The sequence below is a fragment of the Anoplopoma fimbria genome, chromosome 12 (genome assembly GCF_027596085.1).
Source record: "Anoplopoma fimbria isolate UVic2021 breed Golden Eagle Sablefish chromosome 12, Afim_UVic_2022, whole genome shotgun sequence".
Lineage (NCBI taxonomy): Eukaryota > Metazoa > Chordata > Actinopteri > Perciformes > Anoplopomatidae > Anoplopoma > Anoplopoma fimbria.
This window is the reverse complement of record NC_072460.1, coordinates 16630758-16896866: the sequence shown is the minus strand read 5'-3', so window position 1 is coordinate 16896866 and position 266109 is coordinate 16630758. Positions and strand designations below refer to the sequence as shown.

General features: G+C 40.3%; 17 protein-coding genes across 21 annotated transcripts; 9 read left to right on the top strand and 8 right to left on the bottom strand.

Annotated features, from left to right (window-relative positions):
* Nucleotides 1–393: 393 nt before the first annotated feature.
* rapgef3 (Rap guanine nucleotide exchange factor (GEF) 3) lies at nt 394–23182 on the top strand. 3 transcript variants are annotated; one of them, XM_054609874.1, is made up of 28 exons: nt 394–480; nt 2901–2986; nt 8659–8703; nt 12826–12932; nt 13014–13135; nt 13787–13964; nt 14122–14206; nt 14888–14948; nt 15285–15361; nt 15484–15630; nt 15762–15865; nt 17695–17783; nt 18241–18319; nt 18577–18727; nt 18860–18942; nt 19049–19079; nt 19232–19307; nt 19524–19661; nt 19817–19914; nt 20118–20243; nt 20494–20675; nt 21038–21128; nt 21217–21267; nt 21389–21476; nt 21574–21638; nt 21752–21806; nt 21964–22035; nt 22272–23182. In XM_054609874.1, the coding sequence occupies exons 2-28, from the start codon at nt 2915–2917 to the stop codon at nt 22388–22390; spliced, it is 2592 nt and encodes an 863-aa protein (XP_054465849.1). In that variant the 5' UTR covers nt 394–480; nt 2901–2914; the 3' UTR covers nt 22391–23182. The 3 variants fall into 3 exon arrangements, with proteins under 3 accessions (XP_054465849.1, XP_054465848.1, XP_054465850.1); XM_054609873.1 differs by lacking the exons at nt 394–480; nt 2901–2986 and adding an exon at nt 5031–5135; XM_054609875.1 differs by lacking the exons at nt 394–480; nt 2901–2986; nt 8659–8703; nt 12826–12932; nt 13014–13135 and adding an exon at nt 13276–13312.
* Nucleotides 23183–25789: 2607 nt separating this feature from the next.
* Nucleotides 25790–60209, bottom strand: itga5 (integrin, alpha 5 (fibronectin receptor, alpha polypeptide)). Its single transcript, XM_054609872.1, is given in 31 exon segments — nt 25790–26686; nt 26786–26908; nt 27019–27120; nt 27740–27853; nt 30489–30596; nt 31199–31299; nt 31302–31356; nt 31715–31820; nt 31923–32003; nt 32123–32202; nt 33548–33640; nt 33787–33937; nt 36667–36734; nt 39510–39647; nt 40310–40467; nt 40796–40851; nt 42203–42316; nt 42987–43032; nt 43120–43311; nt 43798–44006; nt 44150–44202; nt 44774–44830; nt 45049–45092; nt 45360–45404; nt 45506–45631; nt 45732–45777; nt 45870–45931; nt 46076–46199; nt 46689–46789; nt 50897–51027; nt 59875–60209. Coding segments are annotated over 31 exon segments (3201 nt in total). The 5' UTR covers nt 60108–60209; the 3' UTR covers nt 25790–26602.
* A 30189-nt stretch (nt 60210–90398) lies between these two features.
* On the bottom strand, nt 90399–98704 carry csrnp2 (cysteine-serine-rich nuclear protein 2). The gene is made up of 5 exons (XM_054609699.1): nt 98319–98704; nt 96118–96290; nt 95709–95971; nt 93965–94261; nt 90399–92634 (listed from the first exon to the last, which is right to left on the bottom strand). The coding sequence occupies exons 2-5, from the start codon at nt 96275–96277 to the stop codon at nt 91690–91692; spliced, it is 1665 nt and encodes a 554-aa protein (XP_054465674.1). The 5' UTR covers nt 96278–96290; nt 98319–98704; the 3' UTR covers nt 90399–91689.
* A 742-nt stretch (nt 98705–99446) lies between these two features.
* tfcp2 (transcription factor CP2) lies at nt 99447–110069 on the bottom strand. The gene is made up of 16 exons (XM_054608676.1): nt 109708–110069; nt 109200–109397; nt 108032–108183; nt 107017–107093; nt 106764–106869; nt 106392–106498; nt 105937–106089; nt 105709–105819; nt 105339–105427; nt 105100–105148; nt 103885–103978; nt 102812–102902; nt 102605–102711; nt 101298–101440; nt 100829–100880; nt 99447–100708 (listed from the first exon to the last, which is right to left on the bottom strand). Exons 2-16 carry the CDS (start codon nt 109319–109321, stop codon nt 100671–100673), a joined length of 1491 nt encoding a protein of 496 aa, XP_054464651.1. The 5' UTR covers nt 109322–109397; nt 109708–110069; the 3' UTR covers nt 99447–100670.
* Nucleotides 110070–110268: 199 nt separating this feature from the next.
* pou6f1 (POU class 6 homeobox 1) lies at nt 110269–121314 on the bottom strand. 2 transcript variants are annotated; one of them, XM_054609265.1, is made up of 11 exons: nt 120970–121314; nt 118668–118760; nt 117461–117650; nt 117181–117314; nt 115783–116008; nt 115093–115313; nt 114854–114982; nt 113916–114284; nt 113574–113709; nt 113322–113490; nt 110269–112576 (listed from the first exon to the last, which is right to left on the bottom strand). In XM_054609265.1, the coding sequence occupies exons 2-11, from the start codon at nt 118719–118721 to the stop codon at nt 112231–112233; spliced, it is 1974 nt and encodes a 657-aa protein (XP_054465240.1). In that variant the 5' UTR covers nt 118722–118760; nt 120970–121314; the 3' UTR covers nt 110269–112230. The 2 variants fall into 2 exon arrangements, with proteins under 2 accessions (XP_054465240.1, XP_054465242.1); XM_054609267.1 differs by lacking the exon at nt 120970–121314 and adding an exon at nt 118050–118128 and having other exon boundaries at nt 118668–118755.
* A 3048-nt stretch (nt 121315–124362) lies between these two features.
* Nucleotides 124363–129077, top strand: dazap2 (DAZ associated protein 2). Its single transcript, XM_054609635.1, has 4 exons — nt 124363–124522; nt 125681–125799; nt 125888–126139; nt 126293–129077. Exons 1-4 carry the CDS (start codon nt 124510–124512, stop codon nt 126419–126421), a joined length of 513 nt encoding a protein of 170 aa, XP_054465610.1. The 5' UTR covers nt 124363–124509; the 3' UTR covers nt 126422–129077.
* LOC129100107 (uncharacterized) lies at nt 127406–133049 on the bottom strand. Its single transcript, XM_054609636.1, has 6 exons — nt 132830–133049; nt 132436–132476; nt 131086–131148; nt 130886–130945; nt 130705–130749; nt 127406–130613 (listed from the first exon to the last, which is right to left on the bottom strand). Exons 2-6 carry the CDS (start codon nt 132440–132442, stop codon nt 130441–130443), a joined length of 348 nt encoding a protein of 115 aa, XP_054465611.1. The 5' UTR covers nt 132443–132476; nt 132830–133049; the 3' UTR covers nt 127406–130440.
* Nucleotides 133050–134913: 1864 nt separating this feature from the next.
* On the bottom strand, nt 134914–142045 carry bin2a (bridging integrator 2a). Its single transcript, XM_054609221.1, has 13 exons — nt 141862–142045; nt 138818–138925; nt 138642–138722; nt 138332–138386; nt 138158–138252; nt 137896–137991; nt 137270–137377; nt 137093–137175; nt 136932–137010; nt 136769–136851; nt 135818–136397; nt 135656–135725; nt 134914–135565 (listed from the first exon to the last, which is right to left on the bottom strand). Exons 2-12 carry the CDS (start codon nt 138899–138901, stop codon nt 135672–135674), a joined length of 1398 nt encoding a protein of 465 aa, XP_054465196.1. The 5' UTR covers nt 138902–138925; nt 141862–142045; the 3' UTR covers nt 134914–135565; nt 135656–135671.
* Nucleotides 140552–143853, top strand: si:ch211-210c8.6 (uncharacterized). Its single transcript, XM_054609220.1, has 5 exons — nt 140552–140791; nt 142076–142181; nt 142431–142537; nt 142737–142909; nt 142999–143853. Exons 1-5 carry the CDS (start codon nt 140632–140634, stop codon nt 143275–143277), a joined length of 825 nt encoding a protein of 274 aa, XP_054465195.1. The 5' UTR covers nt 140552–140631; the 3' UTR covers nt 143278–143853.
* A 752-nt stretch (nt 143854–144605) lies between these two features.
* Nucleotides 144606–153061, bottom strand: racgap1 (Rac GTPase activating protein 1). Its single transcript, XM_054609219.1, has 17 exons — nt 152907–153061; nt 152352–152457; nt 152044–152246; nt 151780–151925; nt 151429–151498; nt 151293–151346; nt 151109–151186; nt 150870–150987; nt 150179–150321; nt 149735–149899; nt 149539–149634; nt 148846–149044; nt 148353–148458; nt 147376–147508; nt 146082–146208; nt 145898–145997; nt 144606–144704 (listed from the first exon to the last, which is right to left on the bottom strand). Exons 2-17 carry the CDS (start codon nt 152434–152436, stop codon nt 144623–144625), a joined length of 1905 nt encoding a protein of 634 aa, XP_054465194.1. The 5' UTR covers nt 152437–152457; nt 152907–153061; the 3' UTR covers nt 144606–144622.
* Nucleotides 153062–154978: 1917 nt separating this feature from the next.
* LOC129099766 (inactive dipeptidyl peptidase 10) lies at nt 154979–177405 on the top strand. The gene is made up of 26 exons (XM_054609132.1): nt 154979–155017; nt 155427–155429; nt 160582–160696; nt 161920–162015; nt 162212–162306; nt 163903–163974; nt 168089–168141; nt 168748–168829; nt 169311–169431; nt 169556–169710; nt 170547–170644; nt 171153–171276; nt 171675–171716; nt 171801–171905; nt 172671–172762; nt 173600–173647; nt 174908–175026; nt 175122–175169; nt 175453–175551; nt 175909–175975; nt 176120–176314; nt 176414–176468; nt 176572–176671; nt 176769–176827; nt 177036–177108; nt 177188–177405. The coding sequence occupies exons 1-26, from the start codon at nt 154979–154981 to the stop codon at nt 177403–177405; spliced, it is 2373 nt and encodes a 790-aa protein (XP_054465107.1).
* A 2013-nt stretch (nt 177406–179418) lies between these two features.
* On the top strand, nt 179419–190602 carry cs (citrate synthase). The gene is made up of 11 exons (XM_054608877.1): nt 179419–179585; nt 182899–182949; nt 183161–183268; nt 183793–183858; nt 184547–184678; nt 185586–185774; nt 185912–186111; nt 186904–187033; nt 187838–187939; nt 188238–188447; nt 188537–190602. The coding sequence occupies exons 1-11, from the start codon at nt 179535–179537 to the stop codon at nt 188705–188707; spliced, it is 1410 nt and encodes a 469-aa protein (XP_054464852.1). The 5' UTR covers nt 179419–179534; the 3' UTR covers nt 188708–190602.
* A 637-nt stretch (nt 190603–191239) lies between these two features.
* On the bottom strand, nt 191240–196493 carry coq10a (coenzyme Q10A). The gene is made up of 5 exons (XM_054609117.1): nt 195888–196493; nt 194798–194947; nt 194515–194707; nt 194174–194275; nt 191240–193746 (listed from the first exon to the last, which is right to left on the bottom strand). The coding sequence occupies exons 1-5, from the start codon at nt 196022–196024 to the stop codon at nt 193579–193581; spliced, it is 750 nt and encodes a 249-aa protein (XP_054465092.1). The 5' UTR covers nt 196025–196493; the 3' UTR covers nt 191240–193578.
* Nucleotides 196494–197644: 1151 nt separating this feature from the next.
* On the top strand, nt 197645–208570 carry ankrd52a (ankyrin repeat domain 52a). Its single transcript, XM_054608450.1, has 28 exons — nt 197645–197760; nt 198210–198293; nt 198378–198456; nt 198634–198704; nt 198908–199108; nt 199200–199287; nt 199582–199724; nt 199844–200056; nt 200729–200807; nt 200895–201009; nt 201497–201579; nt 201672–201789; nt 201897–201965; nt 202104–202244; nt 202584–202646; nt 202923–203034; nt 203392–203463; nt 203566–203767; nt 203898–203985; nt 204113–204230; nt 204915–205134; nt 205236–205323; nt 205433–205516; nt 206261–206406; nt 206519–206601; nt 206728–206810; nt 207121–207212; nt 207573–208570. The coding sequence occupies exons 1-28, from the start codon at nt 197734–197736 to the stop codon at nt 207842–207844; spliced, it is 3234 nt and encodes a 1077-aa protein (XP_054464425.1). The 5' UTR covers nt 197645–197733; the 3' UTR covers nt 207845–208570.
* Nucleotides 208571–218584: 10014 nt separating this feature from the next.
* rnf41 (ring finger protein 41) lies at nt 218585–223752 on the top strand. Of its 2 annotated transcripts, none has more exons than XM_054609656.1 (7): nt 218585–218709; nt 219456–219552; nt 219663–219778; nt 219874–220145; nt 220450–220585; nt 221979–222082; nt 222192–223752. In XM_054609656.1, exons 3-7 carry the CDS (start codon nt 219689–219691, stop codon nt 222544–222546), a joined length of 957 nt encoding a protein of 318 aa, XP_054465631.1. In that variant the 5' UTR covers nt 218585–218709; nt 219456–219552; nt 219663–219688; the 3' UTR covers nt 222547–223752. The 2 variants fall into 2 exon arrangements, with proteins under 2 accessions (XP_054465631.1, XP_054465630.1); XM_054609655.1 differs by having other exon boundaries at nt 219456–219561.
* Nucleotides 223753–225636: 1884 nt separating this feature from the next.
* dgkaa (diacylglycerol kinase, alpha a) lies at nt 225637–242188 on the top strand. The gene is made up of 24 exons (XM_054608648.1): nt 225637–225774; nt 232321–232424; nt 232787–232863; nt 233923–234052; nt 234237–234311; nt 234401–234450; nt 234573–234647; nt 234937–235053; nt 236145–236262; nt 236409–236497; nt 236624–236743; nt 236960–237058; nt 237274–237360; nt 237490–237563; nt 237645–237719; nt 237872–237957; nt 238089–238178; nt 238361–238521; nt 238611–238675; nt 238960–239050; nt 239218–239404; nt 240205–240322; nt 240555–240615; nt 240767–242188. The coding sequence occupies exons 2-24, from the start codon at nt 232349–232351 to the stop codon at nt 240845–240847; spliced, it is 2202 nt and encodes a 733-aa protein (XP_054464623.1). The 5' UTR covers nt 225637–225774; nt 232321–232348; the 3' UTR covers nt 240848–242188.
* Nucleotides 242189–242907: 719 nt separating this feature from the next.
* Nucleotides 242908–254746, top strand: tamalin (trafficking regulator and scaffold protein tamalin). Its single transcript, XM_054609959.1, has 8 exons — nt 242908–243276; nt 245688–245740; nt 246977–247031; nt 248971–249073; nt 250655–250748; nt 252292–252358; nt 253473–253539; nt 253770–254746. Exons 1-8 carry the CDS (start codon nt 243079–243081, stop codon nt 254267–254269), a joined length of 1137 nt encoding a protein of 378 aa, XP_054465934.1. The 5' UTR covers nt 242908–243078; the 3' UTR covers nt 254270–254746.
* Nucleotides 254747–266109: the final 11363 nt, after the last annotated feature.

The following is a 266109-nucleotide window of genomic DNA, read 5'->3' as shown; positions in this document are numbered from 1 at the left end:
GGTATAGCGTAGCATAAAAAGGAAATAGTCAAGTAACATACAAGTATGTCCAACAGAACTTCAGTAAATGTACTGTTACATTCTACCAGTCTTAAATATTAATGCTGTCGAGAATACTGCACATTTTAAGATGATTTACTTTTTTGTTCTTAAAATGTTTCATCTTGTTTAACATATAGCTGGAAAAAATGAATGCAAATTAAAACAAAGACTGTGCAGTTGCTTATATTCTGATCCTGTTTTCACATTCCCACACACAGACTTTGCTGTACTCAGCCCGAGCCCTGGGGCACTCTCTTCACAGCCAATCAGAGAGATACAGGAAGCTAAGTCCACCAACACTCCAATGTTGCTGGACTTGGCTCTTCTCAAAATCATCCTCGGACATTTGAGAAGAGCAAAGGCTGTAAGGAGAAAGCAGAAAACCCCAAAAAGTGTGGAAGCTGACAGATTAAAGAACAAGTCAAGAGTGTGCCAGTGGTGAGTATCTGATCACTTATCTAAATGATTTAACAGACTGACATATTGGATAGTTTATGACATTTTATTTTATCACATGGAAAATGGACTTTACATGGTACGCATTCAAATGTGAGAGTCTGATATAGAAGTATAATTGTGTGTTTTACAAGATTTTATGAGCAGATTCTATACAGCTCATTTTAAAGATTCACAGACAAACAAGTCATTTATTCTCTGAATAATATGTTGAAGTTATTTGTTAATTGTTAGCGTCTATGACTGAATTAATTTAGTAAGCATAAACATGTGATTGCGCAGCATGAGGTAGATGTTATAGAACGATGCTGACAATTTTGTTTTGTTTGTTAGGTTACGATTAGTATTATTTTTAATGCTTTCGCTCATGTCTGCTTCACTTTCTGCCTCAGTCCGTATTTGACCTTGGGGTCAAACAAATCAAATATTTCTCTCCCCGTCACTGCTAATAAGGGAGAGGAAGGAAAAGGCGTGTGAGTGTGCATGTGCGTGTGTGTGTGTGTGTGTGTGTGTGTGTGTGTGTGTGTGTGTGTGTGTGTGTGTGTGTGTGTGTGTGTGTGTGTGTGTGTGTGTATATATACCACCAGACAAGCACAACAAAGACAGTTGGCAAAGTGCACATTCCTTGGGCGTAGATGTGTTGCAGGAAATCCCACTCCCATTCCCGGAGGATCTAAATAGACACTCCAAAATAAATACAAAGAAATAGAGAAAGAGAATCACAGACCACACATGAATATATTATTGGTTTACTTGTGTAATAACATAAAAGTCGATAAACATCCATCATCAAAACATACATGTAAGAACGTTTTTTTGAAATTTAGACTCTTTAATTTAGTTTTTCCTATATAAAAAGGGGAATCAGTTGATAGACTCTAATCTAATATAATTATTTTGTATGTGTAAATTGGCCTGAGGTTTACATGAATTTCTCTCCACTTAGTGGTAATGTAGATTGCAGTTCATCTGTGTTCTCAATAGAGGGCAGCATTTGTTTTCAAAATGCCAGACGTGCATGTGAGGTGAAGCCTGAGACCAGAGTGACGGAAGAGTTTAACGTGTCAGTAGTTTACATTTAATCTCTCCTGTTAGATGGAGCTTTTCAATGAACAATATGCTTTGAACCTTAAACAAGGTCATCTACAATGCAGCAACAATAATGAGCTTCATCTCAATCTAAGGGCAACAAATCAATTGCCATCCCTACATTTTCTGGCTTTACTTAATCATAAATCATTCCTAAAATTATTCCCATCCAGTGTAGATTAGCAGTCTATAAAAGAGACCATTTGATCCTTTAGAGAGGCTTGAGGCTTTTACATTTGTTTCAAAACTTCCATGATGCATAGTCCCATTTTGCTCAGTGTTGTCTCAATGTGCACACAACACAGTCACTTTGTCAGATACTATCAAACTGCAATGTGCTCGTCCTTATCAGCTAAACTATCATGTTAACATTCCCTCAGGACGTCATAAGAAGGAAAACTGGATTCCTTCATTGTGAACTGTCTGAATTTGGCATTGTTTAGTCCCTGTGAGGCATTTGGAGGAGACAGAAACTCATACAAGTTTAGCTGGAACACAGGAAACATATTGGTTGCACTTGAAACAGTACTTTCCATTTGGTTTTATTTTAAATATTGGCTTTTGGGACAGCAGTGACTGGAGCATCCCCATGATCCATCGCGGAGGTCACGGGGATCTAAACTTGGTAAGAAGTTACTGTTTTTTTCCAGAGAGAATGTAGAAAATGTGCCTCGCAGTAGCTTCAAACTATCAGGCAGGCAATCAATGTTGCTTTTGTTTTGAAAATTGATATGAAGGGGTGTTTGTGATTCAAAGCAAATTGAGCTCTGTAGGCTTCTGGCATTCACTCAACACACATGTTAATGGAGTCAAACTCCGAGAAAGGAACACTAATGCCTTAACAGAAGTGGCATACAGGAGCAACAGGTGCTGGACTTAGAATAATTTTGCACAGAGAAGAGAGTTCCAATAAATTGCCCTCCTTTCCAGCTGGAGGAACAACCAAAACCAAAGCACAGGAAGCAGGACAGAATTAGTGTTCTTGTCCATGTGTGTCTTGTGGAAAAGCAATGGCAAACTGACTCATTGAGGTCAGTACAGGAAGGGCGGCCCTGCACTGGAACAATAGCAGGGATTTAAACAAGTCTTACATAACATAGCCAGGCTGCAGGACACAGTTATTACTGGAGGTGCATGGTAATCAATGTGCAGGCTGTCAGACAATGTCCTTGTTTGACAGCCTGCAAATGTACAGACATTTGCTTTGTGTTGACCAATTAGGGACAAATAGGCATGACACATGCATTCCCATGTTTCTTTCTTGTTTCTTAAAGCAAATAATTATCACCTGTCTTCTTGTTGATTTCCCACAGATACTGTTCAAGCCATGTCTTCTATGGAGAACTTGGTCAAATCCATCAGTTCCCTTTCAAGACGTTGTACACCAGTGGATGGGGAAGTAAGTCATCTGCTTACACGCTACAACAAAAATAATGTCTATAAAATATAATAGAACCACATAGATCGGATCTGAGCTAAAGACACAGAGAAAGATGAGGATATAGAAACATGGCAAGATGCATTCAAATCTGATCGATACACCTGTTGGGACAATATACAGCATTATGAGTTTTATAAATCTATAAACCAGTAATGTGTATGAAACAGTTTAACACCTGTGAAAAGGACAGACACCTGTCACCAATCTGACATCTAGAACTGAACAAAACTACCAATGAGAGACATCAAGTGCTGTTCCACACACTACGCAGTTTTCTGCCCTTGAAACAGTTTATCTTCAAGTCCATGTGCCTACAGACCCTTGAGCCAGACAGCTGGACAGCCAGATAAGTGTGTGTGCAGAGTTCTGCAGCTCAAGTGCGCGGCTCTGAACTACTGTACTGAACAAACTAGACTATATAGTGCCTGCATGGAACATTTTGACTCCTTTAATAACCTTGACTCAGTCTTGTTAATTTGCAGTGCCAGGTGAATTACTGGACAGGTGGTTTCATTGAGATTTACATCACAGGGATGTACTTCAGGTTTACACCACATATTTAAATGACTAACGTAGTGCTGTATTATATATATGATTAGGCATTTTTAGCTGAATATTTTATCACTCTGTGTCTATGTAGGGTTTTCGTTCACCACCTTATGGTTACGGATTGATTTAAAAATACTCCTGTTGGTTTATAAACCACTGAATGGTTTATTTCTGATCTTTTGCTACATTATGAAGAATCCAGACCTCCCAGGTCCTCTGAGGAAGGTCTGCTCCCTGTCCCCAGAGTCAAAACATGGAGAGCAGGGTTCAGTTTTTATGCACCACTTATCTTGGATAATCTCCCAGAAAACTGTAGGTCAACTGCAACGCTTTATACTTCTTCAAAATACTTTTCTGTTTGCTGCTGCCTTTTATCAAATCATTGTTACACTGCACTTTTATTCTTGTACTTTATACCAGTTTTATTCTATTTTTACTTTAGCTTTTTAATAACTGTCATTAATTGTATTTAAATGTCATTTTATAATGAGTTATAATTGTCTCAATGCCTTTGATTTATAAAGCACTTTGAATTACCTTGATGCTTAAATGTGCTACATTAATATTTACCTTACCTTACAAGTTGTGTCACCTTTTAACAAATGCATATGCTTTATACTTCTTCAAAATACTTGTTTGCTGCTGCCTTTTATCAAATCATTGTTACACTGCACTTTTATTCTTGTACTTTATACCAGTTTTATTCTATTTTTACTTTAGCTTTTTAATAACTGTCATTAATTGTATTTAAATGTAAATTCAAAAAAAAAACTTTGAATTACCTTGATGCTTAAATGTGCTACATTAATATACTTGCCTTGCCTTACCAGTTGTGTCACCTTTTAACACATGCATCTGCTCCATCAGTTAAATCTGTATACTGTAGTATGAGCCTGGTGAAATAGACCTTACGTTTCAAAATACTGGACAAATTGTACAGTGTGGTACCAGCATTGCCCAAGCATCCACCAGTTGTGTCACCTTTTAACACATGCATCTGCTCCAAAATTGCACATACACACGGAGTGCATCGACGTCAGGTTTAATAAATCAAACGCCATTAATTAAGCTGTAAAAAAAACAACAACACCAGGGGAGGCCGTCTCTCTGATGACTGTATTAACTCCTTGCCAAAGCCAAAGAGCGCACACGCGCAACTCAGCAGTGCGCGCCTGTGCTGCGTGGGATGGCTGAAGAAGCCTCCACACTCAGTCCTCACTGAGGCAGACACGTCGGACGAGGCAGCCGGGTTTGTAAGCAGGGACGACGTGCGGAATCTCTGCCTGGATTGTATGGGACATCATGCGGACTCCTGAGCAGACACTGTCGCTGCGTCATGGTGTCTGGGGACAGTAATGGGCGGAAGACGCGTCGATCTACTCTGCTGTGAATAATGTCTGGAGGTGCCAAGTCCGTGTGCAGGTCTTCTGACCGGGAAAGTTGTTTGTCGGTTGTTTGGATCTGAGGAAAAAAGATGCATCTGTTTCGGAGTCACAATTACCAAGTGTTCCCGGATCGCGCCTCAGTGGAAACGCCGACCATAAGAGGCATCAGCTGGGTATGCTGCTTTAATGTTTACTCCAGAGAAAGAAGTAGCTCATTGATCATAAACAAGCGTTCGTTTACTGAAAAAAAAAAAAGTGGCACAGAAAGATGTCCAGGAGATTGAGAGTGGTGATAATACTCAACCATTCATCTCCATCATCATGTCTGTTGGTGCAGACACTTTGCAAATGTTAGACTTTATCACAAAACAAGCTCTGCAAGATGTCACTTGCTCTTTGTAAATGTCTTGAATTAGTCACTGCTGGAGAAGCTGACTCTGAAAAGCTAGTCATAATTTGTATACAAATTGGCACCCAAGTGACTTTCTGACACATGGTGACTTTATAGATTTAATAAGTTGTTTAAGTGACAACCACCCTGCAGCGTGGTAGGACATTGCATCCAATACATGTGCGTGCTTAAACTCAAAATAATTGTTGCATGTGAGCTGGAGAAAAATATTGTTTGTCAGAGAGCAGGTGAAAGGTGTTTGTAAAAATGGGGTTTAGTTAACCTCACTTTCTCTCTCCATGGTCCCCAAAATAGAAGCTGGCACGATATTTCAAGAATGCTCCTAGTGAACTGAAGCAGATCTTTATTGTTTTAGCAGATTGGGTGTGGGAATGCAACAAAGCAGTACAAAATCTTTTTATTTATTTTTTTATTAAACTAAGGTTATAAATAGAGTATTGTTTATTGTTCACCTTCACCACGACATCCTTGCTAAGTTTACAGAGAATGTAGAAGAATGCACAAAGAGGAGGTTTTGTCTCCAGGTCACAGGAAGACACAGAACAGTGGCGAGGCTCTAAATTTACTTGACTTTTAACCAACAATACATCAAAGACGATTGTAAATCTCCAATGACTGCATTCTGAACTTCCTGCGGAACAGCCAATAAATATCAACGTGACATTTTCATAAAACAACTCAAAAGGTTAAACTACAATTAGACTTTACAACTATATTATATTGTAAATAACTGACACTTTTGTTTTGGATCTGGCATCCCACTTTGACTCCTCATAATCTGATTTTAATAATAACACAATGTAAAATGCTTCACATATTCTCAAGTTTTACAGTAATGTTTCAACTTGCGGCAAGTTAGTGTTTGTTTGCTCAGGTTATCTTATACATGATAAATTACACATAGGCCCTTCCACAGAGATGACCTCACCAGGCCAATAACAAGATTTATACAAAAGTGTAAAGTTTAAGTTGACAGCAAACTGACAAACACCCTCATTATAAAATGATTAAATGCACTGATTTGATATTATAGACGTGGATAAATTGTTTGTACTAAACTGGCACAAAAGCAGGGGTCTCTACCTCAATAACAAGATTATTTTATAATGTAACATCTTAAGCTTGAGAATAATCAAAGTTGCAATGAGTAATATTTTCCCAAAATGGTGTTGAATTTCTCTATTCATTTAGGCATGATATCAATAACGAGCACAATTTAACTGGCATTGAGGCAAATGCCAATTCTTTCTTTGAGCTAATGAAGACGAATACCTACAGGTGCATAACTGAGCTCTATTTGCGGTCATCATTATGAGATACCAGGCCATCGTCTCCCTGTCCTTATTGCTCTTTCATACCAGGGCTGAGACATGGAGGCAAAGAAAAACAAAATACCTCACATGCACAAAGGCTGTTAGTGGTGACTGTCTGTCAACAGACCTGGAAGTACACTGTTTATTCCACATTTTTTTGTCTAGTCAGGGGGCACATTTGTCAGTTTCGTTGGGCCTAACTGTTACAAATATGCTACGTATGGTTTATGGAGTCATATTTAGTCAAATATACTTTGATAAGAACCAAGATCACAATTCCTGAAACATTTCTCAGGTTTTTTTAAGCTCTTCCCCTTTACAGTAACAGAGCTAATCAGAATCCGTTAAAACAATTGGCAATGTGTCATTCAGGCTATGATCATGTGACATACCTGGCAGCACAGCACACCAGACAAAACATGCCACAAAGTCTGTCTGCAGAAGGGCTGGAGACAGTTTATAGATGTATATCAGTGACATGATGGGTGGTTGAAAAGCTAACAGTCAGCTGCTGGATAGATGACAGCTATGTCAAGCGATTACTTGGCATATTGCAGTGAATCAAAACAGAACATAGAAAGCAACTAGTGTGTGACAGAGGTACCCATCCTATTAAGTAAATATTTGGCCTTGCAATATGAGCAAACCCAATGATGAGGCAAGATCAAATGAAGTGCCTATGAAATCAGTTTTCCTTCATTTTGTGAGGGTCCAGACATGTCACTAAATACCCACAAGCTACCGGAAATGGAGAAAAATGTTTGATCTTAATAGTTGAACTGAAAAAGGTCTTTATAAGTCTCTGACTTAACTTCAATGAAAGCAATTCCCTTTCAAATACAGGTAGAGGTGAGCTACAAAGGGTTCATAAAAACATAAAAACCAAGCCACAAAGAGGAAATACCATTACGACTTAGGCCGAAGTAACATCTCACACGTTGAATATTCAGTGGCAACAACTACTTGGCACTGATGCAAAACTAATAGTGTTTATGTTACTATTTTATTTAAGAGAAACGTCTTCAGGCTAGTAGCAGATGATGACAGCAGTACTTCGCCAACAGCCAATCAAATTGCAGAGGGGTAACAGGCAATCAAGCACACCTGACAACAAATTTCTGCCATCCGCTTTGACTTTGGGCATACACAGTTGTTTTCCCTCACTGGTGGCACTTGACATTGCGGGAAAAGGGCTATCTGCGCTATCAGCACATAGTGGTCTATTTTGTTCTTTTATAGTTTATATACAATTTTGTTGCTACTGAGAAGGGTTCGTATTTTTGAGGGCATATATATAGCAAATTGCACCCGTTTTACATTATGTGAGTTCTGTTTTGAAAACAGGTGTATCTCCGAGTTGGCAATCTGAATCCCATCCCATCCCTAGGGCCCCCGAGCAATCGCAATGCCTGCACTGTCTATATTTCTGTCCCTAGGCAGCGAATTAGGGCTGACCCCATCTTTTTGCAGAGAATAAGGTCCCCACAAATAATAAATGATTACATTTGTGTATGTGTTCCAACCACTGCAGTGCATTAACTCTAATGGTTCGAATATTAAAAAGGATAGTCCATAGTTAAAAGCAACCTTTTTCACTTAACAAAACGCGTGGCAACAGGCTTTGTACTTTCCTTTGCTGATGTCTATGTACTCTTACCTCCCACTTCATTACACACTTGACACCCACCCACAGCTCGTTGAAGACTATGGTAACACAGTGCAGGTTTGAGATAATGTATTTGTGTTGACCTTCATTTCAATGAAAAGAAAATAGTATTTTTTTCTATCTGGCCAGTCCAGCTTGGTTATTCTGTTTATTTGGTGGAACCGCAGTCAGATTATCATCAACCAGCAGTCCAGCTAGTTCCTGTGGAATGCCATTCCAAAGCAAGTTATCTGCTTTATTTCAGAGTCTTTGGATATGAATAAATAGCAGAGGGGTGATAACGTTTCTCTTCCTGTTTCTCTTAGACTCCGCTGCCAGAGGCCCTGAATTCAAAGGACACTATGAAGCAGGTGTGTATGCCAGAGATGGAGAGCTTTAGGGCAGCACTTCCTCGCAGCAGAAGTAATCTAATGTTCTCGTTGTTTTATAACTCCTGCTGAACATAGGAAGATATGCATGAAGCGTGATTTCAATTTCAGCACTTAAATAAGTATGTATTGCTTCCTGCAACATAACTGAAAAAATACATTTTTAATGAACAGGGCTGTTGCAAAGTGATGTCCTTGAGCCTGTGTTAATCATTATCTCGCATTTTATGGTCATGTGATATCCATTTTAAGTTTGAATCAATCCATAACAATCTCATAAATCAGGTTTGTAAGCACACATGCAGCTCTCTATCTGCCACTCTGCAAATTAGCTGACCACCATATTGGACACTGGTTGGCATTGCCCTTGAATGAGAGTCTTTAAACTATCACCATCCTGGATGTCTTTCTCTCTCTGCTCGTGACTCTACTGACCTCTGCTATCATCCAGAATTGCAGTGCTTGCATCCCCTCAAACTGCTGAACCTGTTCTTTTGTTGTTATAATATCCTGCATTACTACTCAAGCAAGTCTTAAAAAACACATTCCTAGCGGGGCATGCAGTCACAAGGAGTCTAAAGGGCACTCCAGGGCCCACAGCTAATTGAGCCCTACCTCACCCAGCCCAGGCCCCTCACACTCCCTTATCTCAGTTCCTTCAATAACATACCAGGGAGAGGACTTTTAAAACACTCATACAGGGTTTGAGATGGAAGTGAATCCTGTTTGGGTTCCATGAAGGAAAGAGAGATAGAGCATCTGTAAACCCCAAAAGAATCAGTCCCTGTCAGTTTTATTTTGTGCTCGAGAGAGAAGATAGAGCGAATAGATCCATTGTGTCTGCAGGAGGCAGGTGTTGCTAACTTCTTGTAGCTTTGTTTGGTTGCTTAGCAAATGTTGGCTCCATATTGGTTGCTTCACAAGTGTTGGCTCCAGATTCTAAGTCACTAATGAGAATCATACATTCTGATAACACCATACGAGACGGATTGTTTTTAATAACCTGTGTTTGACCACACATTTTTCATTTGTGCAACAAAAGGTTTGACATGCTCCAGTGTAATTTTTGTCCCCAAAAACTTCTCACATACTTTTTACTTGCCTTTGACTAACAGGTCTTTGTAGCTTGGATACATAGCGCACAGTTACATAATGTGTTTGACTTCTTCAGGAAAGTTTCCCCATACTCATCTAGTTTAGGTCAGAGGTGTGTGTTCACATAAGCTACAGCTACAACTTGAAAGCTCTGATGCTAACAACCTAATCAAAAGGCCAGAAAGAACCCATATCCATCATGTACTGAAGGACAGAAATGTTGCCTCCTGAAGTGTGGTCTTGTTTTTTTCTCACACAGAGAGATAGTAAAAGCAAGGTATCTACAGTCCACAAAGCTGCATAAAGCTTCTTGTCAACTCACACAGCGTTCATCGGTAGCTGCTTCTCACACAACACAGCCCACCAAGGTCACTGAGTGTAAGAAACAGAGAAATGTCTCGCCTACAGAGGAGAGACGCAGTGGATAACTGTACTAATCATCTTTCCACCCTGCAAGATGCATGCATGAAACCAAACCACATACTACATACTTCAAAAAGATTATGACTAACACTTTCACCCAGGACCAGAAAGAAGTTAAAGAAAACAATACAGAGAATAGATAAAGTGATTGTGCTGTGATACTACTACTTTCTTGCATCCAAATGACTCACTCCTGTGTGAAAGTGAGCACATGCCCTGCTGAGGAGTGTTTGGGTCAACATGTACAGGCTGTAGAGCAGCTGTTATGTAGCTATAATTGCAAGAAAAGTAACTATAGGATGGACAGATTAAGTGTAAACCAACACAAAGTTGATTAGCAGTCTTAAAGTGGAGGTGAAATGAAAGATATAAACCCTTTTAGGTCTCATCCCCAGCTATTTTGTGCCCCTTTTTTTATATACAAAACAAATTAAAAAAAACAATTTCTGTGTATTTTTATATTAAAATCTAATCATCTTTTTTACCTGTGTAACACAATATGACATATTGCATACATACTCTAGTACTAACCAATTTCAACCAATGATATCATGAGATCTAACCATCAATCATTCTGCCACTTTTAGTGACATGGGAGGGTGTTTGTGGAGCACAGTCTCCTGTAGCTCTGTATTTTGCAAACTCTGAAACTTTGCCCTTTTTTTGGCAGTCCAATTAAAACGTGTAGGTTTTGATTTAAATCCCTCTTATAACTAAAAATAATATTTCACTGGGAAATACTCGCTGTACAGAAGTTAAAGACACTAACTTTTGTTTTACTTGGACTTTAAGGCACTTTTTAAATACAGGCTCCTGACTGTAAAATAACCTTAACAGCAGAGTGGACCCGAGCCATAAAATGGGTCATAACTGCCAGTGTTGGTCACTGCACACTGCTACACACTCATACACAGTGTGGATTGAACCTGGGAAAGGTGTTTGCTCTGTAATTTGACTCACTTGGAACAATTACCAACGGGTTATAGTTCCTAGATAACATTATTTGGTGGCCTACTTTCAGACAATAAACACACTGTACAATGCAGACAGCCAGAACTGGAATGAATCACACAACTAGAAAACGTTTCTCCATGTTTACATGATCGTCAGGTTTAGCAGCGGGGCTAGACTCCACTCAGTGAAATATGGCTTTTGATACTGTTTTTATAAGGACCGGGTTAGGTAATGGAAAATGGCCTCATCAAGAAAATGACTTTTGGAGCTGACATGCCTGAGAATGTGAGTCCCAGGGGAGAATGGGCCCCTGGGAAAAGTTGTGACCTCCAGACAACACAACTCCAGAGGAGCACAGCAGACGCCTTGTGGCACATTTAGGCTACTCTGTTGATGTCAGGTCTGGGAACAGCCCAATGTGGGGGTGATAGGTTGTTGTTTGTGCTGTACAGTGTTACCCACAGTAGTCTGTTATAGCTGTTTGTGATAATAAGCAGGCCTGCATGAACGTAGATCTAACAAGCAAATGTCATAACCCCCGAAGGGCAAAGATTGTATTGGCATCATCAATGCAAGGGGTCAGTAGGTCAGTCAAAGTTCAGCAGGCCATTTTCTTTTTATCCTGAAGGAGTTGTAGAACACTAGAAGAGGCAAACGGTCCTTGCATCGCTACTCCACTTAAAAGAGAGAACAGGGATATAGGGAATAGTAATTGTTGGGTTCTGTATGCATCTCTACACCACCCCCTTGGGCGAATAACAGTGCCTTGAGGAAAATCCAAAAAACAAACAGGGAATTATCTGGATCACTCGTGGAGTCACAAGACTTTGTGCAGGGTATGTGAGACAGGGAGGCTAACAGGAGGGGCACAATAAAGATGCATACTTTAGTCAATCATAGAGCCTGTAAATATTGTTGTGAGCTTTGTTTGAACACAACTTGTTTTTGAAATAGAAGCAGAGCAAATCGTGCAAAGCGTTAAAAGGCCTGAAATGGGACAGCTGCATTACACCACAAAAACAAAGCACATTGTTGTTACATAAGCCTTGCTTCTGCATCAGTGGCTGACAGGTTTTGCACCAATGTCTGCAGTTTTTTTGGGGGGTGGGGTTTTAGACCTGACCCAAGTGAGTTGTGTGTATGTGTGTCAGGGGGTGGGAGAATAAGGGGAACGGAAAGAATCGAGAGAGGTTCAAAGGGAATAAACTGAGGGTGGTCGGAAAGTGAAAGTTTGTCGTTGCTGTGTGCCGCCCAGAGTGTGAGTTGTAGAGGCAGGGAGCTCAGCAAGTGAGAGTTTAACATAGCCATTTTTAACACATTCTCGCCTCCCTGCAACCCACAAACGCGCCACATTACACTCCAACGCCCCCATAAATCTCCACATTGATGACGTGTGTGCAATCACAAGATCTTCACACTGAGGGGAAATCTAAAAGACACTAGTCTCTTTCACTTATACATGGAAAAATGTATATATATTTTTTTCTTTTGCTAATCTTATTTATGTACACGGCCCCTCCTCGCTCTTTAGCAACCTGTTTCATCACATCATAAAAGGGAACACTACTCATAAATATTTATGACAGAGAGACGCAATAGTTTAACTGCTTTTTTTATTTCGTGTTGGTTAAGTTTCTTTCAGATCGTGTTGTAAAGGCAGCGAAATCGGTGTATAATGTCCTGATCGAGGGGAACCCAGGTCTGATCAGAGACAGAAAGCATCACCTCAAAACATACAGGTACCCTCATTTTCTTCCATAGTAGAAAAAAAAAATCTCTGCAAATGACATGCTGATTCAAATATTACATTTCTCTCACAGACAATGCTGTTCTGGTAAGGAACTTGTTGATTGGCTGATGAAACAAAATGAATGCCTGCAATCAAGAAGTCAAGCAGTTGGAATGTGGCAAGTCTTGGTGGATGAAGGAATCCTTGTTCATGGTAAGAACTAAAGAGCTGAATTTTGCAGAATTGTGTCTCAGGAAAAATTATAAATCTATCTTTGCTTGGATGTGCTTCACACCAGACAGAATTACTACCGACCATTGACCAGCAGCCACAATTAAGGAGAAATTACCATATGTGTTGGGCGAGCTCATGCCTTAATGGACTGTAGAAGTATGTATTATTCTAAAATATATTCTGATGATAATGTCTCAGGCTGCACTTAAGAATTCCCGAGAAGTGCTTAAGTAGCTTGAAATCTGTTCACTGAGCCTGCCAGGGCATAAGTTTTACAATGTGTTCTCACTCAGTCAAGTGTTCAATAACCGCTTTCACTCTTTGGACGAGGCACTGTCTTCCTGGAAGAGACCACTCCAATCAGGATAGAAATGCTTCATCATCAAATGAAGGAGATCACTCTGAATAAATGTATCTTGTTTCCATGTATCTTGTCATTCAGGAGTTTTGTAAAGTTACTAAACAACAACTTGTTCTCCTTCAGGTCAAAATGTATTTAATATTTCCTCTTCTAAATGTATATGTGTGTTTTTATTTTCTCATTTTTATGTGGTCACCATTTTTCTAATGGTTTAGTTACATTTGTGTCTTACTAACATCTTCCCATCTCTGTGTTCTGCCTCAATCAAGTGAAACATGAGTTGAACATCCATGACAAGGACACCCAGTTCTACCGCTTCCAGGACTCAGAGTTTGGCCTGAACCACATAACAAATGAGAAGGACTCAGAGGACGAGCTGCAGGAGAGTCTGTCGCTGTTGTCTCAGCTGGGTCCCGATGCTCTGCTCACTATGATTCTACGCAAATGGTCAGTATGTTGAGCCTTAACATAACTAATACGAATGTTTTACAAGAAATATTAGCTTATAAAGTCTCTTCCATAGTGATTATATACACAACAATCCAGCTTGCAACACATTTTTGAAGTGTGTCTGTGGTTGATTACACCCGACGTCTATGTTTAGCCCCAGTCTGAGGAGTGCTGAGGACCTGGAGGTCATCTATGAGGAGCTGCTCCATGTCAAGGCAGCAGCTCATCTCTCCACCTCTGTGAGTCACTTTTACTGCCTGCTCTTGACATCCGTGTCCTTATGATTAAAGCCACAATATGCAGTTTATTAAAAAAAAGTGAAACAGTCAAGCGATTGACCCTTCCCTAAGCCCCCGCCAACCACGCTGCTTCTCTGTCAAGCTGTCAGGACACCATACTGTCATTAACTGCCCTCCATGCATAAATATTATAGGGAAAAAAATGAGAGAAGCAGACAGAAAGTTCTACAACATACTTTTGAAGGATAGCAGTGAATTCAGGTTAAAAAAATAAAGATAGAAACACATATCTCCTTCCAACCTTTCAGGGTAACGAGGATCACTATCACACAACATTTAACCACGGCTGATGGTATTATTGGCCAGTCTGTGTTTGAAGGCCATAAATTAGTGAAGGGTCATTTACACTGCACTTAAGAAGCTTTACTTTGATGGTAATTTTATTTCATACAAAAGCTCCATTTTCATCTGCTTAAAGCTAGAATTCTTGCATAAGCAAAGTCAACCATAAAACTCTCACCATTGCAAGAAAATGCAAAAAAAAACAAAACAGTTTGCCCATAATGTTTCTAACTTGTTTGTTAATTTACAATAATAGAAGTTTCCACGCATCTATTGTGTTAAACTATTAAGAGTTATCAATGCAGTTCAGCCTAATTTCTTAGTTTGTTGTCCTTGTAGGTGCGTAAGGAGCTGGCAACGGTGTTGGTCTTTGAATCACATGCCAAGGCCGGGACAGTCTGTGAGTGCTCCGGCTACAGCCTTGCTACATGCACATGGAGACAGTTTCACTGTGTAGTTAAACCACACCACAGTGCACTTATGTTCACATGTGCATAATGGTCTCTTAACGTTCACGTCTGTACAACACATCTTTCAGATACATTATCTATATAATATCCAAACATCCTCATGTCACAATTGATTCATTACTACAGTGGAGACAAACAGGTCATCATGAGGTTTTTTTCTCTTCCCATCTATCACTATGTCCTTCTAGTCATGCGTACATAATAACGCCCATTGTAAACATGTGTTAAGGACCAATGTAAGTACTGACTGTCTTTTTGTTATGTAGTATTCAGTCAGGGGGACAAAGGCACTTCTTGGTACATCATCTGGAAAGGCTCCGTAAATGTGATCACACATGGGAAGGTAAATCCATTTACTGCTACTGCCATAATAAGAAATATCTGAATTGGCGTTCATGAAATGCCTCTTTGCCTTGGAATTGACTGTTAGCATAATGTAATGTTGAAAGTGCTGTGTGCATGCAGGGCCTGGTAACTACGCTACATGAGGGTGAAGACTTCGGACAGCTAGCTTTGCTGAATGATGCCCCTCGTGCTGCCACCATCATCTTGAGAGAAGACAACTGCCATTTCCTCCGTGTTGATAAACAGGACTTTATACACATCCTCAAGGTGTGTCTGAGTAACTAATGATTATACATGTCAACGTCAAAAAGTTTTCCTCTGTGTACACCACAAATAAGATATACAAAATAAGTGTTTGACTTGTGTTTTCATCCGCATCTCTTTTTCTTGTGCTTCAGGATGTGGAAGCAAATACAGTGCGTCTTGAAGAGCATGGGAAAACTGTGCTAGTGTTGGAGAAGAGGACCGACTGGGCCGAGCAGGGAGGGGCAGGAAACAGCAAGTGAGAAACTCTCACGCACTCACTTCACAAGCAGGTTTATGATCAATAAGACACTTTACCTAGGCGTGGCCAAATACAGTATCACACCAATTACACAAAATGCCGCCATTTGTCATCTTAACAAGCATACAGGTCATTTTGTCAAACGCAGTTAAGGTCTCATTAAACGGCTGTTATCGGACAAGCCAGAAAAAAAAAAAATGGACTTCAACCCTACAATGTATAATGACTTGTTATCGGTCTTGAAAGTGTTTTAGCAAACATAAAAATTGATATAGCTTGATGTTGACTTCCCCTACTTGCACACCTTCAACTATCCTCTTGTAACCTGTGGTATGGTGACTAAACTTGACAATGAATACAGCTACATCTAGTTCTGAATAAAGAGTGCAGTCAAAATAATCAGTTCAAGCAGTGTCGAGCAGTTTCATTTGTCATTTGAATTAATAAAACTACCATCTGCTAGTCCTTTCAAAGGAGAGCTTGAACAGACAGTAAGAGGGCAGCACAGGGAGGCACCAAAGACAGATGGTAAAAGAATAAATCACTGCAACTAAAAACATCACTCACCCAACCTAAGGAGACCACACCCAAACTACCAGCACACACAACTCTAATGCTCCACATGAAACCATCCTCAGTGGATCCACTGGCTGCCAATAGGAAACCCTACGCATGAACAGGGGTACCAGCACTAGTTCGCTTAAAATATTTAAAAACAAGCAAGTGAACAAACAAATAAAACCTAAAAGATTATAATGAGCGCCTGATTGGAATTAAAGAGACAAAGACAAAATATCAGAAAAATAATTGTAAAATCATTAAAGTCTCACGTCCTTTTAAATTTTTGGATATTTCTCAATAGATACCAGATACTTTTCAGTTCACACAACCCAGGCCGCCATAGTGGTGCAAGTCCTCCAGGTACAGCTCAGCCTTAACGGTCACTACAGCGCTTTGAAGTTGCGGAAAACATGAGAGGCTGAAATGATTGAAAACTCAAAACCAGGACTGATGGTATAAAGCAAGGAATTCAGCATATAGCACAACTTATATAAACTACTAATGATCCTTCACAGGTGTGCTCTCAGGAGGAGTTCACTGACGACATGGCACACAGGTGTGCAACTCCTCTCATAGAAAGCTGTCAACTAGAGATAGAGAGAGGGGGGGGGAACAAACCAGTCACACAGCATTCATTCTATAAGGGGTCTTAAAAAAGAATAATTAACACAAGAGACATGTAGTGAATAAAAATTGCACAGGAAATATTATATTTACAGACAGAGAAAAAAACAACAACTATTTTAACTATTTTTAACTTTCCTAACTACTATTGCACGGTGTAGTGTATTGCACAACACACACTCACAAGTGCGCACAGGGGTGGAACCGTGACAGTATGTGCCTCGATCATGAGGTGAAAGACAAAGAGGTCTACCTCACTTCAATGTAAGCCTTTGCATACCTGAGCACCTCCCACTGACACACCTGTTCCTACTTCCTCATCTGTCCTCCCTTAATCAATTAGATACCCTAGATCCTAATATCCCACTAATACCGCATGCTCTTGTTCGCCACCAAACCAAGATGTATGATCTGAGGTGCCCTACATTTTTGGACCTGATGCCATTAGGCATGAAGTCAACAGTGAGTAACTGAAATAGTATACATAAGCAGTTGGAATGAAAGTAACATTATACTACATTATCAGGCCATTACTACACAACAAACACAACTAGGAAACAGAATGCATATGTGCAGAGCAATACAAAGAAAATATTAATATTTGGAAAAATATTCTGTTCTTTCTCCCTTCTGTCGTGCAGGTACACAGTTATGTCAGGAACACCTGAGAAAATCCTAGAGCACTTATTGGAAACAGTAAAGTTGGACTCCAACGGAAACGATGCAATAGGTGGGACCCTGCAATCACCTTCTTACCTTTTCCACGTTTTATTGAGTGTCGTGGTCAGCTAGTTAGTTGAGGCAAAAACGTTGTTTTCCAGACTCTCATATGTCTTGATTTATAGAACATTTTACTCCCAAAAACATGGTGATTTTTTTTTGTTTGTGTGTCTGTTGACGGTATTTTCTGAGATATAATTTCCAAGAGATATCAAGAATTCCCTCTGTAAAATCCTTTCACTCTAATATGTCAACAAAAGTATAAAATCACTTTGAACCTTGCTTTATCTAATTCAAATTAGCACATATTTGTTATGATAATGCCTTATGTGCATATTTAATCATCAAATTTCAGAAAACTTGAAAAAGAAGTTGCATGATGATATCCATTGGTTACTTTTTTTACCCTATTCACATGTGGTGTCTCCCCGTTAACTTGTGTTGTTGTGATGTTTGTCTGCCTGCAGATCCCTGTGTGAGCGACTTTCTGCTCACCCACAAAGTCTTCATGCCCACCAGCCAGATGTGTACCGCACTACAGCACCAATATCTTGTGATGATCAATACTAATATGCAGTGATGGTGATGCTGATGATAATAAGGATAAAATGTGTACTACCACTGCTGCTTATGATAATTATGATCATGATGTCTGCAGATTAAAAAATAGACCATTTAGTTACCAAAAATGTAATATTGGATATATATTCAATATGTTCTGCTTAAATACAGTGTCTCGTAATTGTTTCAGATTTTTTTGTCTGTAAAGCTTTTTATGATATGCCCCTTAACTGTGGTTGCACCTATAAGGCTGAGCTCTCTGAGGGTTCAGATCAGGAGAAGGCTTCCTACATTCTCAGCACCAAGCAGAAGGTAGTGAAGCTGATTGGCCAGTGGGTGGCGCTGTATGGCCTTATGCTGAAAGAAGACCCCATTGCTTTGGACTCTCTGGAGGTTGGTATTGCTGATCTTTTTGTTTAATATTTTCCATTGCATTTTAAGAATAAAGATTACATTTTTATGAGGAGAATCAATAATTATGTTTCTGTTGTTTTGTTTTTTATTTCCATGTTTGGGCTCAAACAGAGGTTGAAGAAGGAGGTGGCAGGAGATTTCCGTCTGTTAAGCATGCTGAAAGATCAATTCAGAGAAAGGAGAAGAACAAAAGTGTAAATTGTCTATATTCTCTCATAACATCTGCTATTTCTGAGACATTTTCCATGTCATAAATATTGCAGCATGAGATCCAAAACTGTTTCATCTTTCATTTTACAGATTGGAGAATGGATATCAGTCACTGAGCAGGGTGAGTGTCATGGTTTTTTTTTTGCACATGACAGCTGGCTGCAGGATTTGAACATCAAAGATACATTTTAATGAGAAAGCAAAATGTCAGGCTGCTGTCATTTTTCAGCTTAATGTCACTGACTTACTCAGTCACTCTGATTCTCTCGACAGAATCAGCAATTTGATTGGTTTTCAAACTGCGAGGAGCCAGTGGGGAAGTTAAAACCAATCAGAGCACAAGATAAAGGCGAGTAAGACTCTAAAAACAAATTAAACAATCAAATCAGGGATGTAGATCAATATCTTGTTTTTATTTATGTATCACTACAACATATTGCAATACATTTTAAGTTACCTTACATTGTATCTGTAGGTGTTATTCATGATAACACAACATTACTCACATCATCAATGATCAAATCAGCATATTTTGAGATTTTGTTCTCTCTCTCTCTCGCTGCAGTGCTGTATGAGATCTACAGGCCAGACAACAAACCTCTCACTCTGATGCTCCCAGTGAACAAGTCTGTACAGGATGTGATGTCAGCTATAGTCAAACCTGGCGGAGATCACGTCCTTGTAAAAATGAACTCCACAGGAGGTGGGACTATATATATTGATCTTTAATGATCTATCTTTCTTTTTTTCAATGTGCACTGATATTTTTAAAGCACTCTGGATATTAATGTGATTTTCTACTGTTCTTTGTCAGTTCATTATGCTGAAATTAGTTTTTGATTCATTAAATGCACACAGAAAGAGCTCAGTTAAAGCTGGATGCGGCTGCAGTCTACACAGCTCTGGGACTCAACGAGAGGCTGTTCATCTGCACAAGCATCCAAGTGGAAAAACTGGTGAGGAATAAATGCATAAAAGAGGATATGTCATTGCTTCATACACTGTCATTATGTCTAAAACAACGTACCATTATTTATTATAGTACGTACAGTAAAGTTTGACATGGAGGTTTGATTCTAAGCAGTTTACCATCAGAGGCGCACACATCCACAATCTGTTATCCTCTCATTTCTTCTCCCTTTCTCTCTCTTTCTCCTAGATACCACTGAAGGAGCAGCAAGGTCCAGACCGAGGAACATCTGACATCCTCGAACAGATGGGCTCTAAAGATATCGCCAATGAACTCACCAACTATGACTGGGAACTGTTCACTGCCATGCATGAGGTAACTCCAGCAGACATCTCACTACATCATGATGGTATTATGAATAATATAATAACTTCCTCATTCCAGCAAAGGCCTGGGTATCTCTTTGATGAATGTATTTTAGTCACACCCACTGGCACTTTGCCATCAGAACATCTGGTACTCCAGTACAACACTTCCTGCATTCTTCACATGTTTCGAAAGCAAATCATAGTAATTGAGTCATCAAAACCTCCTATAATGTAACCAATTGTCTTTAAATATGCAGGTGGAGCTCGTCTACTACATATTCGGCCGTCATAAATTCCCCGGTGCCATCACGGCTAACCTGGAGCGGTTTGTGCGTCGCTTCAATGAGGTGCAGTACTGGGTGGTGACCGAGCTGTGCCTCTGTGAAGATCTGGTGAAACGAGCCATTCTGCTCAAGAAGTTCATAAAGATTGCCGCAGTGTAAGTTACGGTTATTTGCATAGACCGTAGCCATGTTTTGATAGCAATGTAGGTAGTCAGTCCACCCCTTTAGTCCACACTGAAATCTATATATTATTTTGTACAAGCATGCATGGTCCTCAGAGGATTAAGCCCACTGACTTTGTTGGTCCCCTGAGCTTTCTTCTCTTGTCACCCTGATGTTGACATTTCAGGTTTTTTTTTTTAGAGGAATGCCACAACATGGATTGCCACTAAATTTGGATCAGACATTCATGCTACAGCAGTGTTTTCACACACTTTTTTTTGCAATCCAATTTATAATAGGCCTTATCAATAACTTTGGAGAAAAACGGGTTCATAGCCATGTGTCTCTATCACAGATTAAAGGAGCAGAAGAATCTCAATTCGTTCTTCGCTGTGATGTTCGGTTTGAGCAACAGTGCAGTACACAGGCTTTACAAGACCTGGGAGGTGAGAAACCCATGAATGCAATTGTGATGATGATACAATAAAGAAGCATAATGTACTAAATGACAAAAAGTGTTATTGTCTATTCCAGAGAATACCCAGCAAGACAAAAAGAATTTACTGTGCTTATGAGAGGTTGATGGTGAGTAACACCAGCTGCTCCAACTCAGTAGATTTTATAAATGCTCCAAAACTACAAAGTACATTAATTCTGTGCAATAACATAATAAAGAGATGCTCTGTTTGTTCTCTGTTCCCTTTAGGATCCATCACGCAACCACAGGGCCTACAGACTGGCTGTGGCCAAACTCAGTCCTCCTTACATCCCCTTCATGCCTCTGCTGCTCAAAGGTGATACAAACCAGCAGTGTCGCCTCCACCGCATTAGAATGTCATGTAAATTAATTCCATAATGTCTGACATGTTTTCTGTTCGTGCCCATGTCCAGACATGACATTCATCAATGAGGGAAATCCAAACTATGTAGACAAATTGGTCAATTTTGAGAAAGTGGTAAGACAAAAAAACGTTTCTTTTGTAACATTGAACAGCTCTATTTTATTCTCCTCACAAATCTTGGCATGGCATTCAACTTTAAATGTTTCCTCATCCTTCCACTCTCACAGCGCATGATTGCCAAGACAGTTAAAATTGTACGAGGATGCAGGAGCCAGCCTTATGGTAAGTGAATCCAGTTGAGCTTGTCAACTAGCAGACTTATAGCACTTGCGTGGGTTAAGGTCAAAAAGGTCAAACAGTTGCAGATTCATGTTGAAGCAAATGGATGATTTAGCTGAATGATGCATTGAGTATGTGACCTTCTATTTCTCTTCTGCAGTGCCTTCGTCTCCACAGAGGGGTTTGGCAGATCGGATGTTTCTAGAAGGGCCTTCATCTCGCCTATCTACATGTAAGCAACATTTACCATATCATTAACACAGTTTTACTTTGGTTTGTCTTGCTTTTTTTATACATAATGCCTGTAGCTAATGGTGTGGCTCAACAGCTGTGTTACTGTTTCAATATTTCCCTTGTTTTAACATTAGTCTTTTTAAATTTCACTGGCTAAAAATTGAAAAGGAAGATTTGCTACTACAAACACTTAAATGTGTGCTGAGTCTAAAGCGATTTCTCCTTCTCCTCCAGACTCCGACCTCGGCCTTCCTCTGCGGAGTCCCAGCAACATCCGACACTACATTCAGAACCTGAAAGTGATTGACAACCAGCGCAAGCTAACGCAGCTATCAAGAACAATAGAATGCTAGGGCATTCAGCCACAAATACAGTACAAAGACTGTAAAGCTCTACCGCACGTGAACCAGAGAACGGACTAAAGCTGGTCTAACAAAACATCCACAGACGCCTCAATAAGATGGATGTCTGGCGGTGTTGAGTGCAGGGGATTCACTTTTATTCAAGGAGCTTGGACTTTGATTGATGAGCTTTCTGCACAGCATCAAGAGTGAAAAAGTGCTGTTTGCACAGTTATAACCTCTAATGATGGACCAGAGACTCCAATTCTGTGTCTAAAGGGACTTGTTGGACGCTTTGTTTTTATCCAAATAGCCTTACAGCAGAGCGTGTGCCACAGTGGAAACCTATCCCCTTACAAAGGCAGTGTTAAAGCATGTACAGCTAAGCAAAGTATGCCTGTCTCTGGTGTAAAAGATCATTAATGTGACATTTTGTGTAGACCTTTTCAAACTGACAACATTGACATTCTAAATGGGCCCATTTGTATTTTCTGTTGCAATGTTTGTTAATGCAGTACCTAACAGGATGTAAAAACTTAGACCAAAGCTGTTGCCCTAGCAACAGAGTGGCAATGAGAAGGTCCATACTGCTGTCTGTGGAAGGATCCCTTGTGTGGATCTACAAAATGGCCATAAGAACACAAACTACAGATCTTTGCCTTAGTTTATCACTTTAGGTCAGTTTTTTGTGCACTAGTATTTCCACATTAAAACTAATATATTGTATCAGATCATTCTTTCTGGGCAAAGATGCAAGTGACATGCATATAATTTCATACAATGTTGTTTTCTAAATAAATTATTTTCTCAATTATGTGTGTCAATGAAAGCACAAAAGTTTGTAAAAAGGGAAATATTTTATTAAAAGTACAAACCATAACATGTAAAAATTGACCTCCAAATATCTCCCTCCCCCATCCTTTCCCTGGACAAAAATGTTCTCCCCAATATGGGGTGAAAAAAATTCACAACAAATCCGTTGACCTTTGATTTCAAAAATACTCTCCTTGTCATTAATATGTACAACTTCTTTTTGGAAGTCCTGGAGAGTGAAAATGAGAAAGAAAGAAAAACCCAGTGCCTTCCCCTGATGTAACCATGGAGGAAGTAGTAAAATGATCCCCTGTCATTATAAATAATGGGTCGACATTTTCAGTGAAGAACAGACAATGGTAGATGTTTTAAATCAAATACCATATGGGGATTTTGTGGACCATTTGAAAAATTGTAAATCACTAGCCAATAAGAGGAGGCATATGAAAAGAGTGTGATGACCAAGAAACAAATGTGAAACATATGGTGAGTATAATGTCGGTGTTTGGTCAGGTGCAACAGCGGAGCACATAAATTATGAAACTATGTCAGCATACCCAAGTTCAGCTCGGATATGTTCTGCTTCTTGCATTTCTGTGTATTAAAAAAAAAAACAGTACCATCAAAAGTGGTCCAGCGAAGAAGTGGTCTGAACATCAGAAGTGGCAAAAAAGTTTCACACTTTGAAGTATGTTTAGTGAGAAAGCAAGTGAAAGTGAAGAGCCAGAACCTGACAAAGGATTTAGCTGATGTGCTCATTACATACTTGGAAACAAAAACTCCTGGTTTATCACAAGTCAGTCACAAATAAAACAAAAGAAAGCACTGAAATAAAAAAAAGAGTGACTATAAATATTGCACTTCCAAACAACATTTAGTTCCCACTGCCTAGTTGTCCCTTTGTTAGAGGTACAAGACATCCTATAGGTCTGGGGTGGCCAAACTGAGGCCTGCAATCCAACTGCTGTCAAAAACCTCTATATTAGGTATTTGGAAGGTAATTTGACTTTTTTTAGTTACAGATTTACACACATGCCATATAAAAAAGTATTGATTTAATTCAAATGAAAGAATAGCCGATGAAGAAATACTTTTTGTATACTATCATGTCAAAGGTTAAATTGTTTATCAGTGTTGAACAGTTATTTTGATAGAGGATTGATTTTTAATAGCACATGAGGTTTCTAATTCGAGACAAACTGATTTTTACTATTTTACTATTGTTTGATCAAAGATTCATATATTTTCCTGTATATGACCCACAATCAGGAAAGTGTGGCCACCCCTGCCTTAGGATCTGGACGGTTGCCTTACAGTCATTTTTTGGATTTACAATGAGGTGGTAAGTGTTTTGACTGCTGCCATGCAGTTAAACAACTTTCCTAGACTGTAGTTATTTTACGACTAATTGTTATGCAGAATCCATTCACCTCAACAATCTCAATTGGGATGAACAGGACTAAGCAGTGGGAAAGGTAATAACCAATTCATACACAAAACAAACATTCATAAATATACCATTCGCACAAATGCATGTATGCATGAAGTCACACATGTGCACATGCAAGCACACACAACACTAACTCTTAGCCACAGACATGAAGTATTTACATTTAAGGCACATGAAATATATGTACATGACAAATAAAAGAAACCAACACAAAGCATTTTCATGTTCAGTCCCTGTAGCCTTTTTGTGGTGGGATGTCTTCCGCCACTTCTCTATCTAAATGTTGGCAGCTTTATAACACAGTAATACGCAATGTGAGCTGGAAATGGATCCTTCACACTCAAACAGGGCTGGGCAGTATATGGTCTTATTATATATTTTGGATATGGTAATAGGCTTATGTGTTGTCTTTTCCTGGTTGTAAATGCTGCATTACAGTAAAGTAGTAGTTTTCTGAATTTACCAGACTGTTCTGGCTGTTCTTTTAACCACTTAGTCATTATATCCACATTACTGATGATTATTTATCAAAAATTGCATTGTGTAAATATTTTGTAAAAGCACCAATAGTCAACCAAACAATACTGATACTACAGTATTTGGTCAAAAATATTGTGATATTTTCTCTGCATCGCCCAGCCCTCCACTGAAAGAGTGATGATCCCGCCTGCTCTCAGACTAAAACTCTCTGCTAAAGCTACAACATTGTTGATTGTCACGTCTCCGGTTCAAGACTTCATCACGCCATGGCCATCAACTCTGTGGTTTCCCCTAAGCGTCATTTGCTTGCATGTGGTCTCAATTCAAACCAAGCAGGAGTTCCTGTAAGTCGCTTTGGATAAAAGCGTCTGCTAAATGACTGTAATGTAATGTAATGTAAAATATTCTTTAAGAGAACACCACTTTTTTTTTGTTTAACAGAAGCACCACACTGGTTCAAGCCTATTGTGAGGTTTCGCGGGTCTGTGGTGGTTCCAGTCCCAACCCAGTCGACTATAAACGACGATGATGCTCGCATTGGTTACTCTGAACATGAACGAAACAGGATTTAAACAAAGTGATCAGTAGGAGTCAAAATCAGAACTCAAAGGAAGGTCAGTCAGTCAGTCTTTGGTGGGATTATATCAGTAGATTTCCTTTGAGTGCAAAAACAACTCAACCCAGCGCTGTCCACCAACCTGAGGCAGAGAGAGATCATTTCCATGAGCTGTTAAGAAGCATCCATATATGCGTTTTCTGCGAGGTGCTGGAGCATATCCCAGCATGCATAAGGCAAGAATCAGGGAAACACCTCGAGCAGGTCAGGTCCTCTTGTAAAACTTCAAATGTTTTCTTAAAAGCAGAGCTATGGATTCTCTAACATCCAGGCCTGTAATATCGACATTGCTATAGCCAGGTAAATGTTTTATCACCTGAAACCTGTTTACCGATCTGTCAATAATGTGATAAGTACATACCAGAAGAACACTTTCAGGCCTCAGCAGGCAGCGTCATTCACAGCTCCTGGCTGCCATAAGCTACATGTGGCCATATCCTGTGGGATCATTAGCACCAAAAAAGGCAGTTAAAGGGGTGTTAGAGAACTCTTCACCACAAGAATCTGCACAAGGAAACCCAACAGGCATCTCATTGCACCCGCAGGCCTGCGCACATTTTGCAGTCACTTTCTCATTGTTCAATCCAATGTTAGCCTTAAGGCATTGAGAAAAAGTTCTATTTAGTAAAAATCCCATCCTGCCAACAAACAAGACATAAGTTAAAAAAGCAAAAAAAAAGAAACATTCATTTGGCTTGGAGATCTTTGGATTTTGTCTTCCTCTAGTGCAGCACAGTGGAGTTCCAGTGGTCTCTCTTTCACTTTTCTCTTCAACTGCTTCCTGATTCAGTCTACATGTTCCATTGAGTTTCTCCATTGCAATCATATGGCCAGGTGCTGTGGTTCTGGTATTTCTGGTTGGTTTTTAGGCCTCAGAGGCAGCCTGTGGTTTGAGTTGAGCTTTCTCCATGGCGGTACCATAAGGTAGAGATCTCTTGAAGAAGCCGAACTACAAGAAAATATTTTTTTAGAGAAGCAGAAATTAGAAATGAGAACAAACCTAATTAATTACAAGATCTTTTAAATTCTTGTTCACAGCAGCACTGACCTTGTATAGGACGTAGATGAGTAGAGCCAGAAGCAGTAAACCAGCCAGAATGGCCAAGATGATTATCCACAAGGGAACTGAGTTCTCGATATCAGGCTTATTCCACACCACGGGGGTCACCACCTGAGGAACACAACACACTCTGTCAGTTTCTTTCAATAAAGAAAATGAAGACAAAACAACTGTAAGAATGAGACAACTCTGGAAAGAATGAGAAAAAAAATCTAAAATACCTTTTTGTGTCCACTGGGAGCATGTTTGGGTAGGATGGCGTAAGGCATCTTCTCCACGCTGTATGTGGCGAGGCACTCCAGCACATATTGCTTGTAAGCTCTCTGGAAGAAGTAACGCAAATTGAAAAATTTGATTAAAAAAAAAAAAAATCACCATTTAGACACTAGGTGGTGACAGAGACCGTAAGCTTTTCCCCCAAAAAAATCCCTTTAGCATTCCTAGCCGATAAGAAGCTGTGATACTAGATAATGATTTGCAATACATTCATGCGGATGCCTAGTGTTACATCATGCAGGGGGTAGTTAATAGTCTGTGTGAAGCGCCAACATGGCATGCAGACAGCAATAAAATGTAAACTTTTAGAAACTGTGATCTTGATTCTATTAGCAACTGTTGTCCCATTTGTTGAAAATATGTGGTACTGTGCATACTGGCAGCCTTAAAATCTGATCCAGAATCAACACAAACAGATATGCGAGACTGACTACAGCAGCTATGTGCCTTTGCCAGCTTCACATTTGAGGTTTTAACTTTTGCTTTTTTTTATGCTTTGATGAAAAATGGCTTCTGACTTACTGCCAAAGCCTGACTTGAGAAAATACACAGGCACCGGTGGGAAAAGACTTCCTCTGTTATGCCTCCTGTCATCTGGTTAGAACATGTGTTTGTGTACAGTACATGTCTGGTGTGTTTTTAAGGCAAGGACCATCTCTGACAAACCTGAGTGAAGGTCTCGGCCCAGATGCGGGAGCGCACTTTGAGGATTGCAGTAGTCCCCTTCTCCAGCAAACCCACGGTGCACTGGAGGGCCCAGCACTCCGTATTAGAGCAGGACTACAGAAACAGACACAAAGGAGTTTAGATTATGTTAATTAAATGCTAAATGAGTTTTGTTTAAGTCATTCTTGTGCATAGGTAGAATCTAAATAAAGATATTCACACAAAACGTATCCAACAGGAACTAAATACAGGTGAAAGTCGCAAAGGCAAAAATGTGAAAAAGTGATTTGGGAAGGACAAATAACCGCCATGTTAATGCTGCAGATCATATAAATATAACAAAGAGCCCAATGTTATGATCACTATTCCACGCCTGCTTCAAATTAGATTGCAGGAATGTCATGAGACTGTAAAAACGCAGCTTGCACCACTCTCCACATTATTACCCAACTGCTAAAACCTGCCCATTTTTCTCAAGACTGTAGAATATACAATCTTAATTAGATCCCCATAACCCAGCTTGGCACGTTTAACATTTCAGAACATGCACATACTGTGTTTTAGAGGTGGTGCTGCAGCTAGACCACCCCCAGAGAGGTTTCTGATGGTTTCGTGCAGGAGTACATTAGTTTACATATAACACCAAGTAGAGCAAACTCAGGAGGAGACGAGAGTGCCTAACTGCTTCCCTTAGGCTCAGTCTTAGACAGACTTAATGAGTATATTCAGACAGACAGGGAGCCTATCAGTCCACTTCCTCCTGGTAGACCGCCTTACAGCTGCAGGGCACCGGGGCCACAAAGGGCTGTGGAAATGACCAGAGCATGGACCAGTGCCAAAGATGCCTCAGACCCAAGACCCACATATCCTCCCTGGTGGGATCATGTGGTCATGATCTGGAGCTTGGGGGCGTAGAGACTGTTCCCACAGCTTTGTGAAATAACTACACAGCTGCAGTACTGTATTTGGTGATAATACAGTTATTATTGTTATTAGTCATTAATGTATAAAGTCGGTTGCACACTTTCTAATAAACCATCAAGTCTACAGCTACCATTGTGAATATGTTGTAAATAAATAAATTTTGGTCCAGATCCTCTGCAGGTTTTTCCAGAAGCAGTTCATCCTTTTTTCTGAATAATTAATAAAGTCCTGCTGCAGGATGAACACCTGTCAGAGAAATATATCCCAACCTGGCAACCCCAAAGTAGTTTTAATTTCTTATAACTTATCAATTAGCATTGGTGAATGACTTATTACCTTTATAACCATTTATTTACCATGAATAAAGACATATTTACCACATAAAACCTTTGGCCCCAGTAGCACATTAGAAAAGGTTGCCAAACATACTGTAACAGTTATTTTTGCACAACAGCCCATACATCCGCATTTCAACATATTAAAGTACGACAATTTAATTTGTTTAAGAGAATACATGTAATCATGAAATGCCTTTTAATTATTAGTGCAATTAAAGACAGTTATTTGTTCTTTATGCATAGTTCAGCTCTTCAAAGACCACGCAGGTCAATTTACATGATCAAACTATGACCTGGGCTGACAGCTTCATCCAAGCCTAGCTAAACACAAACACACTTTGATAAAGAGACACTTTGAACAGAGTTGCCTCCTCCCAAGGGCTAAAAACAAATAAAAGTGCAGACATAGGGGAAACAGGAGAATGGGGTCCTTTATACTGAAGTGTCATTGGACATGCTTGATAAACGAGCACAGTTAGAAGTGATAAGCGCACAGACAAAGACCTCTTTGGTGGAGGCAGGTATCCACAGACTGAGGCAGAGAGAAAAGCTACCTGCAGCTGGTTGGATCAATAGGGCCAGTGTGTGGGGGCCTCACAACACCCAGAGCCCAAAATTAGAGAGCAGTCTGTGAAGTAACCAGTGCATCACTGACAAAAAGCCTCCCACGTCTCATCAGCCCCTCCACCCCTCCACCACTACTAAAGACTCTTTAATGTTAATCACCACAACGCGTGCCCTCTGACCCCTCCTTTGTAACGACATCATAACCTAATTATCCAATCCCAAGAGCCTCATGTAAGAGCAGGGCCAGTGTCGCCAAACTAGATCCAGACCTGCAAGCTTAATTTATTTGTGATCTTGAGAAACCAGAAAGAGTAAGCTAGATTATCCTAGCCCAGTGTTGCCAACTCCAATGAAACAAGCTAGCAGCACTAGCTCTAAGAAACGCTACATCGGGCGAGAAAGTCCCCAAGTCTGCAACACTGACAGCCCGTTCCTTCGGGCCTCCCTCCAAAGCCACTCCCCCAAATTTGCTGTCATGAATGTAAACAAGGAATATGGCTAATGTCAGTACTCACAGCTGTCTAGCTAGCAGCTTATGGAAGACTCCTGTGACGCACAATGAGTAAAACGGGCAGAGTGCTAACATTAAAGCAATCCGAACTTAAGGGGGATGTAGAGAGAATTTCAACAAATATATTTTTTAAAAATGGATTTAAAGAAAAAGAACAGTCTAGCTTTAAGGCAACAACTATATTGTTTAGACCCCCTTTTATCCGATGAGGACACATCCTGCTCTGTGGTTGAAAATAATTTGAACCACATAACCACATTAAACCCTTAACTGTTATCGCAAGCTCCTCATTTCCTCATTTTCAAGTCACCTACTACATTAGACTTCACCTTTTGGCCTGATGATGTTTTTCCATCATATAACACGTTATATTTTTAGAAGGTGAAAATTCACACTTTAAGCATCTTACCAGATTAGTCAAATGAGCGAGCTGGTTTTTGTGGACATCCCTCCTCTCGACGTGGTGCTGATCTGCCTTCAGGGCTAGGATAGGTGGTTCTGTGGACGTGTGCTGGAGCTAAAGGAGGGGAAAGAAGAAACACAAACACACCACCCATTAGGACAACTATGACTCTGACCTTGCAGAAGAGCACACCACCCGTTCTGTCAATATTAGACCTAATGTTAGCATGACCCTGAGGCTTTTTGTCATTAATCAGAAGCATGTGAGCGTTACTCCACATGGATTCCCAAGGAAATACATTGTACTTAGCAAATCACTGGGGGGAGAAAAACATTAGATCACACAGCTAAGACAAATGACCACTAACAACCCTGCTCAACATGTGTCAAGCTTTGAATGTAAACACAAACAAATGGGCTGAAATGCTTTGCACACCAAATCCCAAAGCTACAACTTGGTATAAGCGGGCGCGGCTCTGGATTTTAAAGATGAGTGAGTTGCTGGGTGAGGTGGTTCATCAAGCTGTTCTAAGCACAGGGAAAATCTGTGACATCAAAGTGGTGGTGGGGTTAGTGTCCTGGGTGGGGCTAAAAAGCTGGTAGGAGGAGGTGGGTGTGGCCCAACCAGCGGGAACTGTTAATCATACATCTGAGTTGGAACCAGTAGGAGATGTTCACTGTCTGATTTGGCCTTATTTGACTCTGAGAGACACTTACTTTGAGGTGTAGGTGGTTCATGTTTCTGTCGGAGGTGCAGTTCATGGGGCCTTCTACGGAGAACTCAAGAGGGTAAAGGAGATTTTGACCCTGGACACTGAGGGGCAGCGCAGCTCCAGTAGGGTGTGGCTGATCCGGCTGGGCCCGTTGTTCACCAGCTGGAAAAAGGAAAAGGAAAAAGAAAACTTTAGTATGTGACATATTAGAAAACTCCAAAAAGAAGCTTGATAGTTTCATATTTTAGTTGTAGCTGGGAGGTTGCAACAGATTTTATTTCCTCATGCTGACCTAATCTACAAATAGGTCACCTAAAGTAGAGCACTGTTAAATCTCATGAAGATGGATCAGCACAGCCTCAGAATAAATCACGCTGCTTAATCTGGAGTACACTTTCTTTGGTTTTCCTTTATTGCTGCTCTGGGAAGTTGACTTGCTTTGTGAACAGTAGGATTTGCTTTTCGGACCCAATCTGCTCAACCCCGATGAGTCTGCACAGCTAACAGCATGACCGATTACCTCATAGACGTGTTCCACTGCAGGCCCAACGTCCTGCTCCACCCCGTAGTTTTTGGGCACCTTCCAGTTGGCCGGCGGGAAGAAGACCTTATCTGGTCGAGACACCCTTAAAAAGAGAAGTAGGGATGTGAGAGAATGCGTAGGAAGGCCCCGGAGACTTAATGAAATTCCTAAAGTTCAAATCAGGGAATCCTGACACTGAACTCACCCCTGTAGAATGACTTCAGCCTGAACAACCACCTCCAGCTTGTAAGGCACAACCTCACTGTGGGAATTGTTCTCATTTTTACTGTGGAAACAGAGAGGAAAAAGATTCTGATTAGCTGACATCATTGGAGAGCTGTGGAGATCTGTACTACTGAACCACACTTGTTAGTTTTTCTGATGTATGTTGACAGCAAGTTGTACCTGCGAATCTGCAGCTCAAACTGAACAGTTTTGTGCGTGTCCTTCAGGCGTGGCACTGTGAAACGCAGACCTGCCCACAGCTGCAAAGAGGAAGAGCCAACATATTAATGATCAGGAAAAAAAAGGTTGATTAAAAAAACGTTATATTTACCATTACTACTTCAATAGTAACAGAGAAGCCTCAACTGAAACGTAAGTCTGTGGGAAGTTTCTAGACTCTATTTACAGCACTGTTAAAGGATTTGGACATGGAGCTAATTTCCCATGTTTTGGTGTCAAAGTGACTAATATGGACAACGTTTTTTGGGAAACTGAAAACACAAGAAAGCTGCAGCCACTAAACAGGTCAAATCAAGCAAAATGTACAGAAAAACTTTTTATTTCTCTGTAGGGTCCTTTCCACAATGATTTCCAGACATGATGATGTTATAATAACAATCTGAGTCTTTCAGTGGACAAAAAAGCACTTTAGTGGACATAGGTTGAAGGTTGTTTTCCAGGTTGAAAAATAATGAATTCACCCTTCGAGGACTCTGTGCAGCCATTCCTCCCCTCTCTACTGTCCTCATCTCATCCATCTGATATATTTTGTGATTTTTTCTTGGGTGTGTCATTGAGTGAACTGTTTATCCAGCATACAGATGCATAACACTTGGGCAGTTTCAAAATGTGCCCTTTCTTTATCAATAACTTCAGATCCATTTGTTTTCCACACAAACTGATACATTAAGTCTCTCTGTATCTACCTTTTAATGAGCTACCTATCAAATCAATAACACTACAACCGGAGACCTTTACCATAAGAGCGAGTGGGCATATTACTTGCACTACAACAGTAAATTGTTTTTAAAATGGAGGAGTCTGTCTCTCTCTTCCAGTTAACATGTCATCAACAGTCTTCCTCTACAGACCTATTAAAAGCATGCCAGCTTGTGACTCTATCATTAAAAAAAGAGGAACTCTACCCAGCATGGGCACAGATGGGAGTCTGCCCTTCCTGTCACAACATTTCCTAACTCATTCTGACTTTTCCTGTGCTGTTCACACCCAACTAGGAGATAGTAGATACAACTCTTTCCTACCAAGAGCAGGAAATGATGCTGTTTGTCAACCAGGGCTGTCACAATATCAGATATTTATTACATGATTGTTCTGGCCAAAAGAATACACAAAAACAACATTATCGCAAAGTCAAAGTGTAGGGATTTGAGAATTGCTGGATCATTCACACAATATTATCATACGTGCATTATTGACATGACGTCAATCTTTGATTATTTATTTTTAAGTGTAGGTTAATCGTCAATTCCAGTATATCTTGACTCCCCAAAAGTCAACTGTGTACCACAATATTTCAACGCTTAACTTATCAGTCATGGAGCTAACCAGGGAAAAAAAACTTTCAGAAGATAGTCATGTACATACACTGGTACCAGACTTCATCGGGTTGCCCAAATCACAGCTGAGGTATCGTGTTTGGTTCTCCGTCTCATAGCTACAGGTGAGCTCGGTCAGGCTCTGAGAAACAAGAGGACAGAGGATTGGTCAGAGATCATCAATAGGACAATCAACAAGAAAAAGACAAGCAGCAGTTATCACGTCCTAATAAGTACATTAGTTGCTAGAAATTGTGGGTTTTCTCTGTGTTTTACATTCCTACTCACCTCATTGTTGCGGGCAATACCGCTGTAGTCAGCTTCGGGGGGCAGCACCACATAGAGCTCTGCCTCGTACGCCCCTCCCTCACCCTCATTCTTGGCGTTGAAAGTCAAAGTCAGCGAGTTGTCATCACCAAGGTAGACTTCCTTCCTGTTCCTGAGGACCCAGCCAGAGAAGAGATGGTTTACTAATAGGTTGGATGTTAAGGTTCAATAGTGTCAGGTTCTCCTTAGACAAATATATATGTAGGATCATTAATTATATCAACATTATAACAATATCGTGATATGAGACTAGATATGTCTGAGAGTTTGGACATTGTAATAGGACGTAAGTGTTGTCTTTTTCTGGTTTTAAAGGTTACATTATAGTAAAATTATGTCATTTTCTGACCTTACCAGCCTGTTCTAGCATTTCTATTATTTGCCTTTACCCACTTAGTAATCATATCCACATTACTGATAAAAATTCTTATCGTGTGAATATATTGTAAGAGCCGCAATGGTCAACCCTACAATATCACAATATCGATATTAAGTTATTTGGTGAGAAATATTGTGATATTTGATTAATTCCATATCACCCAGCCCAATATATATATATTAAGTTGTGTTATGCTGATGAGAATACAATGAGTCTTTATTTGTGTTTGCTGGCAGTAGAGTGGCAAATAAATTCCTGCTGCTTTAATGAAACTAATACATGTTCAGGCTTTGTGCTTAGCATGTCTTTTTTTTTTAAAGAGCCCAGCTACAAAAAAACAAAAAAAGCCCATACAATTTGTCCGACCATTACACGAAAACCTTTCCAATGTGGTAAAAAAGTCATACATGCCTAATAACACAGCAAAGGGCTGTAAAATCACCTCCCCCTTCTTTGCTTTCTCTCTCTCTCCCTCCACTTCTCTCCCCAGCTAAGAACAATGAGAAATTCCATTTGGAGGGCCACACAGACGCTTTTAATTACAGCTCGCTCTCGTAAAGCAGAGCAGGAGAGCAAGGGAGAGAAGATCTCTGAAGCTGATCCTCTGCCAGCCTTCAAGTCAAACGTAGCCCGACTCTAACTGGCACTGAACTTTTTAAACCAAACAAAGGCTCAAAATTAGAAAACAGGACAAAACCTTAAGCCTCCCTGAGAGGTCGACTGTTATGTGCTTTGGCAGCGGAAAAGAAGAAACAATAAGGCAGGAACGATGGATACTTGAACTGAAATTCCACTAAATCACAGCCATCTAGCCAACCGCTCTCACCACTATTAGGCATTCTTAATTAACAATGGAGCCGACAAAAACATTGAGTTATTATTTTAAATTGCACCAATCACACTTTCTGCGGCGCAGTTTCTGGAGTTGCAGCACTTACATTCACTCGCAGCAGGTTGTTCCACATCTCAAACTCAACTGCAATAAATCTGAAATACTCATCATCGGCCCTAACTCCCTCACCTGCTCAGCCCTGACCTTCTCTCTCAACATTAATGGCACCATCGTCACCCCCTCCACCCAGGTCCGCAACCTCGGAATCATCCTCGACCCCACCCTCTCTTTCCTACCCCACGCCAACCACATCACCAAAACTGCCTTCTTTCACCTCAGGAACATTGCACGCCTCCGGCCCTCCCTGTCCTCTGCCGCCACCGAAATTCTCATCCATGCCCTCATAACCTCCAGACTGGACTATTGCAACAGCATCCTCTATGGCTCTCCCAACAAAATCCTCAATAAACTCCAATATGTTCAGAACTCTGCCGCTCGACTGCTCACCTCCACCCGCCGCTATGAACACATCACCCCGGTCCTACGCAACCTCCACTGGCTCCCGGTCAAATACAGGATAGACTTTAAAATATTACTCACCACCTACAAAGCCCTAAACAACCTGGCCCCTCCCTACCTTTCAGACCTCCTCCCCCTCCACGCCCCAACCCGTTGCCTCAGGTACGCCGGCGCAAACACTCTGAAGACCATCAGGACCAAGCGCCGGACCTGGGGTGACAGGGCCTTCTCAGTTGCTGCACCCTCCCTCTGGAACACCCTCCCCATCCACATCCGTCAGGCTCCCACACTATCATCATTCAAACAAGCCCTCAAAACCCACCTCTTCAAACTCGCCTTCACCTGCTAACCCCTGCTCCCTTTCCCTCCCTACCCTCCACTACATGACTCATTCCGCACATCTTCTCCAGTTTTCTTTTTAACTAAAATGTTCCGTTTGTTTGTTTTGTTTGCTCCTTTGTGTTCTTTTTTTGTTTTGTTTGTCTTGCCCTATGTAAAGCGTCTTTGAGTACCTAGAAAAGCGCTATATAAAATTAAAGTATTATTATTATTATTATTATGTGATGGATCAGCCATACATTGAAAGATATGGAGGCAGATGGTAGATAAATATAGGAATGTAAAATCAAAATGACAGAGCAGAGAAGGGAGTATTGGGGAGGCTGTTATTTTTGGAGAAAAACAGATTTCTTAAATCAAAGTGTGGAAGGCCGGGTCCCTCTGACGGCTTCGGAAAGCAAGGCGAGGTTGGGACTCACAGCTCCCATACTTTCCCTTTCATCTCTCGTGTCTTTTCCCCTTAACTGTCTGCATAGCACCTGTAGAGCAGAGCTGCTTCCTGTTTTCAGAGCACTATGTACCGCTACTCTACTGCAACTCCGGGGCTATTAACACTCCCTCTCTGGTATGCTAAACTAAACAAAGCAGCGGAACAACAAAAACAGCTGTATTTACACTTTAGCACTGAAATTCAAGCACAGTATGGAGGTGAAGAGTTCAGTGACCCTGTTCACAGTTTACCATGTATTATCCATAACATTCTAAGATATATTTCCTGAAATCCATAAGCGATGGGATTGGTAGAAATATATAAGGAAATGAACAGACTCACCCGTGAACTGCCAGCTTCAAGTCAGGAACACAGATGTTGTCTTCTCCACAGTCCAACAGAATCTGAGCCTATAAGATGCACATTTGGGGGTGGTTAAATGTTTAATAGCGGCTTCAGACCATGATGATAATGGCTGATGGGTAATGACTTACACACACTTTTACATGTGAAGAGCATTAGGCGCACATGATAAATCAAATGTCTGTTTATGGGAGACAACAGGATGTGTGTAGCAATATGTAACATGTGGTATGACTAATGCATTCCAGCACCCAGCCTTCGCACCATCTCCCAACACACACCTGCGCTGCACTCCCCCTTGGCTACAAGACCTCATCACTGCATCATCAGACAGTAAAAAAAAAAAGTGTTGTGGCTCGGAGGGACAATGTCTGACTCTGTGAGGTCATGACAGGCACAGACGCACTCTCCTGAACCAGCTGTCCCAGCACACACATGCTTTCTGTTTGCGGTGCAAGAGAAGGAAATGATGAGCGGGGGAAGAGTCCAGCCCAAAGAGGCCCTGCCAGAGGAGATACTCCTGTGGAGCTTGAGCACAAAGCTGCCAGCTCCCAGCTTCCACCAGAGTCCCACATCACAGCGCGATGTGGCAAACCGCGATTTCACCACACGCTACGCCACCCAGCGAACCACAGCGGTATAGTATGATCATATGGAGAAGGGAGGAGCCTTCATCTTAGAGAAACTTACTGAGACATTGGATATCTACGTTGACCTGAAAAGCAGAAGTTGGGGTTCAGAGATTACAGTGGAGGGAAACACATGAAAGGAACCGAAACACTGCTGGATAAGTGGATGACCACTGAACGTGTGGCAGGGCAGCGGCAGGGAAAGCCCTGCGGATTACCAAATTGCATCCCACTGCGCCTGTGACAGTGTGATGATGCTCATGACGATGAGGATAATAAATAGAAACAGAGGAGGAGATTAGAGAGAACCAAGCACCCCCTTGTCATTACCCCATCCAGGGGCTCTAATTATGGACACCATGGTAACCACCAAGCTAACTTGGCCACATGTGCACCCTGGGTCTGTATGTCTGTGTAAGGCAGGAAAACGACGTTCGTAGGCCAATCGATGTAGTTAAACAACAACAACAGTGACCTCAACATGTGACAGGATGAGGCCAAGCATCACGCAGTAATGAGTGGAATCCAATAAATCAAATTCCCACTAACTTGATGTTACTATTTCAAGAACAATGAACCTCAAGCAAGAATTTTTTATTCTCAAAATGAATAAACTGCTTTCACATTGCTGAGCTGTTGATAAAAAAAAATCAACTCAGAACAGAAAACCGCCATACATCATAAGCATTCCTTTCCCATTGTGCTGACTTTTGCTGTATACCCGCTGCAACAAGGCATTAACAACCATAATTACCATGATTTGAACAGAAAACAGCAGGAGGCAAATTAGTGTGGTACATAAGATATGTGTAAGTTGTTTTTATCAATCTAAACTGTATTATTAACAATTACATAGCTCACTGTTCATGGGCTGGTTAAAGCCGCCATTGATGTTCAATTTCAGCCCTTTTCTTTCTGGTTTTTGACTTAACATATGCCTGTGAACAAGATCTGAGAATGATTGCAATTAATAGATCCATCATAAAGTCTTAAGTCCTAATGGAAACATGGAATATGTTAAGAGGAGAGAGATTGAGACTATGCCAAACACATCAACCATCTCTCATTCTCACTCCAGCTCAAAGAGAGTAATAACTTGGCAGAGTCAATGAAATGTTACATGGGCTTGCCACATGTATCTCAAAGCATATGTGGAAATCAATAGGGCATCATGTGTCTGATCAAGGCCAAGGCTGCGGTATATAGCCCCCCTTCATTGTTTATAGACTGTTACATTAACACAGTCTAAAGCAGGATTAATGGAATATGTTGGCAGTCTGACACTACTCCCACTCCCCTTTTACACACACAGATCAGGTTTTTCCATTTGAAATGTTTTGGCGAAAAAGGGGCTTTTTCAGGTTTAAGGATGATTTTTAGCTCAGGCTTGTCTCAAGGTTTCAGTGCAGCAATAGACCACATCTGTTTCAGGCCCAACAGCCTTTATAACTAGGAAGGACATCAATGACAGGGTTCAGTCCTGATCCAAAAAGATAGAAACAAACCACGACTGAGAGAGAGAGAGAAATGGAGAAAGAGGTGGAGATAAAACTACACTGATTGCCATTCCCCAAATGCTCCAAACTGATGGCTGTTGCTAAACTCACATATGGTGCATGCTGTGGCACAGCTGAAAGGGTGCCTACGTGTTATACAGCCACCTCTACTCACTGCCAGAGGAAAACTGGCAAAGTGCCGACAGAATTCAACCAGATGGGCAAAAAGCTTGGCTGTGCCCCTCCCTGAAATATCTACCGACCTTCTGTGTCTAGTCACCTATGTACCGTTACGCAGCCAAGCCAGCTGAAAGCAATTGCTGCAGGGAAAGGGAAACACTTGACTGTACATATGCCTCACATTTTCATTTTAAAAACAGCTTTCCAGACACTCTGGATCTCTTCCCAGCGGAGTAGTTTAGAATTTACATTAAAAAGAACAGACTCACTCTTTCATCGGGGCAAGGGGACAGTCAGTGAGTAGCTGGCCGTTGATACAGGTTATGATTACTCAACGTGGCAGATATTCTTATCATCAGCTAAGAGTGAATGAGCCGATGTAAATTTTGACCAACATGTAGATTATTAGGGAACACTGCTCCATCATATATTGATGCTAGAAGGCCAATAGGTCAGTCCAGGGTTAGTTAACTGTGCTGGATAGAAGATTGGAGAAGTGTAGTGCACGTCAAAATACCTTCTGCTCAATTACGTTGGTGGTCTGATAGTTAAGGATGGGCCGCAGGCCGTGGGAGTCAGCGGCAGCTTTTGGATCCAAGCTGAAGTTCAAGGCCACATAAATAGAGGAGAGTTTATCCCTGAAGTCTTTCTCCTCCTGCAATCAAAGAAACATAACAGAGATTCTATCAGATGCAGTTGGTACAAAAATTGAAAATTTGTTGTAGTGATGTCCTCCCTGATACCGAAGAGAATGAGTGCCATAAAACTTCCTTTTATTTTCTAGTTTGACAGGTTTTCCAGTGCAAAATATTGCTGGCAATTTGCCAGTTCTGTCTGAAGTTAAACTTTTTGCTAGTAGCACCTTGCTGATCGCTACTGTCCATGTGCAACTCTCAACAGCTGATTATGGAAGCAGATGACGAGTTAGAAATTTCGCTACTTTCTCGTTTATGTTGAGAGTTGCACATGGGCAGTTGCGATGGGGTAGGATGTATGGATCGGGTAGTGAATGACACGTGTTGTTGTTCCTGTGTAGCGTAAATGAGCTGATAAATGAGCTGGCTAATGATATGATAACGTGATATCAGATCAGTGCAGATCAGTGCAAAGACTTGCATACTAGCTGGTACCTGATCCATCATCATCACCATGTAAGGTGTTCTGATACTGGTAATGGAATCTGCTGGTCAAGAATATCCCAGAAATATCCACAGCTACTGCTCAATTTTTTTTAATAAAAACATACCTGGACACAGGAGTCACAGTACAAATAATCACAGTCATAGATGTCTTCTAGTAGTGTGAAAAAGAGCATACTCTTAGGTAGATCTTGGTGCTGTGGCATACACGCTCGCCATGGCTCAACCTCACACTCCTCTGGTGCAAGGGCTGCTGGGAATCCAAGAACAGAGCCCTCCTCACTGCACCCTTCTGCTTCTGCTTATTACTATCCAGCTGCACCTCCATCTGGAAATCTGGAACACGCACAAAAATGAGCATTCATGGCATGGCAAATACTCTTGAGTCACATAATGACAAGTTTTAAAACAGAGCTCCACTAATACTCTGAAGGACACACAATGTAATTTACACTTAATGGAACTGACAACACTTAGGGAATGAGCAATTAGAGATAATAATAGGAGCGAGTACAGAAGAGGTTTGATCAATAAAGATGGATCACAGAGGATATTTTGCAGACTGCGCTCCTTTTTTATTGTTATGGATTTAAAACATTACCACTGGTGGCTTTTTGACAGTTTCCTTACTTCTCATAAGGGCAGATGTGAAAAATTGTCTCACCTAGGATGTCTGGTAGGCGTTTCCCATCAGCAGATATGCAGAAACTCAGGTTAACACTGTTTTGGACAGAGAGGACAAAAACATGTTGAGGGATGCATATCACTTTATGGCAGAGATTCAGTATAAATACACTGTTCACACAAGACCCCTTGCTTGTCCTCACTTGTTCTCTCACTTTTTCTCATGGCTCACTTTCTCGTGTCAGCTCCTTACATGGTTCACATAACAAGGCACGAGACGTAACGGGAATACAATGCAAAATATGAAAAAAATGCCAAATGTTTGGAGACATACTGGCATCTGACTGCTTTCGCCAGCCAAGCTGATAGATGGTCTGTCTCTTTTTCCACACACACACACACACACACACATACACAACCACACACAAGGAATAGCAGAGTTAAGAAGGGTGAAATTGGGCGACTCAGGTTTCAGTGCTGACCAGTCAATGGCAGTCTATATAAGCCTCTAGTTCTCTCCCATGACATCAGCCACACAACACTCTGCTGCTGTCCAAAAGTCTGCAACCCCGAAACCCCCAATCCTTTAACAAGTAAACCCACACAAGAGGCGCAGAGCAAATTCTGGAAGAAGTGAGAAAGGAAAAAGGGAGAGCATTGAAAGAAAAAAAACACAGGAAAGGGGAGAGGGGTGAAAAATGAGACATGAAGACACAGAGTGTACTATGACTTCTTCCAAGGAGTAGTAAGAACTTCATGTATAAGCTCCTGTGTTTGCCTGTTTCTGCATGACTGTGTGCGCACGCTCACAGGAGTCTACGTGTCCTGATGTTTCCCAGCTGTGTTCCACCACCAAACAATATCTCATTCAAAAGCAACAGCAAAAGCCTTCCAGCCCCTCCCCATCCCATTATCCCTTGTGCTCTCCTTTCACCCCCACCAAAAACTCCTCATCACCAGGCAACGTAGTGTAATCAAGACACATGTGTATACAAGAGTTTCCTTTATGGATCAGGATCTGGAAAAGGGGGGTAAAGCAGACATGTGAGCGCGGTGTCAACCATGTCGAGCAGCGAGCAACAGTCGTCTGTTTCCTCTCCCCCTTTTCTGGAGCGGTGCACATTTGGTTGAGGCCAAAAAAAGTTAACAATGCTGCTATTCAGCAAGTTATTTCTCTGCTCCTCAACAGAAACCGTGTGATATGAAGATATTCTGAAAATAGGTTAGATAAGAGCAGTTAAGGGTACAAATAAATACCGTGACTGCTGATGGAAAGCATATTCCTTATCAGAACTTCCTGATTAGGATTGGAGTATTTATGCATGTAGGGGAAATGAGGAAGCACTCATCTTTTTGCAGTTGGGTCAAATTAATACCAACAGAGCATAACTGAGGCAGAGTCACAGGAAGCTGAGTGTTGGTACTGGAAAAGCTGCTGAACACTCACCAGGAAACAGGAACACTGGTGTTTCCATTGATGACCATGCAGTTCTTCTCTTCAGGGTTGATCATGGTGGGGTTAATTGTCAGAGAGGCAATGGTGTCAACAATTGGACGGGATCTGTGGGTAACAAAATAAAGTAGAATGAAGACCGGGACTCCGTGAAGAAGATCTACTCCCTACGCAGATATGAAGGGCTCATTCTAAGCCAACAAAAACACAACGATTTTTAGTTTCAGGCCATTAGACGCTAATAAAAACATACGATAAAGAAATATGATATTCCACTTCTGCTAAGAGATTTCCCGAAATGATACACACTGGCATTTAAAAGGAACAGGTTTACATTAAGGGAAATATGCTTATTGAGAGTGAAATGAGAAGATCAATACCACTCATATCTGTCCGCTAAGGAGACAGTTAGCTTAGTTAGCACTAAGATCAGAAACTAGTGCAAAACATCGAGCTCGCCCTGTCCAAAGTTAAAAAAATTGACAAACAAGTACCTCTTAAACCTGCGCTTTGACTCAGATTAAACATTTATAGATTAAACAAACAAGATAGATGTGTAAGCAAAGGGAGCTTTGGATGTACTGGTAGATGGATTTTTTTTTGCATTTGGACAGAGCCAGGCAAGCAGTTTCCCTCTCTTTCCGGTCATTATGCTAGGCTTGGATAAGAGTATATTCAGTATAGACATGTGTATTGAATTGCTACGCAAGATAGTAAATAAGCAAATAAACACACAGACTTCATGATAACATACAGTATGTGACTCAATACGACATACCTATAGAGAACTGCCTTATCAACACCAAAGGCACCAACAATGAGATCTGAGGAAATAAAGGATCAGAATTAAAAAACATACTAAAACTATAAAAAGCTAACGGTGGCCATTGCATTCTTACAACCTCACTCACCTGGATATCCATTCATGTCAAGGTCCTTAGCTCCTCTGAGGGCAAATCCAAAGCTGGCAGGAATCGCACCAGCAGCCCACTGGCCAGTCAGCACCTGAGATGGCTTTTCCCTGAGTCCTTCTGAGTATCCATTATAGATGTAGACCAGTCCCTGACGATCCTCCCCTCCAAACGGACAGCTGATAGCCACATCTGCCAAAGGTGAAAAGTGAGGAAAAATATTAGTCTGTAGCCACAGTTGTCCTTTTTTGGAAGTTAACAGAGAAAGCAGTTAATATCACACGGCTGAACATTCCTTTAATTAACAAGACTGAAAGTGTACAGCCAGCGGCTCTGTGGGGCTTTACTTAGGCCTACATGCAATGTTTGGTAATTAGCAGTAAACACAAAGTACAGCTGAGGCTAATCATGTCATTATATTTGCTGGTATTTGGTCGTAAACTGAAGTTTTAGCAAATTCAGGATGAATTCAAATTGGCTCTTCTCATAAGTAAAGGCCTATTGTAGAAAGAGGCCTATTATGAAGCGGGTTTATTATTGTTAAAACTTTAAAACAGCTGGTACTACTTAAAACTCCTTTGCATACAATTTAAGATGTTAAAACAAAAAAAATCATTATACTAACTCATTTTACTTCTAATATTCAATCTATCCCCGTGCTACAGTCCCCATTCTTACCATTGAAACCATCCTGGTTCAAATCTCCCAAAGGTGCAATGGTGCTGCCAAATCTCGCATACACCTGGGTGCCTGTCAGGTGAGGTGGGCGGAGCTCCAGGTTCAGGGGGCTCTGCTGTAGGTAAACATAGACCCGTCCCACCTCTTCCAGACGGCCATCAGAGCCCCGAACCATGAACATGGGAGCTCCCACCAGCAGGTCAGCCATCCTGCAGACAAGAAAGGAAAAATCACAAACTAATTCAAGCTCAGACACATTGACGCCTGTAATGGGTTGTTGGTGGCATCCAATCTACTACTGAGGACAGCAGGGAGGATGAGAAAAACAGATCGGGAAGAGGTGACTACTCACCCATCACTGTTGATGTCAGTTGTTGCCACTGCATACCCAAAATATGATCCCATCTGTAAAAAAAAAAAAAAGGGTTCCTATGACTGAAAATCTCATCATCAAAAGGACAATAACATAATTATATTTGGTTTGTTCTTAGATAATGCAAAACAGTCATACTACACTCTGCATTACTAGAAAAAAAGGGAGGCTTAAAGGAAACATAAAGGCCTGATGGGTTTAACAGGCGACGCCTAGTTTGGTGCCGTTTCTGTTCCAGATCAGTTTAATTTTCTGCATTTTCTGTCATGAACCTTAAGTCGGTAAAGCAAATTGTAAGAGCAGTCTGAATTACTAGAGTGTAAGCAAATTCACTTGTGATTTTATTTATTCAGCTGAGTCAATCATCACTGTTTAAATGAGCTCGGTTCCTTTATATTCCCAAAACCATTTGCACAAACTGCCACTGCACTTTCCCCTCAAGAGACCAAAATCTAGTTAAGAGAAGGTTGTAAAGGAACTTATTTTTGCTTACACTGTCCCAACAAATTAAGAGCTCTCATGAAGAACCAGGCAATGAAAACACAGAAGAAGTGGAGCATGAAGGAGCGTTTGCTCTGCTGAGGCTGGAGCTCTTTGACTCACCTGCTCACCAGTGTAGTTAATCATGGTCTTCAGATCTGTTCCGTTCAGAATAGACACCTGCAACACAGCAGCCACATATGGTAAAGGTCTTTTTATACGGTCCAATATAAGCACCGTCTCTGGTATGGAATTCACTGCAAAAATAATTCCCACTGTGACATCATTACTAAGGTTTTTTTTTGTTTTTTTTTCCCTGTATCGGTCCAAAGTCTAAAGCCCAGGCCTTTCATCCTAAAATCCAAGCCAAAATAATGGCGATGATTAAGCTTTCTTACCGAACCATAAAGCATGAGTCCCTTTGGAACGCCGGCCACGAAATCTGAGGTGCACAGAGACATGAAGCAAAGATTTAAGGGGGAAAATATACAGGTCAAACCCAGCAGGAGGGCAAAGAATTCCAGTATTGACGACGTTTTCTGCTCAATAGTCATGTAAAAGTCATGTAAAATATTGTAGCTTATGTTCCCTCCAGCTTTAATATTTGCATTGCCATGTGACTGTCATTATTACCATTACTGTGTTTTACCTCCTCCACGCCTCACCTACCATTGGCCATGTGTATGCATACCCTATTATATGGACTTACCTTCCACTTGATCACCACTGAATTCCCCAACAGCAATAGAGTAGCCTGTAGAGAAGAGGACAGACGTCAACCTCAGCTTGCATGGCGAACAAATGAAGGTATGTGTAAATGTGCCTTTATCATAAAAGCATCATAGCTTCCCTTACCTTGGTAACTGTCATCATGTTCAGCCTTCACCTGTTTGGTTTGGATCTGTCCCTCCACAGACTGCATGAAGAAGCCTGGATAGTATGATTTGATGATGTCCTCCTTAGCCGCAGTGATCACCTGACCTGAAGTAAGACCAAAGTGAAATGAAAATAAACTTGGAGGAACATTTCGAGGCTTGTTTTTTCCAGATTTTCACGTGGCTGATTGGTACGCCCTACATACCTTGCCAGAAGTAGCTACCTGGCCCTCCCAATACCACTCTGCCATCCTGAAAGATAAAACTCAGAATTACTATAATGGAAAAGGGAATGATTACCCCAGAAACCTCTGGTGGTTCACCAACAGATCCTTAGTTATTACCGTTGTGAAGTCAGCGCTGAATCCTCCCTGACAGTAGCCTTGTCCGACCGCATCACTGATCTCTGAAACACGCAGGAATGCAGCAGTGCATCTTGAATTATTTGACATAATAACTATAATATTCCAGAACCTCTAGTTTCAAGGCATTACTGCAACAACAAAAAATTTCCCCTTAAATTACTCCTACATAGAGAGGTGACAGTTACCTGAGCGGCAGGGAGCGTACTCCACGAATTTGGTGAAATTATGGACCGAGAGGTAGCAAGTTCCTGTAGCGTCTGAGTGGGGGACATCCTTTTCAGTCCTCCAGGAGTAGAGCGGGGCACAAGCCTGGGTTAGAGAGGAGGTGGAGAGAGATGGGGATTGCAGGGGGAGGAAAAGGGGAGGGGGGAGATGTGGTGATGAATGGGGTGAGCTTTTAGGTGGGAGATGTTTTTCCAGTTGCAACATCACACTGGTGAACTTAGGAGGAGACCCAGGCTGAGGTCAGCGGTACATCTGGAGCAGGGTAACCACCGTAACTCAACCCAGGTCACAACCCATACCATCAGACTAAACAAGAGGCGGCTCAACTTTGATGTTGGGAGGCACAAAACATTACTTTATGGTGTGTCGAAAATGGAGGTGAAAACTGGACCCCAGTGACAACAACTTAATGTGTGAGACAAATTTCTGTGAGACATCAGTCAAAGTAGACCGTTTCTCACAGCCATGTGGCCAGTCCAGGGTTCCCCTGAAAGACATATTCATAACAGCAGAGAGCACAAGTGATGTGGTGCAGCCCAACCCCCAAAATCATCTTTGAGAGGGTCTCCTTACCAGAATTGTGTCACCGTGAGAACGCACAGTTGCGCCGAACCATTGGTGGGACTTGAAATCAACCTGATGTTTTGTGTTGTTGAGCAAGGCGGTGCGATCCCCTGGGAAAAACATACGAAAATGACAATGAGTAATAGCACTATGAAAAAACATGCATTCCTTCATGAGGGTCTTGAGTTTCTTAATTCTTCCTTCCTTTCCCAGGCCCTGGGAACATCTGGACGATTGGCAGAAAGAAAGCTTAGCACCAGTTGTTACACTATTTTTTATGCAAAGACAATTAGGGTTAGATTTAAAAAGTATGATTGTTCAGAAGATAGTGGTTCTCTTAGCCTGGCCGGGTCTGGACTGGACTAGCTTAACTCTGCTGACCCCTCCCTCTGTTTGACCACCTGGCCACTAACACTGATCTCCCACTTCAACGCTTTGACAGCAGCAGGTGACATGCATGACAGATGGTCTGGGGAGTCGGATTTAAAGACACAACTTTATTGGCAGACAGATGTTGCGTCTTTGCTGCAATGGAGAATGAAATGCAAACAAATTGATTAGGCAAGGAAGTCACATCACTTCCATATCAACTCACACAATGAGGGCTTCAGAGTATGAGCTGACATCTTTAAGGAAAATTCAAATGGTCAAAAGCAACCGAACCACTCCTACTTAACCCTTTGCAGTACTCAGAATATTTGCCCCTGAAGACTTTGTCAAACCACAGGCATATTGAAAAAGAGCAGAACTGGGTCTGAGGCTAGATACTGCAAGAGATCATGACCTATGTTGATGTGAAGAAAGCAGGCTGTCGGCCCCCGGTCTTTCCTCCCAGCCAACTCGGCAGCCTGGAGCTGCTCCATGTCTTTGTGGAAACAGCGAAGGGGCTGGGGTCCAAGGATAACATACACACTCTGGCCCGGCTTCCTCATAGCAACTCAGTCATCTCTGTTTGGGCACACACTTCTCTCCCTCTTTCTCTGTTTTCATTTTCAATATTATCTCCATCTTCCTATTCATTTTTCTTACACTATCTTGCCCTAGTCTCCATGTCTATACGCCCTTTTTCTCTCCTTTACTTTCAGGGAGTGCTGCTCCCCCTCATCAAAGACAGTAAGAAGAGAGATTATAGATATTTAATAACCCAACTGTATTTCTGCCTAATCTCCAACACCGGAGTTTCCTGCAAACGTTATCCATCATGAGCCTACAGCAGCAAGTCCAGCCCCAAGAGAAGTCTATGTGTGAAAAGAAGTGCTATAGCCATACATTTAATAACATGACCAGCACTTCAAATGGCTCCATATAAGATTGTTGCTTTAACTAATCTGCCTTAGCTCCATGGTGCTTTTTTTTAAAGAATACACTTCCTTAATATTTTCTTAACTGAGGGTTCTTTGTTTGGACAAGGCCAATGCAAAGTCAGCAGGGAACGGTAAGAGCTGCACAGTGGTTGCCTCCCAAATCGAATCAATCAAAAAGATATCAACTACACACAAAAGCACGTTGAAAGATTGTACACATGTTTAGTATGTAGTGCATAGTAGGCAGTGAGTGACTCGGTTGGCTTGAGTCATGTTACCAAGTCAGCCGGTAGTAGCAGCAGAAAATCCCCTAGTAATTCATAACTGTGATCGTTTATCTATCCATGTAAAAGAGAGAGAAGCACATATTGCCTTAAGAGGCTAAAGTTCTCACATGACAGCATTAGGTACAGCATTAGTTCTGTGTCACCATAATGGGTGATGAAAAGTTCTGTTTGTTGTCCACAAGAGTCGGAGGAGATTCCGAGTGGAGATAGAGGGAAACCCAGAGACGGGCCCCAACAACATGCCATCTGACTAGAGTCCCCCTGGGAGACCGGTTAGAGCGGTCCGCTGATGTGACATGGTGCCGGGCCCAGTCTCTCCAGGGACCAGCAGAAGAGTGTGGGGGTCTGGAGTGCGTCCGTGGACTCACTCTCGCCTTTGAACCGTGAGAGACGACAGCCATTAGTGGAGTTAGTGCCTCTGTGTGAGTGTGTGTGTATTATTGTCTGAGTCAGTGGGGTGGAAGACAAATGGCCAAATTCACTCATCACATCAGCTGCCCCTGTGGGAGTACCGACAGCAGGAGAACAGAGGGGGACAGAGCGGAGGAACGAGGCTCTGGTTTCTCCCTCTTTCCGCCTTCCCCTCTGGCTTTCTTACCCTCCCTCCCTTCCTCCCTTCCTCCCACCCTGTATGTGCCCTTCTCACACCCTCCCTACTGCCCTTGCTCCCCTTTCCTGCTCCCGCTCCATAGACAGGCTCTTATCTCAATGGAGGAGGAAGTGGATGGGAGGGGGGACTGGCCACTTTGACCCAATTAGTTAGGCTAATTAAGAGGGTCTATGGCCTGTGGGTCAGAGCTCAAACTCACCAAGAGACAGTGAGACCTATGATACCAAATACTCTAATGGAGAATAGCACTCCTTTACACTAGCATTCATAGTGGAGAAAGGCGAGATGAAACAAAAAATGGTTTGTTCAGCTCTTTCAGATCACATCCTCGGTAATATTGTGAACCTATTGGACAGTATACACAAAAAATATATATTTTTCCAACAAAATAATTTTTTTCCTGTAAAAAAAAGGAAATGTAAATCAATAATATCATGACATCCATCAATTAATCTGAAACTTTTAGTGACAAGCTGTGTGTGGAGACACAGTCCTCTGTAGCTTTGTATTACGCTACATTCTAAGCCCACCCAGGCAAATCATTTGATTTTGATATCTCTTGTTACTATATACAATTAAAATATTATGTACTACAGAAGCTTTAGACACTTTAACTTCCATTTCACTTCATAAAAAAGATTTCGGACTGTCTTTCCGGACTGTCTTTTCAGAATTGGCAGAGAAAACCGTCACAGCTACAGTCAATGAATTGCAGCAGTAAATGTCATTTATGTAACAGCTGTTCGGCTTAGCCACATTAGCATGCAGATGTCCATATATTGAGTGTTCCTCCACTGTATGGTGGTTCTGCTGTGATCCAGATGTCAGAACCAGCTCTGGCACTCTGATTGGCTCCCTCAAAAGCCCTTGGAAAATATGAAGGACACTCTCTGACAGCTCAGGGGACTAACCTTCACTGTGAGGCCTGGCTGCTTGTACATGACATCACTCACCGTGGCCTCCAGCCAGCGCCACATTTTATATTGCAAGAAAAACAGTGCAAAAATAGTGGAGCAAAGGGTACCCAGCAGTGGTGTGTCCAATAAAAGCATATTGTTCAACCAGGCTTGTGAAACACTCAGTGGAATATTTCTCACTATTGTGCATTATGGACGGTGAATTTAAATTGGCCAACAATGATAAGTTTTGATATCTCAGGAAAGAAGCCAAAAGCACCGTGGTAACTGTGTGTGTGTGTGTGTGTGTGTGTGTGTGTGTGTGTGTGTGTGTGTGTGTGTGTGTGTGTGTGTGTGTGTGTGTGTGTGTGTGTGTGTGTGTGTGTGTGTGTGGGTGGGTGTTTTAGGGTATGTTTCAATCTAAAAGTTAGCAGTCATTTTGCTTTGATTGTCTCTTTCCTCACAGCCATTGCTCCATTGTGCAAAACAGGCTGATGGGTACTCTGACAACATACTAAAACATGAATCAATTCATTGAACAACCTACTGGCTGTCCTTGTGTTCTCTTAAACCACTTTACCTAATTCTGACTAATCTGGAGCCTTTTTGTGAGGACAGGCAGTGTCCGCTTCACCGGTCATACAAACAGGACATTTCTTTGTGAGATCTATTTGTTTATTGGTTGCTTATCTCGCTTATAGCTCCTGAGGCAAGGCAACACAAACACAACCTGGATGAAGGAAAGATTATCCTTCAAAAACCTCTTCAACACCCCATTATCCTTTTCATCCCCAAAGAGGGGACAGGAACAGGAAAAAAGGTTCACCCTGCGTCCAGGAACCAAAGTAGCCGACAACAGCTCAGTGGAGTGGAACGCTGACGCCTGATCCTGACCTGTTTGCTGACAACAGGAACAGAGAGGAAATGCTCTGATGGCTTCAAAAGTGTACAGAGAAGCAGCAGACCTCAGCTGTTTTAAGATAATTTAAACACCATATCCAGTTTCTCAAACTCTCAAACTATAAACCATTAAAAATCATAAAATTAGAGCATTTGGTTTAGCTGCTAATTTGATAGTACAGCTGTCAGACCTTCCCAACAGTTATATCCTAATGCTTACCTTCAGTATCAAACTCAATGGTGTGACAATCTGCTTGGCTGAGGCTCCATGGGCAGTAGAAGACGGATCCTCCCTCTGTAACATTAACCTGATTGGTGTTGGCCTTTGGAGCTCCTATCACCACACTCACACTGCAAAAAAGAGACAAAGAGAGAAACAACTTGCTGTTAATCTAATGTTACATTGATACGGTTTGTAGCTCTTAGCCTGGCCTCAATTAAAAGTTGCATTCCAGACCTCCCGCCAGCTAAACCTGATGCTTGAACGCATTTAACCGCTTAGCAAGCTGTATTCTGACTCACAAGCAAAACATTTTAACAGGTTGCAGAACTGTTTTACATGATCCCGATACAACCAGGGGGAACCGCTGCTATGTCATGTGTACATGCGATGCTCATGGACACATTCACTCCACATGTGCAGTCAGGAGAAACACTCACACAGTCACGCAAGCGTCCCTGTGGGGCAGGTTCAATAGGAAAACACAAAAGCAGACAGGCTAAGTGGAGTCACGCTCTTGTTTCTTCAGCTGTGCCACTAGACTTGTCCTGGGAGCTACACTGTACAACTACTAGAAGGCCGGTCGACCACTTCAACTGAAAAAAAATCCTTGAGGTTACAGGTGAGTCTTTAAAGATGAAAGAGAAAAAGTAAAGTGAGGGATGGTTCGCTAATGGGTAAAACAGACATTTGGACATGGTCAAGTTGGACAACATATCCCCCAGTAGATAATGTGTCTTAAGTGGATGACTTAGCCATTACCTCACTCTGTACCCACTTGAGCCGACAAGCATCACAGACACACACACAGCCGCTGGCATTGATGTGGGTAAAGGAGGCAAGGGACCACTGAGACCAGATGGTGTCTAGGGGGTTCCAAAACAGGAAGAGCACACCCTTTCCTGTGCCAGATCTTCCAACAGTGCATGAAAGTTTACATTTTGGTTAAACTTAGCTTTTTGCCCTGAAGGGTAACTTCTCAGCATGGTTCACGGGAAGACTGGCGAGCCAGCATGAGTCAAAACAGCAGTTAAACCGTGCAATATTCCAAGGCCTTGTAATCCCACTGAACCTTCCTATTACCTCAGATGACAAAATGCAAGAAAGTTATGGGATGGTTTATGGAAAAAAATCTAGCATAAGGGAGCCAGAGTGCGTTGGTGGTCAGGACAAAGCTTTCAAATCATTTCATCATCTGTGGTTTTGAAAACACTCTACTGTGTGGAGAACAAAGGGATGGTCACAGAGCAGAAATCATCGGTTTTAATATCACATTGATACTGTGGGCTTATTACCTCAGAAGAGAAGTGATTCGCAATGCCAATTCCAAATGTGTAAAGAAACTCCTGGTTTGCGTTGGAAGTCAAAAATAGAAACAAACCAGTCCGACTCGGAGAGCAAGAAGCATTTTCTGACCACATAAACAGACGCAGGAATATCCAAGTAGAGCTTCAGAGCTCCACCTGTGAAATAAACTAAACCACAGAGGGGCTTCCTGGTTAGAGACTCTCACATTGAGACAACTGAGAATCTCCCTCTTTCAAACAGATATGCAAGCAGTCAGTAAATACTTAACAAAAGCAGACCACACTCTGAAAAAACAAACTCCACTGTAAAAAGGATTACCTATGCTGAACAACACGGCCGTAAAAGTTTGGGAGCAGGCATAAGAACAGAAATCAACCGATGTTTCTACGGCAAAATCCTTTTTCAAATAATCTGAATCCAAGCACATGTATGCAATAAGCAACACAACTGGAGGAACATGTATACACTGACGATGCCAAGGAAACTGGAAGCCACAGCATCTTTTTTTGTTGAATCAGATCTGAACACAGTTGAGCCGTAGTTGCCGGTGGCAGCTTTTCAAAGGGGAAAAAATACAGGAAACAACATAACAAGCAGATCATGCTTTAATCAGCAAGTTGGCGGTTGAAGCGAGTTTTCATTACCTTACACAGATACACGCAGATGTGCGGACACACAAGCACAGATTGATAACAATCTAAAAGCACAGTTAATGAGGAGGAATTAGCATTTAATGGGTCTTTATCTGGTGAGGATCAGTCTAGAGCTAAACTAGCGTTTCTCCGCCCTACACCTTATCTTCTAGCTGTGTGCTCAAAAGGTAGAGCTTAGTATCATTAGCATTTAATGAAGCTGTAACTGCAGTCGGCTGAGTGCTGCATTACAAATTCCTTTGTGAAAGGAGGTGGAGTGCATGACCGACTCTTGGGATGGGTATGCAAATATATGTAATGGTAGGGGGGCAAGCATCGTCAGCTGTTCAGCTGAAGGACAGACCCATCGGTTTGGGTCTGAGCTACAGTGAGTCTAGGCCAAGGTGTTCTCTCTGTTCTTTTGTAACTCAAGGCATACTTCGGAGGGCACCCATCCCAAATAAATGGGGGAAAAAAATAAACTGGGCTTTGAATTTGTCTTATTTCCACTGTCAGCTGTAATGACCAAAATAAATATTCTGTTTACATAAACCCATCACTGCCGGCCTTTATAAATCCATATTTAATGTATTCAGGGTCATATTTCCTCAACACATGCTTTGGAGTTTTTGTTGGCGCCCACATGAGTTTTTCATTTTAAAACCGATACATTTCTCTGCATCCTAGAGAATTTGGCTGGCTAACAGTAAAAAAGCATTTCTTGTCATGAATGTTGTGGTGATATTCAAACATAACTTCAATGAAATGATGCATTTTAGTTAGATGTTTTTTATTTACATGAATTTCTGTCGCACATTTAGATATAGAAAGAACTTGTTTTGAGAATAACCCCAAAACATTTTCTTAATTAAATATAACCATTTGGCAGTAGCTACATGTACCACTAGGTGGCGCACTAAGGGCTACCGGGGGCCTCACCCCAGTGGTCGAGAATAGCTAGGAGACAGAGTCTGTTCCTTTCTCATTGAAAGCTGCACCATCACAGGTTTGATGGGGATCACAGCAGGCAAAGCTCAGGATGCATCTGAAAAGCCATGACCAATCTGTAGTTCACTGAAATGTTTTGTCTACTGCAGAATTAAACCACTCTTCACTTGCTCATTTGTAAAGTTTCATGTTGCTGTGGACAAATGTCAAACCTATTTCACCAGAGTGCGAGTTGAGTAATGTTTAGCATAGTCGACCCCACCAGCTGCCGTACAGCAGCCACTTATGAAGCATTTATTAAACTGTAAGCGATTTGGGTTGCAAGTAAGGAATGCGTAAACAACATTCACTGTGACTGAGAACTGGGTTTGTCTCATTTGGAGCTCAAGCAATCAGAGGACATTCTACAAAAAATAGCCCTCCCCACACCACAATTGCAAGACTGTAACCACCGTTTTATGAGGGGTTGGGAGATTAGGGGTGATGCAGAGTGCTGGAACTTGCTGATGTGACACTATCATGCATGGCCATGGCTAATACGGTTTATGATGAGGTTACAGAAGGAGGTTGTCAGAGGGCAAATTCCTCTGTTACCCCCCCGCCCCTTTAGTCTCATTCCACATTTAATTGTCTTCCACCCAGCTGCAAAAGCTGATGTCACTTGAACACTATTATAAACGCTTTAAGCTAGAAAGAGGGGGGAGGAAAAATTGCATATGTTAAGCCTGCCAGTGCCGGCTGCAGTCATAAACACAGCTCAACGAACATTGTGGCACAGACAAAGGAGTTTGGCCTTCAAACCTCAGCAACACGAAAGTAAAAACCTGTACAGTAACCCCAGGAGTTTACACAGAGCTATCAACAAGTGCTTAAACACTGGAGTGGCTCCATATCAGCAGAGAAACTCAGATGTAGCGACCTGAGCCAGAGGCAGCTCTTGACCTTAACTGCTCTCACTCCCTAAGTGGAGAAATGGAGGCAAATAACAAAAATCTCTATGGAACCACTTCCCCAACATCATTTATTGAAACCTGGATCAATGGGAGTAGACAGTTAGTTGACACACTGGACAAATTAATGACTAATTCAATGATGTCATCCTGCAGCAATATTGACTTATCAAAGCACACGTGGGCACTCAGAGTGAGATCATCATAATGACAGAAATGAGAAGGACAAGTAGCGTGTGATGACTTATTCTAGACGACATGGAGCCACAAGAATATCCTCATGTCCTCTCAGAACCAAGGCCAGACAGAAGCTGTTTGAGTCCTTAGGTCTGCCATATGGACAAGCGTCTACTGTCACACACACACACATGTTCTCAGTGCTGCTGTCCAAGAGCCTGAAGATGATGAGAGTAGCAGTACCTGCTGGGATGGCGTGTGCTGACTACAGAGAGTCTACTGTGCTGTGCTGAAGCCACATTTCTTGTCATAACCGTCAGATGGTACAGGAAGAACCAGATAAAGGATATGCATGTTGCCTATAGGCCTGGGGATTTTATTTTATGACAACCTACAGACATTTCCACATTCCAGGATGATCTTGAAAAGGAGCCATTGAGATCTGAACCTGCATCAAACAAGGTTGATCAGATGAACAATCCAGACCGCTATCACCACAAAACCATTTTCCTGGTATCCTCGAAAGCATAAAAGTGCAGCAGGCCAAGGTAGCCAAATAATGTTGTTTATTGTCTCAAACTAAGGTCTAAACTAATTTTATAGTTTAGACCTTAATGATTTTAAGCCACTCTGCAGCTGGGAAGAAGATACTAGCCTGGTAACTGAATCAGCGAAGTCCACACCAAGCTGATTTAGCAATTGCCATTTGTACTTTCAACTTTTGAGCAGGCAGCAATCATTCTGTGGTTGTTTTATACCATCCATATGGGTGCGTTCACAGTTAATGTGTGAAAACCAGCAGCTGCTCTTTCTTAACCACCAACCATGCAAAAAAAAAAAAAAAAAAAAAGAAGCATTTCACAAGTGGCAAGTGAGAAATTTGAAACATCTTGCCACTCTTGGAAAAACATAAAAATGACTTGTGGTCGAGCCGATGCAATTTCTCATACCAAACTGTTTCCCACCTACACCCTCAAATGCAACCCCTCCCTCCCCTTTGGCAGTCCAGCCGCCCTAAAATCCTCCTGCAGGGAGTTTAACTGCTGGTGGTTCACACCTCTCCACAATGCCCACGTCAGGGGGTCCAGTCCTCTCACCTCAAGATAGAGAGCCTGTTGTATTAAACGTGATGATCGGGGGTGGGGTGGGCTGAAGCAGCTGTTGAAACACTCTGTCTGTGCACCCCCACAACCCCAGCCTCACCCACACATGCATACATACAGAATGCACATCCAGAGACAGTAATGGCCAGAGGTGACCTCACATTTCCATCTCAAAAATGAGAGGCTAATTTGAATTCCAGCCAGTGGAATTTTATATTGTAACACACGGACGATGGCGTCATTTGCTTATTGCCATATAAAAGGGTAGTCTTTATTTAACATAGATGTGAGTCATTTAGTGACCTGGGGTTAAAACAAACCAGGCCCCCTGGCAGTCAGAGATTAAATCTAGCAAAGTATGAGTCAGGGCGACCCTGACCAATGGCTAACTCCACTCCAAAGTAGACATGATGTCCTCTGGGCATTCCCGACTCAACATAGCAGACGTGACAGCAAAGTCCACAGGCCCTTTAAACACATCGTCACCCTCCACACTGACTTCTTTTTCCAGTGAAACACACACAGGCTCGTTATTTAAACCCCCCTTTTACCAACAGACCAGTAAAAGCTAAACCTGAATTTTATGTTTGTGTTTGAGACAGACTGCAGTGTAGCCAAGCTAAGTATGTCCCAACTGACCTTTGCAGACGCTAATGCTCGCAACCTACTGGCCTGATTATCATAGGTGTTTACAAAGTTTGACAACAGAAAATGAACTCAACCTTTCCAGAAGACCAATAAATTAAGAAAGAAATGAGTCATAGTGAAATTACGTAAATGGAAAACAGAAAACAATTTCTGCCGTGAGACAAAGGGCCCTATTGTCTGCATGTAACGATGAGAACCTGGATGAAGAAATGCTTGGCAACACAAATATACAAGCTGTGCTCTTGCAGCTCTAACACTGACTGGTTTCATTTCAAAACAAGACCTCAATGGACAGGCTGACCCTGGCATGTGTTGGTCATGGCCAAACAATTTGTGAGCTAATGCACATCACTGACATGTCACTGAAACATACTACTATCTCCATTAGAGGGTCATCCATCATTGGACATAGTTTTTAAATCGCACTATAATCTCACTCTGAGCAGTTCCAAAAACATGTGGTTATAAATGTATGTTTTCTCAAAGGTCCAACATTCAACAGGCACCAGAAGCTGTCTCCTCCTTCCATACTCTCCTGGGCAGATCTGTTAATATTTACAGCCCTTGACCCTTTGACTCCTTCGGTGTGATCCACTCCCTCATCCCTGCCTGGCACCGGCTGAAGTTAAACAGGAGGCAGTTACTGTTGTTTGATTATTAAGTTATTTGAAGAGAGAGTCAGCCCTCAGCAGTTCCCATGATGATGATGATGAGGAGGGTGTGCGTGGGACTGACATACAAACATGTGAGTTGACCATCTTCACTCATGAAAACAACATACACTTTCGACAGGGGACCATATATTCTCTTGCCCTTCCTGTGTCTATCTGACAAGAGCCGTCACACACAGTTCACAGACGCTAACCTCAGGCGTGCTTCCATGGTGGGCTGTCTGCCAGTGTCCAAACTTAATTTTATTACGCCAGGCCGAAGGGCATGACAGACCCTGCCGCGTATATAAACTTGTTTTCAAGGATGAGCCTCAAACTGAGAGAATATAAGCCTTTGTGTTCGCAGGCCTGTCAGGGGCATTTATGGATGGGAGAAGTATCCTCCTCCCTCGTCTGTGCGTCTGCCATCCGTCTCGTTTTGTTAATGTAACCGCTGTAGTCCAACCAGTTATAAACACAAGTTTTTTTTAAATCGGAGCCGGGCTAACAGCAGCTCATCCTGACAAGAAGAAACTCCCCGTGCAACCCTCAACTGACCTCACCCCGGGATTCCAGCTACTCCCCCGCTTCCCCATGTCTGAAAAGTGTGGGTGATGATGATGTGATGGCAAAAACAAGAGATAACAGAAACCCATTTCATGACACTCCTGAAATCTCCTGATATGGATCCACTTCTAAGGAGCTGTGAATGAAGAGCAGCAGATACAGTACGTGTGGTTGGCAGATAACGCGATGAGTCATGATCTTAATTTTGCCCTTGCTTCCTTTTTTTTGTTTGACATTTGACTCCTGAATACATATCATCCATGGTAAAATTACAGGGCACTTGGTTGTAGGAGGCTACTTTTAAACATTATTCCTGTTCTGCAGGACCATTGTCTCATCTCCTCCTCCATGAGCATGGCATCCCAACTGTAGAAAAGTTCAGATTAAGTCATCATTAAGATGACGTCTACCCTGTTTCACACTTAATGAGTCGAGGAGAGATGATGGGGAGAGCGGCTAGACAGTGGGGGGATGGATGAATAAAAAAAGGTTCTGCTGCAGAATGACATCAGCATAGGAGGAAGTGAGGTGGGGGAGGCTGGAGAGAGAAGAGGGGTTCATGCATTCAAGCTTCACGTCCTAAATCATACCGCTCTCCTGAAGTCGCTGCTTCCCAGGCAGAGAGATGAAGAAGACCAAGAGCAGCAGGCTTTTAAAGAGACAGTGCAGGGGAAGAGAAGGGGGGATGTCCCCATGTCTGAGTGTCTGACCGTCCAGGGAAGTGGGGAGGAGAAACAGGGAAACCAGAGCTGCTGCTGGCGGCCCACTCGGCACAAAGCCCTTCCTCAAATCCCAGCATGCTGGCTGGTTGAACAGCGGGCCGAGACACCGCTGGTGCTGCTCGGCCGACACAGACTCAGCCAGGAAGTCTGATTATGTCTGAGTGAAACCTTGACTGCGGCTGCACAACCTTTTGTAAGTGATTTTTACCATTACAGGGTTGGCTCAACGGCTCATGAAAGTGTACTGAATGTGAAGCAACACAAATGCAGATCTGTCCAGCATGACTAGTTTTCTTCATCCCTGTTGATATGAACACTACATGCTCATAGGACGGTCAGAATGTCCCACACTATTATTTTCTCCTCATACCACTATTAAACCTGACCACTGGAATGTATGCACGAGTCCTCAAAATGACTGGTGCCAAAAAGGGAAGAATGCGAGACAATCACAGCATGATGGGTGTCTCAGGGATCACATCCCCACTGAGCCAGGAATCATCACAATCGGCAGCAGCTTTTCAGACCAATAAGACATGATGGCTGAAGGTTGCCGTTAACAGGCTTTTCCCCCTGGTGTTTAAAGGTGAGGGAAGGTTAAAGGGTCAGAATTAAATGTAATTTTGTGGGGCAATAAGATTAGGAGTTAAGGCGATTCAAAAAAAAGGTTTTGGTTCATTGTATTTATATGATGAATAAATAAATATATATATATATATATATTATATTTATATATATATATATATCTTTATATTTATATATATATATCTTTATATATATATCTTTATATATATACATACATATATATATATTAGCACTTTCTGGGCTTTAATGTAATTTTTTTTTAAATAATGTATTTCCTGAGTACATTAAATTGCAGTACGTTGTGTGCACACCGAGGCGTGCGCGCTGTGCGTAAAGCATGTACCCTTAGAGAAAACACCGTTTACACACAAAACCCAGATAAAGAGTCTATGGATTTAATGCCAGAGCCGCCACAGCAACAATCCAACATACGAATTCCGTGTTTCCTTTTGTAAACTTATTTTGTAACTTTAACAGGAGAGTTGATGAAAATTCACATTTATTGGTAAAACATCTAGTCCCCCTATGGAAAGTTTGCAAGCTGGGCGCAACATATTTGTGTACAACAGGCTTATAGATAGACTTATAAACAACTTTCAGACTGTACTGAAGCCTGTTGATGAGAAGCCCCTTGTTACTTTTTTTTTTATGACAATAAATATCAGTTCTTATGTTTAACAAAACTCACCTGGCAGAATCGGCCAGATAAAAGTCAACAGCATATCCGAAGTAGCTCCCGTTAGGTCCGCTGTAAACAGCTGGGTTCTCCACGTCCAAGTTAAACGCCTCGCAGACAGGCGGAGAAAAAGTGAGTACCAGCCCGCTGATACAAAGGAGCGAGCGGACCAGAAGGGCTACAATCCCCGGCGTCTTCTTTACGCGAAACCGTTCCAAGCCCATATTTGAGAATAAATGAATCATCCCCAAACTGGTTTTAAATGTCAAAATTGTCCCAGTTTTTGTTGGGCTTTCGAGTCCGCAGAGCAAGCCTGAAAACTGTTGTGGATAGCGGCTAAAACTGCATCCCTGTAACTCTAACCGGCCAGTGTGTCATTAATGCGCAGTCAGCTCCTCTCTGCGTCTTCGCTCCTCTCTCTGCGTCTCCTCTCTCCGGGCCCACGCCTCCTCTGCTCACCTACTCACTATACACGGAGGAGCAGGGAGTTCCCACACCCGTGACAAAGTTTGGAAGAGGAGGAGCCTGTGATTCCCTAAAAATCTATCATCGTCCACTAATCTATCATGGTTACCAATGTGGTCAATTTAAATGTTTTTTGAAAGTGTGGTCACTTTTAAGTACAGAGACTTTTTCTAATTGTTGACTTGATTATTAACCAAAAAGGACAATGGATCAAAAAGTTATCCTAGTGATCTTATCTCACAGTTATCTTGAGCTTTTGTGACTGTTCGTTGCTGATAAGTGATGGGAAGGTGAATGAAACTTCACATGGCCACCCAACAGATGTTCTATTTAGATGCTGAGCTGTGAATTACATCATACTCTTTTTGGATCTTCATCATTTTTAGGTTTTCACTGAAAAGTCAGGAAATCAGATCTTTAAATGATTCCAGAAACTTGATTAAACTAGGAATATGAACTGTCACTTCTCCACTGGTCAAATAAACCTCCCAAATACACAATTCTCAAAGACTTATTTGCACAACTCCACACTAATTAAAATTTTCTCACACACCCATGCATCTCAATGTGTGATCCACATGTATTTCTATCTAATTACAGGCTGCGTTGATCTGATTTGGGCATATGATGTCCTCTGGTGCTCTTCGTTTGGGGGTGTGGGAAGATTGCGTATTCCCGCCTCTGAGTCACACGAGACCGAGGAAAGTGGTTAGGCTGCGAAAAAGCAACTACTCACTGAAATGAGACCTTTAATAAACCTATCCTGGCCGGCTGGAATTAGTGACTGTTGGTTTAGCTGATTCACTTGAAGCCTCTGGGATTGAACACAGGGGCCAAATTTGGCTGTGTGGCAGTAAAGCAACATGAACTCCCTGTCAAGAGCTGCTCGTATTTATAACCTGTCTGAAGCTTCCCAACACAGGGAGCTAGGTCTGACCGTAGGCTGATGGGAGAAATCCAGAGCGTCTGTTGGGGGGGCAGTTCACAGCTGTTGGGGGCACTTGATGGTTCAAAGCCTTAATCCCCTGAGGGGTCTCTCTCTCATTCTGTTTTTAGGTCACCGGGATGAGTTGTAGATGAAGCAGTATTCAAGGCATGGTTGACAGAAAATCTGAATATTTATAACCATCAAAATTATTTTTGGTCCAAACTTTCACTTTGAAGTCACGGTTGGTTTTCAGAATCCCCATCATATGCAAACTCGGAGATGAGAGGATGTTTGTGCAATCTGCCACAAACACACTTTCAAATTCTGAAGCCATTGCAGGTCATATTAAGACTGTGCAGACCAGCTCACCTTATTTCAAAGGCGCCAAATACCAACAATTTGTCACGCCGCTTCACATCTGATACTGATGCATAAGGCGTCCTTTAGCATCTATATGAGACGCACCGTGTTTTTTAAGTAACTTGGATTAAAAAACCCGTCCACGTCATTATTAGACGCTCCGAGAAAAACGCTCTGGATGTGTGATGACCTACTTTAGATAAAAAAAACACACAGGGCAGGCTGATCAAACAAACACAGGACTTTCCAAGAGGAGACCGGTGTTAGTGTCCCAAAGTGTTATTGAGTAATTTTTCAGTTGCGTTAGTGTCGTTTGTGTGGTATTTAACATGCTTTTGTTAAATGGTTTCGCTTTTTTTCTTATTTTACACCAAACCATAATGTTTTTTCCTTAACCTAACTTAGTGGTTATGTTGTCTAACCAAAGCAAGTGTTTTTTGTGGAAAGACAGAGTTTGACGCCCTTGGCTATCAAGCACTCTAGAAAGTGAAGCGAACGGTCCTGACCAAGAATCGGTAAATGATTAGTTTGGATAGGAATGTATTTTGCAATCATTTGGGTAGCCCCGGGGCTCGTTGGGTGGGGGCAAAAGAGAGAACGGGCCTTTGCAATTGATTCAAATGAGCATCTCGGTAATATGCCTTTAAAGAAAAAATTATAAAAAGTAAAAAAGAGTATGCTTAATCTACAAACAATGAAAACTATTAATAAAATACACAGTTACTCAATACAATTAATAATTTCTTATTTTCTTTATGTAGATGTTGTCCAATGTCAAGTCTCTGGTTGATCATGTGACAATACGATATGATAAATGGTAGCTAATCTTTATTGCGTTGTCTTTCCTGAGTTACTCATTCGAATGCAAAATCCAACACATTGTTAGAAAGATAAATATACACCTAATGGTGTGTGTGTTTTTTGTTCTTAAATTTCATAACTAGTTACATCAAAGCGTGCACTGCGTAACATGGTAACTTACTTAAGCCACTGCAGCATAGTCATTTGCATACAGACCTCATGTATGAGGTTAGTTGAAGGGGGCCAGCAAACACTTTGGACAGAGATACTGGTATCAGCTCTCAGTCATTGTCTTCTTCAGTGTCTGCATGATTTAACGGTACAGCTCAATGTTATCTATCCACCCGCGATTATCTATTTGACATCGTAAAGGATCAGGAATTGCTGGGAGATAGGAGAAATATTCCTTTCAAGTGTTTTCCCCCCTCTCTCTCCCAAAACACGTCTGTATGTGTGTCATCCAGTAGCAACTTCACCTACCAGCCAGTGCATACAAGTGTGTTCCGTTAAGCATATTTTTTGTGTGTGATTAAGCCAGAGAGGCTGTTCTGCTTTTGGTGACGCGGAACTAGGTCTGGCTAACTGAACAGTATTTTCCATCTCCCCTCGTCCGTGATTTCCGTTGAAAAAGGGGGTGTGGTTTTGTTCCAATGCCTCAGCTTTGACATCATCATTTGGCCGCTATGGCAACAGATCTGAAGTGCAGCAAAACACTTAGAGAACATTTTACAGGACTCTACACAGCTGGCCAACTGTTTTAAATATAGACCTGACACATTGGCACTTCTGCAAGGCCAGACATATACATGTACAGGCACATGTACATGCACATGTGCACATACACATTCATTTTCGTATTTCAAAATTGAGCATATGCTTTCCGACAAATTATTAATAGCACTACCAGAAGGCCACTTAGTGTCCTTATCTTCACAGTTATATCAAGATATGAAAGTATCAGTTCAGTGTGCTCATGCAGCCGCTCTTTAGCCAGGCTTCAGCTGTTTGCCCCTGCTTTCAGACTTTATGCTATGCTACGCTAACCACCTCCTGGCTCCAGATTAATATTCATCACATGGTGTCGTATTGATCTTCTCATCAACATTTATATTAGTAAAACATTTTACCCCCACATTCATCTGTTGTGTCAAAACTTATGACATTTTACAATCCATCTCTTGTAAGGCTGTTTTCTCAAAAAAAATATTTTTGAAAGTGAATTTTTTGTTTCTAATTCTTCCAAGCAATATGTTCTTCATTAGCACATACATACACCAAACTTTCAGTTTCATTCCTATCTATATTCTGAAGGGTTTCTCTGAGGGGTTTGTTCATATATCATTCATAACATGATTTATAGAACATTTTATCTCTAAAAACATGGCAGAAGATATATTTTTTATGGCTGTCTACAGTATTTATTATTTATAAAGTGCTAAAAGAGATATCCAAAATTCCCTCTGTCAAAAATGTTGACGCTTATATTAAAAAAATAAATAAACAAGTTCAGATTTCTGTCCCAAAAATGTATGCAAATTAGCACATATATAATAGAATAATGCCTCATGTGAATGTTTAAACATAACATTTCAGAAAAACTGTAGTACAAAAAAAAATTGGCCCTATTCACCTGTCCTGTCTTCCCTTAAAATAAGGAAATAAGTATCTTTCCTAAAATGTCAAACTATTCCTTGAAAACTCTAAACTTCAAATTAAAAGGTGCAGTTTGTTACTCTAATTCAGCAAACTACCACTGCATCTATCAGCCACTTCCACATGATCTTTATCCCCCGAGGCACCAACCCCCAGCATCTCAATTCTCTTTGTAGCACAAACAGTGAGCTGACACCGATGGGCTCCACGGGGGCCGAGTGGGGAGACACCCTGATGGCTGCCGTTAAGCAACTGTTAGTGTTTTAAGTCTCAGAATAAACACCATTTTACCACTCGGGAACAGACGGCAAATAAAAGGCCACAACAGGCAACTTGATACTAGTTTGTACACACACACAAGTCAACAGTAAGAACAATGAGGCAAGGAGCATTTAACTTCTGTTTGTCCCTTTAAGCCAGTTCCCTTCGGATGTATTGGATTTGTGATTCGCTTAGCTGTGGATCAAATGTCTTGTTTAGCAAGAGAATTGAAAGTAATGATGGAAAAAGTGGTCACTGATGACGGGGCTATACTTTGTCAGCTTCCATGTACAGTATTAGTCTTTGAGAAGAATGGGCTACTGTGGCTTAGATTCAAACCAGCTCTTGATCTAAACATTAAGCCTGAAACCTGCCGTGAAATGCCTTCTCAAACACAGAGCGACCTCTCCTTCCTCCTCCTCATCCCCCTCTCCGTTTCCCCTTTAACCGTAGAAAACGCAACGATACACATCTAACAGGCAGGAAATTCCTCCAATGTAAAAGCCTGGCTGGGCTTCCTGTTTCAGCTAGTGCCTACTCTGCCTCTACGTTAATGCACACACATAAACACACACCATGTTCCTATCAGCTTTTCTTTCCCCTCAGCTCTGTAACATTCCCCATGTACACGGAGGAAAGGGTGGTGAAGTGTTGCTGATTGCTGCAGCCAGTATGAGGCATTGCATACAGGATGACAGATTTGTCATAAAGGGGTGGAAGTCCTGAGCAGTCCTGTTGCCACATCCACTGTCCACTGTTTTTCAACACAAGCTCTTAGCAACATAGTAGCCGAGTGAATCATATGATTGTTTTAGACAGAGAAATCATCCTGTAGTCTCCTTACAAGGCAAAGTCCACCCGCCCCTCTTCATTATGGTTTCCTCTTGTGAGCTTTCACTGTCAATCCAGACAACGTGTGTGGGATGCAAGATGATCCAAACAGTGTCCATTGTTTAGTAGCCTTGTTAAAACAGCCACAAAACGCCTGAAAATGAGCAGTTGTGTTTTTATGTACATCTGCTAATCAGTTGTAGGGTGCAGGGCAGTAAAGCATAAACCTGCAAGCTGCTTGGAGGCACTTCTAGCTCCAGCGGCCTCTCTCTACACTCTATAACAGTGTCCCTTGTCCCCCCTGCAATAACAGCCAGCACTCCGCCACATGCAGTGTTTAGTCTCTGTTCAACTTCACTGGACTTGTTTGCTTGAAAACACAACTCCTTGAGAGGCGGCATAAAATGCTTGACATGCTTTAATGGGAGGTCAGTGAGGCAGAGTGGCCCAGCATGACAAACCAAGAAAAGATGCAATCACTCGGCTGAAAAAGAAAATGCATGGTCGCTCACAAGAAAATCCTCTGAAATACCAGAATCAACAGTGAAACATAAAACTGGTAACACTGTGAGTTGAATCACAGTAGGCAATATGTGGAGGTTATCATAATGAAAGAGCAACAAATAAACCTCAGAAGGTACAAATCCAAAACCAGGTCATAACTGAGTCGCTGTGAAAACTTGCGAACAGGAATGTTTGAGTTGAAGTATGACATGTGTGCACAGCCAGTCGTCCAGGTTTTGCATTCTGTTCCCGTGTTTGGGGTGTCATGTTTTATTTGGATGGCCTATTTGTCTCTCAGAGTAATGGTGTGCCCCCCGTGACCTCCTCCTGTGTTTTTGCTGTTGAGGCAGGCGTGCCGCGGGACCGCCGCCGTGCCTCGTAGTGCAGGAATGCGGCTGTAAAACGTGTATCTGGGGGTACAGCAGGAGAGGGCAGTGAATCAGTGTGATCACAGGAGAGCCTCAGGGTATTGTTTCACACGCAAATAAACACACACGTATAACCATTCACACATTCCCTCCAATTTGCTGCCATAGCTTTCCCACACCCACTCCCTTGGCCAAACATGTTTGACACAATGCATATGGAAACAGTCGCACCCGACTTCCCATGACAAAAACAAACTGCACTTAAGGTGAAAATAGATAAGTTGAGATACTGCTTCTTCTTATAGTCTTAGACATAAACATAAACATTTTCTTTATTTTTACAGCCTCATGTTATTGTTACAAAAACAGCATGACAGAGTATGCTGTTTTAAGCACATACACATTTGTATTAGATTTATGATTGAAGAGGGCAAAGCATCCTTAAAAAGGCGTTTGGCTGCTCCACTTGTGTTGTGACTTGAGAAATCTCACGGTAATGGACGGCTGATGGCACCAGTAGACACAATACGGTGACTTTCAACACTTAATTAGCTGAATGAGTGACATGCACTTCCTCCACTGTGGGAGACATTTCTAAGTTAGAAAATCAACAATGACGGCGGAAACCATAATGGCTCCTCTACATGTTTGCAGGGAGACAGGTTGACAAAAAGCAACATTTGTTATCATCATGTATCATCTACACTGATGGGTGGAATGCATTACTATAGTTTCCTGAATGTTTCTGGTTATTATGTTCAAGTTCCTTCCTCTGGTCAAGGTTCACATTTATCACTTTGATCATCTTTTCTTACAGTGAAGAGATCACCAAGGTTGTTAAAAATCATCCTTAGGGGGCATTAATGCCTGTACAAAATTGTGTGACAAGTCATCCAATAGTCTGGATAATTCACTCTGAACCTAAAATTTCAACAAGATGGGGGAGCAAGAGAAAAAGTCAGAGGATCACCAAAGTCATTAGGATTCATCATCTGGCGACCATTAATGTCTATTCAAAATATTGTTCTTATCTATCGAGTAGATAAGTGGAAGCTGGAAAACCTGCACTACAGAGGAAAAATCAGGGGATCGCTAAAGCAACTAGAGACCATCTTAAGTTCACCCAAGATTCGACACCAAATCGGGCCAGGGTTGCAAAGTAGGGGGGGCCAATGGCTCCTTCCCTACTTCCTACCCCCTACTTGCCTTTTTTGGACCACATCTTAAAACTCGGCCTTCAGTTTTGATCTCAACTACACCCCTGTAAAGTTTTCTGAATGCAACTTGCACAGTTGCAATGCTATCACAGTGTCAAAATATGTCCACAGACAGACATATAAACACCTGGAAAAGTACGGCTGATAATTATGATTCATCCCCTAGGGACCATTAATGTTGGATAACATTTTCAAAGAGTTTTTTAGATATTTCATTCTGGATTGAAGTAGTGAACTGACCATTAGTCCAGCATCACCATCCCTCGTGTCATGCCGCTAACATGGCTAAAAATAAGAAAATACATTTAACATGCTGTGTTCTGGTGACTCACATCTACTTCCTGATGTATTATGTGTCCTGTACGCTGATGAATAACACTGTGAGCTTTCATCTGTGTCCCCTTCTATAAACATTAAAAAACAATGTTTGGGAAGGTGAGTCACAATACCCGTTAAAATGATACACCTACCCCCCTGACTCCTGTTAATCTGTGCTGCTCCTCCTTATAAGTCGATGTTGATGTTAATGCTGTCCAGACCACCGAGGTGTCACGCACACTCGCACAGCCTTATATAGAAGCCGTCAGCGGTTTGTGATCAGTGCATTAGTAGTATCAGCCGATGTGAACCAACATGCAGAGGCTAGTCTGTCATCTTGCTAATGTACAAGTCATGGCAAGGTCACATCCCGTGGTGGTCTGGTGAAGTGGCTCATACCCTTCCCTTATATGAGTAAGGGTCCCAGCAAGAGCAGAGCATGAAGGGTTCTGGGAAACGATTGGCATGGTCAGTTATTTAGTGGGGGTCGAGACTGATGAAGGCGTTAGAGAAGACAGGGCACATAGCCTATCCTCTGCCTGGATAGGGTTACATCCCAAACAAACCAAAAGCATGCACACAAGCAAGCAGCGCGGAGGGGAAGTGTCTTCTCTAATGAAAAGGTTTGAGGTCAGTGGCATTATTACGGTTCAACTGCAGGTTTTTCCTCCCCTTGAAATCGGACACACACCAGGTTCATGTGTTAAGATATCAGAAAATGATCTCCACCTGTTCTCCACATTTATTTGTTCAATAATATGACAAGAGCCTGTAAGCAGATGTCATGAGCAGCAGCAGATAATATGACGTGAACAATTAGTTGAAAATAATCATTGAAATTCAAAGAATAGCTGGTATGGGGGAAAAAACCCAGTCAGCTATTTGCTCCTGCATCTAACTCTGAGACATCTCCATGGAAAATCTTTTAAGTGGGCCTTTTTGCTTTTGGGACACTCGTTAATACTTGTACGACAACTTGCCTGTAAGGAATTTATAGCTCAAACAGCCTGCAATGGACTAAAAATAGCCCTCGACTTTTATTCTGCACTGAAAAGGTTGATTTATCCATACCCACATCCAAAGCAGAGAGCCAGGTCCCATTCAACACTGCTTTACCCTAATTTAGTGAATACGACATTGATTGGGCACTCTTGGCAAGTTCAATCTGGGAACATATGCTACATTATCAGAAAAGTGCCATGCTGCCACAGCCAAGAATTGAGCACAAACAATCCCACTCTTCCTGTGTTTGTGTTGAGGAATGTTATGTGTGATGCTGCTGATGAATCGCCTGCTCTTCAAAAGGAAAAGAGACTCATTTTCCAGCTTATTTCACTTCCCATGTTCAGGCAAAATATGTTGGCGTCACCAATTGCGATTGTTCTCCCTGAGGTCATAATTAATGGCACGTTTATTCTGTCATTGTAAAAACACTGCAATAACACCCACTTCACTTTAATCGGGGATTTATGTAATAGTCCTGGAATTATATAATTAGATGCATTATAATTATAGCACTGACTAAATGCATTTTTTCTGACCTACATAACTGGCATAACTTGTAATGTAATATAGCACGGCTTAGGGCTTAGTGAAGGACCACCTACACACCAGAGCAGCAGTGGTGTCTTCCCTGTGGGGAACATTTCATTTTCTACAGCAGAGATTTAACTCTCACTGAAAGAAAAATTTCAATAGTGGAACACCCAGGTGGAAAACAACAGGAAAACATTATCTTGCCAGTAGCCAACTTCCCGTAAACCTACCTACTAACTAATGAGTACAGTTTCAAAACATGTGCATGACATTTCCTACCTCTAATTCATGTTCATCTGAGAAGAACATGGGATTACTTTAAGATCCCTTCCACTCTAAAATATGCATTTTTTTATGTTTAGATAGCCAATAACTGTCTGAAGCAGAGCTCTGCGTGGCTTTCTTCATTCGCATTGCTCTTTTCCCAGTCAACCTAGTGTAGTTTAGATTAAAACGAAGGTTGACTTGATGGATGTGATCCCAACAAGGGCACTGGAAGTAAGGGGGTAGTGAGCGGGAAAGGGGCCGTTTCCAAAGAAAAAAATGATAGAAACTAGCCAATTTTAATAACTGGAGAAAATAAGACAATGTAAGTGACACAATAAAGTTCATAGTGATCAGCTCAGCCAGATATTTGCTGTATCTTCCCCTCCACTTTATATGTTATTCAAAATTGCTACATTACAAGCTGTTCAAATTGAAACTAAAACAAAATATTATACCATTTTGTTTTCACCGTCTAAGACTCATTCAGGAAGTGACATCACAGATTTGAAAGATGATTCATATCCTCCACCTGGAGACTAAATGCCTCACTACGAATAGAATCTGACCATTCATGGTAATACCTTTCTCCCACAAAGACTGCTGAGCGTCAACACCAACACCTACATGTTTGTGCTTAAATGCTGATTCATTCTGCCTAATGAATTCCCTTGGGAGAGACTGTACTGCAGACGCCTTGTGACTCAAAACCTCTTCCAACTGTGATTCTAAATAAGGCAGTGTATTTCTCTGTAGCGCTCACTGTCGCTGCATATGACCTGACATGCAGTTCAAGCAGACTGAAGTGGAGCCTCTGTTCTTAATCGGCCGATGTCTCACACATGACCGGCATGGAACTTCTCCGGGCAAAGAGAGGGAAGATAGCTGAAAATGAGATGGTTTACATAAAAATGGGATGAGAGGGGAGGAGAGGAAAGAAGAAGATAGGAGACGAGACGAGACGAGTAGAAAATGTGATTGTTTAAATAAAATTGAGAAGAAGAGGATCAGAAAGAAGAGGATATGAGAGGAGACAAGACGAGTAGAAAATGTGATTGTTTATAACAAAATAGGAAAAGAGGAAGAAGAAGAAGAGGGTAGAGAAGAGGAAAGGAGAGAAGAGGAGAGGAGAGGAGATTAAAATGTTTTTTCTTAGTAAAACATCTGATCCATAAAATTAGGACGTTGAATCATCTGATCTGAAGTTCCAATGTCACAACTTGCTCAAGCACTCCAGTTCTTCCCCCCTCTATTCCCATTTCATTTGTCCTAAAAACTCTATTACACCATACTCAACTTTTCACATTTTCTCTGTCCATGTGTAGAAGATCTAACACGCTGCTGGCTACATTTCAACATGCTGTCTGTCGTGAGTTCAAAGCTGAAGCTGGGTGGTTATCTGTGTGTGTGCATGTGGTTGTGGTTAAGTTGCTTTATCCTTTAAGCCAAATCAATAAGATGTCAAGAAAAATGGCATTTTCTCACATCTACAGCGGGCTCAGTTTTAAAGAGTTATCTCAGTTAAGTGCTATGCTGGCTTCCTCCTTATCAGTCAGTGTGCTCATCTTTTGAGTGGATGGAGAAATTTCAGAAACTAATGGGGAGTTAACGCTCCCTTCTCATGCAGCCTCTGAGGGCAAATGACGGTTAAAAGTTTTTTTATCTCTACGCATTTCTTTCTTATTTTCTCTTTTCTTTTTTGCCTGCTTAACTAACCCTCCCCACCTCCTCTCCTGCGTCATTCCTCCAGTGGTTCCCTCCGGAGCTGTGCCGTGAAAGGCTCACTCCTCATGCGCCATATGTCTGGTTTCTATTAGTGATTTGGCAACAGGCCTCTGCGTGCGTTCTGCATAGGTACGGGAGCTGTTAAGGCAGAAATTTCCCTTTTTACAACATGGCCCCCATCCTTCAGTCTGTCTCTCTCACTTTGACTCACACACATGTGCACATGCAGTATATATTATGTACAAATACACTGTCACGTCCCTACAACCAGGGGACATGAAGACAACCGGAACATTCGAGTCTCCCATTAAAGTTGGTTGTGTTGATACATTGGTTTCCATGGGTAACAAGGAGGGGTGGACTCCCTGAGGAGCTGCTGTCATGGGCGCGCCCACTTTCTTGGACGGACCCACCTCAGCTCATCAGGATCTGGCCGGACCTCAGCCACTGAGGAGTTTGGAAGAAATACCATGTTGTCTTGTAATACCCCCCCTGTGATGTGAATCATAGTGACCTCTGTATGTTGGGAGGATCAGAAAAAAAGTTGGCGGAGCCTGTATGGAGTGGGCGTTGAGAATAAAATCATCTGGATCCAGAAATAATTACATGGATCTTGTGAGAATGAAGGTCGCTGTTGTGGATCCAGAAACAAAAAGTGATTTCAAGGACAATATAATTTGCCTTAGGTTTTTTTCCCCTTAAACGAGAAAATTCCATATATTATACATTACTGCTGACCATTTTCAAAGCATACAATACGTTCTTAGATTGATACCATATTTTTTCCTATTGGCAGCTTCAGTTAAAGCGATTGACCTGCAAAAGCTAATGCAGCAGATGTTAGATAGGACTGATTAATTACTGGAAATTAAGCATGAGAGAAAAAGGTTCTTAACAAAAGTATGGATTCATCTGGAATATCCTTGTATTTATCGACATATAGTTTTGTTTTTGCTGTTCTCTGTCTGAGATCTAATGGCTGATACTGTACACAACACCACTCATTGCTCTTTACAAAAATATACTACAAAGTTAAAATGAGGCTTCAGCAGTCTCAGTTAGAGGGTGGGTGTCTCCCAAAATGTACAGTCTTTTTGGAACTATATTCCCTTTCTGTGTTTCCCCGCCTGGACAGTGTTTCCTTGTTGAGGCACAGCTGTGAGATAATAACAGAAAGAGGGAAATTGGTACTTAAAAAAGGAACTCACTTGATTTGTATAACCCAGACCGCTGTAGCCTCACATTAGCTTGAGATAAACTTATACTGCTTCTAAAAAGGCACTCCAATTTAGTGTTACACTTCCGTTGTCCACTCTGTCAATCTGCTCCCAAAAATGGGCTTTCAGGCCTTTGTTATGATGGTGTCTGTGCGACATATAAAGATCAGGATCGACAGACAGACAAACCAAGTTTCTATTCCATTTTCTAAGGTTACGTCATCACTGTTCTTCTGAAAAGATTTTCAACACACTCTGGGTGCAGTGCTTGCATACGGTCATTGGGAACAATTTAAAAAAAGTCACTAAAAAAGCTAAAGACGCACAGGTCCTATTACATTACATTACAGTCATTTAGCAGACGCTTTTATCCAAAGCGACTTACAATAAGTGTATTCAACATAGGTATTCAAGAGAACTACTAGTCACCAGAAGTCATAAGTGCATCTCCTTTCTTAAACAAGCATCTAAGAGCATAAACCAGAGCAAAAGTACAGTGCAGGAACAAACTAATACGAATACAATAAGTGCAACAAACTAATACGAATACAATAAGTGCAACAAACTAATACGAATACAATAAGTGCTAAGCGGAAGGCTCAGGGTAGTGCTTCTTGAAGAGGTGAGTTTTCAGCCTGCGCCGAAAGATGGGCAGCGACTCTGCTGTCCTGACGTCAGTGGGGAGTTCATTCCACCACTGAGGGGCCAGGACAGAAAGAAGCTGTGACCGGGTGGATCGGCCGCAGGGACCTCTGAGCGACGGGGCAACCGATCGCCCAGAGGCAGCAGAGCGAAGTGGTCGGGCGGGGGTGTAGGGCTTGACCATGGCCTGGAGATAGGAAGGAGCTGTTCCTTTCACTGCCCTGTAGGCTAGCACCAGAGTCTTAAACTGGATGCGAGCTCTCTCATCCTAAAATGAGTCAAGCTCCAAAAATCTTGAACCTTAAATTCCCATAATCCAATCTCAGCATCTCTCGTCAGACCCTCCCTGCCTGGGAAACACCCACGTCTTACAAACTCTACGTCCACAGTTAGAAAGAAGGGCTTTCTGTTGAAAATGTGATGGCTCCTAGCCCAAGTTGAGATAACCCTGATGACATCATCAGTGTTATTTTTATCACTTTATAAAGCTTCTCTAAAGCCACAGAGGATATTATACAGCAGTCTTCTAAGACTGAGTAGTAACAGGCAAACTGATTATAATGTGCTCCAACAATCTCATCAGTTTTTGATAAACGACATTCATCAAAAGTAAATGTTTTCCATCCTTTTCCTGACGATCTCCTGAATCAAAGATCAGTCCCATGGCATGCTAACACAGAGGCAGAGCTTTTCTTACTCAGATTCAACTTCTTCCTGCCTTCACAGTGTGTTCCCGTGCCTGCTGCTATAATTGCTTCCATGTCTCTCAGTTGTGGTGCAGGCCATGCTGATGATGTTAGAGAGAGGTGGAGAGAGAAGGTTTTCGGATGAGGACAGCAAAGCCCAGCTGGGTGGGGTCATTTACTGGCTGAGGAGGGCCCATTCTCTCAGCTGAGAGGATTGCACGTTGATGACACAGCTATGGAGAGTAGACCTCTCTGTGTGCCCTCTATGAGTAAGGCTTTCCTTTGCTCATAACCTGCTATTTCCATAGCAGTCATGTCAGGCGTCCTTCGTCTCGAACCGCAACCTCCTACAGCCAATTAAAGTCACCACGATCTTAGTAAAAAAGGAATGAGGTAAATTCAGTGCAGTGATTTGTGAAAGGCCCTCAGATGTGAAATGGAGATATATTGATTTGAAACAGATTGAACATGATTTATAAAGTATTATGTTTCCACTTAAAGAGACACTTCTGATCCGTGGCTCTGCAGAGGCTTCTAAGGATGATCTTCTTTTTTTTTACCGTATCAACACATGTCAGTCTGATAAACCCTCAGCCAGACATTCAAAGCCAGATATTTTTAGACAAACTGAATGAACTCAGTGGCCAGACTATACTATCCAGGTGTTTAGGCGCTCCACACCCTGGAATCAGGTAAAAAAGGGCTTAATTCCACAGGTAACATCTGGTTCCTATGACCTCGATCTGCCAGGTGTTCCCATCTCTCTTAAGAAGCCTTTTGATAGGAGCAGATTGGAGGTGGCACCACAACAAACATGTGCGTCTTTCTTGAGGAGCAAAACGAAAATGCTCTGAAAACTGAGACCAACTTCTTACTCACCACACATCACATTGAAACTCGAGCAAGAAAAGCTGGAACAGTAACTTCATGAGAACAGCAGCCCACTTTGTTCCCCACTCCTGACATCTGGAGTGTTTTCACCACATTACCACTGATCAGAGGGTGGCCTGCACTTTCTTTGCTGATATTCATCACATAAAAGATTAAACGCTCAAGATCATCTGTTAATAACACCATTGAATTCATTGATAAATGGGGTCGGGTCTTAAAGGCAGCCTTACAGATGAGGATATGTAATACAAAGATGCAGATATTTGTCTGTGTCTTTAGTCTGTGACTGCACTCAGACTCAGTGTCTGAGGGTCGAGTTGAGGGGAGATTTGGGTGAGTCGTACACGTCAGTGATGCAACACACTCAAGTTGTGGTTTCACAGGGAGTTAGGTGTTGTTAGTGTTTCTTGTTCCGGCGCAGTGACTTCCTGGAGTCTTTTCATCTGTGGGAGGATGCTGACTCTTTCAGTGGTTGCCTTTTGGACATACCTGACAAATTGAATCAAAGAATAACTGAGTGTAGAGAAAACTGAATGTCTTCTTCAAAGCTGCTGAACTACATATATGTCAAGAAGATATTCTCCCAGAAAATACACTGGGGAAGCCAACTTCCGCAAGAGCAAAAGAGCACATACAAAAAAATATGCATCTCTTATGACTGTGAATGATGAAGATAAATATCAGCAGCTGGTTAGCTTAGCACAAAAAACATCTGGCTGCATACTTGACACAGACATAAGTGGTACCGATCTTCTCATCAAATCAAAACAAGATGCTTCGATTTGTTTTTCCTTTAAAACTGTGAGGGCAGGGAAAGGTAAAAGGAAACGTTCCCTTTGCTAAAACAATGTATTTAATGTGTTTCATGATGCAACATTATTGCAAAATAAGTTCAGCACAACAAGTTCTGCCCTCCCTGCTCTATGTGTTCGCAAACCCCTGGACACTAAAAAGCAAAGTGTTGAAACACTCTGAGGGAGGTTTGAACACAAACCGCAAAGCCAAGCTAAAAATCAGGGTGTGTTTCTTCCTGTGTCATCAACACGTCTGTGAGAAGAAGTCACTTTGAGGTTCGATCTTTATCACACGCTGGATAACTCTTGGAGGTCAATACAGAAGATTTTTTGGTTTTTTATAACTGGTGGTCATTTGAGACATGATGAAAACAGATCTGTGTTTTAATATCCTTTCCATAGTTACTCCGCATCCAGAGAAAGTACCGCTGTCAATGTGAGTCTGTGACTTTATTTTCCTTATTATTATATTCCTTTTATTATTGATCCCCATGGGGAAATTCAAGTGTTGCAGCAGCTCAACTACACAGAAACAGATAATAAATACACAGTCTGATGGCAGTGGGCACAATGAGCACATATTATACAATAAAATAAAAATAAAAATAGTCTGAAGCGCTCCGTCCTGCTCTTTGGTAGAATCAGCCGATGGCTGAAAGAGCTGCCCAGCTGCCACAGTTCCTCATGGAGAGGGTGAGAGGGATTGTCCAGGATGGCTCCGAGTTTGGCCTTCATCCTCCTCTCACCCACTGACTCCAGACTGTCCAGCTCCAGACCCACCACAGAGCTGGCTTTCCTCACCAGCTTGTTGAGCTTGTTGGCATCTCCAGTCCTAATGCCACCACCCCAGCACGCTACAGCGAAGAAGAGGGCGCTGGCTACCACAGACTGGTAGAATGCCTTGAGCAGTTTATTGCACACATTGAAGGACCTCAGCCTCCTCAGGAAGAACAGCCTGCTCTGTCCTTTCCTGTATAGGGCATCAGTGTTGTGTGTCCAGTCCAGTTTATTGTTTATCTGCACCCCAAGGTACTTGTAGGACTCAACCCTCTCCACTTCCCCTCCCTGAATGAAAACAGGGACAGGGGGGCTTCTGTTCCTCTGGTAGTCCACCACAAGCTCCTTGGTCTTGCTGATGTTGAGCTTCAGGTGGTTGTTGCTGCACCATGTGATGAAGCTCTCAATCAGTCCTCTGTACTCCTCCTCGTTGTCCCTGGTGATACATCCAACAATGGAGGAGTCATCGGAAAACTTTTGGAGGTGGCAGGAACCAGAAGGGGTATGAAGGGTAAATAAGCCTCAGAAAGATTTAATGCACAATACTAGAGGCTATAGCGCATTACAAAGCAATAAAGTTTATCTTAAGAGTACTATTGTGAAATCACAGATTAATATATTACACTAGTCTTCTTTATATGACAAACACAGAGAAATAATTTAAAGGAATAGTTCGATATTTCTGTAATTTGCTTTCTTATCCTGCTAGCATGACGCTAACAAAAGCCAGTTATCTTATTATAGAGTAAAGACTGGAAAAGGGGGAGAAGGCTAGCCTGAATTTGTCTGCATTGAGGTAACAAAACTCACCTACGAGCACCTCCAAAAGCTCTTACAATCAGTTTCTGTAGGGATCAAACCAACAAGACTAAACATGTTAATTAGCTGGCTGCTGGTGGGCACATTCTGTCAACTATGGAGAGAGCCACGCTGTTTCCACTGCTTCCAGTCTTTGTGATGATCTAAGCTGACCCGCTGCTCATTGCTTCATATAGTTCATCACTACAAATAAGCGTAACTGTTTGATGACTCAACAATCCAGATGAAAGACACACATATCTCATTACTTCAGTTTCCTCATGCCAACGTTTTAAGACTGTAAAGCAGGTTTCTCTGTTCCTCTGGTATCTCTACCCCGATCCTTTGGACTTCCTCACTCTGCAGCTCAATTTTCCCGCAACCCTCTCTACATGCAGGAGCACCCATGCCGGGTTAAGGCACCGGGCACCCTCATTAGCACAGCATGGGCTTTAACTTCCCGTATGCTCTGATAGAGACACACCCAGCACCTACAGTGATTTAAAGCCAAGCGTTGATGGCAAGAGATCCTAAACCTTCCACGTTCATATATCACCTGTCACAATCCTGTAATTATCATTGTTCCCCCCGAAGCTCCACCTTTCTTCCTTTACATGTGATGGGATTCATTATCTTTCCATCTTCCCTAACTATAGTTCCATTAACAACAGAGCACTGCGGGAAACAGATATAAACCCCAGAAATAAGTTAGCATTTTTGAACTTTGGGTTCCTTTGTCTTGAAGTCTTGAAGTGGGTTTCTAGAATTCTAGATTTATCAAATAAGGTATGTGGTTTACAAAATCTTATATTGCTGAACAAAACGTGTATGTATCATACACAATTGTTCGCCACCTGGCTTAATTTCTGCAATAATCCTAAAAACAATGGAAAAATCTCATTGGCTTTTTGTCGAGGGAAACAGTGCGATGCTACCTTCTGGGGTTGGCCCCCAAAAATACGTCCGCCCTGCAGCACTCTCTATTTGCGAGCCATAAATTCATGATTACATACACGCAGAGAAATTGGAGGATTGCATGGTCTAAACATGAACACACAAGTATACATCTACCACATAAATACAAGACCGTGCTTCACAAGACTCCTCCACGATGACAAAGAAAGAAAAGGAACATTAAGGTAATGAATGAGGAGCAGCTGTTAGTTCAAACCCAACAACGGTTCTTCTCTGACTCACTGGCTTTTACCCCGTAATCAGAAACAAAACAACGATTCAGGGGGAGAAGAAACAGACCTTCAGGTGATTCGACAAAGAGTGCGTTGATTCACCTGCCAGCTGCTGGTGAGGCTGGTCTGCGGCTGTGATTAGTAAAAGGCTGGGAGATGACCTCCCCTCCCTGGGTGAGTGGCCACACTCTGCAGGAGCTTAATGATGGGGCCTGAATGCAAAGAAAGACCTGCAGGGTCAGAGTCTGATGTCAGTGGGGAAACTACAGAGCCCTCTAATCTAGAGACACCCAACAACGCTACATGTGCGTGTGTGTGTGTGTGTGTGGGTAAATGTAAGATTTAGCCGTAGTGCTCTTAAAAGTATTTGCAGACCTGTATTTTGCATTTTCATGTTGTTTATTCGTCACGCCGACGGCTTTCATTTGTATGCTAAATATAAAGCTAGAGTGAAGCAAATAGTTTCCAAAAGTGTTGAACTATTTCTTTGACAGTTTTCATGGTTACTATTTATTTTGGTAGACAGAAGTTCCAATGAAAGTCCTGTAATGGTGAAACTTTTCTTGGAGAGAAATGTTTCTTGATGATTTTTCTTTAATGTCATTTTCCAGTGATTACCTGAATTCCAGTCACCTGTTAACAAATATCTCAAAACCTGAATAAATAAAACCAAAGTTGTCTGTTGGCAGAACAATTTTACCCCAAAGACCAGCATGTTCTTCATACGCAGATGGCGTTTGCTCAGTTGAACTCCCTGCATATGTTCTTTCATAATTAGGGTGAATCCAGCCCTTAAAGAGCACTGTGTCTAAATCACTTTAATAGTGGAACAGTTGGGGAAGAACCCTTTCAGCTAAGGGTAGGATAAACCCATCACTCACTGGGATGGCAGCCATGGCATCTGCTCAGAAAGGCGCTAGCATAATATAAGGGTATCCACTCAAAAACCCTGAGTAATCTTAATGTTTTATCAGGCCAGGAACAAAAGAATAATTGCATCTAATTCTAGCCTTTTCTGCTCATTCCAAATGATTTTTCAGTGCTTTAACCCCAAGGAAAGTGATGGCCTAGGGAAAGAGCGCCACAGGGTGAAATGAGGCAGATATTGTAATCATTAACCATCTAACTGCTCTCCAGTTCACGTTACTTTGCCAAGAATTCATGGCAGTTTGAACTCCTCATCTCTTTCTCTCTCTCTGTCTCTCTCCCCTGGAGCTTAATCTCTGGGAGGGCGTTTTGGGTTTCTATTGAAATATTTTATCAGCTCCCAGGATGCTGTCTGACATGGGAGTCAAGTAAATCTTTACCAAGATCACAGTGGGGTCCTCTGATGTTTTTCAGGAATGCCCGTCAGTCTCAGTTAACTCTTGAAAACCCAGACAAACGAAGATCCCCAGTAACCAGATTTCTTTGTGATTCCCCAGAGGGGTCAATGGGAAAGCCATTGCATCTCACGGAAGTGCTGAACCAGAAGATTTTCTCTGGGAGCAGCTGGGAGTGTCTGGTCATTAAAGCAAGAAGAAGGAGATCAAATTGACATTCAGCAGTGTTATGACCTTCTAACTCTGCCCTCTTGCTGGCGCATAATCTCCCCTCTTTACCAGTTTACACAGCTCAGGTGACTCTGCGTGCCAGTACTGATATCTTCTGAATCCTGCAGAGACAATAAAAGTAACGTCTTTTACGAAAGAGAAATATGTTTCCTTCTGTTCTGTTGTCTTTGATCCGCACCTGGTTTGCTTTTTAGTGATTTACCTGAAACATAAACTATAAAAAAATGACCCAGAAGGAAGGAAGAACAGAGTAAACAGAAACCAACTTTGCATTCCAGAGCATTAGCGAGCTTAACCTCACGTTCATTTGGTTGAACTGATTTGTTATCTGTAACTGATTGCAAACACTTAAAACTTGACATCAGCTCACAGTGCAGAGCAGATCTTTAAAAGTCCAAACTATGAATGACCTCACGTTACTTTGTTTAGTTCACAAGTCAAAGGGATTTTGCTCAGTGTCCAGCCGAGCAGTTCACTGATACTTTCATTCTCTGGAGCGGATCCTCTTTCCACTAAAACCCATGAGAGAGGCTATAAATAATCTACTGAAGTCATCCCTGATGTGTAATTAATTTTCAGCAGTACTTCCCTTGTGATGAAGAGCTTCAGTGTTATGACAAGCCACTCAATCAAGCCCATCACCTGTTGGACTCATGCTACGCCTGTTTTCCTAGCAGTAACCCAAGACCCATTGAGTCCTACAACTGGCAATATAATAAATAAATCAATAAATGAAATAATAAAGAAAGACATGAAGAACTGAAAGTCTCAATTTTTAAATAAATGTGCAGGTTCATTTGAAAACATTTATTTAAGTTTTTATTTGTTTTTAAATGTCAAATGAGTATATACAATGTCAAATAAATGTATATATTTTTCTGTGGATATTCATTTATTTACAGATTAACCTGCATATTAATTCGATAATTGAGGCTTTTTGTCTACATTTATCTCTTCATAATTTATTTATTTAGTTATTATAATGGCAGTTTAAGTCCTCAATAGTGACCAGGCCCTGATTCCCTGCACCCATTGGCACCAATGAGACAGCACGTACAAAATAGTGATTGTGTTCGACAATATTACCTTACATTTAGATCACCAAATATACTCTTAATGTATTTGAATGGCCGTTTGGATCTATTATGTGATTAGATCAATTTTAATTTAGTTAACCAGGTTAATTTAAGCAATGATGAAACCTTTTCCTTTCAATCTTTTAAAACAGGAGTTTTGTGGCAAAACACTAAAAAAAGTTAGTATGTGGATGAAAAATGTACATACTACAGGGGGTTAACAAAAAAATATTGATCCTTCACTTTAATCCCTCCAATGTTAAGCAGTAAGCCAAAATACAAGATTCTTTATGAGCTTCAAACTAAACTGCACCTGTAACCTTAAGAGCCACGTTTCCTGAGTAGACTCCACCCTTCAGATTGTTCCACAAATGGAAATCGTCCTCCACCCTCCTTCCTTAAAAACATTACCCTGCTTCTGCATACATGTTTCCATGACAGCAAGGGCGATGGGAGGGTAAAAAAAATGTGTAGCCCAGCACACACACACACACACACACACACACACACACACACACACACACACACACACACACACACACACACACACACACACACACAGTATGGAAACTCTTAGCCACAGAGACGACAGGGTATAGCGTTGTTTTTACAGGTAGACCAGCGAAGCCCTCTGTTACAGGAAATGAGGTCATATGGATAAAACAATCAAAATACAAGAGCGCTACTGAAAACTAAACTATAAAAGTTACCACCGCCTGGCCCTGCTGAGAGTGACTATCACTGCCAGTTTTTGCCCAAGCAAGAGAAAAAAAAACACACAAAAGTACTGTAGGAATATGGTATTAATTAAGGATAAGAAGTGACTGGCCGTGATGGGGGTTTGACATTTGCCACAAGCAAGAAGGGAATTTTACATGATTCACTTAATTGTCCATTAGGGAGTAGGGCACATGGACAGGAAATGATTTTACATCCTTTCCCAGATTTCCAAAAACACATATCCTTCTTATTCCCACCACATCTGCAGCACAAAGTCTGACCCCCACAAACATGCTATTGATCATGTGAGCCCGAGGCGACAGCAGCATCGGGATCAGGAGCAGAACAGAGCATTGTCAGAAAGTGCATTTAGACAAAAACACTATTTGAAACACTTTTTTATTTTTCATTCTGTCTACAAATGCTAACCTCGTCATACTAACATCATCACAATTACAATGCTAACATGCTCATATTGGAGAAGACTGGGCTTTTTCGGAATGTGGTGCTTAAAGAGACAGGCACTAGAACGGAGCGATTCAGTAAGAGGGTGAATACAGTTATATTCAGACATTCAAATGAGAAAAAAAAAGCGTGTAAACATGTTCTAGATACAATACATAGTATGTCCAATACAAGTATGAACCTGAAAATGAGCGTAATATATCCCCTTTAAAATGTGGAAATACTGTATGTGAGGAGGAAATCAGTGTTGGATTCACAACTTGTTTCCACCGCCTCAATATAACAAACAAAAAATATAAGTAAACTTTGTCCTAGATGAGACGTCAAGGTATCCTAGAAGTTATTACAATTCATCCTGAGGGAAACAGAAATCTCTGAATCATATTTCATGGCAATCTATAAAGTAGATGTGGATATATTTATTCTAGCAAAATGTCAACTTTGACCTTTACCACATGTCATGGCAATCTAACCAAAACGGTGGACCATAACGACTTTACCATCCCTTGAATCCATTTATTTGCTCCCACATCTGCATGTAATATTGTAACAAAATCATTTTAATGATACAATATTACCACATGAGTGGAATATCATCATTAATTCACCAGTTTCTGAATTTGCTACTTTTGTCCCGTTAACGTCATCCGTCATAACTACTCAGTTGCCAGTTGGGAACTTAAATAAAGAGAAGTAATCATGGAGAAACCTCGAACAAGTAAAGACGGTCACCAACCAACATTACTCACCACTTTCAACAAATAAAACAGCCAGTTTGTAACTACTGATGATTTGTTTCCATAAATTAAAAGCATCCTCAAAGCTTTAACGGTCACACAAGAGATGCAGACTCTTCTTTCTCCAGATACTTCTGTTATGAAGTCACCTCTTTTCTCTCCTTGGGTAAGAAATAGAAAACATTAATATGAGGTTACCCGCTGGTTGTTGTAAAGAGGCTATGTAAGTATATAGATATTTAAACCTCCACCTCGAGGAAAGCAGGGCACACAGCCAGCTGCTTAGCTAATGGGATGATCTTTTATTACAGGACACATAAGGAAGCGAGAACATGTAACAATAAAAAACATGCCCGGAAAAACAGAAACTAGATGCTATTTCTTTCAGCAACCACCACAGTATATGGACTTTAGGAGATTTTGTTGGGGAACTTGGATGTAGCCATGACAGACATGTCCTTAGGGACCAGCAGGCAGACCTAGACACACCATATTTCACACAGCTGTGGACACACAGCTGTTTTTCTGGTTCTGCTTGGAGTCACCCGACTATGCTGCCATGCTTTGCTTTTGCTCAGTTTCCTTTTTTGCCAGTTCTGGCGGTGCCATCTTTAACCCAGAGCTTGATGACTTAATAGAAATCTTCTTGTTTTGGCCTCAGCTTGTTCTTGCACATGTCAAACCAGGACTGCGTTAAATGCTACAGAGTAAACTATCCCAAATGACAGATCTAAAGCTTTTGCTTTGAAACCTAAGCTTAAACCAACCAATTTATATAAATGAGTGTAGAGTAAATAATAGTAATACCTCTCAGTATAAAGCAATTAAATTCAACAGCACCACAAACTGCATCCTCCAAAATGAATTTAAACAGAACAAAAACTGAATGTCATCATAATCTTGTATTGAAGGACTGTTGTGTTAGACTGCATTAGTTTTACCAAGCTATACCTAATAAACTGCCAATTAAGTGATATACCTTCATCAATGAATAATCATTCTGTTCAGCACATAAAGAGGCAGCTGCCTTCTCTTTAGAGGACCTGTATTGGTATCACTCTTCTGTGACTGCAGGGTTCTTTGCCTCTGCATACATTAATACAAACGCAAGTCTTTTCCAGAATACAGCTGTCTATCTTCACCAGCATGGCCACCTGTTACCACCTGAAGACCTCCTGATCTTTAACAGCCCATCCCCCATTCTATGTGAGACAACAGGCAGCTGTTACTGTGAAAATCATGATAAATGAGAAAGGGAATTGCCTTTTCAATTATCTTAGTGATACAATCATTGATCGACATTTTGGGAAATCCGCTTATTGATTTTGGAAGAGCCCTCTCCTAGATAGCTTTTGGAGGGAGTTATTTGGCTTATTTGATAAAACATTTACTTTACAGCTACCCAGTTTCCAACTGCTGGCCATCTTTGGGGGCATCCTGGAAGCAGTGATGTGCAGGAAAAAGAGCCATAAAGAGCACCAGCATATCCTTTAACATCGTCTTGCTTCAAAACCTTTCCTTCTTCCTGGAGGCTTGGGTTAGAGATGAAGATGTGCTTGTGTAGAGGTGTGTGTTTGGATATGTATGTGGGTGAGTTGTAGAGTAGAGTTGAAATTGGCCTGTAAACAGGGAGAAGAGGAACAAGGAAGTAAGTAAGGAAATCTTTACGGACTATGGTTTTGGATTCCTATTCAGTAGATTTTAAAAGGAAAAATATTGTAATAACTTGAATGTGTTTTTAAACAAAGCAAATAAAAAAGAAACAATATGAGAAATAGCTCCAATGTCGAATTATGCCCTAATGTTTAATGCCGTAACATATGAGCTAGTCTATATTATAAATTAACCAACCATTTTTTTGGGCTCATAAGCAAAAAAGCTTGGGAACCACTGCTTTAAGGCATCCTTACTATACATACATCCATCCACAGACTATTATTAAAATCTATCCCTGAATAAGATATACAATAGTTTATATATTACAGAACACAGACTATTACAGAGAATTATGTTTTGTAAATAGGCACCACATATGAAGATAAGTTTAGGTTGATATATTGTCCTTTCGCTGAAAGGCCCCAAGGAGAAAGTTTGAGCAGCTTTCGGTTTTCTGTTGACCTTCACTGCCCTCATTGTTTCCTTCTTCCCGCTTTCAGGATATTCGGATCCTCTCTCCTGAGCACACAGAGTGAACTTTGTGTCGGAGGGTCTGGATTTCCCTACTCAGTTCAGCCAGCATGTGAAGAGCACGGCAGCAGACTAGTGAAAAAACCATGAGCCGGTTTTATGAATAGTGCCATTTAAAAGGGATTGGTTTCGGTGAAGGCCTAATGATGCCATCGCGCTGGCGTCACAGAGAGAGAGGGAAAGAGAGAGCATTCTTTCCAGGCGCTGGAGCAGCACTTATAGACTGGTAGACTGGAGTGAGGTGGTGTGGCAACTTTCCATTGCACATACGTCACTCCTAAGGCCCAGTTGTTCTCAATGGCTCGGTCCAGTCACAATAGTCAAATTAAAAGCCCAGATAAAGCTGTTGATTTTGCACATCTGTCAACACGCACTCCGATGACTGTGGGAGCATTTCTTCTGATTGTGATGTCTCCATCATCCGGCCAGCAGCTATCAGGCCTGTTTGAGTTATTCCGGCCATTGGATAAGTGAAACAATAGAAAACAAGTGGCCGGAAAGGTTAAACAGATGATGCATAATGGACTGCTGCCACGATTGTTCCAGAGGTTCCAGAGGTAATTTGTTTCTGCATGTTGGTGGTGTTTGTTTGTGTGTGTCTGGGCCTACTCTCAGACTGTTTGTTCACTGAATAATGGCACACAGTGACTGGCACTGAGGAGTAACTTCAAGCAAAGAGACACACTTAAATTTGGACACCCGCAATTTACAGGTTGGGAAACTTTGTAGGAAACACATTGAAAATTAGAATTAGGACCACGTTGAAGCAGCAGTCCTTTTAACCCGAGACAAACTCCAAAAAAACTTGATCTTACACTTACCATAATGCAACGTAACAGCATCTAATCGTCGGAGTGCCCTTCAATATAACAATACCATCGCCCTCTTTAATCGCAATCACTGATGTGACTATTGTTTGCACCATGGGTTATCAGTATTTGGTTTCAAAGCTGTTTGAAGGGAAGTATCTGTCAGAGCAGCGGGACTGCATCCTGCCTCCCAGAGCGGAGACCTTTAGAGCTGCGTGGGTTACACCGGCAGAAGGTCGCTCATAAGAAGCCAGTTCTGGCTGAGGCCGATGGGGAATAGAGGGTAGACATTGTGTCACTTAGCCCAGCTAGCAACTTCCTGCCATTGAAGAGAGAGGAGAGCACATATTTTGCCTTACACAGTTAGTTGTTGTACACAGGGAAAAGAGAAAGGACCACTCGAAACTGTAAGATAACATAGACGATTCTGAAAAAGATGTTACTCGCTGCCACTGATTATTCTGGGGAATCAAAGCCAGCTCAGAAAGAGTGGAAAAATGAAGGTTGTGAAAGAGGCATCACATAGTAAAATAAACAAGTTGAGCTATAATGAGCCATCTCCAGTGATACTATAATTCTTTGGCTTGAATAAGATGTAAAGCCTCAAATTTCAGAGTAACAACTGCAGTAAATGAACCCTCTAAGTCAGTGGTTCTCAACCTTTTTTCAGTGATGTACCCCCTGTGAAATATTTTTTTAGCCAAGTACCCCCTAACCAGCGCAAAGCATTTTTGGTTGAAAAAAGATGTAACACACAGCGCTGTGCCATCAATGTCTGATTTATTAAACTGTCAACACTGAAGATTGCATTGTGGCATTGAATTCAGTTCATGAACTTACACTTATATTTTATTGAATATTTATTAAATAACTATTTTGAAAGGATTTTTGAATGGATGCTAATTTTAAATATATTCTTTAAAAATCTCAAGTACCCCCTGGAGTGCCTTCACGTACCCCCAGGGGTACACGTACCCACATTTGAGAACCATTGCTCTAAGTGACACACATATCTGCATGTAGAGAGCAGGTTGTGTTTAGAAGGAGTGCACTGAGTTTATGATGCCATCTAGTGGTCAGATAATGCACTGCACCCAGCAGACAGTTTGTCATGACCTCCAGTGTCTGAACAAGGACAAATTACCTTTTTTATTGCGACAACACAAATTCCACAGACATCGCACTTTAGGTCACTCACATCAGTTCGCAGAGAGTGATTGTAATGACAAAACAAACAGATGAACACTAAATAAAATCATCATCTAATTTGTATTTTGTAAATTAGAAACAACTTGTGCAGTGCTCATTCAAAACATGCCTGTTCAGTCCGGGCTGAAGGCTTGGCCTGTGGTGTTGCTGCTTGCAGAATCGCTCAAACAACAACTTCATCCTCAACACGGAGCTTCCGTGAGTCCTGAGCAAGAAATACAGGGAAATACACAGTGGTTCATGGGGAAAAATGCCAAACTCCCAGGAGCCGACTATATGGTTAGGCACTGTAGGCAACTTGAATGAAAAGGCTCGAAACAGCATTATGATGTTTAGATATTAAAAATACTGATACTTAGAAACTGACTTAGAAAAAGGGCCCTAACTCAACTGTATATTGGGCCTAATCACTTATTGTGTACTTCTACTTCAAAGGAAAACATCAGTACTACATTTAACTGCAAGAGACTTACTGGTTACATTGTTGGATCAGATTTGATTCACACAATATAGCAATTTAAGTATAATTCCTTATTATTCATCAATCTATCCAGCATCATATTAGCTGCGGCTTAGCAGTCACCATGTTGAGAGCTGTTGAAAGGCAACAGAAACACTCCCAATCTCATATTTAGCACCTTGAAGTACACTGAACTGATGCTGTGCAGTATTGATAGTTTTAGCCTATTATTAATAACATTAATTATAGCCCTGTTCCATGTCGGTGGGTCGGTTTACTCGTATTGTGCTGGCTCACTGGAATGAGCGTGACACACTAAATAGAATGGGACTATTAAATTATTTTTGAATTAAACTAAATATGGAGAAGCAGCAGGTTTTTTTGCATTACATATCTGGAACAAACTCCCAGGGAACTACAGATCAGCTGCTACTCTCACTTCTTTTAAATGCAAGACTAAAGACTTTTGTTTGGTGCTGCCTTTCTATTAAATCATTCTTACACTGCGCCTTTACTTTTGTTCTTGTGTTTCATTCCTGTCTTACTCTTTCAGCTTGATTTTATTTTCTATTCTCTTGGCTCGAAAATGACTGTTTTTAACTCTATTGAAATGTCCTTTTATAATGTGTTTCTTTTGCACTTTGTCTTTTGATGTTTTATGTAATACACTTTGAATTGCCTTGTTGCTGAAATGTAGGCCTACTATAGAAATAAACTTGCTATGCCTTTATCAATTACACCTGTGTTTACCCTGCATTGACATGTCAAAATGGCTGCTGTGTAAAGGGCCTTTAGGACTGAAACTTCGGGTACTGCTTCCACCACTGACAGGTCATTTCCAAACAGCCGTATTGCTTGTCCCTTGCTTGAATATTAACCCAGCGGTAACAAAGCACCACGGATGTAGCTATCTGTGCTATTTCGCTGACAGTAACATTGGAGTTTGTATCAAGTCATGGGGGAAACAGTTTCACTCACGAGGAAAAACGCGTAGAATGAACTGCGGACGACAACGAACGACTTGCTGCGTTCAGTCTGCAGAGCACCAAAGCTTCATAGAGCAACGGTCCTTTGTTAAAGAGCAACGGTAATTTGTCTAATCAAGGTCTATTAATATTGAACTTGTCGCGTGCACGGTCACCCGCCAGTACCAGTCTCGACAAAGCACTACCTTGAGTCCCCAGCAATACACCCCAATTGTGAAGTAGCTCTGATGAATGGTTCTAGAGATAGGCAAAGGACATAAACAGTGATTCCTTGCTTTAAAGTTAGATTAAATATCTAAAATATAGTTACATTGTAGCTTTCTCCTAAAAGGAAAATATATATTAGATCCAAAGCGTCCACTGTTGCCTTCTTATGTACAATCAATGATGGAGAACAGTGAAATCACAAAGATGGATCATCACCATGGGGGTCATGATCCATATTTAGCCAAATCAAGGTAATCAGTAACATGTAAGGTTTAAATCATGTGAAATAGGCCAACAGATTTATTAGATACTAAAATCAACACAAAAGACATGAAATGTTATCCTTTTTAAAATGAGTGTTTTATTGTTTTTATTTTTGTATAAAAAACCTTTTTGTCCACTTTAGGCAACAGTTAGCATGAGAGTAGTTCTCATGGCTTTTAGATGAAGTCTAAACTTATTATTCTTTTCAACAATCACACACCCCTTTCACACAGAGAAACACACAATCACATAGTGTACTGGAGTTAATTTTGATGCAGTGGTCCCGAACCTAAGTCTATCAATAGAAAGCCAAAGACAAAAGCTCAACAATAGGCAGCTTTTAATCATCACCATTTTAAAAATGGTTTGATGTCAAGGCAAGTCACGCGCACACACAAAAGGCCCACAGTAAATCTAAACCCTCACAATAACTACAGGAGACCGCTTTGTTAAAATGGGATGCTTGAGAGCATCATCTAATTAGGTTTGAAACCACTGCTTTGGTGCAACTCTTAAGCAGATTTATATTAAGACAATTAAAAAAAGGCAAAGAAATACATCAGACATCTCATACACGGCAGAACATCCTGTGTTCAGCGAGCCGTCGCCAAAAGCAACAGCTGTAATTTTTAGGCAGCAAAACAAAGGACTGATTTTGTGTAAGAAGAGTCAGCACACTTACGCAGATCACTAATTATCAGACAGATCTTAAAAAAAAGGACATTTAAAGACAGGAAACGTTGCATTTACACACACCTCGTTCCCGAATCGCCACATTAATGATTTGCAGTGCAGTAGCTATTGCGTTCCTACGAGAGGCTCTCTAACACTTTTACTTCTAACATCAGTCATCAAGAAAACATCTCCATGAAATTATATTTTCTCATGAGGGTGGGGAGGGAAAACACAACAGTGAATTGCAAATCTGTAACATCAGCACCTTTCAGGAATAAAATATGTATCCTCACTAATATACTCTCCCTCCCCCTTTCTCATAATACAGTACATACACATGTACATGCACACACAGATGCATACACAACTGTCTCTCTCACTTGGACACACTAATGTAAAGTACACACATACTGTACAGATTAAACATAAAATATACAAATTCAGGTTGTTTCCAATCTATTTCATAAATTAGTAACATCACATCGTTTTGTATAACTACTTTCTTCGACTCTTTAAATGCTATTTTATTATGAATTTGACTTGATTCATCTCTTACAGTATAACTTATTAAAAGAGGAGTAGGCTTGGTAGGTCTATTCTGGCATTTCATCACATCATGACTGACTACATGGTTTTACAGTGTAGCAGTAGCCTATGAAATTAATTTCCTTTCACTCAAAAAATAACAAAGACTGTGAGGACTTCAAAACCAACAGCATCTAATCCACAAAAGACACGTTACTCAAAGAAATAATAAGTAATATTATAGGCATTGTAACTACAGGTAAACTAGGTTTTTTGACAGATTCGAGTTGAGCAAGAGCAACAACTAAGGCCAGTGTAAGTCTGCCGCTCTGTGTTGGTTTACCTTCATTACAGCAGAGCCAGAAACACCCGCGGCCCTCAGGTCACAATGTGCGTACAGATTTAAAAAAAAAAAAAAAAAAAAAAAAAAAAAAGCAGCAACCTTGGCTCTGTCTTGCACATCGCAAACACATATACAGTACACAAACACAAGTATTTCCAGGATTATTAGGTCTATTTTCAACAGATGATACTATCAGAGGCCTTCATTTGGCTTGACGGCACATGTTTGCCGCAATGGAAAGTGAGCCAGTAAGTGTCTGAAATTACAGGGCTCAACACTAACTTTTAAAAGTGGTTGCCAGGCTGGCAACCAGGAATCAGTTTTTGGTTCCCAAAATTGGTCATGTGGTATAAGATACGATGCAGTTATACGTCAGCTTAATAATGAAAATCTTGCAAATGGCGGTTCATCGGCTCGCCAATGGGTGTACCAGCTCCCCCAGCATCCATCCAGATATTTTTGTGTTGCTTCGAGTTAGTGAACTTGATGTGTCACTTATGCAGGTGTTGTACATGCTCTGCAGCTTAATTCTCAGTCCAGCTCAAAGATGCCGGCAACATTTTTCCTTTTCGTTCTGGTTCATCTGGTTCTTTAACAGTTCAATCAATTTTCATACTCATTTGTGATGTAGATGGGTAAATCAAAATGTTCACAGTCATTCACCATTGTCTCTAAAAGAGATGACTATGCGCACGCGAGTAAACGCACCAACGTACGTGTGGCGTTGTCTGGTTCTGACTGTAACAGAAATATTTGAATATCATTTAATGTAACAAATATTACAAAATATTTATTCATGGGTGCACATTTTGCAGTTTGTTGTCCCTATTTAACAGGTTAACAATTGGTTGCAAATTTCTCAAAATGGTTGCCAATGACAACCTGGCTACCTTTACTGTCGAGCCCTGAAATGACCAGCTTCTTGTGTGCTGCAAAACAATTTGTGTTCAGTGATTATAGTGTTATACTTCACCAAACAAAAAGCTTATGTCAGCATTCATACATTGTGTTTTTCTGTTCGCTACATTGGAAATTAACAAAGCCCTACTTGCTGTACTTTCTCGTTTACAAATGACTCCCACAAGTGTTTTTATGTATTTTTTCCATTAAGGCCGCGTTCAACACCCCCAACAGAATTATGTACAATGTTGCCTTATACATGCATCCATATAACTCCCGGGGAGTGATCTGTATGTGCTCTCAGCATCCCCCTTCCCTCATGGATTGTAATACTCGACCTCATGCTCCACATAATTACATGACAGTCACTACAAGAGATTGCAACCTGTAATAATTCTTGATGATAGCAGTAATAATTGTGAAACATGTATTATTTTTTTTCATCTTAGATGAAGCTATTGTGCAAAATATCTGCAGAGAAGCTAGAACTAAACTTCTGGAGGCAGTGGATTTACTTCTCCTTCCAAGCACAACTCCCGGTGGCACTGCGCTTCAGGGAGGCCCTGCTGGGGACTCGAGGGCCTCTCCTCCACTCCTGCCATGCACTCCTCCGAGCACAGATTCACATTGGTCATAGACTTGCCTAAGCTCTGCCTGCGGTTGATCTCTTCAGGCTTATCATCCTTTGATTCCTCCTCTCCTCCTCCTCCTCCTCCTTGTTTCCTTGCACCTCCTCCTGAATCTTGTCGAGCCTCCTCTGCTCTGGGCAGAGTCTCAAAGGCTTCAGGCTCTATGGGACTGAGCTCATAGTAGAGCAGAGAAGTGGAGTCTTTGAGGAGGTCAGAGGGGCTCTCCTCCTGGTTGTCAGTGATGCAGAGGACCGTGGCCCCCGTGGGGAACGGCCCCTGCAGGAGGACCTGCTCCACACCCGGCACCTCTGCCTGCTCGGGCAGCTCCCCTCCCAGAGCACCAGGCAGGAGGCAGAGAGGCTGCTCCGTGAGACCTCCAGCACCCAGCTCCTGCTGCACCGTCTCCCCCTCTGCCTCCTCCCTCTCCCTCCTCTCCTGCTCCTCCGCGCTCTGCAGGTGCAAAACAGCTGTCTCGTTTTCTCGCTCCAGAATGTCCTGCTCTGCCAGGAGATCCTGAACCTCCACTACTGTCTGCACCTCGCTCTCCTCCAGCTCAGAGTCAAGGCCAGCTGCCGAGGATAGGTCTGGAGAAGTGGGGCAGGTGGAGGAGGGGGAGGACATCTGGTCAGATTCACCATACTGGTCCCCAGTGCCTTGGATTAGCATTCTTCTTTTCTCCAGGTCCAGCTTCATGATGGTGTGCAGGTAATGGGTTCTGACACGTAGAGGGTTGAACTCGATGCGGCCCGCTACGTTGCCACAGCCGTCCCTAGAGCAGCCACATGGGAATGACATTCGATCCACCTGGGGATGAGAGCCAAGGTAAATTCAGGTCCATTTTTATTTGATTTCAAGAGGAGAATGTTAACACTTACTGTATATGGGTTATATGTGCAAAGGACAAAGACAGATGACACAGAATTTCAGAGATAAGAGAGAGAAAATCCAGTTACTGTGTAATAAATCAGGTCGAGATGGAGTGAAATTAAAAAAAGAGAAAGATTATTCACAAAGTTGATGAATTTACTTTTTCTAATCCCAAAGAACTTGATGATTCTCCTAACATAGGTGCCATGATCAACAATATCAACAATACCTGGGCTGTAATGATTATTAGCATTATTTATTTACTTTTGACAAACTGGAACATTTGAACCATCAAATATTTAGCTGGTAAAATGACTTACACTATTAATCTATTTTCAATAGTTGCTAATTATTTTATACATTTTGTAGCTCTGAACAACAGAGGGAGCAATTCAACCTTTATTGTTATATATTCTTTATTTTTTTAACAAATATGAAATATATATTTTATTTAAGATTGTTTATTAAAACTTAAAATTATATTTAAACATGGGAACCAATGCAACGAGTCCAACCCTTTACAGTCAGCTCACAGTAATGCACAAAGAGGTAAAAGCATCTAAATATTCTGAATGTGTCAATAAGCTTTGCCAATTGTGTTTATTATCTTTAAAATCTGTATTGAAATGAGAGAAATGAGGTGTACAGATAGATGATGATGAAATTATTATTAATTGATTCACTGTATTGATGCATTGACATATAAATTCAGCCAATGTCACTGCATCGATCAATAGAGTGCTGCAGGAATGACTCCTAAAACCCAGGAATGAATCCGAGGATTGTTGTACTTCTGGTTCCCTCATCTCGAAGTCAATGGGTTTTTCTTAATGTTTATTTGGTTAATGTTTCCAATGGAAAAATCACGTTGGCTTTTTGTAAAGTAAGGTTCTAATTTCTAGGGTTGTCCTACAAAACTTTGTCATCCCTGCAGCAATCTATAAAAGATCAATTCAATCTCAATTTATCAGATTTGCTGCAGCCCTGTATCATACGGAAAAACTTTGAATATTAAAAAGAAAAAAGAAATCTGTCAAGACTCAAGCACGGAGGGTCCTTGAGGCTCTTCTCTGCCACAAAGAGATTATTTTGGGGGCCCAAAAAAGGTCTTTGGAAAAATGAATTGCACATGGTTTCAAAAATGATTCAAGTATGGCTATCAGGGCATGCATTTCATTGAGCATTGAAGACTCATTTGAGCCTCAGTAAACTGCACAGCTGCTCTCTTCTTCCTGCACATGCACACAGACTAGCAAACAACCCTTACCTGGCACTTAATGCCAGCCTGGCTGCAGCCACAGTGGCGAGGGTCGCAGTACAAGCGGCAGTCGCAGCCGCATTCCTCCCGCGAGAGGCGGATGGTTCTGAGCTCAGCTTTCTCCCGGGCGTCTATGCGGGCGATGCCAGAGGCTCGCAGGAGGGCTCGGCGACGCTTTGTGGGCAGCGGCTGGAGGAAGAAACAGTCGTCCACCTCCACCCCGTCCACGTCCAGGTCCTCATCTGATACGTCCTCCAGAGTCAGCAGGTCCGCCTGAGCGCACTCCACTGTGCCGTTCCTTGTCAGCTGTGGATGACAGTTAGAGTAGGAGAGTGAGCTTGAGACAACAAGAGAGTGATTCTCTATTTAGAGCTCAAGTGCTTCATGATTATCCTTAACACTTCAAAAACAGCTTCATCATTAAATGCTAAAACTTTCAAATGGACAATGTTGGGGAAAAAGCAAGGAACTGCAGTTTGTAACCAGAGCCATCCTTTAAAGGGCAATGACTGTATGGGTCTGAAATAAGGATGACTCGACCAAAAATGCAGCTCTTTTGCATGGTGTCATATAAAAGTGACTAAAAAAATTAATCTACTCATTTGTCCTCTCTTACTTTTCCAGCCTAATGTAAATAAGGTTTCAACACAGTGTAGAATATTGAAGTTCAACTCAGATCCTTTATTTAGGTAAAATAACCAACCCTACAATATAAAAATACTCAATTATAAGTGAATGTCCTTCAATCAAAATCTCACTTCAGTAAAAATGAATTAGTATAACATCAGAATGTACTTGTTCTGCAGAAAATTGGGTAACTGATTCATAAACTGCATGTTACTGTTGCTAGTTTGTAGCTGGTTTGAGTTGTATTAACTTCATATTTTAATAGCTAATTCCAGTGCTTCCCATCTTGGGGGCTGTGACCTCTCACACGATAAATCTGGGGAGTCTGGAGATAATTAATGGGGTAGGAGGAAGAAAAAACTGTTCTGCTCCACAAATCTGTGTAGATTTCTTTTTAACTTTTTCTGCTGAATATTGGGAGATTTTTACCCATAGAAATAAAATAGGAGAAGAACGGACATCCACATTCAAATCAACATAGCAGCATGGTTAGAGCGGCGGCCATATTTATGTGTGTCATTGCCATTGCGACCGTTGTAGCAGGCTACTTTGGTAAAAAAACAAAACATATTTCCGGCAGGTCGCAGACTCACTGAGGTGAGGTTTTGTGGTAACGACTAAAATGAGCGGTAGAGTAGTAACGTTACGAAGGGTAGAGAGCCAGAGGAAATTAGTCAAATTTAAGAACTGAATGCTTCCACACACTCTTGTGTCCCAGAGTAGGAAACCACATTAGATGGATTATGTCAAATCTTAATCTGAAAAGGAACATGTAATTTAAACTGTAAAATAAATCTAGTGGAGTAAAAAGTACAATATATCCCCTTTGAAATATAGTAGAGTAGAAGTATAAAGCAGCATTAAATGAAAATATTGTTTTCACTTAAAACTGTAAAAGTTACCTTTCACCACTGCAAATAGAGAAATAATTTGCTTTTCAAGTGAGAAGAAAATAAGTAATGCACCCTAATGTTTATCAATATTCTACATGTAAAGTGAAAAAGGACTCATTCATAAAACATAATCTTGATCAATCAAGGGTGCCTGACGTATTTTTAAGACATCAAACGCACCAATACTGTATACTTGACCCAAAACAAGACACCTTGATTGACTTGAAACATACCTTCATCTTGCGGGCATTGAGCTTCTCTTGGCGCAGGTGCTGCCTTAACGTGTGGCGGTGGCTTGTTTCCTGTTCGCGGGCGAACTCGCCCAGCGTGTAGTGCCTGATGGAGGAGTGGTGCCGGGCCATGCCCAGAGAGCTGCCCCCTTGGCTGGGCACGCTGGTGAACCCTTGCCGTCGGGGGAAGTAATACACCGTCACCACATCAAAGCGTACCCGTTTCCCCCCCGGTGACGGCTTGTGCTGTCTGAGGATGGAGGTGGCTGAAGTGGTGAAAAAAAAAAAAAAAGGAGGGAGACATTTGGGATGCAATGTTACACATGAGTAATTAAATACTTTTGCTAATTAATTGTTTGAGTGTTTTTTTAGAGTGTATTGCCTTTAACGTCTGTCTCCTGCTGTTCCTTACGGGTAAATGCAGTGCTGGAAGGGGGGTTGAGGCTGTCACAGCTGTCAGCGCTGTCACTGCTGGAGATGTCATCGTCGGAGTCTTTCGGTGTGGAGAATGGAGAGCTGTGGTCCACCTCTTCATATCTTCGTTTGAGGCTGAGGGACGAGCCTGCCTCCATGGAAACTTGGTGTCTGAGGGCACAGAGGCATGAGTGGATTACTGAACGGGCCTACTGGGTGCAGGGCCCCCCCGGGGCCCAAGGTGTCAGGGGCCCTCCCTGGCCTTCAACCACAAAATATCACTTAAAGAGGACACATACCAGCCAGGAAAAGATTCAACATGACCAAAAAGAAACAGAAAACTACAAAGAGACTAATAAAAGACTACAGAGACACAAAATGACTACAAAGAGAAATATAGCAACCGCACAACGTCACAAACTGACTACAAAGTGACACAAAACAACTACAGAGATACAAAATGACCACGAAAAGAGGCTAAATATCGATGAAGTCTGTGTATCTTGCTCATGTTTAGGACTCATAATGGACTCATAACCCACCTTCACAGAGGAGCACACGGACAACATACTCGGGCACCAGTAAATGAGAAACAAAGACGTGGAGAAAGTGCAGTTCTTGTTGGATGATTCAAAACCCTATATAACCCTATGTATAATATATGTTGGTGCTGTGTAATATTTACTAATGAACACCTTAAAGACAAGCTTTTCCTGCGTCAGGAAAGCTCTCAACACCAGAAACAAAAAGCTAACATCAGCTGTTTGGTCTCCTTTCATCTGTATTCCAGCTCCATCATTTCCTCCCTCAGCCCCCCCTCCCCAACCCCCCCGTCTCACATGAAATCCTACTTTGAAATCATCAAGTCTAGAAACGTCACCATGGCAACTAGGCAAGCATGGTTAACGCGCAGAGCCTTGAAGCAAATGATCTCAATGGCTTCTCACTCTTTCTTCTCTGGCTTATAGTTCTGCTTTAAACAATGCAGAGCGGCTCGATGTCAGCGAATCAGAAAGCTAAGGCTGATCAATCTCACCGGCAGGTTGAGGTCACACAAGGTGAATGGAGGCAGCATGATATATTATGGTCTGCGGTCAGACTGCGTTACACAAAGTTTAGCATTTTTAATCCAAATAAATGAAAAATAATGACGACATTCCATAAAGACAGTGTGCCCGTGCTTCAGCTCACCATATTAGTATCCCCTAAGAATAAGGCACTTCCAAAGGTAACTACTAGTTCACTCTACATCTGTATGAGACACATTTTTAACTGGGTCTGTGTTAACATGTCACATGCTTCTGACAGCAACGTGCTGCATCTTTATTCCTAATTGGGACAGCTCCAAATAAGGCATTTTCCAAGATCTCAAAGGAAAAAAATCTAGCCTTAAAAAGGACTAATATGTTACATTTGTATATTATCGTACAGTGTAGTGAAGCCCCTTAACCTAAATAGAGAGACGATGTTAGGAAGCTGGGACATAGAGACAGATCCTGGAGCTGCTCTGAGAACAGTGAATAATGAAACAACTGCTGCAGCCGTGGTGATTTAACTGGGCTTTGTAAGCAAGTCAAAAATATATCCTAAAATAGGATGTGATATCTCAAACTAATATTATAAGACCAGCGTGTTTCAATTCATGTCTTGATGCAAAGGGTGGATGCTGTCTGTGTTGTGCACTGTGCAAAACCATTGAAACTGCACACTAATTCGGTTTTAATGTGCATTTTTTTCCATCCATGTTCCTTTTTTGGGAATTAGGTTTATTTCAAATATTTCCATTTAACACAACTGCAAGGTCTTAAATTGTTCAGTCGAGATGCATGAATGTGAACCATTTTCCACTTGGGGACTCCTCCATAAATAGGGCACATATAGAGCAGAGGCTGAATGATTTTGATGCTTGGCTCATTTCCCTTGTGAAAATCACACTCACCCTCCTGTTCCTTTAAGGACTTTAGTTGAATAGTAGGCTTACAGACCGGTGTGACTTCATAGTACAACGTTTTTCACTGTTGGTGAGGTATTTGGTTAACTGTGTCCACGCAGACACTGACTCTGTTGGGGGAGGTTGGATATTATCAGACTAATAGGCAACAGCTCAACCTCTCTCTCTCTCTCTCTCTCCAGTTTACACACACACACACACAAAAAAAGACAACACACAATGGCTAAAGAAATACTAAACTCTCTTACCTGGGGCAGAAACAGGGACCCTTATTCCAACCAGCTCGGAGGTCGTTTCCCTTCCCAGTGTTTGCAGCACTTCAATCTTTCAACGCCCTATGAGTTGCCTTTTTTTTCTTTCTTTTTTTTTGTTGTACCAAAACCGGTTTAGGCAAACAGAGTATCCAGACTGCAACCGTGGTGCAGTGGCAACCTGAAGTAAGCTTGCGTGGCTGTCAATCAATTGACTTAAATGTGAGTGTATGAGCTTCTACTTAGGCTCCATGCTCATTGTTCTGCACACTGACATATATATGACGGAGCTGCCTGTTAGACCGGCGTGTTGTATTTAAATGTTGCATGCCTCTCTATTTAAAGGACAGACTGCAGAAAAGAGGGAACGTCATATGATCAGCTGCGATTTAATTCCCAACATTGTCGGTGTGCCACATGAATGATGTGACTAAATGAGCCGAATGTCTTTAAATCTTCCTGATGTTAAGAAAAAAATGATTGCGATGGAGAAATCCGCTGACATCTGTGTTCGTTTATCCCTTTTTTCTCCTCTCCCCGGGGCGGGTTCAGTCGGCGGTGCTTGTTGAGCTGTTGTCTCGCATTTACACGGAATTTTTGCTGCTTATTATTATTTTTTTTTCTTTAGATTAGTGTCAAAATGTTGCAAATGTTGAAACGAGAAGACAGCCTTTCTCTCTCCTCGTTTCTCTCTCGCCCCGGCCCCCGTTTGTTACAATGTAACAATGGAGGAAGAAATTCTTCCCTGTAGCCTTATATATACTTATTGTGACATCACAGGCATGCCCTGCGCCGGAGCATGCTGGGAGTTGAAGTCATTCTTTTTTTTTTTTTTTTGGGGCTTCTTTGTTCATATTGTACAGAAGCAGACATGCAAAAATTTGAAAGCATCTTGACATGGATGGCATTTAACATAAACCTGAAGCACTCTGATTTAGTTAGTAAAATTATTGTTGATTATAAAGCTACAGTTTCCATGGCAACAGAATTACATGTGCATGTCCTCCACATCTGTGCAGCAAAGGGAAAAGTATGCTCTTCATATATGAATGAAATAAATGGACACCTTTTTTTTTCCCTGAGAAGCTTAAAAATATTTACGATGGTAAAATAAAAATAAAAAAAATCACATTTTTTATTTTTTTGCAAACACCTCAAGGACACAGACGACAGATGGTGGCCGGTACACGGGTAAGCATTTTAATAATGCTGATAGTACGGGGCTAAGATGGTATCTAAAATGTCAAGCTATCACTTTCATGTAAGCAGTACAATGAACTGAACATAAACTAACCATATCTTTTCACATGCAGCTCCATTACATGTATTAGTATTTGGATGTGGTAACATCCAAAAACACTGATGTTAAAAGGTCATTTAAAAATAAAAACTGCCAAAGAAACACATGATTCCTTATGAAAACATTTTAAAATAATGATCTATTTACAAATAATGTTGGAAACACATGGACAAAAGACAGATTGCTGGTGTAGCCACTGAGATCACTAGCAGAGACAGTGTTTCAACATCATTCAAGCTTTATAGGTAACTACCATGTGTGCCGGTATGCGCTCTACACCAACTACAAGGATTTAAAAGTGTTTGGGAGTCTGGAAAAAGCATTTTCTTCCTCAAAAGTAACATTTCAAACCAGTGAAAGACTGAAACTGTTCGCTTTCAAATACTTAGAGATGTAATTGAGGACAGCTGGATTCCAGCAGTTTCCCTTAAAGTCCTGATTGCTGATTTGATGCCTCTTGTGGTTCTTTGATGTGACTGTGTGATTGTGTTTGCTGTAACATATTTCTTGCAGACTAGCTTCAGTGGATTCCAGTAACCTAGCATGAAAAGGAGAAATCATGCTGCATTGCAGGCTGAAAGTCAAGTACTGTAACTATCTCTCATTTTTGTCGCTGTGGTTATTAGTATTTTTTTGCATATTTGGTTGTTGGTTTTTGAAGAGATGACAAACTGTTTCTGAAACACAGAGCTTTGGCACACCAGATGCTCAGTTTACAAACAAACAGTGACAGCAGCTCTAGTGCCAAAAACCTCTTTCACGAGACACAAGCAACCAAGGAAAACGTAACCACTTAAGGGAGACAATGGCAGGGCGAGAGGGAGATTGTTCACTTCACTGTGGTGACAGCCACTACTTCAAAAGTAAGACAATAAGGTAAAGTGAGGAGAGGGCCAGGTGTTTCAGTCACACGGTCCTCCTAGCAGCCTCAAGACGTTTCTCGGCGGCGTCCCCACATATTCCAGGAACAGCAAAGAATATGAAGCTCTAGAGGGGCTGACTGGATCTGGTCTAAAAGAAGAGAACAGCGCTATTCTCCTGCGCAGTATTCACTTCAAGATGATGTGGTAGCCATCATTTGTGTCATCTGGAAATAAAATAAATAGAAAAGCATAGCAGGGGAGGGCGTTATAAATAAACTTGCAATGATAAGTTCATCAAGGCTCCACGTTAAATATAGAAACAAATTAATGCAAAACTCAAATACCTTTCATTGTGTCCAAAACGAAACATACTTCATCCTGGAAGTTCTGAATCATCTGTTAAAACAAAGAGTGTAAATGTTTAATGTAGGACCGAAACAAGCTAGAGTCGTTTAATAGAGTGTGTAATGACACCTAGTCTATCGGTTTTGCATCTCCTTTGACTAACATATGCGAGTGACAGAAATTTCAGATACTTTGGTCTGCCGTCGTCAGGCTCTTGGAGAGTTGCGGTGGATTCCTTAAGTTAGAGTCTGCACAATGTGGAAATTGAGTTTTCTATTTCTATTTCTATTTCACACATACAGTTTAAACACTCAGGACGTGCCTTGGCCGTACAGTATTAACACATCAATTGTGAGCTTTGGCTTTACATTGCAGATGGATCAGAAGCAGCTGGAATTAAACCACAACATTTCTGGAATCATATAGTGTATTACAAGCTTACAGGGCGTGAGCAGGATGATTACTTACCTCGTCACTGACCAGCACATGGATGCCAGTGGGACCCTGTTTGAAGATCTGATTTATCTGCCTGGGTGAGATGTTGAAGAGCTGAGCGAGCTTCTCTGTCAGCTCAGAAGCTGTGAGCTCCTCCAAGTAAATGGCATGATATACTGCAGAGAAAAGCAGGTACAAACACACAAATTTAAATTTCTCACACAAGTATGTGCTGCGATTACAATATGAGTTTATAAGTTGCAAGATTTAAGATTGGGAGCATTTCGATTGCCTCTCAACATGTCGACAGTGAGCCGTTGGATCACAGCTAACAATGCTAACTGCACTAACAGCTAACAGTGCAAACTACAACTAAAGTGCTGAAACATCTAACAGTGTATACCTGAGGGGGAACTGGAGTGTGGATGCTACTCTTCTATGACAACGCCGTCGGTCTGGACGGAATTATCAGCCGTTACAGGCGCATGAGAGCAAAGCAGCGTCTAACCAGTAAGGCAAGTTAACATGCACTAACATTCACTGAAAGCACTCACGGACGGCCCAGCTATGTCAACAATACAAGGAGAATCTAGGATAACGAGACATGCACAGAGGGAGAGACATAGACATTACTTCACTATATCTTTACATAGACAGCAGTTGTTTATTGCTATATTAATATTCAGAATGTTAAATACAGCTCCTTTATTCTCCTGTTCTGTGACTTAAACTGCCTGAATTCCCCTTCTGCATAGGAAGTGATGCATTTTAGTTTAAAAGCTACATCAACTTGTTTGAGAATAACAACAACCGGCTTAGCCGTCGCCCTGTTCAGAGCAGTGTGGAGGAAATCCTTGTCAATTCACTTCTCTATTCTGCCTTATGTGGTTATATTTATTTGTTAGGATATCACATCTTTTGTTTGATAATTGCAGTTTTGATGCTCAACTATTTCTAAGCCGAGGCAAGAGTCTCAGCTGGTTAAATAGCCCCCTCATGGTAATGACAGGACTATAAGAATTATCATTACAATTCAGACGTCAGATCGAGAGAAAGAAGGCAAATATTTCCAATATTTCTTAAAAAGTTTAAGTATGACTTTAAATGTCAGCAACAGGAAATTCAAGATAAAACATCACAGTATTGACAACAGCTGTTTCTTTGTCAAGTGATGACTGTGTAGGGCAGTATGAACACATTTTCAAGCAATGGCTGCATATCAGACAAGATATTGGTAAATAGTTTATGTATTTGAGGATATTCACAACAATGTTGCTTTTTTTTAAATTTTTCCAATGTTATTGTCATATTTTGATGTGGTGCCATGAACATGCACTGACCAAAGAAAGTGTTAGCGGCAGCATCTCCGTTTTCATGTTTCGGTTGCTGCTCCCTCGCCTGTTGAGACTCCTGGCAAACATAAATGGTCAGCCTCGGGCGCACCACCCTGTCAACAGCAACCACAGAGAGAAAATAATGAACCTTTCATTTTGATATATTAGGAAGTTGACAAATTGTAAGATTGGATTGGATTAAAGAAGACCCACCGTCCCTTCAGTGCATTGAAGAGTCTTATACCATCAGCGGGCCCACAGATCTGAATGACATCCTCCCTGGTCAGCTTCAAAAGATCTGCCCCTGTTAACGAAAACAAGACCTTGCTTAAGAGCATAAAAACCCTTCTCTCTCAGAATTACACTTTGTTTTGGGGACAGCAGCAGTTGCAACATGTGCACTAAAATTATAAAAATAACATTTCATAGATGCATTTAAATGATTCATCATTCACTTATCCCACCATCAGGGTGGTCACCATACAGGCTCACCTACAGACCACAGTCCTGGGGGTTGGCAGGGATTTGGTGTTTTGCTAAAGGACAATTTAAAATACTGGATGCTTTGTGCCATAAAGGGGTTGAGGTCATGGTCCCCAAGAAAGTAAAAGGTTCTTTTGTCTTTTTTCCAACTTCACAAAAAAAAAAAAAAAAACATGTAACATTGTTGGCTTCATTTATCTGATCAAAGTAATGACTTGGTAATTGTCAAGCATTTTGCTGGATACATATGTATTCATTCATGCAGCTGGAGTGAACAAAAAAATAGGGATGTAGTGAAGGTCTCATTGGTGTAATTATCCAAATATTTTCCTTTTGCTTATGCGATGATAATTAAGGGATCATTTAACAATGCTCTGTAAAAAGGCACACACAAAGGGCAAGAAATTTCTCTTTGTGCATGTTTTACCTCACACCCTTTATGGCCTTTGTGTAAAAGAAGACAGCACTGAATTGTGTCACGTTAATACAGAAATATTACAATGTGACATAAAAGAGTCTTGTGCGTTTAGTCAGACATGAGATCCAGGCGTACAATTTCCATCACATTACATAACATGGGGGCTTATTTCCACTCACATTCTTGGCTTTACTCATTACACACACACACACACACACACACACACACACACACACACACACACACCTCTCTAAAATGTAACAAAAGATCAGAGCCCATGAACAAAGGCTTAAGTCCAGCTGTTTTGAGAAAGTCAAAGGGGACCCAAGTGATCCTAAAAAGAACAAATGTTGATTTGCAAGTCTGCATTCAAAAGCCATCCTACCCGAGAAGTTGGTGAAGACCCGACAGTAGGGTGAGAAGCGGTTTCTTAAAAGCCACTGTTGTGCATCCTGTGGTGTTGCTGTGGGTAACAAATTCTGAGAAGGAAAAAAAACAGAACCCAGAATAAAACACTTAACTGCAACAGTCTCAAAGGGTATCTCAGTGTTAGCTTGTACGATTCACGGGTGAAATAACTGGCATTTTCTAAAATGACCTCATGCCATACTGTTTGTAAAGCATTTAAAATCAACAAGACACATGTAAACACACAAAGAAAATTGGCAGATTTGACTAAGACTTAATATCAATAAGACTGAATCTATAGAGTTAATTTATAATGTGGGCAAACATAATCCAACACTGTTATTTGTGTAGAGTAGGTGTGTTGTGATATACTGGTATTGACAATAACTTGATATTCAAAACTTGACTGCCTTGAATTTTCACACACCTGTCCAGCTCAATGTGCCCTATAAAAAGCCTCTTGGACCTGGACATTGCCTCCTACACGGTTCCAGCGATTACCTCCAAATTGTCTGTGGATCATTCATGGACCAAGCTTATAATAAACTTTTAAATATCTTATTTAGTTTTCAAGATATTGACCAATGAACAAAATGCGTGACTCAGCACATAACTGGGAAAAAGTCAAAAACCACTGGTCCAATCATCACAAAACTCGCAGGATATGTCCACAAGAGTAACTGAAACATACACTGCACGTTTCATTCAAATTGACCACTAGGTGGCGTTACAAATACAAAAATAAATGAGCTACACAACACAGACTATAAATCAGAACTTTTTTGTCCGATCAAAACATACTTGCAGGTTTCATGAAAGTGTTAATTTGAGTGTGTAAAGCTCTTTTGTAATCATTCACTAAGGGGCGCCACTAGTTCTCAACATGTGCATGGTCATGATGCAAATTAGCAGCAAGGCCTTCTTTTGGCACTGGCACCGCTGTGGCAAGTCTGTGGTAAGCGTCAGGACAGTGGCAAGCGAGCGACACTCTTTCTGCACCCGTCAAGAAGCTGCCGAGCTGTGCGGCGGGGCCACAATCCCAGGGAACGCCCATTGTTGGTTTTATGATCCAGTTCTCTTTATAGATATATATATATTTTTTTTTTTCTAGCTTTCATTTGTCAATATTAATATGAAGTGGTTATGAAGTGGTTCATGTAGGTAGCCAGGCAGTGAATAGAGTTGTACTTACATCTACTACCGGAATGACAGGTTCAGGCAAGTGGCTTGGCGATCCATTCCTGAAACGGATGAAAAATGTACCATGTTAGAACCGTGGAAGATTTCAGAAATCCAGATCAAGAAGTATCTAAGCATCACGTGCGATCCTCGTCAACCGAAACCACTAAACTACTATGTGGATTTCATGGTTAATTAAATTCAGGCAGCATTAATCATGAAGCATTGTCAGATATCGTTAACCACTCATACCCTTCTGGCACTGGGAAGCTGTTGGGTGTGCTGTTGAAGCCAGGAGATGGGGAGTTGCTTACGTATGTGACCTCAGGCCAGGGGCAGCACTGCAAGAGAACATCACTTTAGTTATTGTTGCATCCAAAAACCTCAGAAAAATACATTTCTGCTGCCAACAGTTACAAGCTGCAGCTTTTCTTTACACTTAAAGCTACTACGAGAACTATTCATCTTGTGTCGATTTTGGCGGTCCCTGTGGACAACAATGATAGAGTCTCCAGATATCAGAGTCATTTTACCGCAGCAGGGTCTGTTCAATTAATTGACCTTTTTGGTGTTTCATTTTTTCTAATCATGCATCCTTTAAACACATTAGTAATATGCTAACCTCTGTCAGGATTGTGGTTTCATAGGAGGGCTGATACTTTTCCTTTTCCTGTGGCGCCCTCTTCTCCATCTTCTCCCTGTCAGTCTTCTGCTTTCTGTCTGCACCTTTAGGCTGAAACAGGTCGTGTGGAAGTCATTTAGGTGGTGGTCATAGATTAAAAAATATTTGCATTGCAGTACACCATTGTTTTTTCTGTCTCTTTTGGCCTCTCTCTCTCATTCCCCTCACCTTGAAGACTTTGAACTGGCAGGAGGCAGAGTGGAGGTGTTCTGTGTACTCTTCATTCTCATTCTCTTTAAACGTGTCTATCTGGATTCGGAAAGGCACACCCTTTTCTCCTCCATGCTTGCGCATGGTAAATTCTGTGCTAATGCAGTGTACCTTAAAAGGAAAGGAAAATAAAAAATTGAATCTGTACAGGAATGATGACAAAAACATAAAACTCAGTTCAGTTAAATCAATTACAAAATAAACAGGCAAAACTGAATTAGTAATTACTGCCTTGTCGAATGACAACTACTATTCTGTTTGTCAAAATGTCATGTGAACTGAATGAGCATACTAAATGTTAACAAGCTTAGCTATGTGATGCCAAAGTGATCAAAATTCACTCTGATTACTGACGTTGTCTTTCTATGAATGAAAGTAATTAAGGTAAACAAAAGTGTTGTCCGTCATGCTACCTGGATAAAAACTGAGGTTCTTTTTGATGGGTCCCAAAGGAACTCCACAGTGTTAAGCTGAGTAGGGTTAGCCCGGGGGTCGATTATGCCGACGGACATGGGGATATCTGCAATGGATCAACGTAAAACAGGCTGTTATCAAAAGAGTTCTGCACACCATCTACTCCATAATATCGCCATTGTCTAAACCTTGCAATTATAGTTAAGTCCAACAGTCAACAACCTGAATTCATCCCAAAACTACTGGAAGGTTAACATGCACACAAGGCTGCACTGCAACAATCTTTCCACAAACAAATCCAATACATTAGATAACAACCAGAACCTTCTGCAGCCATCAAAGTAGACCGGCATTTTTCGTTTAGTGCTCACCCAGGTCGAGGATGCGATCTCCAGGCCTGTTCCAGCGCCAGCCCTCCAGCTGCTGGTGCTCTGTGTACTGAAGTCGTCTATCGTGAAACACCACACGGATGATGCTCTGAAATTTAATGAGATTCATTCTTTTTTTAATAATTAAAAGGCAGATCATGTTAATGCTATTGAAGCTAATATGTGTATACTGGTTTGTCCCAGAAGTCCTGTGCAAATATGTTGTCGTGTATGCATGTACATGTCTGAATCTTACCTTAACCATTTTATCAGTGATTTCCGGAAGCTCCCCAATTTTCCGATTGTCAAGCATTCTAATTTCATAGGACTGCCCTGCAATGACAAATCCATAAAGTGAATCAATATTCCCAATTCCAATCCAAGCATTGTAGCCATACTCATTGTAATTATGCATCATTTCCATATCCTTGTTTGGTCATTTATATCACAATATGATATTATCATGGTAAAGTACGTTGCCCATGGTAACAGCATAACATTGAATAAAGCCAATTCCACTCTACCGCATAAACAAGATAATCATGATCGAGTATCACAAAAAAGATCCCCCTAAATGACTCCTTTCATCGTGCCCACACAGCCCACTGCGCCGCAGAGCACACATATATACATGAGTGAAATTATACATTTTTAATACAGAAAATATAAATGATTCTCTTATTTCAAGAGATTTGCAATTTTCATGTTTAATACCTGCAGTGATCCCAAAGCAGCAGAAACGTTAAGTTAGTAAGTTGTATGCATTTACGCACAAGGCAGAGTAGCCTAACTTCATTGATTATTTAAATACATTTTTCATGACACAACTGCAATTGCATTCTGTCACTGCATCCCAAAATAATGATTCTTGGATAAAACCCCTTCTGCGCTTCAGTTACCACCAGCTTTCTGACGAGGCAACCAATTTCACTGTAGCTGTGTGTAGCCATTGCCGTTAATCTTTGGGAATTGGACTATTTTTGCAATGAGGATCATTTGCACAGAAATAGTATGTATATTACCTCATTTAAATGATTGCAATAGCAGAGGAGCACTGAGACGATATTGACTTGGCAGCACATTTAGGGGTACATTTCACCCGTAACGGCTGCTTTATGAATCACAGTTTGTTTTTGTCGTATTTGTACAGGTTTTTAGCAGCCGCAAAAGCTGTGCTATCCATTTTTGAATTCGCCCTTGAAGTGTCTCTTGACTTTGATACATTTACATAAATCAGAAAACTGCAGTGTGGCAGGGATCCCGATGCTGACCTTGGTTGAGGTAGGTGAGTGTTTCATCGTGCAGTTTAACGGCTGGCGAGGTAGCTGCACAAAGAACATACTGAAAGGGAAGGATCTTGTTGTCGTTGTCTGGTGGCAGGTTGGACTCCTCCTGTTTGAAGATGGGGAGTGCAAGCACGTCGCTGGAGAACAGAGAAAGAAATCAATGGTGTTGTATACAGAAGATTATTGTTGATGATACTTATTTTCCACCTTATGATAAAAATAATGTTGAGTCAAATGGAGAGTCTTACAACACTTGAGGCTGAACGCCAGTTTATTGTGTTTGTCAGCTTTGCAGTTCATTAATTATAATGGAGGCAACTAGGGGACCATCTCTACTAAATACCAAGTCAGTATGTCACTGCTCCTCCCAACAGAAGAATTTCAGGAACAAGCATGCACTTTGCAGTTTGTATAGTATCATTTACCAGAGCACTTAACCAGCCAAGAAAGGGCACAAAAGAGAGGGATCTTTCTCCAGCAAAGCAAAGCACTTGTGTCACCAAACCCAAATGTATTTCACATAGTTGCCATCATGAAAAACTGAGCCTCCCTATCCATCGTCAATAGAATCTCCAATCTATTCCACATGAAAATGACCAAATATGTTCTCTGCAAATGATGCAATTTGGAAAATAACTTATGAAAAAATATACAGTACCAGTCAAAAGTTTGGACACACCTTCTCATTCAACTAAATATAAAACATATTCTGGTTTGTTGAGCATTTGTTTGTTTACCACATAATTCTATATGTGTTCCTTCATAGTTTGGATGTCTTCAATATTATTCTACAATGTAGGAAAAAAAATAAAAGAAAAAGAAAAACCATTGAATGAGAAGGTGTGTCCAAACTTTTGACTGGTACTGTATATGGGAAACAAACTACAAAGCACATTCAGCAGTTTTAAAATTACACTGGTAGAACTTTAAGTCAAGTGAAAACACACTGCTGACATTTAAGTCAAAATCTTTGGAAAGTGACTTCTGAATAAGGATTCAATTTTGGGGGTAGATCTATATTTTTATGTCAAATTTAAATTCAAAATTGGTCACTAATCAAATCAGATTTAAATCTTGGTGAAAATCAATGTGTAGCTCTTGCAGCACTATGCATGTCCAACAGCAGACCTAAAGAAAAGGGCTGGTACAGTACCTCATGCTGTATGCACCAGCACCGAGCTCCTGGCCGATGCCCGACAGACTGGCATCGAAGTCTTGGACCAGTCCGGACTCAATCACTTCATCCGTGAGAGGCAGCTTCAGAGCCCACGCCATGGTGACGCTGAGCAGATTTTTCAGAGTTCAGTTACGGTTAAAAACTTGCGCCAAGTTTCCACCACAACCTTCCAATCTTTAGTGGAGAAAAGTAAAAGCTTATTTTAATGAAAATAGAGCAACATGTGGATGTTAAATAGAATAACATGCACAACAAAAACAAGAAAAAGGGGTAATCAAAAAGGCAGTTGATCATAAATTGACAGAAACTTAACAGGTTGTTGTGCTGGACAATGCAGAGCTTCGTTTATAGTTTATTAATAGTTATAGTTATAGTTAAACTCTGCACTGGTGCGCTGTTACATAAGAAAACAACCTGTGTAAAAAGCCTTTTTAACTTTCTATTTACTTACACAACGTAATCAAATGAAGGAAACATAACATACCTTTAAGTGAGAGGATAGCTACTTGCTAACACTGCGACAGTTTCATGCCATCATGTCGCGCTCCTTCGCCCCAGCACTAAAATAAACATGACGAGCTAACCACATCCAGCTACATAGCCTGACAGCTAACTGAGCAGGAATGGTGCTAGCCCTTCTTATCCTCACTTATTAGGGGGTTCACGGGGACACGTTGTTCGTGGTAGACATATCTATATAGAGAGAGACATCAAAATGACCTCAGACTCCTGCATTTATGTCATAAAATGTCTTGCTTTTGTTTGTTTATCTAGCTTCGTTAGGATCAGGAGCTGCCGTCATTTCCGGTTCTCTCTCTTCTTCGTGGTGTTATTTCACAGTTGCTGGCAAAGAACGTTGGCGCTCATTACCGCCACCCATCGCTTATGGCGGGTAAAACACGAGGTTGAAGAAGGGAGTGTACTGATTTTAGAAGTGATATTTTACCTTTTTTATGGAGGTTATGGGTCACTCAAAACTACAGCCATTGAAAACGCTTAAATATATCAATACACAACATAAAGAGTCATTAATAAAAACCAGGGTTTATTTATCTGACAGAAAATGACAAAAAGAATCCAACTTCCCTTTCTCCTTTTTCTCGCAAAGACCTGAACTCTTTATGTGCTTTGCAGGGACAAATGACTATCATCTTATTATTATAATTTAGCTCTTATTTTCTCTATTGATATCTCAGTATATTAAACAATATTATATATTGTCCTCCCACATTTATCATGAGGGAAAAACACATATTATAGCAAGAACTCTGCAATATTAACCATTTTTTATGTTTAGGTATACTGTGTGTCCATTGCAAAATAGGCCCATTTATTCAGTTCAAAAGGAAAATATGCACCATATTATTCACACAATTAAAAAAATGTGATTAATGCATATTAGCTTGTACATTTAAACTGCAGTATTTTACAATTCTTCTGCATAAAAGTACATTAATCTGAGTGATGGATGTTGCTTGTAAAGTTGGTGATTGAAATTGTACCATTACTGCTACATTTTGCAAAGCAAAGATTCTTGCTGTTCAAGAACATTAAAATGCAGAAATTAAATTCTCCCACATTCATAACTACTAAACCTTGCACTGTACATAAACCATTCATATCCCTTTTGCTTTCCCTACTGTCACTAAAGTGCAAAGAATTCTCAAAGAATAGGCATTGACAAAGATAAAGAAAACTGCCATAGTTTTGTTCCTACAGCAAATAACTTCATACTGCACATGCAAACACTTTAACTCATTCAGATTGAAAGTCTTTAAACCATAAAACCACTTCCTTGGCTGAACAGACAATTGCATTTTTAGAATTTTGATTGATGGCTTAGTAAGAGTATCCAAAAACCTGGTGCCAATATTTCCAGGCAACGGGAGACTGTTTTAAATTGCCTTCATAATAATCCAATTAATTTCCTGCTTTTAACATACACTTCATCTAACTTGAGTTTTTTTTTTTTTAATGCCGCAGAACCATCGTCAAGCCATTGAGGGAACAGTCACAACTGTTAATAAAGAGTAAACACAAAATACTGTCAGAGTATTATCAGCACATTAAACGGAAAGTGTAAAAACAGGACAGTATAGTGAATTCACAGACGTTTCAACCACACATACAGTATGTGCATCAGTAACTTAGAAATTAAAAAAACACCATAAAATACAAAAAAAAAAAGTTTACAGTTGTGGCATCCTAGGCAATAGCTGAAGCTATCATTTTATTTTGATAAGAACTTGTTGTCCAAGGAACATCAAAAACGACTCTATGGACACTGTGACACATTTCATGCTGCTGATGATTGTCCCAAAAATGTATTGTTGAGTCAGGAGTCCATAGATAACAAAGTCAGTTTTGGCATTAAATAGACAACAAACTCTGATGAAAATAAGGTTACATGCTATTGCCTACTTTTAGTCTGAGGCTTATTTATGTTGGCAAAGGTGCTCATGTAGTACAAATACTACGTTAATATAAAATAAATGAGCGGCAAGAACTCTGAATATATCCATGGTGGTAAAAGCACATTATTCAAATATCAGCGTAATGTCACCTATTGTGACAAAGTGACAATTATGTGACTAAAATCAATGTGACTCAATGCACTGCCACTTATATTAATTCAGAGGGATAGCCTATAAAATCACTTGTATAAAAGTTCACCACATTGTTTTTTTTTTTTTTAAATATGACGTTATTATCGCTGTACTATCATCACTGTATATGATAAAAAGAACCATGCGGTCTGACTTAGTACCCACCACACAGGAGCTGTGTACACATGTACATTGTTAAAATAAAATTAACAACTCCTTTTTAGTACTCTTTCATTACACTCGAATTACGTGAAATTTCCTTTATTTTCTATAAAAGTACATACTCATTAATGGAGTTTGGCTTTTAGTTACAACACAATTCACAACTGTGTTGCTGTATTAAATGTTCAACTTCAGAAAATACCAAAGGATCAGTGGCGAACCCTCCCAGAATGAGGTCGTTACTGAATCTGGAAGATATTGATTTTGCTTGTGTTTTTCAGTGTCTGCCTCCGGTTACAGAACCAAACTCGCACAACCTCTCGGTCATAGTTTAGCTCTCTTGCAATTTCTGTGATCTCTTGACCTGTTGGCAATGCATTCTTCTCAAAGTAAGAGTTAAGTACTTCGATTGCCTGCGGTGTGAAACTAGTACGCCGTTTGCGTTTCTTTGATGGTTCACCGCCGACAAACTCCATCAGATTCTGCTGGCCTTTCTGGTTCCAGTGCTCAGCCTCAGCCAGCCACTTCTCCAACACCGGCTTCAACTTCTGAGCACTCTTGGGCGTGATATCCAGCTTTTCAAACCTGCGATACAAAAGTAAAATCATTTAATGCGAACAAACACTCGATTAACTGTATCTCCCTTTCAATTCACACAGAAGCAGTTTGCAGGGAAATAACTAAGATATAAAATATATTTTGGGTACAAAAATCTTTAACCAATCCATTAAAAAAAATCTCACTGTTTTAACTCTTTATATAATTATGACTTCATTGCTGTTTATATTAAAGCGCCACTTTAAAAGGTCATGAGCCATTTCAACAATTCTTAAATTGTATTCTCATAGAGGTCTGTATTTTGGAGTGGAGCCTAGGAAATACAAATTTTAATTTCAACGAATTGTTTCCAATAAATAAACAATATGAACTATAATGTGCAATACAATGCAATACAATGCAATTTAAACTCACAGACTTCCTTATTTTTATGTAGAATGTTGCAAAAGCAATGAAAATGTTTTTAATGTTATTGTAATGTTACCTAAAAAAACACATGGATTTATTACAACAGTACTTTACAAAATACGTACATGCGTCACTGAGATAAATTCACTCCACTAAGCATGACTCATTGATATAATAAGTATTTGAGTAAATATTTGCATTGGTGCCTTAACTACACTCATGTTCTAATAGAATTACAATGCAATTTGTGTGCATGCAAATGAAGTCAATGTGTGCTAATATCAAAAGCACTGTCTACACACTGTATAAACCTAATTAAGAAAGCTTCCATACGCAGGGTAACATGACCGGGAGAGTGATTTACCTGCAAATGGCAGACTGGCTGTAGGCAGGACCCTCAGTTGCAGTAAGTGCCTGCCCTACTTGCGTCTGAGTAAGCCCCAAGGACAGCCGGCGGATCTTGAAATTCTTGGCAAACTCTCGAATCTCTTCCAGATTAATGCCTTCCTCACTGCTGACTACCTGCTGGGGTTCTACAATTGAGGAGAATCTGGTTAAATATAACTACCTACTTAGAATGGATCTATGTTTGGATATGAGAAGCAGGTGTACATACTGCCGACAAGCTGGCCCACTTTTGCTATGTCTCCACAGGTGATGGGTCCTGTGGAGGAGAGCATGCTGGCAGTCTTCAGTACAGACGGCTGAGGAGCGATGACAATTGGTGACTGACTGACAGTTGTTACAGAAGCCTGGGAGGGAACAAATAAATCATTTAACCTGCACTGATGCAAAAGGCAAAGTTTAATCATATTTAAATACCTTCAGGAATAGTTAAAGATCTGCCAATAAGTTAATAAGTAACTTTTGGTCTGTTTCAGCTTTAAGGTGAAATAGCAGAAATGACTTAGTCCTTTCTGACCTCAAAACTAAATTCAGACAGAGTTTTGTTGGTTACCTGTGTGATAGGTTTGGTAAGTGTTGGGGGAGCAGCAGCTTTGGGCAGAACTGCAGCAGAAGTTGTAACTGCAGATCCATTCCCTACTGTGGCAATAATCTGGCCCTGGTTGTTGAGAAGCAGCTGTGGGGTGACAGTCTGGAACTGGAGACCCTGGAGACCCTGGAGACCCTGGAGACCTTGCAAGCCTTGCAAGCCTTGCAGACCTTGCAGACTTTGCAGACCCTGAAGACCCTGGAGACCCTGCAGACCCTGCAGACCCTGCAGACCCTGAAATCCCTGCAGACCCTGGAGACCCTGGAGGGTGGATGTCCCAGCCCCTCCAGCCAGAGAGGCTGGGTTCAACAAAAGAGGGAGGGTTCCTATGACCTGTAAATATTGTTTGAATTTATTTGAGAAACACTTTCGAATAATTGAATGTAATGCTCTGTCATAGTTTTCCCTTACCAAACCCACTTTCAGAAAATTTAACAACCTGTTAAGTAAGTCTTATTAGCGGTTCACTTGAGATTAAACACTAAACCACTAACTCTAATGAGCTGCAATTGTAGTAGGATTGAGTAATGGAACTGTTTTTTTACATAGAAATTGTCTAACGCTCCACTGACCTCAAATAGCACTGCTCATCGATGTTAACATGAGGCTGTGTTTGTTATTCCAGCAATAGAAACACAACACAAAAGCATTATGGAGAGTGTGTGATTCCCAACCAATGCATCATGCATCATAATGCACTTGTAAATACACTTGTAAATAAAGTCAGTGGCACTGTGTGCTAATGATACACTACAAAGACAAATAATTATGTTATTTACTTTCTAAGTAAGTAGTTTAGCTAGCTTAGCTAAGTTAGCTGGAAGTACAAAGTAAATAGACACCATAAGTCAAATCCAAACTCACAAAAATAAACCGAGAAGCATATATTGGAAGGCACCCACCTGTCCCTGGGCATTTGTGATGATCTGGCTGGTGATGCCGGCCATGTTGGACATGGCACTAGTGAAGATAGGAGTGGAGGAGAGGGAACTGAGGAACTGTGGCTGAGTTACCAAGGATGCAGCATTGATCTGAGCATTAAAACATAACATGTTTAAGAAACGCAGGAAATTCAAATTCATGACTGACATTATATTATAAACAGTAAAAAATGTATTAATCATTGCAGTTGCTTTCTTACAATGGCAGGATTGATGGAGAGTCCTGCCGTCTGTAGCGCTGCTAAAGATATGTTGGACTGAGAGACGGTAGTGGCGGCCTGGGCTGCCGCCACCTGAGCGGCGGTAACCTGTGCGTTGGTCACCTGTGTCGGATGAGACGTCACCTGCACTGGCTGTATGGCAGCTTGAGGCTGGAACATCGTCTGAGCTTGGGGCTGGACAGAGTTCAGGACTGTCGCAGCTGAGTTAGAATTAAAGAGTGTGCAACCTTTTATTGTTCTGTAATGGCCTAATTCATTGTGAGACTCAAAACATTATAACAAGAATCAAGGGTCTATAAACATGTTAGCAGCTCTATGAGGCTGTAATCAGGCACACTGGTGTTTTGAGCTAGCGTAACTTCCTTTATTTCATTTATAAAATCAGTGGTATGGCTTCATATATAATAGAAATAGCATTCATTACCTTTAAATCAATCAATCTATTCATGTATTTTAGAGTCCAAACACATTGGAAAAGGTTATGTTTTCATTCCCCTTAATGTGCGATCAACCTAGTAGATGTTTAAATATGTCAGGGTGGACCAAAATGTTACTTTGGAAGTTTTGAAGTCAGGCGTCAACTGTGGTCTAGCAATAAATAAATTGGACAAAATCTAAATATGAGAGGCTAAATGGGGAGCACACATACACAGACAGTTTGTGTTTTACCTTGGAGGCCAGCAAAGGGCAGTTTGAGAAGGTTTCCAGCTGTGTTAGCTGCCGTGAGCCCGGGGAGAGAAGCTACGTTGGTGGTGGGTAAAGTGAGAACAGCCAGACCTCCCTGGCCACCGATGGAGCCCGCCATACTGATGGGGATGAGCAGGGGCTGCCCCAGAGATCCGGTCTGGGCCATCATACTAGTCATCAGAGTGGCCAAACTTTCCTGGGTCAGCACCTGATGTGGTATAATCAAGTTTTGTGAGTAGGATGAACAGATGAATGTTGATTCAGATTATATTTACCTCATTTATATCTTTTTACTACCATTCTGGTGTTTTTTCAGGGCCAATTTGACTGAACTAAACACTGATACATTTTCATCGCATTTGTACTCAAATACTCCCATCTTTCTCCATTTCCACTATTGAGTTGTTATTTTATTTTTTATTGGGTATTTATTTTTGTTGTTGTTGTGTAGCGGTATGTTCTGTTCCAATTGCTGGAAATGTTTCTTCATCCTGCGGCTGTGTGTATTTAAGTGTTTAGGATCAAATTAGTTACATTTCTCACATTTACAATGCACTAGAGATAAAAGCGTCAGCAAAATACTTCAGTAAATCACCTACTGTGACAATACGGACATTAATCCCTCCATGAATATTGGACAAGAAATAATATGTGAACAGGGTGAAATGCAAATAGTTTCCATTTTAAATCTCACAGGCATTTCGTTTGGGGGAAATTTTTAATTTAAATGAAAACAAAGAAATATTCAACAATTATGAAGGCGACTATCACATCACATGGAACTTAACCACACACTTATTTTGGTGTTTTAGGAAAATCTAACCTTTCTGGGATGGTAAAAGTTCTTGTCTTTGTGAGGATTTGGTTTAGGATATCCCCTGATCATGTCTTGTTTTATACCAGGACACATGGAAGGAACTTTGCATGCAGGAGACCAATACTTGGTCAAGATTATACTCTCTGCCAGAAAATATGACTAAGAACTGGCTCAAGTCTGATGCACCAGGTCAAAAACAATGGCTGACCACTATAGAGTATTTTGCAAAAGTATGGGGAAGATTGTTAATGTATAAATCAAAAAAGAGATAAATAGTAATTTTGTCAAAATGGAAAGTAGTCTTGTTTCTCTAAAGGCTCTGTTCACCCTGTATTGCGTTTTATTTTACTCTGTGAGTGTACTCTAAAATGGAAAACAATTAAGATAAAGTAAAAAATAAAAAAGACATTTCCTGCATTTTCAAGGCCGATGCAACTCTTTTGATTTCTCCCTGGTTTTAAGTATAAACTGAAGAGGCAACAGAACTATTGACTACATCATAATTTCTCTGAAGACTTAAGATGAATATGGAAAATGTTATCAGTGTGTAAATTCAGTCATACCTGTGGACAGCCTACAGTGATGGGCATGGTGGCCTGGGGTTGCGACAGGGACAAACTGACGGGAACAGCAGGAGTCAGCGTTTGGACAGCAGGGGTAGCAACCTCGACAGACACCACCTGCTGCTCACCCAGCACTGCAGGAGCAAAGCCAGGGTTGGTTCTTACTGACATGTGAAGTGGTTTTCACAGCTGGTATTAACATTTCAGAACAACTGTTTCATGCATGCATGAATAATAAGTCATCTGCCATCCATCGTCTTCTACTATGACCGTGATTTACCTCCTCCCCCAGTGCTCTGAGGCATAGTGGGGCCGTCCTGTATGCTGTCAGCCTCAGGTTGATCTGCAGGCCGAGCCACTCCCTCCTCAGCTTTGACTTCACCCTTCCCATCGGGTACTGATGATGGCAGAGATGCATCGACTTCTACCTCTAGCACACGAATAGTCTCATGGCTGGACATCACAATGACCTGCGCAGCAATTAGGAGTAAAATAGGAGATGACTCATGTGCAAAACTACTATTATCTATCTATTCACCTTCTTTTGTTCCAGGTTCTACTAGAATTTTACAGTGGATAGATTTGTTATAATTGTGATAGTAGTTTGTAAAACACTTGTGTAAATAAAACATTTTAATATGGTAAAAAGTCTCACTTGATCAAACACCTGGAGGGGAACATAAACCCTAACAATAACTTAATTCAGTATTTCTCTACCAATCAATTCACACGTGGTAAATGTGATTTTGACTGAACTGATGATTTATGGTATGCATTCATGAAAGACCTAGAGGAAAGGCAGCGAGACAACCTGGGCTGGAGGACAAGGTGCAGAGACACAATGCAGGGAGAGAGAGGAGGATGCATACCTGGTAGTCTTTGCGGGGAATTTCAAAGTGCAGGATTTAAATGGCTGAAAAAAGACTTCTGCAGTCAGACAGTGAATGGCTAAGGAGAACAGAGAAGCCGAGCACATGTTAGGACACAACGACCCAAAACAAAACATAACACAGGTTTAAAAAAAAAAAAAAAAAAGATACACAAATGAAAAGAGCATGAGTACACAAAAGCAATGATAAGAGCATCAGCCAACAAGCAGCTCAAGCAATGCTTTCTGCAAGCTCCCCTCAGTACATCAGAGAAGAGCATTGCTATTGTTTGCTGACTATGTCCGCACAGAATGTGACTAGAAAGAGCAAAACCACAAGAAAGTATTAAGCATGGCAGTTTACAGACCAGTAACCCTAACGAGCAAAGTGCAGCAGGCATTATTAGGTGATAAAACACAAACGTGTTTTTCAATGAACTTCTGTTAAAGCTAATCATTCCTGTATGATATGGTATGTTGGCACATGGAGGGTGACGGAGGCAAACAGCAGCATAGAACTTGAAGATGACATAAGTTCTCAGGGTTTGGCGTCGGTCAGAGTGGTCACTGTGGGAAGAGAAGGCTGTTCATCGTGTTTTAACAGACAGGTGAGTGTTACCTGCTCATTGACTGTAAGTGGGGCATCTTTGGCAGGGGGATCCTGGGAGTTCATGGCTCGCTGCACCACCACGGTCACTGTCTTCCTGACATTCTGGGTAAACAAACATAAACAACATCATTTAAAAAACTCTGAAAGATATCTTGATTTAGAGTCTGACTACTAAGGCCTCTTGATCCGTCAATTTGGTTGTGTGTTTTATCACTGCTAAACTCTTCTTATCAGTTAGGCCCAGGGACCTCTCAAATTTAACTGCTGTCTGGCTGAAATTAGTTAATGGATGTCTTAAATTTTCTTCAATTAAATCACAGTAAAACTGAAGTTCTGTTATTTTATCCAGACCAGGTCTCTGTAACATCCTCCAAAAACTATGTACATCAGCCACTAATAGAATTTTTTTTGTCAAGACAGTTATTCAGTCCTGCTTCTTTCACCTGAAGAATATTGCAAAAGAAATATGCCCACTGTTATCTTTGTAGCAGTAGGAAATGGTTATCCATGCTATGATGTCCTCCTGCTAAGACTACTCTAAAGCTCATTATTCTTTCCTAAGCCAAGATGCTGTTACCCGGTTACAGTTAGTCCTGCAGGCCTGCAGCAAGACTACTCACTTAGACCTCATATCGCTCTAACGTCCCCTCTGTTCTGATGTGACTTCAGTGGCTCCCCATAAAAATGTAGGATTCAATTCAAGTTCAACTTCAGAACTTTTATTTGTCCCCGAGGGGCAATTGAGTCTCCCGCAGTGGCAATAACAAACAAACAAAAACAACAGCACAGAGCAATACACACAAGATTTAAAAAAGAACCCACACATACTTATCAGCATATAATATAAACTGGTGAATAAAAGGTGAACACATGAAGTACAACATTTACAATATTAGGGAAAGAGAAAGAAAGAAAGAAAGAAAGAAAGAAAGGCGTGATTTAAAATGTGCTGATGCTACCTGTACTTTACAAAGTTGAACAGTGAAATGGCAGAGAGTATAAAGACGAAATTCCATGTTAGTTTTGGCTTGCAAATTCCCCCGCTGCGGGACTAATAAAGGATTATCTTATCTTATCTTATCTTATGGTTGTCTGAGGCAGTATAACCAGAGGGCAGGAACTTGCATTCTAAGTGCAAGGGGTGGGTACTGTCAAATATAATGGATTCGGCCGTCTTTGGCCAATGTTAGTTGTACAGTTCAGGTAGATTTTCCTGTTGATGGCCAATCATTTTGCCGCTGAGACACTCCTTATGGTCCTGCTCCCCATCTACAAGACTTTGAACAGTCTTGCTCCAGAGTATATTAGTGATCTACTAATGCAGTATACTTCTGCTCAGCCCCTCAGGTCCGCTGAACAAGACCTGCTAGTTGAGCCTCGTTCTAGGCTGAAAACACAGGTGGGACTGTGCGTTTGCTGTCCCGGGTCTCTGAGGACACTCTATTGGGTGTTTTCAAGTCACAGCTAAAGGCCAGATCAGAGTGCTTTTATGTTAGAGTCATTAACCCTGCTCTGAGCTGTGGTGCTTCTAGTGTTTTGTTGTTATTGTGCTATTTTCTCCTGTTGAAATATGTCATACTCATATTTTGTTCTTTTAAATCTTCTATCCCTTTTAAAGACACTTTGTAACCTAGGTTTTGAAATATGCTGTAGAACCTATTTAACTTACTTAATCCACTCCTTCAAATGTTTTGCAGCCATTTCATAAATAAATAAATATTAAGTTTATTTGAGGTGACCCCATTTAGTCCAAATGATCCGCGATTTAGGAAGCAAATTTTGGTTAAACCCACATGCAGTGCACTGATTCTTTTTTTATTCATGGCTATTTCTGTCATTGCAGGACCAGACTATTAGTAGGGGGCCGGAAAACAGGCCATGTTGTGTTGCACTTCAGCTGCAGAAAACGTGATGAAACACGCTGATCAGCGACATGGAGTGGTCACAGCTTCATCGGATATCGGAAGAAAAGACTAAGGATGGTGCATTTCCTGCTGCAAAGCCCTGTTAGAAATGAGGATCTGTCAAAAACTTCAGCGGGTGTTGATGAGCTCCCCACCCCCATCCTGCCCGATAAAAGTCGCGCTGCGTCGGCCACTTTCTGAAGACGAGCGCTAACCAGGCGACAGAAATCATCTCTACCCGTGCCCAGAGACGGAATATTATGTATTTCCCTCTCTTTATCATAAATATATAAATTATGCTAATTACGAACATTGCATATTAACCAAAACTCATTTCCTCTCGCCATGTCTGTGCTGTGTGCGGGGAGCAGGGCTCGGATAGACCCCGGTCATTATAGTCAACTTACCGCGTGAATGCAGCTGGTTTTCCGTAATCCCCCGCTTTAATAAAGGTCCTTGTCACAGTTTGTTTCAGTCACACATAATTAAAAATGCATCTCAGCTCCCAGACAGGCGCTGTGGCTGCACACAAAAGAGGTATTTGCATTGATAAGGAGGCTTGCAATGTTGGGATCTCCTCTCTCTTAATATTTAATGACGATGCCCTTTGTGCAACAGCTCAGATAGTCAGAAATCCTTCAGTTGCCTCACAACATCCTATTTGGGCTGTAAAGTCGGACAAAATTGCAACAAAATTGGCCTTTAGCACTACGTCATGAACATAATTTATGCACGGAAAAATCTTGCATTGAAAAATGTCTGCCTCGACTTTCGAGGAGCCATGGTTCTCTTAAAGGGGAAGTACACCGAATAGAAGAGCAGAAAGAGGCATTGGTACAGTGAGATGATAGATACAGTAACTATAACACTTAAGTTATGCAGCTTTAGGTTATTATACTTTATTATCTGAATTGTATTATCTCAATTTAATATTGATATGAATGGATAAATGTCATGAAATGGAAATGTTTCTGCGAATGGAAAAAAAGTATTTCACACTTACACACTTTATTATGACTACAAATGGGCCTTTTTCACTATTACAGTGGCTCCATGCACACTATCAGCTCTACAGAGTAGGGAAAGCACAGGTGTTCTGTTTTATTTACACTTCATGAAATCCAGAAAATGAAAAAAAATATGAAATGTGACAAGAGAGCTCAAGTATTCACAGGATACAATGGTCCTCCTCTCAATATAAGGAGAACAACAAAGAAGAAATAACAAAAAAGAGGAAGGGGTGGGGCACACTAACGTAATTTAGAAAAAAATACAACAAAAATAGAATAAAAAAACAAATAAATATGTGAAAAACATTTATGAAATGAATGATGGTTGGTAGCACATGCTTTTCCTACTATGACAAGTCTGATATCTGATTATTATTTCTGATATGACAAAGGCCTTTTTATGCACGGGTAACACTGTGTTGTAATACAGTATATATATTTAGACTTTGGCTATCTATCTATACAGTACCAGTCAAAAGTTTGGACACACCTTCTCATTCAACTACTTTGAAGAATCTAAAATATAAAACATATTCTGGTTTGTTGAGCATTTCTTTATTTACCACATAATTCCATATGTGTTCCTTCATAGTTTGGATGTCTTCAATATAAATCAACAATGAAGAAAAAAAATAATAACCCTTTCATGCATAGAGGTCACTACAGTGGACAGCTATTCAAATGTTGTTTTCTTGTATATGCATGGGTTTTGATGGCATAGTTGCACATCAGCCACTACAATAGTGCTCACTGTAGTGGCTGATGTGCAACTATGCCATCAAAACCCATGCATATACAAGAAAACAACATTTGAATAGCTGTCCACTGTAGTGACCTCTATGCATGAAAGGGATAAAAATAAAGAAAAACCATTGAATGAGAAGGTGTGTCCAAACTTTTGACTGGTACTGTATATATCTATCAATTTGTCTCTCTATCAGTCTATATGTTGTTGTTTTTTGTTTGTTTGTTTTTAATACCAGCCTGTATTCTTTGACCCTAAATGATAGGCCCGTTTATTTTCACCTTCAATACACTATATACAAATACACTTTATACTCTGTATACACTTTATACTCTGTTTGCACTGCCAAATCCAATGTTTACACTGCACTGTTTGCACAAATTTTTAATTTTAGTGTCAGTAGACCACATGACACTAATACACTAATACACTAATACACTGTGCAATACAATAGTAATAATAGTTTCTGTCTGTATATATAATATTTCACTTACTGTGGATTCTCTACTGTTCTTTACTGTTTTTTATTGCTCATTGCTTATTTATAATACTTATTTTGATCTCTTTTTTTTTTTCATTTACTATGTCTCTTGTTTGCACTATCCTCTTTTCTGCTGGGACTAATAAAGGATTATCTTATTTTATCTTATCTTATCTTATCTTATCTTAAATACTCACCTGCTGTACATAGTAAAGTTTTCATTCCTTTTGTGTATTTTTATCTGTATATTGTTGTTATTGTGTTGTATATTGTTGTTCGCTGACTGAGGGCTACCAAACGAAATTTCGTTGTAATCACTACAACAGTGGTTCTCAAATGGGGGTACGTGTACCCCTGGGGGTACGTGAGATTTTTAAAGAATATATTTAAAATTAGCATCCATTCAAAAATCCTTTCAAAATAGTTATTTAATAAATATTCAATAAAATACAAGTGTAAGTTCATGAACTGAATTCAATGCCACAATGCAATCTTCAGTGTTGACAGTTTAATAAATCAGACACTGATGGCACAGCGCTGTGTGTTACATCTTTATTTCAACCAAAAATGCTTTGCGCTGGTTAGGGGGTACTTGGCTGAAAAAAATATTTCACAGGGGGTACATCACTGAAAAAAGGTTGAGAACCACTGCACTACAATGACAATAAAAATCTCTTTATCTCTATATTCATCTTCAATCACTCTTGAACCCCCCCCCCCCATCTCTTTTTGTCTCTCTTTTCTTGTCTGTTGTATAGTATGTGTATTTATTGTCTGTGTCTGTGTAGTTGTATAGTATGTGTATTTATTGTCTGTGTAGTTGTATAGTATGTGTATTTATTGTCTGTGTCTGTGTAGTTGTATAGTATGTGTATTTATTGTCTGTGTAGTTGTATAGTATGTGTATTTATTGTCTGTGTCTGTGTAGTTGTATAGTATGTGTATTTATTGTCTGTGTAGTTGTATAGTATGTGTATTTATTGTCTGTGTCTGTGTAGTTGTATAGTATGTGTATTTATTGTCTGTGTAGTTGTATAGTATGTGTATTTATTGTCTGTGTCTGTGTAGTTGTATAGTATGTGTATTTATTGTCTGTGTCTGTGTAGTTGTATAGTATGTGTATTTATTGTCTGTGTAGTTGTATAGTATGTGTATTTATTGTCTGTGTAGTTGTATAGTATGTGTATTTATTGTCTGTGTAGTTGTATAGTATGTGTATTTCTTGTCTGTGTCTGTGTAGTTGTATAGTTGTATATTGTCTGTGTATTGTATAGTATGTGTATTTATTGTCTGTGTCTGTGTAGTTGTATAGTATGTGTATTTATTGTCTGTGTAGTTGTATAGTATGTGTATTTATTGTCTGTGTAGTTGTATAGTATGTGTATGTATTGTCTGTGTAGTTGTATAGTATGTGTATTTATTGTCTGTGTCTGTGTAGTTGAGCTGCTGCAACACTTGAATCCCCCCCATGGGGATCAATGAAGGAATATAATAACACCAGTAGGGGGCGCCCGCAGTCAGAACACCGAACGCGTCGAACCACAGATCGAGAACGACTGACGTCACCACTTCCACAACAACAAGAAGCTGAAAAACAAGGAAGTGAGTGATTGTGAAGCCGTAAGCTGCTATAAAGGCCGTGACAAGAAAACGCAGAGCTCCCGTTGAAAAATCTTAAAACTCCCATCCGTCTCCGCACCAGTCAAGAACAATGAACAACAAAGGTATTTCTCCGGCCTTTCGTCGGGCGTTTAGCCAGCTGTCCGTGTTGCGGTGATCGCGGCTGAAGCGGCGGTGCGGCGCTGTGGTCGTGGCCATCTGCAGCGGGGGATGCACGCTCAGCTTCCGTGCATTGACAATAAACTCATAAGCTATATGTTTAGCACACGCACAGGTTGATCTCCGGTGTATATGTGATGATTAAACACCGTGTATGTGAATAATAAACGGATAAATACACTGTCATCGTGTTTTCAGCGGTGCATTAGTGGCCAGTCTCTGCAGCTAACAGGCTACATCTGAAAGCACAGCTAACACGGGTTTTACTCTTTTAGTTCACATGCACGGGACTCTAAATCTGCATCCATCATTTCAATCCACGTTGTGCATTCAATATGTGTGCAGGTAGTTGATGTTTATGTGTGCATAGTGCGGCTAGTTGTGTCCTTTTACTCGGATATATGCGCGGTATTTGATGGTACTCGGATCCTTTGTTGCTACCAGGGTTTGAAGCGCCCAGGCCGACAAATAACGATTATTTTTCATGATCGATTAATCACCGATTATTTCCCCGATTAATTGCTTTGTCTTGCTTCTGCAAATAGTACAAGATGTGCATGTTTCATTCTCAGACCCGGACTGTTGTATTAAGAAAACCCGGAAAATATTCACTTTGGGGAAAGTGAAACCAGAGAATTTACCTTTTTTTTTTTTTTTTTTTTAATTAATACTTTAATTGCTAATTAATTATCAAAATAAATTTTCTGTCAAATATTCGAATAAGCATTTCAGTTCCGTATAGATGTCATCCACGTTTGACTTGATGCACGATTTTTTTCTGACGTTTTGTCAGTTTTTAAACCCTGGTTCTGTAACTAAAACAATAACTTCAACTGTATTGTTTTATACTTAGTTCATAGTTTTGGCTTTCTTTTTTTTTTATCTTTGTGTGTAAAATAAATCTTTCCGGAATTGGGACTAACTTTCACCCCTCAATCTATACATGTGCAGTCATTATTCTTTTACTGCTGAAAATGTGGTATTGTTTGCTTTGGCCTGACAATAAACATGACTTTGCTTGTTTCTGAAAAACGTTTGACCTCTAAAATTATTCTTATGAATCAGTCACTGTCATTTGCTTAAAGTGAAATGTTGTTTTGCAGGTTCATATCCTCAGCAGGCTGTGTACCCTCAGCAGAGCTCTGCCCCTGTATACCCTCCTGCTATGCAAATGTCTCCTCAGGCACCTCCTTACACAGACACACCACCTGCATATTCTGAGGTAACTATTGCATTTATATATCCTTTGATAACAAAATACTCTCAATAAACGGTTCTATTAAGTTATTTTTCCATGTCTGTGTCTGCAGATATACCAGCCCAGATATATGCTTCCACATCAGGTGCCCAGTCAGGTGGCGCAGATGTCCTCTCACTACCCTGGTGCTCAGATGTTCATGCCCATGCAGCATGCACATATGCAGGTTGGGCAAATGGGCCAGAATGTCCCCATGGCTTACTATCCCATGGGAGCCATGTACCCCCCTGGTTCAACAGTGATGGTAGATGGCGGCTTTGATGCTGGTGCTCGCTTCACAGCAAGCAGTGGTGTTTCCATCCCAGTGAGTATCCACCTAGTCCAATTATTCTGAATTATTGCAGTTAGGATGCTGTTGTGTTGCAGTGTCATCTTTTTACTGGAGTGCGGACCATTATCAAATCCAAAGTGGATCGGCTCTCGACCAACGCTCGTGTTTGTTTCTCCCCTTCTTTAGCCTCCACCTCCTGGACATCCCCCCAACGCAGCTCAGCTGGCTGCCATGCAGGGGGCCAACGTTGTAATGGCACAGCGCAAGAATAACTTCTTCCTGGGTGGATCCAGTGGAGGTTATACCATCTGGTAACAGCAACTCCTCAACTCCTCCTTCATGCCTAAACCGTGTCCCCGCCCCAAATGATGCCCCAGTTCTTCCCCCATCCCATATGCCTCCCTCTTCAGGCTGCTTGGCCATGCCACAATACTGATATCACCTAACGGAATGTAATATTTTAGCGCCCTTGTAAAAGGTACAGTACTCCACTTCTGACCTAGAGATCAAATGATGAATGCCACTGCCTGGAGAGGACAAATGCTAATTTTTAATGTCGTAGAATTCATTCCATTATTCTTGAATAGGTCTAACCTATTTTGGTCATTCCAGATTGGACCTCTTTCAGGCATCTGTATTTGTTCAAGAGACCTGCTCTCCTTTGATCGAATGGATCACAAATTACATCGAGATGTTCTTGTATACCTGTAAAAGCTACGTAAATGAAATATTGAAATATCAGACCCGCGTTATATAGTTTAGCTGCTTTATGGTGAAAGTGAAATGCAGTTACAAAGTTGCAGTTGAAGTGCAAAAAAAAAAAATCCATTTGTCTTTTTTGAAAACTTTTAGTGTAGTTAAATTAATAGATGTGTAATAGTTTCATGTAAATACCAGTATAATGATCATGAGAAATTACATCTGAACTATACAACAAAAAAAAGAATTAGCATCTTGGATGCTTTTAGCTAGAATTGTCTCGTCCTTTGCACAGTATCCAAAATATCACAGCAAATTTGTTGTACAGTCTACCTGACAGATTGTTACATTTAAATCACTTGTAAATTCAATAAACTAAACTGAAGCAAATAATTTAAGAAAAGATTTCATGCAATATCCAAAGTGGTTTACTGTACCTTGTTGGGCAATTTGTAGATGAACATAGTGAAGTGCCAAAGAGCACTGGGGATAGCCCTAATTTGAAGCAAATTAACTTCAGTAAACTTAAAGGAAAGAAATTTAAAGTAAATCCAAATAGTAAGTTGAATGGGAAGGGGTGGTTGGTGTAACATTTTTACATTTTTTTTTTCTCCTGTTTTTATTTCACAGTCGGATACCCAGAGTTTATACACTAAATGTTTTATTGTACAGACTTCAAGAACTACTCTCCACTGTTTCTTTGTCTTTTCACACAGTATAATTTAGAATCAATCCAATTTTTTAAGTATTTATTCACCGTAGAAAATTGTCACCTTTGTGATAGCATTAGTTTCTTGTCGTTTTAAAAGGTTGAGGAGACTTTAATAAATATTTCAGTGTTTCTTTTTTTCCTTCATTACTTTTCCACAATTACATGACTAGTTAGTATAATACACTTTTTAGTACAACAAATGATCTGGTTGTAACAAAATTTGGTCTCGATGCACTTATGTTTGGTTGTGGCTTGAAATTTAAAATGTCACAATTTAAAAAGCAAACCTATCTTCAAATAAGCAGGTGTGAGATTGTTGGTCCCGAGACCTTCAGTTTGACATGAATGCAATTGTAAGTTGATGTCACTTTATGTGGATTAATCACATCTTTAAATTGATGCATACTTTTGCACCTTTGCTTTGTAAAATTTGATTAAATACTTTTCAACAGAGATGCACTGCAAAGCAAATCTGAGTGGTTGCAGACTAGGGTCTACTCTTTCTTTTAATTCAGTTTTCATGACTTAAAAAAATGAAACGGTGAGTTTGCTGGACCTTTTTAGAAAATCCATCAAGTCTAGTCCATTTGAAAGTAATGTCAAGATGTGTCGTGTTGTTTGGTAGCCTTAAAGTGTATGCCAACTCGCAACAAGGCTATATCACTGTCAGCACAATTGTTCATTTGCAGATTTTTTTGTGCTGCTAATTAAACTTTAGATTCTTTACATAATATGTTATCTTGCAAGCTTAAATAAGGTATCTGAAACTAGCTAAGTTAGTATGGATACCATAAACGTATATTTGTAGATATTCTTAATTTTGGTGTCTGGTAGCGTCGATGTATCACTGGGTATCCGACACGCCATATCAAGTTTTCACAGCTGTGGCCACCAGAAAACAAATGCTGATGCTGTCGACCGACATTTAGTTATTTCTGTGTTAAGCCGGAGAGAGCAGCTGTCTGGAAACGTGCTTCGTTCGTCTGATGAACTTCTGTCAGCAGCTCATAAAGAAACTACGATACCAGACATGACCATTGTGTCACTCGGGTGTTTTTCTTTAAATGGCTCAATGTTCATTTATTCTCACTCGTGCTGTCGTTTCATACAGCTCTGCTGAGGAAGAGGCCACAGCTATCAAAACTTAAAAGAAGAAAAAAAAATGAATCAGTCTTAAGGTTTTTTCTTTTTTTCCCCCATCTCTTGTTTGTAAAGAAGCATAATGGTGGCTTTGTCCCAGCAATATGAAGTACTGTAAAATACATCTGACCAGTAGATGCTATGCCAACCACAGCCAGCAAATGGACCGCTCTTTGTTGAAGGATTATGGACATTTATAGTTCAGGGATTCTCTTTACAATACTTTGTAAAACAGATGTATGTACTAAAGTGATGTGACAAACTTTGGTACACATTCTATCTTTTAAGATTACTAAAGGAGATGAGTGTCAAAAAGATGGAATACTTTGGAAAAAGGTCTTAGGTGCACTTAACTTTTTTATACTAAACTTAAAATTTAAAATGTAAGTTTAGAATAAAGGTTATTTTGGAAATTTGAAATGCTGCATGTTTGTTTAATTTTCTATACATATACATTGTATTAGAACAGGGCAGGTTTTTAGTTCAAGATTGTGACCTGAGATGACACCTGGACTATTTGGTTATTGTTTTTGATGTGATTATAGCTTAAATGTTGCCTTTCCCTGGCCGGACTGCATCACAGGTAATGGATCGTTTAACCAACTTACTTGATTGTTTGAGTGGATGCTACTTGCTTGGCCTTCATACCAATATCACTTTTGTCATAAAGAATTATCTCCCACCTTAGTTTAGTATGCATACTGTACGAAAGAGTCAATAACTCAAATATTGTCACTTTGATATAAAAGAAATTGAATCAAATGTGGATTTTTTTTCATTTTAATTCAGCAGTCCACAATAAATCCCACCTTTACAGAAGCTTATCAAATTCAGTCCTTGTTAATACTGACCGGTTTGGATTAACACCCATTGTGATAATTTGATACTTTTCTGGAATTTATGTTCAATATTTTGTCAGCTGATCGACTCAACAATGTCAACAAAAACTGAATTTATGCTTCTTTATAGTGTTTTTTTATTACATTGGATGTAGCCAGGTTTATCTAACAAACTGTGTAAAACATTTCAGATGTTACTGCATTGACCATCGATTCAAAGTCCGTTTGTGGGTTTATGACAAACTATTATGAAACACATTCAAAATCACTGCAAGCTGTCACACTATAAATGGCACTAGTCCAAAAACAAGTTTTATTGGCTTCCACATTTATCTCAAATGGGGAAGTCATCAGTAAACATGTCTCGCAAGGAATAATACAAAACGAAAACCTGGTACAACAAATGTTTAGGCTGTCCTGAATTCAAAAAGGAAAACATTGTTTTTAACTAGCTTATAAAATAATTTCATAGAAAAACTATCATTTTAAAAGCAAATCAATAGAACAGTAACTTTCCCCAATAGCTACATAACACATCTTGTAAGATATTTTGTTTTTTTTGTGGGGAAACAAACTGAATGACATATTGCAGATAGTAGAAAAAATGAAACATGGATGATAAATAGTGTAGCAGATTGTTGCGGAGTGTTTACAGATCAAGCAACTGTGACATGCTAAAATCCCACCACCTGTTTCATGCGTAGCTCTGCTAACCTAAACCACACAGCTGTTGTCCTGTCACCTGCTCCTCATCCATCGATATTCACTCTAACGATCTAATCTTTGGTATTGCTTGTGCGCTTCTGCATTTTTCACAACACACAACTTAAAACATGTTTTGTTTTTTCTGCCACCGTGTGCAGAAGTCGTGGCCTTCCCTCAAAAAACAGATAAACAGTCCTATTTCTTAGCAGTCTTCCACAGAACCTTGTCTTGGTCATGGTTCATATGAAGTATTCCTTCTTTTCGCTCACAGCCTGGTTATTGTGCTCGTCATCGGGGTCCTCCCCCGGAGCCGGCTCCCCTGTCGTCCTGTAGTCTCCTTTGTTGTGGCAGAGATACCGGTAAAGCAGGAAGCCCAAAGCAGCTACTGTCATCAGGATGAGGACAATAACAACTGGAAAAATAAGGCAAAATAGTATTTTTTTTAACTGCTGTTTTCAAACATTATGACATGGAAAAGTTCAGATTGAAGAGCGACCGGTTACCTGCTACAACTGTGTCTGAACTGGAGGGGGCTGCTGTCGTTACCACTGAGGAGGGAAAATAAAACAAGCAAAAGTGTTTTAAAAACCACTGGTGGCTGATTCCAGGAGGAGACTGGTTTGTGTGTCATAAATAGAAAACAGAAAAAAATTATGAAATAAAATACAAAAGTGTCGGAGTTACCCTGAGTCATGGTGGTGTCTGCTTGTGTGGGAAGCGTTGTTAAAAGCCCCATACCTGATGCTGGACAAAACACAAGCATTACACGCGTTGCTAAAACAGCACAGATTCCAAGGTCATGATATCAGAATACTTGTTGGCTGCAACTCAGAGATTTGAAACCAAGTGAGTTCATATCATCAATAAAAAATCAGTGTACTCACCTTTTGTCGCAATTGTGTTTATATATGTGGAGAGTGTTGTCGAAGGCACCGTACCAGGAATCTCTGGACGAGTAAAAGAACATGTTAAAAATGTCACACGGCCCTATCTTCAGCACACGGTCTGCTAATAGAGAGTTGTGTAACTGCATAGCTGCTGGCTAAGGTGGGAATATGAAGTGTGGTGACCCACTAATCTGGTTATTAAGGACTGGCACTGAAACAAACCTGTCAACCCGTTGTTTGTTTCTTCTGTGATGCAACAACTTAATGACAGAGCACACCGGTGATAGAAATACTGAGAGAGTTTAATTCGGTAAAAGTAACAATTCCACTTTATAAAACACTCCATAACAAGTCCTGCATTTAAAATTCTACTAAGGTGGAAGTACAAAAGTATTTTGACCAATAGATGTTTGTTTATCGATGGAAAGAAAATAATTTTGGGGAGAAAAAGGCTTGATAGAGAGGTCATAAATTACTCTAAATTCAATATTTTGTGGTTTGGACTGTTGTTCGAACAAAACAAGACATCCGACGGCGTCACCTTTGGCTCGAGGATTTTGGAATGGCCATTTTTCATTGTTTTATAGACTAAATGATTAACTGAGAAAGTAATCTGCAGATTATTTAGTTGCAGCCCTGATCAGCAAAAGGTACTAGAGTTATGAAAAGTAAAAGCATGCATTGGGCTGCAGAAAGGCTCTCATCAGAATGTTAGGATATATCATTGGATAATTATTACTGGCACATATTACTGTATCTGGTTGAGGTGGAGCCGGTCTTAACTAAAAAAAAAAAAAATAACTGTTGGGTAAATTGTATATGACTACATATCATTTTATAAGATGATCAAACCTTTTGTATGTAAAAGCTGAATCTGCAAAGTAACTATTTCTCATATTTCAGATGAATGTAGTCTGAAAACTACTACTGTGATGGTTTTATCAATTGAGCTGTGGATTCTTTTTTAAATGAGTTGATTAATCCTCAAGGCACAAGGTGACATCAGTCAGTGTCTTGTTTTGTTCCATCATTAGTTCAAAACCCAAAAATATTTAGTTGACTAGAATGTTTGACCAAGAAAAACAGCAATTACATTTGAGAAACGGAGGGTTTTCTCTAAGAACATCCGATCATCTAATCGATTAATGTTCATCGTTAAACAAATGGAAGTATTAACCAGCATGCAATTAACCTAAACCCCTGACTACAGAGAAGTAGAACAACCTCAATGTTTCACTTTACTTAGTAAAGCACTTTTAAGTGTTATTTTATATGAAAATACCAAGAAGATCAACTGTGTCATAGCAGTACAACAAAAGAAAACAGACATTCAGAAGTTGGACTTACCATTCATGATTAGTTCCTGTTAATTCACTGGCCAACTTTACCTGAAGAAAAAAAAAATTAAATTAAATTAAACCAATTAACACCCACATGTCTGACTAACATTTCCGCAAACGTTGTAGATGCATGTTCAGGAAACCATTTGTTTTAACTCACATGGAAATAAACCGGTCAACACCTATTGAACGACTGTTTCCGACACACTGACTCTTTGTCTACGCCTAAGCTTTGAAGGGAAACACAACTTCACCGCCCTGATTAAGTTAGTTTACTTAACACGATGTCACCTCGGAGAACTAAAATACTACCTTCAAGCTTCATTTTCTGCGGACCTATTTTTTCTCACAATTAACAATCAGGCATTGTTCATCACAGCTGTTTGTGTGAGTTTACCTACCTGGCTGCAGAGGAGCAAATCGAAACTTCTGGGCTTTAAAATCCGATTTTTTCCCCTCTGAAGTTGGAGAAAACAAACGCACACTTGCTATCTGAAGTTTGAAATGTAATCTGCGTGCGAGTCTGCTGAGGCGTCTGAAACTGCGTCTGTGAGACACAGTAAGTAGTGACACTTTTTTCTCCCAGCACTCGTGAGTCATGCAGCACACGCTCTCGATTTCCGCCCCTCCCTACTCCTCCCCCTTCTCCCTTTCAAAGATCATCTAATGGCAAGATGTGTAACTCCTAAGGTAAAAATGTGAAATCTTATGACTGTCCAATCTATTATCAAGTCATTTTGCATGTTGAATAAGAATACATATATTGACTATATATATTTACAGTACCAGTCAAAAGTTTGGACACACCTTCTCATTCAATGGTTTTTCTTTATTTTTTTTTTTAAAAAAATTTTTCTACATTGTAGATTAGTATTGAAGACATCCAAACTATGAAGGAACACATATGGAATTATGTGGTAAACAAACAAATGCTCAACAAACCAGAATATGTTTTATATTTTAGATTCTTCAAAGTATTGAATGAGAAGGTTCTTCAAACTTTTGACTGGTACTGTATATATATATATATATATATATATACCATATATATATATAGTCAAAATATATATATAATATATATATTTATAGTCAAATTTAATATATATATAAGATAAAATAAGATTCACTGGTTGCAGCTTCTCAAATGTGAATATTTGCTGTGACTTTGAGTTTTCTATGATAATGAATTAAATATCTTAGTTATATATATAACAGTGAATCTTTTGCCATCTTTAAGAATCTTTTTTAAAATGTAATTGTTTGATTTAATGATTGTTCTAATAGTTGCTGATTAATTCGACCTATCATTTTGGCTCAACTGGAATGTGTGGGGTAAAACATAAAATCCTGATAAGCACATTATTTCTCTAAAAAGGATCACGTTGGATTCAAATTTAATTGCATGATAAAATTCACCTGTATTTCAGCGGTTTAGTGTTGCACATAGAAGGACTTCCTGCAAACCTGAAAAGGATAAGTGGTTACGCTGATGGATGGATGGACATTGAAGGACTTGGGAGTGACAGATTAAAAAAAAAAAGGGAAAGAAATGGTTGAAATCTGTGCAGCAGAGGGCGAGATACCCACTTTTAGTTCCTAGTATGGGTCAAGCATCATTTGCTGTAATCCATTTAGTCAGATTTCATATTGTCACAGCTTTAAAGTGTTAAGTGTGTTTGTTTTTCTATTTGGATTCAGCCACAACAAGCCATGTGAAATATGTCTTTATGATACTCTTTGGTTAACAGTGCTGTTTGGGAATGTGGTGTTTTGTTTTCCACATAAAACCGGCTCAAACCAGCACTGTGCTGGTCGGCTGTCAAGTCGCACCCGACATCCTTCCTGCACCGTAAACAACCACGTTTTTCACCCCCCTACCCAAAGCTGACATAGCCCTGGTGACATCATCAGGGTAATTTTGTCAGACTTGATAAAAAGCTCCCTTCAAAGCTACAGGGGACACTAAGGGTGTTTTCACAGGCAGAGTGATCCACCTCAAAAATGGGTAAAGTTGTGATAATAATAAGTCACAAAGTTGGTCATATTCAGCTGGACATAACACAAGAGGATGCATAGATATATATTGATGCTGCTCAGTCATAACACAAAGCCGAATTCAAAGAGGACTGCTGTGTCCTGATTCTGACTACCAAAATAAAACTCCTTGTTGTTGTGATTCATGAAGTGAGAGACACTGGGGTCTGTTGACCATTACAAATTTCAGGAAATGTATGAAGCAAAAACACACATTTCATTGAACTAATCTAGTAAAGACTGACCTATGATGGCCAGACTATTCTCAACATTTTAACTTTGGAATTCAACTTTTTTTAAACATTTGGTTCAAATAAACTTTTAAATATTTAGGATTAAATACTCTTAAAACAGGAAGTATGCAAGTAAATTAATGCAAACTATTGAAAACTGTGTTGGGTCACAATGACAAAAAGCTGAGAAATGTGGTGAGTGAGAGCTTATTGGTTTTGTCTTTATCATTTTAAAACCTTTATTGGCAGAGAAGCAACCACAGCTACTGACAACTAAAATTAAATTCAAACAACCCAGAACAAGTCAACAAATCAGTATAAATGTGATACAAAAAAAGAGAACTGTTCAGAATTAAATAATGATTCACCTTCACAGTGCACAACTAATTAACTGATTCCATTTTTGTGAGTGAAAAAGATCAAATATTCTTAAATGTAATTCAAACTTAAAATGGAAAATGAAGTCCACAGCACATGTTCATTTGCATACGGTACTGTAGTGAGTAAGAAACATTTCTAACAATGTAAACCTATGGGTGCATTTATGTTTGCTAACATTAGACACATAAAAATAACTTTTCGATTTCCTAATTTTTGGTGCAGAATATAATGAAACCTGTTTGTAAAAACTATATCGATAATCTATACTTTTCAAAGATTTCTTAAAATGAAACATGGCTGTTACAAAAATATGACTTTACCCATACTATGAACTGCACTGTATGTACATCTGATTTCAATAAAAGATAAATAAGAAAGCTAACACCAACAATTCAATGCACATGTCAATCATTCCTGAAATTACAGTTGAACATTTCAGAACATTTTTCTTTTCTTGTGCAGCTGTTGACTTCAATCTCCTCTGCTTCTCTGTTTAAATCAACAAAGGGCAGACATGGATTTATGAAGAAGATAGATGGAAACATTAACGATTGATAATAATGCATGAATAATACAAACCTTAAGTCTGAATAAGTTAAACCTCGGTGCTTTTGGAGTCTGGAGTTGCCTGTTTTTCTGCAGGAGCATCCTGAAAAGTCAAATGAAATATGAGTCATGAGAATGATGACAATAGTGAATAAAGGTCTGTATCACCATTTCACAGCAAAGCTAATGACGCACCTTGTGAGGAAGGCTCAGGTCCTTGTCGGGGTGTAACCCAGACGCTTCACCATTCTCCAGTCTGTTTGGTTTCGGGATGTTGAGGTTTACCGGGCTGTCTTCTCTCTCTTCAATGTGCAGCGGGCCGTCGTCTGCAGCAGACAGCTGAAGCTCCAAGCTCTCTGAATCACAGGAGTTGTTCAGTTCAGAGCTGCTCTCACTTGGTAGAGCTTTCCCACCGTCTGCCTTAGGATCAGATTCTGCAGGAGGCTTCGGCTCAGACTCCTCTTCTTTCGTGCCTTTCTCCTCTTCCACATCAACGTTGTTCTCTCCAGACTTCTGCTCATTTTCAGCTGGAGCGTCTTCTTGAGGAGAACTGTGGATCTCACTGTGGCTCGAAGTGAGGCTCTCCGGGAGGGTCGATTGCGATGAGACTCCGAGGATGCTGCTCTCTCTGGACAAAGTGCTGTGGCGAGGCTTGTCTGGGGACCTGAAACTAAACCTCTGGCCTGGTTTAGGACTATAGCTCTTGTGAAACTCAGAGAAGCTGGCTTTCCAGGCCTTGGGGGACATCAGACTTCGTCTCTTCAGGGAGCCATATCTGAAATAATTTGTAATATAAGACAAAAAGCAAGTAAATTATTTTAATATTTTGCTTCTATCCCCAAATTGAGATATCAACTTATTAAAAGTATTCATCCCAAATAAAAGTCAACTTTTACAAATATTGTAATAAATATTGCAGCTTTGGGCCCATAATGCTGTTTAACCCCAAAATATGGGAAATATTGGCATTAAATGTTTTTTGGAGATGAAAAAACAACCCTGTTAGCAACAGTAGTTTGTGATGCTGAGAAAAGCCTTTGTATATTTAGCAGAGCTTCAGTTGTCATGACTGGATGATATAACTTTTTGTTGAACTATAATCATTCAAAATGTCTTCAAATGTCAAAGCTAGAAAGAAAAACCTACCGTTGCATTCCCTTTAAAGAAAACATTTTGTCCGGATGCTGAGCCTGCAACTCCTTTATCACATTCTGTAGATCAAGGTTGAGCTGAAAGAGAACAGAACTGGTCAAAAAGAAAACAACATAACAATGTATATTGTTTGCCTACTTACTAAAGAAAAACATACCGAGCTCATTTCCTTATAGAAGATTTCTCTTATATTGGATACAGCTGAGAAGACTGTCACAAAGCATCCAACGGCTGAGAAAGAAAATAAAACCATAATGTAAAACATATGTATACCCTTACATTTCATATGATGATGAAAAGAATATTCAAGCAAACCTTTCAAAGAGCACTGGCAGCTCTTCTTTTAACTCAGTGTTGATCCCTTCATAGACACCTTTGGCAGCATTCATCTCTTCTTTTGCCTTTAGAGTGAAGAAATGTAAGTATGTTTTTGGGCAAGTGAAGGTTGAAATGCACAGATAAAAAAATAATAATATGCATCCCATTTTCAATAACCTTGTTGATCTTGACATCATCCCTCTTCTTAGCAGTCTGCAGTGACTCCAGGTGGTGAAGGGAAGAGTCGTAGTCGACCAGTTTTCTTCCCCTCTTGGCTACTTTCTCCTACAGATTGGAAAAGATTGGCACTGTTTTACAAATTGCAAACATTTACTTTTAGTACATACTGCAGCTTCCCTTAGGAAGAACGTACTGTTGCGAACAGTAGAAATTCAAATGGGACGCACTACGTGATAACATTGTACATAGAACTGTGACACATAGGCAGAAAAGCATGCTGGCTTGCATACTGCAAAATATCACCAGATGCAGTAGCACATCCTGGTACTTTTGGCATAGACATACTTTTTTGGGAGTTAATAGATCTTTTTCTGGCATACTAAATAGTATGGTAGTATGGGTAGTGGAACGCACAGATGGTGTGTGTGTGTGTGTGTGTGTGTGTGTGTGTGTGTGTGTGTGTGTGTGTGTGTGTGTGTGTGTGTGTGTGTGTGTGTGTGTGTGTGTGTGTGTGTGTGTGTGTGTGTGTGTCTTTGTAGGGATTTGCGTGTTTGCTCTCAGGCCTTTTGTCTGTCTGTGTATTCACTCATATTTTCTTGCATGCTTGCTTCCTCTTGTCTTACCCGGACATCTGGGAATTGGTTCACGTAGGTCTCCATGTTGTGTACGGCCTGATCTAATAGCTTCACCTCCAAGTCGTTCCACAGGAGGTCCTCCCCCTTATTAAAAGGCACAGCATACATATTGCATTAATTATGTATGAAGAGAGGGAGAAAGAAAGGGGTTTCGGTGCCCTAGCTATGTGTGAATCCTTCTGCTTTTCTCCTTGTAAAACACAAATGTGCAGTGATAGAGCTGTAGTTTATCACTGATGATCGTTCTGACCTCTACAATGGCTCCTAAATCTTCCTCTCCAGCCCAGTCGGGTTCATAAGCATCAAACACAGACTGAGAAAGGCGTCTTGAAGCTTCACGCATGTCTGTAAAAAGAAGATTCTTTCATGTGAGACCTGCAGATGAAACAAATCTACAACATCTTGGAGCAAAAATCATTTTCACCTCTAACTGCATTAATGTAGTTCCTCAGGTCCTTGTACATGCGGTTCCCATCACTCTGCGAATAGGCAAGAGGTTTGCATAATTGTCAGTCTTTAGATTTATGACTTTTATTATGTTTGGTTCTCTGAGTATAAATCATACCAGTGTTTACATTCACAGTAGAGACAGCAGTGGAATTGGATCTGGGTTGAACTGAAAGTCTTTTTTATCAATTGTTCAAACGTTTTAATCTATTTTATTGTCCAAAACAAACGCATAAAAAGTAACTCAATGTTTCCCTTTGTTTTCCATTAAGCAGGGGAATGATTACCTGCTGGTCGTTAAACTGTTGGTGACAATGTTCAAAGTCGTCATCTCTGCTCTCCACTGTCTTCCCCAACTTTTGCAGTACCTGCAGAAAAAGCACAAACCTCAAAGCAACAGCTACTGAATGGTAATACCTTCTTTCTCTTGCAATTTGGGAAACAAAAAAGAGCAGACTGTTACCTTTTCTTTGCTTCTGCTTAGCTGTCTTTGGACTTTTTTTGCAAAGTCCCCAGTGCCGCCTTTAGGACTTGAGCTTTCGGCCATATTTTGTCTGGACTGTGTAAATTCCTAATGATGAAGGGAAACGGAGAGGAAAGAGTCGTCATTTGGATCACATATTTAACTAAATTAGACTTTTTCAAGGTTGTTCATCCTCTCCATCCTCCACAGCTCTTTATAGAGACTTTTACATATACGGACACATCGAGACCACACAGTATTTAGTTCAATGTTAAATGTATAACAACACACCTGCACCATGTCCGCAATTATACATAAAATAGTATCATTGCAATGGGAGTAGTAGTACAAGTAGTAGTACGAACACTACATGAAATTGCATAATATTACTCAAATCACAACATGATACTGTATCACTACATATTATATATTTGTACCTTTATATTATATGCTACATCATGGTACTCTTTCTATTTATATTAAAGATATTTCATATTATCATTGTGTAGTGTATGTGTATATTGCTATACTACACATGTTTAACACTATATACTTGTATTACTATTGGATTTCTTTGGTACATATATTTGCACAATTCTTTTTTATAGTCCCCGATATTGTAAATAATGTATATAGTTTTTTAAAGCTATCACTCCAGTCTACTCTATTATTCCTCTGTGCTGCTGTAACACTTGACTCTTATGAGTTTTTCATAGTAGTATTTAAACTTAATGATATCTGATGAGGTGGCAAAAATGGGGAGAGTGAAGCGTATCTAAATAACCTCTTTATATTCACCTCAGTGAGCCCTCATGTTGCTGGGGCTCTGGAGGCCTCTCAGCAGTGATGGAAAAAGTATTCAGATCCTATACTCAAGTACAAGTACCACAATATAAGAATACTCTATTACAAGTAATACAAAGTTCTGCATTCAAAGCTTTACTCCAGTATAACTTGGTTTTACCAAATTATAAGTACTCATTATGCAGCAGAATGGCTACTTCCAGAGTTGTATTATATATTTTATGTTACTTCACCTTTCATAATTCAGGCATATATGGGTATAGTAGTAGTTGCTTTTCAGATTAAGATTTTTACAAACAAAACACATGCTAATCTCATAAAATATGATATATTGTTACAGATTATACTATTTAATAGTATATAGAGGCATTCAAATGAGCTCCACCTTCCCCAACTACAATAAAAAAAAAATGCTGTTTACACATCAATGCATAAATAATAATCTATGCTAATCTTTTTTTTTTATATAACAACAACAGCTTTTTTTGCTAATAATTCTTCCTTTTTTTTAAACTCAAGTAACACTTTCATTGCAGGGCTTTTACTTTTTACGGAGTATTTTTACAGTGAGGTATTACTCCAGAATACTTCTTCTATTACTAAGAGGAAGTATAAAAAATAGTATAAAAATGAAACCTCTGCTGTTAAGTTATTGAGCGACTGAGCTTGAAAATCACATATGAATAAATAAATAAATGACTTGATGAATGAATTAATATTTATTTTTTCAAACTATTTTAGGTACAAATGATTGCATTTTTATTTTTTTTATCGAGACATTTAATGATTGTTTTGGTATATATATATATATATATATATATATATATTCCATCCTCCATACTCAGTGACCCATGGATGCTCCCTCTGCCTTAGTTATGGAACCGCACTAATCCTCTGATAACTACAACACCCAGAATTCCCCGCGTTCAAGCCACTCCCACACGCAGAATGGCAGCGGTGAACTTTAATCAGAGTGTTTATGTATCTGTTGGTGTCGGAGGAGTGGCTCTATGATCAATTCAGACCAGACTCTACAGCTTCTGGCCGACCTGAAGGACACGGTCATGGGGAGCACTCTGGTCAAATGTGCCGCCACCGACCTGGGCATCCAGTGGGCCGGCTGGGCTCTGGCTGCAGCCTTCAGGACCGAGAAGTTTTATGATTTGGCAGGTAATAAAAGAATAACTTTACCAACAGCATGCAAACATTCCCCTAAATGTTGATCTGCAGCCATGTGCTGACTGGTTTCTGCAGCCTTACTTGTTATTCAGGACAGTTTAGTTGCTTTAAACTCGACGAATCACATTTAAGCGCAATATATGTTGGTTACTTAACTCTCATTTTGTTGCAAATGGTTTAAAAAAAGCTTTTTTTTCTCAGCACTCAATTATTGAACTGTAAGCATTATGAAACCTGTGTTATCTAAAGCAGCTTTGTTGTGAAACAGCCGGAGAGCTCCTCCTTCATGTTAAGAAGCGGCATGCAGATCCAATCAGCTTAACTTAACTGGTCCTGGGTCAGTGCAGGAAGTAGACAGAGACCATGGGACCCTCTTTATAAAACTTAAAGGGGGCTTTTGTGGGGCCAAATTAAGAATGGACACAGCCTTTCTCCACACTAGTGATTACTGCTACTTGGTCTCACTTTTGCATTGGTTAAAAAAAAAAAATCTAGTTCAAACTGCCTGAACATCAAAATATTTATCAAGTAATAACTCTTTTTCAATTCTTGGTTTATTAATGTCCTCTCGAGCAAGTTTTCACGTCAAAGACCCCATTTGAAATGAAAATTTCAACTTTGAAAACCACTGCTCTCGAGCTGAAATAAGAATTCAATTAATTTATACATTTTTTCAAGCAAAAATGACTTAACATTTGGTCTACCTACCTAGTTGTGATGAATTTCTGCTTTTTTTCTTTTGTAATGCTAAACTGAATATCTTTGGGTTTTGAACAGTTGGTCTGATCAAAAAAAATTATGTAAAATAATTAGTAGTTATAATTTGTAGTTTCCAGTTTAATTTCACGTTTTACAAGATTAGACTCAGACTATTAATAAGGTGATTGTCATTCGTGACAAGATCTCAGCCTAAAAAGTTAAGTGCACGAGCAATGACGAAGTTAGAGGTGACTGCAGGTTTACAACCAGATTATGTTAAAATCATTTGTTACATGTAGAACAGTGCAGCTTACCTGTCAACAACAATGACTGAATTCTTTATAATTTCACAAATGAATCACCTTGAAACTTCTCTTTGACTCGTCCTCTTCTGGTTCGCCACTCTCTGCTGTGCTCCGGGATATTTTACCCTTGAACTTTGGAACCAATTGTCTGCAGTATCCTGGGTAAAAGATTTATTGAACACGCCTTACTGTGCAACAAGTAGAGCCATCCGCCATGCCCATGTCCCGACCGCCCTGAGTCTGCACCTTATCTCTCTCTCTTTTCTTCCAGGATCTGGCACATTTATACTACTTGCCCACCTGAGTCGTTTCTGGGGAGGAGCCAGTCATGTCCGCCAAAAGGTGCAGACCGGGTTGGTGACAGCATGGGGGCTCAGGTTAGTAAGGCAGCGTTGACCCTCATTGTTAAAACACACAGCGTGAACCCCTGCACAGTTTAATACAACTCAAACAGAGGAATGCGGTTCTATCCTTTGTCATTAACACCTTCAGAGTTTTGTGTAAGTAACGGAGGGTCCTTGGCGAGTTCAGTGGAGGAACTAATGACTGTGAAACCTTAAAGTCAGGTTAATGAATAATGCCATTGGTTAATGTTAACGGTCGTTAACCATGTCCTCTCTCTGCAGGCTGGGGACATTCCTCTTCATGCGGATCTTGAAGGACGGTCATGATCGCAGGTTCAACAATGTCAGAGACAGCCCAGGGACTTTCTTTATATATTGGACTGTTCAAGGTACTTCTTTAGGGATGCAGATGCATTCCTCTCATTGCCGTAGTCCTAAACCAACTCGGCACCCAAGTTGCCCTGTATAAATAAATCCCCTCTGTTTGCTCTGCTGTTTGTTACTGTAAGTTGAATGCATTTAGTTTATGGTGGTATTAAGGCAAGGCAGGCTGAAGATGATTCTTTTTATTTTACTGTTTTATCACAGCCATGTGGGTATTTATGACCCTCCTGCCCACCCTCATGCTGAACAGCGAGAAACGGGACGTGCCTCTGGGAACGAGGGACTACATTGGCTGGACTGTATGGGGCCTCGGCTTTGCTACTGAAGCTATCGCTGACCAGCAGAAATGGCTTTTCAAGAGTGACCCAGATAATACTGTAAGTTAACAGACCTTGCATTGTGCAACCCTTTAATGCATCATTCGCTGAGTGTAACTGTGGTCAAATTATTTTTTTTGTGGCTCAAGGGGAAATTCATCCAGAGTGGACTGTGGGCTTACAGCAGACATCCAAACTACTTAGGGGAGATCCTGCAGTGGTCCGGTCTCTGGCTCTCAGCCTCCTCGGTGATGGAGGGTCACCAGTACCTGAGCGTGGTGTCGCCTCTCTTCGTCTGGTTCCTGCTACGTCATGTCAGCGGCATCCCCATCCTGGAGAAGCTGGCCGTGAAGAAGTGGGGATCTGACCCAGGCTTCCAGGAATACGTCAAGAGCACTCCTCTTCTCTGGCCGTGGCCTAAATTTTGAAGTTACATTTTCTCAACTGCTGTACCAGGAAATACCTCACAAAATAAACATGTCATAAAGTGTCCTGAGAAAAACTCTTATTAAACTCACACCTCATATGTTGGGCGTGTCTTGGCAAAGACAAAGATGGCGGTTAAGATTCTCATGTGAGTTGTTAGAATAACATGTCATGATGGGTAATGTGTCTAAACTTATGATTTGAAGGAAGTGTCATTAACCTGGATCATAAAAACTCCCTTTACACAGTCCAACTTTTGGATTCAGGAAGCTAGGGAACAGCACAAAGCATTTGAAAGAAGGCACACAAGACATTTTTGTAAAGGTTAGACATGTATTTTATAATTCACATGAATTTTAGAGTACATACTTGTGTACAAAATGTGTGCTAATAGTTAATCATATAATGCCACGACAACTTAACTGGCTAATCTTACAAAGTAATTGCCTTTTACATGGGACTGCTCGTAAGCATCCACCCAGAGTACAAACATTACACAGAGCAATAAACATTAGAGAAGCAAAATTATCTGGCAGAGATTACAGCCTGTGACATAAACCAGAATATAAATTCCTGATGATCACTGGCAGTGCTAAGCACAACTGCAAGTGAAGATACTAAAATGTTCTCCCATTAATGCCAATTAACAATAAACTCACACTCCGTCAAGTTTGCAGAGGATCCATGTTGACTTCTTATAACTACTGTTTGTAGAATGAAAAGGAAATGGCACGCAAGCTTGTAAACATTTACAATTCTCTGGAGGATGAACACAAAACGCAAAAGAAATGAAATACAAACATCAAAAAACTTAAAAGATTATCTTACTAGCAGTCACACATTCAATACGACCTAGAATGAAATGCTTGAGAATCAGTTATTCAACTTCTGAGTGACACATGAGTTGATAAAACTGTCTAAAGAAATTACTGAATTTAGAAGCGGAGTCACAATAAAACTGTGCATAAACAGTACATATTTTCACCTATACGTATATTTCTCAAAAAGAGTAATAAACAGTACATTCCCATGTGTTAAGGGGTGGAAGTAGAATGTCTTGTTAAACATTTAGAAAAAGCATCAGCTCAAAAGAGTGTGCATCGATAGGAAAACCTACTGGCTTAAAAAAAAAAATGTCTCCTTTTACAAACACGTAAAATCACCAATATACAACTCTTACTATTGTGAAACATTAAAAACGATTATAAGAAGACTAAGAGACTGGAGGATTTATAGCATTTTTTTTTTTTAAAGCGGTACCATTATATATATTCTGCATAAATGCAAAAAGACTTGTATTTGTTGTTATTGCGGTATCAAGAAAAGGTTAAGTGTAGCTGCTTTGGATTATTTAAGGAGTGGAGATGCAAAGAATTTTCCTTGACGAGAGCTTGAAAATCCGACTGCTGATTTGCTCTTGCTCCCAAATCTGCAAAGACAGCACATTATGGCATTTAATTAAATAATACATTAGAGTCAAAGAAGTATAAGGAAATATTGAACAGTATATATTAAATTATATTAAAGACGCTGAGATGAGCCAGCTTTTATCTAAATTTGAAGATAAGTTTCTTTTTTAATATCTTTGTTAAACATTGGAATCAGCAGCACACAAGTCATTCTAGAAGTAATTGTAAGATCATTGGACCTCATGCAAGAAGGATTTAGGTTTAATTTGCATTGCAATATTATTGTTTTTTAATAAAACATTAATATTTGGCGTCGATACAATATTGGCAGCAAAAAATCCAGATACTATGCTGTATTATTATTTTCCCCCACCTATATTCGGCTTGTACAAGTTTACCATGTCAAATTCAGCAAACACTCAGATAACTGTGTAAATGACCAGTGTAAACATGGTGAATACCACCAGTGGGTTCATGAGAATTGTATTAGAATAATTAACAAAAATACCATATAAGCTTACGCGTCCTGGCCCAATATGTCTCAAATTGAAGTCCTGCTTTCAGAGATCCATAAAAAAAAAGTCTATAATCTTTAACAGTGCTAGCAGCAGAGTTAAGGGACCATTTAAAGCCAAGGAATGGGGAAAAACAGAGTGCTTTTAAATGCTGTGTTACCCGAGGGTCACACTGTCACTGAAATAAAGTAGAAATGGTCTATCGCCAACACAAGGTGATTGATGACTGCAAAAGTAGGGGGTCAAATCATTTAAGATGTTTTGCAGTTTGAGATGTTCATATTGATATTGTTGTACAATAAATTCAATAGCCAATTTAAATGAATGGTCGATATGAAAGGCTATATGAATACATTTAGAATTAAATTAGCCTTTAATTCAAATTGCAAAGGCAAACAAGATTATGTCAACGTAATTATAGGCTTTTCAAGCTCAAAACGGCTTCAAAGTAATGAGTGAAAAACAGACCAATTGCACGGCTTCTACGACTAGTCTGGACCACTCGTTAATTGTGTTCCAACCGAAGAGAAGATTCATGGTACGAGAAAATTGTTAAATGCGGCAAATTCTCCTAAATCACTTGTTCAAGCCACCTAGGAATAAATCAGTTTGCACGAGTCGTTCTTGCATGAGGCCCATTGATTACGGGAAAAACAGTGTCAAAACATGGCAGGGGGGGTGTGTGCTTGTGTGTTTACCTTGGTGTCAGACTGGACTTCATACGCTGAGACAAGGAGCTGGATGAGGGGGTTTTATTGAGCTGGTGCTCTGGAGTAGTCAGAGGTCCCAGCATGCTCACTGCAACAGTACAAATATTACAATGATATATCAACTAGCAAACACTGCAGAAAAACAAACAAACAAAATCTAGTGAGCCCTTACTTCTCTCGGGGGTGGCATAGCAGTTTGCGTTCTCAATGATCAGGTGGTCCAAGTTAGGCGGATAGCTTTCCGCCATCACAAACTGGGCCCAGTAATCCACCGGCAGGGACAACAGACGCTCCACAACCTGAACAGAGAGAGTGTTTAGCACAAATGCAAAAGATCAGGGTTATTTCACTGTGTTGCCTCATCCTCTTTTAACAGTGCTGAGCTGAATCTGTGTGTAGATGCCTGGATCAAGACAGAGGGGAATTACTAAAAAGGGTTTATAGTGTTGTGATGATGTTCTGAAGTGTAGAAGTATACAGTATTCAGCTTTTTGGTGGTCTCTGTTTGTTGTTGTAGGTCAGTCACTTATTACGGTGGGTAAAAAGATGGACCTCTTTTTGCTAAATAGTTTGATAATTAATAATCACAATAATTAGTTTAAAATTGTGTAAAAACAATCCTTAGAGAATATATATTAAAGTCTCATCTAGACCTTGCAACTTGAGTTTTGTCTCACAGTTAACATTTTGATGACAGAAAGTTAAAATCCAAACACTTTTCAGGAAATTAGATGCCATTTTTGATTGTATTTGCAGTTTTTCATATTTCAGCAGTATATTCATTTACATTCTGTAATTAGCTCACTAATCTTACTGACCATCGTTAGCGGCAGAGTCTGACATTCCTGCACTGCATTTAATTGCAGGAAATGGTGCATGTGTGTACTTCAGCGTTGCAGTTATTAATGTTTTTCTCATTAATATCTGCCTCACTATGAGTTCGTTAGTTCACATTAAAAGCATTCAACTGGCAAACCACTGGGTGAACTGAATGATGAAGGAGTCCCGAGAAACCCAATGTTTGTCACCAAGGTTAAAGCTTCTACAAGCAAACAAGACATGGTCATTTACTGCCTTTTTTGGCAGTGGATAAGTTTCACAAATAATGCACAGTGTAATGGAAAAGGGGGAGTAGCCACAGAGAGCTGTTGCTGACTAACTCCTTTTACCAAGCTCACAGCATGACATCAGCCAGCAGTTGCTCATGACATGATGGAAAAAAGGGCAGTTATTGGCTGGCTTCTTTATCAAAACAAAGCATGTTTGTCAGCTACACTGTAAACAGCTGCACCGGTTGTATTTCTGACAAAGAAGCTGCTTAACAAGTGTTTGCTGCCCCCAGGATTCTGGGAAATGTAACACTTTGTGTTGAAATCACAACATTAAAGTTGTACATTATTATACGACTTAAAAAGAAACTGGAGAAACATGATATGTGATAGACGTGATGTCTCATTCAGGCTTACCCTGGGTTGTCGTTTGGTGTCCTGGAGGATTGACATAGGATCAGGGTTGGGAACTGCATGACCCACAATAGTTGGTCCAAACACTCGAGCCAAGTTACTGATGTCCATCCTAGTGTCCAAACTGTCAGCAACTCTGAAAGATGTTATTAGATTCAGTTATGTTCCTGTGGTAAATATAAAATACAATATACAACATTTAAAAGTGGGTTTTAGCTTAAATCAGGGGTAGGCAACCTTCAGCGTATGAAAGCTTAACCAATGGCACAACAGCAGCAAGTGTGCAAGTTTTTTGGAAACGTTGAAGTGCTGTCTCATCCGCATGCCTCTTTAACAACCATAGGAATTGCGCAGCATGTTATATGCGGTAGTTTGATTTTTTTTCTCTCAACCCACATTCCGAGAAGGTGTCTGATTGGCTGGTACTTTCTTTGCAGAATTTGATAAGTTTATTAGTGATGAAAAAGATTGGTGGAAGGTTGGTAGGGTTCACTATTTTAACTTAGGGGTGGATGTTTTCATAAAAATGGCATCCTTCTTGTGTAGAACAGCAATATATAATTACAATGTGTATTTATGATTATGGGAGAAAGATGTTTCGCAAAAATGTTGCTATGCACATTGTCTATGTTGATGGTAAAAAATGACAGATCTGCAATTAAAATTATGATGCGTCATAATCTTAATGTTGAAATAGCAAACATTTTAAATGGCACTATATATCAAAAAGGTTTCAGACCCCTGGGTAAAATAAACTGAATAATTACCCAGTGTAAAATTAGATGAGACGGACTCATCAAACCAAATAAATTCAGAGGATACAGTTAACTAAAATAAAATAAAAAAAGGTCAGTTACAGAGAGACTTCTGTTAAAAACATACAAGGCATCAAAGCAAAATTAATGCTTTTGTTATCAGATGCATTAGGATATGCATCGCTCTAATGAGGTATATTAGTATTTTATATATTTAGTACTAACCTCTGAAGGTGAAGGACTAAGAAAGCCAGAGTGTCTCTGTTGGGTTGTGGCAGGTCACTGATGGTTTGGTACATCAGAGCTATGCTGTTGTCATCGTCTGAAACCTCTGAAAGGAAACAAAGAAAACTACTTTGTTAGCAGAGAGGGAGGCTGTGCGGATTTATTAACAACTTGAAAGCTAATGTATCAGACTCCTGTAAAAAAAAAAAAAAGGCTGAAAAACTAGAAGATCAATCTCTTTTGTCGTTCCAGGCAAATTCATGGCCGAGTTTCTCATTAATTCTCAAAACAAATTATAAAAACAAAATAGAGGTCACTTATGTTGGGTAAATTTCTGCCATCCATTAAAAAGTTACAGAGTGGAAGTTATTTCAAGTTATAAATTGCTAATGATTTCGTGTGCCATTCATTTCTCCTATAGATCCCTCCACAACCGAAGCAGCTACCAACAACAGCGTCTTTTCTAACACCAGTCACACACACACATACATACCGGCTGCCTCCATGAAGGTACGGTTGAGGCGGAAGGTGAGAAGAGGCTCCTTGAGGTTCCTCAGGAAGTCCTTGAGGAGGCCAGTGATGGCATTGATGTCGTCCACCTTGCTCAGCACGGGAACAGTTTTGCTGCGTAGAAACTTCTCCTTTAGTTCCTTCACTGTGCGATCCGCACCGGAGAGACGGTAGAGTCCAGCCTGAGAGGAAGAAATACAATTATTCAACATTTGCTGTTTCATTTTCTTAACTGTTCTCGGTCACTGGTCACCACGTCTTTTTTTTTTGTACAAACTAAACAAGCAAGACAGTCTTTAATTATTGAGCTTTAAAATGGGGCTGGTGGGCATCATTTTGGACAGAGCCAGGCTGCTGGTTTCCTCCGCTTCAAGTTTTGTGCGAAGCAAATTGTCTCCTGGGTCTAGCTTTGTACTTAGCGCAGAGAAATGAGAGTGGTATCAATCTTGAGAAAATGTGACAGAAGCAAAACATAAAATAGAAATAGGAGACCATCGGCACAGTCATAAAGCAATCAAGAGATTTGGAGCAATTGGGAATTTAATCTCCCAGGAACAGATTGTCGTATAGTTACAGCTCTCTGTCACAGCTTGAGGGCAAGACATTAAAGTTAACTACTGGGGTGTGAGGATTAACCAACTTCCACAAATTATTAGGACAGGAAAGCACCACTCACCTCATGCAGGCCCCTTTGCTCGATCTCACTGATACAGTGGACCACGAGAGGTGGAATCATGGGTGATGAGTCAGACACGTAGTCTGCAAGCACACCCTAGGAACAAATGAAAGATGGGGTAATCTGTCAGCACTGGGATAAAACTCCAGAGTGGAAGTAAACAAGAGATGAATCAGTGAAAAGGGTTCTCACACACCTCGCCAATTTTGACCGGTGTGGCGCCCATGTTGGGGATGCATGGCAGGGGGCAACGCTCGCGACACTCGGGGTGAGAGACCACCCTGCAGTCACGGCACTTGAGTGAAATCTTGCCAAACTTGATCCTCTTTCCACAAGGTACGCATGATTCTGGCTTAATGACCTATTAAAAAAAAAGACATTAACATGAATTAGGACGTTGGTAAAAATTGTGGGTCAACAGCCACCTAAATGTTCAGCTAAACCAGGAACTTACACTTTGTTTTGGCAAATAAATTTGAGTAAATACATTGCATAAAAATGTTAAGGAGCAGACGTCAAAGTTTTTGAGAGTAGATGATAACAAGCTTCAGTGCCAAGTTTGATCAAACTGATTGGCTTTAAGGCAAAAAAAGTTGTTGTTACAATGTGCTTTTCTAGTCTGATTAAATGGCATACGTACAGTTTTGGAGACAAACTCGTGATGACGGACACTCCCGTGGCTCTGCGGAGTGCTTGGCGCCACTTTTCTCTCCCCTTCAGGGTTGCTGGGCTGCTTAAAGATGTCCTCAGACTTGACAGATTCAGAGTCCCACTCCATGGCAGCTGAGCAAGAGATAGAAAGAAATAAAGCAATGTGTTACCTGCCATGACCACTGCAATTATGAGAAGATATACTCTTGAATCACTGCTGCTGCAAATTCAGACTCAAGAGACTCACACAAATAATGAAAACGTTGCAAATAGGTTGATGAGCAGTCTCCTTTGATTAAATAACATTTTTATTTTGGCAACAGGGCCCTGTACAGTAGAGGATTTGGGGAATGATGGCTTAAAATGTACCATACTTGCCTTTACTTCGAATAAATAAAAAAAATCATGCTTTTAATGGATTGTATCCAAGATTAACAATATGTTCAGACAGAATGAAAACAACATCTTTAGACTGTGACATCAAAAAAGAACTATACAACTGTCCCAAACTAATTACTATTATCAAGTTGTGTTTAAAGAATCAAGGTAGCTGGACGAATATAAACAAGATAATTTAAACTGGCTTACATCGTATTAGCCTGGATTAGGTAAACCACAAATGAAGAACGGGGGCCATCATAACCCAGGTTTACATACCCACATTATACCAAAACTCTTACCAGTCTTTCTCCTGCTGCGAGTCCAATAAGGAACACTCTCAATGGTAGAAACAGCCTCAACAGGTCCTCCATTCCCAGGGACGGTCACTGTGGTCTTCGTCACAAGAGTCTCACTTCCCTGTCACAAATTAATAAAAAAACACTTAGGATAATGACATACAACCAGACTATGTAAGGGCCGAACTGTACAATTTAGGAGCTGGTTACATTCTTGCAACAAAGCATTTGCGTTTCCTTACCCTCTCTGAAGTTCTGCCTGTTGATCGAGACCGTTTGGAGGCAAGTGGGGGACCATCGACATGATTTCTGGAGGAGCGCTGAAATCCAGAGAGCAGACATGACATCCGAATCTCCAGTGAACATGAAGCTAAGCTTCCAAATACGATTGTTTAAAGAGAAATGGTTCACATGCACTTATCATACCCTTTTCTCTCTTTTTTTGAGTCGCACCGTCCTCACGTTGGAGGAGTCCCAATCCTGTCACAGATCAAGCCCGTCAGAATCATTTATACTGTGTATGATGTTAACTCTACATGATACTGAAAAGGGAAGTACTTACAAGGGAGTCATCTGTTTTGTCGTAGCTGATATCTGACAAGATGGAGGCGGACTCATCTATCCTAGTCAGTCTATCAGGAGCAACAGAAAGTATGTGTCAAGCCAGTCTGCAGCATTTCCCACACACCATTTATTTACACTTGCCTCCATGAAAACATTAAAGAAAATGGTTTTATTTGTCATTTGAGATTTTAAAAATCTAAATGGGAAAGCATTTGAAAGTTGGAGTGGGTTGAAAGTGTGCTGGAAAGGTGCATTCATGTGATATATAAATAGGAGAATAAATGACCAGGAACATTGTACTCTGTATTTTTCCTTATGGCTCCAGCAACAGGTACAAGGGTTTTATTACCTTCGGCTGGTATTCAGGCTGGCTGCTGCTGCCTGGCAGTTTGTGTTGAGGAAGGCAAGAGCTGAGCGCTGCTCTGCACTCAGCTGGATGCTGTTGGAGGATCCCTCACTAATCAAGAGGTCCCGGATCAACTGGATTTGACGGTCCTGTATTGTAAAAAATTCAAGCAAAGCAGAAATGAGAGACTCCCTGAACCAGGTGAATTAACAGCAGACTAAATCAACATATGTCATCAAACAAAGGTCTGCATTTAATCCAACGTACCAACTTCTCACAGTCGGCCTCGGCCTTCTGTCTGCGCCTGATCTCGACATCCACTTGGTTGCGGGCATGTTTCAGTTTGACCTCCAAGGCTCCCCTCTCCGTCTGTGCTTTGGTGAGCCCCTCTCTGCAGGAGCCCAGTTCTTGCTCTGACCTCAGCCATTTGCGACGACAGTCATCAAAGTTTTGTGCGAGCTGGATGAAGTCTGGGAAAGAGATAGCACATAGTACTCTTACAGGCATCTGCATAGGGACCTATGTCTCCAGTTGATATATAGTCAAGTTAAAAGCAATAACCATAAAGTACTCACTGGGTTCAATATTCTCGTTGAGAAGGTCAACTTGCGTCCTCAGTTTATCATATAAACTCTGGAGGCCCTGCACAGCAGTCTGCATGATGGTCTATAACTGAAGACCCTTCAAAGAGAGACATTAAGTACAGTTAGTTCATAGAACAGGGGTTGCGTTTCGAGATAGATAGATAGATAGATAGATAGATAGATAGATAGATAGATAGATAGATAGATAGATAGATAGATAGATAGATAGATAGGGCTGGTGCATGGCTCATTTTCAACGAAGCAAGCTTTAAATTAAGACATCTGGCAAATGTCAAGAGGAAGTGGGAATTATCCTCAAACCTAATGGCAACGCTAACAATGCCTAAAAACAAAATTATTTAATAATGAATTACCCGTGTTGTAAACTACCCACAGGCTCATTTAAATCTAATCTAATCTGTTATTCCTCATTAACCAATGCTTTTAGTGCAGCTGCTTCCTTTTGTTTCGCTTCTAGCTTTCCGTTATGATTGAAAAAGCAACACGGCGGATAGTTTAGCTCACACGTAGCTAATAGTTACCTACCGATTCGGTGCTGGAGAAATGTTGGACAGCAGAACCCTGTCGGCGGCGTTTAATGCACAAATTATCTTTTTCGTTTTTTTAGCGACCACCTTGTTGCACCTTTGTCCACATCCTTCCGCAGCCAGAGCTTCAATGAGCGCGTTGCATTTCAAATTTCGCCGCTAGCCAATGAGCGTTGACCGCTGCGCTGACGTCAGGACGGAACGAAGAAAATTACTTCCGGGTGCGCATTTTTCGAAATAAAACAGCCGTAACGGTTTCTTAGTAACGAACAAACAGAGTACGATAAATATCACGAATATTTAATATTACTTTGTTTTATGAATAAAATGTTATCAATTAGCCAACAATCGAAGAAACAAATTGATTAAAAAAATAATCTAAAAGCAGGAACCAATAAGAAGATAATGTTAGACTTCCGGTCACAACTTTAAAAATACATTCCACACTGGTGAAGAAACGGTTATTTCTATGAATAAGTGTAAACATAACCACTATGCAGAAGCTGTAGGTTCTTACATGGAGTTATGTTGACAGTGTCAGCATGCTGTGGCTGAGAGGTGGTGATAATAATAATAATAATAATAATAATAATAATAATAATAATAATAATAATAATAATAATAATAATAATAATAATAATAATAATAATAATAAAATAATAATAATTATAATAATAATAAAAATATAATTAAATAAATAATAATAATAACTTTATTTATATAGCACCTTTTAAAAACAAGGTTTACAAAGTGCTTCGACAGACAAGGCAGCAAAACAGTGCAATAGAAGAAACATTAAGAACAATCGTTAGGATAAAACTAAACTAAGAAACAAAATTAAATAACAAGTGACAATCAAATAAACAAAACAAAATAAATAAAATCAAGTGAAATAGGTAAGCATATAATAGTAAACGAATATAAGATAAAATACTAAAACCAAATTAAAACGAAACATTAAAACGACGACATCACATAAAAGCCATTCTCTAAAAATGTGTTTAAAGAAGTGATTTAAAAGAGATTACTGATTCTGCAAGCCTTAGATGTTCTGCATCTGTAGCACCTAAGGAGCATTGCAACTTTTGTTTAATTATCACCATATCACTATTTTTGGTCAATCCATCTCCACAACTAAATGACAAGACATTAACAGAAGTGATTTTTATTTCAACAATTTCTTTATAACTTGAAAACCACGGTGTCCTCTGTGGGTATAATATAGGGTACTTATAGCACTTATTGTATTCGTATTAGTTTGTTGCACTTATTGTATTCGTATTAGTTTGTTTCTGTACTTTTGCTCTGGTTTATGCTCTTAGATGCTTGTTTAAGAAAGGAGATGCACTTATGACTTCTGGTGACTAGTAGTTCTCTTGAATACCTATGTTGAATACACTTATTGTAAGTCGCTTTGGATAAAAGCGTCTGCTAAATGACTGTAATGTAATGTAATGTTATAACTGGATATGTGCATAACTATATATGTTACATTTAAATGTATCCAGCATGTCATGGAAGGTTCTTGAGAAATTAAGCCACTGCAGCATTGCTCCTCCTCCTCCTAAATAATATACATACGTGTATTATTGTGTTATTTGCATTCACTACAAGAGTAAGTGGGCTATATTATTGTAATTTTACACACAATGATACGTTTCTAATTATTACATCAATGGAATCAAAATATCTTGCACTTTTCAATCATAGCAGCAAAATGTAAATATTTATATATTTATATAATAATTACATTTGAAGTCTCACTAGGAATGCTATATCAGCTTAAGTCGCCTATGGCTACCAAGCCTCCTGTCTGAGCCAATCAATAGTTTATAACAGATTGGAAATAGGTGATGACTGAACGAGAGTCACCCGTGCAGAGAGAGAGAGAGAGAGAGAGAGAGAGAGAGAGAGAGAGAGAGAGAGAGAGAGAGAGAGAGAGAGACCACCAGCCCCGTGAGGACAAACTTGCAAGAAGCAGAGCATGCAGAAAAAGCTCCGCAAGACAACAGTGCAGCTGCTCGACGGGGTTTGAAGCCACAGAGGCAGCAGAGCTTGTTGCGGATTACAATGATTGCCACAACTCAACAAAACATGACCACGGAGCTGGTATGTGTTTTTTATTTTTTATTGTTCTATCCCTACTTAGTTTTTCTTCAGATTCAGACCAGTGTGTGTGTGTGTGTGTGTGTGTGTGTGTGTGTGTGTGTGTGTGTGTGTGTGTGTGTGTGTGTGAAGTCTCTGATGTGCAGTGGGGAATTCCTCACGCATACCCATTATATGATGATTATCGATCAGTGTTTAAGCCATTTCGCCCACTCAGACTTATCCGTCAATATTCATCTCATGGACAGCTTTGACTCTGTGCACTGCGGTGCAGGCTGGTGTGGTTAACTCGACGTCCACATCCTCTAACTCTAATTGTCCCTCTGTCCCGTGGAGACTTTTATACCACGATATCTGCATCAATATTTTTTTTTTTTTCAGTATAATAATCACATATAAGAATTTGTCCCAGCAGGTAAAATGTCCCTTCCAGCCTGGACGTGCACAGTGACAACGAGGCTCAAACCTACAGCCTGCACTGTATGATTGATTATCCCTCTGCTGTGTCGATGTATTGTCATTGAACAAAGACTATGGGCCAATACATCCTCTGTTTGTGTTTTTGCTCACAGTATTAACACTAATTGATTATGCCAAACGCTGGCTTTAGTGAAGTATCTGTAATGTAAATTATTCTTGAATGCAGCTCTCCCATTTCATTGTAATTAACATGCACCACCTGCTCCAATGGGACTTTTTCCTGGTTTATTGAAGACAGTTTATCTCTGTTTATCACACATCAACATCACATTTTGTTTTTAATTGGATTTACATTACTTACGTAACTACGCTAACATGCAGTGCTTCCTTCTTTGAATCAAACTTTCCAATACTGCATCAGTCAGTGTCCACTGTGCTACTGTTTCTCTACAGTGCTGTGCAACAATTTTAAAACTTGCCAAGTGAGCTCTCCTAAATAACAGATCCCAACAAACCGTCATCCTTCATGGGAAAGATTTTCAATCATGAGCTGATTAGCGCACAGCTACCCTGTTTGAGAAAGCGTTTGAGAGACTGCAGGAGCAGTTAAATTGGTGTCTAATTGGTATGCAACATGAGCACAGTGATGTTTGACATTAAGTGGCACACTAACCTTTAGTTTATTCTAGTCCAGTGAAACCTGCTTGAAGGGTCCGTGTGATAATACTGCAGCATTATTGTATCCTTGAGAGGGGGCCACACAAGGCTGCGGGGCTTATAGACAATCTATTACCTGCAAATGTCGCAACATTTCATGTCACGTTCTCCAATCAATGTTCTTTACACTGTGAAGCATTTAACGAGGTCAACCTGGGTTACGATTATCGGTCTCCACTGATGAGAAGATGTAATGATTTATGGCATAATGTGGGTTGCTACTTGTGCCGTACATCTGTGTGTCAAAGTATTAAACATACCATGATATAGTAGGAGCAAAGAGCATTACAGAGTCAACATTAATGACTTGTGTCACCACTCTCTGTCAAATTTGAAAGCCACATCGCAATTTCATGCCAGGAATACATAATGCGTTGGTTCAGTTTATCCCTGTCATTAAGGAAGGAAATTGTACTAATGATTTAATGAGTTGTTTTTCAAAGTCAATATTGTTTTAAAATTCATCCTCAGCACTGATTATATTACAATATGACCAAGTGTATAATTGTAGTGTATAAGTGAGCATATTATAAGCCTACTCATCATTTTTGGAGAGTCTCAGCCGAGTGACGAACACCATATCTTTCTCATATTTGACTTAAACACTCCATCATGTCACTTGCAGCTCTCCAACATGTGTTTTACTGTAGTTGCTTGTTTCCTAAAGGCAGGAACTCGGTCACCGTGAGTGGCTGGACATACTAAGGAAAAGCTCCATCGTACATACTCATACCCTTTTGTACAGTCATTTTCTTATGCGTGATGGGGAGCATAAAAAGAATAAGACAGGGCGGCCTTGCAGCGCTAGAGGCTAAAGCAGCAGGTCTTTCATTTCACAAAGGCTTGTGCTGCATTGTCTGGCGATAGCCTTGAGGACAAAAAATCTGCCCAGTTATTCTCATATGGTGTCTAAAGCTCCCACTTTTTTTTCTTTTTGAATAAACACGAAGATAGAAATATATAAGAAAAACTGAAATATAATTCTGAAATATAAAAGGAGCACATATATTTGTCTTGATGTGATGAAAGATTGCCTGGATATGAATCAATATTGAGCTGTAGTATCTCATTACCACAGCACATTGGTTAAGCTTCATCCCAACCACACTAAAGTTACAGCCTGCTCTAATACTGACCTTCATTTTAAATGAGGCAGTGAGGGATATTGACATAGTAATACATACGTGGGTTACTTGCTAATCTACAGCTTTCCCTTGTGAGCAATTACAATGCATCATTAAAGTAAGGAGCATATAGGTTATATTAAGGTGCTGTGTGTGTCTGCCAATAGATCTCCCCTTTTTATGGTGGTGTTTATACCATTGATGTGTGTGCCAATGTCATGTAAGTAATAAACATCATTGCCTGATGTTAAAGGGGGCTCTAGAGGCATGCAAATCCAGAACCAGAAGCCCCAAACAGCCTGCAGTGGTTCCCTCATTCCTCTGCTTTTGATTTATTGTTGGATTTTCCATGCCTCAAAGACACAGAAGATGGAGTTAAGGAGGTCTCCAGAGCCTAATTTATGAATTCTCAGCACCGCCTGGATTCTGCACAACCTAGTTGTGATGCTGGCTGTGCAGATTGAGAAATAGTTTTTAAGTGTGTCTTGATTTTTTTTTATTGTGCAAACTCAATCAATACAGTTGGAATAGTTTGATTTTGTGTGCAGTGCTGTGAGAAGAATAAACCAGTTATCTGTAATCTGTTTGTGTGCAGTTTAATTTATGTTTCCAGTCCAATAAGTGTGATTCTTAAGTTAAAATGATAGAAGGGACAGAATAGGTCTGCGTGTTCCTCATGGAGGTGTCATACCTGGCAAGAAACAATGTTCAACAGAGGGTGTCTTTCTAAAAGTCTCTTATCTTTATGGCTATATTCCCTTTATTAATTGTTTCCCTCTGGACCTTGTACCACTGTACACCTTATCGATTCTCTCATTTGGTTGAGTGAAAAGCCCCTTGCTCCGCTGGCAAACAGAAAAGCTCTCTTTTTCTCTAATGCAGTTCTACATGGTTGGCCAAAGAAATCATCTCAAGAGGACTCCTTCAGGAGAGTTATCTGTAAGCATAACAACCTGTGATTTGCATTCTCGCACTCTTTGGTGTTTGACTGACACCTTATCTAGACCACTACTCCAGCTCCTGTGAGATGTCAGAGGCTGAATAAATCAGATGGCTCACTTAGATTCATATTTGATCTTGCTCTGAAGAAAACAGGATTGACAGAAGCCTGCCCGTCAAACAGCCCAGCTCATCATCCGCTCACCTGTGCCTGCAGTTTGTGCTGCACTAGAATCCCTCATGCATTTTAATCAGCGGCACTAGCAGCTTCGCCAATGTTCACTCTGGGGATTCCACTCGGCACATCTGTACCTCATTTGCAAGTGTGACAAAACTCCTCATTCGCCCAAACGTGGGATTCTCCCGGTCTGTCAAAACGACGATGTGACCTAAATTGGAAGTACGGTCTAACGTCTGGGCTCAGGGGAATGATAGGAGCTGGGCATCCCATTACGGGGGTTAGTTTCTACTCTCACGTTGCACACAGTAATTAGACGGAGGACTTGGGATTGAAAATACTGTGTGATTGAATCAGTCAAGTGGAGGAATTTAATTGTAATCTCCCTTTCTACTATGAGATCCTGGAATATAATTATACGTTTTATGTAACCATGATCATGGTTTGCAATTTTATGCAACATATACCCAGTTTGTTACATGAAGAACTATTCAGTTCTCAGTTTTCCAAATTTCTAACAGTTAAGTCAAACAGAAAGTGCTGAAGATGCAGTATGATTCAGCATTGACTGTAAACAACTCCCAAAGCCTCCATATACTGCTGTAGGTTTCTTTATCTGATGGGAGGATAATGGTGGAGAGATTGTGTGCTGAGAGGGCAGTGAAATAAGACAAAACAAAGCATTAGAAAGGCCAGTATAGATACACAGCCATGGACATCAGTCACCCAGCTCTGGCCTGCCCTGAAGGTTCAAACATTACTTAAAAGTTGTCCCTATAGGTGCAACTGGTAGTGGTTTTAATCTGAACATGCTCTCATACTGCAGCCAAGGAGATATATTAAAGATGAGACCTTGGCAGTAGTTCTGTGCTGGCAACCAGGCGCGATAGAACAGACCTTGTTTGTCTTCCATTCATCTTGGGTATAAAGCAAAACAGCTTCCCTATAGTAAGAAAGAGATACATTCTCAAAAGGGTTTTAAAAAACACATTGTGTGTGGAGGATTTCTATCTTAACACAATAAATTGCACACAGAGGCATGAAGACAATTGAGAAACTCTCTGCTTCTGGTTCAAGTGCATTGACTTTTACTCTTCACTCCCTGCTGAATTCACCATGTTTCACTTTTCTGAAATGGGTTTTAAGACATTTTGACTTCCGTTATGTGACTGCAATCTCAGCTTTCAGCACTTTAATACACTATGTGCCAGCAGCTATAAGTCAGATGGTCAATGTGGGTAAAAGAAGTGTATGTTTATGGGGAGGATATATTAGGTGTGGCCAATAGAACGGAGTTAGGGACAGCTGGTGTCACCCAGGGGGCACGGAGGAGCAGCAATCTGTTCCCAAGCGAGCCAAGATGCCTTCCTTTAGCTGCCTTGCCTCTCTAATGCCTGGTGGAAGGTGATCTGGACCGGTGAGGCTGTGAGGGTTAAGCCAAAGGGCTGGGCAGCCGTAACGAGGACTGAAATTTGTAGCTGCTGTGTGATTGAACTATCACACTCCAGCGGCCATGTGATAGCCACTCGTTATGAGGGAGTGGAGTGCAGCTTGGGAACAGCATGCAATTGTGTTTAATTGTAACTGATACTGATGCTCCTTCCATCAGCTCTCCCTGATCACATACACAGGATATACAAGCACTTGAATAATCCTCCTCTGTCTTAATAACTGAAGCTTTGTCTACAATTTATTGTATAGTTATATAGTCCCAACTGCTTCTCATTTTCATTGCCTCGTTAACAACTTTATCCAGTGCTGTTGAATAAATTCTGATCCACCGAAGCAGATGAAATAGGTAGCGGCTTTTCCTATAAAAAGCACTCAGGCACCACATATTTCATTATAACAGCTCCCTCTTTTTTTTAGCAAAACCAAATGGCCCATCAGTCATAAAACAAGTGAAATGAGGCAATGATAAAGTAAATTTACAGAGCGGCCAAAATTGCTGCAGCAATCAAAGTGTGATCTGTCATATGTGCCACAATTTTATGCATTTCTCATACAGAAAAATTTGTGTAATTCAGCGAGGACTGGTCTCAGTTCCCCCCCGTGGGGCTCTCTGTATTGATGTGCCTGTCGGGGAGAAATTTCTGTGAGAGCGTGGAAATGAAGCAGCACTAATGTCCTCCACCACTGCTGTGCTCGCATTCATCACCGTGTGTTTGTGTGTGTTCTTTTCATATCAGGACCTGGGAAGTTCAGACGGTCCCCCGCGGAACTGGAAGGGCATAGGGATAGCCATGGTGGTGATCCTGGCTGTTATGTCTCTGGTCATTCTCTCTGTCATTGTCCTCACCCCCGGTAAGAAGAGCTGTCTGGAGGAGAAAAGGCAGCAAAGCAGAGATGTGCTGTAATTTATGGAATTAAAGGGATAGTGTTAATTTTGGGACATGTGTTATCTGGTAGAGAGTTAGATGATAGATCAACACATCTCTCACATCTGGAGGGTATGAAGCTATAGGTACGAGCTGGTTAGCTTAGCATAGCACAAAGACTGAAAAAGGGGGGAAACAACTAGCCGGGCTCTCCAGAAAGTAACAGAATCCTTCTACCAACACCTCTAAAGCTCTCAAATTCACATATTATTGTTCCATACATAGGCTGTATAGAATTTTGACCTAGAACATCTTGACATATAGGTGATAATGAGGGTATATGTCTGGGGCAACATTGCCTGATGTTAAAGGGGGCTTCAAAGGTATGCAAATCCACAGCCAGAATCCCAAAACAGCCTGCAATGGACCAGAGGTTTCATATTTGATTGTATTGTTGGTAAGAGCCAATCTAGCTGCTTCCCTCTGCTTCCAGTCTTTATGACAAACTAAGATTGCTGGCTGAAGTCCTATATTTAATGCAGAGTTAGACTTATGAGCGTGGTATCCATCTTGCGATCTAACTCTCCAGTTAGTAGCCAGAGAGCAAAAAAGCGAATTTTCCAAATTGTCAAATTTGCGCTTATGTTGGCAAGCATTTAAGAGATGTTTTAAATGTTTCAAACATAAACAGCAACATTAAATGAGCAATAAACGACATCTACAGCATTCATTTTGCAGCAAACAACTACTTGATATGTAAAGATATAGTGGAGAAACGTCCCAACCGACAGCTTTGTCGCAGAAGCATAACACCGAGCCTATTCTTCCTCCTCAGGTAAACACTGTTAGCTCTGTCAGCAAGTTTGCCATATTTGGTACTGTTATCGCTGTTAACTACGTTAGCTACAAGCTGCCGGCACAGGGATCGCCCTGTTGCAAGTCGTTAAGAGGCAATAGAAATGCTCCCAATCTCGTGTCTTTAAAAATGAAAAAGAAATGGGAGCGCCTTGGTAGCAGACCTTTGATGCATGTCATACTGCTCTCTCTCCCCCGCTTGCAGTCTTCTCTGCAAAAATGTGAAATATTAATCAAAAACCGAAGCAGATATATAGGCCAGGCTCCAGGCTCCAACACGCTCAGACTTTGTTTACTGTAAACATGACATACTTTTGAATTAACTAATTAACTCTTCTATCTTTGCCTCTTAAGATGAATCTCACTTGTTACTCCGTTCCCATCTCACTATGGAAGATCTGGAGAGTGAAGAGTTCAAAGTTCATGACCCCTGTGTGGCATGGTTGAACGGTAAGGATCCCTGTTCTGTCTCGTAAATTACTCCTTACTGACAAAGCGCTCATGTCAGTTTAATAACACTTAATCGATCTCACCTGAAACTGAGCTACTGATTTACAGACCTAGCAGCTGTTTCTGCCTCTGTGGATTTAAGCCATCATTGTAATAACACAGGATCCTCTTCCCTGAACTGTCTTGACTCTGTCAGAAAACGAGGTGGCCCTCCGCACTAGAGAAGGACACGTCCTGTCGTTCAGCCTCAACAGCAACCTCACCTCGACTCTGGTGGACAACAGCTCCCTGGTGAGTTAAAGCAACACAGCTTTTTTAGGACAGGGGACAGATTTCAGTATTGATTGGCTTATATCCACAGGCAGCTGGACAAATCGACTGGCCAATAGAGCTCCCAGATTGAGAGAGAGCGAAACTGCAAGCGAGTCCCACTGTTCCACATCCCACACTTAAGACGAAAAAAGATTTGGCAGAGTGACAGTATCAGCTCATTTCCCCAAAAAATCTGGCCTCTCAACATGTGGCTTCAAAGAGAATTTCCCAAGCAAGGGCATCATTTTGAACACCGCCTCTGCGCGACACTGACAGCCTTATGTGGGTCATCGCCGAGGAGCTTAAAGCAGGGTTGTGTTGTCAGATTGAGAACAAGTCTCTCCTCGGTGCTATGACATGATTTGTTATCTCTGCTGCTGTTACTAATTACAGAAAAATACATATATTCCTGTATGAATACCAAGATGCAAGGCTTTTCCCTAAATAAAAGAATGGATGACACAGTTTTAGCTTCATATAGTGTCAAACATTGACATTAGAATTCATAATAATTCAAGAAACGTTTTAGCTTTTTAGACCAGAAAAATACCTAGCACATCTATTTTATGAGACAGGTGCGTAGGAGAGAGACAAGTAGATAATAGAATATTTATTATGGAGGTTTGTATTTATTTATTTATTAGTGTCAAAAAATCTTTTTGAGAATGAAGTTCAGCCATTGGTCTTTAAGCATTCATTTTATAGGAATCTACCCATTAAAAGTAAACCTTTTGGAGCACATTTATGGTTGTTACTATACAGTGTTTTACTTACACTATTGGTGATTGCCATAGAGTAATTTCCCTATTCCCTATTTAAGATGTCTTATCATTGTCAATATGTATATGTATATTCTTAGTTACATAAAAAGAAGGTGAAAAGTATCTATAGAAAAATTCTATTTGAGTATTAGCCAGGAAACCTGAGTGCTGTTCTAATAATGAAGAGAAATATTGAATTATATTATACCCAAAACCACTTTCTCCACCAGCCCTGTCATCGAAAAACTAAGATCCCATACAACAAGACTGCATGGTTCTTTCCAGGGAAACATATTTTTATGTGGATTACCTTTTCTTTGACATATCACAAATAAGTTTGAATGAAGTTCTTTTGTTGCCTAAACCTAACTAAGCACTTTAATTACCTTTTTTCCCAATTTGTGATCATTTCAAGCCAAATCATGATTTTTTTCTCTAAACCTAATCAACTATTTTGTAACCTAAGAAAGTCGTTTTTTTTGTTTTTTTTATTGTTTTGTTTCCATTTCTAACATTAACCACGTGTTTCAAACCATTTAAAAGTATGACTGTAATCCAGGAGAAAATATGTGCATTCTAATGCAAACTGAATGCATACTGCATCAACAGTATGTACTTTGTAAGGGCAGCTGCAATGTGAATTAAAATAATAAATACAAAGTATGCAAATTTAAACTCGGTGGACGTTTCCCTTTAAACATAATTGAGAGAGCAGTTTAGTTGTATGGGAATTTAATTTTGAAGGAGACAAGTTTGTCTCCACAGGAAAAACAAATGGAAGTTGCTGATGATGTGTTGTCTAATCTCTCAACAGGACCTGACTACAACTAAATTTCAAGTGTCTGCAGACAAGACGTCTGTCCTCTTGGCGTATAACATTCGACCGGTAAGTTTTCTCCAAATGCCAAGTTGACTCAGAGTTATTCCAGAAAAAAGCTTCATCAAGCTCTTTGCCTTCAGAAGAAATTCAGGGTCATCCATTATCCTACTTATATCAAAGGCTGCAACGTGTCTGGCAGTCCACCGGTTGATGCAAAACAAAGCTGACATGCATCCTAATCAGAGCCCCAAAGAAGCCCCAACAACAGAGAAACGGAGCGAGAATACGAAGGAGGAGGTTGTGGAGGTAGAGTGTGTGTGTGTGTGTGTGTGTGTGTGTGTGTGTGTGTGTGTGTGTGTGTGTGTGTGTGTGTGTGTGTGTGTGTGTGTGTGTGTGTGTGTGTGTGTGTGTGTGTGTGTGTGTGTGTCTAATGATTCTGCTACTGTAGCAGCTCTATAACACAGCCCAACACATGACTGGGATAACATATGGGGACTTGAATACTTGGCTGATGGCGGAAGGTGCAAGGCTTGAGGAAAGCTTAGAGTGAGTGATCTGTGTGATAGCGGGGGAAGGGGAGATCAAGGAGATGGAGGGGTAAAGTTGGAGCTGCAGTAATGACATAGCCCTGCTGGTTCGGTGGGGAATTTTAATGAGAAGCTGACGAGAATCACAATCACAGGTGGTTTCTGATAAGCGTCAGGGTAGACAATAAACAGATCTTTTTGCTCGTTTTACTTTAACACCACATAGCTCAGTTCCTCCAGCTGCCTCACTCTGCAAATACCCGCACCATTAATAAATAGCTGGGTCTGTCCTCAAAGGGCATGCAAGTTGTGTTATGTGCAAGTAATCAGCGACAGAGTGAAACAGGATCAGAATGAAATAAAATGCCTCAGCACAATTTCCCCCACATTTATATTAAAAACCTGAAAGCAGATTTTGCTGCTCTCTCGCACTCTAATTTGTTCAGTCACTTCTTTTATGGGGGGGGGGGGGGGGTGAATGATCCTGTTGCTGTGTTACAGTATTCGTCTCAAACACAGTGCATCCATTCTAACTGCATTATTCAGTGATTAACATACGTTCAATCATTTTTCAGATATCTCCGTGGAGAAAGGGCCCCGATCTATGTCCAATCTGTGGGTTGCTTTAGATTTATGCCATTAGCATACTTTCTTTGATGTCAGCAGGTGATTGTCTACTCTCATCTGTATGCTTGGCGTGTATTCACACTGTAAGAAATCAGAGGCGGTGGGCACGCCACCCGGAATAATTTGTGTATTTATAAAGGGATATGTTTGCGTTAACACGGTTGGCATTTTGTGTGCATGGAAGCTCTTCCCTCCATTCTCCTCGTCTTTCCAGCTCCATCCTTCTCTATTCGCTCCTTCTTTCTCACTCTCGGCCACTTTTTTCTCTGTCTAGCTCTGGAGGGGATTTGTGCTGACTGAAGCAGTTTGCGCCAGGCACCAGATTTGCTGTTCGAAAGAGGAGCGGCACGCTGCTGAGAGTGGCAGAGAACGAGAGAGAAAAACAGAGAGAGTGGTGGGGGAAGCCACTTGTAAAGGAGGGGAGTTGGGCAGAAAAATGGGATATGCACCATTTGCCCTCAGTTACACTGCCCAGTGGAAATCAATCAGAATGGTTATCAAAGAGTGACAATGATGCTAAACAGAGAAAGCTGCAGTGGAGAGAAATGGATGAGCAGGCTGTGGATAAAGTTAAAAGGCTTCTCTGGATTTGTGTTAGCTCTGGAGGCTTTAGGGAGGGTTTTGTGCCTGGTGGGTGAAATTAAATGGATTTTGATAAGATGATATACATAGAAGTGAGTTGGGGATTTGCCACATAGGAACAAGAGAGAGCAGATTTCCTGTATACAGGAAAATGTCTTTCCCCAAAGCCTGTTTGAATTAAATGGGTTTGTGTGCAAGAGGAGAAAACGAGAAAGAGAAGTCCCACGTATTTTTATAAAAGGGTGATGGCGAGATAGTTGGTAGGAGATGGAGGTGTCTAGGATTGATGAACAGAGTGAAATGGACCAGCACCTGCCAAGACAGTGCAGTTTAGGGACAAATAAGATGCCAAAGGAGTCGTGTCTCCACTCTGCAGCAAATGCTGACGGGTGCTGGTATCAAAGGCAGCGCATAGTGGGGCTGCTAAGAAACGCTTGTGAGGCAGGAACAATGTTGAGAGGAAAGGATGGTATTACCTCTGTATCGTGTATCATACAGTCTACAATATATATATTATACCAGTGCTCCTGCAAAAGCTGTTGTAATACCTATACGTTTCTATAGGCTATGTTATGAGTGTTTAATCTGTTTTATGCCCCCGCCCCCATGTTGTAGACATGGATTGGGTACGGGGGGTGGGTAGTAAAAAGGGGGGTGCTGAGGCAGAGCAATCTGGAGGATTTATGATATGTTACTGGCAGCCACATTAGAATTCACTCTTCCTCTCCAAGACAGATGCTCCCTATGTCTCTGTCTGTTTATCACACTGACACACACAAACACACAATAAAGTACAGTCTCTGCCAGCAGCCCCGTGATGTTAAATCATGAGCAGAATCTCTGGGTTAATTTACAAATCATAAACAGCTGATTGAAAAGGTGCACATGGCGATGCCGCCCCCCTTGGTCTCGAAGAGTGATTCTACCTGCAAGGACCAAGATCCGTCCCTGTCTCTGCATCCTTTCCTCCCTTCCTGTCCTCGTTTCTTTCTCTCTATCTCCCTCCCTCACATTTTGCTATAGTGTTGGACCAATTCACCCCTCCTTTTTCTGTCCTCGCAGTTATTTTCTGTTGTAATTGTAACAGCTGTACACCCTGTTCCCCCCTCATGCTCAGACTTTACACAATCAGATTTCAATTTCTTTTAGATAGCCTAAGAATTTATTTCCCTTTCTTTATCGCTGTGTCTTTCCATCCATGCGTTTTCTAGCAACAGACAAACACACTCAGAAGAAAAATCCAATTTCACCGCTAAGTGTGCTGTATAGAGGATGTGACATTTCATTTCTTTGGGGACTGTTTATTCTGAAGGGTCAGGCTTTCAGAGGCCAGTGGGCAAACAGCCTGCTTCCAGCCCTTTGCATGAGAGGAAAAAAATGAATAATACAAATCAATACGTGACCGAGAATTCATCAGGTAATGCTGTGGTCAATTGCGGTTAACACACACACACACATACACATGCACACGTTCATCGATTCTGATCCTTTAGTCTTCTTCAGTGTGTTAATTGAATTATTCATCGAGCTGCTGATGCCTGTGTCAGGGTTGCCAGCCACAGTAGACATCCGTGGGAAGGATATTAGCTGTAACGATGGGATTTAATAAGATTGTCTGTCTGAGTTTACGTCTTAAATGGGAACCCCACCTACATAAAGACTTCCTGTATGTTATAACCATTGTCTATTCTATCAATATTTGTGAACATGAGCTACTCTCTCTCAAAGGCAGAAACCAGAGAAGTAAATTTTAAATTTATGTCATCCAGTGATAGTCTGTGGCTGCACTGTGGCAAATTAGCCTTTTTCTATTGTAGTGTTTTTATTTCATTCACCTGAATGCTCTTATGCTGACTTCAAATGGGGTCACGAGAAACGTCCCCCCTCTTGTTGTGTTCACAACACACAAGTGGAAATTTTCTGAAAACTCTCGCGTTCTCGAAGTGTGACATATCTGCTGTATTAGAAATGGCATAATAAGTTAATGTATTGTAATTTCAGTCTTATAGAGTTTTTTTCATTATGCATTTGCATTTCCCGTGCTATCTTTCACGCTTGCTATCTTGATAAATTGTTAGCCTCAGTTATATTGCCACACTTACAGTTACTTTGCTTCTACTGCTTATTTTAGGTGAAAGAATAACATTTAATTGTTATTAAACTACTATTAATAAAATATAGGGCTTCTAAATTGTATAGCATAATGTTGCTGCTCTTTTAAAAAGCAAAAATCCACTACTTTGCAGTGAATTTATAAAAAATTAAAGGATACAAACATGTCTTCCTGATGATTATGTTTAATTGTAAACATAAGCATCAGGAACCTTTGTTTCATTTGTTTTAACTTTTTTTCTACATGTGTATGAGCATGTGTGAGCACTCAAATACGTGTTGTCATCTAAGTGCGGCACACCTGTGTGCATGATATCCTCTACCTCTTTCAGGTGTTCTCTCAGTCCTTCACAGCCTCCTATGCTATCTACAATGTGGCCAATGGGTAGGTGGAACCATGAATGCTAATGCATGGGCTGCACTGGGCATGAGCGTTACCAATGCAAGCAGACCTGCGGATTGAAAAAAAACTTCCCTCAGAGTGTGTCTCATCGAGTCAGAGCCTCATGTTTCTGTCAGACATGCATTCATTCTTCAGCGGTCTTTCCGGGTTCCATATCCCGACGTAAGGTTTGTGCTGTACTTCAGATTTCACTGCCTGAGATTCATATTCAGCATTATATCAGTGGAAATAAACTCTGTGGTGGCTGTGGAGGATCCCTGGAGCTTCTGAGGAATGCTTCTCATAAAGGAATTCGGGAGGACCTGCAGCATTGATCATTGCCTGAGTATGTCTTGGAGGAAAGTGTTTGCCTGAAAAAAAATCAAGTGCAGATAGGAATATGTAGCAAGAAATGTTGCACTCTTGCATGGACCAACTCCATTCTCTGTTTTGTTTTTCCCTGTCTGCATCTTGCTCCTTTGTCCTCACGGTGCAGTGTCTCTCTCAAGCAAAGCTCAAGGCCAGGGCATGGATGGACCTCAGAGGGCTGTGAACAGGACACTCGTCCCTAACGGAGGGCTTACGCCTGAGTATTTGTGTGTGTTTCAGGGATCTGCTGGAGCTTAATCCTCCGGAGAGGGAGAAGGCAGTGCTACAATATGCTTCCTGGGGGCCTCAGGGGAGCCAGCTGGTAAGCCAGGGGCTCTCTCATTTACCTCATCAATGTGCTGTCTGCGTCGTCTGAAACAGATAAACCTGTCGATATGATAAGAAGAGTTTCTCAACCTTGATAATCTATTATAATAAAAAGACCTTTGACATCATCTTCATTATGATAACATTAATGGTATCATGTCTCTGTCATTATGAGATGAACTCCATCTTAGGGGTTATTGCAGAGACTGTGTTGCCATAATGGAGTTGTTTTACACTCATAAAATCATTCATCTACCTTCACTGTAATGTAATTGGCTTTTTGCTGCTACGTCCGCAGCATATTAACTGGCAAGTAAAGATGTATTGGCTCTCACTTGTTAGTGTGTTTGCCAATGATTCATTCACTCTTGGACGGCGTCCGACCGGCACTCGATTCAGGGAGCCAGCGATGAAGCCTTCAACCGTACTGTCTTTGATAATGAATTTGCCCTGTCTGTCCGTGCTGCTCATGCCAGGCCTATGTGTTTGACGGAGATATCTACTACAAACCAAGTGTTGCCAGTGAAGCCCTGCGTCTCACAATCACTGACCTGGAGCAGCATGTGGTGAACGGGCTCTCTGACTGGACTTATGAAGGTAGGATGTATCCCAGCACTTAAACTGCAGAGTGAAAAAATCTGCCAAACCAAGCTAACAACAATGATTCTGGACAGCAGGTGTATGCTTTGAGATCAACAACTTTCACTGTCTTTTAAAACAGAGGAAGTGCTCTTAACATATGTTGCCCACTGGTGGTCTATGGACGGGGCCCGACTGGCGTACCTAACCATCAACAACTCTGCCACACCTGTGATGGAAATACCTCACTTCTTAGGCGGTCTCTACCCCTCCAATGTGCTCTTCCCCTACCCCAAGGTAAAAACAAATGTAAACAAAAGTCTATAGTAACACTCTGTGAAGCTAAACATACTATAACAGGCATTTTTTTAAATGACCAGTAGGGAGCAACTTGTAAAAAGTCTATAAGAAAATGACTTGATTTATTACCTCAGTCAACATTATTGTAAACGCAAGTTTATGGTCTCAATCTCTTGTTTCCAGTCTTCTTCAATACAATATGATGTTCAATTTGCAAGTTATGGGCCCATTCATTATATGATTCACTTCTGGTTCCAAAAAAACCCAGATAGTGTAGGCCAAAATGACAAAATCAAGGCTTCAAAAGTCACAGTGACTACATGCACTTATTATATACATTCTATGGGCTTAATATTTGCCATGCTACTATATTAGTTTAGCGTGTTGGCATCTTAACATTTGCTAAGTAACACTACACACAAAGGACAGCTGAGGCTAATCGGAATGTCATCAGTTTTGCTGGTATTTGGACAAATTCAAACATGGGACCTGATTAAAAGTAAAGATATTACAATTTATCCTGAGAGGACCATGAGCGTCTGTACCAAATGTCATGGCAATCCATCCAATAGTGGCTGCAACATTTCACTAAAATCTACAAGTCAACCTCATGTAGCGTCAAAAAAGTCAGGGGAGCAACAAGGTCATGAGGATTCATCATTTGGGTACCACTGATTTCCACACCAGATTTGAATGGCAATTCATCACAGTTTGGACCAAAGTGTTGAGAATTGCCACTTTTTAAGCGTGCCTAAAAAGATTTGCAGACTGTGTGTGAACTTTTTAATATGTCTTTTTGATCTTTTTTAATTTATTTTCTGTTGTGCTTACAGGCTGGCTCAAGTATCCCATCCGTCAGTCTGTTTGTGGTGAATCTGTATGGTCCAGCTCACACTCTGGAGATGATGCCTCCAGACTCCCTCAGGGCCAGGTACTACATCTTTCTGTATGTAAGAACTAGAGATGCACCGGTATTGACTTAAATTGCTGTATAGGGTATCAGCGACAATATGTTACTCTGGTATCAGATACCATTATTTTAATAAATAACAATTATTGTATCAAAATATTAAAATTTTTAATTCTAATTTACAAATTTAAGAAAGAAATGTTTGAGTCAGGCCTGATGTTGCCTTACACATAAATGAATGATCCCAGTCACTTCCACACAGTGAGGCATACAGCTTATTTCCAAAACACTGGTATCAGATCAATTTTCTGTACCGGCTGATATTCAAAGCCCAGGAATTGGGACTGAAAAAGTCAGAATGGTGCATCCTTAGTAAAAACAGAATAAACCTAAAAAACGTAGACATTGCCTGTCAGATATTATTACTGAAGTTTCAAAATACCTCTCCACGGTTTATTCTTTCTCTCATTCCTTTGCACCTCTTTCCAATCACTTTCCCCGTGTATCATTTTCTGCATCGCCTCTTCAGAGACAGCTACATCTCCATGGTGATTTGGATCAGCAGCACCCGCCTTGCGGTCCGTTGGCTGAATCGTGTCCAGAACCAATCAGTGCTCTGCGTGTGCGAGGCCACCACAGGAGCTTGCTCAGAGGTGAGCGGTCATCAGTCGTTCAGCATTAGTAATCCGCAAACTGCCTCTGCTGCAATATACGGCCTTAATAGAATTTTTGCTTCTTTTACACTGTGTTGGGAGTTAGGATTGATTTCCTTAAGCCTCAAACGGCTACTGCCTGGATTAATATTTAAGGTCATTTGCTGCATGAGAAGAATTCTCAATGATGTTGAGCAGTATTATATTGCTTTATTATATTGCTTGTTCCCTTTAGGTAAAATTCCTCCCAGATTTCAGCTACCCATTGCCAATTGTTTATTATTTCTATATTTAATAATTTATATATATATAATAAGCTTTATTTACACAATGCTACTTAGCCTTGTAAATAGTGTGATTAATAGATTTCTCTATATTGTGTTGTTCTAAATCAAAAGAAGCACAAAATGGCCATGGACATAATGCAAAACAAACGACAGGTATGTTTCTCTCATGTTTCATGTTTTATTGCACCTGTTTACCACTACTGTCTGTTTGTTTGACTCAATACTTTTCCTCAACAGGATGTGCCGTTGTTTTCAGCAGACGGCTCTGTGTTTTATACAATCTTGCCAGCAAAACAAGGCGCTCGTGGAGAGTTTCACCATATCGCTGGTCTTTCAGCCCAGGTCAGTTTTGAGGACAGTTAACTTTTACTTCCTCAAGTCATCCTTGAAAGATTTCTGCTAAAACTGGTCATTAAAATCCCCCTCCTCCTCTCTTATTAATTAAAGCAATTTGTTTCTATTTATATTTGTCTCTAATTACTAAAACAAACCTTTATCTAAGGAGGCATTTCTCTCACTAATACTTTAGTGGTCATTTTGCACTTTACATTAAGGAAGGAAGTTAATTAATGCATGCCCAGAAGGGCAATTAAAAAAGGTTTTATGATGCTTTTTTAATTGTTTGTTGCGATTTTGCCATTAGTGGAGAGATAAAAATTGAAGAGTCATATGTTACATAGCTGTTGGGTATCTTGGCACAGAACAGGTGAGAACCAACATCACTACATAAAACACACACAGGTAAAAGTGGCTGGGCCTGAAATTACAAGGAAGTTAGTGTAATGGACAACCAGGCGGAATATTGAACGAATAATACTGAGAGATCTGAGAGGTGTTGTGACACCTTCGGGCTCATGCAAACCATTAGTGGCTCTGGTTCAAATTATAAGTTTTCCTTTCTTTGTATCGCTTCGTCATTAAAACGTACTGTTCCTGAACTCTCTCTGTCTGCCGTCAGTGCCTTCATTTGGTTTAACTCTATGAACTTTATCCTTGCTTTCCCCCCATCCTGTGACATACACTTGCTGTATCCCTGCACCTATTTTTATTCTGTGTATCAGCCGGTTTCCACATTGCTCTTCATCTCTGTTTCTCTGTGTAACGCAGCCTGCCATCCCCTCCGTCCCTCCTCGCTTCCTGACATCAGGCAGCTGGGACGTCACCTTGCTCTGTGCCCTCGACGAGAAGGCTGGAAAAATGTATGTTAGAGCCACAGTGTGTGGAGACGGGTTTAATCACCTTTCATGGCTTTAACAGCTTTGCAGCTCCTTACTATGAATGTACGAGGTAGAATAGTGGCCATCATTAAAATGGCCATTTCTCGCTGTAAGATTAGAACCATTTCTAGGCGTGTCAGCTACTAAGGAGGAAACTCCTTTGTTAGGCTAGACACTGGGTGCATGGTATACATAAGATAGTCTATTTGAAAATAACTCAAAGTGCAATTTTAACATGAAGCATTGGTCTCTGTTAATATGCCAAAGAGAAAACGTCTTTAACCTTGACTGTGCTTGTGGCAATGCTTTCCCACTGAAGAGGCTATAGGATTACTTACATTTAAACAGAGCAGGTTATCACTTAAATCTGTCTTTATCCTGCTGGGGGCGGAAACCCCTCATGAACCGACTGACTGAGGCTTGAGCATCACAGACAGTCAAGCAAAGTCAATTGAAGATTGAGTCAGTTGTTTGCAGTCCCAAAGCCCAGGGGATGATACTGCTCTTTGCCTCCACACAAGTCATTCTGTGTAACAGTACTCTACTTACATTCACATAGAGGTGGATAGTTGACATATGATGCTTAGATGCATATCTAATTCACAGTTGATTTATTTAATTCGTCGTCCCTCATGGTGCTTTACAAAGTAAGTGTGATTTAACATGCTGAATTATGTAAATCTGTGTATTCTTGTCATGAATAATTGATATCCAGAATAATTATGATGAAGCTAAGATGCCTGTAATGAAGCGACTCCCCAAAGGTGATCCGTGTTGATGTAACTTGCTCTGTCTGTGGTTTGTTTATCTCATCATCAGCTATTTCCTGAGTGCAGAGGAATCCAGACAAAGCAGGCACCTTTACAGGTAAACTTGCTTCCCTCTGAAACAGCGGCAGAGTACAGATTCTGTTCAAAGACACATTATTGACATTACCACTAAGATACAATGCCCCCGTGGACTAGTCGCATTAAGATTCTTATTTGTTGGGTTTCAGCCTCATTTTGAAGAACTGCTTTTTACATTTTTCAATTCCACTTATAATGTCTGTGTTGTTGCTAGAAAATAGCTATGCTAGCATGTCTTGATATTAACGTAAAGCACAGTGGTGCTTTGAGCTAAATGTTAATGTCAGCAGGTTAACATGCTCACAATGACTACGCCAACAAGCTAATGTAGCCGGTATAATATTTACCATGTTCATTGTTCACTGTTTTGCTGGTTAGCGTTTGATTATTAGCACTAAACACAACGTTCGCCAATGCTGATTGGAATATCATCAGTTTAGCAGGTATTTGGATATAAATAAAGTATTGCATACATAATATGCCCTGATGGTTGCGATAGATAAAAAAAGTAATACAAAGTTAATTTCATGGCAATCCATCTAATAGCTGTTGAGACATTTTTCAGATCCATCCTCTGGGGACCATGAATGTCGGTACACAATGTATGCCAAATACATCTTGTTGATATTGAGATTTTTTCAGTGGTTGAGTGAAAATGTTGACCTTATATAGTGGTTGCTAGATGAAAAGTCAGAGCTTCCATGGTTAAACAAGCATTCAGAAGAGTAACTGCACAATAATGTATTCATATGTGAATCGTACATGCTCGAGGCAAAGAGCTGTATTGACACATTCATAAAAGAAAGAACCAATCTCAGTGGACTAGGACCCTCTGTGCTGACACCTTGTTTTGCACTATCCTCTATGCTGCTGTAATCCTGTAAATGTCCCCGCTGCGGGACTAATAAAGGATTATCTTATCTTATCTTATCTTATTTTACCTAAAACACACTTGTCTGATTTGAGGACATGATGGAACATCATTATGTTGGGGGGACTGTGGCTTGTTTAAACTTGGCCTGTGATTAATCTTGTAGGAAATGTATAAGCAGCAGAGTGGAGAGGGTCATTGACAGACTCAACACAGAGCAATCTGTAAAACCGCTTTCATGTCTAGCCTTATTGAAAAGCAATTTGTTTCTTAAAAGTCAACTGCTTAGTTTGTCTCAAGACACTGACACTTTTTACTTAATATCTTGGCAATTAATTGACCCTCTCCACTTTAGACGGTCCTATTCCTCTACCGTGTGGTCGATAACCCTTTACTCTTTTCTCAAAGTGTGGACCTGGATGGAGTGTTTCAACGCCGGTGCATCTCCTGCAACCTCATAGATGGATGTCGCTTCTTTAAAGCTGAATTCAGCCCCAATCAAACCCACTTCACTCTCTATTGTCTAGGTAAATGAGAAACACAAAAGCAAGGAGTATGCTTTCAAGCTTCACGCTGCTCAGACAGTTGGTTTTATAATGTTTTCTTTTGAAAAATCCCCCAGGCCCAGGAATACCTAAAGTGACGGTTCACAGTACAAAGGACCCCTCCAGTGAGTGTTACATCTGCTTGTCAGACATATTGTATAATGACACGCACACACGGGCCTGTCTGCAGTTTCCTGCTAAAGCCTGCAGAGGAAGCTATATTCAAGCACACCAGAATGTAGATTCTTTAATCCCAGGCTTGTGAACACTGCCCTCTGTCTGTAGCTCTCAGTCAGAGCTGTTTGCATGGAGATCATGAGGATTTAGCCCCCAACCCGATGGCTTAGTGTGACTGTTTTGATGTTTAGTATTAATAATCTGACACACTGGTGTTTTATTTTCCTGTAGGATACGTCGTCTTGGAGGATAACAGCCCTCTATCTAGAGCTCTGGAGGACAAGAGGCTCCCTGAGACTCTGTTCAGGACACTCCCAGCAGATAACCATGGTACAATAAAAAACAAAAACATTGGCTCTATTTTATATGGATTGATATTGAGGATATTGGCCACACAAATATAAGCATTCACATTTCACCTTGAGTGCCCTTCTCAAGCATTCAGACTATATTAAACACTGGCTATAAGTGTCTCAGACTGGAAGGGATAAATATAGTTGAGTACCAACCAATTTCGTTCAGAATTTGGTGATTTAGTGTGAGTCATGCCTCTGCACATTTTTTTTAAAGATCCTTTTCTTGTGCTTCAGAGGTTCAGATGTATATCAGGCAGAGGCACTAAATGTAGCAGCATTCCTAACATGTCTATGGACAGCTGACCTTATTTGGCTTGTTTGCCTTCTTTAGATCTACACCTGAAACTATCTCTACCTCAGGGTTACGAGGCCAACCTGCACCCTCTCCTCATCATTGTGTAAGCATCACTGAAACTGTAGCGGCAGCTCAGATTTATTATATGTCACCTGTGTTGCAACATATAATCCCTAGCCTTTTTTTCACTTTTCCACTCCCAGCATCTGTCCCAATACTTGCTGACCCTGTTTGTCTTGTCGCTCAGGGATGGCGTGCCTGGCAGTCAGTCGGTGACAGAGGAATTCGCCCTCGACTGGCCTCAGGTCCTCTCCGGCACACACAATGTGGCCTTAGCCTGGGTGGACGGCAGGAGTGGGGTAGGCCGTGGACAGAAGACCACCATTGTGGATCCGCGCAAGCTTGGCTCAGTTAGAGTCAAAGATTATCTGGGAGTTGTAGAGTAAGTTTAGTTATGCAAACAAAATAAAGCTATATGATTGACATGTGACAATGTTTCCTGTAAATGGTTAATTTATAGGATTTAATGATATATTCACAGGCTGTTGAAGCAACTGCCGTACATTGACGATCGTCGGATGGTCCTCTTTGGCAAGGTTACAGCATTTTTTAGATTTAGAAACACAATTCTCCTATTGAATCCATTAAAGCTATTGCATGCTTTGTTTGTTTTAGCACTTTTTCTGTTTCTCCTTGCAGGCATTTGGCGGATATTTAACTCTCAAGATGCTAGCTGCAACAGACAAGCTCTTTCAATGCACGGCCGCTGTGGCACCAATAACTGACTTCAGGCTTTATAGTGAGTCATTAACTATTTAAATACTGACTCCATGGAAACTGTGATGAAACAGAGACACAGTTCATGTATTTGAGAAAAAGTTTTCTTATTATTTCAGGTGCTGCATTCTCAGAGAGGTATCTTGGCCTTCCAGCTAAGGAGGAGCATGCTTACTCTGTAAGGCTTTGGTTATATTCTCAGTTACAGTTGTTTTTTTGCCTCAAACCAACGCAGTCTTAACAGTTTCAACAAAAACTGAAGATTTAAAAACATGTAAATGTGTATGAAGGTGGGATTTATTGTAGTGCTGTTTTGTTAGACTGCATTAGTTTCAGTTAAGTGCACCTAATAAAACACTTATATTGTGATGGCATTATCTTTTCAGACTGCCTCTTTGCTGGAGGAGGTTAACAAGCTGAAAGATGAGAATTTCCTTATTCTTCATGGAACTGCAGATGGTGAGACTTTGTTAAATGTTATATTTTCAACTTTATTTTCTCACCTCTAATTTAAATGTATGTGTGTATTTGGCCAAAGCGAGGGTACACTTCCAGCATAGCGCGGAGCTCCTGAGCCGACTGGTGAAGGTGGAAGCCAATTACTCACTGCAGCTGTATCCAGACGAGGGCCACGTTCTGAGGGAGCCGCACAGCATCCAGCACTTCCAGCGGACAGTGGTGAACTACCTCCAAACCTGCTTTAAGCACAGCTTCCCTCTAGATCCCGTAGAGGATGACGATGAAGAAGATGACTGAGCCCAGAGCCCCTTCCCTCCTTCTGGAAGGACTATCTTTGGACTGAATGCCATTTTATGCATTACCTTGGGTCGGATTACCAGGAACAAGAGCAGAGGAGTGGGGACCAAACACATCAGATCACCTCCTACAACTTCTGGAAAAAAATTGATGTACTGTATATCTTGTTGCACACAGTTATGTTTGCTGTTATACTGTATGTTTGAGGCAGTTTGTTTACAAAATTCACTTCAGATGGTGTGGATTAGAAGGCTACTGATTCTGCCAAAGGTTTACAAAGATTTTAAAACATGCATGTCATAATGGCTGCATGATGTGGATTAGTTTACATAGCATTTTCTGTGTTTTGTAGATCTAAATTTGACCCATCAGGGTTTAAAGTACAAAATCTGCCAACAGCCGGGAACACCTTGAAAAAAGTAATTATTACTGGACTAGGGGGTCATATTCAGATTTATACTGATTCCATGCTAACAAAATAAAAAACTTACACGGGTCTGAAGTCCTAAACTTTAAGATAACATGCAGCCTGGCCCTACTGGTCACTGTCCTGGTCAGACTATCCTCAGTCTCTAAGATGACATTGTAAAATCTGAGTTATTATAGGGCTTTTGCACAACGTGTTCCCTGCTTAAATAAAGTTAAATGACCGATATGGATCAATCTTATTGTGACAAATACATTTCGTGGACTTTATCCATTGGTTCTTTTTGCATCACTTGCATTTTGTGATAAGAATGAGTATGCAACTGTGACTATTTACACCACAAAGCTCTGGTTCAAGGACGATGTCTATGTAGGACTGTATTTTTACTGTATTTGGAAGTACAGTATGTTTCCGTTTTGTTACATCTTAGCATTTTAAACATTTCTTGTGTAATGTAGAATTAAATTATTTATTGAACAATTTGTTGAGTCATTACCTTACAGTCCACAAAGGATGTTGACGGTGGTCTTGACCATTAAACTATCAATCGAACCATACTGGTAAACTGCATGCAGTGGGTTTGAAAACGAATGCCCTTGAATCTAGACAACTGACTACTCCTATTTTCAAACAATCAATGACAATAAACTTCTTGTTTTACAAAAATCTATTTTGTTTCTTCACTAAACATCATGACTGTCTAAAGTAGCCATTTAGATAGATCATTAGGAAAGAAATCCTATCATGTGCTAACACTTAGTAATAACTGACTTTGATCTCTGCAAAAGTAATGCTGTGGCATTCACAGCAAATATTACCAGCTAACACTGCTTTAGGAAAAAGCCCAAAATATCACTCTATGTATATAAATAATATATAGATGTGGCCTATGATAACTGGAAAAACAAAGGCATATACAGTACCAGTCAAAAGTTTGGACACACCTTCTCATTCAATGGTTTTTCTTTATTTTTTATTTTTTTCTACTTTGCAGATTAATATTGAAGACATCCAAACTATGAAGGAACACATATGGAATTATGTGGTAAACAAACAAATGCTCAACAAACCAGAATATGTTTTATATTTTAGATTCTTCAAAGAAGTTGATAAAGTCATCAGAGATAAAGTATATTTAAATTCAGGCAACCACATATCTTCAGTTTAATGTTCCTTATTGATCTTGATACCCAATTTTCAGGGGAAAAGGTCAGAGTCCCTTGTATTGGAGCCACATCCAAGATGCCCTTTAACTACACCTGTGCATAGGTAACACTCGTACTTGTCAAACTTGATAAATTAAAATGAGTGTAGAGGAGAATCCTTGTCACATTATCCAGGCTAAAGGTCATCAATTGCGTTCAGTATCGCGGTATTTTTTCTTCAACTTGATAGAAAAGTGGAGCGACTTCATAAAGCCTCGTTCTTGAACAGACCATGCTCTGCATCTTACGTCACAGACAGAGGAAGGGGCGTTGTCCAATCAGCGTACACCCCTCAGCCCCTTAGCCAATCAAATCCGAATACGCTGTTGCGCCGATCCAGCCCATCGTCCAATCAGTATCGCTGCTTCCTGCGGGCCTCAATCCCTCTTCAACCTTCTGCTTTCTGGAGGGGCACCTTCAACCAGCTCCGCGGTGCACTGGCAGCAGTTTCCTTAGTTTTAAAGAACAATTGGAAATAACAGATTAACACAGACACCATGTCGTTTCTGACTGTCAGTAGGTTAGCACCTAAGCTCCTCAATTCAAAGGTAAGAGCACTTGAAACGGCCCTTAATGGCACTTTAGAAGTCAAAGTTGATGATGCTATATATCGGAAGCTAACATTAGCTTAGCGTGCTAGCAAGGGAATGGCAGGCTAGGTGAGCTAGCTTAGCTCAGCCCTGTCAAACACATTGTGAAATGCGGTTTACTGAGAGCTTGGCTAATACAATGTAACTGCTTTTAGGAGTAGCCACACCTTATGTATGTTTTTATAAAGGGATGCTCTAATAATAACCTGAGTTTGTCCTGTTTTTGAACTCCTGATGGCTAACATGCTCCCTGTGCTGGCCTGGTTTTGTCACCGCCTGCCCCAACATGTTTCTTTACCCAGAAATCAGTGACGTATGTTAGACCATGTTAAGTATCCTGTTTATTCCTTATTAGTGTATAACTGTTATTATTGATGTGACTACAGAAAGCTGATTAAACTCTGCGTCAACTTTTGCGTTTCGTCTGCCACCATCCCCGTTGACCTTCAGATTAGGATTTCAGCCAATGATCTAACGTCACATCACTTGATGAGGTCCTCCAAAATATGTTGAGTCTCCTTCAAGATGTTTAACTTACACAAGACTGTGCAAACAACCCTTTTTTTCGTCTGGATTCAGGCATCAAACATCAGTTTTAAATGTGTCACATCAGACTTAAAATATTGCTTTAATATTTAACTTGGTGTGTCATGATGGTACCACAAGGCTTGTCCATTACATTACATTAGTCATTTAGCATGACTAATGTAATGTAATGGACAAGCATTTAATCCAAAGCGATTTACAATAAGTGTATTCAACATAGGTATTCAAGAGAACTACTAGTCACCAGAAGTCATAAGTGCATCTCCTTTCTTAAACAAGCATCTAAGAGCATAAACCAGAGCAAAAGTACAGTGCAGGAACAAACTAATACGAATACAAATAGTGCTATGTGGAAGGCTCAGGGTAGTACTTCTTGTCTGCTGAAACCCTTCCAATCATTGATAAAGGTAGTTTCCTTCCTAGGGTTTTCCTCCACTGACATCTCAGCCCAGATTGCTGACACTGACGACCCTGCATCCCCCTCAAGCAAGTCATCAGGGACTAAATGGCTTCCTTCCTTGAACTCTGTACAAACTTGGGGGCACCGTGTCCCTGTTATCAGTCTTGTATTTAGGAAGATAGCTGATTTTAACCTGTGTCACACTCACCCTTTCTCCCTTATCAGCTGTAATCTTTGCTCAGAAGTTTTATTAGGGAGCTGTTTTGTAGTGGCATAGTATTCTTAGCCATAAAAAGTTTAGTCTCCGAACTATTTATGATAAAAAATCATGGGATTCACACCTGACAGCAGCAACAGTAGTATCGTGTGGTGGTGTCGATATGGTTTATTGCCTCAGGTGACAGATTTATCAGAAAACAACGTGTTTTATCCCATGTGCGTACTGTCAACGAAGTATCTAAGAGACCTTCATTTTTTTCACGTGTTTCTTGAGGTCACAGCCTCTGGGTTGACTCCTATACCCTTCTGATTAGTGTCGTTGCTCTAACCTTTCTCCCACACAGGACGTTGGGATTGACTGAGTGAAACTGCCGCTCTATATTTAAGGCCCTGAGCTGTTACATAATCTCTCTCTCAGCTGTGTGCGTTTGTGGTGACGCAAGAACCTACCTTTTGTTTTTCGGTGAGCCTTGTCGGCCCTTTACCAGTTGTGGTTACAAGGAGTGGGATCCCGTTGCGAGCAGAGCCAGCTGTCCCCAGTACCCCAGGCTCAGACTCCTCCCCTTTCCCATTGATAATTTTGATGAGCTGACAGGGGAGTCTTGTTTCAGTGGTGAGCAAAAGCAGGCTCAACTTCTCACAACTGAGCTTTCAATGAGATTACTAGCCTCCAAACACTTTCATAAACAGGGCCAGTGTTTTTTTTTTAATCTCTCTTACATCCCAGAGTCTCGTCCCAGTTCCAGCAACAGTCCAAGGCTTAAGAACCCCAGCACAATTAGTCATCGATTTTTTTTTTTGATATCTCAGTGTAATGAGGGATTTTTTATTTTCTGTCACACAGCTCATCTTGGCAAATAAATGCCTACTGTTTATTCATGTTCAGCTAGATGGGAAACATTGAAATCACTTGTCTATTTCCAGACTTTTCTTAGTAATGGAAAAATTATCTTAAGTAAAGGTTCTTTATTGACCTTGCACCGTAAGTCACAGTGCAGCATGTTAGTATATGTAGTAGGCCATTAAAATGATCTCCAATTATAATACAAAAACAATCTCTTTTGTTTTGTGATTGTTTGACACCAGCGTTGGAATTATAGAAAACTGGAAACCACATGAGCACATGAATCAATCGTACATATTGACTGGTGTTTGTGTGGAATTAGGGTTTTATTTAATGGCACACATCATGATGTTTGATGGAAGTAGAGCAATATTTGTATGATCAGGGTTATCCCCTATGCATCATGTGAGGGATGCCAAGGAGTAGTCCTCACCAGTACTTACTTGTTGCAGCTGTTAGTATTGATTTGCCTAGCCACCTCATCTCCATTAATTCGAATGAATTGGAGAAGAAAGAAACCAGCAGCCAACTCAATCCAAACGGTTTTAAAAGGGTGATAATTAAACACTTTTAGAGAGGTTCTTGTCAATATAAGGAAGGAATGAAGGATTTATAATTTAAGCCCTGCCATGTTTAATTGGTAGCGTTAACGCCAAGCATGTACTGCAGGGAAAGTGGTCACAGCTTGATGTAAAATAGTCGGAAATAATCTAAAAGTATAATTTGAAGAACTAAAACATTTTTTGGTTTTAAAGTCTGCCTTTGTTTATTTAGTTCATAGATGTTGTTAACTGGAGGACCATCAATAAAAAAGAACTGTAGTTCTCTATGTGGTCTAAAAATATGTGTCTTATGACTTGAGCTGCTGTGAGGTTGTCTAGGTTCATATGTAAGGAGCGTCAGAATAATAATAATAAAGCCTTTATTAGTCCCACAATGGGGAAATTATTTCTCTGCATTTAACCCATCCTGGAGGAGCAGTGGGCTGCAATGAAGCGCCCGGGGAGCAACTTGGGGTTAGGTGTCTTGCTCAAGGACACCTCGGCATGTTGCCGCTAGAGGGGTTTGAACCACCAACCTTGTGGTTGCGGGACAAGCGCTCTACCTCATGTGCCACAGCCGCCCAAAGCCCAGTGATGCTGCTGTGGCCTTTCATTTCTTTTTTTTCCTTTTTTTTTTTTTTTTTTTTTTTTTTTTTTTACAAGGATTTGTAGTTGTGCAACTAATACTCAAAGTCCTTTATTTTGTTGTCTGTCCCGCAGAATGCCACCTCCTTCCTTGTGGCTGCCAGACATGCCAGCGCATCAACAACAGTAAGTACACTCCATTCACTCCAGCGTGGACGACTTGTTTCAAATTATAACCTGGTTATTATGCTGTAGTGTAAGTGGCTTAGGAAAATACACTTGTTTGTGTTCTCTGGAGTATTAATGGAACATTTTACTAAAATGTTTACATGAAGTCTGTTTAATTAACAACATGTTGGTTCAAGGGCGTAACTGATTGAACATTGTGTTTTTACAGAATCTGAAGGATGTTCTGGCAGACCTCATCCCTAAAGAACAGACCAGGATCAAGAGCTTTAAACAACAGTATGGCAAAACCAACATAGGACAGATTTCTGTCGACATGGTGAGTGACCCTTGAGGGTTAGACGGTTAAATGTGTCAAGGGATGGGAATAAAATGAGAGCCACAAAGCCTAGATTCTACTGATCCACTGGCAATGAAAGAAGGATCACCTAGGCCAACGACGATGATGTGGATTAGACAAGGATATATTGGCGTCACCTAATCCGTCTAGGCCCGCTCAGACTTATTTACGCTGTCAGGGATCGCTGTTCGGTCATCTCCCTCAGAGTCCACAATATGAAGCTACGCTGCGGCCATTTTTTATGATGATCTCGAACTTAAAGAAATTATCTTTGGAATGATTTATGATTTAGATAAATTGCTAGTCAAAAAGATTGTTGGATTAATCAATAACAAAATAAACATTGTAAAAGACCGGCAGCCATTGCCCAAATTGTCTGTTGATTTGGGCTTTAAAGGTCCAATGTTACATAACTGTTGGTACTGCAAACTAACAACTGTATAGTGGTAACAAGACAGGTTTCATTATGTATTGTCACTATATGTTTGTGTTGTCATCCACAGGTCTATGGAGGAATGAGGGGGATGAAGGGCCTGGTGTACGAGACCTCTGTGTTGGATCCTGATGAGGTCAGTTTGCCTTCAAAGTGGCACGAAGCATTCAGGTTTTATAATTTGAATGCGCTCAGCTTTTTGGAGATTAGCCTGCTCCATAGGCACTTATCTTGATTGCTTTTCTTAATTAAGCTGAGAGATTTCAGTGGCAGAGTAGCTTTGTCGCCATATATCTTGTTAAAGGTAACGTTTGTCATCTTGAGAAATTATAGTACCCTGGATTTAAAAAAAATCATCCAACCGAAAAACCCAACCCAGTGTTGCCAACTCTTTGCCAATGTAAGAAGCTAGCAGCACTATCTCCAAAAGTAGCTAAATCTAGCAGGGAAGTCACTAGGTCTGCAAGATTGACAGCCCATCCCTGAAGGCCTCCCTCCAAAGCCACTGCCCCCAAATTATTATTATTATTAACAGAAACGTATCATAATTAATGTAAACAATAAACATGGCTATTGTTAGCACTCACAGCTGTCAAGCTTACAGTGATGACAATGATACATGTCCAATCATTACAGTCAGGCAAATTATATCATTTGGGGCTTATTACAGTCCTGCACCAGCTGCTGATTCCAGATTTTTTAAACTTTTTTTTTGTCAGAGCATTTGATTCATTGATTGCTTGGAAGCATATCATCACTTGATGGTGCATGATAATTTATTTTCTCTCTCTCTCTCTCTCTCTCTCTCTTTCATTGATACACAGGGCATCCGTTTCCGGGGCTACAGCATTCCAGAGTGCCAGGGGTTGCTGCCTAAAGCTCCAGGCGGTGAGGAGCCGCTGCCTGAAGGCCTCTTCTGGCTGCTGGTCACAGGACAGGTGCCCACTGAGGAGCAGGTGAGTGGGAGAGGAGAGCTTCAGCTTCAAAGATAGTTGTTCCAGAGTTGAAATGAGGGAGGGCTGTGCAGATGTTCATATGCTCCATCCATCTGACATATTTTGACAGAATCCCCCCCCTGTTTCTGCGTTTTCTAATTTAAATATTCCTGCAGAATCATGAATATTAGATGAAGGTGACATATGTTTGATCAGATCAAAGAGGAACTTGATATAATGTGAGTGCCAACTTGATTGTTGCCTTGTTCTAAACATGGGAAGGTCGATCTCAAGATGTTTTGGTTATAAGATAAGATAATCTTTTATTAGTCCCACAGCGGGGAAATTTGCAGGATTGCAGCAGCAGAGAGGGTAGTGCAAACAAGAGACATAAGTGAAGTGAAAGTAATAAATAAGTAGAATTTTAGTTATTTATTAGTATTAGTATTGTACAGTGGATTGCACATTTTTATATTGCACATATTTGTAAATTATTTATGACTCCAGAAAATTATTAAATATATACTCAAGATTGTTTTATAACTCGGGAACAAGACACTGTCATTACCTTTTTTTAATAGGCATTTTTATTGCTGACAGTTATGTCCTTGATATGAGGGTAGCCTGACTGATAAGCCTTCACCTTTAGCCGTCTACAACCTTTCCCTCTTTAACCTCTTCACCCTTTGCTCCTTGATATTCTGTTTTTTTTAACGCATCTGCCGGATAAAGTGAGATCGATCTTTTTCCCCCTTACCAACTATTTTCCTTCTACTTGTAAAAGTAAACATTGCACTGCTTCATCGGCACTGTGGCCGCTGTTAAAATGTAACGTGTACAATGTTATCTTATCAAAATGCCATTGTAAGAGCAGAGAGGGTGAATATTTCAGGTCACTCTCTTATATTGTGTGCTTCTGTTCCTCCAGGTCAGCTGGGTGTCCAAAGAGTGGGCGAAGAGAGCAGCACTTCCCTCTCACGTTGTCACCATGTTGGATAATTTCCCCACAAACCTCCACCCCATGTCTCAGTTCAGCGCTGCCATCACAGCTCTGAACAGCGAGAGCAGCTTTGCACGGGCATACTCTGAGGGCGTCCACAAGTCCAAGTACTGGGAGGTGAGTTTACGTCTAGACTGGTACAGGAAATCTCATCTTAAACAGGTTGTGGCAATGTTTGTCCAAAGTGAGATATCTTAACTTGTAAATGCATGGCCATTGAATTGAGTACATCCCTTTTGTGTTTCTTCTCTTAGTTTGTCTATGAAGACTCCATGGATTTGATTGCCAAGCTGCCCTGCATTGCTGCCAAGATCTACCGCAACCTGTACCGCGAGGGAAGCAGCATCGGAGCCATCGACTCAAACCTGGACTGGTCCCACAACTTCACCAACATGCTGGGCTACAGCGATGCCCAGTTCACTGAGCTAATGAGGCTCTACCTCACCATCCACAGGTGCAACTTCAAGCTATTTTATTAGATTAGAGACTAGCTTTGATTCTGTTGGTATATTTGTTTTTGTTGGAGATTGTCTAAAGGGTGAAGGAGAAGGGCGAGGGGGGGGCAATACAGCATGTTGGGTTGGATAATGCTTTAGTAAAGAGAGCAACTGAAATAACTGTCAAATATTATACTTAAATAACCTTCGATACCAAATAATAATAATAGTTATGTAACTTTATTAACCCTTGTGTCTCTAAAGCCTGTCATCTCGAGAGCAAAGCTGTAAAACCATTAAATTTAGACCATTAAACATTGATCAGTTAACTCAATTGACCTTACATGAAGGTAACATTGGTCTTGTTTAGCCACGCACGGGCATGTCAGTCAATTTCTGTGTGGTGCAACTTCAACTGTTATCTACTGCTTTCCATAATTGGCTGCTACCCACACAAGTTCAAATAGGGACAGTCATAAATACTCGGATGATATCATTTTACACAATCTGTAGTTTGTTTGGACATCCAACCTATCTACTAAGCAGAACGTGCTATCAAAGGTGAATGTATTTCACATTCAAACTGCACATGGGGGGGGGATTGTACCAATATACTGTTCAGACACAAGGGGTAGGTAGAAGGCCACTCTTTCCATTTAAATCAGTGATTTGTTAGCAGCGTCCAACAAACAGTTTGCCAGTTAGTGTTGAAAGGTAGAGAATGTCAGTTTAATCTCAGACAAAATGTCTGACATGTTTTGATGTAGTTTTTTTATTTAAACATATATTTTTATTTTGTAATGTTACAGTGACCACGAAGGAGGCAATGTCAGTGCCCATACCAGCCACTTGGTGGGTAGTGCTCTGTCTGATCCCTACCTGTCCTTCAGCGCTGCCATGAATGGTCTGGCTGGTCCTCTGCACGGCCTGGCTAATCAGGTTTGTACCAAGCAAATCATTATTGTCACTCTATTTTCACATACAGAAGATGCTATATTGTGTTAATCAACCTCCCCTCAACTTATTTGGTGTCACATTTTCCGATAAATTCTTCATAATAAAAGTCCCCGTGTAACAACGGCCAAAATGTCTGCTGTAAAAAAGACAATTGGAACAATGTGGGCTCTTTTGACTCATGAATCAAATCTCAATTTAGGATTGAGTTTTTTTTTCCTCCTTTCTGTGTTGGCACATGTCGGCACCCTCAAGAGACCAGCACTGAATGAATGATACAAAGGATAGGTCCGCAAAGGAAGAAGAGTTTGCAGTTCTAACACGCATGTCGGTGTTGAATTGTAAAGCATATTTTGGAGTTTAGCGTTTATCTCTTCTGCTGGTTTGGCAACACTTGAGTGGATGAGATTCCTGTCTCATTAAGCCCATAAATTGTAACGTTCCCTATACCACGTTCATTAAATCTTGCCGTCAATTTTATTAGTAGCTGATTAGTTGTAATTGTATGATTCAGCTGCCTATTACACACATTCTGACAGCGAACAAGTAACTACCTTTTAATAAGCATTCAAGATGGGTGTTTGGGGCTTTCATTCAATTCCTAATTTGCACACATACTTTGATACATTGCCCAAGATTTATTGTGAAATTATTCGGGGCTTCTTTCAAACAGGAAGGGTGTAATTTAAACCTGCCAGAACTCGTACACAGGAGAGTAAGCATTTTCAAAAGGTGACTCGTTCTTGGAAGAATGAATGTTTATTGTGTATTATATTCTGCCTTTCACAGGAGGTACTGGTGTGGCTGACTGCCCTGCAGCAGGAGTTGGGCGGAGAGGTGTCTGATGAGAAGATGAGGGATTACATCTGGAACACTCTGAAGTCTGGAAGGGTAAAGACAGCGTAAAATACATCATTAAAACTACTAATATCAATATTAATCAATTATTTAATAATCATTAATTGTGTATTTTTATGCATAAAATATTTAATGGTTTACACAGTCACTGTATTTTGCTGTCGGTATGTAATTAGAATTTCAACAAATATAACAAAAGTTTTTAAATAAGATTACCAACCCTGGCTTTAACACCCTAATAACCTTCCTAAGAGGCTATGCAAAGATTACAAGCAGAAAAGGGGGTTCACGGCTCAGAAGTTAAGGAATATTCTGCTGTCTCTCGTTGTAGGTTGTGCCAGGCTATGGCCACGCTGTCCTGAGGAAGACTGACCCACGTTACACCTGTCAGCGAGAGTTTGCCCTGAAGCACCTGCCCAACGACCCCATGTTCAAGATGGTTGCCCAGCTTTACAAGATTGTGCCCAACGTGCTCCTGGAACAGGGCAAGGCCAAGAACCCCTGGCCCAATGTGGACGCCCACAGCGGAGTGCTGCTCCAGGTAAGAGACGTGTGGTGATCATGCATTTGTCATCCTAATTTAGCAACTACAGATCCTGACAGGCCTGACTCTCTTTCTTCCGCCTGCAGTATTACGGAATGACTGAAATGAATTACTACACTGTGCTGTTCGGTGTGTCCCGAGCCCTCGGCGTGCTGGCTCAGCTGGTGTGGAGTAGAGCCCTCGGCTTCCCCCTGGAGCGCCCCAAGTCCATGAGCACGGATGGACTGATGACACTGGTGGGAGCCAAGTCAGGCTGAGGAACCACCTGAAAAGAGCTGGGGGGTTAGTGTGTGAAGGGTGGGAGGAGGTTGAAACATCAAAAAGGCAGACATAAGTGGTTGACCCCCTGTCAATTCCAACCCCAGGGATTCAATGGGATTCAAAGAGACAGTACTCTTTTAATGTCATTTCACAAAAGAAGGGCCTTTTTTTAACTGTCACACCGTTTAGTGTTTGAGTGCGTTTAGTTTAAAGGACAAGCTTTTCCTATAAGGTCTCCACATTTGGAACATGTGAAAACTTCAGAAACATAAATGTAACCCACAGTAGGCTCAAACTATGTACCATTATACGTCTGCTAGCATCCCCAGGGCACTGGGTCTGAACTATGAATAGGCAGTGGCATTCAAAGGGAATTGTGGAAGTGAAAAACTCTTCCTTTGTATTTGTTTAAAGATCTAAAGTTAAATACGCGACTCAACCTTTTGCTGCTTTTGGCTAATGCAGTGATTTTGCTTTAGAGGATATCCCTAAGCAAAAGACCCTTTTCATCCAATTAAGGCTCCCCACTAGGTTTCGTCTATGCAATGTTCCCAGATGTCATCTCCCCCCAGTCTATCCATGTGTTTCACTCCCATATAAGAACACTCCAGTTTAGAATAAAGGTCCTCACCACTAAAATTAAAAGGCCGTTAAAAATATATATTCAAAATTGATTGAAAGTGAAAATTGGTTAAAAGATACTGCCCCTTTAAATCTTTGGTCCCTCCTTTTTTCTCCAACTTGTAGTTTTTTTTATTTTAATCATGACCTATATTGCCTCTATGATCAAAATAACTGTCTTGTCTATATAGAAATAATTCTTCTTCGTTAACATGCATTACTGTTTTTTTAAAGGGTCTCTGCTCATAAGGTCCTCTGAATGGTAGAGAATCAAGAATGTACAGTAATAATAAAGATTATAGCAAAGGGTGTTGTAATTGGCAGCCTGTAATAAATCCTTAAGAGCAAGCTTGAATTTTAAAAAAAGAAAGGTGGGATATGGGGTCTTTGTATTTGTTAAATTCATGTCTTATTTGAGTGTTTGTGACTTTATCCCCAGAGGACAGCGCTTTAAACATCAACTACTCCAAAATGAGCACTTGCTTGATTGGATATCCTAATTTGTAGTAATAGAGACCCCCCCCAAGGTTGAATGAGAGTCTTTGGTGTGGAAAATGTATAAAACGATAATTTTCTCATTTTGTGGTTGTATTTATACTTTGTGTACATAGGTATATATATGTATAGCTTGAATGTATGAGCTCTGTGCGATCACTTGCTTGTAATGACCACAATGATTACCATAGCTTACCAACAATCACGTAGTGTCCAGTCTCACTCTAATGTCCCGTCTCACTGGTCACTCTGACAACGAACAAAAAGGAAAAAACTGCAGCTATCTTGTATATACACGATTTCTTGCCTATATCTGTGGGCTTAGCCGGTGCTGTTGTTTTTCAGGTGTTTCACTTGAATGTTTCAAGCTTGCTCTTAAGTTCTGGGTTTGTCAACACTCCATTTTTGTGTAACTTAAGTTCTTGCATCCTTTCTTCCTCTTTTTTTTCCCCCCAAAGTATTCTTGCCGAATTAGTCAGTAGTTCACTCAGATGTTAGAATCTCTGCCCTGCTACCATCTTCCTTCTGGCTTCTATCAGGCATGTGTGTGTTTTATTGTAGTGTTTTTTTTTCCTTGTGGGTTCAAGAGCTGTGGTTATTTTGATCATAGAGGAGCATAAAGGTTGTACTTGATAACTGGGAGAATTCATTGCAGATGGATTTGTTAGAGAAACGCTTTGGGATTGGGGCTGGATGGGTCAAAAGGGCAAGATAAACTAAGGAAAACCTAATTTAAAAAAAAAAAGAAAAATAATAAAGGTTTTTATCAACACTTGTTTGGTCTCATTTTCTTGAAGGTATATAAAAGAGTCTATAAAATATGTCGTTCGCTCTCACTTTAAGAAGATTATTCCAATTATGTGCAGTTTCTAAATAATCTGCATACACAACCGCTGAAGAATGAGGTCAGTGTCGTGTCCACCTTATTGATGATTTCTTCCTAAATATAGGGTAGATGTTGCAATAACTCTGTAAACTTTGAGTCACTCCTGTTAAGACATGCAGCATCAGACAATTGCATTTTTGGAACAATCTCTTAATTGATTTTTGACAAAATCAGTATTTCTGGAAAACCATTAGCCCTCTCATTTATTCAGTTCTGTATCTTCCTCTGTGAGAAGATCTGTTCTGTGAGGCCGGAGTTTTATGTAATGAATGCAATTGACATGATTATGAACGAAGACCGGTCCAAACACCCAACTCTTCTATGTGCTGTTATTAATAACTGTCCCACATACCGTCACTCTGCTCTGGTTTCCTGTGTCAGTCAGCTGCCTTTTGGAGAGCTGTGTCCTCCGCCCTCTGACACCTCACCCACACTGTTTATGGCGGTAAAGTTCATCAGAGCTTCAGCTAAATGTCCTTGACTCTGCAAATTAAAAAACCTGCACACAAAGGAGCAAATTCCACCTTTTTTATTTAAATAACGCTTTGAAATACACACAGTATTTACAGGGATACACTTAAGCTTGCAACAGAAAAAGTGCAAGATTTAATGTATGCAAAATGTTTGTATTTTCAATTGTATGAACTCTTCAGCCAGTGATGGTGATGTGCCTCCATCCTTATGTACATACTAGACTGCTACTGTTAGAACATAGGTCATTCAAACAATTGCAGTTTCCCCGGGGATGGAGAGCAGAGGGGATCATATAATACTCTTCAGTTTATATTAAAATAATTGTTTAATGTTTTGTATTTACAGAGTATTGGCAACTACAATAAGTTCAATTTGTGCGCAACATACTGAAAATAAATGTCTGACGAAATGAAAAAAAACCGTGGGGTTAAAATGCATTATTAGATGCAACATTTATGACAATATGAGCGCCATGCCTTATTGAAATCCAAATGAGCCTCAATAAAATAGACTCAATCTATATTGATCCATAAAGATACAACACTCAAAAAAGTTGGACTGTGATTTTTTTTTTTTAAGTCAGTGATTCACACAGATTTTGATTTAATTAACATTTTTCATGCGTTAATGGTTAACTATCCTTCATTTCCAATCACATTATCTACAGAGAACATAAAGCATGTAAGCATTGAGGACAAAATACAGCTTTGGAGATACTCTGTTGTATTCGGCTAGAGACTTGGAGCCTGTGGACATAATGTACGGCCTATTATGAGGAAGGTCACACACTGACTTTCCATTGACATTTTGCAAGTTGAACATGGTCCACTCTAAAAATGGCAGATAGAATCAATAAACTTGAGGAGCCTTTATCATGGAATGAAGCCACGGGCTGACTGTATATGAAATATAAATCCCAAATTAATGAAGTCATGCACAGTTAATGCAACACAAAAATACAATTTTTGCCTCTTTGTTTCCATGCTTCATAATTTATATAAGTAAAAGCTAAAACTTTCCAAAAAAATAAGCATGAAAGCCAACGACAATGATAAATGATTGATAATGTTTTATTCTGCAGCCCACCAGTATATTTTAAACCAACAATGTACATCATAGGATTATATACCATCCTCCTGATGACCTTCAGTGAACAAGCAGAGTGGGGATACTTTTACAGAATGTATTACATATTGACGTAAACACGTCAGTTATCGTTATATTGAATTCTATAAGTCGGCTTATCAAACAAATGTCCATGATTTAAAGCAGATCATTTAGTGATAACCTGAAGAAGATATAAGATCTCCATTTGTAATACCTTTAACAGTATTTCACAGTACTCTCCAGTCTATCAGGTGCCCTTGTTGGTGCAAAGTTAAGTTCCCCCCCACCTCTGTTAATCAACTAATAGTTACTTGTTCTGGGCTGTAAAATAAGACATTATTAAAATTAGCAGGCCAAGTGTCAATGTCCAAAAACACAATTCTCACAGCACATCAAAATCCAAGTTAAAGCAAAATGTCCCAAACCTCAAGTGAATTGAGGGCACAGCTGAATAATGAAAAAAATATCATTTTCCCTGTGAATAATGTTGCACTTCAATGATATCGTCACAACAAAGTGTGACAACACTTAATGCTCCAACATGGCACATGAATTTGAACCCCAATAAAACAGTAAGAATTTGCAAATGACCACTGATGAATAAATTAAAAACGATTGAATGAATTGTCCACCAGGTTACGTACTATATGTCAAACAATATATTAAAACTTCACTTTGAAATGAATGTAAATGGTAAAACTAGAGGCAAAGAACATGCTTATGGTATGAGCAGCTGAAGTTAACTAAAAAGTGAACACACAGATTTGACATCGTGTCAGTGCGGCATATAGCCTTGAGATCACAGTGACCGATAAGACTTGATGCCTATTGAGAGCAAACGTTTGTGTCTTTTGTCTAAAAGATAAAAAGGCTGTTTTGTTCAGTGTCACTGTGCTTCTGCGTTTAAAATAATAGTCGACTCTACCATTGGTAACATGATGTTGCAATGATTTACTGTTTTGTTTATACAAATACAGCTTGTAACTGCCATGGAGCGAGAGCAACGGTGGGTTCCTTCTAATAAACAAGCGTCCTTTAGGTGGAGGTAGACAGGAAGGGGACAAACCGAACACACAGAGGAGATAAACAAGAATGTTGTTGCAGGAATTCCAACATAACGCTTACTAGAGTTGGATGCCTAACATCTTCAGGGGCTGTGAAGTCTCTGTAGCGCTGGAGACTCGAAGTGATGGTCGACTAAGAAGCATCATGCAGGTTGGTGTTGATAAAGGGAATAAAGGTTGTTATGGTTTAAGGCCAGATGAGAACATACAGCTGCTGAGATCACGTCTGATGCACCTCGTGAAACATCAGCTCTCGTGGGATTCGAGTCTCTGGGCCGTAGAGCTTACCGGCTCGCCGCTCAAACGCGGCGACATTCTGCTTTACAACCTCATCGAAGAACATGGTGGCTAACTGGGAGTGCAGCAAAGAGCGGAACTCAAAGGATATCTGTTGAAGATACAAAAAAGATCTCTTTAGTACATGCCAGAGGGCGTAGACAACTATACAATAGCTTGAGTAGGAATAGTTTAACATTTTGGAAAATGTGTTTATTTTCTTTCTCGCTAAGCAATATCACTCATGTGAAGCTTCGACTAGCAGACAGTCTCACCATGAAGAGGAGACTCCAGAAAAGTCACAGCTCACAAAAAAGAAATAGTCCCAAACACAACCGCCCGAAAAACCAGAATGAGCTGTTTGGACATGTCAGGCAGGCTAGCTGTTTCCTTCTGCTCACAGTCTTTATGCGAAGCTAAGCTAGCTATCTGCTGCTTTAGGCTTCGTATTTACTGTACAGACTTGAGATGGTATTGGGCTCCTCTTCTAACTTTTAGCAATAAATGAAACCACAGGAAGCAAGCTGCAAGCTACTTACAGAAAAGTCTACCGTGCAGGTGCGAGGGTAACCAGGAATACCGGGACTAAAGCGCCATATCGTCTCCAGGTGATTGAATAGCTTTCCATCCGTACACACTGCCTAAAATCACAGAAAATAAAAATTCTAGGATTAGAAACGAGACTTGTAAACAATGGGTGCTTGTTGGCATCACAAACATTATTCTCTTAAACTAATCATTTTGTTGATTCGCATTCACATTGCATCAATATCAAATACAACCATCATCATACAACATGCCATTCATGGAAATCTCGTTAAACATCAGATATAAAAACCTTCACAGTACTGACAGACTCTGTGAAAGTACTGGCACTTACTTTGACTAGATGAGGCCGGACACTACTGATCATAGACGTGTATCTCTCCACCACTGGATGAAATCCGACTTCCAGTTGGGCTTTGGAGTGGCCTGCTCTCTTCATGATGGTCTGGGACTTCTTACACCAGGGCACAAAGTGCTTGTAATCGTCAACATTGGCTACCACATCGTACATTTCCTGCATAGAAAACCTATGACAGAAAGCATTGCAAGGTTGAGGAATAACAACAACAAAAAAAAACACACATGATAGTTATTAGCAGCACATGTTGGAAAATTACCCAAGTATCCTGCGCTCAGAGTACTCCTTCCTTTTGTTGGTGAAACTGATGAAGTTTCTGCTTTGGGGAACAGTTGACATTGTATCCCAGTCTTGAAGGCCAATCACTTTGGGAGTTCTTGTCATCAAAATGCCGCATGAGGACAAGTGTCTAAAAGGTAAGAGAAATATTTTTCTATAAGTCACATTCTGGAAACAGACACAGTCCACAACATAAAAGGCCCACTACGTTACCTTTTCCAGATACTAAAGTCAATGAGAACACAGAATAAGCTGAACTAGGAGGTGGTGGAAGGTCTCTGTGTTGTGACTGTGCTGGTATTTTCTGAGTTGGGCCTCATATGTGAATGGCAAAAAACTTTGTAATTTGACACCCACTCAGGCTTGTTGTACCACTTAGAAATGCATTTTCCAGTAGCAAACCTGTAGATACTGTGAACATTTGGTTAATGCATCACTACTTACTGGGAATAGGGACGGCTGATATTGCCTTCAGATAATATCACAATATTATACTGTAGTTTTGTGATAACATATTTAGGACGATGGGATAAAAATCATGAAAAATACTTAATATTTTTAGTTGTTTGGCTGTCTCTTCACATGATTTCTGGCTATATATTTTTATCTATATTTTTTGATTTCTGTTTTTAGTAGGGAAAAAAAGTCAGTCTTACATTACTCAAATTACAATAAAAATTGTTATGGTATATTTATTTAGGAAAAACAACAAACCTTGTAATAGACATTTAAATGACAACATCAACATGTTAAATTGGCCCCTTGTGTTTACTTCAGAGGAGCAATGAAAGGTCAGGAAGCATCTGTACTTGCATGTTGCATAATTAATATTGGCCAATATTGGTATTATTAGTCATAATAATTGGATTTAGTAACACATGTGTTCACCCTTTATAAGTAGGAGTCTCCTGCTTGAATAGACTGTGACACCAGATACCAGGATGTCAAAGTCCTGGCCTTAACTCAGAAATGTCACACTTTAGAGATAAACCCTGATGAGGGTAGCTTGTAACCTTCCTCCTAACCAGTGTCATTGACTGTGTGTGCAGGACTGTCCGTGCTTTGCTCACCTGATGCTCTGCCGCAGACATCCTCTCTGAGCCCCGCCGAGACACGAGCGGGGGCTTCCCACAGAGGCCATCTGGAGGAAGTCACTAAATGTCCGCACACCCATGGGTAACCTCCGGGCACCGGCCGTGGCTGCCATTAAAGCAGCCCGAGGAGGACAGATCCTGGGTCTATCAATGCCAACGTGAGCGTGGTGGTAGCTGACTGACCTCGTTAAGTAGCGCGCGTTCACTGGCTGTTCATTTCTGCGTACTGTCGCTTTAAGAGCTGTCAGCGTCACCAACGTCCGTCAGCTGCTAACGTTAGCCAACGGCCGCTAACAAGGTTTCATAACGAGCCCGACCGGCTAAACGCGACGTACAGCCGCGTTGCTCTATTCCTCCCCCAGCAATACTCACATCACTCCACGTATAAACTTACAATAAAATAAAATTATTTGTGCTAGTTTTGGGGGTTTTTAATAGTGTCAAATACCGCCCAGCTGCGAACGACCTTCTGCGGCTAAACAGAAACGCCGGTGGGGGAGCGGCTCTCTTCTTCTGCGGGCTGGAGCTCCGTCTGGCCCAACGGCTCCCTGGTGAAACACTGCCTCCAACCGTGGCGGAGGTTAACGCGTTTTAAGGGTTTAAAGTTGCGTATTTGTGTTGTATCATTTAATGTGTTAGGATATAAACTCAAAACTATAATAAAATGTTATTTGTTGGTTGTAAAACTTTCATTTAAGATGATTTAGACTAACATTAAAGAGGAGATGGTTCATATTTGCAACACTAATACACTGTGCAATACAATGGTTATAATAGTTTCTGTCTGTATATATAATATTTCAGTTACTGTGGATTCTTTATTGTTTTTTTACTGTTTTTTTATTGCTCATTTGCTTATTTATAATACTTATTTTTGATCTTGTTTTTTTTTTTTTTTACTATGTCTCTTGTTTGCACTATATCTATGCTGCTGTAATCCTGTAAATGTCCCCGCTGCGGGACTAATAAAGGATTATCTTATTTTATCTTATCTTATTTTATCTTATATTATATTATATTATATTATATTATATTATATTATATTTGTTCAGGTCTATTTTCTAGCAATAAACCAAAATAGTTTTAAATTACCATTTAAAAAAAAAAAAATAACTTATTATTATTATTATTATTATTATTATTATAAATAATATAAATAATGTTAAATCAAAGAGTCTACTATTAATTTGACCTGATGTAATATGATTATTATTATTATTATTAGACGACTTTACGGATATCTTGAGATCAAACGTCTCCATGACGGCAGATACGTCTCCATGACAACAGAGAAACGTCCAACCGCTGATGAGATGCGGTTGGAGATGTGGCCTCAAACAGCCAATGAGTTAGACAAAATTATATATATATTATATATTATATATTTTCAAGTTAGATCAAATATGCTCAATGACATCTAGGTTACATAACTCTGACTTGGTGCCCCTCGACCCTGAACGTTTCACTTGACCTCGCAGAAGTCAGTCATCCATGTTGTCACCGTCGTCAGTGTAAAGCGCATCACCGTTGTCTTACACAAGATGGCGCCATTTCCTCCCCGCCCCCCCGAACGGGCGAAAACAGACCGCCACGCCTGTAGGCGGACCAGCACGGTCTTAGCCTGTATCGTCAAAGCAGACATCGGATACAGACAACAACAGTGACAGATCCAGACCGCATTTCTGTTTGCAACCAGCTATGGGTGTAGTCTAAAAAAAAAAAAAAAAAAAAAAAAAAAAAAAAGAGGGATACAGTAGCGCACCGCAATATACCTCTAAGTTTTATCCTCATGAAGGAGCTCCGTCCTGGCTGAGTTTGGGAGATGGGAGTACATAACATCGCAGACCAGGTACGGCGGAAGAACGCGCTCCGTGTTCGTGCAGTGGCGCAGTCTATTTGCTGGCATAGCGCTGTTCGCTCTTGTGCGCAACATACTACGTCTCACGCGTCGTTTGGTGTTACGCTCATTCGTTGTGCGTGTTTCTGTGGGTGCATATCGGAGACATACTGCTTTAATCACCAGTGTTCAACGCGTACGTCAGTGCTGCTCATGCCTCGGCCCTGCTCCGGGGCCGTCAGTAGTTTAGACGAGGGCCTGTAGGCCGCAGCCAGGGCTCGGTGTATTTCCTGGAATCGCATTCGTTACCTAACACTACAGGCATTGCAGCGGATGCAGCATGTAACATAATGCATGCATATTAACCCGTTTCACTGAATATGTTATCTAACCAATCGTTGCTCTGGATTAACGTTATTGTGAAAATGCAACGTGATTTAGCAGGTATTTCTGTGTTGCAGCCTCCTCTGGTCCAGGCCATCTTCAATCGTAATGCTGAAGAAGTTCAACTGTTATTGCACAAAAAGGAGGATGTCAATGCACTGGTATGTATGATGTGCTTTATTATCGGTTATTATCCAAACATGAAGATTAAACGTCATATTCCCCTTAATTGATTTTACCCACAGGACCAAGAGCGTCGCACGCCACTTCATGCTGCTGCCTGTGTGGGTGACGTCCACATATTGGACCTCCTCATTGAATCAGGTGAGTGAGCTGCTGTATCCATCACAGATATTTGGCCATGTGTTCATGAAATGTGGTGCATGCTCACCACTCCAATAAATGTTACCCTCATTTTCAGCTCACTGTGCAGTTGTTCTGCCCTTTCCACCTACAACGTCCTTGTTAATTCTTAAAATGTTTCATTGTTTTGTCTGCCAGGTGCCACTGTAAATGCTAAAGACCATGTATGGTTGACCCCGTTGCACAGGGCAGCTGCTTCCAGGAATGAGGTAAGCAATAAACTCGTATCCCTTTGCCATTCCGAGGAGTCCAGTTATCTCTGTCAGATGACTTCATCCTCTTATTCCCTTATGTACCCACAGTGATTTTAGAACTCATTTAGATTAATGTCTCAATATAGAGTGCTGACTGAAGCAAATGCAGCAAATTGCAGATATAATATATGCTTTAAGCTCTTGCGATGGTTCCCCAGAGGGCAGTGAGTCTGCTGCTGAGGCGCGGAGCAGAGGCAAATGCACGAGACAAGTTCTGGCAGACGCCGCTGCATGTGGCTACTGCCAACCGTGCCACACGCTGCGCAGAGGCCTTGCTGACCCAGCTGAGCAACCTGAACATGGCAGATCGCACTGGCAGAACTGCCCTGCACCATGCAGCTCAGAGTGGGTTCCAGGAGGTGAGTCTGGGGTTATTGCTGTCCTATTTTGAGATTTTCTTTGAGAACCTATGAGTTGTTTTTCCTACAATTTTATTTATTTGACTCGCAGATGGTGAAGCTGCTGCTGAACAAAGGGGCCAACCTGAGTGCCATCGATAAGAAGGAAAGACAGCCTATCCATTGTGCTGCTTACTTGGGTAAGCAAGTTTTGCTGTCTTGCCAATTCTGCACACAGCACACATTTTCATCGTCAAATAGCAGTAAAAGCTCCTATTGTTCATGACAAGTTTCACTCAAATGATGAGCAAAAACATTGCCAAGTACTTGCGTCATTATCTGGGGTAAAAGACACCACAATCGCGGATTGTTGTGTCCTTACACCAAGAACTCTCTGTTTGTGGGCATTATTGTTTTTAATCCTCTAAATTGTATATGATTTTTGTCAAAGATGATACTGAAATGTTTTCTCCCTTTTTTTTTGTTTCCTGTAGGGCATTCAGAGATTGTGAAGTTGCTGGTGTCCCGCAGCGCAGACAAGTGCTGCAAGGATAAGCAGGGCTACACACCTCTCCATGCTGCAGCAGCAAGTGGTCACCTCGAAATTGTAAAGTACCTGCTGAGGATGGGGACAGAGGTGAGTGATATGACTTTTTCATATATATATATATGTATGTATGTATATATATATATGTATGACTCCTGCCTTTCAGGCTCTTGGCTCAGTCTGATCTGGTGTTTGTGTTTTGCTGTCAGATTGATGAGCCCAACAGCTTTGGAAACACTGCGCTCCACGTGGCTTGCTACATGGGACAGGAGGCTGTGGCTACCGAGCTGGTGAACCATGGAGCTAACGTTAACCAGCCCAACAAGTGCGGCTACACCCCTCTGCACCTGGCCGCTGTCTCCACCAACGGTGCCCTCTGTCTGGAGTTGCTGGTCAACAACGGGGCAGATGTCAACCAGCAGGTATGAAATGCGCTGAAGAGTCTTAAATGGAAAAGACTGTTAAATTTACTTTACTTACTGTTCCTTATGTGTTGTGATGATAATGAAGTGTTAAAATGCGTTAGTGCACTACATTTTGTTTGGTTGGATGCTGTGGTCAAAAGTCATTCAATTAACATGGGGGTGGATAAGGATAATAAATGGAGATAATACACCGTCTATTCCTGTCCATTGAAACTCTTTCCGTAAATGTGCAGCGGTGGAACATGTATCTCACACGTGTATTTAGCTGCTAGAAATGAGACCATTTCCATAGTATGTGTGAAAAGGGACTGCATAAGAAAGAAAATGTCCTGATATAAAAATCATGTTATTAATCAATCATCTTTTTATAGCTTTCAAAAACCTTACTTGTAACATTAAAATGTATTTTATTGATATAAATGAATGGCAGACAGTGTGGAAACTACTTGTTGTTAGCTACTGCTTCCTGCACAAACACTGCATAAAAATGGTCAAACCATGCATGCTAAGTCCAACTGGCCTTGATCAATGTTATTGTAGCAGCTTTCCGAAGGTTGCTCACACCACCTCCCAACACTAAACTGTGAATTGTAATTATCTCTGAACTACACTCAAGATGAAATAATATGATTTTATATATATATATATATTTTTTTTTTTTTTTTTCAGAGCAAAGAAGGGAAGAGCCCCCTGCACATGGCAGCCATTCATGGACGCTTCACACGCTCTCAGATCCTCATCCAAAACGGTAACGATGACCTTTACGACTGATCTGTGAGAAGATGTTTGTCCTGTTGAGTCTTTTATTCACGCCCTCTTCCCTTGTTTACTTCAGGTGGGGAAATTGATTGTGTGGATAAGTTTGGCAATACTCCTCTCCACGTTGCTGCTAAGTACGGCCATGAACTGCTGATCAGCACTCTAATGACCAACGGAGCAGACACGGCCAGGTATCAGAAAAGCTTTAAGTTTTATTACTTATTGATTTAATCATGCCATGAGGTTGTAAAATCACATTAAACAACAGATCTTAATACAAATAATGGGGTTACATTTCAGTATGCACCAATCTCAGATATTAGGCCAATACTAACATAAGTAAATATACAATATACATTATATGCTCAATTTGTAATTCCTGTTAATTCTATAGGGTTTTTACCAAGTTGCAGTTGTACAATTTATTATTTTAATAAAAAATAACAATTTAGAAAATGTCTATTTATTGATTTCTTACATTTGTTTTTTACAATTAAGTAATGTTTAAGTCAGGCCTAATGTTGCCTTACGCATAAAATAATGATTTCGAGCTCATTTAACACGGGTTTCTGATCGGCCGATACCTAAAGCTCTGGTATCGTTAACCTAGTTACATTTTTAACATTGACTGTTTCATTTCTAATATTCTGTTTGTATGTTTTTTTTTGTCATCTCCAGACGTGGAATCCATGGAATGTTTCCCTTGCACTTAGCTGTGCTGTACGGGTTTTCAGACTGTTGTCGCAAGTTACTCTCCTCAGGTTTGTCGTGCTCTCTGATTTACAAAATCTTTCTATTTTTGCACGCTTTGACATTGCTTTTGCCTCCAACTTGTTTTTTTATTACCCTACAGGTCAGCTGTATAGTATAGTTTCATCCATGAGTAAGGAGCATGTACTTTCTGCTGGGTTTGACATAAACAACCCTGACAACTTTGGGAGGACCTGTCTACACGCTGCTGCCTCTGGAGGGTAAGATGCAGAATCTGCTTTGTCATATATAAATGCCTTGAAAAATGTTCTGGTCTCACATGTCGTCTTTAACTTAATTTCCTTTCCATGATCATCTTCCTTTACAGAAATGTTGAATGTCTGAACTTGCTCTTAAGTAGCGGTACTGACTTGAATAAGAGGGACATAATGGGAAGGTGAGTTTCTCCTCATCTGTGTTAGATGTTTTTATTTAGCTGCTGCTGTAACAGCATTTAAAGTGCATCCTTATACATACATACATACATACATACTATTCCGAGTGACTATTCTCTCTCCTCTCATCCTCCCCATAGGACCCCGTTGCACTATGCGGCTGCTAATGGGAGGTACCAGTGCACTGTGACCCTGGTGAGCGCTGGCGCCGAGGTCAACGAGCCTGACCAGACGGGCTGTACTCCCCTGCACTACTCTGCCGCCTCCCAGGCCTTCAGCAGGTTGGAAAACATGTCTCTCTCTCTCTCTCTCTCTCTTCCGTGTTCTCACTGAAAGCCACCACATTCCGTTTAAGTCTGGCAGAAAGTCAAGTCTTGTTCTGGAGAAACTGTCAAATTGCAGGGCGTTTATGAAATTGAAACAGTTGGTGAACAAAAATAACTTTGTTTCTTGACCTTGACTTTCTCTTTTTTTTTTTTTTTTTTTTCACATTACTCATACGTATGCAGTTCAAACTGTTTACTGAATGTTTGGTTTCATAGTCAAATTGTGGTTTCATGTGTACGTTATACTGATATCAAGAAAGTTTATTGAATCAGATCATTTCTTTTCATTTTCAGAGTTGATCGTCATTTTTCTGGGAACCATCAGAATGATGAGGATGAGGCGAAGGAGTCGTACTTGTGAGTTTTTTTTTCTTGTCTTTCCTTTTTCATTGAACCATGACGAATGTTATCAAGGCTTAAAAAACAACAAAAGCTGGACAGCACGGGGGGAAATTGGCAACACATTCTTGGCCTTGTTGACTTGCAAAATGCAGTAACGGCAAATTATTTTCATTTTCTGCAACCAAAGCTGATACCTGGTAATCGGCCTGGCAACCATATTTAAAATTTAGTGATGAGACCTGCTCTATTCTTTATCCCCTCTCTACATGTTTTGCCGTCTTCTAATAACAGCTGCTTGGAGCATCTTTTGGACAACGGTGCTGATCCCTCCATGGTCAACTCAAAGGGTTACAGTGCTGTTCACTATGCAGCTTATCATGGCAACAAACAGAACCTGGAGCTGGTGAGTTTCTTTTTTTTTCTTTTTTTATCTGAAATCCCTTCACAACTTTACTTAGCACATGCACTAATACTCAAATGTCACACATTAAATGCACTTATACTCATATTCAGCTAAAGCAGATGTCACACGTCTGCTCCACAAGACTTAGGTCGACACTATATTTATTCCGTTGAGTGAAATATATTTCCAGTTGTGTTGTTTAGCCGAAACGAATAATTAATGTGATACATTTTGCATGCTGTGCATGATGAAAACATGTTCAGGTTTAACTTTTGATTGATATTGATATGTGCAGCATGTTTATTTTATTTCCCCAGTAATTTAAATTATATCCACCTATTGTGGTTTATTTCTCAGCTCCTGGAGATGTCCTTTAATGCACTAGGAGACATAGAGAGCAGTATTCCAGTCAGTCCTCTGCATCTTGCTGTAAGTGTTTTGCATTTAACCAACCTGGTCGAAACTGGTTGTAATCAACCTCTTAATGCTGACCACATGCAAAGTTGTGACCGCCCTTCTCTGCTCCCTTAGGCTGATAAGGGTCACTGGCAGGCGCTGCGTGTGCTGACGGAGACCGCAGCCTATGTGGACATGCAGGATGCCGCAGGGCGATCCGTGCTCTACTTGGCTGCCCAGAAAGGCTACGCCCGCTGTGTGGAGGTGCTGTTGGCTCAGGGGGCCTCCTGTCTCCTCAATGACAACCGCCTCATGTGGACTCCAATTCATGTTGCAGGTATACTGCTCTCTGCTGGAAGATTTCATGACATAGCAATGTTTCTGATTATTACTACCCTTAATGGTCTAAATTTTAAGTTATAAAGAATACATTTTCTAATTCTCTCTTGTGCTTTTTTTCATACCAGCTTCCAATGGTCACTCAGACTGCTTGCGCATGATGATTGATTATGGGGAGGAAGGAGATCTCACCAATGTTGCAGACAAATTTGGCCAGTAAGTTGTTTTATTTGAAAAAGCACGTCTTCAATTTGTACATTCAGCTTTCAAAAACAGTTTAATGCCTAAAGCCTATGAGCACTCGGTAAAAAAAGGTCTTTATGGTTCCTTCTGTCCCTTTCAGGACCCCTTTGATGCTCGCTGTTCTCGGAGGTCACACTGACTGTGTCCACTACCTGTTGGAGAAGGGTGCCCTGCCAGATGCCAAGGACAAGAGGGGCAGCACATCTTTGCACAGAGGGGTAAGTCAAAAAACCAAACTATAGCCGAGCATCAGCTGAACCACAAACGCATACAGGACTTTGGTTGTGACTTTTAATTGGTAGTGAGAATTAAAGTGAAACTTTTTACCTTGACAATGTTGACTTTTGTTGTATAACTTATAACTTGTACTTTTACCACAAAATGTACTAGTTTAGATCATAAAGCTAAATGGGAACCTACCTGATGAAAAAGTTAAGCTGCGTCCAGCAGTGTTTGCAAGTTTCCCTGTTGACAAAAGGGTAAAATATTAACAGAAAGGGATGATGTTTAAAGCTCCTTTTTTAAAGTCTTACTAGCACCATCTGTCAAAGAGCCATAAGGATAAAAGCAATAAAGCCCAGGCATACTAGGTGGCCCAGTTTCCTGGACAGGTATTTATCTAAGTCATGGATTTAAAACCTTTTTTTTTATTTTTTTAAATGAGATATCTATTAAATAACATTCAAAGACAGATCTCAGAATAAGAGATTCCTGTCCTGGAAAGTAGCTTAAATCTAATTAATGCTGCTTTGATCAAGAAGTAGAATACCTAAAAGAGAAATGTGAGCAGGAAATGATTTCACCCATAATGTAAAGATGTTATAATTGTTATTTTTCTCAGTCCAAGTTGTCGCTTGTATCAGTGGAGATTGTCTCATCGCCTCCTGCTGGTCTTTGTTCAGGCGGTGTTGGGCCATGATGACTGTGTGACAGCCCTGCTGGAGCACAAAGCATCTGCACTGTGTCGGGACGTTCAGGGTAGGACACCGCTGCACTACGCTGCAGCCAGAGGCCACACGGAGATCCTGGCCGGTCTGGTGCAGGCCGCCATGGCAACAGACCAACAAGACAAACTGCTGGACAACAAACAATACACCCCATTACACTGGGCTGCTTACAAAGGTTTGCTTAGTTTGATCGACTGGAAATGGCTAATCCCTAAATGTTGCAATGACTCACTGTCACATCTGTTGTCTATAATGCTGAGTGTGTTTTGTTTTCAGGGCATGAAGACTGTTTGGAGGTTTTACTTGAATTTAAAACATTTATCCATGAAGAGGGAAACCCTTTCACCCCCCTGCACTGTGCTCTGTGAGTATTAAGTTGGCACGTGCTTTTGTGGCATGTCTTACTGTGTCAAAACAAATTTCTCAAAAAAAGAAATTAAATAATTTCATTAACTCTGCGGTCTTGCTTGTAGGATGAATGGCCACAGCGGTGCTGCAGAGAGGCTGCTGGAGTCTGCTGGGGTCCACATGATTAACACCAGAGATGCCAAAGGAAGGTGAGAATGCAGGAAAAAAAGACTTAAAGGTCAATTATTGTAATAAGTGAGATTTTTGTCTTTTTTTATTTTTTATTATAAAGCAGGTCTTAGTACTATATAAATACTGTGAAAGTATTAATGCTCGATCCATTGAGAAATACAAACAGCCTGTATTCTGAAACTGTGCCCTTAAACGAATCTTCAACATAACGTAAACAGTTTGTTTTCCGGTGGCAGTGTATGTGAAAGACATCGGCTGGAATGAAGTAAACATGGACCCAAGTGGTTGCCTAGCAACACAATTCCGCTGTAACACTATAGAACAATTCAGACAGTACAAACATTTTTTTAAGCATTAAAGCATGTAAACAGATTCTTGTAGAAAACCCCCCAAAACAAGTATGACCCTGGACGTAAGCATAATATGCCTCCTTTAAAGGAATAGTTCAGGTTTTTTGTAGAGGGGTTGTATGAAGTACTTAGCCATATACAGTGTATTATCTACAGTAGATGGTACACCCCCAGTTGGGAGAAACAGACAGGGGGACCAACAAGAGAACAAAGCACTGTACAGAAATGTTACGCTGACATCAAATGTATTCTCCATCATAATAGAGTTGGTAGTCTGACAAAGACCTCACCCTTCTTCTGTCTTATCAAGTCATTGGTCTGAAGGCCTGGTGTGTTGTACTGCCACAGCCCCTGAAGCCATAACACTGATCACACAGTAATTGTTTGGACTGTCTCTGTCTGTGCCTGTAGGACCCCACTGCATGCTGCTGCATTTGCTGAAGATGTCGCGGGGCTTCAGCTGGTACTTCGCCATGGGACAGAGATCAACGCAGTGGACAACAGTGGATGCTCTGCTCTGATGGTAGCTGCTGACAAGGGACACAGTGGCACCGTGGGTAAGTCTTTGACCTGTTATTCTTGTGGGGTTCTTAAGTACTAGCTGTTTCCTTAAGAATACATAGCTGATGTAGCAGGACATAAATGTCTTTGTCTCTTGATGTCCCCCAGCCATCCTTCTTCACCGGGCCAAGGCTGACCTGACACTGCTGGATGAGAACAAGAACACTGCCCTGCACCTGGCCTGCAGCAAGGTACACAAAGCTCCACTGTGTTGTGCTCAGTATTAACACCTGAGTGTAACGCGATACACCAAGTAGTATGTAGACATATGACCAAGCAATTTTTTTTTTACTTTTCTTTTTCGTTTTGTCCCTCAGGCCCATGAGATGTGTGCCCTGCTGATTCTGGGGGAAATCCACAGTCCCACACTCATAAATGCCACCAACGGCGCTCTGCAAATGTGAGAAAGCTATCAATACTTTTAAGCTGTCAACAAAAAAGGGGGCAAAAAAAACATGGAGTTCATTAGGATTTTCTGTAAATAATTGTGAGCCTACAATCCTAAAAATGCCCTCGTAGGCCAAAAATCTTTAAAAACTGTTTAGCACATGTTTGTCATCTGTTTACATCTGGCCTCTACTCTGAGAGTGGAACTGTTATTGAAGGTTTGGGGTGTTCTTAACCTGTTCTAATGTTAAAACTGCAGACTTGATGATGAGTACTAGATCTGCCAGCTGTTTCTCACACTCTTTTCCCACATTCTCTTCCAGGCCCCTCCATCTTGCAGCACGTAATGGCATGGCTACGGTGGTGCAGGCACTGCTGAGTAGAGGAGCCACTGTGCTGGCTGTGGATGAGGAAGGTGAGGCCTTTCGATGCATGGTTAGCCATTACAGTTAGCTCGCATAGAAAGTTTGGATATTGAAAGAGTCTTACAATGTTTATAATGATTTAGCTTGGAAACTTTCTGACTGTTTTCCACAACACCCCATAGTTTCAGATTGCCCACTTGGGGGCAGCCAACAAGCTTTAAACATCACATTGACATACCACTTTTTGATAAAGGAACATGGTGAACCTGTTAGATATCTGTAGCTGAAGTTGGTGTGGGCGGGTTAAACAAAGCCTTGATGCACTAAGTTTGCATCAATGATTTTTTTAGTAATCGATTTTCTAGAGGGATCGTTTCAGCCCTAATGTGAATCTGTTACCTGTCAATCAGGCCATACCCCAGCCCTGGCCTGTGCTCCCAACAAGGACGTGGCTGACTGCCTGGCTCTGATCCTCTCTACCATGAAGCCTTTCCCCCAACGGGACCCTTCCTCCTGCTCCTGCCCTTCTCCCACCGTCTCCCCCTCCACGGGTCTCAACTTGCTGAAGCACTGCGGCATCACTGCCGCCTGCGCACCCTTGCCCAGCAACGGCCTCCACAACGGCTACGTCAAAGACCGTCACGGTGCACCGGTTGGCCTGGACGGGTGTCTGTCTGAGTGAGGTCACGCGCCCCCCTCAGTCAGCTGCTATCACCATCATCACCACCAGGGGGGGGACTCCCTTTAACATGGCCCAGAGGACCAGGAGAGCACCCACCCACATGTCTGTTCTCTGTGTATGTATGTGTTTGTGTGTCCGTGTGTGCGTGAGTGTTTGTTCTTCTCTTGAGGTGCAGTCAAACCTAATATGCAATTAGATCCCATTCCTCCATCTCCTAGTAGTGCTTAATATGTAGAGGCAGATTGCTCTACAAGGTCACTCAGATGAAGTGTGGCATCCAAAACAAATTTGGCCATCTCTAAATCATTTAACCCTTTAAAACCATGTCGACATAATTATATAACCGACATCTAAGAGCATGGAAATTTCTGTATCCTCAACTGTCCTTCTATTCATATCACTAAATATATAAGTCATATCATGTTAAATCCGTTGTGGTGACCTTGTAGAGGAACATACAGCCTTCCCAAAAGAATGATCAAAGAGTTTCTTTGTTTGTTTTTTGATTATATTTTCTTTATTTTGTTTTGTTTTTAATTGTCCGTTAGCCTAGAATTTTTATGAAGGAACCACACAAGGGAAAAGTCGAAATTTTTGCTTGAGTGCAATGCTTGTGCACTACAGTACAATCCGAAATTTGGAAAAAGGGTCACAAAGATGTTAATTCCATAGTGTACTTTAAATGTACGGCCTATAATTGTTTGGCATTTTAAGATAATTTGGTAATGCTGCTGAATACGTTAGCATGTCTCCTTCCAAAGGAGAGCGATGTTGGGGTCAGCGTTCGTAACATTGATTTGTTCTTGATGCTGACTTCATGTTTTAAAGATGCTAAATAAGTGTTTGTTAAGCTAGAATGTTTCTAAGCATATAACTTATGACCAAAGTTGATCAACACTATTATGGCTATAAATTATTTATTTGAGATGAACTGTACTGTATAGAGAAAGACAATAGATCTTGATATACCTCGTCAACTCGTTTAGCAGCTGCTTCATCTTCACCCAGGGTCCGTAGGCCTAACGTTCTCTTTTTGTAGGACTGGAGAACTACTGTAGGATAGTGACTGACAGAGGCCTTGTTTATTTCTAGATGAAGGCTTTACTAGTAATATCTGCCAACAACACCTCATCAAAGCGTCATATATCTGAGCACATAAATGAACAAGCCATTTCAATTTATTTCCCATCTATTTAACAGTGTTTTTTGGAAAAAAGTTTTCCAAATTCGAACGGCCTAATTATCAAAAGATGAGCAATCGGTTTTGGTTTTTAGGCACTAGTGACCTCTTTTTCTTCTGTTCTTTGGGTTTTCTGAAGTTGAACCGCCCATCAGCTTTGTGGTTTAAAACAAACTCGCACTAAAGGAGTATTTCTTGGAGCTGGTGAACTAGTCTTAAACATCTAATAGCTTATATCTCAACTTCTCTGTGGTCAACTCTGATCAATTTGAACAGTTAAAGAGTAATGTCTGCTATTTTTATTGGGCAGTTTTCAAGCAATATTTTCTTTTGGCCTTTTTTTTGTTTAACGTTATTGAATAGACAATCACTGTCACAAGGGCTTTTGTTTCCCTGGAATGTGTTATGATTTTTTTTCCGTTCTTATTATTTCATGACAAATTACCTAAAGACTAAACGAATGGCTCTGTGTGTGCCGGGCATTTTACTGTCAGTGTCAACACAAATGCACTGGATTGCCTTTATGGCATCTCATGAAATGCCTTTTGACCCATGCCTTCTGTAACACATCATTTCAGTTGGATTGCATAATGGCAGAATATGATGAGCCCTGAGACTGATTATCTTTCCACCCATTTGATAGCAACAGCATTAAACCACAGTTGCACCCATAGCATCTTGTGGGGGGGAATTGCCCGGCATATCTTTATATGTCCTGGTGTTATCAATGACCAGGGAGTTGATATCCCTTATAGAGGCAGATAGGGCTAAGAGGAAAAGGAGAGGGATCTTTGCTTAGGCCAATACCTGTTGTTTAGATTTCAGGAATAGCAGAAATCCAAATATGTGCTTTTTTGGTGTTGATTTTTTTTTGTCTCCTCATCCCATTTCTGGTACTAAAGATGATTGTATCGGACCACTAGAGCTGTTTGTGACTTTTAGATGTTATATCTATGCTATTTTGTCTTGTTATTTTTTTTGGTTGTTGTTTAAGACCATCTGCTGGTGGTTAAATTACACTGAGTCGGATTGTTTTCATCGGTGTGATAACTTCATATCCGCTGGTAATGAAGTGGCACAATTGCACAAATTAGTTGACTGGATGAAAGATGAGGACCTAGACTAGGAGATGTCGTTAAAAACCCCTGCGAAACAAATCTTGTATTTTACATAAGTTACAAAAACTGACAAAGTCCATTTCAGAGCAGTCATTTCTGAGTAGTGTCATAGTTTCATAGTTGGCATTTCAATTGACCTCCATAACTGACTGAAATGAAATGGAACTACTGTAATTGGTGATCCCCAGCCTTTGTTCTCTTGATCTATTTATAATTTTCTTGAGAACAGTTATATTATTATTATTATTATTATTATTATTATTATTTATTATTATTAACATTAGGGATAGGTACAAAACGTTTTGTAATCTCAGGATCTGTGCTGAAATAGCAGCAGGCAGAATTTATTAATCCAATCAGATCTCAGCAGGATGATTATGTCTACAATTTCTTTGATGGGATGCTCCATAATTTAATTCCTTTTTAACCTTAATCCCACAGCACTTAATTAGATAGTCAAGCACGCACTTTAGTACATTCAGGTTCTAAGTGTGCAACATAGAGCAGATGTAATGTATGTACTTATGTTTACATGCATGTGTGTTGCTGCTGAATACAGGAAGGTAGGGTAACAAGAGACAAGCAAAGGCTGCAACAAAATTGTACTCTAATAATGCATTATTTAAAAAAACTAAAAAAAAAAAAGTGTCTCTAAATATTTCGGGACAGTGTCCACTGCCCACTGACTTTTTTGTGTTATCTATTTCTGGGCAACCAGCCCCAAAAAAGTGACAAGGTTACATTACCCAGCCTACTGTTATAATACAGACTCTGGCCTAAGTCACTTAAAGTCAGTCCAGTGATTCAACAGACACCTCAGGCTTCTCAAAACACTCTTCATACTCTCTGCCATCGGTAGGTGCTGTCAGACCGTTTTTGTTCGGGCAGGGATTTTTTCTTTCTCTTGTGATGTCCTAACTGACCAGTAAATGGAGCCATTGCCCCTGCAACTATACAGGTTGCAACTGAATCCTTTTGTTGTATCACAGTATTCTTATACATGCTTTCTTTTTTATTTGTGTGTACCAGTGATAATTGAGTGATGGTGCATGGAGCTAGATCACAATTTTGATATAGTAACAATTTAAGCGAGTGGAGCATATACAATATATCTAGTGTCAGAAACGGAAAAAGCAATGTAAGGTCCAATTGTAGCAATAGTGTGTGTGTGTGTGTGTGTGTGTGTGTGTGTGTGTGTGTGTGTGTGTGTGTGTGTGTGTGTGTGTGTGTGTGTGTGTGTGTGTGTGTGTGTGTGTGTGTGTGTGTGTGTGTGTGTGTGTGTGTGTGTGTGTGAGAGAGATCGTGTGCAGCACAAACATTGCACTGCCATCCATTTAGGCCAATTCAGTAAATCATAGCATAAATGCCAATGGTAGATTTAAATGCGGGTTGGATGTTATAATATTTGGTCACAAATAAGGCCTGTTTGCCAAAATGTGTCGAGAGGGGAAACCCTTTCAGGAAAGCAGCAACGGATTTATGCATATGTTCAAGCAGTTTACAGTCTGACCATCAAATCTGAGCCATGAATTTTTCTAACTGAAATGAATGTAGGGTCAGTTTAGAGCAGGACAATTTGCTTTCTCCCGACTTTAAACTGTTGCTCTTCATTTTTCTTGTGTAGATATGATAATACAGGTAGCATGTAATAACCTAACTCTCTACATATTATACAGTATGTGTAGTAGTCTTCCTGCATTGAGGGTCTGGAAAGGTTGTTTTCTTTTGTGGCATTGTTGGAGAATAGGCCTGCTGTTTGTGTAATATCACTCTTCTTTCTCTATACATATATATTTGTGTGGAGTGTAGCCTACAAGGTAAACTGAAGACAAGAGTTCAGATGAAAAACATTCATGTTCATCCATTCCATTGAGATTGCCTTACAGTACAGTAAAACAAGAGGGACTAAAGGTCTACAGTAGATATGATCACACATACTCGTTTATAGCCTATATTTGACAAAAATGCACCTAAGCTACACCCATTTAGTGCCATAGAAACCTTTATTTGCCTTTAGACATGATTCATTATTACTTGGTCAGTAAATAAGTAGGCAGGATTATTTCTGTTTTGTGTTTGGAGCTGCATGTCTTTTCACCAATTATATTAGTCAACAAAAAACTATAAATATTTGCATGGGATATTAGTACTTAAATGCAAGTATTCTGTTAAAATTTGATGTTGGTTGAAGTCTATTGTATAATTGGACATTTTTGAAGAATATAATTAGTCCCTTTGGTATTGGCAAAGCAATCCCTTGGTTGTGCTTTTGGTTAACAAGATGGTTTATAATGTGTGTGTGTGTGTGTGTGTGTGTGTGATAGTGTGTGTGTGTGAGTGTTACCTGGAGAAAAAAAATGATGTCCAAATAAAAAAAAAAAGAAGCATGGTATATACAGTATAGAATTGATTTGCCTCAATGGATGTCTCGGTTCTTACTTGAAGTAAATGGCAAATTTCAATTCAACTCTCTGATCCACTGTTGAGCCTTTTGCCTTAAAAGCTGAAAAAGGAAACGATACCTGGCAGTACCTGATGATAAGTTGCATCACCTGTAGAGTTATGCTGCTTGGTTGGATTGCGTATAAAAAACAAACAGAACTCTTGGCTTATTTTGGTCTTGCAGACATCTTTGGGTGTCGAGAAGCACACAAATCGATTGAGGTAGCACATAGCTCGAGGTTGCCATGGTGCAGAGATTGTCGTGAGAGAGGTTAGGATATCGCCATATTTGCCACTGTGAATGGAACGAATTCAGAATTCACTTGTAAACAATCAACTTTGGCTTCTCCGTCATCCAGAGCCAAATGACCTTGGAGATAAAAGTGGTGTACCTCAAAAAAAAAAAAAGGGGGTTGGATAGAAAGGAAATTCTTATGAAAAATGCTTGTACAGCTTTGCTAACAAAGAGTTAAAATCTTGTGGTCTCTCTTGTTGTTGGTAGTGTAATTCTGCTTAAACCAGCCTAAATCAGAGATGTATCTACGCGGAAGTGTTAGATTAGATGGCAGATGTCTCATGTTTCCTACCTTACAAAGAGGCAGCCAACTGCACCTTGTACTTATTATTGGACCTGCAGTTTTACCTCATCAGTGATCTTTTGTGTGACGACGCTGACATTTATCCTCTGTGATTTCTTCTCGTTTCTCCTGATGCCAGTCGTGTAGATTTCTCTCTTTGTAGTTTGTGTGTGAGAGACTTTTCAATTTATGCATGTCAAACCTAAACATGCACAAACATGCCCTTTTAGAACAGAAAAAGCAGTTTCAACACGTTCTCTTCATTACAACCAACAGATGAGTCTATTATCTGGTGCAAGTCGTAAAGGGTGAAGGGTTCAGTCTAATTTACAGCGGGGAATGAAGGTAGCTATAAAACTTTACCTCTGAAAGTCAAAACAATACAATTTGACTGTTTATGACTCATGCTAGTTTGACCGCCTTCCCTGCCTGAACAGTTGGTTATTAATCCCCCCCCACCAATAGGACCTGTGTAATATCGAGCACAGTGGTGGCATGGTGCCTTTTATTTGTTACTACCGAAAGGTACGGTCTTCCATTTGTATTTCCCAGAAGCCTTATAATGGGGAAAAATAAATTACACTGAAAGTACACGACACAGCTCATTTTCCCTCTGAGCATGAATATTTCAACCCAATGTGATCTGAGGAAAGAAAAAAAAAAAAAAAAAAAGGCCTAAATAGCTCCTTCTGTATTAGTCTGGATGTTATGATGCATTTCCAGTGACTGAGTGCTCCCTTTGGGTGGCAGAATAAATTGCACATTACTGTTGTGATTTAAGGCACATCAAACATTGAACGGATGGGGATCAGTTGTACGAAAGCACAAATCCAAAGAAGGCACCTCGGGGCTCGGTTGGCTCTCCCAACACCCAAGACGTGAAGGAGCCTTTAGACCAAATTTAGGCAAAGATGAGAGGAAAAACATTGGACTCCTCTTCAATGCAGAGAACATGCGTTTTGATTGTCAGTAACACATTAACTGTAGAAAGACCATTGTCTGGAATTTCAGAGCTTTCGTTCCGATTGTTCTTCTCAACTCTTTGGTAATCATCGACGATTAGTAACTTCACAATAAAAAATAAAAAAACCAAATTGTGAGATGACGCGGTACCTGCATTCAAGATCAAGTTAAGGCAAACTGTTTGTTGTGACTGTGTTGCAAATTGATTGTAGAGATTGTGTTGTGTTATTTAGGGTAGACTGACTACAAGTAGGGTTGCAGTAGTAGCTGTGTGCAGTGTTAATAACCGTGTGATCATACTATAGAAGTGACGTAACATTTGTTGTCTTACCACGACATTAAGGCATGAATCCTCTTCTCTCAAGCTGACCTCGTTTTTGAAATAGACAAAAGATAAAAAGTGCAATAACCTTTTGTTTATTATTGCTTCCTCAGTTGAAAAAAAATATATATTATTTAATATGCCCTTTCTGTTAACACCAAAAGTCACTCATCTGTAGCAAATGAAGGATTTCAAGTCGTCCTTCTGTTTGTGAGCAGAGAGGTGGCGTTTGATAGTGTGAGTGTTTGATATTTCATTCTTAAAACTGTGATATCCGACTTTAAAAGCTGCCTGCTCAGAGAAAGAACCGTGCACAAGTTGACTGATAGATTTGAGTAGGTGCATTTGTTTTTCATATATTTTTTTTTTTACTGATAGACTTTGATGGTATTGTAGTTTGGACTTCTGGTTTATAGCCGGTAGACATGTTCATTTGCATGTGTAGATGTGTATATGCATCCTCTTCCTCTTTGAACGAAATGTTTTCTCAAAAATATTTAGACCTGCTGTCAGTGATGTATGCGGATAAAAGGAAATATGAAATGCCTTATATTTGTTTTCAATGTTAAGCATTAAGGGTTTTACGTGTCCCTCCCTTTTCAGCGTGTAGCCTAAAGCTTGTACAGTCGAGAAACTCATGAGATTTATATCTTCTGTACAGCCTATGTGTTTTTCAGAATTTGTTACTTGGAGGTCCTGTGATTGTGGTTTTTAGAAAAAACATTCCCCTTTGAAAGTGCCGTTTGTTTTCACCAGCAGAGGATGTGTCTTTGGGGGGGGGAATTAATTTCCTCAAAAGGAAAACAAATGTTCAGAACACTTTCCAGTGTTTGCTCTTGAACCTGTTGAACTGAATGACACACGGTATTTGTGCAGGTGAAATAAGGCAGCAATCTTTTGACAGAGCACCTTATAGACTTGTCCTTCTGTGAGCTGGAAGTAGTCTCACACCGAGCTTGCTTACTCTAAAGCAGAGCCATATCAGAGAATTTGCCCATTAGGAGCCCCCTTTGAATGTGCTATTAGGAATAGCCTACTGTAGGAAAGGATGTAATACTGCATGTTCTGTGACATTTTTGTAGCGGCTAGTCCCTTTCATGTTTTTATGTTTAGTCTGCTTCACTGTAGATGTTGCCAACTCATTGCAACTCACAAGCTATTAACAATCCATTCGCAACTGGACTAAAAGCAGACACTGATCTGCTGCTGAGGCAGCCTTAATTCATTGCAATTAAAAAGATGACAGATAAAGGGTTGCCTGTTTACTTTGAGTGGCTTATCTGGGGAAATACAAAGGAGCCCGTACGAGGGGGAAGGACTCTGAATCAGGGCATGTGATGAGTTACAATCAAATAGTTTTACAGTGCACCTTCACGAAATAAAACAATAAAAAAGATAAGAATTAAAAAAGCTGGCTCGTCCACCAAACATTCCAAAGTTGATTTTATTTTCCAGAGTCCTGTCCCGCTGATTGAGGAAATCTTTTTGTTTTTGCTGGTGAATGAAGAGGGCATGTGTGTCAATGACAGGGTTCCCTATTTAGCCTAACGCTGATTACCTCATTTACAAATCTGCAAATATTCTATTCTACTGTGTGTAAAGGAGTCAATGCCATCACCAGCAATGTGGTCTCTACACCTGTGATGACAACAGGACCAATGAAGTTACTCTGTTAAAATTAGCCACTTTAGAATATGACCAGTCTGAGAAAATAGGGTTAAGACACGATTAAAAGGCAGAAAGGGCCTCTTAAGATTTCTTCAGTTGGTAAATCACCACAACTGCTACACCAGTCTGCATCTGGAGCTATCAGGAGAGTGGCAATTTTTAGATTTTTGTGTTTTTAATTTGGTAGTAAAAGGTGAAAATCTAACATTGCAGTTGTTACACACTGCTCCTCAAACACCGACTGGAATAGCAACTGTTGGCACTAGCATAGTTTAAGAAGTCGAACCGAAGCCTGGTGTATCCCACAATTATTTAAGTGAAAGATCATGTTCGCATCACTTGCTGTTTTTCAGTAGCATTTCTCCTACCTCCTTGTTTTGCAGCCTTGAGTATTGTTTGTCGCTCCACCTGTTCTGATATTAAAAAAAAAAAGTCTATTCACAGTACAGGAATACAGATTTATCATAAGCAATGGTAGTTATACATTAAAAAAAAAAAAAAAAAAAAAGGTGTGCTTGGTTGTGCTGTATGTGTATATGTCTATTTGACGTTGGAAAAAACATATTTATGAGAAGCATTTATACGACAAATTACCACTGGAATGTGAAGCCAGACAATGTTATGATGCAGATTATAAAGATAGTCTATCCCCTTTAACATTCAGTGGCGAATGGTCAGAGGATTCATCTTTTTTTTTTTTTTTTTTTTTTTGGAAATCGGTAACCATGCATTGGCTTCTTTTTTTTTTTAACACCACCTTTTTCTTTGGTTTCCTCTTGTACGTATACTTCCCTGTCAGCCCTTCAGTATGCATAATTTCAACATTTACTGCTTCATTCTGGGTCAGCAATCGATTGCCCTGCAGTTGTAATGATACCACGGTTTGTCACAAAGAAGATAGTAAGGTGGATTTGTTATTCTGTACGGGGGCGAGTTTGAGCCCCTCGAGCCGTATGCCTTTGAATCCATTTGTCCACGCCGAACCAAATTCTGCTACATAGGCACCTGTCTCCACACTGCCCCGACATTTTACATCCAGTTTGACTATAAGGGGATACAGGACAAGGTGAAAGGTTTGAGGTTTTCTGACCAGGACCCCCTCCCAACCCACCAACCCATCCACCCACACCTAATCCAGGACAGGTCCAGACCCACTCCCCTCCACCCACTGTCACACCTAAACCTCAAGCCATTCATTTTTCTGTTTTAGTTTTTTCGACAATGCAATCCTGAAAGCACTTTGCCTTGTTATTCCTTCGTGTAAACGTGAATGATGATTTGTTACTAAATTGTTAAATATGTAAAAGATCATTCACTGTTTTGAAAAACCTGCATCTGTCTTTCTGACGTTAAAAGAAAAGAGAAAAAAAAACAATTTAGTGACATTAAACCTGAATCTATTTTATAAAATGTTTGCTGCAGCCAATTGGTCTTGTCATTCAGTATTGTGGCTTAGGGTTGTTTGTGTTCAATAAAGTGCTATTGCTAAATATTTTTTTGAGTCTGAAGTTTTTTTGAGTCTGATTCACCCTGGATTAGCATTCTGTTAAATTCACTGGAATAGCTCCAAACTATGAAGCTGAATACTGTTGAATGCTTCTACATTATTTGTCTGAAAAAGTTTGAATCAAATCTTCATTTAAATGTGAAAATGTCACAGCTGAACAAGGTTCTTCAGGGTTTAACGTTAATGTTTTAGGTCAGAAATCAAAGTAAATTTTTACTAATGTTGTTGCATTACTGTGGAAACAGAAAACCTTAACAAAAAGACAGAAATGTAGATACAGCGGTAATCAGTTGTCCGTTAACTGTGCTAATGTTAACATTGCCTGGGGCCAGATTTAATGTGAACACAGCCACATGCATTGTGAGGGCATGAAATAACACTGGTAGTGAATGATGATGACTCATGTTTTCAATGTGCTGCTCCTTCTTTTAAGCCACATCCTCACACACACAAACACTCTGCATGCAGTGCACTTACTTATTTCATGCTGGCGGCTCTTCATTTTCTTGCTGTTTAACTTCTGCCTCATACAGGGAATTGCAACAGTGCACGGCTGAGAAAGAGACATTTCATACCTGATGTGTTGCAAAGTATAAAATGAATAAGGAAAATGTGCATTTAAATGAATGTTTAAATTCATTCCACAGTTAATTCATTCATCATGGAGTTATACTAATATTCCTCTGTTGATGCATCTCAGCAAGTGTAACTTCTTACTTATAATTATTTATTTATAAATAAATAATTTATTTAGCATTTTTAATGTCATGAACACTGATATTTCACAGGTTATAAATAAATATTTTTATTAAATGGTCCTTTTAAATATATTTTTTCAACATTTTCAAGACACAAAAACAGAAAGGTAGGTTGGTTGATGTATCGATTTATTGGCTGATTGATTGATTGATTTTACGGACCAATCAGAAGCTCCTGTTGTACGTCATGACGTAGCCACCCGCCTGCGTGACGACGTCACAGAGGTGTAGGATGTAGCACAGGACGTGTCTAGCGAGCTACTAGCTACAGTAGGACGTCAGAAAACACACACACATCGTGATTAGGATCTGTTTTATTACATGGTCAAGTAAGTATATCAGTCCGAAATAATGTTTTCTTCTAGCGTGGCTGATTGTAAATCGCCACATGTCGGGTGTAGTCTGTCCAGACTGAGGTCTGTCTGGTTAGCTCGATGGCTAACATCCAGCAGTGCTATCTGGCGTTAGCATCATTTGATTCATGGCGAGGAAGCTACACTGACATCTTAACTCAAGCACCGGGGTGTCCATTCATTATGACACCTGTTTATCTCATTATAAACCCACATGCATTGTGGTTTAGTTTAATACGTAACAGCGAAATAACACCAGACATGTAGGTTAGCTAACGTTAGCTTGGAGGGTTAGCTTCTTTGCAAGGCATGCTGAGTGCGATGGGAGATAAAAAAAATGATCTGTGAACCGCCTCCGGACCGGTGTGTGCTGCCTTCAATGACAGTGGGTCACCTGGGACAACAGGATGCTCTCCTCAGACTTGAACCTCGGCTGGACATCACTTTATGGTTCAAACATGGCTCAGTCACTGTACTTTTTTAACACCTTTTATTGATTTAATAAAAACACAATAATTAGATTCTTCTCGTTATTACATTTCTATAGAAGTATCCTGGTAAAGAGTACAGTTTGCGTCTGATAATAGATTATAGATCAGCAGCATCAATTGTATTCATCATGTGCTTTTAGATTATGTATCATAGCTCAGCTTCAATCATCAGCTATCAAACAGTATACTGAAAACCAAATAATCCTCGTGAATATCATCATTTTTTTACAGGGAGTGTCTGCGTCTCTTTCACCAGACAGATTGTTTCTGCCAGATGTGATGTATCAGCTTTACACCAAGAGCTGAATGGAAGCATTTGAGGCCTTTTGTGAGTGAGGTAGGCTCAAAGTGATTGTATTCATTGAAAATTTACAGTCACAAAATGACGCATTTTTTCCACCTCTGACAATCTCATTTGCTTGGTTGTGTGTTGCCCAGGAGGTCTTGGATCCCAGTAATGTACCATGGGGTACGACATTACGAGGTTCCAAGGGGAGGTGGATGAAGACCTGCTGTGCCCTATATGTAGTGGAGTGCTCGAAGAACCAGTGCAGGCAAGTTCCTGTCTGAAAGATTACCCACTCTTCTTCACTTTTGCATGTTTCAAAGTTTTTATTTTATGGGCTCTGTGTTCTCCTTTTCATTCCAGGCTCCACACTGTGAGCATGCCTTCTGCAATGCCTGTATAACACAGTGGTTTGCCCAGCAGCAGATATGTCCTGTTGACCGCACGGTAGTGACGCTAGCTCACCTCCGGCCTGTGCCCCGCATCATGCGCAACATGCTGTCCAAACTTCAGATCAGCTGTGACAATGCGGGTTTTGGCTGTACAGCCACACTGCGGCTGGACCAGCTGCAATCACACCTCAAGGACTGCGAGCACAACCCCAAGAGGCCTGTCAACTGCGAGGAGGGATGTGGGTGAGTGGCTTCCATTTGGCAGAAATGGACTCTGCATCGCAGCTGGTGGCTACATTGATTATTATTTTCTAGTCACCCTTTTGAACCAAAGCTTCATAAATCTAAAGAGGCATGTCATGTGGCAGGTGTAGTTCATCAGAACACAGCAGTTGCTTAACCAAAATGAATAATTATTGTCACCATTAAATGCTGTAAAATATAATAAATATATGATTTACAAAAATGATTGACCTGTCCTCTGTATCATATGGTATTAAATCCTCTATTTTCTCTCTGGTTATTCCATCTTCCCTGACAATTGCAGGCTTGAGATGCCCAAAGATGAGGTGCCCAACCATAACTGCATCAAACATTTGCGGAGCGTCGTCCAGCAGCAACAGACGAAGATTTCGGAGCTGGAGAAAACGGTTGTAGAGCATAAACACCAGTTGGGGGAACAAGTAAGAACATTTCCCTGCTTATTGATGTGTTCACCAAAATAAACTTTATGAGCCAAGTTCTTAAAAAATTTGTAGTCTGTGGAACCGGTTTTGAAATAGCCAAGAGCATATTTCTTTTACATGATTACTTTTATATTTACAGTGAGTTTTCTACTGAGAAGAAGCTATGATTCACTCTAATTCAGTTACTAAATGAGACCTGAGAGATTTGTCACGATGTAGTTATGTAACGAAGAAGCAGAATGTTAATATACAATTAGCATTTAACCCTATAAGGCACTGCTATAGCAGGGCTTTCCACAAGGATATAGTATGATTATTGTGAAAGAGTAGCCAGCTTGGGGGGTAATTTCGTTGTAAAAGCCCAAATTTGGTGGCCTCTGACAAGTTCTAATGCTACTTTTTCGATCATATTCACTCATCTTAATTGTTGCATATTTTATTGAATTTGTCTACCAGATTGTAAACATGTAGTGAATTATCGTAAAGGAGAATCTGAATTCTTGTGTGTTTTAGCCCTCAGAGTCTGTAAATAGCTATTACTATTTAAAACCATGCCTATTACAGACTAATGAGAACTTTTGCAGAAAAGACTCATTAGACCTTATTTAGTTTATATTCATTTATTTACACCTTCATAGGCATATGTATAAGTAGACATAGGCCTCATTCTTTGACAACATTGACTGTTTTAGTGGATGTTTTCAATGCATCTTAAAGATGTCTCTGCTGTAAAAAGTGCAATGTTAATAAATTCATTCATTCATTAATTCATTAAGACTAAGAATGTCCATGTGGTGTATTTGGAAAATGCAGTGCTTTCATTGGACTTTTTAATCTGTAGAAGTAGTTTCCAGACAACCGGTCTAATTAGAATGTCCCCAATCAATGCAATTCTTAATGTGTTATGTCATCCTTTTTATTTTTGCAAATAATGATCAAACACTAAAGACTACTCTCTGCTCTCTTCATGGCGGGACAAAACCTCTCAGCTGAGCACACACACACACACACACACACACACACACACACACACACACACACACACACACGTATATATTCATATAGAGCATCTGCGGGCGGGACTGATACGGACAGATGTAGACGTTTCTCTATCATCATGCTTGCATTGTTTTTAAGAAGAGGCTATTGGTCAAATGTACAGGCATTGCAAATTGCAACTTCAAAACAATCAACAATTATAAATGTAATTTATATAGTAGTTTATGGAAAGCTCTGCGATTACATTATATATTTTTGATAGTTAGATTGGAGTCTGACGAAGCTGAAACGATTTAGGATTAATATTAATAGTAGTCCATCTATAAGTTCCTGCTTATTTTAGGAGTATTTTGTGATATCAGTCACTGAAGATGATGCTTTTAATTTCCAGAAACGGGACATACAGCTGCTAAAAGCCTACATGAGAGCAATCCGCAGTGCTAATCCTAATCTCCAAAACCTCGAGGAGAGCATTGAGTACAACGAGATCTTGGAGTAAGTGAAATTTCATCCTCTCCAATGCTTGTATTCTAATACTTTGTCTGAGAGCTGCAGCTCAATCCCTTATTCTCTTGTGGTTTTTCCCCTTTTATCTAATCTCCAGGTGGGTGAACTCCATGCAGCCTGCCAGAGTGACACGCTGGGGTGGCATGATCTCAACTCCCGACGCTGTGCTTCAAGCAGTCATCAAACGCTCGCTCATCGACAGCGGCTGTCCTCTCTCAATCGTGAACGACCTGATTGAGAACGCCCACGAGCGAAACTGGCCGCAGGGACTGGCCACGCTCGAGACACGGCAGATGAACAGGCGCTACTATGAGAACTACGTTGCCAAGCGTATCCCTGGCAAGCAGGCGGTGGTGGTGATGGCCTGTGAGAATCAGCATATGGGGGAGGACATGATCCTGGAGCCGGGCCTGGTCATGATCTTTGCGCACGGTGTGGAGGAGATCTTATAACTTTACAGCGTACTGAGCTGATCCAGAGACTAGTGGGGAGGACGTTTTGCCTGGCTGTGACGAGTAGAGCTTTCCTCGTTGGAGTGAAACCTTCTGATTTTAAATCTGGCTTATTTCAAATATAAGAGGCTCACTCCTAAGCTTGATACCTATGCCTTAAAGTAAGGACAAATATATATTAGGAACCTGGCTAATAGCAACTTAATCTGACTGATATCTGAGATAAAAGGTGAGATGTGATGTTTACAAGGTTTATATTTTGGTGCATTATATGATCTGATTGTTCTGCTCCATGTCCTAATATAGTAATGAGCTTGAACCCCAGTTTAATGCTCTCAGTTGTATAAATGCTTGTAAATACAAATACTATATTGAATTATAAATGTCATTCTCTTATTCCTCTCACTGTAATTGGATTGTGATTTTTGTTTATCTCGGTTCTGTTTTGTCAGTTTGTGTTACTGTCTGCAGGGACTTTAACTCTGAAGATTTGGCGTGTGCTTGCTTTAGTTTTTAGTTTTTTGTGAATATTTCACAAGACATTGTGCTTCTGAGTTTTGATTGTCTAAACCTTCTGTGCCATTTGTTTTATTTATTGTGTTGCCTTTTACACAAACATGCTTGAAAATGTTACCATTTGACGTATGGAAATCTGCCTTTTCGGTGCATTTGAAGTTCATTGCAGGAAGAAAATTGGTTTTGTGTTTTCTTTGTTGCCTCAGTTGTAAATATCGTCTGTATGTTCGGTCCAGTTGAAGTGTTAAATTAGAAGTTTAACATTTGGGATTTAACTATGTATAATGAGTTTTGTTTGACAAATCATAAAGGTTCACTTGATATTTTAGGTAATTCTTACGTCTTTTTCTGATGATTGAAATATAGGCATTGATCTTCTCATTCTTCACAGTAAGCAAACATCTGTTCACTGACATGTAACCACCAAACCATGACTTGGAGAATGTAAAAATATTTGTAAAGTCACTCTTATGGCTTTTTAGAGGTAAAATGTTTCACCATTATTCACTTATCGCTGTAGTAAGACAAACAAGACTTCAACCATCCAGTATGAAAGCCCACAGAAGTGCAGTATACATAAGTTAAGATGGTGCCCTTTATTATTTTCCCTCTTAAATGTTTTTGTTTGTTTTGTGTCTGTTATGTACTGTGTTGTACAGACAAGAAAGTAATAAAAAATGTCAAACTTCATCCCAACAGAATGTATTTTTCTCACCGAGATAACAAGTTTTTATATTTAGCAGTTTAATTAGGAAAACGAACGCAGTTCCTAACTTTACCACACCATGTCATCAGAGATCTGCAGGGCGTGACATTTCTTCAGGGCACATCAGCTGAATAAATTATGGAGAAACATAAGTATAGAGAAAAAAAGGGCTGCTTTTAGAAATCTGGGTGAAGAGGAGGGGATGTGGGATGTGAAATGCTGTCGACCCAGGTTAAGATAATGAAAAGGAAATTTTTTAAAACAAAACTACGGAGGTCTGACTGCTCTGACCTGACTCACTCTCCTTTTCTCTGTCTAACCCAGACACCCACATGTTTTCCATGTCTGTTATCCTCTCTTGCCAGCCTCATCCTCATTGTGGAGCCTAATCCCTCACCATTGTGGTCACTGGAATGTGAAATCATGTGCTTTACCTAATACTGTGGCTCTGTTGTCTACAAACATTATTATGTGATGTGGTTGGCTGCTGCAAGGCGTACAGCAGTCCCCATACGAAGCAACGTGTTAAGTATAACTCAGAATATGTTCATGAATATGTTTCGATGAACCTTAAAAATGTTTACAAAATGTACAGCCAAAATACTTGAGACCCGTATGCCTGATGGAGGAAGTATTCATCACCTTAAGTAAAAGTAGCAGTACCAATCTGAAAGTATTAGTTTCAAGTAATGTTTGTCATATACAACAATTACATTTGTGGTAGGCATTACAAGTGCAAGTGCTGCAATGAGAATGTATGTGAAGTATTTTTGGCAAAATGGAATGTATAAGGTTCTTGGGTAGTTTAATCAATAAAAATGCATTATATTTTATAAACCCATCATATGTTTTCTGAAATATATTTGATGGTAACTAGTAACTATAGCTGCCAAACAAAGGTAGTATAAAGTATAAAGGTGCAAGAAATAGAAATACTCAATTAATAATAAAGGTGTCTTCATGCCTTGTCATATTGGGACAACTGGCCTACAACAAACCGCCTACAACTAATCCTAGTTTAGCCAACGTCAACTACCGCTATGCTTATGTTACATTCTAAGAGTTTACCTGTTTAATTAAACTAAGGTAAGTAAGACACCTTGACCTTTGTGAGGCTTTTGTTTACTTTTGTTAAAACCAGTTATAGTAGGCTAATTTACAAGGTTATATATTATAACGTTTATTTAAACAATAATGTCCAATATATTTCACAGTGTAATGTGTTCATATTACATTGTGTTAGTTTGTGACAGGTTATCACCAAATCAAAGCCTAGTCTAGCATATAGGTAGTTACAAAATACATACAGTACCAGTCAAAAGTTTGGACACACCTTCTCATTCAACTACTTTGAAGAATCTAAAATATAAAACATATTCTGGTTTGTTGAGCATTTGTTTGTTTACCACATAATTCCATATGTGTTCCTTCATAGTTGGGATGTCTTCAAAAAAAGAAAAAAAATAAAAATAAAGAAAAACCATTGAATGAGAAGGTTTGCCCAAACTTTTGACTGGTACTGTACTTGCATACTTTTGAGGAAGCAGTTGGCATACTTTTGAGAAAGTTACTACTCTGCAAATGAACTATGGCTCCATATGGAAAATGGAGCTTGCTTTGCTCATTAATTAGTTAATAGTATTACTCATAAAATGCCAATAGTGTAAAGTGCATTGATTTCCGTTGGCGTTAGAGGAATGATGTGCTGTTACAGGTTAAAGCTGCTTCATTTTAATGAGCATTACTTTTGCAGCTTTGCAGATGGGTGCACGCTGGTGTGTATTGGCTTGCAGAGAGGACGCAGAGCAGCTGAGGCGGTGCTTGACAGGAGGGATCCGCTCCCTCTCTCTGCATTAGTTCACTGCTTCCACTTCGCAGAACTGCTGCCTCCATTTCAACTTAACGACCACTTGTGAAGGCAGGATTTTTCTTTCTTTTTTTGTTTGTTTGTTGTTGACGGGTTTGTTGTTGACGGCACCACGACGATCTCAATCAAAGACTAAAAGGTAAATGACTCACAGCAACAACAGAAAGAGGTCCGGACTCGCATTGATCGAAGTTTCTGTGTCGCCCCGAACGAATGTGCTGCAGATGAAGTGTTTCATTGTAGCGTGTTGTTTTTGTGCTGTTACAATTTGCAAATGTAGTAATCGGAGGTTTTCCTCTCTGTGCATGTCTTAAAAAACAAACAATAGATTGCAGTGGATAGTCGTGTGTTTGTTACAGAGTCATTCACTCGAACAACAGATACCAGGGCAGAACCCGCTGCATGTTAAGGCACGATCATATGCCTCTTTTTTTAAACTCATACCTCATCATTTTAGTTCCCGTTGCAGCGAGTCATGACTGTTAATGCCAGGCTGCTTAAATTACAGGCGGGGAACCCTTCTCTAAATCTATTTGGAGAATAGAGCAATGCATATGTCAGATTGAAGACTGCTTAGAGATCTGTGGTACATGAAGCAGTTTGGGTGTCATTGTCTGAAGATACTTTGGTGTTAAGGACTCCACTATAAGTTTTAATTTCACCAAAACATGCTACAGAGTGCCTGTTAGTCACTATTGCATTGAGCAAGGAGGTTTATAGTGTTATTATCATCAGATCTGAGTGACACCCATCTGAGATTTTGTTTGCTGCAGGATCTGGTGCCATTCCAATGCAGGACAGTGGAACCCTCAGTCAAAATAGACCAAACCACCTCAGAGGGTTTTCACTGTGTTGTTGTCACTCCTGGGAGAACTAAATCCTCCACAGTGTGAAGTAGATGATGGTGGGCACTGTCACTGCTGCATGGTCAGTGTTTACTCAAAGCTCCCCTTTCACGGTGAAAGTGACTTTCAGCCCTCATGCTAACTGGGGAAACAAAACATACAGGAAAATCTTGATACTTACACGTCTGTTTTTGTCTTCTTTTTTTTGCCTGATCTCTCAGTTTCAACTAAATTCACTTCATTTCCTGGTGATACATTCCTGGTCAAGCTGTGTGTTTATTACGAGCAAGTAAGTTCCTAGCTGGGGAGTTTCAGTATTCATCTGTTTTTAGCTGCAATAGAGTTTTTAGGCACAGACAATCAATACTGTAGTCTGGACCGTTGTCCCATTGATAATGTTTACATCAGAGGCTAGAGGCTGTAAACGCACTACAATTTAGCCCATTTTGCAATCTTCAGTTTAGTTTATAACTGTTAGCTGTTGCTATATGGCGTAGCTAGTGTGCCCAAAGTGATGGCATGAATACCTTTTGTTTGCAGACTATTTTACTTCTCTAAACTTCGTAGTTTTATCTTCCATTTAGCCTCCACTTCCTTCATTATAATATTCCCTAGAGTCTGCCAGTCCTGTATTAATGACTTTGATTTTAACCCCTTTTGACTTCATAAGTCAATACTTTATTGTCACGTCATAGAAGTGATTAGAATTTGCCTTAGTGCAGCTCAAGTCTTGAATGCTGTGACTTGTAAAATCACGTATTCTCTCCTATTTATGCTCATCCATTTATATTTCAAAAATAATTCACATGAGCAAAACTAATCAGATATACTGAAAATCCCCTGAAGAACCCAGATCACTGAATTATTGACATGATAGTGGAGAAGACTAGGTTATTGTATTTCAGATTGAATCATTGGAAACTGTGACATTCAATGTTTCATTTTCAGTTGTCGATAGATCTGTGGGCGAACCAGTCGAGACTCCCCGATATGTGCCAACAGTTGCTGCTGTATGACAGCATGCACTCTCACAAGTCTGAGCAGATTTGAGTTTTTATTTTCTCTGAGCTGCCCACAGAAAAACGATTATGTAAGTCCCATTCAAGTCTGAACTCAGAGTGATGGGCAGTCCTCACTTTGAAGCCAGGGAGTGAGCAAAGCCTCGCCTACATTTCCCAAGAATCTGTGATTCATTCTGTGGTGAAAGTCTTTTGTTATTTTCCCTTTTGTGTTTTTGTCAGATTTACAACCCAATTTTGATTGCGTTCAAGTTCTCCATTGTTTCTACTGACTTTAGCCTATTGTAGTTTGCATACCACTCAATTCTTCAATTATTACCATACAGTAGAATTAGACAAGGGAAACCCTGTTTTGCTCTGATTCAGCATACTCATTACTTTTGACCCTGGTTTTTAAATATTTACTTGATAAGTCTTGCACCAGCTGGATCAATATTATTATCCAGGAATATGCATTACATAATTAAAAAATATATATATCTCAGTAGAGTTGATAACAAACTTTCCAGTACACAGCAATATGTACTATGCAGAAATAACGTGAAGATGTAAAACAACCAGAGGAAGTCGTGGTTTTTGGCTGTAGCTCTAGGGATACATAAATGTGAGTGGCTTTTTTCTATGACAGTTCCACTAAGGAAGTCAAATATTACTGCTTGTTTGAAACTTCTGGCTCACCCTGCAAAGTGACCCATTGAGCAAACAGACCATTTATAGTAGCAAGAGAGTATTCCCGTGCTCATGCGAAGAGCCACAGTAGCATCTGCATGTTGAATGCAATCTAGAGCGTGGCCTCTGGTTTTGAAGGCCAAATGAGGCTCATAGCGTGGGAGGAGGTGAAGCTGTATGGGGAAGACTCACAGCTACACTGACTGGGCTCCCCCTTCCCTGAGTTGGCTGCCTCCCCCTCTGCCTCTTCCTCCTTCTGCCTTTTAGTCACCCGTGGCCATGCTCTGACGGAGAGCAGCTGATGGAGGGGAAACTCTTTCCATAGCAACCGAGCATGTCCGGACTCCCCCTTCTGTAAAACCTGATGCAATCTACATGCACTTCGGTGAAAATGAATGATGTCGTTTCAGGGGGAACACAAATGCCCAACATTAGATGTAGACTTCGCTCTCTTTTCAAATAACTTACGCAGTGTTTTCCAACCACAGAATGACGGAGTCAATGGCTTGCACCCTGCAAGTGTTGCAAAACAGCAGATTTCCTTGACACAAGGCGTGGGCTTTATGACAGCTTGCACAAACATTAGCCCGTGCTGAAAAAGGTCATCCCCAAGTGTACCTTGAAATGATCCTTGTGAAGAGAGTGCTTTATGGCTGTTGACAGTTTTACGTCAAGACATTAAGGGATCATAATTAAACGCATGCATATGTGAAGGAAAATGCCAACTGAACCGTTCACTCTAAATCTCCATTTATTTATTTTATATTGTTTTATAAAGCATTTGCTTTGGTATTTTTCAGTTGAGTGGTCAGACGTAAAGGCGAGTGTCAGGAACTAAACAGACGGTTATTCAGAGGATTATGTGGGAGGGGAAGTTGAACACACAAGCTGTTGCTACTCGAAGAACCATTTTAACATTTAAATTGTTCTTTACTGCTATTTGAACAACCCCACATAAAGCCAGGAAAGTGTAGCTCTTGTGCATTGCTGCTCAGAAAATATGCTGCACCATTTATTCTGTACTGATTATGTGGAGTGACATTTTGTTCAAACAGAATTATATCTCAGACTGTCTTGTCAGTAGAGCGAATCAAAGTAAATTACACTGAATTATGGCTATGTGACTCCTGTTAGCTCACATTTAAATATTTATCGTGTCTACAGATTGGAGTATCTACCTCATAAATGTTTCTATAAAGAAACATAAACCGATCCCTCACAAAGCATCTAACCTTTAAGTAAAGCCCAACAGTGTAACCTTTTTGAGAGCCAGCCCAGAAGCAGTTTGTCACATGGTCTGTATTAGGTCTTAATAAGCTTCAGACATTCCTCACACCACTTGAAATATTCATACTTGTTCCATTAAGCTCATTTAGATGGTGCCACTGTTTTTTACGACTCCATCCCATGTTTGAAAGTGAAGGCAACTGGCTATATTACACTACTCATCTCTAAGTGCAGGGAATGCCTCTTCTTGTGCTCCGTGTTCTGACTGGTCCTGATTTCCACTTCGCATCGTGCATGCAAATCATTATCTAATCAGGAAGTGAGGAATCAGATTACTCAGATAGGCTTGAGATCTTGTTGAACCAGACAATAATGATGATGATACTCAGTTGGTAAGGAGACGAAATAGACATGACGCTGCTCACGACATCACGCTGCTCTGGAAAGCATAAAAACAGGAAAGGAGAAACACCACCCAGGAGTTATCTAAAATAAGAGGTGTGTTTTATGACTATTTTTACCTTATTTAATTGACGGTGTTTGAAGATGGAGTCAGATGCGTATTTTTAGAATAAAGAGGTTCAGGCTGTAATCAGGTGATCAGTACCAGATGGATTTTTTCACGATTCCTTCATGTGTCACTTTGCTGTTGATACAGACCTGGCCCACCTGATCGGCTGCATAAACAGAACTGCTAGGCAACGCTGCTGACCTTTTGAGGGAATTAAGTGAGGACAGTGTGAACCTTTCACAGTCCAAAGACCGCAAATGGATACAATCACATGTAAGAAGTGGGTGTTATTTCAGATTATTTCTTCTTTTTTCCTCAGTACGTTCTTTGTCCTTTAAGTACTCTGATTTTCTGTTAAGTGCAGGCAGCCGTCACTGATACCTGGGCCGGCTGCACTTTAATGTGTGATAACACCTGCGGACAACAGTGTGAACAACACATTTACAGTGAGGTCCTATTCATCATGCTGGTCTGAAAACCAGCACACAGTCTTTTATGTGCTTCGGTCTTTGTAGTTGATGATAGAAGGGTCTTTGATATCAGACATGATATTAGATTTACAATGGCCTATGTGTGTATTTAACTCCTCAAAACTGTTGAGCCAGGTTCAGTATATTTATATTTAGAATTTGTCTTTCCTACTATGTTCAAGGCCCCCGTTGCCATTCATTTATGTACAGTATTAAAATTAATCAGAAGACTATTCAAATTTTCTTTATTTGTGCACTCCAACAGAGTAGGGGTAAAACTGAATTTATTGTCTCAACTGCAATACTCTAAAATGATAATGTAATTTAGACAAAACTAAAAAAGGAATTTGCTGTTATGGATAAAACAGAGCACGTATGTTTAGTATGTTTTGGCTAAAACATGGCTGTAACTTTTGCTTAACAAGCGATAATTACTGAGGAATGGTTTATGGTAAAAAGCCATAGTGTAAAAATGATAGGTGTTACAAGTAAAATAGAAAAGTCAGTAAATGTATTCAGTAATGGCCATTATTAATATAGAAAGTTTGCAAACATCAGCCACCAGAAGCTACTGATCATACCAGACCAAGAAAAACCACAAAACCTCTGTTATTATTAAATGGAGCAAGGATGCATTTTATTGCCTATAAACTCAACATTGTTGTTTGTCAGTGGGAGAATGTGTTGTTTTATCTATAAGAATATTACTTGGCTTTGCTTTAACACAATTGTTAGCTTTTAAATACCAAGAAAAGCATGTGTGCTATTGCTCGATGCTTATTATGATTGACCTGCCTGGAAAGAGCCCATATTCTGGATAACATAATTGCTTTACATTTACGTTTATCAACTGCATTAGATGTATTGCAACATTTTGCTGGCATGCATCTACACTCTACACAGGATGTTAGGATGGCATCCATTAACTTTTTACTCCTCTTTCTTAAATGTTTAATGGATATATATTTGTCTCTTTGTTTCCTGTCAATAGGGAATCTCTTTCCATAATGCTGCACTTTACTGAAAGTTTTCATAACGAACCGAACAAACGTTGATCCAGCCGTCATGCTTCCGACTTGTTGTGTTTACGAGCTCCTCTCTGTGTTAGTTTGAAATTTCATGCTCGCTCTCAGCTTTGTATGACATTTAAGTCTTTTCCTTTTGCTCGTAGGGGAGGTCCCCTTGACACGCCAGTTAATGTTTTTTAACCACTATAATATTTCCATGTTAATTGCCTCATTTCAACACCAATGTACTCATTTGAGCTGAACTAAATGAAATGCTCCCTATATCTGGTATTTTATAAATCAAATATGGGCCAGTTAGAATATGGAAAGATAATTTAGGTGCAGAGAATCTCTAGAGTCCAAGTATCATGGGTACCTTTAACCTGACATAATTTCTACCAGACTTTTGGCCCAGTTTTTAGTGGTTAGTCACATGTTACTGGTGGTGAGAGATTTAAAATAAAGACCGTATAGAGACGTGAGAACACACAATTGTTATTGCTTGGCAGAGAAGTGGCATTTTAGAGCACACACGGAAATACATTTATCCACACACACTTCAAGGAAATACTGTGGGTTTATGACCATGGACCAAAGTGATATATAATGGTGGTAAAGAATAAAAAGCTGTTATAATTATTAATTGTGTTCACCAAAAGAGAAAATATTTTTTGCATGTATACAGTGTTGACTGCCGATGTTCTGCACGGTTTTATATATTCTCTGGCAGTTACTGCCTTCTTTCTGCTTCACTCAAACTTTGAATGTTGGTATGATTCTCCCTGTCTACAGCCATGGATTTTACAGAGCGAGATGGAAGATGCTATCTTTTGCTTGCAGCCATGCTTTTATGTTCATACAAAGAGGCAGGCTACTATGCACCCACCTTCTCTTTTCTATCCGTCTATGTCTCACTGTTTCTCTCGCTTGTGCACAGGCAGGCGGTTAGTGCAGAAGCAGGCACAATGTCCACCCCCACAAACCCAGAGGTAAAGGAACTGAACCCTGTCGACTTTATCCAGCTACAGCAGTACATTGAATGTGAGTACAGACAGGCAGGCGGGCGGGCGGGCAAGCAGCTTTCTCAGCGCTTAACGCCCCCCCCCTTCACTTCCACTTCCACCCACACACACACACTCATATACACTCGCTCATATCTAGAAGAGGTTGCAGTCTGCCACTTTTTTTTTTTTTTTTTTTGCAAATAAAGCATGCACATCTTTTGATAAATCTGGATTCATTGTGTTATCATACTGTATGCCCACATGATATTTCAGAAATTTAGAAACGAAAACGGTTACACACTGTAGTTTAATATGTGAAAAATCTACTTTTAAAAGCTACAATTTCACATACAGACATACATGTGTATCCCTCTGTGACCTGTGTGTCTTTGCTTCCAGACTGCAGCTTGAAGGTGAAGGACGTGCTGAGGGAATTTGATGCAGATGGCCGTCTGGCCCGGCACAGACATGGAGAGGTGAGGGGACAGGATGGTGTGTCCTGCTGTTCACCATCAGGTCCAAAACTCACTCACAGAAATGTCAGCTACCAGGCACATAACTAAACTGAAATATCTCTCTCAGCAGAGCAGTTTAATGAGAAATGAGCATTTGATTTATGTATATTGAACAGTTACTAATTAATTAGATTCAAACCCATCAATCCTGTTGATTAAGCTGTCCAAGGGAAATATCTCCAGTGCATTCGAGCGAGGTTGCAATTGTAAATTACCTTCTTAGTTTTGCCCACGCAGCACAGCCGTGCTGAACAGTGTGCTGGCTGCCCTGGTGCAGTGTAAGCTCAAATGTGATTGAAAAATATATTTCCTATACTGCAGTGGCAGTGGGTGACACTGCCAACTAATTTGTGTAGGAAGCAAATGCAATAGTTTCAGAAGGATAATTTGGCTGCAGCCAGTTTAATTAGATAATTGGAAGGAAATGTTTTTTTTATGGGAGAAAGCATAAATACTGCCATAAAGTACTATTTAATAGCTTTTAAAATAGATCGAATAATAACCCTATTAGTAAATGTTGGTGTGTGTGTTCAATTATGATTCTGATTCCGCAGTATTACTTTTGTTTGGCTTTTTATTCTTTTTTTTTATTATCTGGCTGCCTTGGGGTCTATTACATGGGCAGCTCTGCAGGATATCGACCAGGGAAATTAAATAATGTCAACAAGAATAGGGTTTGTGGTTCACTGTCATCAGGGGGCTATGCTTGTTAGCCCTGCAGCATATTATCATGTGAGAAAGAAAAATACCAGGCCAAACAGATTGACAAAAATCTTGTTTTAGGGGCTTTTTTTTTGTTGGTAATTTTGAAAGCCTTTCAATCCCCACTGGATGCACTTACAGTACACGACTCTCAAGCTCCAAACAAGGGTGTTTTTTCTTGAGAAAAAAATGAATGTCATCTTCCCTTATTTTCAGAAGAGGTGAATAAAATAAATGCAGAAGTTAACACAGACAGATAAAACATTTCATTTTACATTTAACAGTAAAATACATTTTGTCTGATTCATTTTTTTCCAGTGTATCAATGAAGACGGCTTTCGTCTGTTCCTGAAGACTTATTTAGAAGTGGAGGACTTCCCTGTGGATCTCTGTCAGCGACTCTTCCGCTCCTTCCAAAACTCTGAACCCACCCAGGAAGACAGCGCCAGTGAGATTATACACCATGTATTAGCACAAATCACTGCCTCCATGCTACTTTGCAGCATGCCCATATCAATTTACGCCATGGCCTATTTGGCATAGGTTCATTTTTCAACACAAGCCTGCGAGGTGCTGTTTGTGCGGATTTGGTTCACAACCATCCTTCTCTCTCTCCTCTGTCTCTCCTGTAGAGGAGGTCTTTCTGAAGGATGTTTCATGTTACTTCTCTCTGCTGGAGGATGGCCAGCCTAGGGACAAGCTGGAGTGTGAGTCCTTTATTTCTTCTCTGCCCAAGATAATTTGAGTGATGACTTGGTCCAACATTTCCACTTTCATTTCCCCTCTCTCTCTTTAGTTGCTTTCAAGCTCTATGACAGAGACGGCAACGGAGTCCTCGACAGCTCTGTAAGTTGCTGTGAAAGTCTTTTAGGTGTGATTGTCACAGTAAACCTTCTGGCTTAGCTGTGGAAGTACTGTATCATACCAGCCTCAATACTAAAACAAGTCTTTTGTTGTTTTTCAAACAGGAAGTGGATAGGATTATTGCTCAGATGATGCATGCTGCAGAGTACCTCGGATGGGATGTGTCAGAGCTGAGGCCGGTAAGTCTCAGAACGCTCTACTCTGAAATGTAAGCTTCCCTCAGACACATGAAATCTTGTACGTACTGTTCTTTCAGCCGTGACAATATAGTTAATTTACGTATAGTTAGATACATTTGTTTGTACAAGATATTGATTACATCATTGCATAGAGTGTATGGCAGTAAATGCACCTATAAAAATCCACAAATTCCCACGCATGTCTGGTTTCAGAAACCATATGGTCTTTTTTAATTAATAGAAGTTTGTGTGCTGATTGGATAATAACAATCAAATGTCATTTCATCAGGTTCTGAAGGACATGATGACAGCAATTGATGCTGACAGCAGCGGTACAGTGTCTCTGGAGGAGTGGGTGGAGGGAGGCATGAACAACGTACCCTTGCTGGTCTTGTTGGGTCTAAAGGTACTTTCAGAGCAGCATATTTCTCTTTGTAGTGTTGGCCTTAAATGCTGGACTCAGATATATTTCAGTATACAGCAGGTCGTAAAAACCCACTTTTACTGCGCTTGTGAAACATTGGCCTTTGCTTGCCTCTCCTCTATCCCCTATCCTCCTTCCCTTCTATAAGGGCCTTTTTGCCGACTCAGTGTTACAGGGTGTGGCAATGTCATCTCCTCTCATGCAAGCTCTGCACCATTAGAGTGCTTAAGTGTTTTCCATTTACTCTGCAGAATCTCTGTCCACATTTAACAAAGTACTAAAAAAGCAATTTTTAGGAACTATATTTGACTAAAGAAATAAAACATTTTGAGATTGGGTGTGTACAAAAAAACGGTTCTCATTAAACAAGGACGGACAGGGTTTTTAATGAGGTTTTTTTATGTGTTGCCGGTAATATAAGAGCCACTTACTGTTAAACTGCATGTCTGAAACCATGGACTGGACTCTGCCACTGGGTTTGGCCTCTACAACAATGCCAGGGACTTCCCCTCAGGCTATTTCTAGCCACCAATGGACATTTGAAGCCTGGGGTTCATGAATTCAGCCCCCTCACAGTTGCTGTGTGCTTTTTCGTGGCCTGCTGGCTATGCGTCATGCAGTAAGTGATAGGATGATTCATCATGTCGGGGAAAAAAGCATTTTTGTGTGGAATCCGGATAAAAGCACGATCCGCCCTGTTAACAGATTGAAAATAACCTCATAATCTTGTGTTGAGTATTTGAGATTATAAGCAGTGTTGATTTGAAATATGGTGCTAGACTGTATGTCATGATATGTTGAGCCTCTACATACTGCATAATCAGCAATCTCATTAGGGCAAGGTTAGTCAAGCGTAGGTATGGAAAACAACTGTGAAATGCAGGCCTAGCCCACAACATTTTTTATGATTGAAGGGTTTGTTTAGTTTGATCTAAAATTTAACAAAAGAAAACAGATATAAGCTTATTTTTCTACATTTATTTTTCTATTCGAAATGCAAATAAGATTTCCAACCACGATGTTTTGTTTTCTTTTACATTACTGTTTTCAATGATTCCTCCTTCAACAACCAGATGACTCAGACGGATGGGCAGCACCTTTGGAGGATGAAACATTTCAATAAGCCTGTTTACTGCAATGTGTGCCAGAGCATGCTGCTTGGTCTGAGGAAACAAGGACTCTGCTGCACCTGTGAGTACCTGAACTCCCCAGAAGAGGGCAACATTTATCAAACTGTAATGTCAAAATTGAGAATTGCAGTAACCTTTTTAGATTGATACTTATTTATATTAATGTTAACATCATATGACAGCTGGATTATGTGTCGCGTTGTGCAGGCTGCAAATACACAGTCCACGGACGCTGTGCTAACAGGAACCCGGCCCCCTGTACCAGGACTTATGTGAAGTCAAAGAAAGAAACAGGGGTATGCCCTTGTCTCCATGACAACATTTAATTTACTTTTACAGTGACACTCATAGTCTATATTAAACGTTATCCTGTATCTGAGTGCTCTTATGTGGACATTAAAAACATTCGTCTCACATTTCAGGTTCCAGCACACGACTGGGTGAGTGGGAACTGTGACTCTAGGAAGTGTGAAAAATGCCAGAAGAAGATCAAGAGCTATCAAGGCTTAACAGGGAAACACTGTGTGTGGTGCCACACGATGGTGAGAACTTATCTCGACGTGTGACTGATTTTTAGGAATAAATAGTTTATGAGCAATGAGGAGAAAATATGCATTTGTGTTATCAGGCACCCACATTCAGCCTGTAAAGGCTTTTTTCCTCCTCTCCTTCCCGTAACTTTCTTGTCTCTTTACAATGTATCAGCAGTAGTGTTGTGCTGGGAGTTTATATAATGTGTCACTGTTTATATTTTACAGCGTCATGATGAATGTGCAGACCAGGAGCCAACAGAGTGTACCTGTGGGCCGCTCAGAGACCATATTCTGCCTCCATGGGCAATATATCCTGTTATAAAGGTACAGAGTTATCCTCGGGCACAAATACAATACAAACGGTGCCTGTCACACCAACGCAGAGCATAACATCAGCCCAGGGCTGTTTCTTGTTTGTAAACCTTTCTCACCTCTGTGGCATTCTGACAGTGTGTAAAGATTTTTCTTTGTCCTCAAAGGCAGAAAAATCTATTACATTTTCTCTGGTTTATTTATTATTTTTGTTTTTATCCCTAAAGGAGAGACCAAACAATGTAAAAAATGGCTGCTCAGGATCAACAGATGACAGCGAGCTCTATACTACTCCTGATGGACAAGTGCTTCAGGTATTATTATTAACCCCAACAAAGCCTTTTCAACGCTGAATATTTACAACAGCAGGGTTGAATTTGATTTGGCTTCATGTGCAGCAAATCAGTTTATTTAAACTACAATATTTATTTATCATTCAACAGATCAGCCCTGTGCCAAACACCCATCCTCTTCTAGTGTTTGTCAACCCTAAAAGTGGTGGAAAGCAGGGAGAAAGGTGAGTCCAAAAAGATATGTTCATGAAGAGATGGATGTCTTAATACATGCACATTGGTTACCATTGTTTCCTGTGTTTCAGAGTTCTGCATAAATTTCAGTATTTACTGAATCCACGGCAGGTACACAACCTTTCCAATGGCGGACCTGGACCAGGGTGAGTAGTTGGTACAACAGTTTATGAGCAGCTTGAAATAAACTGATTTCTTTATTTAAAAATGATCTGAGCTAAACATAACATCATTTCAGACCACCTTCTCCAGAATATTTGAAGCTCTACTGTTATAATCCCCATAATTTCCCTTTCAGACTGAGTTTCTTCAGAGATCTGCAGGATTACAGGATCTTGGTGTGCGGGGGAGACGGCACGGTTGGCTGGATTCTAGACGCAATAGGTGAGATCGATGGTTCACTACAAGAGTAAGCTCTATAAAAGGCACACGATAACTGCCACACCATGAGCTTCTGGTTAAAACCATTTTCATGCACTTACTATTTACTTCCCTTTTTCTTTTCTTGCCATCAGACAAAGCCAATCTGCTGGCACGGCCACCTGTCGCTGTGCTTCCTCTGGGCACAGGAAATGACCTTGCGCGATGTCTGCGATGGGGTGGAGGTAAGAAATGAATGAGAGTTGGAGTGTTTCCTTGTAATAACATTATAAAACAGCTTGCTGCATATATGCTCTGTTTCCTTTTGTGTGTGTGTTTGTTTGAATGTGATTCACTGAAAGAGGAGTTCTCCAAATATTTGTCTATATTAGTCATGTTGGTCGTTCTGTGCGTTTTCCTTTTGAAGGATATGATGGTGAAGATCTGAGCCGTATTCTTAAAGACATCGAGGGCAGCTCTCAGGTGCTGATGGACCGCTGGAGTGTGCAGGTGATCACAGATGAGAATCAGGAGAAGGGCGACCCGGTGCCCTATGAAATCATCAACAACTACTTCTCTATTGGAGTGGTGAGTCTCTCAGAAATACCTCACACAAGAGGAAGTGTTTATTTTTTATTTATTTGATGGATTATTACTGTGTTTTGTTGTGTTGACAGGATGCCTCCATCGCCCACCGGTTTCACACAATGAGGGAGAAACATCCCCAGAAATTTAACAGCAGGTAGGCATTCGACGATTTGGTGAAACACAGTATTAGTTTTTAGGGCACTACTTCAGGAACAGCAAACAAACAGCATTATCCCACTCACAGTAATGAAACACAACACAGTTTTAAAATCATACCTTTAACAGATGTACCGTTCAACAATAAAGCAGACCTGAGGAAGCAGCAAGCGTTGCAACTTGACACCTCCTCCACTTAAAGTGTGTGTGTTAAAGGAGAAAATTGTCTGTGAAAACGAAACATCCCTTTAATGAAAAAAACACACTTTTTTATGACTGCAGAATGAAGAACAAGCTGTGGTATTTTGAATTTGCCACTTCAGAAACCATCTCTGCTTCCTGCAAGAAACTAAACGAAAGTATAACAATCGAGGTGAGATCGCTGCATCGGTTTTATCAGCTTTATCAGTTTTTGCAAGTTTTGTATTTTGTCTTTGAAACAAACACTTCAGTAGTATGATAAAAATAACTGTTCCCACAACCAGACAGAGCCTTGATGCTTCATGTTGTCTCTGTGACCTGCTGCTGTTTCTTCTTCAGTGCGCGGGTACTCCACTGGACCTCAGTAGCCTGTCTCTAGAGGGGGTTGCTGTCCTAAACATTCCCAGCATGCACGGTGGCTCCAACCTATGGGGAGAGACCAAAAAAGGGGACACGAAGGGAATGATGGGTCAGGAGGAGCCTGAAGTGATTGTCGACCCAGAAATCCTGAAAGTGACCTCTCAAGGTATTTTGTTTTAAGTTAAGTAAGACCAGGGTGCATTTGAGATCTTATTTAAATGATATGCAGTTTTCCTAAACTACATGAAGCTTTTAAACCTCTGTACCTGTTCAGCAACAAACAGAGCTATTGAGAGAGCGATTGATGGAGTAAGTCTTGTCAGGTGGACACAAACAGGACCCCAAATAAATGATGTTGCTCTGTGTCTGCTGGATGTGTAAATAAGCAACTGTTTGCTCAAACGCTTGACTGAACAACGGATGTCAGACTCTGTGTTTTCTGCTTGATCTGCTGCTCCCATGTGGACAAAAAAATCAATAAATGTAGCTTTAAGAGGGTCATTTTGCACAAATCATTAAATGCAGTAAATGACACTGGCTCCCAGATTAAAGCATCGATCAGACGTGTTTTCATGCTCTTCTAGTGTTTAGACCTGCATTAACTGATTTTTCTGGCCTATTGAGGTCAACACAAACAAGCTGTAAACACAACAAGTTTATATGGCAACTGGTCAGCAGACAGTTACACGTCCAGCTCACACAGAGCATTAGCATTCATCTAGAGTCATGTTTGTGTCCACCTGTCAATTTTGACTCTCTTTTTCAAACATCTGAGGGAAATATCTTTCTATTTAGCCTCTAAATGCTCCACTGTGTTCACCGGCTAGTTGCTAACGTCACCTGTCTTGGAAGGAAGTTTTTAGAGCTTTTCTTAGAATAAAAATGATGACTGATATTTGGTTTTGCCTCAGACTGAGTGAATGGACTGTGGACTGGAAGTTCAGTATGTCCTTGTGTTCTTGTCAGATCTCAGTGACTGTCGATTAGAAGTGGTCGGCCTTGAAGGAGCCATGGAGATGGGACAGATATACACGGGTCTTAAGAGCGCCGTGAGGCTCGCAAAAACATCGCAGATCACCATCAGGTGAGAAACAGCCTCACAGACTTGTTCAGACTTGTTAGGCTTTGAGCTCCTAAGCCTGTTTACTCCCAAAAGTCTTGACAATGGCTTGTGGTTGACTTTGATCACCAGCTAAGAATAATCCTCCGGTACTTTACATAACAATAATTACATATGCTGGCTTTCCTTTTGGTATTTTAATTACACATTAGGGTCATTGATTATGTTACCAGACGCCTCTCTACTTTCCACTCAGGGTGAAGAAAGCATTACCGATGCAGATAGATGGAGAGCCGTGGATGCAGCCTCCCTGCACGGTAAATAGCACACAGACATGGTTTCCTCTTAAATTACATCAATTAAACATTAAAGCAAATTTCCCTTTTAGCAATAAAATTAGAAGAAATGTTTGTAATTGTATTATATTGTAATTTACTGGACATTTTGCTCTCTATATTTCCTTTTCAGATTCACATCACACACAAGAATCAAGCCAGTATGTTGATGGCTCCTCAGGCCAAATCATCTGGTTTTTTCAACTACAAGTAAACGGCTCAGAGGCAGCCGATTTCTGTAAATAGAGGACTGACACTTTTTTTTTTAAATATGACATCAGTTTGAATGTGTATGTTGTAGAATAATTGCAACGCAACAGTCAAAGTTCGTATAACTGCATTTCTGTTAAACATAACTGAAGCATGGCACTGTATTAATACAACTGTATTGTAAGAAAATGTTTGCATCGTGGCAGAATTATTTTCACCAAATGTACTCAGTGTTTTTATCAATATCCAACTCCCTTGCTGCCTCTGTCTCCTTGCTTCACAGTTAGTGGAAACGCTGCTCTGTAGGAACTTAAAGTAACATTTAAAGTAAAGTGAATATCCAGCTTCATGTGCCTTTACAATCTGTTCTCTATGGTTATGGCTTTGGTAGAAGACTTTACAGAGCTCTGTGTGTAGACGTGCACTTCGGACATACTCCATGTACTATTGCTGTTTTTGTTGTGGCTGTAAAGACTGATATATATTTGTGTCGATTTGGAACCAAAGGTGAAGGTTAGATAAGATTACATTTCAGATTGTGGCCGTAGTTATTTCACTTTTTTTTTTAACATTTCAGAAGATACTTGAAAAATTTTGGGGGGAACAGTAATGGGAGAATCATTCCCAAAATAAGGACCGCATGTTAATCCACTGAAGCAGTCAGGCCACTCTACTGTTCCTGTGTGTGTGTGTGTGTGTGTGTGTGTGTGTGTGTGTGTGTGTGTGTGTGTGTGTGTGTGTGTGTGTGTGTGTGTGTGTGTGTGCGTGTGTGTGAGTGTGCGTATGTGCGTGTATGTATGTGTGAGTATGTGTGTGTTGAAGGAAGCTGAGATATGTTCACTTCCAACTTATCTTATTTAAATGCTTAATCATTAGTCATAAAATGTCAATATATCTGAAAGATGTTTATGTAATATGCCTGAAATAAGACACTGTAGAGATTTTATTAAATCATCTGGATTTCAGTGTTTGGTAGACTTCATTATTAATGTGGTTGGTTATTTATTCTACCACAAGGGGGCGTCAGGTGGCTGCAACATGATTTGCTCCACTGACTCAAAATAATTGTTTTCTCTGCCTCTTCTTTAAATCCTTAACTCCTCCTTGTACAACTTAATCTCCTTGTTGTCAAAGCAATAATCTGTGCTGAGAATAAATAGTTTTTATTTTTCTCAGTGATATTACCCCTAGCTTTTAATGAGAGGTTAGGCTCCCAGCAACAAATGGTGCCTTCAAATACTTTTGGACAAACCAGGACTGCCATACTGTATGTTTGGAAACTTTGCGAACAGCTGCTGGTCAGATTGAGATACACAACTGTTTGCATATAACATGAGATACCAAAATAAAGAATTATGTCACAAATGTGCCTTACAAAGTTATTAGTAGCTGGCAGGAATATGGTAGAGCATTAAAGACACCCCTCAGGACATGTTTTAAGAGATATAACATACTCTGCTTTCCATTTAGTTTCAAATTTCCATTTTGGGTGCAAGAATTCACAAAAAATATCTTTCAGGTGAGTAAAAACACTTATGTACTGCATTTTCATAACTTTTCACTGAACAAGAGCAAATCATGCCATTGTTTTGATATAGACATTGATTTAAGTTAGCAACTGATGATTATTTTCATGATCAACTGTTAAAAAATGTCAGAAAATAGTGAAAAATGTCCTTTGCAATTTCTTAAATATCAAAGTGACGTATTTCAAACCCCAAAACATTCAGGTTAAATTAAATATAAATCAGAGAAAATTGGCATTTAGCTTGAATATTAATTATCAATTATCATAATACTGATGGACTAATCAATTAATAAACTAATCCTTCTGCATCGACTACATGCTTTGTGTCTTTTTTTACCTCTTGATTTTACCAGCTATTTCTGGATCATAACCACTACTTTATGCTGCATATACAGCAGCCTCCAAAAAACAAAAAAAACACTTCCAGTTTGCGAAATGTGAAACAGAAACGTCCAAGGCGCCCTCGAAGGCAGCAGAGGAGGACGCGCGTCAACATCCCTATTGGCACTCATTCGTGTCCTTCACAATAAAACTCCCCGCCCCCAACCTCTTCAGAAGAAACACGCTCATGTGAAGTTGTAGTTGTTGGCTCCACGTTGAAGCTCACAGCTCGGTCGGCATCTTTCACGGCTGGTTTTTCATTGAGGACAGCAAGACAATTAATCCTTTTGATTTTTCATTTTCCACCACATTTGTATGAGCTCAACATGACATTCAGGAGGCTGAAGAAGGTGAACTCCAGCGGGCCAGAGAGTGGACCCGCATCTCAAGACAACGACATTTATTTCCCCTCATCAAAGTCAGACAGCTGCAGGACTGTGGACTTAACGAAGAGATCCTCGGAGGTCTACAACCACAGGACTTTGGCTTACTCTGGAGGGACGCTGCCAAGAAACTTCAAGAAGGTAAGAAGTGCATTTAACTGTTTTCCTTCTCCTAATTTAATTCAAGTTATCAATTAAATTATAAGCTGCACGCTAAAAGTAATTCTAACATCTTATTGTCATTTCGATTTGTTTAAGATCATATTTAAACACACTTTTTTTGTGATCAATTTAGAGATTATTTCACCTTGCAGAAGGAGGAGGTCATTTATAATGATGTCTAGACAACACATGGGATTTGTGTTGCTTTATCTTAATGTTAAAATCTTAAATTCTGTTGGCTGGAGTCTACTGAGTTGTGTAATGTTGTCAGTCTTGATCAGACAATATTACATGTCATGTTACGATTATCCTGGCCAGAAGAATTGTTATTCCCTATCATCAAAATATCCTTACAACTCTTAAAATGTCCCTAGAACATACTGGAAACACTTTATTTACATTTTATCTTTGGGAGAGAAATATTTGTATTTCATCACAGATCGTGCACAACAATGTAATCATAAATCATTAGGTCCCCCTTCAAAAAATAGCAACATGGTGTGGGTCTTTTATTTTAAATCAGGCTCTATTTTTCATTTCTTTACCATGATAGCAAGCCAGAAAGCTTTTTCAAGTCACTCATGTAGATATTCATGATTTTGCAGAGGCTCTGCTGGTTCACTGTTTATCTACAGAAGCCCATCCAGGGACAAGTGTGGACCACCCAAACACTGAATCTGATTTATGATGGGTCGGGTACTCCAGGGCCCAGCCTTCAGATGAGAACAGATTCAAATGAAGATGATTTGACCAACAAGTTCAGATTAATTCATAGACTAATGACCCCTTTCCTTTGAGGGATGATTTACATGTAGGCAATTGAGAAACCATTACAAAAGTTTGGAGTAATTTAATTTTCTCAACCTGGGTATGAGCACAAAGACAGACAAAAAATCAACTAAAACTTCTTGACTGATGTCATAAGACCAAAATTATTATTATAAAGTTTTTTAACTTTGACCTTAAAATGGGGGATTTGTACAAAGTACATGGAATGTAAGTTGGTGAGTTTGTGTTTTGTATTTCTCCTTTTTATATGGAAAACTTATTTTAGGCCTTGGCAAACATTCGTAATAGACATTAGGGGAAGTTAGCGTGTTTTTTTTGGGTTCAGCTCATAAGTACAGACAATATACTTGATTGAAACTACTAATTAACTTCAAATTGGGGTATTCTTTTTAAAATATTTAAATCCGATTGACTACATTAATCATATAGTACTCTAACTCTGTTGCACATTGCCTTTATTTCCAAATAAGAGCATACTGAAGATGGCTTCATCCGGGATAAAGAAATGTAAAGTTTTAACGTGATCGAGACTGTCATCCCCTCCTCTGATGCTCCAGAATGACACCAGCTTCAGCCGCTGTTGCATAAAACTGGTTTAAAGTTCGCATGGCTTGTGGGTCAACTGACTTATTCTCCGGGGCCGTTGTGTCTCTCATAAAGCTTCATTCAATTCTGTAACTTTACTTCCTTTGGGGTTTCTGTCATCCCAGTTGGAAACCAGCCTATAACAGACTAGTGTGACAGTGTACAGTGAGGAGAGGCACAGACATCCACAAACCTACATGCATACATACACAGTGTTCGTTGTGGCTGGAGTGAGGGTTTACAACTATGGCTACAACAGTGCATTGTGCACACACAGGCACAGAGATCCCGCTCCAGCCGCCCCCGTCGGCCTCTGAGGGTATTTGGGAATAAATGCACTCATTGAGACTGGAGCGGGACAATTCTGTAAGTGTTGGGACATAAAGAAAGCAACATTTTACTGCGCAGAGAGACTGTAGCACAAAGCAGGCCTTTCATAGGGGCAGCATTTGAAAATGATCGAGTTGGAACAGACGAGGATTGATTGTAAGTGATTTAGTGGAGCCTTCTGGACAGATACCTTCCTTATTTATACAGTCAGGTAGGGCAGAGTCTTGACCTACTGTTGACTTGAGTTTTAACTCAATGCAGTCATTGTGGTAGTTATTTTAGCCCAGTCTGTCTTATTTGTTCCTTAATAGGCTGGAATTTGCACAAACTGCTCTAAATGATCTAAAGTTTCACACAGGTCAACAGTTTCAGTGCCTGGAGGCATCAGATTTTGCGTAAGGCTAAATTTAGATGCTCTTAAGGAGTTGTGACTGTGTGAAGTAAACAAACAGCAGCCCGACACGCATTTCTGGTTTCACCCGTGATGTTTCGACAACCAGCGTAATGCCTCAGTGGCTTAATAAGACAAACGGCACACGTGACCCGATGAACCGGTTAATGCAATGATGTGTACAGAGGGTGTGTCCTGGAAAGTTCGGGGGGGGGAAACCCTCATGAGTAATCTTGCGTTAACCTCACGCAGGTGTCTGTCTCGCTTCATGTCCTGTTTCGTTTTCTCCTCACAGGGTGGCGGGCTGCAGAAGTGGAAACCCTTAACCCTGACACCAGAACCACAAAGGTACAACCTCCTTCACCACTCACTGACATTTACACTTATACGATTATCCTGATAAATCATCAAAATGTACTTGAATGTCTTAAATGGCACTAAAACATACTGGAATCACTTGACCTTAGATGTAGGTAAGAAACGCATCTCTTATTGCCTCACAGATATGACACAACTTTTTTGGTGAACAACCTTTTGAGTTAAAAACAATCAATCTTAAAAAAGGGAATCATAAATAACAAGGTCCTCCCTGCATAAATGAAGGATAAATACATATCTTTTTTAAATGGCAACATTGTGTTAGTCTATTCTTTCTTACATGATCATTTCTCTTAATTTTTAATTTGGCTCTATTTTTCACTTCTCTTGAACATGAAAGCGAGCTAGACAGTCACTCATGTGAGGATATTCAGCATTAACCTGATAATAGAAAATTCACCACGATCAACTTAATGAGAGTGTTATTTATTAAATCCTACATCGTCCCATTCCTCTTTACAAGTGAGCAGCCTCATCTCAGTGAAAGGCCCTCATTCAAACATTCATCCACAATGATGGCGGCCATTGTTATGCATGATATTCTTTGAGGGTTGTCATGAATTTTCATGTGTTTTGCTACCCCGTCATGATTGCTGTGTTTGACGTCCGTCGGCCCAACAGACCATTGTACTGTACGTTTAGCTATGACGTCTAAAGGCTGTCGGACACAGAAGAAGTCCTGTGCAGCCAGAAGAGATATCTCGTAATGCAATTTAGATACGGAAGAGAGGAATCCAGAGATGGCCATAAACATCTTGTGGAACTACTTTCATCCTGGCCTTGCATTATGTACAAAAAAGCTTTTTCATAAATAGGTTTTCCTATATCATCATTCCAATGAGCCAAAATAGCTGACGGATAGGCTATAAAATCCCAGATTTATTTGATTTAAAGTGTAACCCGATTTTTCACATTATTTGGTCTATAAAACATTGGAGAAATGCCCGTCACAATATCCTAGAGCCTAAGAAGACTTCTTCAAATGTCTTGTTTTTCCTGCCAACAATCCAAAATTCTGGTTACAATTACACAAAACAGAGCCGACACCACTGAATATTTGGCATTTATACTAACACGACTAATTACCTACCCAAAGTGTTGCTGTTTGCAGATTATTGGATATCTGAGTAAGAAAAAAAGTTGTGATAGCTGCAGATAATACCAGAAAATATACCTAAAAATAACAAAATCTCTGTCCTTTTTCAGAAAGGTGGTGGTCCTGGAGAAAAATGAAGAGGAGTCGTTTGGTTTCGAGATCCAGGTAAGAGGATTAATAGCGATATACACTATAAGAGGGGATTTAGTAACCTCTAAAGTGCCATTTAACAGGATTTCACTGAGCGGCCTCATCTCTGTCGACAGATGCTGAAACTTGTGTACATCTTATCTTGTAAATCTCTTAATCCAAGCATTTGACTGCTCTTGCGTGGGGGTGAAAGGTCACGCATCAGTCAAATAACGTTAGCGGTAGTCCCATGATTGGAGAGGAGATGTTTTTTTTTATCTCCCAGCGTCTGTATTTTAAGCCGTGTGGTTTGCTCACACGCTTCCTATGTAATACCTGCTGCACTCTCACCCTCTCAGCGAGCTGACGCTTCACTCATTTGACCTCAATATCTCTCTTGCCGCCTTGAAGCGCTCTAACCTCACAATGTCGGCTCTGTTATGCAGAGCCCTTTTCTTAAAATAGCTTTCTGAAAAGGGTTCAATATGGATATGGCGTGTTTAAGTTTCTGTGAGTGGAGAACTTCATCGAGGAAAAGACTTATTGTTCTATTTACGGGATCAACGGAGGTTTCCGCCCTTCCTGCCCGCCTGTGGACAGGAGGAAGTGAGATCATGACGGCCAGTTGGACGTTCAGAAGAGAGCAAGCGAGAGAGAGAGAGAGATATGAGTTTGAATCTTGTGTTTTCCTGGTGGAGTTCTTCCCTCAGTGCCTGTTATGTTAACACCAATGTGGAGTTGAGGATCCAGCATGCAAATGTTATATTTGCGTTCAAACGATATTAGCGTAGTTTGCATGTTTATCTTGCAGCCAGCTGAGAAGGAAATGAGCCAGGCCGATCTAAATCATTGCAAATTTTCCATAAAAGACACTCATCCAAGTTGGATCAATGTTTTAATAGAAGCACTATAGTGTGGCAGATGGAAACGTTAAAGCTTGATGCTGAGAGAAAATAACTCAACAGTCGCATATTGATAGCCTGACGGTCGCGTGACAAGGGGAAGTCTATCTGTGGCCCGCAGTGCTCTGACCTTCTGCATAGAGACTGTGCAGACCGAAACAAGGAAGAGCATGCGGAAGTAACAAACAAAAGGTTTCCAAGACAACAAAATATTTGATACATTAAAAGGAAGGTATCCCGTTAGCTTACAACAATGTTCTGCATTTGAGTTTTATTGTTCCCCCTGTCCATACAACGCAAAAGAGATCCCCTCCTAAGGTGAAACAATACATTAAGCTTTATTTATATAGAAATATGTCCAGTTGAAAATAAGCTTTCTTATTTGGAATAAAAAACTAAAATAAGAAAGCTTCTATAGGCTGATATGACAAATCTAAATCAAAAGTTACTGTTACAGGTTTTTGGGTTACATTTCCTCTTTGTGCATCCATGCACCGGATTTTTTTGGAGGGATTGTAACACAAAAGGGCAATTTTGTTCTAAAAAGACTAACCTTGGTCTGCTGAAGCCTCAAACATATTTTTAGCTGAACATTATTCTGTGATGAAATGTTGTCCAAAGTTGCACAAATGACAAGAGGCCCCTTGTCCCCCATCTCTTACAATCAAACTGCAATCAGAAGACATTTGTGGTCAGGAGGAACAATAACAGTGACTTTCAATGCACATTTGGGCATGTCAGTACTTCAAAAAAAAAAAAAAAAAAAAAATCAAAAAAAAGTTAACCTGTCCTTAATGTTGAAATGTCTACCATCAGTTTCTGTTCAATCAGAAAAAAGAACTGAAGCTCTTTCTTTGCACGTTTGCACCACGTCTCAGTGATATGATCTGCTTTCCTGTCACAGCTTCCTCTGCTCGTCATTCAGCGTTTTATTTATCAGTCTTGCTTTGTGTATGGCCACCTTATTTCAAAACTGTGGACACTAATCACATTGTGCAAGACAGACCTATACAAAAAAATAGAAGGAAGTATTTATCAATATGTTTTCAGAGTGGTTGTTCTGTCTCTTTCAGACTTATGGGCTGCACCATCAAGACCAGAACTCGGTGGAGATGTGCACATTTGTGTGCAAGGTGCACGATGACAGCCCGGCCCAGCAAGCAGGACTTAAAGTTGGTGAGTTTGTGTTTTGTATTTCTCCTTTTTATATGGAAAACTTATTTTAGGCCTTGGCAAACATTCGTAATAGACATTAGGGGAAGTTAGCGTGTGTTTTTTGGGTTCAGCTCATTCTCTTTTTCTGTCTGCCAGATGATACTGTATCGTACGTCAACAAAAGCACTCGTGTGTATCAGGCCGGCTGTTTAAGGAAGTAGTGACTGCTTGCCTACTAATTTTCCAGTCAACATAACAACACGTATTTGCCAGCTCCTCTCACCCATGTGCAAGATAAAGTAGCGAATCCAACCTTTCAAATGCCAGTTTGAAAGGTTGTTATTTTAGTGTTATTTTAACTTGCAAACCTTAATTGTTTCCTTTTGTGTATTTTTAAATACAAAAACCTCAAAGATATAAAAATAAATGTGACAGTGATTTTAAAAGTAGAAATATTTAATAGTTAATATTTGTGAGAAAGTAAGATTTTTTGAATATGTATAAATAGAGTGCTGCATTTTTGCTCTTACAGTTCTCTCGTCTCCAAGTCAGTAGGTTTCTTCAAATGATTTTTGGTTAAATGCCTGAAATAAGGTCTGAGGTTAACATAAGCGTAATTTTAACGTTTAGTTCTACGATATAAAATATGGCAGTAAATATCCCACTTGTGAATTTTGAAGCTTTTATTTTTCTCAAAAAAGGCGTTTACTAAAAGTGGCTAAATGAGACTATTAAATGTCATCAGCTGAATACTAGTCCGCCTTTAGCTTAGTGGTGGTGACGTTAAGTCATGTGACTGTGATGTAGTTTTTTTTTTTTACAACTATAGCTTTTGTACTTCGTCCGATTCTAATAACGCTTCAAAAATCATAAAAATGGTGTTCATTTGTGAAGATTATCTTGCTGAACAAAACGGAAAAATCCCACTGGCTTTTTGTCGAAGGAACCAGGGCGAAGCTAATTTCTGGATTGGTCTTAAAAAATATGTCTTCCCTGTCACTCTTACCTGTGGTTTTTATAACTCATGACTGCTCCGTCACAGGCTGGCTGCTCTCAGCGTTAATGTCTCCGTCACTGTGTCAAATAAAAGAAGGAAGGTCATCCTCCGCCACCTTCCTTCTTTTAACCTGCATATGTCACTTCAATTTCACTTCCTACATTCCTCACATGCTGCCTCTATTGTTCCCTGTGTCTCTCTGCGAACACAGTGATCTCATCGCATGAAGTAGAATAGTCGGTGGTTTTTGAAAGAGGAAAATAGGCTTTGTGCTGAACCCTCACAAAGGCTTCTGTCACGCATGAGAGTCCACACCACGTCTAATAAGTCTGATGTAGAACAATAAGAGTCTCACAGATAAAGAAAACAAATATAGCTTTAACATGGAATCAGCTTCAGTTCATTAACGAGCCGTATGCCACGACTGCACGCGGCTGCCACATTTGTGTTGCACATGTATCGAGGTTTCATATGGAATCAAACTAGCCTCAGTTGGGCTGCATCTTGCAGTAATTGAAGCCACAGTGGATTGAAGTGCATCCTGGAGGCTTCTGGTTAACAGACTTTGTGTTTCTGTGTGTGTGTGTTTGTTTCTGTGTGTTTAGGGGATACCATTGCGAGTGTGAACGAGGCCACCGTGGACGGATTTCGGCACAAGGAGATCGTTCAGCTCATCCGGGCGTGCGGAAACACACTCAGGTACAATGATCAAAAATGTGTTAGTAATGCTTTCAGGTTTTGATTTATTAATGAATATGTTCCATTTATTCTGGTGTTGAAACAATGAGTCAAAAACCTGCTGCTAACTAGACTGCAAGAAAGATTTATTCAGAGGAAAACATAATGTAAATTAAAGAGGGACATGTCTGTGAAAAAACAGAAAAGAGGTGACACTCATTGTGCAAACACCTCAGTTGAATTCAAAATAGACAGCCCGGTGTCTAAAAACAACTGAAACTCATGAGTGAGAGGAGGTCCATGTTCTAGATATTGTTACATCAGTCAAATTCAAGTTTGTGTTACAAGTTTGAATGATTGGTAAATAAATACATTTAAGTCAGTTTACATCTGCAGGCATGAATTCTTTGTACTTTGAGAACCAGTGGTTTTATAACTGAGCATTAAAAAAACAACTAAACATTTGCTGGTTCTAGCTTCTGCAATGTGAGGCCTTGTTTATAATTTTGTATATTTAGTCATTTGCATATGTTTGTGTTTTGGGCTGTTGGTTAGACAAAGTTAGCAATTGGAAGATTTTGCCTCAGGCTGTGAGAAATTGACATTTTACAGCTTAGAAAGAAGGAAGGCAAAAATATTTATAGTAACAGCCTCAAGCAGGGTGAAAAGCCGGTCAGCAGAGAGAAGGGTGAGAACCAATCCTGTTTAAAATATGAGGATAATGGTGAACATTTTCAGACCGTCTCTCACGCTGTTGTTCACATGAGAAGTGCCAAATATTTTTTGTGTGAAGAATGGAGGGAAAAAAGTTCAGACCCTGGCTCTGGTCCTGTGTGTAGAAGGTGTCAATATCAGATTGTCTGTTTCAGAAAGTTATTGAAACAGTTGGACACAGACTCTCATAATCCTAAATTGGAAAGGTTTAGGAGAAGTTGCATTCAGAAGCTGTTCAACCATCCTTCAAGCAGTTCTAATCAAGCATACTGGTAGCTTAAAATCTTAAAAGAACAAAAAAAATGTATAATGTCCTGTTTTACTTCATTTCATTGAGTTAAAAAAGAGTTGTCCCCAATAGCTTAAGTATCTTTAACCGCTCTGTTGAGTTGAGTGCTGAGTCTAATCTGAGCCACACTCTCTTCCTCATCCTCCTCCTCCGCTTGTAAAAGATAAGAAGGACAATTAGCGAGGCCTCCAGAGCTGCTGCTAAAAACGTGAGGTGAACCGCATCAGAGTGGCAGGGGAGGCACAGATTTTAAAGACTGACATCAAATTACACAACTCACAACTGGAGTCTCTGTAAACTGTTAAAGTGAAAACAAGCTCCATAAATTGGTCACCCACTCATGTAATTCAAAGGATTTGGTTGACTGATGTTTCTCGAGTGGAAATTGTATATATATACCTTATCCTTCCCCTTTTCTTGTAAACTGTTTGACACCAGACTTATTCCTGTCTTGTCTTATGAAAAGAGCCTTTTATATGGTCCCAACTTTCTACCCTTGTTTTAATAAGTGCTTCCCGTTACACTTAATAACTCCACTGCCTTCTGGTTTTATGCTTAAAGGCTGGAGACGGTTTACAGTGACTCAATCCGAAAAGCGGAGCTGGAAGCCCGGCTGCAGTATCTGAAGGTGAGGTTTTTTTCTTTATACTGTTTCTGCAGCAGCTTTTCACTATTTGTCAGCGGTGAGTCAGCCTGTTTGTGTATGTCCACCACCCTCACACACACCCATTATGTTACACGCTAGATATAGACAACCCCCCCATCCACACCTGTCTCCCCCGCAGCACCACCTGTTGCATCAGCAGTTCACTGATCTCCGCAGACATTCTCAAACTCGTGGCTGTTAAAAAGCTGCCAGCTTTCCCCCCGAGAGATTACAGCAGCTGTCCCGCTCTAATCCACGAGTGTTTGAGAGCTGCAACACAGCCGCTTTCTGAGATACTAATCCAACGTTTAAAAGATTGACCTGCTGCTCAGCACGCGGCATGTTTACAACGTTGGTTGGATGCTGATTTTTCAATAAATATGACTCATTTATGTTTATCTATATTACTTCCTCGGCTGTTACTGAAAGGGGGGCTTCATTTTAGCATGTTAAATTTGCATTCAACCGTTTGTTTTTCTGTGAGTTATCATATCTTCTATGTGTCCGCATGAAGAAAGGACAAGGCAAGCGGGTATATAAATAATCAATATTTCTGGATATGCAGTGGTTAAGTTCAAGTTCTAAAATTGTTTTATTAAAGTTCAGTTTATTCTAAAAATGCTACTTCACAAAGCTTCACAAACAGGCTTTGTAGTTTTTAGAGGCCCACTTTAGGTCATGATCTATTATTGTGAATATAAAGTTTCAAAATCTTCCCCACCTCTGTCTTTTTTTTTTTTTTTTTTTTTCACAAATAGTACCATGGTATACCACTAAATGAAGTTGCACGTAATTCAGTAGTATTTAGGTAAGCCCTCTAGTATGTCATCTTCCTGTTAGCTGTACATCCTGGTATTTGTCAGTGCAGTTCTTTCTGTTTCACACATACTCTTCCCTTGACGCAATAAGTGACTTTGACCGACACATCTGCAGTGTTGACACGGATAATTTGGCAATTTAGTTTTTTTGTTGAAAAGTTTATACATGAGCTGGAAACTGTTGACCCATTATGGCTATAACCTTACATGTGTTGTTCTACAGCCTGTTTGTTGTGTTATTTTGTCAATCATTTAACACCTTTTCCTTCCTTTTGTAGCAAACTCTTCACGAGAAATGGGATGAATACCGGTCGTTAATGGTGCAGGAGCAGAGGCTTGTTCATGGTAGGTTTTATGCTATTAAAACATAGCAAAATGTCCAGATTTAGAAATCATCCAATCATCAATTTAAGTTGGTTTTTTTTAACGAAAGGCAAATGATTTATGCTATCAAACATTCACATGTTCTCAAACTAAGAAATCCCCTGTTTGAATAGTTTCCTGCATGCCTGTGTGTTCAGTGATCGTCAGTTATATTTGTGTCACCATCCTAACTCTTCCCTTCTCTCCTGTAGGCATAGTGCTCAGTGATGCTGCAGTCTACGAGTCGTTGGAGTCAGCAGGCGTGTACGGCAGCCTCGGCACTCCCAGCCCCGCCACTCAGAGAGCCCTCCACTGCACCGGCAGCACCAGCAGCAGCGCCAGCTTTCTCAGCACGGCCACCGAGGACGACCCTCTCTACCAGACCTGCCTGTACCCAGTGGACCGCAGTGTGGACTCCGTCAACTCCACCACAGACGGAAAGAAAGAGCTGCTTAAACCGCCACAGAAGCAGCAACGCCTCCGACCGGCCAGTGAGCTCTTCACGACAGCCAAGACGCAGCTGACTCGCAGCGCCAGCACTCGCAGCTACATGAGGGGATCTTCTTCTTCGTCGTCGTCCACCTCCGGGGAGAAGCAGGGAGGATTCAACTCACTGCAGAGGAAGCCCAAACAGAAAAGCTTCCGCAGGCGCATCCTCAAGTTCATCCCGGGCTTGAACCGGCCGCTGGAGGAGGAGGAGAGCAAACTGTGAGCATCAAACGGAGCCGTTCACCTAAACTTCACAGACCCAAAGACTTTAAGCACCACTGACTGTCGAACTAAATTTGCCAAAGAAAAAAGTGCAAGCATCTCCAAAGAGTGAAGAGACCAAAGTGTATGGCTCTACAGTTGCACCTCTCCACGTTTGACCAATGATCATGTGGCTGCGTTCTGTAGGCCTCAGTGTTTCACAGCTGTAAATAACTTTTGTTTCCTTTTTGTTCTTTAAGTTATTTATTTATTTTAACATGTTTCTGTACAGAATCAAGGACTTTTCTGTTTATACTACATGCACAAACTTTTCTTTTGACAGCTGAGTAAATAACCTGTTACATTTTGTGATTGTGCAAGGCAACATTTGTAAGAGACAACTCTGATATCTACTTTAGATGATTCATATTGACCCTGTTATGTTTTGTTTAGTTTTTTTCCGTCTAAGTCGAGGTTCCTAAAAATAAATTATGTGTCATTTTCAGATTTTACTCTCGTTATTTTGTGCAGAATTGCAGAACAATTCCCACACAACTGTTTGTGGGAATTGTAGCTGCCAAACTTAAATTAGCGCTCAGACCTCGAGTGTACACACAATCTGTTTGTAATTTCCCCAGTTGAGATGTGTCCTACTCCATGTGATACTTTTAAATATAGCGAGCCTCCAAGGTTCCACAACTCTTCCTCCGTTAAAGAATGTTAGTGCTCGAGTTCTGGAGGTGAACGTCTGGTCTCGGATGGTTTGAGGCTTTTTGTGTTGCGAGATATCCAGAAGCGAGGCTGTTGTTCAGGCTATGACACAGTTTATTGTTGGGATGATGGTGAGGAATGTGCGGAGAAAGGCATGACCCAAAATTCCAAACACAACCGCTTTCTTTCAGCTCCTGCAAGCGAATGCTGATTCTTCCTCTTCCACGCTCTCATATTCCCATGGTGGCTTCAGTTGTCCAAGAGCTCACTCTGTATGTGTGTGTGTGTGTGTGTGTGTGTGTGTTGGGCGGGGGTTGGTTGGAGTCTTTTCATTCCTGGCTCCCAGCTGACCCATGAGGTCATGGTGGTCACTCTCTCCAGCGTTGATCTCTTTTGTCCTCGGCCGCTCATTCACAGATGCGTCAGGAGTGTTGATGATGGTGAGCGATGGTATGCGGCCATGTGTTAGAGCCGAGCCCTCTGACTGTTGTGGGCACACTAAGGAGAAGCAGGGGGGGGGTCATATAAGGGATTGTTATGCAAGCTAGTCGGTGCTTGAAACATGGGTTTAGAGCAAATGGGCAGAACGCATAACGAGGGGATAATTATTCAAGATAATGGTACACTAAATACAATGTGTGAAAGGGCCATTTAACAGAGACAATGTCTAAACAAGGAGAGTGCTCAGCAATTAACCCAGTGGGCGGTTAGTATAGGGGGCCGGCTAGCCAATAATACTGTTGCAAATCTTTGGATGTTGCCCTACTGCTAAACACCACTGTTGATCTCAAGACTATGCAGGGAATTCGTTTTGCAGTTTGAGAATGAACTGCAGATGGTCAGTTTCTGCATCCTGATCTAATTATCCCCTCTAGTCCAAGTATGATTATTAATTTCCTAAATGTGTCTCATTGTTTTGATGAAAATGCACCAAAAGGTGTGTTCTCAAAAATAAAACCATCAACAAAATGACATATAGGTGTCCAAAAGCAAAATTGTGCAACAAAAAAATAAATGAACTCATGACAGCAGAAAGAGAGACGCTTCATTATGGAAGATGGAGATCATGTTTGAAAAGAATTACTTTTATTATATCAAAGATCAGAAAACGGTGAACACAGTATTTTAGAGCCATCAAAAACTCAGACAATTCACATTAATGTATGACCAAGAACATGCAACCATCAAATGTTTGGCATTTTTGCTTTGGTCGATACATTTTATGTTGATCGACTAAATTATATACAAAACTAAGATGATCTTTCCTCGTTTTTGTCGAGGAGCATCATGTAGGATAACGAAGCCAAAGAGACAAAATCCAATAGAAAAACCCAGGTGACTTTTTGTCTAGGGACCCAGTGCGATGCTAACTTCCGGGGGTTTGCCTGATTTCTAATTTACAGTCTTCAAACACCAAAAAACTGTACCAACCGGTCCGGTCCTGTTACCACCTGTCGGAAGCATGAAATGAGAAGCTTCGAGAAGAGGAAGCAGAAGGGCCTGCAGGACATAGTTCAGCCACTGTGGTGAAACAGCTCAGACCAGAGTGCTCTTTCTCAAGCATGTCATGCATCACAGTTTCTGACAGGCCGTCAGTGCCTCTGGTCAAAGGAATGGAACAGTGCAGACGTTCTTGTTGGTTTAAAATAAGGAAGCGGTTTGTTGGTTGTGCTCGACATTTGCAGCAGCTTTAAACACATGGACAAAAAAGAAACCAGACAAAACCACCAGTTATTCTCATGCAACAAATAATTTTTGTTTGAAGCAGTAATTGCTCTAAAAGTTGTGGTGTCTTAAAGCGTGGGAGGCCTGTGTGGCACTGAGTCTGTTGTGTCTGATAGTGATCTATGAGACTGAGCGGGCTATGGAGGCACAGGATGTGGTCGGCAAATGTGATGGAAATCCACCATAAAGATAAAAGAACAGTTAAAAAAAGACAGCATGGCATGTATGTGATTAACTCCATGTTTGTCTGTCACTGTGTGTGTTTAACAAAGAGAGAGAACAGGTAATGTGCAGTAAAATGAGGAAGCACGACACCAGACTACACACCTGCCTCGAGAGACAACTGGTGTGGATTTACGACAGGTTAAGGGTCAAAAGTTACAAATAAAAAAAATATCCTTTTCTTCTAAAAATGTCAATAAAAGAGTGGGTTAAGCACCAACAAGAGGAGACAAAAGTGTCCAGCGTGACTTCTTCATAATCTGTATCTGAGATAAAGATTCAGCGTTTTGGTTCCCTAGGAGCAGCAGTGAGCTGATACGTTAAAGGTCGTATTGGCTCTTTGTGGCTTTTACAGCCTCTTCATTGACAATGCTGCTCATAATTTCCACCCTTCAGCTTGTAATGGACGTCTCAGAACCTCTTACTTAAGAGCTGGACAGCTTTGTATTTTTCAACCACCCTAGATACAGTCCATAAAAAGTTTTCCAGTGGCTGCAAGATCCAAAAACACATTTCAACAAACACAGTGCTTGATTAATACGATTCATTTAGATATATGAATAACAGCTTAAATATGGAAGAATATCTTAAAGGTTCAGCTTCTTATTATGAGCGATGAGGTCCAACATGAACAATTTTCTTCCAAAGTCTTGTGGTTGATGCACGTGAAAGATTTCTGCTCTTTTCTTTGTTGTAGTTTTTTACTAAAGTTCCTTAACTGGAAAAAAAACTGATATATTTACATATTTACATTCACAGTTCAAAGTTAAGCACTGTTGTTATTGAATCTAAATCTGATGGCAGTTGAGTGGTCTGTTTGCAACTGTTGCCTGATGCTATAAATGAAACCTGATCAAACACACACCCACACAGTCCTGATGAAGCAGATAAGATGTGTATTTTAGTGTAACTGAGGAGGTTTTTAACAGTTTTTATCATTTTTTTGTCCCAAACTGCAGTAACACTTAGGTCCTCTTCCTGACCAAGCGTCAGTATGCAACAGGGACGGTCTAATAAAAGATGCTGAATAATGAGTTGCACTATGGGAATTGTAGGATAGTGTTTTGGACAATATTTTGGCCTCTGACGCATCATTGGACTATTATTTTGTTTCCTAACTGTCTTTAGAGTTCCCCAACCTGATGATAGTAATTGAAATTCGTTTTTTTATAAAGCAGAGCTGTTAAAATTTTTGGGGAAAGGAAAGTCACTGCATACTTACAGGGTCAACAAATGTTTTCAGTTACCGTAGCAAAACTTTCTATTCATCATATCTCTTCATGTGGCTATCTCCATCTACAAAGTCAGACCTTAAATGACTTCCCCCCACACATACACATGCACGACGTAAACACTTGTACACACTAACTTTATATGTATTTCCTGTTTAAGCAAGTGACAGGTGTGGACGTCCGTGTCATTGAATATCCTGCTCTTTTATTTCCCTTTGCAGCTCATATGTCAGACAGTCATGACCATTTAGCGATAATGCTAACAAAGGGAACACAACAGCAGCATGTGGCAAGTCTCAGTGTGTATTTAGGGGTGAATGAATGAATGACTCATTTGTACAGTTAGTAGGCAGTCATAGACTTAGTCTTAATACAACACACATGTTACTGTTCTTTGTTTAAACTCTGCATCTTTCTCTCCTTTTAATGTCCTGCTTATAAAAGTTTTAATAATATGTTAGATCAGGAAAATAATCTGGATTAAAATGAATAATTAGGAGGTTATTATTCTTTGATTTGATGGATTTAAAATATTTTTTCTTAGGATGTCAAACATGTAGGCTACAAAGTGCATGTAGGCACCATATGGTGCACGATAAGCCTCAGATTGAACGTTCAGTTATTAAAGTTTTTTTTGTTTTATGATGACAGCACAAAGTCAGATAAGGAACCATCTGCCAACGTTCAGTTGCTTCCACTCTGATCCACACACAAACGCACACACACACACACACACACACACACACACACACACACACACACACACACACACACACACAGAAAGAGAAAAAACATTACTTAAAATGTTAGTTACTGCACCTATAGGTCAGATTTCTGAATTCAAAATACCACATGTTGTTGACTCATTTTCGTTAATGCTAAATATATGCTTTATTTGTAATTTTTCTTGAATTTCACACCAGAATCAGAATAATTTGTAATGTCATTCATCATTTTCATTAAAGGATTAAACTATAGAAAACAGGCCCAGTTACGATACTTAGCTAACCGACTTGGATAAACTATGTGCAAAACACTCAGAAAGTCTCTGAGGGCAGTTTCCTGTAGTTATAAATCCAAATTATTTTACATACTATTTTCTGTTTTTCTTTTACTTTATTATGAAGCTAAATACTAGCTAGCTAGCTAATGTTAATGCTAATGTTTTCTTACTAGCTAAAAGGAGACCTGCAGTAACTTCTTTACCCCAGGGTTACCCAAGTAAATATTGGACCATTTTTCACAAGCCAGATATCTTCAATTAAGATGTGGTCCACAGTAAATTCCTGTAGCCTATAATCATGTTGGAAATAATATCCTATTCATTTCAATATTGAATGGATATGGGGGATTTTTGATTCACTTATGGAAAGTTGGGATAATAATATCGTACAAAAACCATATATTTTTTTTAATAATGCAAGGGGGAAATCAATTTAGCAATAACTGTAAAATGAAATACTAAAATGTTTTGGGCAAAAATCGCCTGTTATTAAATTACTGTATATGTCCCACAGACAATAATGAAATGCTGTTGAATAAAACCTCTGACAGCTGTGAGTATGAGGGAGAATGAGAAAGTCCTTAAATACAATGGCAGGAAGTGTCATGGGGTTATATCTTTAAATACAGTGTGGCTTCAGTTTGAAACCTTTTACCACAAATTGAAACAGTTAAATATAAAAAAACAAACAAACAACAAATTCACCTTTTCACTAAAAAGCTCCAAAACATATAGATGTGTGTAACAACGTGTGGACCAGTAGACATCCACACGTGGTTTGAAAGAGAGAGAACGGCGACAGTAACTCCTTCCTGTCTCCAAAGACAGGAAGCGGTGGGGATCACACTGTTCTGAACGTTTTCTTTTTTTTTTCAGGGGATGCAGAAAATCACTGATGAGACAGTACAGTCAACAAGCGAGTACAACATATTGTCGTGATCTCCCATCATGTCAGAGCAAATGAAAACAGCGCGCCCGCCTGAAATCCCAGGCTGCAGAGCAGTGAGCATCTGGACTTCAGGAATGCCGTACGCTGTGGTGTTTGTCCAAGAGGAGAGAGGATGTTGACTCACCGGGTTTTTTTTTTTCAAAAGCAAACTCCAGGAAAACCGAGAGAATGGAGCTCAAAGATACTGTACCATGTTCCCAGAAAACACAATGATTACGTTTAACTGAAATTATCTGTTCCTAGGAAGATGACATTGTGCTTTTTTGATGATGACCAACAAAAACAGCCTCTTCCGTCATTTAAACCATCTGAAATTGTTACACCGTAAGGTCTGAGCTGACTTTCAGTATCTTATTGATATAGTGAGTGGGCTCACGGTATACAGAGTTGCTTTTATCTGACGCATGTCAAAATATTTCTCACTTGTTGCCCACACGCATCCACCTCAAAGGCTTTTAACTCTTAATCCAAGAAGGTAGAAGTGACTCATCTGTGGTGACGATGAGCCACACACACACACTTCATATTGAAATAAAGGAAGAGGGGGATGTTGACACTCGAATGACGACTATGAAAGGAGAGAGTCCACAAGTTGTGATATCACGTTGCTAAAACTACCCTAACTGATCTTTTTTTTTTTTTTTTTTTTTAGAAGTACAGTGGAAAGGAGGAACTTTGTACGTCTATCTAGTCATTGAGCGGTTTGTCGCAAACTTCTTCTTCCTTTTTCTTTTCTCTATTGGGTTTTGGATCCCATGGTTACTAGATTATATCTGACAGAATATATCTGACAGCATGTTACTGTTACTACTTTGTTTTTCAAATAATTTTAGAGCTAAAGTTGTGTCAGTGTTACAATCCTCACTTTTTTTCTTTCAATCTTTAACCCCTATAGACCTGTCATTTTCACATGACTCAATGTTTCATCATTTGGTCTCTTGGGTTTAGTTTTAGAGCAGTTTGTTGGGCTAAATTCAGCATCACAGTACCTGTACTGTGCATGCTGATGAGACCGGGGAATTCACTGTGATTTGAAAAGAGACCAAACATAAGCACGTTGGGGCAAAGCTATTATCCATTTCCATCTGAATGGCAGCTGTGTCCGTAACAGCTGACATTTCTCTTCCACCCTCTACAACGTTTCTTCAATCCCTGTCTCATACTGACAAGCCAGGCTTTGGATTGTTTGGGGATTTCGCTTGCATCAGTACAATCAACCCTTGTGCACACACAAACTCTTTATAAAGTCCCCTTGCTTACTTTTTAAACAACTGGCTCCTGACCTTGAACAGGTCCAGGAAACTCTGAGACAATAACACCGCTATTTCATCCATGGACTTTATCTGGAAAAACAAGAGGAAACTCATTGAAGATGAAAAAAAGGGGCCTAAGTCAGCCGAGAGCCAGTATGTGTGAGTCACTGATGGCTCCTGTCCCAGGCCTGGAGAGGAATCAAAACAAAAGTACCAGCAGCATGTTGCGGCGTCCGTGCAGGCCTGTGAGGAGGTAGGGGGTTCCTGGGGGTGATCACAGTGCTGCCTGCTAGCTTTTTGGCTTGACCAAGTGATTTGTGGCCTCACGTCATGCTTCCTGAGTGTTTCCCTATAACCAAGGAAAACATTCCAGATCCTTGTCCACACCTCAGAGACCGAAGTGATTACCACAAACAACCATGACCACCTTTAAACCAGATGACAGAGATCACATCAGGGCGTGAATAAAGGAGAGGTGCTTCCTGTGACCTTGTTGTTTTCCTAAACGTGTATTTCTAAACATTTTCTTACAGTGGTTTACAGGAACTAAGTACATTAATTCATGCGTACTGAAGTACAATTTTGAGGTATTTGCATTCACATTTTATGCTCAATATTTTCTACTTTTTACTCCACTACATTTATTTCACAGCTATAGTTTCTTTTCAGATCTGACATATAAATATTATTTATGATATAGACTGGAAAAGTTGAAACCAGTGATTCCCAACATGATTGACTTGTGAGCCCATTCGTGAAAGAAGTATCTACTTGGAGACTATGGTCTTTACATGATTTCAGATATCTATGAATGAAGAGGTATAATAAGACAAATATTTCATTTTAAAAAGCAGATTTATCTTGTGACCCTTTGGAAGGGGCCTGACCTAAACTGAATTACATAACTATACAAAGTATTTAAAATGAACTCAAGCTTGACCACCAGCTAAAACAATTGATTATATTAATTGATGCATCTGCATGCTCTCAATGATAATATGAACCTGCAACAATGACATTTTTAAAAAGCGTTCAAATCATTCCATTGGGACATACATAAAGGGGGTTAGTTTACAGGTAAAGGACGTGACACTTCTTCCATCATCTATTCTTAACTGATTAACTGTAGCTCAATTATCTACACCTAAAATAAGAAAGGGTGTCCAGAGGCTATCAATTACAGTCCCCCAGGAACCAGGACAGGTTGGCCGCTGAGAATGAACCCAGTGCTGGACGGTCCAGCAACCCAGTTTGTTAGTGTGTATAGTCTGTGTGTGTGTGTGTGTGTGTGTGGGGGCAGTTGATGAGAGGGGAATGTGAGAGTGGGAAGACTCAAAGGGGGACATTCTTGTGACCTGCAAATGGATGACAGAAAAGATTTTGTCCACCCGGGTGACATCGACAAGCATGCAGACAGTGCTCATTATGCAAACAGCGCTGTGATTAAATGTCTCTGATGACAGCACCGCCGAGCCTTGCTTCACTTTCACTTAATGTAATCGGGACGGAAAGTAATTGTTCAGTACTGACAGCTACCATGGAGAGTTTATCATGAGTTTGTGGAGTTTAGTTCTGTATGTAGAAGGCCCATTGATTGTATTTCTCACACTAGTATGTATATGGTTCGGACCTATGATTTTAAATAATATACAACAGATGTGTAAATCTGATGAGACCGAAAATCTGATATATATATATATAAATGTTATCCTCTTTATTTTGTGCTATGTTGGGTTATTTTATATATAATTCTACCTTTTTTCATTCCTAAAAATTCTTAATTTTAGTTGTCATTATTATATCCTTCTTCTAATCATTTAATGTTATGTTCTTTGTTTTCTTACCAAACAAATGAAACAAGGCAAAACTAGTTTTTCTTAATATATTGCTAAAACTGTTTTACATCTGCTGATTATCCAGCCAAAGTCAAATCGATCATTCACACATTTTCCTTATAGAACAACAAGACAGCCCAGCATTTATTTGTAAGTTAAATTTACTGAGATGAGGTGGTTCAGTCATGTCAGGATGCTGCCCTCCAGTGGTACGTCAGTTCACAAACAGTGTTTTCTGTGCAAAGTGTTGGAGTCATTGAGGATGTGCCAAAAAGACTAGTGTTCAATCAAGAAATATGTATTAGAATAGAAGAAAAAGTACAGTCTCATTTCCAGGTATTACATGTTTACTTTATCTTACTGTTCAGCATAATTTAAGATGATTTATGTAAATTGTCCACTTTTCCCAATTTTTGTCTTTGAAGACAGGGGAAGTCTTTTTCACTTCCTGAATAATAGGCCATTGTTCATTTTTTGGAGGATCAACCATTAATGTCATGTCGGATACAAGCAGAATATTGGCCATTTTTGCAGGAGAAATCTTGAATTGTCATAGTAAAGGAAAAGCACGGGTGTTACTTATAACATTAACAACGTCCTCTTTATATCCAAGTATGACAGTGACTGAAACTGAAGCAGATAAATGGGATTTATTTTTTCCCCCTTCTCTGAACTTTCAAAATGTTGTTTTGAAAAAGATTAATTAGTCAGGTATCCACAGTGCTCACACCAATGTTAAAACCAACATTTTACCCATCTAATTTTAAGATCCAATACCTTTTCAGGTTTTTACTGGTGAAACAATCATAAAACTGTCAGAGAAGACTCATGGCTAGCGACATTGACACCAGTGACTCAGTGACATGTAAATATACTTACAATCATTTCTCACGATCCTTCAGCTGAATTTCAACCCTGACCTAAAAGTCAATGTTAATGTAATGAGCATGTTTGAAGACAGGTTTTGGTGGCTCTTTACTGGTGGGACTTCTGTAAGAGCTTCATTTAAAAAAAAAGGTTAGTTAGTACAAACCCGAATAACAGATTTAAAGTAAATAAATTCTGCAGGGACAAGAACCTATATATTGAAGGCAATGCTGAAATGTACATTACTCAAGTATTGTACCGAAATACATTTTTGAGATACTATACTCAAGTATTTTTTATATCATGCTACTTCCTTCAGCCCTTCCGAGGGGGGCATGACTATTTTGTTTGGAACCTTGGACCAACCTACCAAACTGACACTGTATATAAATCAGTTAACTAGCTTCAACTTAACCAGCTAAAAGTGAAAATTGCACTTCTGTATGCTACAAATGCATCAGTATCAACAATCTAATATAATTTTAACAATAAATCAGTCACAGAGAATGCTAATTGCGAATTGCTCCCCCCTGTGGTTACATTGTGTAGGACCCAGTTTTGTGCCGATGTCTGCTTTTTGTGCTGAATTAAAGAATACAACAACGGTGACATAACCTGGCGTCATAATAAGGCGCTCCTCGTCTCTTGAATTGTCTTAGTTCTCAGTCCAAAATCCAGACACTCGGCTTGGATCGTAAAAACAAATGACATTTGGTACCTAGTGGCTCGGTCCACTAGGTACCAAATGTTAAATATGCCATTTATTCATTCTGCATATTTCCCAATGGACAGTTTGAATGTTGATGATATCATCTTCCGATGATCAAAATAATCTGGGGGCCAGATATTATCGTTGGCAAGCCAGTTTTGCTGTCCACTGCTTTAGAGAGTAAGACTTGAATGTCATGCACCACCAGATGGAGCACGAGCAGCATGTGAAACTGACCCCTTGGTGCAAACGTTAGCAAAAGTTGAGATCTCTGAAGTGACAACAGACAGTAAGGACAAGATGTAATTTGCTCCTGTAATGAAGTAATAAATTGTCTCGCAGTAAACAGTCATATAACTTGTTGCAGCTCAAATATAGAAACATATATTATACATACCAAATAGTTAAACAAAAGGACAGTGAAGGTTATGAAAAGGAGAAATGAAAGACTAGACCATAATTTATGGGATCTATATGTAGAATATCTTTTACATGTGATGTGATGCCTGATCCTCTTTCATTTGAGACTGGAAAGTGGAACCTGATAAGGACAGTTGTGACTTTAGCCTCATGGTAGAATATAAGAGCGACTGAAACTGCCTCGCACATTTGGTTAAAAAAAGAGGAAGAGTCTCAAGGAGGCCTCGTCATGTTTACGTCATCGGTGCAGCAGCTTCTTCAAACATGTGAATTTTATGGTCTGTACACTCAGTTTTTTTACAACATATTCCATATTGTGGTGTAGAAGGAGACATGGATTATCCCTGACAATTCTTGCAAAGTTTCTCTTATGTTTCACATGTCTGTTTTACAAAGAAATGTTTTGTTTTATGATATAGTGTCTGTCTTTCACCAGACTTTCCATTTAGTGCCACCATAAGGTGAAAACATCTTCCAACTTATTGTAGTATCTGGGGAATATATTTCTACCATCAGCACTAATTGGACATTCGCATTAACGTAGCAAGTTTTCCCTTTAAAAGTAGTTAGGAGTCACTAGTCAATGACGGTATAAAATGGATTAAGTAAAAGGACTTGCATTTATACAGCGACTATTTAGTCTTCCAGCCCCTCAAAACTAAACTTGCCAGTTGCATGCAATTCATCCTGGTACATGTTGTTAGAGCCGGCACACTCAAAACCCAATGGCAAAGGTGGCAAACTCAGGGGCAACTCCTCTGGATACAAAAAAAAGTCAGATTTCTCTAAGAAAATGACCCTATTTCTCACGTGATTTATTACCTCAGTGAACATTGTGAACATGAGTTTATGATCTCAATCACTAGTTTCAGATATTCTTCAATACAGCAAGATGTTCATTTAGTAAATGATGGTCATGTTTGTTTATTTGATTGT

Bases quoted from the DNA above. Each gene is read 5' to 3' on its own strand.
- dgkaa (XM_054608648.1), top strand. From the start codon at position 232,349: ATGTCCACCCCCACAAACCCAGAGGTAAAGGAACTGAACCCTGTCGAC. The intron at 237,720-237,871 runs GTGAGTAGTTGG...TTTCCCTTTCAG, and splicing joins AATGGCGGACCTGGACCAGG to ACTGAGTTTCTTCAGAGATC. The intron at 240,323-240,554 runs GTGAGAAACAGC...CTTTCCACTCAG, and splicing joins ACATCGCAGATCACCATCAG to GGTGAAGAAAGCATTACCGA.
- csrnp2 (XM_054609699.1), bottom strand. From the start codon at position 96,277: ATGGAGGCAGGCTCGTCCCTCAGCCTCAAACGAAGATATGAAGAGGTG. The intron at 95,972-96,117 runs GTAAGGAACAGC...TCACCACTTCAG, and splicing joins TTCCAGCACTGCATTTACCC to CCACCTCCATCCTCAGACAG. The intron at 94,262-95,708 runs GTATGTTTCAAG...TGTCATCCACAG, and splicing joins TCAATGCCCGCAAGATGAAG to CTGACAAGGAACGGCACAGT.
- cs (XM_054608877.1), top strand. From the start codon at position 179,535: ATGTCGTTTCTGACTGTCAGTAGGTTAGCACCTAAGCTCCTCAATTCA. The intron at 187,034-187,837 runs GTTTGTACCAAG...TGCCTTTCACAG, and splicing joins TGCACGGCCTGGCTAATCAG to GAGGTACTGGTGTGGCTGAC. The intron at 188,448-188,536 runs GTAAGAGACGTG...TTCCGCCTGCAG, and splicing joins ACAGCGGAGTGCTGCTCCAG to TATTACGGAATGACTGAAAT.
- dazap2 (XM_054609635.1), top strand. The intron at 125,800-125,887 runs GTAACTATTGCA...CTGTGTCTGCAG, and splicing joins CACCACCTGCATATTCTGAG to ATATACCAGCCCAGATATAT. The intron at 126,140-126,292 runs GTGAGTATCCAC...CCCCTTCTTTAG, and splicing joins GCAGTGGTGTTTCCATCCCA to CCTCCACCTCCTGGACATCC.
- si:ch211-210c8.6 (XM_054609220.1), top strand. From the start codon at position 140,632: ATGATCAATTCAGACCAGACTCTACAGCTTCTGGCCGACCTGAAGGAC. The intron at 142,538-142,736 runs GTACTTCTTTAG...GTTTTATCACAG, and splicing joins TATATATTGGACTGTTCAAG to CCATGTGGGTATTTATGACC. The intron at 142,910-142,998 runs GTAAGTTAACAG...TTGTGGCTCAAG, and splicing joins AGAGTGACCCAGATAATACT to GGGAAATTCATCCAGAGTGG.
- racgap1 (XM_054609219.1), bottom strand. From the start codon at position 152,436: ATGCAGACTGCTGTGCAGGGCCTCCAGAGTTTATATGATAAACTGAGG. The intron at 147,509-148,352 runs GTTAGTACTAAA...AACATCTTTCAG, and splicing joins TTAGTCCTTCACCTTCAGAG to AGTTGCTGACAGTTTGGACA. The intron at 144,705-145,897 runs GTAAACACACAA...CTGTCTTTGCAG, and splicing joins AAGTCCAGTCTGACACCAAG to ATTTGGGAGCAAGAGCAAAT.
- rnf41 (XM_054609656.1), top strand. From the start codon at position 219,689: ATGGGGTACGACATTACGAGGTTCCAAGGGGAGGTGGATGAAGACCTG. The intron at 220,586-221,978 runs GTAAGAACATTT...TTTAATTTCCAG, and splicing joins AACACCAGTTGGGGGAACAA to AAACGGGACATACAGCTGCT. The intron at 222,083-222,191 runs GTAAGTGAAATT...TCTAATCTCCAG, and splicing joins GAGTACAACGAGATCTTGGA to GTGGGTGAACTCCATGCAGC.
- LOC129100107 (XM_054609636.1), bottom strand. The intron at 130,946-131,085 runs GTGAGTACACTG...TGTTTTGTCCAG, and splicing joins AAACACAATTGCGACAAAAG to CATCAGGTATGGGGCTTTTA. The intron at 130,614-130,704 runs GTAACCGGTCGC...TTATTTTTCCAG, and splicing joins TTCAGACACAGTTGTAGCAG to TTGTTATTGTCCTCATCCTG.
- pou6f1 (XM_054609265.1), bottom strand. From the start codon at position 118,721: ATGAACTCCCAGGATCCCCCTGCCAAAGATGCCCCACTTACAGTCAAT. The intron at 117,315-117,460 runs GTAAATCACGGT...TTGCTCCTGCAG, and splicing joins TCAGAGCACTGGGGGAGGAG to TGCTGGGTGAGCAGCAGGTG. The intron at 115,314-115,782 runs GTAAAACACAAA...ATTCTAACTCAG, and splicing joins GCCCTTTGCTGGCCTCCAAG to CTGCGACAGTCCTGAACTCT.
- tfcp2 (XM_054608676.1), bottom strand. From the start codon at position 109,321: ATGGCGTGGGCTCTGAAGCTGCCTCTCACGGATGAAGTGATTGAGTCC. The intron at 107,094-108,031 runs GTCAGCATCGGG...TTGTCATTGCAG, and splicing joins ACTCACCTACCTCAACCAAG to GGCAGTCCTATGAAATTAGA. The intron at 101,441-102,604 runs GTCAGTGCATGT...TTTTCTCTGCAG, and splicing joins TGCCGCTAACACTTTCTTTG to TATATCATGCCATTTACTTG.
- LOC129099766 (XM_054609132.1), top strand. From the start codon at position 154,979: ATGATTGCCACAACTCAACAAAACATGACCACGGAGCTG. The intron at 168,142-168,747 runs GTAGGTGGAACC...TGTGTGTTTCAG, and splicing joins ATCTACAATGTGGCCAATGG to GGATCTGCTGGAGCTTAATC. The intron at 175,552-175,908 runs GTACAATAAAAA...TGCCTTCTTTAG, and splicing joins ACTCCCAGCAGATAACCATG to ATCTACACCTGAAACTATCT.
- bin2a (XM_054609221.1), bottom strand. From the start codon at position 138,901: ATGGCCGAAAGCTCAAGTCCTAAAGGCGGCACTGGGGACTTTGCAAAA. The intron at 137,992-138,157 runs GTCAGAACGATC...CCTTTTAATAAG, and splicing joins ATTTAGGAGCCATTGTAGAG to GGGGAGGACCTCCTGTGGAA. The intron at 137,378-137,895 runs GTAAGACAAGAG...TCCAATCTGTAG, and splicing joins ACCAATTCCCAGATGTCCGG to GAGAAAGTAGCCAAGAGGGG.
- tamalin (XM_054609959.1), top strand. From the start codon at position 243,079: ATGACATTCAGGAGGCTGAAGAAGGTGAACTCCAGCGGGCCAGAGAGT. The intron at 252,359-253,472 runs GTGAGGTTTTTT...TTCCTTTTGTAG, and splicing joins CCCGGCTGCAGTATCTGAAG to CAAACTCTTCACGAGAAATG. The intron at 253,540-253,769 runs GTAGGTTTTATG...TCTCTCCTGTAG, and splicing joins GGAGCAGAGGCTTGTTCATG to GCATAGTGCTCAGTGATGCT.
- coq10a (XM_054609117.1), bottom strand. From the start codon at position 196,024: ATGGCAGCCACGGCCGGTGCCCGGAGGTTACCCATGGGTGTGCGGACA. The intron at 194,708-194,797 runs GTAATTTTCCAA...TTTCTGTCATAG, and splicing joins TCTGAGCGCAGGATACTTGG to GTTTTCTATGCAGGAAATGT. The intron at 194,276-194,514 runs GTAAGTGCCAGT...CTGTGATTTTAG, and splicing joins TCCGGCCTCATCTAGTCAAA to GCAGTGTGTACGGATGGAAA.
- rapgef3 (XM_054609873.1), top strand. From the start codon at position 5,052: ATGCATCTGTTTCGGAGTCACAATTACCAAGTGTTCCCGGATCGCGCC. The intron at 21,639-21,751 runs GTAAGACAAAAA...CCACTCTCACAG, and splicing joins TGGTCAATTTTGAGAAAGTG to CGCATGATTGCCAAGACAGT. The intron at 21,807-21,963 runs GTAAGTGAATCC...TCTCTTCTGCAG, and splicing joins ATGCAGGAGCCAGCCTTATG to TGCCTTCGTCTCCACAGAGG.
- ankrd52a (XM_054608450.1), top strand. From the start codon at position 197,734: ATGGGAGTACATAACATCGCAGACCAG. The intron at 202,647-202,922 runs GTGAGTTTTTTT...TTCTAATAACAG, and splicing joins GAGGCGAAGGAGTCGTACTT to CTGCTTGGAGCATCTTTTGG. The intron at 207,213-207,572 runs GTGAGGCCTTTC...CCTGTCAATCAG, and splicing joins GCTGGCTGTGGATGAGGAAG to GCCATACCCCAGCCCTGGCC.